Source organism: Xiphias gladius, chromosome 11 (assembly GCF_016859285.1).
Source record: "Xiphias gladius isolate SHS-SW01 ecotype Sanya breed wild chromosome 11, ASM1685928v1, whole genome shotgun sequence".
Taxonomy (NCBI): Eukaryota; Metazoa; Chordata; class Actinopteri; order Istiophoriformes; family Xiphiidae; genus Xiphias; species Xiphias gladius.
Window position 1 is genome coordinate 11,994,714 of NC_053410.1, and position 288,358 is coordinate 12,283,071.

Here is a 288,358-nt window from a genome sequence, read left to right on the forward strand (position 1 = left end):
TCACCTGATCAGGAGCTTTACCTTTTGAACTTCGTGAGAAAGATACACAACAGATTTGCTGTCTTTGGGATCAGCCATTTCATCCCAAAGAAACACGTTTATACCATCTCATTACGTGGTTAAAACATGATTTGTATCACAGGTGATTTACTTACACTTTAATATCAAAATGTTTACACATTTCTTTGTCTTTCTTCTCTGTTGCCACAAAACACACAACATTTTTAAGTAATTGTATCTGTAGGTTTACTCTGAGTTTTCTCTTTTAATCAACTGCAAAGGAATATTTTCCATCCGCTAAGAATTGACATTTTCATTTGCCAACATTTGCAGATAAATCTAAATGGCGCTGTCCACACCCCACTCTCAACACAATAGGCCTTCTCACAATACAACAGCTCCTTGTCTTTAAACAAATTAACACTAATGCACCCTAATGGAGTAGAACAATCCCATGTTGCCCGAGGACAATTTCTGACAGGTACTCTTCTTGTTTTTTTCGATCTCACCAAATATCTGGAGTTTCTCATAATGCAGTTTTTATTGGTCCTCTTGCTCTCTCTCCATTTTTCACCTGATTGGTTGTGTTTCTTGCAGTGTACCGCCAGAGAAATGCCATCAATGTTGTGTATCCAAAGAAGAGATTAACTCTACAGCCCTCCAAACACTTCTGATTTTCTCACACAGGGCAAAAACCAGTCACAGTTGTAGCGTCTTCTTTGCTTTGATGTAGGACTTTGAGCCCTGATGGACGTATAATATCATTTACAGCTGAAATCAGGGGTGGTCTTTCCTGGTGTTAACAGCTCACCCTGCTTTGTGTTCCGCTGATTCCAAAAGACCAGATTTTTCTCAGGCTGCTGAACATTCACTGAATGGTTTAATTGCAAGCAGACTCAAAGGGATGAATATTTGAATCATGCTGAGTAAAATATAGCTCCATCTGGTTTTGATAATCCCATAAATGAATGCCAACTGATGCTGATTTCACACTTCAAACAATTACATTAATTCCAGGGCACCTACTATACTTCAACTGTGGAGTGAAAAGGCAATAATCATAGACTGAAAACGTGATTAAAAAATATGCAGTTTCATGCTGCGATACTTCATAGCTCTAGTTGTATCAACTCAGCAAAACAAACACAACATGTTTGCAAAGAATAGAAAATCAATGAATGAAATTAGCTTCTTTATAAGTGAGAACCATTCTGTTTTATCACAGGGATAGGTAGTCTCATCCTCAGGGAAAAGGGATTTCCATTTTTTAATACCAAAACAGTTTTTACCCAATGTTTGGAGACAACAAAAATATTTGCAAAAAGATCTACTGCAATCTCTGACTCAATAACATTTCCACACCAATATCTCTGATCACAAGAGTTCATGAAATATGTGTCAAAACAAGTTTTAAAGGAAGCATGAATCTATAATTATATAGATGGTATAATTATGAATCAAGCACGTATACAATTCATGGTATAATTATGAACCTCTGCAGCTATAAGCCACTAATGGGAACTGGGAGTAAGGAGTTATTCAACACGCAGACAGCTAATTACTGTGTAGGCATCGTTAATTGGTTATGCCCCCTGTTTAGATTGGGAGCGTGATCAGGTTGGCAGATTTATGGAGCAGTAGCACATTGATGTGTTGGAAAAGCATTTTTTCTTTCAACTATGTCTTCCTAAATAGGTACGAGAGAAGTGTGACTGTGAGCGTGAGGGATTGACCACGTAGCACAGAGAATTTGGCTCGCATTGAAGAGTTGACACAGATAGTTGTGACATTTTGCTTTTTACAGCAAATGAGAGTGATACAATCTGCCGCTGTGTGTGATACTGAGACTTTCACACATAATAAGATGAAAAAAGCAGCCGTGCAGAAACAGCCAAACGATTAGCTTTGTGGTAGTAAAAGAGAGAAAAAGCATTCGGATCACCAAAGCAGCTTGGTTTTGTATGGAAACAACTGTGGCTGGATGTTTGGTTCTCATGGAAGCCACATGACAGGGAGGTCATGAGAGAGACAGCAGGCCCGGCGCTGTGTGCGATCTCACCACACTCGTTCCCCACCGCACTTTTGATGTTTCCCTCCTAACTTTTATCATTGCTCCTCCAGAGACCCCTACTCTCACTGTCAGGAAAGCAGACGTGCACTTGCGCACACACACACACACACACACACACACACACACACACACACACACACACACACACACACACACACACACACACACACACACACACACACACACACACACACACACACACACACACACACACACACACACTCTAACACTAACACTAACACTAACACTAACACACACACTCACACACTCCCCCCTGCTCCTTCTCCATCTGAGCAGAAGCTTGGCTACCACCACCCATTTCCAGCATCATGAAACTATTTTAACAAGCAGAGAAATCATTTAGCGGACACTTTCCTGGATCATAAAACATCAAATGATGGCTTTGGGATCCCGCGCTTTTATTGATCTGTGCTCTCCGATCAAATGTATACTTCCTGGGCCAGGCCTGGTCAGCTTGGAAGAGAGGAAATGGGGGTGCGGGGTGGGGGAGTTGAGGCTGACGATTGGGGGAGATTTAGTAGGGGGTGCAATGTGAGGCTGAAATGTGAGCCGGAGCCTGTGTCGCATTAGTCTTAACGGGCTGTGTGGCAGACGCACTGGCACCACGGAGCGGAGGAGGAGGAGGACTAGGAGGAAGACGAGGGAGGCAAATCTCTGGACACCCTGATGCAGGAAAAGTATGTGCAGCTAAAGGCAGCATGAAGGAATGTCATCATCCCGACTGGAAAGTTTACTGGCACCTCGCCAAAAAAACAGACAACAGAGAGGCCGAATGATGCTTATCCCTCGATCTAAATCACCTTTGTACCCACAGCACACACATCATCACACATCCCTTGTCAGCCTGTCATCCCACAGGGTCACGGTCAAGCTGGCGCTCCCTCTCTCTGTGTGTCATGTTGTCTCTCTCCTGCTCTGTAATTTCCTTTTTTCCCTCTCCTCTTACCCGGAAAGAATGCGTCTCCTGTCGCTCCACCAGTCAGTGTCAGGGGGCTAAACAGCCCATTTCGGTGTCTGACTCAGTTACGGAGTCCCAGAGGTGCCTGAAGGATTCCAAGAATTTCAGCTTTTGCACCCACAACTGTGACAACACCTGAGGGAATGCCATAGAGATCATACCAGACACTTCCTGTAGACACTCAGGATTCATCTTAAAGCAGCAACAGGAATCCCCGTTTCATGTGCAGATGACAAAGTTGAAGATCAGGTTGAAAAACAAATGAAGTGCATGTGAAGGATTTATCTGTGTGGAATATTGTACAATACACCCTTGCTGTGCACAAGGATGACGGTGAATTGAAGAAAGAGTGATGATGACAGAGAGGATGAAGGAGCAAGCGATGCAGAGAGAGCAATAGTGGAAAGGAGAGACAGAGCCAGAGCAAGAAGAGTGGAGGGGGTAATGACTAGGTCTGCTCAGGACAGAGGAGGCGACAGAGGGGGAAGCGTCTCCGATCGTCTCCTCATGGCTCCTCTTTGGCGTCTGTGATCCTCGGACCCTTCACGCAATCTCCCTTATTACAAGGCTTCCCCTCTCCACACGGGCACCACTACAAAATGGAGCAATTACATTTAATTAGGCTGCAGAGGGTAGCTAGCCTGCCCCATCCCAAAACCTCAGAGAAGCGCAGACTTCAGGTAACACAACGGTCGGGGAGAACTTCAAAGAGATGCAAAATTACAGCGCCATTAGGGGAGCCACCACAGAACTGCTGTGAAGCCAGGGAATCATTTGACCCAGAGACGTAGATTCAAAGGAGTTAAAACTGAATAGCAGAGAAGTAAAGACAAAAACATCTCAACAGCCAAAGATTAAGGGGCAGACTGAGCACTTCTCTACACATTGTTTGTGTTGTATTGGGGACTTAAAAAATTAAGGAGTCTTTACAATGCCTATTAGTTATCCCATACCCCTCTAGTCTCTCTGGAAGGATGCGCTTTTGGGCCATGTCAAATCATTTTGCGGTTTTACCATAAAAACACATTTTTGTTCCAAAACAAACAGACCAGGATTAAGTGTCCTAATAAACCATTCGGGCTGTCCTAGAATGATGCTATGCGAGGCAATCCCAGTGCATCTGCCTGATGTTTGTAGCACAGGATTTTGGCTCACAGAGGGCATGATGGCCCTAAAAATTTTATAGATGCTGACTCACTATGCCTCCAACCAGAGTGGAAAATTCTGACTTAAATGCTGTTAGATCTGCTTCTGAGACAGAGGGACTCTTGTTTAAATGCACAGCATCTACACAGGTGAGCTAACAAACAAAAATGACTATTTGTGCATTTAAAATTAAATGAAAAACTTGCATAAATAAAGGGTAGATACATAACCAATGCAAATGCTTCCATCTAGGGCACAAAGAGTCTTTGTTAGATGTGTGTTCCTGAGAACAAGCAGATCCAACTTTCTCATGTTGTCTTCACTCCACAAAATCTCTTCCAGCGTCAGAAAATTGAAGGAAAAAACACAAACACCCCATGGGGACCAATAACATTTCTTGCTGTCTCTATGTGGTATCTCCATAACCACCAGTGTTATGGCTAAGGAGATAGTGTAGTTCTATTTTTGGGGAGTTGCGGGACAGCCTAACCCCTTAATACACAACTATAAGTCCAGCTTTAGACAGCGCTCTCCAACACCATTCTCAAAACATCAAATGAAAGAATATCTTTAGGAAGAATGGTGTTCATCCCTCCAGCAGAGTTCCAGAGACTTGTAGAATCAATGTCAAAGAACACTGAAGCTCTTCTTGCATCTCATGGTGGCCCAACGCATTACTAAGGCATCTAATGTTGGTGTTTGCCTTAATTTGTCACCCATCTGTATATTATTGCATGAGCCCTAAACAATAGTGGATTTCTATTTGCATTTTTGTGGCTGCTCCTCTTCTCTGATTCTCCACCACTGAAACCTTCTTTCACGCATGTTAATGTGTCTTTTGTAGTTAACTGTGACTCCATAAAGAAAGGGGCCAGGTCTTTTCCCCCCACACCACAAATTAGTCTCATGCCGCGTCATGATTTACTGTCTCCGTTATAGTAATCACAACCAGATCTGTGCTCACCGTAGACTAGAAATGCTGGAAAATTTGACAGACAGCCAGTCTTACTGTCGTCGCCTGTGTCACTAGTGCTCTGGGTATGAAAAAACCAACTAGCCAAACTTTAGTGACTGGGCTCGATGATTACCACAATGTTCAAATGTATCCACCGACTGGATTCAATATTTTGTTCTCTTCATGTGGTCAACTAGAAAGAGTGATTATAGTAACATTCCTTATAAAGTACAGTACTTTGAATGACTTCAGCTTCAACTAAAAGAAGGGACAAAACTATTGGAAAAACACTAAGGTATGCAACAAGCACACTGGAACATTCAAACTAACGAGGAGAGAGGTTACTGAAGAGCTCTTTGTACAACAAACAGTTCCTAATTAGCCTGAAAAGATAACTGAAATATTCTGAACAGCATACTCTCAGCACTTAAATAACAGATAAACATTTAAAATAGCTATTAATATTGGATTGTGAACCATAACTCAACAAATATCCAACACAAAAACACATACATTAAATGGTCCAGCAGGAATCTACATCTAAATATAAAAAATTACACCCTGATTCTCACAGGAGTTGCTTGTGTGTGACTTAAATTCGTAACAGCAGCAGAAGGAAATGTTAATTGAAAGCGTAACTCACAGCGTATGGCAAACCTTGGAGTTCAAGACGACATCATGTCTTGCCCCTGTGTCCCAGGCTTAGCGTGCTGTGGCTGGATCGTTATGACAACATGATAAGACCAAAAGTATTCCAGCGCTCATCAGCTGCTATCTGAACGAGGCCTGCCTCCACTTTATATAGCATGGATCTCTTTAAAAAGAACTTGAACTTAAATGCAGTGTCTGATGATGGGTGCAGCCTGTAGATACAGTGAGTGATATAAATCTTTGGATAAGAGAAAGACACACAAATAAGATGAGAAGCCAGTCAAGTGAAACAAAGACGGGAGCAGTATCTTGTCTCGGAACGGTTCATGGAACGCACCAAGGACACGAGGCATGTGGTGTCCAGCTGTGTTTAGCCTGAAGCAGGTCAAGTTCTTCCTGGTAAAGTACAGTTTATTGCTGCAATAAAGAAGAACTCATATTGTGCTGTATGAAATGACAGGGAAAATATATATATAATAGGTCATCAAGATCAATGTAGCTGAAGCTAAAATTTTGGCTCAAATTTGAAAAATTTAAAGATGGTATTCACTTCTCCAGGGGTACCGCTTTATGCAAAAGCCCACAGCCAAACATCCAAACAACGACTGGCACGTTCCCCGCACAATACGTTCTTGAATGTAAGCAGACGTCTAACCGCCTCCACAGCTGAGAGAGAAAGCTGGCGCTCACTCATCTATGCAAGCATGTCATTGGTCACATGTGCATGGCATTAACAAAGACACAAACAAGGCAGGGGTGTACCACAACCCTATGATTAGGCTGATTTATGAAGATGTCAGAATGCACTCCACAAAAATATGATCCACTTTCCCTAAAAAGCTAAATAGGCGAGCATTTAATCTCCCGGCCATTCTTGGTGACATCAAATTGCAAATTGCTCTGAATTATGGATGCCACAGTCTTCTTTAACATGATGGCAGAGTTAGAAAGAAAGCCTAAATTTGAACAAAACTCATTTAAAAATACATTTAACAAACAATGCATCAGTAAGGCCTACAGAGGTCAAAAAACTTTTGGAATCCTTGTCAGTGCTGAGGTGGCCTAACAATGACATCCCGCCTTGACAAAGAGGCCTGACTGCAGCTCTCCGTCACATCACCGATCGATGAAATCTAGACAGACACAAAACACACTGCGGGCAGCATTGCCACAAGGCCCTACTGTATCATAAAGCACCGCCGAGACCACCATGCTACCAAACCACACCAGGCTTAGATTTAGGCTACTTTTAATGGGAATCATTTACGCTCAAACCCCTGTAAATGATTAAGAGCAGAGGTTACGAGTGACATTTTACATGTCGACAGCCTTTCTTACCCTTGAACATTTTTCTGGAGTTTCAGTTGCTGGTTTTCTGCATCACTTTCCCTGATATCCTTTGAAATTACTTTCGCTAAGACATCCATAGTGTCTTACAGCTTTCCAACACTCTGATTCCCCGCTTTTATTCCCGGAAAACTGTCATTTTGTTTGCCGCATTTTAGCCACATTCAGAGATGTGCAATTTGGTTTTGTGTCATTATACATCATTGCAGGATCATATCCAATCCTACCTCTTAACACCTCTGCTATTTCTGCCCACAGACTTGGAGAGGTACAAACTCTAGCCCTGCCTGGCCAAATTTAGCAATCCTGCTCCATGGGAACCCTGGACCATACAGGTTGCATAACTCTCCCTCTCAAGAGGTCTCTCTCTGTTTCTTTTTCTCCCTTGTCCTTCTTTCAGTAAACACCTCTACTTTGACAGGAGTGGCAATTTTCATCTCACTGATTGAAGAGTAAAGCTGCTGCTGGTCCGCCACACAGACTCCTGCCCTGCCCTGCCTCGCTCCCTCTCTCACTTTGTACTATCAGTCATTTAAAAGAACCTCCCCCATAATCTTAATCCTTCATGTCTCAAGGCCCCTTGAGAACTCAGTCTAGGCCCTCAGTGTCTCCTCTGGCTTGTTTTCATTTGCTCTTGAGATACGAAGCAGCAATAGCAGTGCAGTTTTAACGTAGAAAAACTCCTTCAGTAACAAAGCTGTTTTCCAGGAGCATGACTTTGTGCACAAATGCCCACATGAAAGATAATACGTACAGTATATTTAGACTTACGGACAACAAAAAAAAACTTCACTAAATCAACCTTTAATGAGGTGACTGCCCGCAGTAACACAAGGAACCACTTCATTTCTACTCCCTTAATCTGCCAGCAGCCTATCCCTTTAACAGAACTGCTTAATTGTAATGACTGTGTTTGCTTGTCTTGGGATGAATGAGGCTCTTGGATAGAAGGGAGGCGGCAGGCCTAGCCCATAGCGGCAAGGCTCGGCAGTGGTGATGACTAAGTGCTCATCAGTATTGGAGACGCGGGACACCTCATCAAAGACTAAATAAACTCAACTGTCCCCCCAAAGATTAGAGCCACGAGTGGACGAAGCCTCGAAGCGGTGATTTGGGATCATCTTAACCTCACCAAAGCCTTAACTAATGTGAAGAAAAAACACAAAACTAACCACAGATTGCGTCTAGACGGAGCCTTAATCTACTCTGATGACTTATTGTAAAAACTTGCAGATGAGGGTATTGACATTACTAGTCTAGTATAGAAGGAAGATTACGCACAAAGGCCCACAAGCACGCTAGTAAAGTGTACACATATACTTATTCAAACAACTTTACGACAAACAATTTATGTATACAGCACTTTTTAAAAACAGATCAGAATATACCAATTACAGAAATAAACAGACAGCTAACATAAAATTAAGGTCTGTTGAACAAAAGCATGTCAGCAACTACTACCACCAGTTTTAAGAAGACATGAGGTTGCCAGTGACACACATGAACCAGCTCTGAGCTCCTCGAGCAGTTCATTTCAAACACTTGTAGCTCTTGTGGCAAAATGAGATTGTGTCTTGTTTTTTAATCCTTAGTTTGGAGTGACTATTAAAGATGTGCCTCAGGAGCCAAAAGCTCTGCGATATAGATTAGTTTCAGAAGTATTCTGTTTGAAAAAAAAACGAAAAAAAACAACAAACTGAAATCAATTCTAAACTGAGCTGACCCTAAGGAGACTCTGTATAAAAGTCAACTTGTTTCAAATTGGAGCAATTATCTACTTCTGGCTGGATCATTAATTTAAGTCTGTGGACGATGGGTCTAATACACAAATCCTTTTTTTTCCCCCGGTCTTAATTTTGCTCATAAAAATTGAGAAAAGCAAGAAAACTCTTGACCTAATTTAAACAAAACCAAAAAAACAACAAACAAAAACAAAAACTGCAACTAATTTAGGTTTCATTTACTATTTAGGACCAGCCACAAACTATAACAAAATACTTATCTACAAACTGCAAAATTCAAAGGTACCTACAAAGTTTGTGGGTTTATTTTGACCACTGGTAAATCGGGTTCTTGCCTTTGAATATTTAAGAATTGCTGAATCACATAAAACGTATTTGTTCAAATGCACGTTACGACCAAATCTGTGTGTACAAACTTTTCCGAAATGAGGCCTAATATGTTCGAGTGAGTGCTGCCAGACACATGTATGTGTGAATGTGGTAATATCAAACTCTGCATGGCCTGAATGATAATATAACCACAGTATTACCTGTTGCTTTTAAGGACACATGTTGGCCTGTGAGCCAAGTGGTTTGTACAATATATGCAGCATTTCCCAATGGGTGGAAGAGCTGGAATGAATAAATACTGTTTGTTTAGATGGACAGGAGAGCAAGTACAAAATAATAATTAGTTCTAAGGATAACTCCAGACTGTGGCATTCATTATGGCGTGTGATGATAACACGATGTGTGATGAGAGGAGCAAAACAACATGTCTCCTTTGCATTTCCCCCACTGCCTCAGTTGATGTTCCTGCATGATGAAAGCATCCCATAATCCCGCTGGAATGACAGTGGACAAAACATGGATAAGAGCGGGGAGGAAATTGCAGTACAAACAGCCTGATGAGTGCCAGAGACACGGCCCAATGAGTCTGGTCTGATCTGTGTTTGCACAGGACCGAAGCATGCAGATTGAAGCTCAAAGCCTGTGTGTGTGTGTGTGTGTGTGTGTGTGTGTGTGTGTGTGTGTGTGTGTGTGTGTGTGTCTGCTGCGTGTGTGTTGCGTGTGTGCTGCGTGTGTGCTGCATTGAGCAACAAGTTGAGGTTGGGGTAACAACAGCGAGTAAGGCCAACAGGTGATTCAGGAGAAGACTCTTCTCCAGAGATGGATTCCCGTGGGATTTGTGGCCAACGCTTTTCCCTTTGCCTATTTCCTCTCATAGATCCCAGAGCTGTGATCAGAATGACTTTAACTAAGATCTGTTGTGGATTATTGACAGGCTGAATCTGACTCACAATAAACATCTCTTTTTTCACATGGGTTGAGCAAGGCACAAGGTTTTGGATGATAATCTTTTCTTCCTCTCAGAAAGCGTCTAATTGCATTGGCTGGCAAGCCCACACAGAATGGTATGCACTTATGAATGGTGTGTTTACGCAGGTCGTTTTTATGCGAAGTGTATGTTTGCTTTCATATTGCATATAATTTGCCCAATAACACTCACATCTGCTATTAACTCACCACAGTTACTTCAGGTAAAAACACAACGGATTAACTCTTTATGATCTAGTCCGGACAGCAATGAATTGTTGAAAAAAAAACAAAACATCAACAACAAACACAGATTGCATTTTTTTCTGCTCTAAAAATTAAATTGCAGGTTTAGAATTAGGAATTCAGGGCAAAGACATCCCGAACATCATATTAAATTGCTGTTTCTTTAAACTCTACATATAACCAGCCAGCGGCCATTCAAACTATCCCAGACACCACAAACACAGATATTAAAAAGACATTCACATCCAAAATCATTGTTAGAGCAGCTGTAATAGGTGGATGGTGTCTATTCCCATGCTCACATTGTCCCTCCACACACAGCCATGGCTAAATCAGTGGCGCCACAGCCGCAGAAGCAGGTAGTAATAAGACTCTGGATGGTGGCCCATAGATGTGTTAGCTGATGTGTTACTCAGAGGGCCCCTATGAAAAGACCCCAGGCGCCTATCCTGTCTCCACAGCGCTAAGCGACCATTAGACTGGATTTAAAGGGCAAGACATTTAGGCTGCTGTCATCTTGTGTCAGTCCACCACAGGGACTGCGCCGTGGTTAAACAGGCTCGTAAATAAACACCACACGCATACAGGCAGGGAGCTGGGCTGTGGTGCTGCTGCTGCTGCTGCTCCTGGTGGTGGGGGAGTCGACCACAGGTTTGGACCAAAGCTCTTTTCAGCGCCCCTCTCCCAACCCCCGCCAGCAGCTCCGTGATTGCCAGACCTAGCCTTCAACTTCATAAGTCATCAACTAGACTGACGGCTCCCCACAAAGTCACTTTGTCCCTGTCTTGCTTTCGCTTCTCCGTCTTTCTTTCTCTTCCTCTCCCACACACACACACACACACTTTGCATCTGCCTCACACTGTCCCCCTGGCTCTGCTCAGACGCAACACAACCACCGTGGTGGCGGCGACAGCAGTGATGGAAAAACTGAGGGCTTCCTTCTGAGCAGCCCTGGGGTCCCACCACCCCTCCCCTCTCCTGCTCCTCACCCTCTGTCTCTACCCTGTCTGTCTTCTTCTGGAGTGGGGACCACACAGATGTTCCAAACCACATCCAAGCAGTCTGGCTGTGATGAGCACATTTGCACACAGAGTGTAAGCTAACAATCTGCCAACAGCTAAAATGTGTCTGACTATGGCCTAGCACTAATCTTTGTCTAAGACAACGGCCACTGGAACTAAAACTTAAGCTGCTTATGTAACTCTGGTAGACTTACTTGGAGACACACAAATAATGGTAAATTATCACATGGAATATGGGATGAGCTGTTGCTTTGGAAACAGGGCGAACATTTAATAGCTCTGGGTTGCCTGTTGAAGACTCTCAACTGTCAGCAGTAATGTTTTGATCATCAAAAATAAGACCAAGTATAACAGTGTTTGCAGAAAGGCTTGTGTTTGAAATCACTCAAGAAATTAATATGCCGACCAAGAAAGCCATGGATTAAGAATCCCTTTACAGTCAGGAACAGCTTAAATTGGGTGATTCAGTCAAACTCCACTGAATAAAGAGGAATATAATAAGAGTTACTGAATGCCACGTCCTCTTTGAGTAATCAGCCATCTTTACCAGCCTCACAGACATCAATGCAAGTATGTCTCAGCCCCTGTCATTTAAAACAGCTACTGTTTTAATGCACCAAAAACTAGTCAAACCCCTCAATTACTCTTCATGTGAATGCTGTGTGTGTGTGTGTGTGTGTGTGTGTGTGTGTCTTTGTGTGTCTCTATGTGAGTGTGTGTGTTTGTGTGTGTGTGTGTGTGTGCGGTATGCATACTCATCTGCAGTCTGTGGTTTGGTATGGTTTGGCGGGTGTGGGAAAGTGTGGTTAGAGCTATACTCACACAAATAGCGGTTTTCAGTGTGAGCAGACAGTGAAATTCTCATTTTAAGACAACAACACAGTGTGTACCTCAAGGCTCGCCAATGGCCAAACCGCACAATGTTTAAATCATTTTGGCTTAATTGCTTTTTAACAAGGCTCCCTACTGCGTTGACATTATACATTAACACTGTGGGTGCTGAAAGCTCGCAGTCTGACAAGCCTGGCCTCTTACAGCTGCGTCTGACTCAGAATAACAACAGAGGTTCTTTGGTGAAAAACTCCAATATGTGCTGTTCATAAGATCAACAACAATAAGAGCAGAAAAATCCCCCAAAAAGGCGTTAAATTCTATCTTTATACCCCAAAACCAATCAAAATCACCTTTAAAAGGCTTCATGCCTTGGAATAATGTCACCACTATGTCTAATAGACCAAGCTCACATTGCCGACTTGCACTGCTGGCAGATATAGGATGAGATATGATCCGACCTTGTATCCAGTGATAGAGCGGTGCATGATACATGGTACAAACACGGGACTACCAGTCATAAACCCCTTCATTAGGAGAGCCAGACAGTGTGGAGTATGTATTTTACTACACACCCAACATTTCGGATAGAATATAACCTTTGGGCGGGATGTTGTAGGACACTGAACTACACTCTGTGTGTGTGTGTGTGTGTGTGTGTGTTTGTGTGTATGACCTGTCTGTCAGTTAAACCTTACTTTGGGGTTTGACTACATTTCCAAAATAACAATGTGCAGCATAGAAATTATAAAGCACTCAAGATGTACAATATATAGTTATGGAAGCCTAAAAACATCTGAGATGACTTCTAAAATGACATTAAGTCAGACGGCACACGCTTTGCTCACACGACGGGCGACGAAGGTATAGAAATGTCAAAACAAAACTTTCGGATACATCCTAATATCCTTGAATTAGTTTGAAAGCAGGTCCCCAGATAGCTCCGGCTGCGGTCATCGGGTGCCTATTTTGGAAAGGCACAGTCTTAAATAGCTGCAGGAAATGAGGAGATGATGATGGACTTGAATCTACCCTCTGCCTAAGCACTGCTCTCTTAAAATAGGAGTGATCTGTTGTCCTCCACATGCCAGAGAGAAAGAAGACAATAATCCGATTGAAAGAAATGTAAACTAATTAGGCAGGTAGGATCAGCAGAAAGTATTGATGTAAACTGTATCATCATGACCACATTTATATGGAGCAAAAGCATAAAAATTTATTAATTTAACGAATATTTAAGGAATTTTTAAAGGACTGCCACAAACACAGAGACATTATAAAAAAACAAATCAACATAAGGTACAAGAAAAAGAAAATTTTAGTTCAGAAAGACTTATAAGATGTGACTTAGTTCAATTCAAACAACTACTTAGTTACAAAGTATTTTCATGCTCCTATTTTGTTCAAGAGAATCATCAGCATCATTATTTATAGCATGTCTTCATATAGTGGAGACACACAAGATAAATAACCAGCCATGCTGCAGGGCCTCTAATGTCTAAAGAGAATAAAATATTAACATGACAAATATTATCTTTAATTTCCACTCTGTCAGTGCCATTTCTTTATAAGCAATTTTCATCACTTCATTTGCTTTCTCATCTTGCAGGCAGATGTCAAGCCACAGCCGTGAGTTTTAGGCGCCATCTTGTGGCCGCGCGGGTACAACATCTGTGTTTACATGAGGCTAAAAATGCCCCATGAAGTAATGAAAGGCTTTCAAACACTCATGGCACCTTCAAGGCAAACATCAGATGATGTTTTGTTTCGTTTTGTGTGGTTTTACTTTTTTCTGGTTTCACTATGATACAAAATTTGAAAATAAATGGCCAATAAATATATGTAAATCTCTACATTAGCTAATGTTCTTGCCTCAAACGCATCACTGAGAAAGCCGGTAAAGTGACAGCCGGGCACTGGTTTATTATAATGACTAATGTGTCTGGAAGCAAATGGCACCACATTTCTATGTCATCACAATATTCATTATCAACTCTCTGCCGCCTCCCTTTTTTATGATGTGAAATAAAATGCTGTGCAAAAATATTCTGTATGACTGACACAAGGAATACCAAGCGACTGAGAGATAATTAACATTTTATTACTATGAAATTTAATAATATAATGTCACACTCCAAGAGGACCAAAGGCAAAGAAAGTACTAGTGAATCTATGGAAATATTGCTGCTGCCAACACTGGCAGGGTAAAAAAGTTCAAAATATTATACAAGGCCTGCATGGGAATAACTTGCGAGGAGGGATTTAATGCATTTTTGCTGTGAATATTTTGTTCCTTTAAAAAAAAAAAAGTTAAGTATAGTACATGATCTTCTTGCTGGGCCATTTATCATTTCTCCCTATGGGATTACCGATATTGGTTGCTTCCACGGGGTCATGTGGCGATTCCTAAAGTTATTCTCAGTTGGCTTCTCCTGCTATCTCTCTCCGATCAGAGTTTGGAAACGGCCGCACTCCCAAGGAAATCTAATTAGTAAGCAGTGATGTGTTGAAATGTGAAGAAGCTGGGTTAAGGGTAATCTTAACAGGTGGCTGAGCTACAGGGCGACACCGAAAAGGCGAGAGCAAAATTGATCACCAATGAAATTAGTGGCTTCTGGGTGCCCCGAAGAGAATTCACAGAATGTTTATGAATTGGACTTAAGTGTGTTTAATCAAGTTAAGGCCAATGGAGAAACTTTGATGAATTTAGCATCGATCGGGAAAGCGCAAAGCTCCTAGTAGCATCACTTGTCTGCAGAAGTAATGAACTATCAAGAGCTGCAACAGCATCAGAGCTCGATGAGCGTGTCAGCTGTGTAAGCACTATAGAAAAGGGCACAAGAACGATACAGTATGTAAGTTCATCTGGCACTGACAAAGCAAGAAAGACAATACATACCTGTGTCTCTGCTCCTTGTCTTGCGTGTAAGGTAAGATCAGTCTCAATGTTGTCTGCATCATCATACTTTTAAAATGGAGGGTAGACCACCTGGGGTTGTTTCTTCAGTGGTTATGATCATCTCATGTCAGGTGGCATTCTCTGTATTTAAAAACAATATATTCAAAGATTAAAGAAATCTTTTGTTTTCATCCCCAAGGATACTAACTCTATAGTGTGGTTAAGGTTGTGAGCTTGTTTCAATTCAGTTTGTCCTTAACACTGCTGATCCAATCTGCAAATCTCCCCTAATATCCCTGTCTTGGCAACTTTAACCATTGTTGTCTGTAATGGTTCTATTAAAGGTGCATATAAATCTGTATCTTATTTAAACTTGCAAGTCACTTTAAAAAAAAAGCTGAAGTCCAAATTAAAGAAAAAAAGATTTGGACTGAAAGCCAAAATATTAATGAACTGTTTGGCACTGTCTCTAGCTAGCTCTAGTGTCTGTGTGGACACTTTTCATGCCAACAAAATGTGTTTAAGTGTTTCCAAACAATACACCTTGGCTCTCAACATCATTGAAGGATGCACTGCAGACGAAACGTCACACTTTCTGACGTAGTTCTAGTGAAAACAGGGATGAGTGAATAAAAGAGGCCAGTTCAGCAATAAGAAAGGCAATGCTCCAAGTGGAGCAGTGGCTTAACAGTATTTTTGGCTTGTGATTCCTTGTGAAGCAATGTCTACTTGTGACCACTCGTTACCTGTAGCAGGTCTACTCATTGTTAGCGGTTTAACCGAAGAGTGATAGTAATACAGTAAGAGTGATATAGCTTTTTTTTAAAAATTAATTTTATTTTTTTTAGAGGCCTGAAGAGGTAAAATTATCCAGAAATTTGCTAGAAAAAAGGCATAGAGAAAAGTCTGCCAAAAATAAACATAACTTTGTGTGATTTTTGTGGTCCCTATCCTGTTAATCGCCTTGCGACCCCTTGTGGGGGTCCAGACCCCTAGCTTGGAAACCCCTGACCTGAGTTGGCTGTTCATCTATGTTTTGAATTAAAAAAAAGTTGACTAACTTGACTATATTGTCTCTATACCATTTAAAAAAAATTTTTTTTTTTTGTACAGTTTTCAGCTGAATGTTTAAGTTATTAGATTTCATATCTTAAAATTCCATTATCAGCTCATAATTGTACATCGGGTAATGACCAATAAGAGCAGCTGAGCATTTACAAGTTAATCAGGGATCAGAGCATCCTATATTGTACCTGTGTGTGCAACAGCACCCCAGAATCAGGAAACCTACAAGCATGCACCTTGTTCACCTTCAATGAATATTATCAAAGCTTCAGCTTGTTGATAAAAAAGACCTTCACCTCACAGTTCTGCTGCTTATCAAAGAAATGACCCTTACATCAGACTGTGTTGGCTAATTTTGGTATGCACAATAATGCACAGCACCCTCTAATGTGGCTCCACTGTAATAACCAAGCTGTGACTAGGCCCAGTCTCCTGCAGCATTGAACTATTCCCATCTGTCTCTGTACTGGCTGCAGGGCAGATCTGATCTAGTTTAATGAGTAAAAAGCCAGAGTTCATTGAATAACAAAAATAATGACACACCAGATGCATGGCATGAGCTGTAATTTCACCAGTAGCTATGGTGTGTGCTGTCAGAACACGCTGCCTCTTTATTTTGGGGCTGAGGATTATGAAATGTATGGTAATATGACATTTTTTTCTTGACTCCTTGTTTTCAGTTGTATTCATAACCTCAACTGACTTTGCAAGAGTAAATAAATGTGTCACCTCTAATTTTAAGAATGATGTAGTTAAATGGATCATTTTATTTTGGCGTTAGATTTTGGAGGAAACGAATAGTCCTTCTCTCCAGGTCTGAGCATGCAATAAGCAGTGGTAACAGATAGGTATTATGAAGAGTTTCCTCCTGCCTCCGTTGGGGATTTGTGATAATCTTCTTTAGAATGAGTCATGGATAGAATACCATGTTGCCTGCTGTAGGCCAGGATATCCTCTATAGGCTATGCTAATAGGTGAAACTCAGGAGGCTCGCCGGTAAACTTGGAATGAGAACAGGTCTTACGTCTAACTGGGAAGCACATTCCTGAGCAAGTGGAAATGGTATTAATGTATTAGCCAGTCCTCCTGTGCACACAGAAAATCAAATCTGCACGCTTATGTTATGGCTTCAGCTATCAAACATTTCACACACATTCATGACATGCAGTATTTACATGTGATAGAAGTGTGGCCGCTGTATTTGCTTTTTAACACATGCTCAGGAGTAAAGATCAACAAACACGAGCGTATAAATCAAACAGTAATTTTAATACTGCGTACAACAGTGATAATAACAGATTTATACTCTTTGCAATAGTATCATGACTATGTAGGAGTACTTTTTGACCCTTATGCTAACCGGACTGAGAAATGTGTTCTTACAATGCAGGCAGGGAGTCTTAACTCCACAGGGTTATTTTACATCAGATTACTGACACTTGTATATTTGAGAGAAGAAAACCTGAATCCCAATTCCTATTGAGCTTATGTTCCTATTTTACATTCACCCTGAATATTTGATTAAAAGGTGATTTAATATTGATGCATATCTGTGAAGTTGCTCCCACTTCTTCTTCCTGTCAAATTGAATGTTAACATTAGGAGCGATGTGGGTCTATCTGCTGCAGTGACAGTAATTCCTCGGCAAGCCAATGAACTTTCTAAAGAAGTGTTGGGTGTATCTGAATGAATGCATGAGCTCGTTGCACTGATTAAACCAAGGGCCAGAAACAAGGCCTCGAAAGGCCAATTAGAATAAGCAAGCTGTCACAAGCTAGTATTGAGAGAGAGCATGACCCCGTACTTTTCTTTGGAGCACACAACACACGAGTAACTTTGCAGACTCAACGGTGTATAAATAATCACCCTCCATGAAAACTCTAGAGATTTACGAATCTCTGTGAAGTACAACAGTATTTTTGTTTCATGATTTACATCCATAGGTCTATGGCAGAATTACTTATGCAGAAAATGACTTTGCATAAACATAAACTGTGGCAGAACCTGTTTTGGAGGATGTATAAATACATTTAAATGAACTCTGAGGCAAGATTTTACGATACAGAGGTACAGAAGTACTGATTGCCACTGCTTTGATCTTTTCACAAAACTGAATTTCTACATATCGTTTTCACAATGACGCCCAGATCACTGTTACCATGATGACTCTCAGACACAAAAACTGACGCATACATTCATACATTTTTAAAATGTGTACATACCAACTACTGTAGATGTCACCCCTTTTTGTAGAACCTCTTATGTCCTGAACTATTCATGGTTGGAATAACTAGAAATGTACCTGGATATCTGCATTCATGTTTCATCTATACCGAGTGAAAACCTTTTTTGAGGAAGGTAACAAGAACACGTTTTCAAACAAGAGTCCACAGTCATGCTAGTGGTTCTGTGAGGCCTTGTTTAGGAACAGTGGTGCTTTGAGTTACAGTAAATGCTAATGTCAGCATGCTAAAATGCTCCCCTTGCTAACATGCTATTTAGTGGGTTCAATGTTTACCTTGTTCACCATCTTTGTTTTTTAGCATTTAGCTTGCGAACATTTGCTAAATATCACTCAATGCTTATTAAGGCTTTTTGCAGCTATTTGGTTGCGACCCAAATTACCTGATGATGTTCAAGATGAGAAGTTACATAAGTTGTTAAAACACATTCTGAAGGGGGAATGAATGGGGGGACAAAATTTCATGTCAATCCATCCAATAGTTGTGATATTTCTGTCTGAACCAGGTGGACCCACTGACCGACATGACCATCCACAGAGCCATGCCATCAACGTGGCTCTGTCAAAACTACAATACACCAATGCAGATTTCTAGCATTTGTGCAAACTGTCATGACCTCAACTAATAAAGGTTGTAATAACTACAAATGTACCTAATTATCTGCATTAATAGTCCATCTATACCCAATGGAAAATCATTTTAAAGGAAGGTGACTAGAACACATTTAGTAAAAAAAAAAAGGCTAAGACAGTTTGAAATTATAAGTGTGTAAAGTATTTGGAGTTTAATAGGTCAGGTTAATGTTATATTATGAGTAAATCATCTTGCCACTATTGAAACTGAAATATAATGCAACTCAAAAAGTGAGGTAATTCACAAAATTAACATTTCCTAGGCTCTATAAGGATGTCTTTGAGAGTCTTCAAAATTGTTACCTGTAGCAAACAAGTCTCGGTGGCCTTCATCACTCTTAAATTTTTGAAATTCTTCTTTTAAGGCAGGCGCTTCTGGAATTGTAGAAATGTTTTTAACTCGAAGTGTTAGTGGACCAGATTCTGAAATTGAAATTTTGTCTTGCTCAGTGGCTAATGCAACAATTTAAAAGACTGGATTTTTGTTTCTATAAACGCAATGACCTCCCACTTATTTTTATCCAGTGATATTCTGTCTTTTATGAGGCTCAGATGTATTATTTAATTTGATATCATTTCACTTTAATATACCTTTTCTACATTCTGTGGTGACTGTGGTTCTTCGTAGATTACAGCAAATTAGATCATCGCATTGTTGCAAATTATCACTTTACTTTTTCCGGTTTCAGCCTCATTTATGACATAACACCGACAGAGAACAGCAACGAAACCTCAGATCTGATTAGAAATTTTAGGTAGGTATGCACCATTTCATTATCTTTAGACAGTACTGTTATATAAATATTAAGTGTGAATGAGAAGTACATCCCATTTGAGGAGACATTGGGCAGTGGGTTCTCCTAAGCCTTTCATTTCCACAGAGGTATTTCCATTCTTAATGATGTAATTTAGTCTACTAAATGAAATGATCAGGGTGAAGACTAAAAAAAAAAAAAGACTTGGGACATAATCCTGTGACAGATGAAATGCTCAGTAGAAATGCTTTCATTATTTGTTCAGCCAGCTTTAATCAAATTAATCAGGTGAGTATTCGAAGAAGAGATTGAATTATGTCCTTGAAGGTACGGATGCATTATCTACTGCTAATTACCTTTCTTTCGGTTAAGAATGCCGATATTTTTGAAACACATTCTCATTTTAAGGCTTCGTTACATAGTACATATAAAGCTCTAAAAGGACATTGCAAAACCAACCCATGATAGAAAGCACCGTCTGCACTCAGCAGGGTTTGTACAATGCTGTTCTCCTGTCTGCTGTGGTAGCTCCTGTGAGAGTAAATGCAGAGTGTAGCGGGTGGCTCTTGATGGCCAGTGAACACTACAGACCCTTGTCTTGTCCAAAAACTAATCCACATATTTAACAGTTGATAAAGACACAGCTGACAATTAAAACAGGCTGATCTTTATGCTTTTTTTTTTGCAGGTCTTGCTTCCATTTATTTTTTCTTTTTCCATCAGCATAGTGCAGAGGTTTGTTTTGATCCTTTAGCACACCAGGCTTGTTGTGGTGGGAACAAGGTTCCCTCCTGACCTATTTTCTGAGCAGCTTTTCAAGCTACTTCACTTTGGAGTTCAGCTTCTGCTCTTTTGTGAACTTCAGTCTACAAAGAACTCTGAACTTGATTGGCATTTTCACAGTTTGATTGACTGCAGGACACTTTTTGTAAACGTCATTCTGGATGTGTTAGATGTGTCAGTCTCTGAAACAAATGAAGAGAATATGCCAGAGATTTTCCACTGCATTCTGCCTTTTTGGTTACAATGACTGCCATCTTTAAAAACACATTTTTCTTTTTCTTTTTTGCAGTTTGTGTTGACAGGTGAGAAAACGGGCTCAAGAAGACTGTCAGTTTCTCAGACTTCGCAGCATACTTCCCACTGCTTTTCAGAGATACAGTAGCTATCCATATTCCCATGTTTGGTGACCTGTCATTGCGCTTCTTTAAAGTGAAAGCCCACTGCACAGAGAAGGCCTCATTCTGACAGACCTCTCTCTGAAGAGATTGTATTTTTATGAGCTTACTGTCTAGTTCTGCTGCTGTGTTACCTTATACCGTATTCAGCTTTCATCCCCACTGTGCAGTTTCAAGGACTGTATCTTTATGACCCCATACATTATTCACATTTTCATGAAGGCACACAATGATGTACTTTTCTGTGAGCAACAATTAATAATATCCATGTTGTTAAAGCACCTTTACGTTGAGGATAGGGAGAAGTTGCAGAAACTGTCAGGGCCTGAAATTATGCTTCACATTACACATTAAAATAGGTTAGAGCTTTATTGTTGAATGTAATACCTTTTTTGGAAGTCCTTTTCCCCATGTATGGGGTCCTGATGTGTCAGTTAATAAATTATCATGAACAGAGTGTACCTGCATCTTGTAAAGGGGTTGAAAATACCAACTTCTGTAGTTACAAATGTCCATACAAAAACAATATGATCACATGGTCATATTTCACTGTTGAAATACAGCGATGACAGTCATTTGGGTATTATGTTTTTAATATCATATGTTAGATTCTCCATCTCTGTTAGATACAAAATAGACAAAAATAATTTCATATATTTTTCCAGAAATTTTCAAAAACATTGTCAAATGATCACAACATAAAATAATCAATGACAATCTTAATTATTTGCTAATATGCTATTAGCAAAATAAGCTTATTTTGCTTTATCATAGACTATATAATAACAATTTCTTCATATGTTCACCATGATTTCTCTGTAAATATCTTTAACATTGTACTGAAATGAATGACAATCTCTTTGTCTTTCTGTTTCAGGAATAAAAAAAAAAAGTGGCTGAGAAGAGAAAGCAAAACATGGAATCGCTCAACAAAAGAGGCCCATTTTTTTGTGTTAAAAAAATAATTAAAATTACAGTCAAGCACATTTCACATAAAATTTCATATTTCTTTGAGGCACTCATTGCCTTGCAGCTCTATTTTCCCATCTGTAATAGCCCTGTCAGTGATAAACGCTTGGTACAAATAAGCTTTGACATAATGTGGTTAAATAAAATTCAATTCTGAGTGCAATCGCCGGTCGTGGACAGTGATTGGAGCTTATCCACTTGAGGCACACGATCAATGTTTTATGATCATTTTCTAAACAAAAACAACATGATAGAGATAGGAACATAACAAAAAGGAAACTAATTTCCTGCATTGCCAGTTAGAGTTTTGTCATTGGTATGTGCAGGCTGTTCCAGGGTCCCATCCATAACTCCTCCTCGTCTGATAATGTGTGGTCACTGTGAGACTCCAGTGTCTCCCTACTGTTATTGTGGTTGTCAACATAAGTCTCTTGCTCTTCATTGACACACGGGCTGATGCTGTTTCTATCAATCAAGGCCTTGGCAATACTGGTTTTGGACCCAAAATTTTTAAGATCTGTGATGGTGGATCCAAGTGAGCCACAGGGGGACCGAGTGTTGAGGTTGACGTCCACGTTAGAGGGAACACATGTACCTGTTCCATTTTCTGTATCGTTTCCTGAACCCTCAATGCTAATAACAGGGGAGGGTTCTTCATGAGTCACACCTAATTTGTCTAGTTTTTTAAAATGCTTACCCAGCCGGCATGGAGAGCCCACCTTCAGGTTGTTTGGGTGTGGCAGCCTCCTAGTTCGGATGATAGTGCCATTTTGTGCGAGGTAGATGTTCCCGTTGATGGTGCTGTGGCTGTTGGGGAGTCGGTTCCGCTGGGTCTCTGTGGTGCTCTCCTCTCCTGTGGAGCTGGTCTCATTTTCCCGATCTACCACCAGCTTAATCCGCTTCTTTCTGCCAGGCTGAGGAGGAGACCGTGGGTCAAGGTAAATATGTAGTTTTTCCAAAAGGTACAGTACACGCCAGTTTCTCAACACAAAAACTGCAGATAGCTGGGTTGTACACCAGGTATTGAGATCATGGTATTCACAGGGAATTCTTGCCAAAATATACTCCATTATCCTAATAAAAATAATCAAAAAACCCTTAGACTTTTAGCAGAAATTATGCTTGTGTATTTGAGGATTGAGGACTATAATATACTGAAGCAAAGGTGCCTTCTTCAAACTTCATTAGTGCAACCAGTCAAATACAGACTCTTAAATGCTGTAGTAATACAACTATGATCTTTTAAAAAAATTTAAATAGGAATTGTTGTTTAATAAAAAATATTCAGACGAACAAATCTTCAGAAAATTAGAATAAACCCCAAGTATCTGCAGTCCTGTGTAAGAACTGAATTTATGGAGAGGGTTGCCTGAAAAGTAATAATTTCAAAATCAGGGCAAAACGTTCAGTCAAAGCAGATAGTATCGCAACATGCAAAATCTCACAGCAGAAACAAGAGCAAGATTATATACAAAAAGTAAAGGTATAAAAACAGACTCAGAAAACATCAAAGAGGAGAGTAAGTCAAAGATGTAAGAAAGAGAGAGAAAATTCTCATCTTTTGCAGCAGGAAACCACCAAGGTTTTTCCTTGCTGAGGGGGAAATGAGGTAAAAGTGGATGCTTGAAACACACTGTAGTGGAAAGTAATATTTCTTCACTCCCATGCAAGGGTAATTGATTTTATTCACTCTTACTTCACAGCGGACAAATTCTCTCACTAGAAGGCAGTTGAGTTTCCTTCAGACTCTGAATCAGCATCTGACGTTGCGCCTCCTGATTCCTTTGATGCACTGCCGACTTCTGATCCAGAGCCACTGCCTGAAGATCTGTAAGAGGAGATGGCATCTTCGTCCACCTCAGTGATAGGGGATAGTCCTCCGTATGTCTCTTCTGAAGTGTCACCGATGCTTCTGATCTCGGAGCGGTATGGGGGACCAGTGTAGGGGGCAGAGGGCCCTGGGTCTCCAGATGCCACACTAGACCCCCTAGACGATGCTTCATCACTGAGCTCGCTGGCTGACTCTTTGCTCTCGTCAGCAGTCTCTGATTCTTCCTCGTCCTCCTCTTCACTCTCCTCTGTGATTGTGTCCTCAGATCGGCGGCTCAGGATGGACTTTTGGGAACGCCGGCTGCTTCCGGTGGACCGGGAACAAGTTGAGCTCTCCTCGCTGACCAGGGAACTCTGATCGATCATGTCACTGCTAGAAGAAGACCCTCCACCAGACTCAGACCCAGATGTTTTCCTCTGGCTGGACACATGAGACGAAGAACCTTCACTCCCTGACTCTGCCTCGCTGGCTGTCCCTGTCCCTGACTCGGCCTCATTGGGTTCGTCACTGGACTTCTCTGATGTTACTATGCTTCCTGATGATCTGGTTCTCTGTGATGACTTAACGCTCGAGCCAGATAAAGATGCAGCACTACTAGTGCTACCACTACTACTCTCACTTGCACTTTCACTTCTTCTGCTGCCACTGCCACTCAGGCCTGAAGTACTGCTCCCCTTGCTGGCCATAGTAGCTGATGATCTAATGGAAGAGCGGGCAGAAGACACACTTTCTCCAGTGCTCCCTGAAGCCTCTTCCTCCTCAGACTCTTCATGAGAGTCCCTCTCTGTTCCTGAACCCTTGTCTGTGCTTGTTTCCTTCTCCGTTGCCGTACCCGTTCCTGATTCTGTTTCTTTCTGAGACTCAGACTCTTTCTCGGACTCAGACTCTTTCTCGGACTCAGACTCTTTCTCGGACTCAGACTCCTTCGCAGACTCAGACTCCTTCGCAGACTCAGACTCCTTCGCAGACTCAGACTCTTTCGCAGACTCAGACTCTTTCGCAGACTCAGACTCTTTCTCCGTTTCTGATTCTTTCTCTGTAGCCGATGACTTCTCTGACTTGGACTCTTTCTCTGATTCTCTTTCAGTCCCAGATTCTCTCTCACTGCCAGATTCCTTCTCAGTTTCTTCTCCTTCAGATTTGGACTTGCTTTCCTCATCAGAATCCCCAGGCTCTTCATCAGGCTCTTCCTCTGAGTCCACAGTGCTTTCGTTGGCATCATTCCGGTCTAAATCTACTTTCAGATAATCTCTGTCAACACTGCTTTTCTCTGAGGATTCCTCGTCAGAGCCTTTTTCCTTACTGCTTCCACTTGCACCTGCTTCGGGCTCACTTTCTGTCACACTAATAGACACTTTAGACTTCCTTTCATCCTCACTGGCTACTTGTGAGGCCTCATCGTCTCTCTCACTGCCTGTGGTGGAGCCACGACTTACACTACTCTGTGACTTTCTCCGGACCTGCAACTTATTGCCCAAGTTGATTTTCTTAAAGACTTTGCCAAGCCGGCTGCGGGTATCAGACTTGCTGTCAATTGGTCCCATAAGTGCTGGTCCGTCAGTCAGACTCTCCTGGCTGTCAATACGGCGGGCTGACATCAGCTTGGCATAATCCTTGTCCTTCTTACCGGCGCCAAACATCTTGAACATTTTGGCTTTCTTCCATGGAGATGGGCCAGAGGGACCGGCATCAGATGGCCGTTCTCCTCCCTTGCTGGCTGCCAGGAGTTTGCTGAGTTTCATGACAGACTTCAGTTTCTTGGCAGCCTTAGAAGGCTCGCCCGCCTCTGCTGGCTCAGCTTGTTTGAATTCATCCTCTGGCGGAACATCTCTAAATGCAACCCTCTTGGGTGGACCCCTACCCCCCATGCCGCCACGGCCCCTGCCTCTGCTTCGGCCCTAAAACAGTCATATTTAATTTAGCAACCTTTTCTGATGATAAAGCCACAATACTGAAATGTCACACAGGGTTAATACTGATGTTTCAATACAACACTGGATACACAACCCATGTAGGCAATAGTTAACATTATTACTCTAGGGAAAGGTAATACCTCAGGGCCATGTGGACTGTAGTAATACCCATCATCCTCCACGATCACCTCTCCATATTCATCATACATGGGAGATATCAGCCTCCTCCGACTGCCGTACTGAGGAATGTCATACCTGAGAAATGTAATCACACAAAATATGACAAATAATGCAGTGTATAGAATTACAGTGATCTCCCTTGACCTTTTGCCAATAGTTTTAAAAATTCAACAAGTTAGTGATTATTAGCCCTAAAAAATTAATTCATCTACATGCTGTGAGATAAAAAGCCACAAATAACTGTATTACTTAAAAATGAAACATCATGTCTTCTGTATCATAATAGGTTATCATTTGACACAGTGAAGCTAAACAGTCAGCATGGAGCGATGAAATTAATCTGCCATGGGGATTCAATATGCTCCTGAGCTAAAGGGTTATTTAACCATAAACTTAATGCATAGGTTTAAAATTGTCATCTGCAGTACAGTGCATACAGTAGAACATGATTTTCCATTTGGCACAGGAATTAATGTCATTGTTTGTTAAAGACCTTCAAGACATTTTATGTTTGCAATTCTTCTCCTTATTTTTTAACACTGCTAAACCTTTTCTGTTATATTGAGCTGGTCCAATTAATTAGTGCTTTTTTCTGGATAAATTTGCCAATATCTTTGATATGATAAGCGATAATTTCTGTGGTGATTTGCTGCACTTTCTAATCACTTTGTGAGTTGGAAGGATATAGTGGAGAAATAAAAACATGCATGGGCTAAAAGAGATTTTCCAAAATATTATCCACAGTTGATAAATGAAGAGGACTACATATTTGTCCTTGTTTGTCAAAGGGATCTAATAAATTACAAAAATCCAAACACATGGAGTGATAAGTAATACCTAAACGCCCATTAAAACACTTAAATAAAATCAGGTTGTATAAGTCTTCTCCAGTGTGCTGTTGTGTTTGGCTTAATGGCTTTCATTGGTGGCAGTTTTTTGTCAGCTGTCATTGAAATGAAAGACAGGGGAAAAAAAAAAGAGATTTCATAATTTTCCACTGTTTTCTTATTCCACTGTTTATGGCCAAATGTACAATACATGACCTGAAAACTGCACATGCAAAATCTGAACACGCAATCACATTTTAAAATACTGTCCTCCATTAGGTTGTCTGCATTAGTGTGGTGGATGGCCTCAATTAACTAAGATCATTGATATTGAACATGTGAATTATTCTTCTTACTTTACAATACTAAATTAGAGAGAAGCCAAAAGGAAAGAGGCCGATGGCAATTTAAGTCACTGCCACTTTCTGAACATGTGACGGTCTGGTGATTGCTGGATTAAAAGCTTAACTGCCATTAATGTGTGCCCCTCTTTGCAAACAGAAACAGATCAAAGGTATCTGATCATAGTGATGCAGCTTTTACTATGAACTTTGTGACATACCATTAAAATGTAATTACAGCTTGCTGCAAATGAAGGCCAGTGTGATCCAGACACAGTAATTAAAGTTAGTAAAGATGGTCGGTGAGTGAATACAGAAGCAATTACAACACTTAATTTCAATATGGACAGTTTTTAACATTAGTTTCAGCTATTTAAGGTGTAAAAGCTTCTCCCTGTTTGGATACACTTGTAGAGTAATTCCCCAGAGTGGTGCAAGTCACCTGCCACAGAGCGGGAGCGTTTAAGGATAACAATTTCTCAGCAGCTGTTACAGCTTTGAGTTTCATGTTTTTTCTCTTTAGACCATGGGGAATGTAACACGCGAGCCAAAACACCTTCTATCCATTAAAGCATGGGAAAACACTTTTAGGCTCTCAGGTACCCGACTCAAAGCAGCATAATTGGTCTCATTTGATGGGAGAAGAGAGGGCAAACGCTCGGATGATATGTAATGCTGAAGGGGCAGCATAAGTTATGCTCATCATTTTATTCTGAACTTCTTTGAAATGCTCTCCATTCCCCAAAGACTTCAGCACTGACAGCTGGAAAGTAAGGTCATGATAAATAGGTCCTAATCTGATTTTTTTTTAACTTGAATTGAAGAAATGGACATCAGTTCCATGGATTAGAGTAAGACTGGAGAGAGATGAGACGGTCAGTGGATTGCATGCTCACCCTTGGTCGTAATTATAGTAGTCCTGTGTATAGTAGTCCTGGCCCGGGTCGATACCTGACTCCATGGAGAGTTCCTACAGTTCAGAGAGGCAGAGACAGAAAATCCTCAACACTCTTCAGAGAAAGACAGTGGAGGAAGAGCAGCAGCAGCAGCATACAGGGTAGGTATACAGCAGATTGACTACAATCCCTGTGAATTAAGGAAAGCAGGAGTGTTTCTACCTCAGGTCTCAGAAGAGATGGCCTCAGCAGTTGCTGTTGCTGCCAAAGATTGGTAAAGAAGAAGGATAAGGCAATGAAAGGAAGGGACACTCAGGACAAACACAAACATAAGGAAGAGGTCACACATTTAAGATTTAAAGACAGAAAAGCTAGGCCTCTCCTATGTTTACTAGTAAATCTACGTTATACACCATGGAGGAGTAATTTGAAAATATTGATAATATATTGATGGGAGGGAAAAGAGGGAAGAAGTCAAACCAAGGAATTGAAGAAGTAAGAAATTGCAACAAAAAAATAAAATAAAACATTCTACGTTTGTTGGATGTTGATAGTTCAGAGATTATTTGAAGGTGACAAAACACTTTAACGTCAAAATTGTCAAACAGTCAATTTGTTTGGTCCCTGATTATGTTTTTTTTTTTCCCAACAGAGGAGAAAAACTCATCCAACAGCTTATCTGCTATTTGACAGGAACATTGGAGACTACAACAGACTTTCGAAACAAATCTAAACTGTAATGTCAGTGTCAGAAGTCCTATCACCGGGATCTCATTTTAATCTCATTCAGTGTTTTCCATCAAGTGAGTTATAGATAAGAATAATAGGATATAAGCTCCCTCAAGCTGCTTGGGAGTGACAAAATGTCTTGGCACAACAGTAAGATAAAAACACATCACAACAGGAATGCTTACCTGTCTGCCATAGCCTCGCCTGCTGTGTGCCGCAGAAAGGAGAAAATAAGACAAATAATGAATACGGATTGACAACAACATTTCAAGTCCTTTTAGATAAATTAAATGTTAAGTCTACAGGACTAGAGCATCTACATTCTGCTGACCAGTGAGGAAATTGTAGCTTTACTTACTGTGCATTTTCATGTGTTAAATTACAGAGTTGCAGATATTCTTCAGTTTTAAAGAGGGTGCCTAAGGCAACAATGTTATCACGCTGGTGTGGGCTGTTTTTTTCCTCCCGTTATCTCATCCAAACAGGGAGAAAAAAACGACACAATAAACGCAAATATCAAAGAGGCTGGGAAGATTGGAGTTTGAAAAAACTTACTGTTTATACAAGCATATCTAGAGCATCTTGCAGATATGAAAAGGACATTGTGATTCATGGAGGAATTACTAACTCATAGAAAGTTAATGAAATTGTCTTTGGTTATCACGGCATAATGTGCCATTTTCTCTCCACAGATGGCAATGTTTTTTTTCCCCTAAATTTAAGTAAGTAAATCTTTGGAAATGCACTCAATCAAACAGTTAAAAAAACAAAAAAACAAAAAAAAAGCTACAACTCAGAGCTGCTCCTGGGGACAACAACAATGCATCCGCAGAGCATCCAGCACAAATCAATGACAAACGGCAAGTAACGGGGAAACCCGGCTGAAACCTCCAGGTTCACAAGTGTACACTGTAACCTGTCTGGACTCATAAGTAATGACGACTTTCGCATTACGATATATGGCCAAGCAATGATGTGAGCTTCCTCTAGAGAGCTGTAATCTGTTATTATGGGGTAGGACCAGGTGACAGGGCAGAGCCATATGGCCACACCTCCCAGGCATGGTGGATGATGGGAGTGGGATCTGGTGGATGATGGGAGTGGGATCTGATGGATGACCTGTTGGTTTAGCTGCTGGCTACTGCTGCTTCATGCAACATCAAGAAAAATGGCCCCGTGGACCGCAGCGACAGGAAGTTTGCACAAGAGGGGACTTGGGGGAAGATGGGTGATAAGGTAATGTTGTAGAAAAATAGGGGAGAAAGATGAGCTCAGAATTACAACAAGAGTTGAATACTGAAGAACCCAGTGTATTATACCTATAACAGTAGTGTGGATCTTGGCTCTGTAAAAACTAGCTTTATAGATTTTCATTGCAGATTTTTATACAAAAAAAACGAAACAAACCAAAAAACTTATTATTCTGCTTCCACAAATACATCTACCAACAAAGCCAAGTCATTATGGCAGGAATCAGTTAAAGGTATAAAAATTCAACATTTTGAAAAATGTATTCTTCTCAATTGACGAGAGTTAGGTGAGAAAATTGATACTTCTCATGTCTGGACGGTAAATATAGAAGCTAAATCCAGCAGCCAGTTACTTTATCTTAGCATACAGGAAACAAGGGGAAACAGGGGATAGACTTCGTCTGTTCTGTCCAAAGGAAACAACAAATGCATACCAGCACCACTAAAGCTCACCAACACAATTTACGTCTTTCATCATTCTTTAATCTCTACAAAATCATAACATATAAACAACAAGCTGTTGATTTATGAGGGGTTATGTGCTGGAATATTTCTTAATCAAGCATAATCCCTCCTAAAAAAAAAAAAAAAACAATTTATAATGTTTGCAGTATGATTTTTTGTACAGATTAAATAACTAAAATACATAAATAAAGATATAACGTGTTAGTTAGTAAGCTTTTAGAGGTGCTGATAGGCAGATTCTGTTTCCTTTGGACAGAGCAAGGCTAGCTGTTTCCCCATTTCTTTGTGCTAAACCTAGATAACCACCTGTAGCTTCATATTTACCGTACAGACATGGCAGTGGTACTGATCTCATCAAACTCTCCGTACAAAAGCGAATAAGTGTATTTTCCAAAACATTGAACTATGCCTTTAATGAAAAAATAATGTATGTGGTACTAGAGCTGGTGGATATTTTCATGAATCAAAAGATCTCTCTGATCAGCATTTTGTTTGTACATGGATATTAATCAAAGCTTACATTTCTATATACCATATGGTCTTTGGTTTGTTTTTTCTTGAACAGATCTACTTTGTTGAGTCAGTATCCTCTGTGAAATTTATCCCTACTTTTATTGCTAAACTTACTATGATTTTAGTTATTTTTGATTGCTGATTTTGTAAGTTTTCCTCAGAAAAGTGCCCTAGAAACGTAGTTTTGAACTACTTTAATCATCAAAATTGGGACAATGTTACAATTCTGTTTCCCTTGTGTGTTTTTTTTTTTCATGTTGCTGCAAATGAATTATCAGTCGGGACACAAAAGAGTTTGATAAAACCAAGTATAAAAATGGAATATAAAGAATACCATCCATTAAAGCTTACTGCTCTTCAGGTTGAAAGAAACAGCATGTAAGCTGCTAGGCCTCTTTACAAAAGAGATTACCCCATGTAGTGAACATGGAATACAGAATTAGCAGGCCTTCGATCTGCCCATCAGGGGAATGTGTGATGAATCAAACATTACATTTCTCTGGAAGGGAGGTATGCTAAGATCATTTGCCTTGGGGCATGGAGGGTAAAACAAACACATGAAGGGTATGTGGAAGAAAGACATAGAGGAGAGGAAGAGGCTGCATTACAATGAGTGTAGAGAAGGTAATGGAATCTACCGAGATCCATGAGGAAAGATTAACAAGAAGAGGCCACGGACTGAAAAGTATTAGAACTAACTACAGGGGGAAAAGAAGTTAGCAAGAGAAACACAGACAAATGGGACAGGCAGAAGGTCAGAGGGATGGAAAAGGAAAGGAGAGGGTAACTGCAGTTGACAGTCCCACAGGCAGTGACCCTGGTTAACGATTGATTGGTTCTCTAATTAGCCTTTTCCAATGTGCAGCCGAACATCATAGTGACTACTTTATCATGCTGGGAGGATCTCTGCGGACATATGAATAGACATGTCCCTCAGAGGTTGGCACTCTTCATTCAACACGGGTCTGCTGGGGAACCGAAGTCGATGTATTTTTATTGCTGATGCTTTGTCCAACATATGGCTGGACATATTTTGACTCAGATGTGCAGAGCCCCACCGTATCTGCAATTGTTTGTATTAAATTTAATAAAAGGATTTCCTGTAGCCTGTTTTAGCATAATATCCAATATTTTTTATCTCATGTAACGTTTGATTCAGTATATGTATTTCCAGATTTGTTTTTGTATATTTGCATATTATCGCACATCTGTGAAGTTTACATCTCTCACATTCATTCATCATTGACTGTAGTCCCTGTTAAGAACACCTAAAATAATGCAATATGTCATGTGTGCTTAAGTAACTGCAACAACTCTCTGAATATGTTTCATTGACAAATGTGTGACCATCCTTCCTGGATACTTTGAATCTTATTTCACAGAATTTGCATACCTTTGGGAAATTCTTAACAGTTATGGTAATTTTCCCTCATTTGAAAAAACATCTAACATTATAACTTTTTCTTTTGCCTAATTTGGATTCTGCATGAAGCAACACCATCCTAAATTTTCACGCTCTTATTCTTGTGAAGGAGGAACAGAACAAATTCTAAATTAGCAATATGTAACCAGGAAATGGTTTACAAAACAGACCCCAGGGTTGTGGAATTTTGGTGTTCAGAATAATTTCATTAAAGTAGTTTTGGTTATTAAATGGTAATGTTATGATTATGAACTGAAATAACATACGTATCACATGATGAACCGACTAATCTGTGAGCTCTGGGGTATACTCTACACTAACATAGATCTCATAGCAGTTCAGATCATTAAAACATGCAAATAAACTGAGCCAAAGTGATTCAGTATATGCAAGCCTCTTTTATGTTCTATTTCAAGCCCATAAGCATATTTTACATTCAGTTGTGGCAGAACTGAGCACATTTCTTGGCAGGTGGCACTAAAATTTGATTTCCACACAAAGTATTGAGTAAAAAAACATTGTGTGTCTGAAAAAAAAAAGACAGTCAAACAAATTTTACTTGGCTAAAGCTTATATAAAATACTACCAACTGTGCACAAAAAGAGAAGTATTTAGAAGTAACAGAAAAAACAGGCATGTAGATGTATAAATTGAAATAATGAGAGTATGGAAACAAAGAGAAAAAGTCAGAACACTGTGGACTGAGAGGAAATGTGTTCACTGAGCTCAGCAGTGCTTGGGCTGTTCGAGTTCAATTGGCTCCTCTGCTGAACCTCTGCTGCGACGTTCAGTTGACTTGTTACATTTTCAGTATTGTTCATACTTGTCGTCGAGTTGATTTGGACTGCAGAGCTGGAGTTGGTTGTTTTTGGCGTGCTCTGCTCATCACAGGGATCAAAGCTTTGCAGTTTCTGAGCACCCTCTGATTCCTCAGTCACTTGTGGCTTCTTGTTAAACTTGGGCACCTTGCAATTTTTGTCTACTTGGCTGTAGAGGTTGGCAACAGACCTCTCTATGTCATCTAGATTCTGGATGTTTTTCAGGATCCCTTTAAGCTCCTTCTTCTTCCCAACATCAGTTTGTGATGGGGCAGGAGGAGGGGGGTGCTTTCGTTCTGAAACAGGGCGAAGCGAGGACAGGGGCGGCAAAGAGGTTGGAACAAACTGGACAACTGGGCGCGACTGGTTGCCAGCAGGTGAGGGAGGGGGGGGGAGAGGTGGTGGAGGTGGGGGCGCATGTGGTATATTGTCAGGAGGAGAAGAGAACGGTGGTGTGTACTGAGGTTTATTAAGGTAGGATGTTGAAGGGGGAGAAGAAGGTGGACTAGAGGGAGGAGATGTGGGTGGGGATGGTGGCTGTGGCTGCTGTGGAGGAGGAGGTGGAGGATTTTCTGGCGGGTCTGGTATGATCTCTACCGTGATCTGACAAGGCTGCACTGTCATGTAGCTGGAGATGCTGGAGCTGAACTTCCTGAGGACAGGTGGCGTTGGTCTTTGACTAGCCAGGGGCCATGAGTCCTCTTCCTGAGTAATGATAATGCTCGGGGGCACGTCTCTACCTACAGATGTCGGGCTGTAGGAGTAATCCATGATGGAGAGCAGGGTTTCTGAGGTCAGCTCCAGCATGTCATCGCTGTCTCTATCCCTGATAAGGATGGAAGAGAGGGAGCCTTGGGAGTCTCTGTTTTGCTTGAGGGTTTGTTCCTGGACGGCCTGTTGCTCAAACTGCCGGGCCTGCTCACGGACCGACAACTTGGTCTCTGTGCCGCCACTCGGGTCAAATGTGTCTGAACTCTGTGGCCCCTGCCCACCCCTCAGGGCTGCTTGGAGCATCTGCAACTCCCAATCGGCTAGGTCCATAAGAGCTTGTCTCTTAGGGACCTCGTAACTGTGCAGCCCTCCATGAATGCGAGCAGGCATTGACCAAACGCACCCTGACCCTGCTGAGTGGGAAGGAGAAAAGGAGAACCGCTTTTCAGATGGACTCTCCCCCCGTGCACAGGCATCAGGACTGCTGAGGGGACTGTTTTCATCATAGACGGGGTTGTGGGTGGTGAGTGGGTTGCGGTCAGAGAGGAAGGTCACGTTGCTCTCTGACTTGGGTAAGTTGACATGCAATGCTCCGTTGCCACGGGCTGCAATGGTGCGACAGGCAAAGGTGCTAAAAATCCTCTGGTTGTCGGCCTCTTCAATGACAGACTTTTTAGCCCTGCCCCAGTAAAAGGTAGAAGTGAAAAGGAAAAAAAAAAAAAAGACTTGAAACAGGTGAAGATTGATGGTTTAATGGCGAGCGAAGCAAAGAAAAAAGGGTGAGGCAAAAGCAACAGTGCTCTCATTTGTTCCTGCATCTTAAGTGTTTATGACTCTTAGTACTGTGACTGATTCTGATTTTTATAGAGAGATGCAACAAAGCAATTGGTTTATTGATTTAAATATCTCAACATAAGGTTCAGTTTTAGCTTATTGTAAAGAATAACAATGTGATGCAATCTTTGGTGCAAAGATACAGTATAATAGAAATAAACAACATCAACCCATACTGGATGCATTAACGCAATCAGTCACAACACTAACAGATGTGAGGAGATGTCAAGGTAACGGCAACGGAACACAAAAGGAGATGATTGTCTAATGGAAAGGTCGAGAGGAGACAGCTACAGTGATAGCAACTAGAGTGAAGTACCTATAAGCAAAGGAGGCTTCACTTTTCCTAACTACACAGAAGTAAAAGGGTTTTACTAATGTTAAACTACAAAACTTTCCAACTGCTACCACCTCACCAAGGTCCGTTAACAAGACAATACCAATTGAAAATGTATTTACACACAAGGGTAATAAAGATAAAAAAATCCTACAATTACAATAAAGGCTGAGTACATTCCAAAATCATAACTATCTATGGTAGGTGCGTATGCGCAGCAAAAGCTACAAGCCAGAGGGAAAACAAAGGTGCTCCTGCGCTATTTTTACAAATAATACTTATCATATTAATAGACCTCGTATGTTTTGGGATTACTTACTGCAGTCTGAATCCAGAGAGACAGGGGAATACAAATGATGGAGAAGATAGAAACACAGACAGATGGTAAGAAAACTAAAGCAGAAATGTCAGAGGTGTTAACAAAAAATGAAGACAGGGAGGAGGTGTAAGCGCAAGGGTCCATCATGTTTCTGCATACTGAGGGGGAATACCGTACTGATGTGTTTGCTGAGTGCACCTGAGAGTATGGACAAAACAATGCACGCACACCCACTTATGCAAACAAATTGTACCTTTCGACATTAAAAACTTTTCCATGTCGAAAGGTAGAGAAACACGAGTTTCAAAGTGCTTCAAAGTTTTTTAATAGGATTATTTATTGGACCACCTCCATTTATTCCTAGCGCAGGATGCAAAATAACCCCTAAGGGAACAAAGTCTGACTACAATACAATCCCCATGAGAGCTTTCCTCCTGCTACAGAAACAAAAGCTTCTGCCTGTTGTTGAGTGTTGGTCAACATCTGTCTCCTGTCTCAAGCTCTTTACCTCTTTACAGCTTGCAATTCAATTTCCATTTTCTTTTTTTTCCTGTTTTTTTTAGTGCAACTGTGATGTTTGTAGCAGAATGGCTTTAACATTATGTAAATCTAAATTACTAAAGCCAGCGTGGAAGCAGTTTCAATTCAACCTCATTTAATCCACTAGCAATAACCTTTCATTACACGCTTCGAGTAGTATTTAACATGAAAGGTAAAATCCGATCACGCTGATGGGCAAAACACCTGGGATATATGGGCAAGCTCTGGAAGCATTTGGTGTAGGTATTTATCAAAGGAAGATTTAAAGTAATATAAGACAATTATTAAGCAAAGAACAGATCGTGTATTTTTTTTCTATTTCCAGGTAACTGTTGTACTTTATGAACTTAACACACTCTTACCTTGAGAGAAGGTCTTGCAAAAATGCATACACAGTCAAATTAGAAACCGAAACATAAGCTGAAGTCTAATCACCAGCTGTGCTGCGGCATACAGAGTGGTTTGCAGACATGTAAAGTGGATCATGGCTTGGAAACCAAACAGTAGAGAGATCCATTGACGCAGCTACTAATATGTCCAAAGTAGCAGGTGGATTGGATGAAATTCAAGGAAAGGAACCTGCAGAGCACAATCCAGTACCTGCTTATCATGGGAAGAGGTGGGATGGGTGGGATAGGAGACAGATAATAAAGGGTCAGCGTCAACTCACATGCTACTGTCGCCCAGCTCCTCATAGAGGTTGGCGCTGGGAGCACCCGCAGGAGGTGCTTTCCCTCCCGGTGGTAGAGCCATTTGAATCCTGGCAGTTTTGGCACACTCTGCCTGTCGCCTGTGCAAACATTAACATTTACAGTCACAAAGATACGTGTTTCTGGTTCACATGAAAATAATACATTAAATTTAAAAAACAAAAAAACCTTATACACAAACATACAAAAAAAAAAAAAAAAAAAAATCAACCGAAATTACCAGCATTTGTTTCTTTCAAATTTAATGTAGTTAAGAATTAACTCCTCCTTTCTAGAACAGCGCAGTTTAAAAGTGTGCAGATGCCAGCCACATCCCTTATGCATGAAGTCTCTATCATGAATTAACCATGTGTTTTCACAAGGCATTTTTGCAAAAACGAGGCACATGCAGTAACTGATGGTAAAACTGAAGATGCTGTTATGTTTAGTCATGCCTGAAGAGATCTTGGGTATAGGAAAAGAATAACTTGGTATAGAGGGATGAGATATAGGTAGCATCTATTCCTGATTTTATATATATATATATATATATAAAGATTTTTGAATGGTTAAGATCAGAAAAGAAATTCCAAAGCAAACTTAGAGCCTCGATACATTATTTTAACTTAACTCACTTAATTATTAACTTTTTCAATTAATTCAATTCCTTAAGGCTGACACGCTAGCAAACAATTGTAGGCAAGTAATCACACTGGAGTCCTCTTAGTCGCCATGTGTCTGCAGCATGAAAATCCAATATTCACTGCCATTTTAGTCCCTGTTTGTTTCCCCAACTCCTGAGAAAAACATCTGGCTCTTGTTAGCTTGTTCAACTCTTCATCAGCCAGTTGGTTTACTCTGAAAACTGCATAGAGCTGCAAGTGTTGATTGTTAGTGGGATCAGCACCACTAGCAACTCTTTCACTTTTAAGGGAGGCAATTGTTTCAGTATTAATACCAAAAATGTTGCTTAATTGAGATTTAACATGAGAACACCACGAGAATGTTTCAGATTGCCCAGGAGCAGTGACGTTATGACAATACAGACCTGTAACTCAGATTCTAAAGTCGCTTTGTTGTTTTTAGAGTTACGTTCTGCAAGATTACACCTTTCTTACTCAGTAAGTTTAACATTGATACACAGGCATAATTTATGCATAAGACACCTGAAAACTAATGGGGAACAGTTCAGAAAGTTTTCAGCAGTGACAACTGTAACGTTAGAGTCAAGTAAAAGGATATTAGAACAGAACAATGAGTCTTGTTGACTTTGGTGGGATTTTTCTTTTGAATTTCAGAAGATTTTCCACATGAAAATAAACTGTTCTGCCAAATTAAACAATCCTTCTATAACCTACAAGATGAATCAGTGTTGCTTAGTGTCATTATGCTAGAGACATTTAAAAAGGGTGGCATTACCTTGCATCATCTTCTCAAATGCAACCAACCTTTAAATAATTAATGAATAATGAAGACTTGAGAAACTGTACTTTACACACTCAAGCGATGAAAGAGAGATCACTTACAACATTAAAACACTAAGAGGAATTAAAACTTACTCTTTGAACCTGGTGATAGGTTTTGATGCAGCAGAAAGGAGAGGAGATAGGAAGAGAGCGAGATGGGGGACAAAAAAAGATGCATAATTACATAGTTTGGCAAAACTGTGACAATATAATTTTAATAGTAGGAGTTATTTAATATTGGCAGGTATTTTTAAAACACAGACACAAGTTAGGGTAAATAATGAGCATTATTCATGCAATCCTTACTCAGACCAAATAAGCTCTTTGTACAACATTCTATGTCTACTTGTTTAAACACTAAACTTCAGAATCATGAGAAAAACCATGTTCTCGCCAATTTCTATTCAAAGTAGGACGCAGTCAAGCCTCCAGCAGTGACTGCAGGGCTACAGGCAAAAGTAGCCATTGCCTTTTTCTTAAGTGAATCCTCTACACTTCAGATAACCATTACTAATTCACAACAAAAATTCGATTATTCCACATGAATAAACAGATTCATGTATTAAATATTACATTGATTCCCAAATTTAGGCAAGAGTGAATTATGACGACACAGAAATGAGACAACGATTTTCCTAAATTGTTTAATTTTAGCAAAGTAATGTCACCACCAACAAAGCGCCATCTGCTATGACAGTTTGTCTGTTAGGTCTAATGTCACCATCAGCAGCTTTCTGCTGTGTGTTTGGTCTGTGCATTTGCATAAGGACAAGTACTCTGCCCATCTGCCGTGAATAAACATTTCCCAAACATCACCGATTATGGAACCCTTGCAGCATACCAATGATTAGAGGGTATAAGAACCCGACTCCCACAGACTAAGAGCTCAGTTACCTCACCAATGTGACGATGCTGTAAACAAAAAGCGTCATATTTTTCATCAACGGCACAGTGTATAATGCGTGAATGAGAAATATAGAGCCAGAAAGACAGAGAGAGCACTGTTTATTGCGTGTGTGTCGAGCAGAGATGATTAAGTAGTGTAAAGACGCTCTCTGACGGTCACAATTGGCTCTAGATATTTGTCACAAATGAGTGTTAATTAATCTGCTTTCACAGAGTATGAGCAGGGAGATTAGCCCAGCAAAATGCGCAGTCAGCATGTCTGATGAGAGAGAGAGGGACAATGACAGAGCGAGAGCGAGAGCGAGAGAGAGAGAGAGAGAGAGAGAGAGAGAGAGACACACACACACATGCACAGGCAGCAAACAGGCAAAAAGTGTTCTCAATTTATCTCAAACACTTTTCAACAATGCCGTTTGTGGTTTGTTGGCTCTATTCTAACGTAAACAATGGTTAACATTCAAACAATAAATATTTGATTTGTCTGGGAGGAGAAAACCTTTAGCTAAACCGAGTGCAACACTGTATCTCCCAAGATAATGGTCTGCTTAATTAAAATCTATTTCCCTCTTAATATCCTGACAACCAGTTAAAGATGATTAATTGATTACAGAAGCCACTGATTATCACTGAGGCAAGAGTACTCACTGTTTGTAGGTGACCATGACAATGAGGATGGCAGGGATGCAGCAGAGGATGATGATGATGGCCAGAGCCAGGAGAGCTCCCTCTGTGTAGCCCACAGCCTGAGCCGCCTTCTTCACACTGGCCACAATGTCTGGAGAGCGGATCTCGAGGATGCGGCCACCCTCGCCAAGGTACGGCTGGAACTCCTTGTTGATTTCCAGCACGTTCCCATCAAGAAATCTTTTTTATTACAAATAATGAGAAAAGGAGGAGACATGGTTTTGTAGCAGCATAGAGCCACTGAGTTTGTAATTTATCTTAATCTTGTAAACTCTTGAATGTCATTTTTATCTTAACGCTCCTATATTCAATATTTTTTTATTAACAATGTGTTATTGACAACATGACAACAGCTTAATAGCGAGTTTTAGCTCATTGTTTAGCTGTCTCACCTGCAACTTTACTGTTGTGGTTCACTCCCACCACTATCATTGCGTCCTTTTTGGCAGCAGGCAGGTGTTTTCATTGAAAAAGCTCTAAATCTCACCGTACGCTACCTACTCAGCACCAAATGACAGTGACAGCGATTTCGGGCCTAAATACCTCACTTGCTGAGAGACAATTATTTCAAGGTCAGTGACATCTGGTAATTTAGATCATCCCATTCTCAGTGCTGTAAAAGCGACTGGGGATCTGCATATTGTTCACAGACATTTAGTTTCATCTTTAAGTGCAAATGTGTTTAACCACTAAAAAATAAATGACATACTTAGTGTGATGATTCACACTTCTAAAGTGTTTCAATTACAGACCTGTGGCAGAATTTGCGTCGGTATTGTATTAAAATGTACATGCATACGAGCAATCCACCCACTTTTGTTCCACTGTTATTCAAACATTCTGAATCCCGAAGGAGTGAGCAGACTGCCACATCCAATTACTGTCATTTTTGTTTTTCTATAGGTGAATAAATGATTGAAGATGAAAGTTATTAACTGGCCTCTCTGGCAATCTATCCTCTTGAGAGCCCAAATGGTGGAGAGTCCTGTGTTCAAGGTGGCATAAGGACACTATGATGCAAAAATCTCACTCATGGTGTTGTCTTTCTCCATGTCCCTCTGTGATCTGACAGCAAAGTCGCAGATATATAACATGCTGTTACCCCACAACATTGTCAGACATGCACTGCATGCATAAAAAGCCTTTCTCCTCCTTTCCCTGACAGAATCTGTATCTAAGGAAACAGATTCTTTGTAAGCAGGGATGTAGCGAGTCTCTCTTTAAATTCGCTCAGCTCTCTAAAATCTGTCACTTGTGATCAGGGTGACAGTCACTAGTTTTGGTATTAAAAAAAAGAAAAGAAAAAAAAAAAGCTGTTTTTAAGACACCATCCTCAAGGTTGCAGCCTCAATCCCCCACTTAAAAAAGGCTGTGGCACTCATCTGACTGTCAAGGACACTGATATAATGTTTGTAGATTAATTCAGCACATCCACCTCTAAATGTCATTTGAGTTGAGGATTTCCAAATGACATGAAATTGTCACAATCTCATTCCAAAAAGTAGGGGTTTCTCTTAGGAGCCACACACAAAACAGAATTCGCAGCAAAAACGCATAAGTACAATTGAAGACAGAAGATGGTGCTAGATAGGTCATTGTGAGGTAAGCAGGAAAACAAATTGGTAGAGAGTGAAGAGGAATACTGATATATTGATTGGCAACTCTCATGCTCTGGTGGAGTTGGCTTTTTAAGATTGGTGTCTGATCGGTTTGACAGAAGGTCTGACAAACATGAAAAAGGTGAGTGCCAGATTGTCGTAAAGTGCCATCTTAGGCCACATTCTTCTTTCTTCTGATGGGATGGAAAAGTGTCTTGTAAGCACCTTTTTCTCTAGTACTTTAATAGCATGAGAACATGGCCTCTCTCTGGTCTAACAGTATTTTAGTACACTGTTTCAGACTGACCTTGGACATACAGGAAAGGATTTGGCCCTCAATCTCTGTGTGTATAAAATGTATTGCTGGCATATCACTAGGCTCTTGGAACAGCCTTTGAGGCACTGGCATGACAGATTGATGGACTGATTGAAATACACCCTGCTTCACTCTCACTTTATCATCCCTAACCCCACCCCCTCTTTTTTCTCCCTTAAATCTGCCCCTTTCCTATGACATATGACAGATATGGTGCACCTGCAGGATAATCAAAGTCTTATAAAAACTATAAAGGCATTGAAAAAGTGGAGACATTGTAGGAGAGGAAGCCAAGGGGAGCCTGAGCAAGAGATAATTGCTGACTCATTGTATGGAAAGAGGGCAAAGAGAGACTGCCGGGAAAAAATGCATCACATCAGGGGCATTCATTTAAACCAAATGGTGGACTAGACTTTTTGTAATAAAATTCAACCACTCACTTGAAGAGCTCCTGGCGGGAAATGGCCCTGTTCGTGAGCGGGTCAATGGCATACACCATCAGGTCCGATTTACTGTAGTCCTCTAGTTCAAAGCCATCGCCATGACGACGCGGCCCAATTGACTCTACAATCACCTTGGCACCTGGAATCTGGTCCTGGACGTGGCGCTCCAGAATACTGAAATGGACACAAAACCCAGAAGTGAAACTCATATAAACAAAGCAATATTGTGTAAATACTAAAAAGCAGTTAATGTCTAGACTCATAGTAGCCAAATTCCAGGTTCACATTAGTTCAAACCATTTGTGGCATCTCTGTGCCCAAAGCAATATGAGAGCCACCAATCGTAAGTGCTGCACTCTGTCATTGATTGTCCCACTGGGCAGCAGTTTGCTTCTCAAGACTGGGCTCTTGGCAAAGCAGGAATCTGATAATCCTGTTTAGGCAGGAAGAAATCGACACCTCAAATTACAGCCAATAAAGGAAAGCCTTGCTGTCTACCTTTGCCACAGAGGATAACCCGTTTGAGCACTCAGGTGAAATGGCCCTGGTTCAACACCAGCACTGTGCAAAATCCCAGACCTCTCAAATGACATCACTGCAAAGAGATTAACATGACTAATGTGTGTGTTTTTCAGCATAAACGGCAGTGTCACTTGTGCAGGAGGGACACAGCAAGCTCTTGAAAAAGAAAAAAAACAACTATTAAGACCCATTTGCCTTTCAGATTAACTAATTAGGCTAAACACTGTGCGCCAAGAGCTGCGAAAAGATGTTTCATGAATCTCTATCATTAATTGATTTGGACTAGAAAAACACTCTAGAGTATAGACTCAACTGTTTCATTGGCTAATCCATGATCTTAACTGACTGATAACCACTTAATGAAAAACAAAACAACAAAATGAGTTTTATGTAACATTCATTTATATAAGTCCATTTTTATTTTTAATAGTTGTTTGGCACAGCTGAAACATACGCACCACTCCAGTCCTCAAAAACAATTTTGTGTCCAGATTAACGTGTCACCTTGAGCCAAGTTCACCTCATATCATAGTGGGAAAAGCACTGCACAAAAAGACGCAATTAATTTCCTGTGTCAATTCTACAGATATTAGAGGGCAACGAAATGTACTGGAAAAGAATATGTTGAATGAACGAGAGCAAGAGAGGCGATGTGGTGACGGGATTCTGGAGGAGGAAATATTTTCAGTTTTACCTTTTTATTACACAGTAGCTTGATTTATGTAAAATGAACACAAAAATGTACTCCTAGCAACACTGATACTGGTTTCGTCTCATTTAATAAAAGGGTAATTTGGTTTTACTTTCATATTTCAATCATGTTAAATGTTGTCTTACCTAATGAGCTGCTCCTTATTCTCTTCCACTAAAGTCGGTGGGACAGTGGAAACAACAACTTGCATGTCCAATGCGTTGACCACAGAAACCTGAGAGAGCAAGATAGAAGGCAAGAGAAAAAAAAAAAGACCAGGAGGTCAAAGAGCAGCAGAAATAGATATAAATAATGATTAAGCCAGTTATTCACGTCCTACTCTGACTTTGGTCAACTTATTTAAATGGGTCTTTCGGTAAACCAAATGAGAACCTCTAATTGTCTGTCTTTATTGGTGCCATGCAGCAAACTTAAAAGGGTGTAATTCTGATGCCACAGCTAAGTGCATAGGAAACAGCCTCTGTGCTCTGTAGCAAAATCTCCCATGCGGCTCCTGTGAAATTAGGTTTCCCCTTGAAAATTAACGAGCACCATGGTTAAGCACTTGCTGCTCTCTCATATCCAGGCAATGTCCCAGACCCTCCTTCTGTCTCATTAGAGGCTTGTTAGCCAGACATATTTCACTGAAACGAAAAATAAGCCTGCCCACAGTCAGGAAAGATGAGCACTGAATTGGGGGCAAAGCTAAGCCCAATTGCAACGGGTACATGGGGGAAATTATTGGGAAAAAGAAATGCAAACAGAGACGAGAGACCCACATTTAGAAAAACATACAGACACACACAGATGTACATAAAGTGAACAGAGTTAATAAACATGGCTGAAAGAAAGGAGTTTAATTGGATCATTAGTGAGTGGCAGAGGCCACATGTTGACTGCAATCAAAACACTTTGTACTGAGTAAACAAAATCATCATCTAGGCTCATATTAAACAAATTAGTGCGAAGACAAACACTGAAGTTCACTCACACACATTTGTGCAGTTTGTGGTTGTGCTTCATGGCTGGCATCTTTCGATATATTGACAGAATTATTGTTAAAACTGCCATTCACGCCCACAATTCTACCTCATAAAAATATTACCCTGTGAAACAAATAAAATGTTTAAGGAGTACTGCAGTGATTCAGTATTGCACCTCTAAGAAGTAGCAGGGCTTGAGAGAGAAAACGGAACGGTCAAAATCTGTACAGCAGAGGCCAAGATATACTGACCTTCTACTCACTCCTTAGAAACGGTCTAGCTCCACAACACAGGAGCCTACACTTCACATAATGAAATCTGAGAGTGTACTGAAACGCAGACTTTTTATAAAAGACTATTCAACATTTTGGAAAAACTGATTTTCGTTTTCTGGCAGACAGGACAAAGAAGAAGATCAATAACACTATGTTAAAGTGGCAGTCTTAAAAGATTTTAGTCCTGGTCGATTTGTCGACACATGTAGTTACTGGTGGCAACAGTTAATGCGGTTTAATGCTAGGGGTTACAGAATTCTGGGGCAACAAAACAAACTATTGTCATTTTAATAGAGTCAGGCAATAATTGGCCTTTCTCCATCATTCTATGAGCAACCGTGATCTGATTTTATGCTGCACACGACATGAGTCTGCGAACAGCAGGGCACAGTGAAGGGAGCTGTTTCTCACTGAGAAATTGGAGGTGTGCAGCTTCCTAAACAGCTCACTGTGGCTGCTCCTGACTGTTCCATTACTTCCTGCAATATTTCAAACTGATCTACTGTTCAAAAATGCTGAAAATGAGCGTTGTCTTGTTTTGTAGAGGCTTTTTTTGTGAACAATAGCAGTAAGGGCTAAACTCACTGACAAACACATTGCATTTACTATGACTACTTCATCATAAAAGTCAACCTACGTTTCGCCAGATTAAATGCTTTTCACGTGAAGCTGCAGCTGTGGGAAATGTTGCATTAGCAGTAACTTAATATAACATTTTCCGGGAATTTAACCACAGACACCCATTTCTTAATACTGCAAATATATAATACTGCAATACTTTATTCAGTGGGCCATAGGCTCAGTCACCATTGTGTTATCTCATTCGGCCATAGATAGTGACTTAACAGACATTTCTTTATATGAAAATCATCGAGACTGCCAATTTAAATATAAGGCTACAGCTAGCAGTTGGTTAGCTTAGCTTAGTACAAAGACTGGAAACAGAGGTAAACAGTTTATTTCTGATCAACGGTAACAAGTCTGGCACATAACCCACTGTAATAAGGCTAATTAGTGTTTTTACACTGTGGTTTTTGTACAGATAAAACATATGAGATGTAATTTCTTTAGCTTTAGAAGTGCTGGCAGGTGGATTTTGTCAACTTAAGATGGAGTCAGGCTACCCATTACCCATTGTTTTCAGCCTTTGTGCTAAGCTAAGTGGCTGCTGGCTGTAGCTTTGTATTTATTGCAAAGACATGAGAGTGGTATCAATCTTCTCATCTAACTCTGACAGAAATCAAATAAGTGTATTTCCCAAAATGTTGTCCGAGTTGACTAAACTGATGTCATTTGAATAATTTTCTCAGACTTGACGAAGCCCCTCTAGAGCCAAAGAAGACATTATTCAGCAGTTTTCACGTGCCATGCAGCACTCCTCAGTGACCTCTAGATTGACTTGATATGTAAAATTGGTGGAATGCCCCCTTTAATTAGGCCCCCCTCTATCAATGAATTGTTGACAGGTGACATTGCGAACTATTCCTATACTTCAAACACTGTCCACTGAAGAGATATCCTGCTGTGGAAACCTTAAACAATGTGCAATCAATATACCACCGGTGTGTAGGTGACCAATACATGTACATCATACATATTACATGTATTTTATTGACCTTGTACATGTACACCATAAAAGGCACAATATTGGACACTCACCACCACTTCAGCACTGCTGCTGAGACCTTTTCCGTAGTCGTCTGTGGCAATAACTTCAAACTTGAAGTAGGACCTGCGCATGTTTCGAAACATGATGGCCGACTTGATGATACCTGTGTAGGTCTCGATGACAAAGCTGTCCTGGCCCTCTGATGTGGGTGGGATAATCAGGCGGTATGCCATGGCACTGTAATTCCCAGTGTCCTTGTCAGTGGCCTATAACACACATGTAGAACACACATACTAAATTAGATAGGAAAACATCAGTGTCTTGTACTGAAAGCATAAAAAGAGAAAAAAAGAAAAAGAAAAAAAAAAGAGAAAATATTTATTCGGACCACAATGGAAAACATAGGACTTTTCATTTTGAGAGAGGGGAAAACACAGACGGTGTTATCTTCCTTGTGTGATTCATTGTCGATTTGCAGCATCCACTCCCTTATGGTGCATCAATCTTGCTGTCACTTATCACACAATGATTCTGCGGGCATTTGACAAATCAAAATGGTTCTATTTTCTCATGACAAGAGACCATCAGAGCTGTCTATTTATATAACTGGAGGTTAGCAATGTTTTTTTCTTTGAGGCAGAATTTCCTTTTACGCATCCAAGAGTTGAACCCATAGTGTTAACTTATGTTATGTCAGAGCCATTGATGGACAACCATTATAACGTTACATAATCATTAACCATATAACCCTAACCATTATAGACGATTAACAATTCACTCATCAAAGCAAACTAAAACAATAGGTGACAGAGTGGAGCTTTTGGATAATACCTACTAGTGGAGATATTTGCTTATAATTATTTTTCATCACGGTGTTTCATCAGATGTCTGTAGCTTACAAGAGGGAAGAGAGCAGCAGCTGGAGTCTCAAATTATCTGAAGTGGTTTGTTTCATGCCCCTGCAGCTTTGTTGCACTATAAGAGGTTAAAGAGGAGGCAAGGGTAACTAACTTTAAATTTGATTTGCTCTGTTTCTTTAAACCTGTAATAACTATTACAGTTAACTATATAACTAATAACTATTTTTATGGGGGTAGTGGAAACAAGTTGCGAACACACTGACATATCATAACCCTTTAAGCTCATATGTTAAACTTGTTAGCAATTATTACTTATTTACACCTCCAGCAGGTACGGAGCAACATTATCATTCATTTGGAGTCATGTTTCTAAATAAAGCTTGTCAGACCACTTTATGTCATAGTAGGCAAAGCCAAATGTTTTCTCCCATCCACCTCTGAGGCACAAGCTCTGACCGGCCATTGAGCTCACACACGGGCCTCAATTTTCAAAGTGCTTGTCTTTGGCGAGTGACACTGATAAATAGGAGCAATCTCTTTTTCTTCTCCAGCTATTGGCAGAGGAGGGGGAGGGGAAGTAAATTCCCAATGAAAGGGCTGCATAAATCAACGGAGTGAGACATCGTCATCGGGTAAAGACAATTTTACCAAATATATATATAACAGCATCATATACTATATGTGGGGCAAACCTTTTAAGAGCAGCTATGAACACTAGGGGTTTGTTTCCAACCTACCACAAGAGAGCAAGTGAAAATGTATGGATCCTGATGGTTTACATTAAAAATCCTTCACAACATCGATGAATACATTCATTAAAGAGCATTGAAAGCTTAAGGTATCTCCTTGTTGTTTAAAAAGCTTCTCACTATGTTTAAAATAGGAGGCCAAGCAGTGAAGGAAGGAGTTGATAAAGAGTGGCTGTCATTTGGTTACCCATGAATCTTATTCCTTACTGCTTAAAAAACAGGGTTGAGTCAAGTACCGCATGGTGCAGGGTATAATCATGTAATCGGACTTTCATCTAAACAGCACTACCTTGTTAATTAAATATTTATCATTTAACTTTTCCACACCACTGAAATCAGACATTGGAAACAAATAAGGCAAACCTGTGTGGCACTTCAAAGTTCACTGGCTTACATAAAAATCTCTGCCAGTTACTGCTTGTGACTATAATATGTGACTCTCCTATTTCTGGCTAAGGGCGAAACAGCACAAGGTCAAGTGTCAGAATATGCCAAATTGGAGATATTTCTAATGATTATCTCCAGAGAAAGGGATGCTCAGCTTCATTACTAATTACGTCAAGTGCAAACGCTTCACACTAGCCATACTCCAAAGAAGCCTTGGCCTCGGGGAAATTATAGATAACACTTGACCCATAATTCTATACTTTAGCGTCTATTCCAAGGTAAGGGAAAGACAGAAAAGGGATTCCAAATTGGCTGGGTGGTTTAATCCAATGCACATCGTTCAGTCGATTATCTGACTCTACATAAAATGGATTTTATATATTTAAAGGACTTGGGCAATGTGCAAGGTTAACCAGCCATTATTTACAAATCATCTCCATCATTCATGATTCCAAAAAAGATGATTTTGCTCTGCATGAATGTTTCATTAATTTCCATCCCTGTTTCAGGTATGAAAAAGTCTGTTTATTGAATCCAATCGCTGTCCAGTAGCTGATATGTTTCATGCAGTCTGGATTCACAATGCTTGAATTTCTACTCTATTTATGGGTTTTTTTTGTTTTGTTTTGTTTTTTAATTTGCTACTACACTTATGCTTTTTTTTAAAAACAAAACATTGTCCATCAGCATCCAACATTACCTTGTTATGCTGAGGTGAGTTTTTGTATGCCTCAAGTATACTATATGTATGATGCAATTTACAGCGTCTTTGCAATACCCTCTAACACTGGCAGCAGATTTAAATTTTGGGGATGGAGCTACCCATTTTAATTACGGATTGAGGCTCTAACTAATTTTGAAAATAAAGACATTAGAATTGTATTATAATTAAGGTTAAATTTCCAACCGACCTTTAACCTTAACCAAGGGACTGAATGAATGACTAAAATGATCTTAAGAAACCACAGGGGTAGGATGTAAGGTCTTGAGTTTAAAAAAAAGTATAGCAATAGCACAAGGCATATCACATGTACACTAATTGAATATACACTTCAGACAAATACCTTTGAAGTTCTGTTTTATCTTAGACACACACATTTCATATACATCAAGACCCATCCACCTATGAACACAATTTTGTATGGAACAAGGGTCCATCGCCTAAGATATTCTTTAGTGTCCCAACACTTTAAGGGCAGTGCAGCACCCGGACAATTTAGAGCATACACATGCCAGGGTTTTAAGAAAGGCAGAACTCAACTGCAAAGGCACTTTCTGCATGGTCACCCAGACACCGTTGGAGTGGAGCCTCCGACTCCAGTAATGACACGTTTCCTCTAGCTGTGTCAGGGGACACAACTATGTCATGGCAGGTGAACTGCTCACGACCCAAGGAAGTGCAATGTCGAGTGTGAAGTTGTTAGGATGATGCTCTCAAGAAAGCTGCAAACTGGATTAACGCAGGCAAAACAATCAGCTCCTACCGACAGGCACATTTCGAACAGGCTACACCAGTCTTATAAAACCTTGAAGAAATATACAACACACAAGCCCTGGCCATGCAAAGTGAATTTGCAACAATAATTTAATGTCTTATATTTAATTTCAATAAGTTGAATGTACATGTAATGATGAGTTGTTGAGTTAATGTTCAAATATTGCTTATACTATTCTGTTTGATATTTTCTGCAGGTGTTGATTTGAAGAAGATTATTGCTTTGATCCTATGTCTGCATCTCTTTGCGTACAATCATCTGTCTTGTATATATATGCTAAGTGCAAGTTTGAAGTTGTCAAATGCATGACAATGATTCACATAGCTTTGCCAAGTCCTTGAGGAAAGTGGTCTATGTCCTAAAAGAGCTTTTACAAGTTATAACATAAAGATTAAGTATAGGTTCATTTCCTGCAGTAAAAGCAACCCCGGAGTTTTATTTGAAACCATCAATAAAATGAATATAATCACCTGCTTCCTCTGGTATTCTTATCTTTTTACTTTTAGACAGCAAAAAATTTATGGCCAATTTTTTTAATAAGGACAGGGATATACGATCAGCTTTCTCCGTGGTCTCATTTGATGATTTTGGCTGATTTTCAGACCTGCTGGATGGTCTGGAATACTTTTTATGAATCTTCCCTCATGACCTCTGTAGTCCTTTGTAGACCTACTTTGTTTCTTAAACATGCTCTAGACACCACTGGCCTGTGTCCAGTTTCCATTATACTGTAAATAGCTCCCATGTTTCTGGCCAGGTCCCAGTTTAATCTAACTGGCCACAGTTCCTCCCAATGATAACTTCCTTTCACCTCCATAATATCATCGAGTGGTAATAAAACCCAGAATACACTATGACTATGTTGTTGGTCTGTGCTGTGTTGTGATCACAAATGCACAACACAGAGATCGCAGGCAAATATACACACTGCCTTCTATCCATTTATGTTTCCACTTAGACAGATTTCTTCTTTCTATTGTTAAGTAGATGATACTCAGCTGAAAATTAAAAGTGCAGGATAGCTGTCCCTCAAGGCTGATTATCTCTTATTAAGGATTAGATAGCTATCAATTTTCTTCAGCTAAATTGCAACAAAATAGGAATCCTGATTATTAGCAGTGATAGCATCACATCCAATATACAGCTTAGTCTTGGTTAGCCTACAGTGTTGTGCTCTGGGGGAATAGAAAAAGTGAAAAACACCCCTCAAGCCACTGTCACATTATTGGTTTTTCCTGCTATAAAAGAATCTAGAAGCTGATGTAGAGTATATGTTGTGTTCTCTAGCACTGTCCACATTACTGTGGTGAAAAAGTCAAACTGAACGCATTTTCACTGACACTGAGATGTTTGGGCTGATCATAGTAGGCAGTGAAGTTACTTAGTCCTAAAGAGGTAGTCTGAAAGTGTTCATGACACAGCCTTCGGGGAAAAAAATACAGTCCCAGATCACTTGAACCGAACCACATGAAATATAACATAATTTAACAAAAATTGGAAACTCATAACCATTGTTAAAGTGAAATTTTGGCCAGGAAACATACTGTATATATAAAGAAATGCTATGTACATCTCTAAACTTCTGTATTGTTAAATATGGTAATGCACCAAACCTACTTAAAATAATTTAGTTTTTCTGATACTTTCTGCTTGCTTTTGCATCTTTACTACAAAGAGTTCTGTGCTTTACTGTCTTGTTTTTGACTGTTGTTCAAAATCTAGAATTTTTTTAGAAGAATGTTAACTGTAAATAAAAATTCTACCCGATTAACAACGTTGGCAGTACCTTTTTTCAACTCTGAATACTCCCCGCAGGTAGTAGTTCCACCATAGAGTTAGGGCAGGCTGTATGCTGCCTGAAAGGCAAAGCCCAGGGCAAACAAAATTCCAGAAAGTGCGGATGGTAATAATAATAATTTATCAGCTCAGAAAATGAGTGAAGGGGACAAAAATAGGATTTTGGAGAGTAAGCATGAGATGACCCCCCCCATCCCCAGTGGAAATTACACCCTAACATGGCTGTAAAATAATATATACTTCAGTTACAAATGAGAGACCAAATGATTAAAACTTGAAACACAAACCCAACAAAACACAAAAATTGTGAAAGCTATCATTTTAGGTAGGCATTTCAGGCAATGGTTCACCATTGCTCTGTACACAAACACAAGCCTAAGTATACACTAACACTCACCCACGCATGCAGAAAATAGACATACAGTGCAGGACACAGGATGTGGAGTGAAACCTCCTTGGCAGAGCATGTTGATAGTCAGACAGGATATCCAGCCATGCATCTGTAAACATACTGGGATTACACTGATCAGCTCGCGCTGATCCCACCTGCTCGTGGACAGGCAGACAGTGGGCAGAGTGAAATTGAGGTAGAGATGTAGCGAGTGATAAGGGGAGGAGATGAAACTCGGAGAGCAGATCAGATGAATTCTCCCACTATGGCTGCAGGGTAAGTGTTGAAGAAATGGGATCAGACTCAGGCCCTTTTTTTAGTTCCAGCATGTTTCCATGTATGCTGACGCAAAAACCAACAACCAACAAAAACAAAGACCAGATCTTTCTTACCTCTATTTTGAGCACAGAACTGAAGATCTTGGTGTCCTCTGTCACGCCGCCTATGTACAGCTTCCTGGAGAAGATGGGAGGGTGGTCATTCTCATCCTGCACCTCAATAAACACCTTGGCTGTGTTGGCTGCAAAAAGCAAACAGCACAGGATTTGAATACACTCAAGTCCTGTGGAAAATTATCTATTTTAGCCATAAACACAGATCTAGCATGTATCTAGAATAGTATAAAACCTACAAAACTTTTGTCAATTCATATTAAACAAAAACAAACATATAGCATTTAGCACCAGTCTGTGTACTTCAGTGTACCTATTCAAGCATCTGATAACGAAGGCTTGCTGCACCCTCACAAAATAGGAATTGGGACACACAAGCCCACAAAGTTTATATCATCATGGCCACTAACTGGTGAATAAACTTATCTCTGAAGTCACCCGAACTGGCGTTGATCAAATGCTGCACAATTTAGTCTCAAAATTGTAATGTCAATATCATTTTTTCATGGTCATCAGCTGGTCCACAGCTTCAAAAGAGCTTGAAACCATTTCCCAAAATATTTTGCTGTTACTGAAAACATCACAGAATGCCAACAAAGCTTTTTCAAACAAGATGCTATTGGCTAGCCTTCACCAATTTTAAATAAAATTATGCTTTTATCACAAAGTAATACTTTTTTTTAAACATCTGAGGATGAGTGTTTTTTTTAAACCAGTTTTGAAAGCAATTTTTATATATTATGAAACTGAGGAATAAGATTCACCTAGCTTTTGAAATCTGCCTGAAACTTACTCCAAATAGAAAAGGTGTTTGCTTAATTTCATTTTGACCAAAGCTTGACTGAGTGGGTTCTGGAAAACCCCCGTTCATTTAGCTAGAATTTTCAGCTGCACTGCAATAACTATTCAAGTAGTTTTGTAATCATGTATTCCTTTAGGCCTAACTCAACCTGTTTCTAATGAAACAGTATGAAAAGCTATTTTGGTGTAGCTCACAACTTTGAGTCGGTAATTGGGAGGTTGATCATGTTTTGATTACAGCAAATACTCTGATTTGAGAAAAACTGAGTCTGAAGTATGTTGATGACTTTTCTCTGGCCCCGATAAGTAGATCAGGAAAACAACTGAGCCAGTTTGCATTTTATCTACCAAGCAATTAGTGATAACACTCACACTCTGAGTGAAACATGGCTTTGCGAAATAATAAAAATGATGATAAAACCTTGCCTTCTAAGCCATTATTTTTAAATGATTTTTATCTCACATCTTTTACTGTATTATTGAGAAGTTTGTTTTCTCCACAACTTGGAGCATGACAATACCATCATTAAACAGCTCTGACAGTTTAATAGGCAAGCATTTTGACCATTATTGGGAATAATATTTTGAAGGGCAGCCAAGAATCGAGCAGCGAGAATTTCCATGGAGTTAGAAGAAACACGGTGAGAAAGAAAAGGGGAAAGGAGGCAGAAAATTCTGTAATTTAATACTAAATTTGCCCCCCGTTCCCCTTCCCTCCTTCCTCTCTCACTCTCACGCACACTCATAGAGATGCATGAGAGAGACGGGTCCACTAAGAGGAGGTATTGCTGCTAAGGTATTGCTGCCTTGAGTGTGCCTATGAGTCCATTATCATTTTGAAAATATGTTTAATTAAATCTAGTCTTATTATTATTATGCATGTACATATGGATGTCTGAGTATGTATATGTGTCTATATATAGGCCATGTGCATTACATACACAGTGCATGAGTCCTAACGGCGCTAAGATAATCTATTTGACAAATCAGTCCACTAATGCTCTGATAATTAAAACATAAAGGAACCCTTAATGAGAGGCGAGATGTTTCTGCCAAACGAGGTTGAGCCTGAAGATGCCAGTTAAGCTTCTCTCTTCCTTGTGTGAGAAAGAGTCCTCGACTTCACAGCTATCAGATAAGTGATGTGTGTGTGTGTGTCAGTATTGTGTACTTGTAATTGCCGTCACTAGTATGTGACTGACAGATGGTGTGAGAAGGAAAGAAGCAGGTAGAGTAGGTCACTGGTTATTCAAATGTATTGAGAGTGAGGTATGGAATGGGAACGCACAGAAGCTTTATTAACTGAGAATTTGCTATAATTAATGTTTTGTGACCAACCCTTGTTATGGGAGTGGTCTACCTAAATTAAAACAAATGGGCTATTTCTGATTGTTAGATCCTTGCGACAAATTTGGACACAACATTTTTAAGGATTTATGATATTGTTGGACGAACATGCTGCTTTGAAGGTAGAAATAAATCACTTTTTTAAGGGTATTTTAGTAATCAACATGATTGAAAGTCATGGTCAGATCTCCATACATATATTACATGTTCATATTCAACTTTTCATAGTACTAGCAGCAAAAGCAAAGAGTATTTCTAAATATCACAGCGGTCAGACAAGCTTCTTTTCCAACATGCTTTGAAAAAGAAGCTGCTGAGCTGGACACGAAAACCACCGAATACAGTATTACTTTAGTCAATTTAGAATCAGCTTGATGTTGAATGGAGTGTGAAACAGAACAAATAATCACCGGCTGCAGCAAAACCGCCACCAAGTATACAAATGGATCAGTGCAGCGAAGAAAGGTAACAGTACACACTGTGACACACCGTTTTTACTTGTTTTAATCCAGATTGGCAGCCTAACAGTGCAGGTAGCACAAATGGATTTAATATGTAAAAGGTGTATAATGATACTGTAGTAAACCAAGATCATTGAGCTTCTGTGGTAGACTGGATTTTAACAGCACATCTGAGTTTGCCAATGCATAGAGAGAGCATGTTTAATATTTCTGGGATTTTTTATATCTTTCTTAGGCATGGCCCTTGTATGGCAGAAATATGCAGGTTATAGTCCACACATACAGTAAATGATTGTGAAAATAAATATGGAAGATAAAAATAGGCTGTGGGAGAATTTCTACATTTGTATTTAATCATAATCTGTCACAGTGAGGGATTATGATAAAATATAAATACAACACATGGAACCACATGAAACATAATTTCAGCACTGATTTCCTAAAACTCGAGCTACACATTCACCCGTTTATTACTTACTTTTGGAAGGCACACGCAGATTGGACATGACAACCACCATCGAGTCTGCCTGGACCCGGAGGACATAGCTGGTCACATTTTCATAATCCAGGGGTTTAGCTGTGGAGATGACGCCTGTCCTGTTGTTCACCTGAAAGTGGCCTGGATCCAAACAAAATCACAGCACATGACAAACTGGTAAAAAGCACTCCTGGCACTACACATCTCCAGGTGAATATAGTTTAAATGCCACTCTTCAGGTATAACAACTGAGAGCATTTATACATACCGCCTGAGGACATTTTCTCTTTCTGGCTAACTGTTCATTAAGTGAAGAACTAAATGAAGCATTTTTGGCACTTGCTAAAATGTGGAGTTCAATTATCTAGACGCTTAAGCAGTTGGCAATCTTCACACATGCTATAGAAAACAATCAAAATAATGGTCTGTAGTGAGTGGCAGCTTCATGAGAGCAGTCGCTGGACCATGAGGAAATCACACAAAAACAGCATTATACATTCCGATGAGACAGCTTAAATTGTGGATTCTAACAGGACATAGGAAAAAAATTCCAATACTTCTGGCTGATTTTTTCCCCTTTCAATGGCACGGACTGATCCTTACTCCTCTATGGCTGTTTTTTTTTTTGTGCGCATGTGCCGAGCGTGCATGCAGCCTGTTGCAGATGCTCCGCTGTGTTGTCTGATTTTTCCAACTTTTAGCTTTCATGTTTTGACATACTTGTTAAATTTTTACTAGCAACTTATTTTAATCTGTGCTCTCTCTAAATATGCTAGTAGTGAGAGATCTGGTCTGTTTCTTTCATCGAGGATTACATTGTAGTGAGTGTGAGTGTTATGCGTTTTCATTCAGCTTTGCTACTGTTACGCAGCAACTCCACAGTCGCATTGTTTACATCAGGGACTAGCTGATCGTGCTGAAGCAGGCCGGCATGGCATCCGTAACAACGGACACCCCTACAGAAATCAGAGGAGGACACAGAGGATGCAGAGAAGGAATGAAGGGATGTAGGATGAGAGCTGGGTCCAGACAACAGAGACTGATGGAGAGTAGTGCGTCTTCCTTTTATCATCATGGGCAACGTGAGATCACTGGACAATACGATGGATGAGCTAGCAGCCCTAGAGAAGAATTGGAGGGACTTCTGTGAGTGTGGTGTTAATGTGTTTCACAGAGACATGCCTGCAGGAAGGTACTCTGGATCCCACTGCTACCATCAACGTCTTTCAGATGGTTCGGGGCAGACAGGATGGAACGTTTCTGCACTCCAGACATTGAACTGTTAGCTGTGGGGCTACGTCCATACTACATACCCAGGGAGTTCTCACACGCCACATTGGTTGTTGTTTACATCCACCACTCAGTTAACCAAACAACATGTGATGTCATCCACTCTGTTACTGTGAGAATCCAGACTCTGCACCCCAGTGCTTTCTTCAGGATTTCTGGGGACTACAATCACGTGACAATGGACATGTCGCATTACTTTTGCTTTTCTATTCACTTACTGTGTATCCATCAGTATTGCTACGTTGTAATAGTTTGTAATTATTTACTTCCTCTTTCCTAATTGCATGTTGAGCAATTATAACAAAGCAATTTCCCTGTAGGGATCTATAAAGTTTTTCTGATTTTGATTATGAAAAGGTCATGCTTCAGAAGGCTTTTGCTTTCCCTGAGAAGATTACTGTTATGGGGCCTGGAGGAAGATTTATAGAACTCTTATTAGGTCTGCTTGCAATTTCCAGGCGCATCTAAGAAAAAGCGACTCTAGCTCCTGTTTCTTCATTACAGACAAAGATCTTTTCAGGGGGACTTGAGGTACATATGGGGAAGGGGCTACAGCTTCCTTCTACACCCTCTCCAGATCACAGGTACATCTCTTACTTTTGGCTTCAAGACCAGAGCTAACTTCACACCTGTCGGATGCTCTCTCTCTCCCAGGGTGCACAAGTGTGAAAAGCAGAGTGAAGTATGCCAAAAGTGTGTTTTCTACTCCAGACAAAGACCAACAGTACCTGCTGCTATGACATGCATCCAACAATTTTCAAAATAATCTGGGAGCTTTTTCAGGAGTGTTATTTTAAAATCTGATTGTGCAACTTTTGATGATTGTAAAAATACATATTTATCTGCAGTTTTCTATATTGCGATGAAAATGTTGTTTGTGGACATCTGCAGTTGTCAGAGAAAAGGCTGTGTAAATGCTGACACCCTGGCACAAAAGTATCTTTGCTTTATGTAGAAAAATAAATAAAAAAAAAGGGACAAGAGGTCTTTGTACTTCAAACACAAAGCGTATGTCGTAATTTGAGTGAGTGTGTTTGGCAGGGAATCTTGGGAACCAAAATATATATTGCATTGTACGTAAAAAAACATTCATTTGGAGTTTGTGAAATGTCGGCTTAATTGATATGATCTGTAGCACATACCTCGTTCATTTCCTGCCACAATGGAGTAAAAGATGGTCTGATTGATAGCAGCAGCCAGAATTGTCCCCACTGGTGTGCCAAATGGAGCCAGCTCACTAACAGGAGGAAACCTGGAAAGAAAGAACACAGATCATAAGACAAATGGTATTAGGACTTGAGGGGGTCAATGAGAATGCCTTACCCAGTGGAAGACCAATATCACAGGTACAGTATAATAAGGGCTGAGATGAATACAGAGGTTTTCATAAAAGCCACAGAATATCTACATATATTTTAAGAGAAAAAAATATAATCTTTGGAATCAATTCAAACTGATCGTTGGGATTGATTTCAATCATTGAATTCTCACTTAATGCATGAAAAAGATCCAATACAGAACTGTCACGGCACAGAGTGTGTATTAATCACTGACTCTGTAAACGTTTGGTACGTTATATAACCATTTACATAACCACTAATAGCAGCAGTAAGGTTAAGTGCTGTAATTTTGGTATATATATATATTTTTTTACTTTATTAGCAAAAATAATCTTTTTTCCTGCCTTTTTCTCTTAGGAATTCACTGTTTGGGCGAGTCTTACTGAGTCTGTACTTTTCAAATCTACTTTGAATAAATAATAGGCTTAAAAATAATAATTTGTTTAATCTGAAACTGTTAAACACCAGCCAGTTATTGTTTCAATTATTTCAGTTTGCTTTGATTTGTCTTGTCATTTCTTTCAGTAGATTTACCATTCCCCTTAACGTCACTCAAGTTTCCAGATAATGAACAGCACATTTACCCCCCCCGGCTTTATATCTGAGTGTGGTGGTAACGAAGCAAAGCTCTCACTTTTCTGCTCAGTCTTTGCTTTGACTCTCAACTATGGTCGTGAACTTTGGGTGGTGACTGCAAGAATGAGACTGAAGTTTCAAGCAGCTGAGATGAGGTTTCTCTGCAGGATGGCTTGACTCACTCTACGTGATAAAGAAAGGAGCTCAGTGATTCAAGAGAACCTTTTTATCAACTTGCTGCTCCTTTATGTTGAGGGGAACCAGCTGAGGTTTTTTGGACTCTTGGTCGAGACACTTCCTGACTGCTTCCTTCTGCGGAGGTGTTTCGGAAACAATCTGCTGGGAGGAGACCCCGGGGCAGACCCAGTATACGAATTTGAATCTTTTAGCTTGTTGAGAGTGCTGCAGTTTTCACTGGGAGGAGTTCTAGGAATTTGCTGGGTTAAAACATGTTCAGGCTATTCTGCTGGTCCTGTTGCTGCTGAAACCCTGACTAGGACAAGCTGCTTAAAAGTATACCGATCAGCCACAAAATTAAAACTGGTATCCTGTTATAATGTTTGGCTGATCACTGTCGAATAGAACAGAAAAATGGATAAGCACCCAAAAATGCTGATTTCTTTGTATTGTTAAGTTGGTGAAAGTGTACATCCATAAATGATTTTATACTTGCTTATTTGCAGTATACATCAATTCATCAAATTCTTTGAATATGATGTTCTTTGAGCAACTTTGACCAAAGTACTTTTTCAAACAAAATTCAACTGCTGGACAGACTGTTCTATTTTCAGTTAAGAAAACAATATTCAAACAAAAGATGTGATAGCAAATGCAACACAAAAATTGTACTGTGAAGAGACATGGGTGTTTTTGCCCTGATAAGTGTGACTGTGTAACAGCTAATGACTATACTTGGCTATCAGACATAAAAATGTGTAATCATATCCAGCAGATATGATTGCCACCACTCTCCACAGAAATTACAGCTGCCATATATAGCAGGAAACCCTGTCTTTGCAGTATGTCGGTGAGGGCTGATTTAAGCTGATAATGTCATCTCACTGTGACACCCTCTCGTGATCCTGTGACTACGTTCTCACTTATTCTTTCATCACTGCATATGAGGTGTGTGTGTGTGTGTGTGTGTGTATGTGTTTGTGCATGCATGGTGGTATGCCTTCTTTTGCAGTTTTCATTTAAAGGGTTGACTATTATTCACGGCAGTGGTAAGAAATCTGTGACAACGTTGTGGGAGTATTAGTCACTACATAATCTGTGACAGTCAGATTCTATTATAAAGTCAATGTCAGTGTTACGGGGTATTTTTGGGAGTTGGCGCTATCATTGCATTCCAAGTTATTTACACAGACAATTAGACACCTCCAGTCCATGTTTTTGCTGACCCCTAAGTTCCAACACATTTGACTACATGAATAATAAAATTATCCTAAGAACCCAAACGCGGTCCACCTATGTTTTCCTTCAGGGTTGATTGTTATTTTATAGAGTAACTCCCCCTTATAGGATTGCAGTGGTGAAAGCTTTCACAAGGAAGACTGAGCCAATTTCCCAGGGTGAAGATTGAAGTGTAGGAAGAACTGTATTCACAAAGAAAGAGAGAAGTGTATTTGCTTAAAGGATACACAAGCGTTGAGACAATAAACGACACCGTCTTCGCTGCTCACTGGAGTACAACAAACACTCAGTAACTCTTTAGACAGTTGGCAGGTATAACAGTTTGTAAAAAATATGTGTTTGCCTCTCTCAAAGTTTCCGAGGCAAACAAAGGTGCAAAACAGTACATTCTTGAAGGACACTGAGTAAAAAAGATCCGTCCATCCATCCTGGAGGCAACAGTTACTGTCTCAGGAGAAAAACAATCCCCAAGGACATGTCGAACTGAGAATAATTCTGGAAAATGCAAGCCATTCTCCTGGAGGACAGAGAATGACATAGCATACCATACTGAGAGCCAATATTGTTGAGTGTATGCTGCAGTAAAATGACTGAACTGCATGTGCTCACAAAGCCTCTCAGGAAAAATACAGTGCTGTTATTGACACATGAAAAATGTGCTGTTTGGATAATACTAAATGACTTCTGTTCAATTTCCCTCCAGGTGTGCTGTTGGGCCGTAACTGAATAATTGCGGTGTCTGTGGCACCCAGGAACATGAAGCCGCACAATGCTCCACAGGGATGGGAATGTATTTATTAATGTGGCCTCTTGTAAGTAGATTATCTGTTTGGTTCAGGAATCGGCTGACAAAAACACAGAGGCAAGCCCTAAAGCAATGTGAGCATGGTCAGGTGCAGCAGAGCCCAACATGTGACTCTAAATCAGTCAATTAAATGTGCCATTCACTGTAACCAAGGGTGACACAGTGGTTGTCACTAAATGTATGTGCCTTCACTTTTAATACACTTTCAGCAACATTTTGTCTGTTCTTGAGATTAACAGCCCAGAAGTGGGGATGTAATTGGCAAGATGAGACCGTTTTCGACACACACTAACGACCTTCTTGCTGCTAAGCGACTGTGGTTGACACTAATACAAGTTTCACACACCAACCCTGTTTCTGACGCATGTAACCGAGAACATTTTCAATTGATGTTTGACTATTCAAAGCAGACTAGGTCAAAAGGTTAAGTACCTGCTGTACATCCATGAAAATTTGAATCAAAGGCAACTGGACATGGTTGTAGATACTTGAAGATGTTTCACCTCTCATCAAAGAGGTTTCTTTAGTTCTGAAAAAAATGTCTGCAAGTATCTAAAACCAAGTCCAGTTGCCCTTGATTCACCCTTCCTTGGATGACCATGACCTGTATGACTGAGAATCTTCACAGATACTTGCTGTTTAGGCTTTTGCTCAACAGGGTTGGGGCCTTTTGGTATTACTTTAAGTGGTTGCTGCAATGTTGGTTTGATACAGAAAATATTTATCAGGGTGGATGATGTGAACAATCTGGTAAAATTTTACAGAGTAGTTTTTATTTATTTTGTCAAAGTAAGAAAGAGTTTTGTAAAAAAAGTCAATGCTACTGTTACTATTGCCTGATGTACTTACGTTTGCTTAAAATGAGTCCACCATTTAAAGTGAAAGCCAGATAGTATCAGCCTCATGTGTAGCCTGTTTTTCTGCTTGCCTCATTCTTGATAGTTACTGCAGCAAGAAAAAAAAAACAAAAAAAAACCCCAAAACAAATCTGAGCCTTAGTGTGGAGCCTGATGGAAGCTGATGTGGAAGCAAGCACCAACCAATGGAGCTGAGTTTTATAGGCCCTCCAAACAAGGAAAAAACGCCCCCCAAATACTTATTTTTGATCCTTTCAAAATCCCCACCCGATCATTCATACATTGTGACATTAGCCATTGAAACTCCACATTCAGTGGGCCTCAAGCAAGAACATTTTCATATTGATTTGCAAAACCTCTCTTACTTTTTCTGAGGTCTGCTCGTATGAGTGTTACAGGTCACTCATTAGCACATCAACGGCCCTTAAATGGCCATATAAGGCGACGTCCCTCATCCATCTGTGAGCAAGTTTCATTTACAAAAATATTACCAAAGAGTTAAAGTTGCATTAAGGCACCCGACACAATTGGAAAATATTAATAGTGCAGCGCAGAGCAGCACTGTACTTTTCTGTGACAGAAATGAGGAGTGAATCGTCTGACAGGAAGTAAGAAAAATGTCTTTACAATGCAAAGTGGTCCATTACTATTGTGAGAGGTAGTCATGTGAGAGTCACAGAAATATTAGACGAGAGAATAAAATAGCCTGCAGTACGTGACCTTTCACTGTCAGGTGCAACAGAGGGTGATATTGGACAGGGACCTGCATAAAGAGCCTGAGGCAGCTGGCGGAGTGAGCAACTGATCTGTAAAAGTTGCTGTGCCAAAACATGCCAATAAATATCATAAAATCCAAAAAACCTCAGTAAATTGGCAAGCCCTGACAATGATAATATTGTATGGTGAATGTTAATTTTGTAGTAAGTATGTCTTCATTATTTATTCTATTTTAGTAAATTTCTGTATTATATTTAAATTGCATCTTGTGTCAGATTAAGGAATTATGATTTTAGGTCAAATTAGTGTTTTCTTCCCCGTGGAGAGAGGCAGACTTATCTGTGCGTGACTTATACGCCAGGCCTGGACCACTTGGGAATTTCGTACGTACCTAAGAGACAAATCTAGGCAGGTGACAATTTCTCTTACATCACTCACACTGTACGTACCCCTTAAGAACAAATCTCTTCATACAAGTGGTTCTCGCATGAGGCCTTGTTACTCTGTCCAGAGATTTTGAGGGCTTCTCCAAAGATTTCAAAAATACTCGCATCTACTGACTATTTTCAGCGTTCAGCTTCAGTGGCTGAAAGCTTTGGTAAAACTCTGGTCCGGAACAGGGCTGGATAACCTGTGCTGACCCCGTGCTGTATGAACGACTGTGCGGAGTTAGTACCGGACTGCAATGTGTAACTGCAAGAACTGACATCTTGTCACTTCCATACAAAGTGGCCCTGCCTGACGGTTGTAAACTGCTGAGAAATGCGAAGGGGGTTGTGAAAGTGTATGAAGAGTGCAGATTAGTATAAAGGTGTATCCGTCTGTAAACAGAAAAGATGACAGAAAGGTTAGATACAGTAAGTATGGCAGATTGAAGGAAAACTAGAAATATGTACTGTGCGCACATAAAATGTGTGAAATGATGATCTAAACGGTTAGTTGAGGACAATATGTGATAATTAAGAGGGGCATTTATGAGCTGGCTGATACACTGAGACTTGAATATACCAGAGAAGGCAAATAAGTTGTGTATTCAAGAGTCAAGTAGTAACTGAATTCCAAGAGTCAATTATGCATAATGCAATACCCTGTACCACTGAGCAGGGCCAAAGCCACTTTTAATTCCTTTCATATTCAGATGAGGAAAAATCCAATCCAGGCAGCGAGAGAGAGAGGAGCAGAAGATGCTGACATGTCTACAAACAGCAGCAGAGAGTCCTGGTGTCAACATGAGAGGGGGTGAATGACGAGCCACTGAGAAGCACGGGCGGCACACAGGTGTCAGTGAGCACTCTGCCCCAGGGCCAACAGTGGGGAGATGCTTACGAGACAAGGTAGAGGTGTGTAATCCTCGTCGTGCACCACAGGGGCTGCGTTGACTATCTTTCTACCTCGCCCTCCCTTTTCCATTCATGCATTGCATCACCGATTGAAGAAGCAGCGATGGATATCCCAGGAGACACGGGGATTGACCTCGCTCAGTGCAAGTTTCGTGTGGAAGTACAGATGCAGTGCTGCATAAAAAAATCCTGAACAGCAACAAACGCAGACATCAGTCATTTAACTGTAATGTGCACAAACAGTGTGCGAATGCCCCATAAGTACAGACTTGCAAATGACTGCACATTTTTGCTTTACTGCTGATGGTCGTGTTACACTGCTCATTCCGTTCAGAAATTATGAATCAACCTAATTTGATGACTGCTGAGGTGGATACGTGCTTGAGAGTTTGTTAGTTAGCTGTTATATCACTCAGGTGTTAACTTGTTTGCTCCTGCCTGGAAGCAAATTTGGAGAGTGACAAACAAGATTCTCCTCTGACTCAAACTAAATTACACATACAGAATGCATTTCAGCTCCTCCTCGAACACAAGCAGACAAAAAGGAAAAACACTTCTGTGAATTCAGAGCTCATGTTCTCCATTAAGACCACCGTTCTAAGTGATTTTGACAACAGAGGCAAAGCTTGCTCACTCACACGACATAATTTATGCAGGAAATAGCCTTTTCACCTCAATCTTATTACAGATTTTCAAATTTAATTAGAGTATTAAACATTCAAAATGACTAGCTGAATACCTCAGTATTGCATTTAAACTGTAACATGGAAACTGTATTGTATCTTAATAATCTAAGGCTTTACTGTATCACATGTACAATAGTTTAAAAAATTAGCTTTCGAAAAAAAAAATTGATATTCATACTGTGCAATTGAGGCTGTTAAAAATATTTATGTGCTAAATGTCATGCCGTGTCCGATGTATTTTCCTTTTTTTTTTTTTTTAAACACTGCAACCCATTGAAATCAAAGTTCATGCCCAGATAAGGAGTGCGCCACTGCTCCTTTAATGTAATATTATTCTAGAGTTTAAGCTGTAGTGTGTTATTGACTGAAGGTCGAACTTTAAAGATTATAGGCTATGTTTGGCAAGACTGAAGAGGGATGGAGAAATTGAGGGAGGGAGATAGGGTAAATGAGAAAGACAGATTAAAAAAAGCACTAGAGATCCTGAACACACCCAGGATATAACCAGCCAAATTGTGGTTTATATTCATGTCTGTCATGACTCATACAATATATGTAGTGAAGAATTTTAAGGAATTTCATAAAAGCTTTTTTATCATAATTACCGACCACCAAGTTCTAATCAGTTCATCCTTGAGTCCAAGTGGACTTTTCTGCCAGATGTAATGAAATTTCCTCCAGGCGTTCCTGAGATATTGCATTCACAAGAATGGGATGGACGTGAGGTCACAGTGACCTTGACCTTTGACAACCAAAATCTAATCAGTTCATCTGAGAGTCCAAGTGGACGTTTGTTCCAAATTTGAAGAAATTCCCTCAAGGTGTTCCTGAAACATCATGTTCAAGAGAATTGGAAGGATGGATGGACAGACAACCCTAAAACATAATGCCTCAGGCCACGGCACGGAGGCATAAAAACACCAAACACCTGTGAACATCCAACGAGGCACACACAATGCCATGGTGGTTACTGCATTAATACTGCGTGTCAGAAAGAACTGATTAAATTGCATTAACACATCATGAAGGAGCACACATCATGAAGGAGCACACAACAGCAACTGCCATTGAAAATCAAATACGCCATCTTATAAAGTGTTTATATATATATATATATATATATATATTACATATAGTTATGCATATTAGAAATATACATACATATATATATATATATATATATATACATATATATATATATATATATACAAACATACATATACATATACATACACACACACATACATAAACATATATACACACACACACACACACACACACACACACACACACACACACACACACACACACACACACACACACACACACCAAATTTAAACCAAAATGCAAACCAAAATGCAAACCAAATTCAACACTAGGAGATATTAGCACATGATGTTCATGAGCTGCAGACTCACACTTGCTAAGAGGATTTAAAATGCTCTGGTGCTAACAAAATATCTCAGAAATCCAACACTTCTGACATAGAGTAAAGTTTGAGCAAGTAGTCACATTAACCTATTGTGTTCTATAAAACGAAAAAAAAAAAAATTTACAACCCCTGGTCTGATCATGTTCCTCCCTGAGCTATTCCTCTGATCATTTATCTTGCCACACCAGACCCATATTTCCATTGTTTTCACAGGGTGGCTTTTTTTTCTCAGTTCCAAAACAAAAAAAGGGGTAACTATAAAAAATGTCCTCTGGGGGGCAAGATGGAAAGCATTCGCAAACCTGGAGAAACAACATTTACTCTGCAGCCACTAACTGTGTGCCAGCTAAGCCATGTCAACCCACAGGATATCATTTCACATATCCCAGTTTGTTGTCCAAACTGGGCCAGCCACTGAGGCTTGCAAAATGATATCACGCGGCGACATGTAGGCATTGATGCCATCCTGCATGTTTTGCTGGTTAATTATTGCTCATGCCCAAATGATCTATTCGACCACAAAAACACCTGGAGCCCTTATACACAGAAACAAATTAGTACCTCTCTAACTAGCAGAAGGCTGCAGGAAATACAAGTGAAAGAAACTGTGTTGGACTGGCAACCACAAGTTACAGAAACTATTTTTGAATGTTTGCGGTGAGTACCCAGTCTCATGCCTCTTATGCCATGTTCACTTGTTGTGGATGGTAGAGATGGGAAAGATTCCAGGTTTAAGAACTTGCAAGCATTCCCGTCATCAAGATGGCTGTATGATTACAGAGATGGTCGTGTGAGGCTTAAATTACTGCGACACCATACCCATTAAATTTTGGTCAAATTACACTGAATGGCGGACTTTGGCTGATGTGTAGCATGCATATTTGTTCTGTTTTCAGCCACTTCCATTTTATCACCTGCCAACTTCACGCTATCAAATATGAATTTTGTTCTTAAATCATACAGAGCCGTGCGTTAGTGCGTTAGTCTGAGAAACTATTTACAGTTAATGTCGATGTTACTTTAGTATGCTTCAGTGCCATCCTTTTTGTGCTTATTGTCTGGACAAACAGGTAAAAATGTTCCCTTTTTTTCTCTGTCAGTCAGCCATCTCAGTGTGTTCATTACTCATGCATGTAGCTCAATTTCTGCTTTGTACCACAGTTCATAGGGGGCTGCATTTTTCTTGCCCTGTTAACTGTTAAATGTGCTCATATTCGATTAAAGGGATATGTTAGTCATGGATATTGAAATATGGGTAAAAAGAAGCGTTAAATTGTACTCGTCTCTCACATTTCCACTGTTGTGCTTGTTATCCCCGATAGTTCTGTTTAAACTAAGGGAAATTACAGAGGAAAAACAACTTGCCTGTCACAAAAATTAAGCAACAGGGAGAGCAGGAATGTCAGATGAGAGAAGAAGAGCACTTTCATTTGCACCAAAGCTTACAAAACATCTCATGCAATAATGTCCTGCCTCGACATCATTCTCACTAATACAGGATAATGTGACAGCTGACCCTTCTAGCTACAAATAGCTGAGCAAACACTTCAGAAATCTAAATAAATGCAACCTAATATTCAGCACAATGCACTGGTATAGAGTTTGTATCCATACAGTATATACTTTATTTTTAATGGTTGCTGATACTTATCTGGAACGTTAGTGCAAGCATTTAATGATAGGTCATACTGCTTTTCTTCTCTGGCTTTCAGTGTCGACCTTTTTGCTGATGGGACGTGTGCAACGAGTGTGACTTGGCATCTGCTAGACAGCCAAGTGATGGCTGCCTACTTAGCGGAGAGGACTGAAAGGTCAGTGTGCTCCTGGTGCTTAGAGGTTCAAGACTCAGGGAATCAGATTCAAACCTGTGGCTGAAAATCAATCATGCCCTTCAGAGGTATGAAAGACCCCCACACCTTATATTGTAGCTGTTTAGAGGAGGACTGGAGAAAGAATAGCAGGATAGAATGACATATGGATTGCAACATCTCAGTAAGTTCATCACGTCTTGTTTCCATGTTTTGTTTTGAAATACTCACCTCTCTTGTAGTTTCAGTTCCTGCCCTTGTCTGTCTTCAGCCCATTGATCATCCACACCTGTTCCCAATCTATGCTACTTGCCTGCCCCTGCTGTTCCCTGTCAGTCCCCAATCTTTGTTATACCTCGTGTGAACATTGCTTTCCGGCATTCTCCTAATGTTACTTTCTATGGTTTGTGACTTTGCATTGCCTTTTGGTTTTTGAATTTTTGCCTGCTGCCCGCCTGTTATTGTTGGCCTGCTTCGGACTGACTTCTTGTGTATAACCACCTGCTTTTTGAGTAAAGATTCTGATTTTTGAACTTTACATCAGCTCCTGTGAGTTTCTCTGCTCCTCAGTCTCAGTTCAATCCAGAATTATTACATAGATGGATAGATTCATATAAATAGGCAGGGTTAAGGTTGCTTTTTTAAGCGTGGATTTGCAGTGAGGCATGACGAACGGTGTGTGGGAGAGCGCACTGTTGGGTGTACAGCTAACCCTTAAATGCCTGGCAATGAGCATGGAGGACTAGGTTGTGAGTACTTCTATCACTTATATACACGTCTGGCAAAACAACAGTTGCAGGGAAGGCTGCCAATAAAAGAACTATCTGCTATAAAGGCATGTCATCTGCCCAATTATGTCAGAATTACAGCCTTGTCTGAATTGGAAATGTGACATGGATGGATTTGTTTTTCTCTAAAAATGATAAATGCTATTCTCCTCGAGATGTCAGAAACAGTTGATGGAGGGCGGAGGGTTGAGCTGCTGCCTTCCTTTAATTCCTCTAAAATGAGCAACAATGGTTTCATGGAATAGATTTTCTTTTTTTTTTTTAATTTAATGAGTAATTTATTGCTTTTTGATTAGTTGCCAATGGTTAAGTCCAGTGTGGCTGGTATTAAAAGCGGTCATTTGAGAGTCAGACCGCTGATAGCATTAAAACAATGGTCACACTGGTCAGATATCTACAGGAAATTTACATAGGAAGTCTCTATGGTCTATAAACGTCAAGAAACTGCAGAAAAGAGATGTGCTGTACAATATCTGACACTGACATTCACATGAATGGTCAGAGTAACAATGTCTAATGGAGAAATATGAAAAAGACATGTCTCAAGGCTTAAGACAATTGTATTTATTCCACACAAAAGGCAACTTTAAGAAATGGTTGAGTCTACACTGAAACCAAGAAAATATTTTTTTTCACATGTGTAGATGCAGGTATGCATGGATCAGCAAACAAAATGTCTACACAGTGATATTAGCATCCTATCATAATTGTGTAATTAGTGGGGCTGCAAGCATAAGCAGTGACAACATGTTGATTGTAGTAATACTCTTAGTTGACACTGTTTACTATGCTAACAGTATAACTAAAAGCATCGGGCTGGAGGAGCTCTTCTCTGGATTGCACGTCTGCATATTTATGCGACAGATATGGCACAACATCTGCTGTCTGCGACTAATGTATTGCTGTAAATGAAATAAATAACAGCATGACATTTCTCTCCCAAATGATATTCTCTTCAATCAGTAAAAACGCCAAGTACGGAAATATGTTGCAGAAGGAACAAGCAATATAAAACTCCATAAGTTTACATTGATATACTTACATACCTCTTACACAAAAATATACTATACAAAAACATAAATGTAAATATGTAAATATGGACACATGCCTCTAGTGGCATGACTCAAGACCCACTTGGGCCAAAAAAGGTTAATGTACAGTAATACATAACTAATGACCATTTCATTAAAATGAGCAAAACGTACAACAATGAATTGAGTTTATGTGGAGAAATGCGCAAATCTAAGTGAGGGCACGTGCACATAGAAGCACACATACCCACACAGACAAAAATTTCCCCCCTTGCTGAGAAGAAAATGAAGGGCTACTGCCTGTACAATGAGTAGAGAAGTAAAAGGAAGACAAAGTGAGAGAGAGAATGACCGAGAGTGATATACAGTAAGCTCAAAGGAAAAACTCAGGGAATGCAGAGGCCTGGGGAGCTGAAAAGAGGAGGATGAGGAGGAGGAGAGCAAAAAGAACATACTCAGAAGTGGTGAGGCAAAAGTCTCATGTGATTTAGAGTAGATTTAGAAGGGGAAGTGCTGTGGGGGAGAAAACTCCTCATACCACAGGTTTCCAACATTGGGCCAGCGACGTAGGCTCAGTACAAGAGGCAGGATTCACACAGTGGAACCATGTTAGATAGCGGCTTAGCCCTCCTCGTCTCTAGTCACATACGCAGGGTAAAATAAATACTTATTCCCTTCCCATGTGCCCAGGGCTAAATACTTCCTCAAAGGGTTGTGAGATCCATGTAAAAGAGACATTCACAGTGGTTTAATGATAGGGCTTCCAAAAACATTATTCTCCCCAAAACTGTCAAGAGCTGAATATATTTCTTCATGAACATTAGATGTAATTAATTAATGTATTTAATATGAAATAAAAAAGACATAGGGAAAAAAATTAAATGAACAGAAATGTTGTTTAAGCTGCTATGAGTAATTTTTGATTAGTAGTTGGCAGGGCTGCCTGACTAATCATACAGTGATTTCGAGTAGATTTAGAGGGGGAAGTGCTGTGGGGGAGAAAACACCTCTATGCAATCTTATTTATGCATGACCATAATCCTACTGTACTTTATATATATGAATATCAGGCAGGTCTGTCTACCAAATCAAATCAAGTGCTCCTGATTTTTCCCTCGGCTGCATCAGCAAATTACATCACATGGCGAACAGTGCACACGCAGGAGCAGAGGAATGAAAGGGCAAATATAAAAACTTATCTACTGTGTGTGGGATAGACAGAACAGTAATAGGATGGAGGAAAGAGCTTTGGAGAAAGAACAAAATAAATCTGATTCAAAAAATCTGACAACGATGTCCGTTAAAACCACACTCATTTTGCAAAAGTTCTGCCATAGTTGCAGCAGATGATGCAGCTATCAAGCGATCAAGATGAAGCTATCAAGGCCATGAAAACTACAAGAAAATCCTTCCCTTTGAGCTAGACACAATGGGATTACGAAGTCAATCACTTATCACCTGGCCAAAGACATAGCTTGGATCGACACAGTCAGAACAACAGATCAGAGTTAAGTTGTTGATGTAACTCTGTGGTTATTCGGGAGGCTGCAGTTTGTGCCGGGGACGATACTGGATTGCTGTACAAATTGTGGAAGAAAAAATATCAGACATATTGCACTCAACTACTAATACAAATATAAATACTGATCTCAATCATTAAGTTTGTGTTTCTGTCTAGACACCGCCAAAAAAAGAATGCAATAGAAATTTCTATTTCTATGATTCGTGAGAGAAAATTGCAATATTAAGTTTGACAGAATTGTGCAGCCCTACTGGGGCCAAGCAAGACTCTCAAACAAGCTCACACAAACCCCAACTGTTAGTCACAACATACTTTCTGCTTATCAAGTTGCTATAGCTAATGTGTTTGTGAATACATATACAGCAGATATGGAGAAACATAGCCATTCTATTGGAGTCTTTTCTGGCCATCTGAAAAGTCTAAGTTCAATATTCACTCTCCTTTAAATAATGTTCTTGCCTACCAAAATCTGAGAAAAATATCTGGGGTTTTAGCTTGCTAGATGCTTGACTTTATTTACCAACCAGTCTTCACTGTATACTGGGCAGGTAGTGTACACTCAGCTTGGCTGTCTACAGTATTATATGGGGGGTGTTGATGAGGACTGCTAGACTCAGTCACACAGCCATCTTGTGGTCTAGGGAACTAAATTGATGAGCGAAGAGGCTTAAAGCTGTGTAAAGCTACCGAGCTGGCTAATAACTGTAGATTCAGCACTACAAACAACCTTTTCAAATACTGACTAATTTGCTTAGGTATTAGTACCATACCTTTTAAACATTAATGCAGGTGTAAAAATTATTTCTGATTGGGTAATCCAAACAATCGTGAAATATGTGAATAACAACTGTATTTCCAGTAAGACAACATAAGGTGTTTTGCTCCAACCTTCTGAAAAGGAAGTGGCAACATGCTGCTACAGTAGCAGCTACGGTATAAGCCATTTATTTTAGCCAACAATGACTGGGAGCCCCTCATTTCCGTCTGACAGATGGAGGGGAACAACCATAAAGCAGGAGCAGAAATCAGTAAGTCAGCCAAAGCCCTGCAGAGTTGTTTTAATTGTGTGAGCTAGAGCTGTAGGCATAGCTTACCTGATTGCTGCTTGCTGCTATAACTAACTGCCTTCACAGAGAAAGACGAGATCTTCTGTGGACGTTTAGCGAGTGATTTGTGTTCAGAGGGTTCCTTGGGGAGAGAACGATGGCGTGAGATAGAGATGTGAGGAATGAAGAGACAGTTAATTGCAGAATGAGCAGATTGGACGCTCTCCGCTGGAGAGAACATTGTCCAGCAGGAGAGGCTCGAACACCTGGCGAACGCTTCCATGGCTCATAATCTACACCAGGCCTGCCACTGTGTATGGTTAGCATTGTCAATGACACCCTACAGAGGCTTGTGCCCGTGGTCCCTTCTGCATATTTGTCAGACAGAGCACTCGTTCAAAGCCTTAAACAATAGCCTTTCAACGGCGATGCTGCTTGGCCTGTTTATCAATCACTGAATAAAGCTGAGTAACGGGAGAACGTGAGCAAGGACACAAAGTACCTCATTACAAGCTATCAGGAAAGTATTCGATGCAAACACACTCATCTTTATGAGAAAATACACACACATAGACACGTACTGAACAACAACAAAAAAAAACATTAAAAAAAAAGGCAGTGAGAAGGGCAGAAAGACATACCTGCACAAACAAAGACAAACACGCCTCAACTGATGTGTTGACAGGCTGGGAAGGACTTACATTCCCTGTCCTATGCATAAAGGCATATCAAATTCTGTTACAGAAGACAGTCTGTCAAGACTCCCTGCTGTGACTGACATACAGGCTAGTAAATCAATCTACTTAAAACAAGCTTTACTTTAAGCTCCAAGAAACTGCACTGTGGCAGGCAACGTTAACATCGGACCGTAAAGCTTCACAGTCAAAAAGGCAAAAATCTCCTGAACACTGCAGACAGGTACCTACTGCAGCACAACATAATAGATAGCAAATGTTAATGCTAGTACTCAACCATCATGGAAAATTTTTTCAAAGCAGTTTCAGCTGGAGTGTTAATAATCCTCGTGTATTTTTAATTATAAATGACTTCTTGGCCCCCTCCTGAATCACAGTAACATCAGTGCAGAAAAAACTCCACCCGGCCCTGACCCAATACAGCTCTATATCGCATGTTTAGCAGCCAGTCACCTTAGAGCAGTATAGATGCTCTGAGATGTGTCTCTCTCTCCCAGTTTAACAGACTAAACACTTAATCTTGTTAAAGAGACCCTTAATAAACTCATAGCGAAAGCCCTGCTTTTCACTCAGAGAGAAACAAATGTGGTTTACAGCAGTGACGATCTGCAGCATCTACCCTGAAGCTCTAATTCATATTCATACTCAACACTCATTAATCAGTCATGTACAGAAAAGACAGCATGACAAAGATGGAGAAACAGAATCAGAACTGGGGCCACTCTAATGAAGGTTGACGACGAGAGCACAATAATGTGCAGATAGCTATTGCTGTTACAAAATAATAAAATCAAAAGGAATAGTGACTTCACAGCCATTTGCAGCAGCTCAAAGTAGAACACATTATTGAATGAGTGGTTAAAATAATTAAAGTATTAGGAAAGTTTAAAGGAAGATAGCACCACAGATGTAAAAGGATCTCAAGGTGTTTCTAAGATACCTTGCTTACTTCCTCAGCCTTTTTCACTTTCTCTCCGTGTCTGGCGCTACAGCCTAAGCTGCTCTTTTTGCATATGAATTTACAGGCAGAGTCAGCTGCATCAACAGTGTGTCAAGGAGACTTACTTGTACTCTTCCTGGGTGAAGATTGGGATGCGAGAAGGCTGAAGGACAGTAATCTCCACCAAAGTACCGTTAGACTTCACTGGCTCCCCATCATCATAGGCTATCAGAAACAACTGCAGTAGGCAAGAAGAAACACACAAACAATATACAAATGTAAATGCAAACACAAAAGTATTACATTTTTTTTTACTATACTACTACTCACTACACCAATAATTCCTTTTTTGAGGTTGCCAGGCATTTTTTGTAGACATGTTCAGCATCCTAATAAAGACAAACTGGGAAAATAGGATCTGGCGCGAAGCCTGCAAAGCTCCCAGAGAGTGAGTATGAATGTATTGATCTACATTCATAGACTGTGGAGAATGGGGCCTGGGGGAAGCAGGTGGAGTGGGGAGGCGGAGAGGGAGAGATAGGCAGAAAAAGAATAAACACAGATGAATTCTTAAAGAAACGGGGAAAGATGGAGAAAAAAAAGAGATGAAGGCTAGAGGTAGTCAGACAACATGGGAGTGTAAGTGACACATCCTCAATGGGACGTAATATCCTGCAGCACCTGCTCCAGTGTTTACAACCAAAAATATGGCTATTCAAGGTCGCCTTAAGTTGGTAAAATAGCTTTATGTGAGCGCCTAGGAGGGAATTTGTTTGATCTGCAAGAAAACTCAATATCACTGGTCACCTAAAAGAAGCAGTCACATGATCACTGAGACAAGTCAGGAAACACAGTGGTAATTCGATTTCAAAGATTCAATATGCACACATTTCTGACCTGCTGATCTTCTTCTGCAACTAATGTAACATTAAAACAAGCCAGGCAGAGCAGTAACAGCAACAGTAAGTACCAATGGTAGTAGAAGAAAAGATAATATCTATGCAGTTTAAAAGAACTATGTGATTCTTTATTTGTGATATAACATTTGACTTTCATGATGATTATGATTATCATCATTATAGCACTATCATCAATTATACTTGCAAATGCTACCATAATGTCATCATTGTCCTTATTAATTATTAGCCAAATCAATCATTGAGGCTTTTTAAAGCTAAAATAGGTATTTTGTTCAGAGTCTGATCTGACTTAAACGCTCAAGCCAACACTGTTTGCTGCTACAGCTCCCTCCACCAAAACCCCAAACTCCTCCCTATGTGCTTAATTTTTTTGCTATTGTCAATTTAAGTAAGATAAGATTTCGTGTTCACATGTGTGTTTATTAGGGAGGTCGCTCGGATTCCCTGTGAGCTCCTTCAAAGAGCAGATCCTCGCCCGCTCACTGTAATTGTAATCTAACTGTATAACCAACCATTTAGTACAAAGGACAATTCCTGGACATTGTCAAAGTGTGTCAGACAGAATAACAGAATAACATTGATATCTTGGAAGCGCCACACCGCTGTTGTCACCACGATCTCCACCACTCACCTTAAAGGTGACGCTGGGCTCTTCATTGAGGTTGACCTTAGTGATGACTCTGCCAGTTTCCTCTTCCACATCAAAGATGCTCCCACTGTACGGTGACCTGTCCAGGTCCACTTTGTAGCGGACAAAACTGGCCTGAGTACCCTGGGGGAAGGAGAAAGAAGAAAACAAACCACGTCAATCCAATTACAATCCACTTATCTGGACACCGCCTTTCACACTGATGAAGTTGTGAAGATGGAGAGAGGTCGTGTCAAAGTAATTAAGTACCTTAAATGTATTCAAGCCATAAGGGTATAGCAATATTGTTTGCTTAGGAATATAACTCTTTTATTGATACATTTTATTCATTATTCATGCGACGGAGCTGAAGTGGTTTATGTGAGAAAAGGTTGCTCTTCTCCTCTCATAGCCCTCATTAGTTGGTCCTCATCGGTAATATGATACAATACGAACTCACTGTTATTCATTTATTCAGACCTCTTCCCTTTCATTTGGAATAAAAAACTTCTCCATTAAACTCACCCCTCTAGTCTCCCCAGTAGCAAACTTACATTCATTAGTGAGAGCCTGGGCTTTAATATGACCCTTTGATTAGGATTAATCATGGTTCCTGATTACTAATCATCTCTATATGTTATCTAATTCCAGTTTCATCCCTTTGGACCTTAAATTCAGTTGGATTTTTAATAAGCTTTTTGAAGCTCTGCTCCCTTGCCTGAACTGTTTTTACTCCCAAGGGGGTGTGGTAAAACCTGGGGCTAGAGAGAGGCAAATCCTGTAGTAGCAGTGGATCCCTCAGGAGGCTTACTCACACAAATTTGTCTCTAAAAGCTTACAAAACTATCTGAGTGAACTCACTAAGGGGATTCTCAGAAAAAGGGGTCTCATCTCTAAAAGCTCTTAAAACTGTTTTCTAACATGTAATGGAAATTATGTCAGGACAGGACCACTATTAAAAAAAAAAAAAAAACACCTCCCACAGAACATTCTATTATAGTGGCTTCAGTAGCAAGACCTCTACAGTGATGGCAGCAGAGATGCATTTAGTGTTGTTAACCCAGTAAGAGAGGCCAGTCTCTAGTTCTTGTTTTTCTCACTTGTGTAACTTAGCCCTAGAATATCAGGATCATACCTATGCAAACAAATAAAGAAAATGTTCACCAGGAAATAATGAGAATTTGCCTCAGTCAAAACAAAGTACCTTTTCAAAACTTTTATTTTCCTGAGAAAATTGCACAATTTCAAAGTAATCTGCGTTTCCAGATTTGGCTCTTTGGTACATGGTACTTTTTCTTACAGCAACTCGCAGCGTCACAGAAACCATGTTTAAACATGAGTCAAATACTAAATGTACTGCAGTTACAGCAGTATTTTACTCTGTCTCTGTTGATAGACATTTTCAGCTTTACAATACCTTTTCTTCTCTGGCATTCGACTCAGAGACTCACAATGTTATATGTCCACTGCAGCGAACTCACTGTATCATTAACGTTGCACTTGAGCAGAAAAAATGTGGACATACAGTACTTAGGCATCAAAATCATTCTTCCTAATTGCAATCTAGTGCAAAATTTTTAAAAGGGTTATTTTTAATTGTGTTTTTTGTTTTGCTTGTATTTTTTTGTGTGTGATAACAATACAGTTCTCTTTAGTATAAAATAGCCAGTTCACAAATTAAAGAACAAGCTCAGAAGCACTGAATGATGCTTCAAAAACACGCCACAACAGCAAGGCTTGAGCTGAGAGTTTAACACAGCAAAACCAACACATTAATATGACTTCATTTGGCAGTTTTGTTTTTTTAAAATGATTAATGACTAATTTGATTTGCACTTGATGAAAAGATTCGTGATAAAATGGGAATCTCTAATAGGGGCAACAGTAAACTTTTTCTGCTATGAGAACACCAAAAAAAATGTTTTTGTTTATTTTCAGGTACAAAAATAGACTCTTCTAATCTTGTGCTGAAAAATAAAGCCTTTTACTGGAACATTTTGTCTCCATGGCGAACTCCTTTCTTGGAGTGACATTAGAGTTGGGTGACATTAACATTGACGTTATGGGGTTGAGAGACACTGGCAAAAATATAGTCATTTTTAAAAAACCATTAGAATCCATCCTCCCAAGGTTCAGGTGGATAGATATTGTGCCTTTTCTCGAAAATGTAAAAAAAAAGAAAATAAAAAAAAGAATATGAGCAGGAATAGGCTACACCATTATAACCTGTTGCACCAAGACAACAAACCAGAATGAGTCTCTTCCTCTCCTTCTTTCTTTGCGTGTGCAGGTTTTTATGAGCCTGTGTAATAGAGAGAGAATGTATGTGTGTGTGTGTGCGCACACATTTGTGCGTGTGTTTAGCGAGCACTAGACTAAATCCCGCTCCACCAAAAAGGGGTGTCTATGACAGGCATCCTGTCAATAAAATGCTTTGCTTTGGGGACAGTCTCACTCTGAGAGGGGAATTGAGATGTACTGCAGCCACTGGGGTGCTCTGAAGATGTTCGACCACCCACAGCTGGGACTGGTGGGCATCCATTTCCCTAAGTGTTTATGTGCTGTAGAAAATGCACAAGCTCACTCAGCTCCAGTACAATTCCAACATCAGTAGGGCCAATAATAACAAGCACCGCGTGCAGCCATACATGACGTTTCTGAAAAACTTGTTCAGAGCTTGAAGCTTTTAGGGCAAGGCAGGGAGGTCATTTGGGAATTCCTATTCCCTTTTTCACAGTTGAAACTTAAAAAAAAAAAAAAAAAAAGACTGTTTTAAGAGAAAGGGCTGATTTGGTGAAGTTTCTGTAAAGGAAAAAGACACACTGTATCACAAAAAGAAAGAGAGGATGTGAGTAAGGAGACTGCTGACTCACTAAGTGCAATGAAATTTTAAGGTGTGTAGTGCTGGCAGGTTCAGCTGAGGTGAATGACAGAACTAAACATTCGCAGGACTGATACTTTCCTAAATATACGTGTTAAACTACTGGCAGACTCAAACGAACATGCTACACCTTAATAAATGTTGTTCATTGGTCCTGCATTGCCTCCTCTTAGTCACACCATTTCTAGTCTCAACAGGGTGTCAGAATTTCTCTTCTATATTGTCTAATTTTGTTCCTTGGTTTGCAGACTCCAAAAAAAAAAAGAAAAGAAAAAAAAATAGCTCCAGTCCCAGGAGAACCTGCTCAGATATTATGAGCTAAAGGAGTCTGAGGAAACATGACGTTATCTGAGGCAACTGGCAGATGACTCATCCAAGTGAATATGCTAAACAAGAACCCCTAACAATTACAGCTACTGGTGCGGAGTCAAAATATACACAGCACTGTAGCTTTAATGAGAGCATCGAAGTCTTGAAAACATCTTTAAAATGTATCGCGTGAAACGCTTCAGCTAAATTGGCTGATGTTCTGTGAGAAACATGTAATGAGAAGGTAAAAATCCCCCAGCAAGGCTTTCATCTCTGCCACCTTTATTAAAGACACAGATGGAGTCATCGCGCTTCATGTGCTTTGAAATTTAACTACGAATGTTGTATACACTGCATACTTTAAATATAAATCTGAAATATGATAGATGTATTTGATCATACTCACAGGTGGGTCTTGGTCCTCAGCAAAGACAGTTGTGATGACTGTCCCTTTCTCTGCATTGGGTGCCACCATGCCCTTATACAGGTCTTGGCTAAAGACAGGGGAGAAGTCATTCATGTCCTAAAAACGAAGAAAGATGCAACAAATGTAGGTTTTACCAGTTACGTATTGGTGATACTTGGCTGGCTTTCACCTAAACATTGCAGTTATTTGACAGTGTAAAACAACATTGGGTCAGCACAATCTAAAATGTCCGATTGCACTCCTGTAACAGGTAATATATAAAAGGCATGCCACATTCCCCTTTGGTGACAGATAAAATTTGGCATTAAAAATGTCAAATTAATTTATCAGTTTATTAAAGTACTAATTTCGCTGATGCTGTCTTCATGCTTAAACAGTAATATTGTAGCAGTGCAGATTTTGCAGCTGCTGTTTTGTTTGACCTCAGGTAACCCTTCCAGCAAGTTCTTGTGGATTCAGACAAATTTTCCCACTGCGGTAATTCACCATGCTACGGGCTTTGTCTTTGTACTTCAAGAACTGTGCATCTGAGCTTAATGTGATCACATATAATCAGAGGTAGGTGGTCGGGGGCAGACGTCCGCCAACCATGAGCCAGGTTCTGTTCAAAGTTTCTACCTGTTAAAAGGGAGTTTTTCCTTGCCGCTGTCGCCAAATTCTTGCTCATGGGGGAATGTTGGGTCTCTGTAAATATAACTATAAAGAGTACGGTCTAGACCTGCTCTACATGAAAAGTGCCCTGTGATAACCTCTGTTATGATTTGGCACTATAGAAATTAAAATTGAATTGAATTGAGTTGAAAGTATATGCTTTAATCACCATTACAGCTAAAAAGAATCCATCCATATTCTACAATAATGGTGCTTTAAAATATTAAATTAGTCACTGAAAATGTGCACATACAGAGTACCATTATTTGCTGATTAAAACTAAAAATTACATTGTGTAGATTAAACCAATGTTTGTTTTTCTCAGACTTGAGTCAATGTATTCACAATTAATCACATTTACACATTACACATCTACATAAGACCTCCTTCTGGCGATGAAAGTTTTGCTGAGGTTCATTGATTTACAGCTCCCTAGGACTCAAAATCACCACTGCTTTTAATCACCTCCTCCCTGTGAATAATGCACACCAGAGCACTGCCATATTGTGGGACTGCAAAGAAATGGAATCTTGTTAAGTGTGCAACACTTGCTTTAGTGTGTGAGAATGAAAACTCAGTAAGCCATGCACATATCTCTCAGGAATAGCTTAGCTCAACAGTATAACTGCTGGAGCCTGAATTTCCTTTTCTCTTGACTTTTCCCTTTACTTTCCACTTTTTTGACTGAGCCATGGGCAACAGTATGTGTTCTATAAACTTAAGGGTGGAGGGCAGCTTCCCTTTGATCTATACACAGATTTAGTGTTTCCTAACAGAAAATCTATGATCCAGGTCTTGCTTTGAACAATAAAACCTGATCTGTGTGCTGCAAGTGGTCACACGGAACCTGTGAACCAGATGTATGCACAGACAAACTTGTGTTTGCTTAAAACATACATGTACTACTGTATGTTTGTGCTCACATATAGTTGTGTATCTGCATCCATTCATACACACTCACATGCCCAAAGACAAACACACACAGGGTTTTTTACATTTCTGTAGTGCAAGAAAAGAGGACAAAAATTTGGGAGACTAATTTGGAAGAGCAAGACACGCAGGACACTCAATTCATCACTGCAAGGCATCCGATGAAAGAGAACAACAAAACAGTACGAGGGGAAATCAAACATAACCAACTTCAAACAAGTGGAATCAGTTCCATCTGTAGTCCCTGAGAAGCCTGTGTGAATCCATTAACCTCATTCTAAGTCATGTCTAACATTTCAAATAGCAAACAAAGGTTTGATATCAGTGGCTGTGCAATGCCTTATCCTATCAAACACCGTTCCTGGTTGACATCACGAACACTGCAACAAAGCTTGTCCTTATCAGAGGACAAACTCACTCTAAGGGTTGGCAGACCTCGCGGTGGACCTGCTTCCTCCCATTCAGTCTGATATAGAGAGCTTAATTCTGCAGACTACGAGACAGTCGCTAAGGATGGACTGAATTCATACACAGAGATAAATGTGCACGTACACTTTCTGGAGCACAGAATTACTACAATAGCAAAAACACACAACCATTTGCACACATGAATAGTGTCACTACACTAGGCGTCTAATTCTTTCGTTGATATTCAGCTGAAAGGTTGGAAAGGGAACACAAGCTCCTGAGAAACCTGACATAATTGCTGTCACAAAGCTAATGAGTCATTCAGATCTGGAATAGCACTATGTGCAAGGCAGAAACACCTGTCCATCAATTCTCTTTGTCCTGATGGTGCGAGTACAAGCAGGTCGGGAGGCCAAAAACATTTTACAAAGGAAATTCATTCAGCTTTTGCACTGAATGGCATAGCACTGGATTTCATATCACAATAGCAGCACAGGTGCCTTAGTGTACAATGTCTCCAATCCCCTTTTGGACTGTGGCTCAGCAAAGCTATTACTACTGTAAAACTCTCCTAATGACTCACCACATATTTACTGCTAATGCTGCAGACCCTAAAGGACAATGGGGATAGATGGAAGGAAAAGGGACAACTGAGAGGTTGCGTTGGAGCGGCTCTCCGGGGGCTCTTACCGTGATGCGGACCGTGATGGTAGCTTGCCCCGGGGGCATGACCCCTGCATGGTCGACACCTTCCACCTGGAAAGTGTAAGAAGCCCCCATGCCCATAGCTGCCAGGTCCTCAAAGTCCAGGGTCTGCAGCACAGCCAGCTCCCCTGTGACCGGGTTCAAAGAGAACAGCTGCCTGGCTGATTCAGTCTTGATCCGATATGTGACATTGGAGAAGAGGTCCGAGTCCACTGCCTGTGAGGAGGAGAGGAGGAGGAGGAAGAGGAGAGGGATGAGTTGTAAAAACAACAATTCAAGTACATTAAAGACAACACAGACAGGACATGTGTAGAGAGAAAGTGGAGTTATGGAAGGAAAGAGAGGAGCCACATATATTTTCAAAATTGGGACCTGATATATCCCCATATATATATATATATATATATATATATATATATATATATATATATATATATATATATACACACACACACACACACACACACACACACACACACACACACACACACACACACACACACACACACACACACACACACACACACACACACACACACACACACACACACAAAAGCTGGTGGATAAAGGAAGTGGACAATGAATATTAATGTTTCTATTTTAGTTTTCCATTTTAATGCTGCAGGGGTTACTTACATTAATCATTAATAGGTTCTGATTAAATTAAACCACTAAGGAAAGTTAAAGTTGGACCTAATTGCATTCAATCACAACTTTCAAAGTAGATATAATTTGCACAGGCCTCTGCAATAGGAGATTAGTAGATATAGTATATAGACACAGGAACAGATATTGTCCTCCACACACAGATACAGACAGACACACACAGACAGCTTTATTCACTGATAAGCAAAACAAGACCAAGTACAGCCACAGTGGCTCTGTGAGGCTGCAATTAAGCACAGCTGTGCTTTGAGCCAAGTGCTCATATCAGCATGCTAGCAGTCGTGTTAACCATCTTAGTTTAGTGTGTTAGCCTGTGAACATTTGATAATCAGCATGAACCAAAAAGTACAGCTGAGGTTGATGGGTATGTCATACATTTTTCCGGTATTTGGTCATATACCAAAGTACTGGACACACTGAAACTTTCAGGGGATTTTTTACAATCCATTTGATAGCTGTCAAGATATTTCAGTAAAAACCAAAAACATCAACCTCATGGTGGTGCTCGAGGAAAAGCCAAGTATAACTTCACTCATTAGAATACATCGCCTGGATGTCTATATAAAATTATAACGCCCCCGGAACAAGATATTTAACTCTGAGTTAAATATGTCAACCTCTCAGTGGCAGTATGGGAATATTTAGAGGACCATCAAAGACAGTAGGTTTCATCTGGGATGGGTTTCACCCATCTCAGTCACTCCCCTTACTCAGAGTCTCTCTCTCTATCTCACTCTTGCTCTTTAGGTGTCTTGCCAGCCACCACTGTCCGTTTAGAGATCTGGTGTCCTTTTCTAGGAGATTAATGGTGTCACAGTGCCACTGTCACTCACAGCCCTCACCCTCAACCCTCAAGCCCCCTCACTTCTCACTCTCCCTTCCTGCTTTATCCCTCACTGAGAACTGTCACTCACAATATGCTATAAATTACGCACCCCTCTGCTCTGCGTTTTCTCTGCATGCACAGGGTTTCCCTATACTTCTCTTCAGGGCAAACATGTGCACTGACATTTGACAGTGCAGATTCCACCACACTGAAACATTTTTCAGCCTTTGTGAAATATATTGATGTTTGTCAGGGAAGATGGAAAATGATCCTCTACTAAGACTGGTTATGACTTTTAAAAACAATCAGGCTTTAAGTTTCATTCTGTCTAAAAATGCCCAGTGACCTGTAATGACAGGAAAAAAATGTTTCTCTCTGCTGTGTATATAAGGCTGTGTATGTTTCTGTCTGTATAAATGTTTCCATTTGGAAGCATTTGACATTTTAAACACTAAATTGCCTGGACTTGAAGTTAAAAGATGCTAAAAGCATCATGGAGAAAAAGAAACAAAAGCTTTGGCTGTAAACACATGCACATAAGTACTTACGCTTAGCTGAAGAACAACAGTTCCCACAGGGCTGTTCTCAGGTACGTTCACCACATATGTTTGCTGAGAAAAGACTGGGCTGTTGTCGTCAATATCTGTGACCTGGATTGACAGGGTCACGGTGGTCCGACGTGGATCCACTGCGCCATCTGAGGCCTCTACCACCAGGTCATATTGGCTCCTAAGCTCCCGATCCAGAGGCACTCTTGTTAAGATGCTGCCGTTTGCACTGATTATAAACAAGTCAGGATGATTCATGATCCTGTAGCGCACCTGGCCATTAGCCCCTGCATCCGGATCTGTGGCCTGGGGAGATAGAAAATGATCAGAAGTCTCCGTTATGGGAAGATGTATGTTTATCTGTGTAGTCGTTGAGGGAATATAATAACAAATGTTTCCCCTGCAATATTAATTACTATTAGTATGTCAAAATCTCACCCACGTAAATCAACTCTTCCTAAAGTCTTACGTTCGACTTCCGTTTGGGTGATCAGGTGTCTGATAGTTGCAGTTTTTGATGATGTAGTTTTCAAACCACCACTATTTAATGCTCCGAAGCAAGTTAGCAAACTACAAACACCATAATTCATTGCAGCAGCATATCTGCACTTGTTAAAACAGTGGTATGTACCAACACAAACTGAATAGAGAGACAACATGAAATGTCACCTGGATAATCAGATGAAAGAATAATAGTCGGCTAATGTTGCAGTGGCCATTATCTTACAGTGGACAGAGACTTTGTATGCTGACAAAAAATGTGTTATTGGGCTCGTTAAATGAAACGTTAGTTAAAAGTCATCAATATAACCCTGCTGAAGTAAACTGACAACCTGTGGGAAACACTGAAAATCCATTTACATCCATCAATATATAGAGAGATGAATATTCATCAATATGCGGCACATGAATAACTTATTTCAGAACTAAAATGCTGAGGTATTTCCCTTTAGGAAAAAAGAACATGTTAGGTTGATGTTGTCCATTACATGATCCATTAGAGTTTGGCTTTATCTTAATGCCATGCATATTTAAAGAGGCTTCAAGTTTAACACCATGTAAGTTACTGTGCTGCAACCACGCTGAAACAACTTTGAAATGCTTTAGTCATATTTCCTGTTCTTCATATCGAGATGAGAGTCTGTCACAGACTGATGAGCAATCACTCTTAGGTTCAAAAGGCCAGAACCCTTTTCCATGCAAACCCTGCATTTCATCAAAAGGAAATCCTTGAAAGCTCAATCCCTATTTAATATAGTAAAATAAAAACAAAAGAACAAGAAAAAAAAAGGAAATTGTCAGAGAAATAAAGAGCTTAAGAGAGGCACACAGTGCTACTCTGTGATACTGTGATTTTTAGAGGGCAAAAATAAGTTAGCTGCTTTCCAAATTTTAATTTCTGTGTGAATATGAAAGGTCATTATTATGCCTGTGTATATATGTGTGCGTGTGTATACTCAAACTGTCAGCGATGTGGTGGTAATTCTTTGTTTTGGAGATAGAGAGGCACAGAGAGGAAGGAAGAGAGAAAAAAATACAAAGGGCAATCAAGTCTCATTTCATCTGTCTGTCTGGCAATAATTTCTTAACCTCGCTGAAAGTAAGGACAAGGAGGGAAAAAAAAGTCTTATTAGAAACAGTGGAAGAGGGAGAAGGATACACATACACATACGGTTGATAAAAGCTGTCCCCAAATTTGTTGTACAAGAAGGGCCTGACAGATATTCTAAGCCAAAGCCAAACATTGGACCTCAGCATTAAGTCTTTGCAAAACAGACTAAAGCACATCATGTCAATATGTGCATATGGATCACTAATTCACTGCAGTGGTAACATTTTAAAACTTCTCACTGATCCTTGCCTTTTAAGTGTGGTAAGCCCATTCACAGCCAATAAAATCAAGTAAGAAATTTGCATATTTCTTTAGTCGCTGACGGAGAAAGTACTGTTTGTACTATGGAGGTCTGCACAGGGCAGCCCACAGGTCCTGCAGCAGATGTTGGCATACATGACAAAAATGGGTGGTCATGTTGTAACGCCTGGCCTTTGTGCAGACTCTATAGTCTCCGGTTTGTGAGCCGTAGCTCATCCAAATTATTAGCGCCAAATTATCCTTAGCACCAAATTATGTGGCTATTTTCTGACTATTTGGCACTAGTCTTGAGTTCATAGCTAAACATAATAGCAGTAGTTATGAGAATCTCTTACAAGAGTTTTTCAGTCAGGACCCAGATGTTTGGTGATGCTGACTGGCACAGACTTCTGATTGAGAGATGGTAGGCAGGCTCGGTACATTGATTGTAGGAGCGGCGGAACAACCTGCAGGTGCGGGTGGCTGCAGCACAAAAAGCAGCTTGAGCAGGTGGGTGCATTCTTAAGAAACAGGCCCACGCAGACCTCTAATTTATAGTACCTGAGAAATTTGTCTCTTTTGTGTGTTGCCGGCCTAGATCCAGTGGTTTTTTTTTTCGTGTTTTTGCATTTACAAAAAGAGCACACTCATATTGCTTTGGATGATAAATATTGAAACCTAAAATTTAGTCTGAAATGCCCACTTGTACTGCAGGCAGAATGATGTCTCGCTACACCCTGGACACAGTATTTTCAAACAAAATTAAACATCGATGTCTTCCTCACAGGACCAAACAAAAGCGGTGGTAACTGTCTGTGCGAAATGCTTGCAGGATAAAAACATCAAACTCACTTTATCAAGGAATCTGCCCGGGAAAAAAAGAAACAGCATTAAGCTCTACAGCCTGTCCAATTAGCAACAAGTCTACATGAAGCTTCCATGATGTGTCTGACATGAATGCTAATCCATTTGTCCTCCCTCATCTGCATGCTCAGATTATGGCTCCCCACTATGAGCAAACAGAATGGGCTTGTATGGTGCAGGATTTGTCAGTCACAGCACAAATGACTGTTAGCACAACCAGCAGTGCTGTCATTTGTGATAACCTAGTAAATCATCTCCAGTCTATGTGAACGTGTGTGAAATAAGAACAGGTGGGAACCAGTTCCAATTACGATAATCCAAAATGCTACAGGGCTAGCATTAAGCTACTTAATGGCATAATGCATTTGCACTGCAGCCATCTTCCGCTTTGGCAACTGCCTGAAGCTTTGTGGTTGACGGCAGGTAAATTCAAGGCGCTACAGGGAAACAAATGAACTGATTTTACAGCAATACATCACATTTAAATGTGAAATTACTGAGTAGACACAAATAGTACAGTAGCTTAATTCAAGCAGTCTTTATCTAACTCATTCCTTCATCTGTCACTTGACTTTTCTTAGCGTTTCATGTGAGCGCGAGCTGTAGGCTACTGTTTTGATAGGGACAACATTTGGTCATTAAGACCGACTTGTAACAGACATGCACTTGCAAACAAAGCTCCTAAAAAAAAAAAAAAAAACTAAAAAAAAAGCTAAAAAAAAAACTTACACATCACAAGACGTTATTCAGGCCCACGGAAAGAGCTAGCAGTTAGAAAGCATTTGTTAGCCTATCAGGACGGGTGATGAAACACAGAGAAATACTTAAGTGGTGTACGTAATATGATGATGCTCTGGCTCTGCAAATTTTTGCTTTTCCCATTTTCTCTTTCTCTGTTGGCACGTGGAGTTTGGAAAGTTGCCAGGGACAGGTGTGAACCCAAGTGTGCAAACTTGACAGATGAGAGCAGCAGTATCTCTTTACCAATACACTCCTTTTGTTTTCAACTTAGATGAGCTTTATTATTATTTAAACCATTTAACATTTGTTCTACCTTCTTTGTTGCGAACTCAGACTGTACTGTCTGTCAAAATAAAAAAAAGACCTAATCCTTTACCACTATATTTCTACATATTATCCTTATTGACAGCTGGTGCATGTTGCGGATGAATTAATGAGGGTAAGTAAGAGTTAAGAAAATGTGAAAATGTAACCAAGGGGTATTTTCTTTACATACATTATATAACCTTAATGGCACTTATAATCTAAATGCCACTTGTCTTTATTATTAAACCAACAGCCCAGAGCTATGACAGAGTATGAGTCTCCCTTGCACCTTGTCTGAAACTATAAATACAATCTTAGAGAAAGACACTGACACTTCACAACCCATTACACAAATACTTAACACTTGTGTTATCTATGTCACAGCCCAAATGATAGCTTTTCTTGAAGCCTCACTCTGCAGGGTATGGTCTCCTCATATTCTCTGCAGTGAACATGACATCTTAAAAATGCAATTCAATATATACTCCTTGCATGAACAATGAGGAAAATGGCTGAGGCTGCAGGTGGACAACAGAAATAGTAGGTTGTGATTTAATGACATTGAAGCCGGTTTGGTGTGTGTGTCTATATACACTCGCCTTCAACTGTCATAACTGTGTTCAGCTTCGAACATTACAGGAAATTTAATGTTTTCATGTTTTAGCCAAAGTATTTCTTACTTAATTAAGACATACCTTTTATAGGTCACCCTTTAAACAGAGGCAATTCAAAGTGGTTTTAAAAAGGCATTAAATTCCATTTAAACAGCATTTAAAATAATAAAACGTTAAAATAATTAAATTGATCGTATAAGGGCACAGGAAAATGAAGTTTTGATTTTTAGAATTTTTTAGTTTTACTTATTAGAATTTAATAATATAAGGAAGTTTTCAACAATGTGCAGTAACAAAAGCTAAATACAGCTTGACCACATTTGGTTCTGACTCTAGGCACTGCTAGATGACTGCTTCCTTAAGATCTAGGGGACCTACTGTGTTTTTAATTCTTCAGGCATATCAGAAATGTATTTATGCCATAGCTCTTTCAAGTCTATACTCTGACAACCTGAAAGACAATGTAAAAAAAGGCATTATGTACTAAGTCCTTCTGATTCTTGTTAGAACTCTAGCAACCGCATTTTGGGTGGGCTGCAGTTTAACAGTTTTTGCAAAGACCAGATTACAGACTAGCTCAACAGTGCATCGAGCATGAGATGAAGGCATAAATGAAGACACAGAACCTCTAATTGTTGACATTTGTTTTAGATGATTAAATGATTTTTGAGTTGTTGCACTGATATGTTGCTGAAAGATTTCCAACTTGGTGTTTGGTCTATATCGCCCAGAGAATCAAACCAAGGAATAACTTTTTTCCTCCCTGGAAAAAACATAAAGCACAAAGTACAGCATCTCTATTTTGTCTTTATGTAGCCAAACTCACATCCATTCATTAACTTGCCCTAAGCATTGACAAAGTAAGTCTATAAGAGCATAGTCATTTGGTGAAGGGCCAAAAAAAAAAAAAAAAAATGTAGATGTGTGTAGATATGCCAAGCAATCTTACTGTCTTGCAGAAATGAGTGAAAGGAAGCAAAACAAGTCACACACTAGATAGGTATCTACAGTCAACCATCAGCACATTTTCTAATGTGACAAAAACATGAAAATGACACGTCCAATTCATCGTATTGTTACATAATCTAATGATTGGACCATTATTTTCACTAATTCGTGTCTACAATACAATAAAAGATTGTTTGAAACAGTGCTGCTGTTGAAATTTAAAAAAAAAAAAAGGCCCCATCCCTTCTTGATCAGCTACAGCAGGCTAAGCTGTAGCCTCTCTATGTGCATGTGCATGGACAGCAGGATTGTGTTGAGCTAAGTACTTCAATGTACTTTTCTTTTCAGTCAGAAAGGCACAGCCTCAGCTCAAGTTGGCATGGCGCCAGCTGAGAAAACCTTCCATGGCAGGACAGAGAGGGAGAGAGGGAGAGACGGTGGTGTGGGCTAAGCCCCGGTCTAGCTGTTGGCTGCATTTCTAAGGAGGCACTTGGGAGTGAGACTGCAGGTAGCTTTACCGCATGCAAACACCAAGCTTCCTTCATATGTCCTTGTCTTATTTCACAGTTCATAAACTCGCAACATTTACCAGTAGTCCATTTTATTACCCCCTGAAAACTGTAATGGGATCCCTAATGTTAAATGTATATATCCTGAAAGCTGACAAATGTGACTTATCAGAGGGCCTGTTTACCCTTGGCAATTTTTTGTTTTGTTTCCATAAGCAACTACAAGGACCTAAAAAGGAATTTAAATGGCAAAGAAACAAATACTTAAATCAAATTGTACTTGATGACTTTCTGAAGTCTTCGAATCTTATTTGTTTAATTGCTAAAAGTTTAAAGAAACAAACACTTCTGTATCTGCCTAAAATGAAGATGAAGATATTTTTGAGAGATACAGATAGTGTTGTGAGGTGTTGTTCCAAGATACATTAGTATGTCAAACAGTGCAATTCACTAACACAAGAACTACCCAATCTGATGCACATGTTCATTAGACTGGGTTAAGTCATTATCAAATCGATTACATTCCTTTATTATCAAATTAATCTTTTAATTATCTCACACTATAATCATTTTATTTTATTTTTCTGATATTGTGAACCTGCTTCAAAGCACATTGGCTGAGACAACTTCCAAATGAGGACAAAATTCTTTCCATAATTTGAAGATACAGTCTCTATTATTGTAATAGTGCCCAAAACCTCCTGCAAATCTCCCCAAACGTCTCTTAGTTCATAGTTTTGAAACTAAACTCTGAACTGTATTGAGTTTCAAAAGTCTTTCAAAAATAATGAGTTGGAAGGAAATGTGGGTATTTAAAATCAGAGTGTGAAACTTTAGGGGAAATATAGGCAATCAAATTCAGAGACCGCTGGATTTTACTGCCTCACCTGCCACATTTTAAGCCTGTACTGTATGTGTATACAGGCAGAGAATTTGTCCTGTCATTATTTCATGATTAATCCACTGACAAATATCAGGCCAATTAATCTACAATAGTAATTAGAAAAATCTGGCAGCTCAGTGGAGCTGAACCAAACCAGCCAATAGCTTTGGGTGACAAATCTGTCCAACAAGATTTACCATGTTGGAAAACGTGAAGTAATTTTTAAATGGACAACAACAATGAAAACTGAGGTACATTCGTGGCTCTGTGGCCTGTACAAAACATCTGGATATACAACAGTGGAAAGACCAAATGTGATCTAGATGCTTGAAAAAGGGCGGAATGCAGTATATGGAATTTGGGGAAACAGCAGTTTAGTTATTTCAAAAGAACAACAAAAACATAATTCTTATAAAACATTACACTTACCCTGACTTGTCCTATGAACAAATTGGCCTGTTCTTCTTGCACAGTAAAATTGGTCGGTATGGCGAGGTCAAACTCAGGGTCATTATCGTTGACATCAGTGACGACTATGTTCACAGTTGTGGTGGATGTCTAAAAAGAAAAAATAAATAAAACAAAAACAAACAATAAAGACCAGTGTTATTCAGTTTTCCTTTACATGGAGTATTCAAATACAAAGATCAGAAACGCAGCAGCAACATAAAAATATGTTTGGACTATATCATGTAGCTAAAATGTGGAACCAACTTTAAACTGTTATGATCACTTTGAAAAATTAGATTCTCTCATGCTCAAGCAAGTAATTTTAAAAGCATTAGGATCAAACAAGGTCGACTAAGGAAAACTCACTGATAACAAAACTAAGATAAACACCAAAGATAACTGGAGCACTGCAGAGAGACTGTTTTTATGAGTGTGAACATCAGCTTTCGTGATGCATCAAAACATCGCCAGCTTTTCTTTTATTACTGGTTAACAAAAAACTTCTGCAGTTGAAACCAAAATCTGTAGATTTCATAAAACATGACAAAAGATTCCAGTGTGGTATTGCAGTGAAGACATCATCAACAATCCAGATAATCCAAATGCAAACGTTAACTAATTAAGTGAGGAGTTTATGGAGGTATTTCTGACTTAGCAAAGTAAGAAATTTCACCAGGAAACTGGTTGGCAGAGGTGGTAAGCTATAGTTTACTTTAAACGAGGCAGTTCACTTCAGCTTTAATACGTTGAGGCAAACCCTGGAAAGTGCACTATTAGACTCATAGGTACTGTAACTCCTAGTTTAAGGAAAATGTCAAAAAAATCCTCCCTTTGCATAAAAAACAGCAACATTTGGAACAAAAAAAAAAAGTTAAAAAACGTATTTTGAAATGTCAAGTTGTTGGTCAAACTACTGTAATGCTTTTTAGTTGTCACAGAGAGGAGAAGGAAGCCTGGTAGATCTGGTAGAACTTCTAAATCATGTTTAAAAACATCTAAAAACCCTTTCATTGCATGTGTGTATACTGTTGGGCAATTCCTCATCAACCTTTAATACTGTATAGGCAGACTTACAGTCACTTATGCTACCTGGCATTGCTTTATATGTATTTTACTCAGATTCCTGTCAGATGTCACAATCACAACTAAATCAAATTTGATAAACACATCGTCCTCAAAACTATACGCTAACACTGCAAACAGCGGGTAAAACATGCCGTCATAAGTAGGACAAAGTCACTCTTGCTGCTTATGATTGTGTCTGCCAACATAATAATGGTACACTGATTAAACCTGCAGATCCCTAGATGATGAATCCGACTGACTTTAGTCATCCTCTGACTTTTTACTCTAGCAATAAAATGAGGTTGACTTTTTTTTTTTTAGTGAGATATCTTGACGATTATTTGGATGGATTCCCATGAAATTTGGAACAGATATCCACAATGCTCAGAGGATGAATCCTATAGACTTCTGTTGATCCCCTGACACTTCCTTCTGGTGCCACCATGAGGTTGACAGTTGTGTTTAGAGTTGAAATATCTTGAAACTTTTGGAAGGATCGCCATGAAATTCGGTACAGACTCTTGTAACCACCTCAGGATGGACTGTAATAACTCTACTGTAGATATCTCCTGACTTTTCATCTAGCGCCATCATCAGGTCATAGCTTTAATTTTGTCCAATGCCTGTTGGCCTTACAGAGTTGCTAGTGTGGCTGTATACTCTTCATCTTGTTAACACATAAAAAACAAATGATTACTGACATCAACATTGAGAGTTCCCCAACCTGTGCACAAAACAATGATAAAGCTATTAAAAGTGTGGTGGTATAAAGCTACAAGCACTTACACACTATCATACTGATATTATGTGGACTTTGAATGCCAACCCTACCGCTTTGTTTGCAAAGGCACAACAACAACTCCGCTTTTAAAAGGAAACTCAGAACTTTTAACACTGACAGAAATACATATTGTATCTGAATATAATACATATGTATTCAGAATTCAGAGTGTATTGAGCTGCAAGCTTGTTGGACAAATGCATTGATGGTGGTTATTCAGAGCAAACTGCACAAGGTTGTACGATTGGGTGGCCCAGTATCTGGGGCATGAAAGCATGAAATCAGATCACATCTTCCTTCCTCTGATTATACACTTACTTTTAGAGCAAAGGTTCAACACGCTAAGGATTTGGAATTCAGCCATTCAACAAACTCATATCAACACTGGCACTTTTTATGGCACCAAAGGATGTCATAGTTGTAGACCATATTTTACTCATGTTTACAGTGAATTAAATTATGCTTGTGTGTGTTATGTATAATGTTCAGTGTTTTTATGTGGGATTGTTTGATTTCAAAGCTCACCGGGCAATGCAAATCCCCTCCGGCATCATTTGAGGTGTTCATTCATTTGCAGGGCCACTGTGTGCCGCTGTACTGCCGCTAACCTTCAAACAATGACACAGTACACACACCTATAGTACTACTATAAATAAACATTAAAAAAAAAAGAAGCTAAATAATCTCTCATTGCACTGGAACAAAAGCTGTATGCAAATAATGGTATAAATGGTCTCCTTTGGGGGAAGAAGGATGGGTCGGTTATGGGAGGAGTTGGCCCTCGAAAGAAAAAATACTTCCCCAGAAGACAGCTGTTTGAAGTTGCCCTCGCAGATGAGACATTCAGCAGCACATGTCATGAGGGAAATGACCTAGTTAATACCACCTTCATCTCACCGTTAGTTGGGAATCCCTTCCCCATTTTAGTTTTCTTTGTTCGAGATTTCTGAGACATGCATAATCAGTCTTTTCATGAATGAACTGACATGGCAACCCATGCTGAAAGCCTTCACACTCCCTGCCTCCTCTGCCCTTTCACTACTAAAACTAGAGGACACCAGAGGACGCAGTGCGCCATCAGTGTGGTGATAGGATCTACTTATTTTTCATTTCACAGAGAACCTGGAGCCAATTAACGTCTTTATCATGGCGTGTGTGTTCTAATCAAAGCCAGAACTCCTACCTCTATGGCCTATGGGTGTGATTAATGAGCTGCTATTATTTATTTAACATAAAATACAGCGAGCTCTGTGATGTCTTGTCTTCTTTCCTCACTGTCTGAAAGATCCACAGGTGGCTGATGGTGTATTGCCTTTCAAGAGATATCCTGACCCGAAGCCATGTTACAGGTACTGATATGATCAGGCTGTTAGAAGTCATGTACCACCTCCTCTGAGGGCAAGAAAATCAACTTTATCTAGCATCCCTGGGTGAGTTTTTGGAATCCGAGTCTGCTTGGCAGTTATGATGACAGCTTGTACTGTTGAGAATATACATTTTGAACTGGTCACACAATTTGTTTCATGCACGACCAGACGAAAAGTTGAATTTCAACAATTATTATGAAGAAAAGTTTCTGTGTTACGTGTAGATTTGACTATACTCAAAGAGGAATAGCACCAGGGGAAGGATGGCTTGCTTTGCTCCTTCTGACAGGTTCCCATGGTTACCAAAGTTCCGTGCTAATTACACATTCGAATCCCTGGTGACCCCCTCCTCCTCTCCGTCGCTTTTTCCTTTCTGTTCCCTCCTCCTGCGCTGACTCTGATCCCTTCCCTGTTTCTAGCCTTCCTCGCAGTACTCCGTCTCACTGAACTGAACGAGTTCCTCAGCTCTACCCTCCTGCAACCCTTTACCGCTCTCCCTCATTTGACTTCCTTCTTGTTACAGCATTTTTTTCTAGCTGTGACTTTTAGGCCAAACGAGAAAGCCGGTAATTTACTCTGTGAACAAGACATTTGGCCCATGGAGACACTCACACTACACAGGTAAAGGGTGTCCGTTTGTACAATCTGGAGCAGCCTGTGGTTACCTCATTCTGTGAAATGAAGCCCCATCTTACACATTGTTTATTCATTTGCTCTTTTATCTCTGACCCTGTCACTGTCCAGCTCCTCTGCCCCTCCCACTCTAACTGTTACACTGTGCCCCCCCTCCCATTTGCACCACTACAGTTCTTTGGTACAAATACAGGGCCATACCGGAAGCACATATGCTTCTTTATAAAGCTCCGCGTGACGAGCACGACGAGTAGTCTGTTAACGAATTGAAAAGGAGCTGTAGTTCCAAGTGTTTATGCGTGCGCAGGTGAGAAGGGGGTAATCAACATCACTCCTGTGACGGCTCATCAGCTAATGTTCATTACCTATCACACACAGCATCTTAAAAAGGGAACCACATTTCACCTCTGCCTGGAACAGAGACAGCTGCAAACACCGAGCCAACTGAGGTGAAGTCTAATTAAATTAAGACGGTTTATATGATTATCAGCTCTCAGTGGGAGCTGGAGCAGGCAGCATTCACTTTCAGTTATAGTGTCTGCTGTTTCTCTAGGCTAAGTTACAAAGACTTAGCTCTGTGAACGCACTGTACACTGGGGAGTCTACTACTCAAGTGATGCCATCATATGGGCAGCAGCTTATCAACTGATTTTACACTTAAATGTCAGTTTACTGGTCTTGCTTAGTCCAACTCAGCCTGTGAAAACAGTTGTATAATGTCCTCTGTGGCTCTGGAGGACGTTTGTCAAGAATGAGAAAATAACCCTGATGATAATGAATAAAATAGGCAGCTCAAACTACAATAGCTGTACAAAATACACTTTTTTCAGATGTAAAATAGGCAACAGACAAACTTGGTGAATTTTAACTGAACTTAATACTTTGCTAGCTCAAAAAACTGAGTATTTGGCACCTGCCAGAAAGAGAGACACTAATATTATTGCAGGGTAGCAATTGCCCCTTGCCTCAGTAATTGCAAAGCCAAACACTTTGAATAAAGGGGACATGGCTAATACACTGATAGAGCTGAACTTCACCCCAGATGAACACATCTGTGCTGTGTAGAAAAATAACTAACACTTAGACAGTTGTATTCAAAGCAATCCTTTTTTCAATGGCCATTATCAGTGAAGAGCTCCCACTATGGTTATCAACAGGCTATCAAAGTCATTAAAGTATAATTTACACACACACACACACACACACACACACACACACACACACACACACACACACACACACACACACACACACACACACACACACATATATACATATGTTTATGGACTTAAATGGGCAGGCAGCCCTTATAATTCTGGTGTTGCATTGGTTTGGCACAAAGAAGTGGTGCTGCTGACTCCTAGTGCTAGCACAAATTTTATGAATCTGTGAAAAATATCACAGGGTATTAAACTCTGAGCTCAAACGCACTATTGGATTTTCCAGGCTAATGAGCCACTTGGGTTCAGTGAGCCAAATTTCTGAGCTAATAAGCTTGTACGAGAAGATATTATTTGAGCTTAATGTGTTCAAAATGTTTGAGGATCATCGACCCTGAGGCATCAGGCCAATAGCTTAATAAAGAGGGTTGTGCCTCACCCCTCCAGGGTTGCCGTCAGAGGCTGTGACAATCAGACGGTACTGATCAGTGGTCTCTCTGTCCAGAGGCTTGCCCAGAAGAAGGAGGCCAATCCTGTGGAAAGAGGGGTCAGAGAAGGCACTTACTAAAAGAAAAGCACAATACACAGCGTTGTTTAGAATCATTCATGTATTTCCTGTTTGTGTCATATGAAGAAAGAGCATTAATGTAAAGTGATTTGTTCAATACTTTTGGATACTTCAGTGCCGATGCAATTGAGGGTGAGAGAGAGAGGGCTGCACTTCAGAGTTTATTTACTTCCAGATTATACAGATTTCTAAAACATGGATGATGACAGAGGGGAAAGAGTTTTGGGCAAAGAGCAGGTGCACTTTTAAATGCCTCCCCTCTGCCTCTCTCTGTAGCCTGCCTCTTGCTCCTAAAGCTCATGGAATACAGAAATATTCATGCTTTCTTTCCAATGACTGCAGCGGACACAGTGCCCCCCCCCACCCCACCCCACACGCCTGTTCACAAGGCATAATTTGGCACTCTAGCATTCCAAACACAAAGCGTGGATGCATTCCCAAGCAGAACGCTGAATTATCTTTGTTTGCACACACAGGTGCACAAGACACGTGAGTGCAAGGGCAACCACACACACACACACACAGACAGACACACATACACACCCTGCATAAAACAATTTCACTGCTGCACTCAGGAGGGGCTCTGCCAAAACCGAAAAACGGAAGGAAAGACGAATGCATCTGAGTGGACTGCTAGATTAATGCCCATTCGCATTTTCTTGCTGTCCCCCTGCTCCTTCACATTTCTAATTTAAAGCTCCTGTGGCCAAACAGCCCAAGCAGAACCTGACGACCACTTTCTCCGTGCCTCTCCTGCCCATGGCTGTGAAACTTTAGAGGCCCATCTTAAAATCTGACAGGCAAATTACCGGAACCTCAATTAACATTGACTATTTCTCTAACCACTTGCCCCAAGTCATGGTGAACACATTGCTTTGAATCCAATACACCTGGTCATTGGTGGTTCAAGAGGGCAAACACAGATTTCTAAAAAAGCAATAAAGATGCAGCACACTATCCTTCACGGACTGCTGTGCTCATGTTTATTTATACATAAGCAAGAGAGTAGAAAATAGCCCCCTCCTTGCTCAAAGAAGCTAAAGGTAGGGGAAGCTTTGATAGGAATATGGTAATGAAGATATACAGTGATAATTGTAATAATTACGGTGTTAATTATGATGATCTTGATGGTGATGATGACAAAGATTAGAATGATTAATGCCGCTTTGCTGGCCCGGGGAGTTTATTCCTTACTACAGCTGGAGTGCTGAACTAGACTTGAGCGGCTGGGTCTGAGAGGTTCACTGATCATGTGCGATAGCGTCCTGCCTCCTCTCCCCAGCCACCACAAATTAAAACATGTTCTCAGACAGACATGATGCTGTTAACAGTATCGTCTAGAGGGACAATGGTGCAGGTCAGAGGCTATCCATCCCAGTCAAACTAGCAGATGATCTTTCATTCTGCTCAGATCACGTGTCTATACGGTAAATTATACTTTATATACAGGACGTTACTTCCAGGTAGCAAGAATGTTTTGCCAGAGGTAAAGTCTAGCTAGATAAAATGTGGATTATCTGTCACAATTACATTCTGTGACAAAAAAATTGACTAAATTTTCACTCAAAGAAGAGTTAAGACAAAGTTTTCAAGATTTCAGAATAACTAAAATAGACAAATAGAATAATTCTAACTTATGACTTACTGATTCCACAAGAGGACATTAAAGAGAAATTTGTGGCATGTATTTTTATTTGTTACTTCTTTTGAGTCGGTGTATTTGTTTAGAACTGACTCCGGACAACAGATGAGTGTTTGGTTTCACGGGAAAGTAAAAGTGTACATTCTCCTTAACTCTTCTTCAATTTCAGTTTCAATTTCACTGAAGAAAGACAGTTACCTACCAATTGAAATGCAGAGCAACAAGAAGGCACTGAATAAAGCTGAAGTATCAAGGCTGACAAAGCCTTATGTTCTCGTGACTTTGCTACCAAAAAAAAAAAGCTTTAGCTTCAAAGTAGATGTAGCTGATCTGTTTTGAGGCAAATCCGATATTGATATTCAAGAGTTTATGTATTTATATTTGAGAGTGACATACTGGCTGTTAATCTTTTAATAAGAATCCTTTAAATTGGTATTTTAAAGAATTTTGACATATACAGTGTGTACATTTTTCTCTCGTGGACAAACTATTTAATGGAGACACTGTTTCTAAAGTACTTCAAACATATCTTCTGCATTTCTGTACTGACTTCTCTTACTTATCAGAAGACAGTTACACCAATACCAATATATCTGAGAAAAGCTACTATCAGCTGATATACTGGCCCTGTTAACATATATTTATATTTAGTGGCTCATCAGGAAGTGCATGCAGTACATTTCTTGTACGTGATTATATTCTGGATCCATTTTGTTTGACCAAACATCATTTTGTTCAAAACTGACACTGAACATAACATCCAAGGCTTCTGTAAAAATATGTGGCACCCCTTAACTGATTATCAATCCGACCTGACCCGACATACCTGAGACTTGTTTTTGATGTATTAAATTGTGATCATGCCGCTGTAGGTTAGTACGCCATTACTGAGTGCTCTCTGTATATTGCCTGGTGCCTGACAGACTCTCAGCCACTGTGTCAGTGGTGCTTCCTGCTCACAATCATAATGGTGAGTGAATCTGGAGCCTTTCTTCTTTCCTCAGGGGAACCTGTCCCATTTATAGGGACTTATAGACCAGAGAGCTCATTATTCATAATAGCTGGGTTGAACAAGCCCCATATGTAGCCTGAATCTGAGCATGCAGCAATGAAAAAAATCTCTTCACTGAGTCACACTGGAGTTTTGAAGGATTGAAAAATGGGAGCGTGAAGCAGGGCGCTGTATATTGCACACTCATCAAACATACCAGCTAATCATTCTTTGACTCATAGTGTGCTATATCAGCACCTTCTTGAAGTTATTATATTGCTAGGTTGCTGAGGGCTTGTGATGCGATTGTAATATTTCTGCCACGCAGACAATGAACCGAAGGAGAATGCGTGTATCTATTTCTGTTGTATCTGGTTTAAGAGATTACAGTGGCAATGTCAACAACAGCAGTCTCCAGTTATTTTGATTGTGTCACCACTTTTTTGTTTACCATTATAGTATCACTACGAAACCATAAAATAAATATCCCTCAATAAAACAAACAACTTTAACACCGTGGAGCAGATTAAGAGCAAACAAAAAGCAGGGATACAGTGCTTCAACACAGCTTGTCCTTGTAGAGCTGGGAGACTGAGGATACAGACAAAAGAGGCTTTAATCAATTAGTGAGAAACGTGTCTGGCAGGGTCCTGCATTTTCAGTCTTCCCATGTCTTTTCTCTCAATATTTGATTGCTTTATTTATTGGAAGGTAAAAACCACTGACCACTTTAATATTTTATGCCTTTTCCTTGTTCCCGAGTACTGGTTGAGTGGGGCTGGGTTTTTCAAATGCTGATGTTGATATTGAGGGGTAAGGTAACATATTTGTCTGCCTTCTCCTCTCCAGAAAGATTTGGTCTTTTATGTCCTGGCGTCTCTCAGACAGCAGAAAGGCTGAGATGGGGACATCTCTTCTGGAAGCTCTGACCTAACTGCCCCGGCTTGGTAAAAATTCATGTCTCTTATTGTTTTCTTCCAGCATATACAGTAGGCTACAGCAGAACATTAATGGTATTCTGTTGATATATGTAAGGAACTTATTCTTTTCACCTCATCATAAGACTAAACAATATATCAGTATCTTGCAAATTGTAACCAATCACAAAACAACCTGCCTCTATTATAAGATACATTTACTTATGTAGTAAGAGTAATAAATAAAAACAGAGTGGTTCCATGTATTTGTCTAAGGCACTCTAGCTCGTCATTGCTGTACCTGGAGGTTGCTTGACATTTTCCTGAATCCATAGTTTTCATATGTTTGCATTCTATTGCCACTCTATTAATAATTTTATTTCACCTGTCCATTATGTTATTTTAGAATTATTGTTTCCGTCTACCCTGTACATATGACATTCAGTGCATGTCTACCTTTCGTGGAGGAGGGATTTCTCCTATGTCCTCTTCCTGGGGTGTCTTCCCCTTTTTCCCTGTTAGAGGATTTTATTGGGGAACTTTTTCTTATTCAAATGGGGGGTTGCATGCTATACAGATCGTAAATCTGTGATTTTTCTGGCTATGCAAATATAAAATTTACTTCAAAATAAAATTTTCTAGAACATTGGCATCATGGATACAAATAGCTGCAGCAGCCAGTGAGTGTAAATAAGTGTGCTTTTCACCTTGGTTCACTGGGATTCTTAATGGTGCCAAAAGCTAGCAGCAGTGTTTATAAACAAAGTCATATATTGGCTAATATATCACCCAAAGACAGTAATTGGCAAGTCAGCACTACCAATACTTACTACCATCACAACTAAACATCCCTACTCCTCTCATCCATCCTTCCCCATCATCATCACTTGCTCTGGCAGTCTACTGTATTTGTGCTGATAATAGTCAGACCCTGCCTGGTTTTTCTGAAGGGACTCTTCTGTGGTCCTTATAATGAAAGAAACTGTCTCTCAACATATTATTACTGCTGGCCCACGTGTAGCCTTTGCACTTGACAGAACAACATGGAACATAAGAGCCTTTCAAAGATTTTCATGGCTGAGTTGACCTCTTGTCTGTGTCACTCAGATCATAAGCTCCATAAAGTTTTTAATAAACCAGCTGTTGTACACAAGAGCTTTATTTTGTTACTCAAAAACCTCAAACTCCGAAACTAATGTCAGTGTTTGACAAATGCCCTTGCAGAATAGTTTGCCAAGAGCTTGTTATGTTAGTTGGAGTGCAATCTAGCACTTTTGCATCCACTCATTTTCCATACCCACTTATCCTGCTCAGCATGCATTGGGTGAGATGTGGGGCACATCACATATACACAGAGAAACACATTCACACCAACAAACTATTTAGAGTCTCCACCTTCCGTTGAACCCACAGAGATACAAGATGCATGCAAACATGCAAAAACTACACAATTATCTATTACTATTTTCACTTTCAAAAGGAACTAATGAGATAAATGCTGATGATCAATAATTTACCAGTCTTTCCATTTATCCGTATATCTACACAACCATCCTTTCATCTCAAGTAAGCCTTGGAGGGAATACCTGTACTTGAACAATATGTGAACCTACGTTTCAGAGAGGTTGAAGACCTTCTGGGAATCCCCACTCACAATGAGGTATGTGATCGGGTCATTTTCTCTGTCTGTGGCCTAGGGGGAAGCAAAAAAAAAAAAAAAAAAAAAGAAAGGCAGGAGCTTGAAGGTCATATAGCACTGTTAATGTTGAAGGCTACGAGATATGATAGTTAAGCAACAAGGATGCTGGACTGGAGTGAAAGTGAGCAGATATTATTCTAGAGAATGAAATGTAAAAGAAAAAGAAAAAAATTGTGTTGATTGTGTTAAAACTGCAATATAATTTAATGCTATGCTAAGAATTTCATCAGGTTAAGAACTGTAGTATCACACTGAATACCTCATTAAAAATCCACATTTTCTTGTTTGCACACACCTTGTGAGAGTGGTGTGCATGTGTGGGTTAGTGAATCACCTGCAGATTTAGCAGAATAGCTCCTATCCTCATGGCCTCACTGACTTCCAGGCTGTAGGTGAGGAGAGGGAAGCGTGGTGGGCTTTGGTTGTTGGGTGGCAAAACCTCAATGTACACTGTAGTGATGGAGCCCCTGGCAGAAAGAAAAAGCACACACCAGCCCACTGACAGCATCAGTTTCTCCTTGATAACCTGTTGAGTTGAGCCGTACAGAAGAACCTTTCCCACAGCATAGTGAAAAATGTTCATAATATATAATCCCATATTAAAGCTCTCTTGTGTGGTGTTTGATTAGTTGAGAATAGGAAAAAAATAAAAATAAACAGGTTTTGGTCACTTTTCTTTTAAGTGGGATCTTTATCTGGTTCACGAATGTATCATGGATGCTTTTTTTAATACATTCATTAGTGTCAAGCCACAGTTCAAGCCTCTGTTCACGATTTGTTCTTGAGTGTAAAATCAGCCTGCTGGTTCACAGTACTTCAGAGCAGAACACGTGAAAATGTAACTGACTGTTAATTATCCACTCTTTGTGTCAGACTTGAAGATGACATTTGCAGCAAAATAGCCATTTTGTGTGGTACACTGTGTCATTATTCCCATCTCTATCCTTCTGTAACTTCTTTTAAGCCTGGGTCATTGAATGGGTTTATGCCAGTCTTTGTTTCGCTTGCTGAAACCAAAGAAATCATCTACATCCACCCAAAAATACAGTGTCTAATACTCTGATCTGAGAACTGAAAACTTAGCTTTTGCACAGAATGAATTATTTGTCTTTTAATCTCAGGATAAAAGAGGAGACAATGTTTGAAACGTTTCATAATAGAATTTTAGTGTCAAATGGAACAAGACCATCTGTTTTTTGGCTCTTAACAACTTGTCAGAAATGTTATTTCTCCATAATTCAGTGCAGAGAAGACTTTCTGTGTCATTCAGAAGCTAGCTTGTGAATCACTATGAGCACATACTGAATTAAATAAGACTCATAAAACCATGCATGCTGGGTGCTCCAGCCCCCCTGCAACCCTGAGGGGAGACACAGAATGAAACAGACTGCATATGTTTAAGTTCTGAAACATCTCACAAACAAATCAGCTTTTTTAATGACGCAATGAACTGCATATCACATTAATCACATCGAAATAATAAACCCTTCATTCTACTACTGAAGAAATCTTTTAATGTTCAAAGCAGTCACACATGAGAAGAGAGCTAGCAAAGGTGGCTATTGTACCTTCTCTGGGTCTCTGGTGCGCTGTCAGAGGCCTTGACAGTCAGTGCGTAAGATCGTCCCACAGTTAAAGTGACATCAGGCGCCACAGTGATGCGTCCGGTGCGATCGCTAATGATGAAATGTCCCTGGGAACCAGCCAGTATCTCATACGTCACCAGACCATTCATTCCCTCATCAGCATCTGCTGCTGTTAACTGGGAGAACAGAGGCAGAGAAACAAACAGATACACATTATACAAACATTAGAAATATACAAATCTGTACTTTGTAGTTTAACAGGGGGGGTTCTGCACAGCTGCCAGCAACATGCTCACTGCGCCAGTCAAGCAGTAAATATTTGTTAATAGAGAGTTGTGACTGATTTCAGTCAACTTGCCAACCTTGAATCCACTCTGGTACCCCATTATTATCTAATGGATACATGACCTTTGCTTCATGTGTGGATAGGAACAATTGGTTGGCATTTAGCTAGCCTAGTTTAAAGTATACATATTACTGATGCTCCAACCTGACTGACTTTTTTATGCTGGCTGTAATTTCTTCACTCCTAGTAATTGCAGTTTGGTGACCTTAATGATCAATAAAGTTTGGATTGGAGAGAATTAATTCTATGCTACCTTTCATATGAGATAGATCACACAGTTGTGGAAAGACAGCTGCCAGACCGAGTTTGTTCTTGGGAAGTAAGATGAAAAAAAAAGCATAACATATACGTATGTCATTTCCTGCGTTCTCTATTATAAAAATTAATTAAGCAGCCGCCATTTCCTTCAAGCCAATTATTTAGGGCATCCCACTGCTTGTAATAATGAGCTCTCATGGTGTCGTTGGCTTCATATCTTTTAGGCCTTGAAACTTTAATCCAAGCTACCCAGACCTCCCTTTTCATGCTCCTGACGTTGGAGTAAAAGCTGTAGCATCAAATAAGCAGCAGCATTCTTGGGGAGCCTGCGGCTTTCATAAACGGCTTATATAAAATCGGTTAAGCGGTCATTCCAGACACTCTGTGACCCCTGGCCTCATTTCAGGGGGGGGTGAAACGGCTGGTTTTTAAAACAGATTAAACTTGACCTTTTCAGTATATGACATTCTTTTGGAGAGGCTCTGCTAAGGGGACAGATCAACTGAAAGATGAAAGGATCCTGCTCCGACTACGTAATGAGAGACTACGTAATGGAACTCCCCACATTAATAGATATAGCAGAATGGGTTTATGGATTTACATTTTGAGGACTGTGTGTGCATGTAAATGTGCCTCTGCATGTCTTTACATGTGCCCTGTATTTGTGCTCTGGTGCTTGCTTTAGTTCGCATTAGCATGTGCATATGTGCTTGCAAGACAGAAAAAAGGAGAGGGAAATCATGACCTTTAAAGTCAGTACACTAATGAAATCAAAATGAAAAATGCTCCTTATCAATAAAAATAATTAAAGTGGACTAAAATAACAATACTATTTTTAAACACCCCAATCCTTTTTATGCAAGGGGTAAGATTGATAAATGGCCAGCATTAATGCCTAGCACAAGGAATTCATTGCAGTCACGATGGTGGCTGATCTACTGGGTCAAAGGTTTCCTAGGCCTGTGCAGTGAAGACAGAAATAAAAACATTCTCACTGACTTGTCTGTCATGACAGCGGATGAGACGGAGGGAACTGATCCAGAGGTTTGCCTGTCAACACAATGCCCTGGATTGTTATGGTTATTTGCTTTGAGCATGAAAGAGCGTGTGTGTGTGAGAGATTCTGTGTGATGGGGGACAAAGACGGAGCCGTAAAGCAGAGAGCCAAAGCAAGAGACCAAAAGAGGAGGAAAAAGGCGAGAGAACGATTTTTGGATTGATTACCTGTAGTACCGTCTCCCCTGGCTGCATGTCTGTAAAGACTTCAACATTGTAGGAGACCTCAGCAAACGTGGGTGTATTGTCGTTAGCATCAATGACCAGGATGTTGACAGTTACTGGGCTACTCAACTGGACACCATCTGATGCCACCATCTGTAAACACACAAAAGAGAAATGTATGTTGTAGCTTTAGAAACATTTGTTGAAATAGATCACAGAGAACTGATTTTTTTTTAATGAAGCTTACTCTATAAGGATTTTTTTGCTTTGATAAGAGAACCATTCAAATGTCAACATGTTTCTACCACCACAATAAAGTCACTTAAACTTAGCCCTTGTATATGTTCATTTTTTATTCCCCTTAACGTCCGTTAAGCCTTTAAAGGGATGAGAAGAGAGAGCTTGTATAAAGCTTGCCAAAAGGACAGTTCGCAAACTGAGCAAACTGCATGTTTGTTTGTCTTTGGCAGCTCTGATCTCCGGTACTGGGCAAGGGAGAAAGAAAATGGACTAAGCAGAACAACAAACAAAGGGGAGAGGAGATCTACACAACAACTGAGGCAGCAGCAAGTAATACATGTTTCTGGGGGGGGAAATTGCTTTTCCCCAAAAATTTTCCCACTCGGCACTTAAATTGAAATGACACCTCTTTCTGGTTATACTATACATCAGGAGGGTGCTTTTTAGTAGCAGCTAAACATTCACAGTAAAGGTGTTGCACAGAAACAAGTGATAACATACAGTAACGACAGCACCTATTTTCTCTCCCATCAATGTGTTCCTGTTCTCCTGCCAGCCCCCCCAGGACAGAGAGGCCTCACAAATTTTGGGAGCAGATGGGGAAAGCAGATTTGGATTTACTCAGTCACTACTGTATGCATCAACGCTTCATACTTATACCCACGTGCAAGTACCGACACATATCTCTGCACAAACACACACATACAAAGAACATACGTAAAGTATAGTGGCACTCAGTATAGGGCATACACCTGCCGGGGCCAATGTCAAACAACATACACTGGACTTCAGAGTAAAAAATTCAAATTTATAGAAAATGATCCAGATCTGCCCCAAAATTTAATGGCTTCTTCCCTGGCCAATGCCCCATTCCTCCACCAATTTCGGTGCAAATCAGTTCAGTACTCTTTGCATAATCCTCCTGACAAATTTATAAACAAACCAACATAACCGCCTTGGCGGAGGTAATAATCTTTGAAGGCTGATATTTATCTAAATTGGGTCTGATTGCTCTCTCCTGTTCCAGTCCAGGTTATGCAGACTAATTATAAAATTAATTTGATGGTTATGGAAGGACAAGGTTTCTCTCAATAACAATCTTTGAATTAACACCTTTGTGAAAGCAAAAGCACAACCTGTAAAGCCTCTATGCAGTTATCTAGTAAACATTATGTTAACAAGCTTTTAACAAAAATTCAAAGCAATCACTTCTAACGTCTGATATAATACACTCAATTAATATTATTTCTCCAAGATGTACATTTAATCTTGCAGATCAATTTGAGTTTTTCAGCTTTAGAGTTGAGGGAAAAATCTGACTCCTGTATTAGACTGATTGTATTGACTCCTGTATTGAACTAATAGTGCGTAAGATTTGGACACAACGACAGGTGTTGAAATGTCATTGCAGATTTTGTAAGCAAAATGGGTCCCTTTGTCTCTTTTATTGATAAATTTGATCTATATTAAATTTGTATTACAATGTGTGTACACAGGCTGTGTAGTGAAAACAGCACATCAGCAGAACAGCAGCAGCAGCTTCAGTCCTCTGTCAGTGTCTACACGGGATGTGTTCAGGCACAGAACTGGCTGCAGGTGACCAGCGTTTTAGCAGTGCTCAGAAAACAACACAAAATCACTGTGGTTACACAAAACACAAGCAAATATACTTGAAACTACTCAGAGAAAGCATGACTGAAAACTGGAGCTGTTGCGCACCTTGTAAGGGCAGCTGTGTTGATGTGTTCTGTCAGATGAGTGAGAGATGAACAGCTGAAAAATGCAGCTAAGACAGATCCTGTGTTGACAGCCTGTTGGTTCATGTTAATGGCATTTGTAACGTACTAAAGATAGAATTGATGAGTGTAGACCGAGAGTTGAGTCAAACTCTGATCCAAGTACAGACTGACAAGTAGGATGAAATGATCTATTCCCACTAGCAAAGGGGTGTTAAGTTCAATATGCAAGTGGAGTTTTTGCACAAACCCTTGTGTACAAGGGTTTAGTCATCATATACAAATCTAACTCAGAAACTGTTTTTAAAGTATTTAATGTGCAGCAGGTCTCTCTCTCTGATAGTGAATGCATCAACCAGTAGAAATACGTAATAAGCAGGCTTTGAAAACACTGGGGAAAATAAGGCAAATTCATATCATCATTGCAAAAATTTTATCTAAATATGACTTCTTAAATTAGGAAAACATGATTAAATTTGCAAGTATTTCACATTTTTTATGGTCTGGCCCTCCCTCCACTCAATGATTTAATTAAATAAAGTCAAAACTCATCTACCAGAGCTACTTCCAGAGGTGATTATAAAATCCACATAGAAAAAGTACCTTTGGGCTGCCAGCATTTTCCTGTTGAACAGCACATACATGGAACACCATAGCCACAGAACTAAGGAATATCACATCTCTCCACTTTTTCTCCAAGTATACAAAACAGTGGCTACTTGACAATCAAACATGCTGTCATCATCTGGAGTAGGAGCTGTCGTTGTTTTACTAATTGTCTGTGATTATGTGCTTCAGTATGTTTTCTTCATGTTTTCTTATGAGCCATATGATTATGTCATTGTGTCACTATTTGTATGTGCTTATGTGCTTTTTTCTGTGTTTACGTGCTTATGTGCATCTTCTTTTAATGTTTTTCATATACCATCAACCTGCCAGGGACTGCAGATATATTAGCCTGTATGGCTAAATCTGGCACATTTATATGATGGACCCTATGTGTTCATGTCAATTAATGTGGGAGCATGGAAATCTTAAAAAAAAGGCACTCTATTATACAGTCACCACTGCAAAGCAGAGGCACGCTGTCAGCTTTCACTGTAATGTGTGGTCAGAATGGATCCTGAGCTTGAATGCTTTAACGCTTATATAGAAGACATAGAACGAGCATTTGAGCTCCTCTTACACCCACGGAGAAAACTACACTAGATAAACTTTGCATACACAGCACAAAAGGAGTTAATCCTGTACACACACAATAAACACATCAAATCCTCATAAATGGCTGACACCAATGCTAATGTCCAAAGCACATCTATCAGCTCAACCAAACCCAGAATTATATGAGAATGTGCAGTGAACCCAGTCATCCCTGTTCAGAAGCTCCCTTGCTCTCCAGGGAACCATTCCCACAGAGCTCACTGTTGATTTGCTGATGCTCTCTTATCTAAAGAAATCCCCCTCGATGGAAAGGAGCTGCTGTATTTCCCAAGATGCTGCCATCCCTCAGAGCAAGTTGCAAGAAAAAAAAGTTACCTTGGTGAGCCAGGCTGTAGGCGTCAATGTAACAACTGTAAAACAGAAACTTGAATACTGAAAAAACCAAATGTACAATAAAAAGATTATAATTAAAAACATCATAAAGATCATGAGTAACCCACTTCAGAATCCTGATGGAACTTGAAGGTAGATGTGGAGTTCAGTGAGACTGTACAGATTATACTGTATTCTAAATGTTTTTTCAAAGGAGTAGTTCGAATTTTGGGACAATGTTTATTTGCTTTCTTGCCGAGAGCTAGCTTTAGAGGTGCTGGCAGGTGGATTCTGTTACCTCTGCATTGAGCCAGGGTAGCTGTTTCCCCCTTTTTCCTGTCTTAACAGTATAATAAGCTAAGCTAACTGCCTGCTGGCTGCAGCTCGATATTCATTGACAGATATGAGAGCGGAATCAATATTTTCATCTAACTCTCCGCAAGAAAGTGAATAAGTGCAGTTTCCCAAAATGTCTAAATATTCCTTGAAATTGCTAAAATAAACAGTAGGCTATTGTTTTGTAATGTCAAATTCTAAGGCAAAACAATTCATTTCATAATAATCACAATCATATTTTTGTCTTGATTGTCCATTTTGAAAGCTCTGTACAATTGATTGAGGAATTATGATTGTTTAGATGAGTGTTTGAATGATTTGCAACAAGTTTTTGTTGTTGCTGAGAGAGCTCAAGGCACTGCAACTTAAGAACCACAAGGAAATAGATATAACACAAGCAAATTATAAGCGACAAAGGAACTTGCTGCAAATGCAGAAGACACAAGCAAATAGAGAAACTCTATACACAACAGAACCAAGTTAAAACACAATGCAAGTTTCCAAGGGATACTAAAAACTGCTAAAATATTAGTGACAGGCTAATGCCAGACATATAGACAATATCTCCAATAATATTCGAATTACACAATCGGAATTTTAAGACTAAAATAATTAGTTGTACTTTTTTTTTTCAACTAAACATACAAAACCATACAGGTCTGATGTGCCTTTGGTTCACCTTGATGTTTTTTGTAAATCCAAGTGAACAGACTGTTTTACTTCACTGCTGTCTGACCACTGATAAAGGTCATATTGTTCTAGATGTGTCAGGTCAGCTCTGTATCTGCAAGTGCCTCTTGGTATAGAGCTAACCTGAGCTAACTTCTATTAATATACACAAAATTGGAGATGTAGGTCACAGGGCTTTAGTGCTGTCTTGCAAATAGCTACGCTCTGTAGTCTGAGGCCTACCGTGAAAGTATAGGCCATCTGCTTCTCCCGGTCCACAGGTTTGAGGAGCCTCAGGTAGCGGATTATCCCAGTTGGGGTCAGGCCAAAGATCGTGGTGTAGTCATTCAGGGTAATCTTCACCATGGGGTCTTTTGTCTTCAAACAAAAACATATACAAAGAGAAACACGTTACTATGACGACAGAAGTGTTTCATCATTTTCTTCCCAGGCTGCAGCCGTGGGGCTGAGAAAACCTATCAAACAGTACATTTTGATCTGCCAAAGAGTTCAAAAAGTAATCTGTCGCCAGGTCTCGCTTCTCTCCTTCGAAAAACAGTGGAGAAGGAGTTGAAGATGGAACCAGAAACCAATGTCTTTTTAACATGATTGTATGAATAAATAAAGGAAGAGAAGAAATTACTTTTGCTAAAACAACATAGACCCATTATTGCCCTTGTTCCTTTTTAGAGACAAATAGTGAACGCATTAAGCAGTCGTTAAAAATATGGGTTTTGTTCAGGGGTATCCAGACCCTAAATTAGCTTGCAAACATTTTTGAAAAAGAGCCATTTACCAAAGATGTATCATCATTGCTGTGGTTAGACTGTGTTAACAAATAAACCTGGAGTCCATTGTGGTCCACTGCTGCGAGTTGACTTCGATTCACGTCCATCAATGAGTCCTCTTAAGAGAGTTTGGTAAACATCAGGACTGGGTGGCTTATTGATTTTTTTTTATCTCTGTTTCCACTCCACTTTGATTTGTTAATCTTCTCCAAAGACTGAGTGAAGGGATGTTTTGAAAGATGAACTAAAGGTAGTGGTCAATTTTTTTGGCTGTGTGCGCGCAACAGTGTTTAGAACCATTTAATTGTAACTCCGTCAGTGCAGTTCAGGAATGGAATTTAAAGCCTTCTACTTTGTGGTGGGTGAACACACACAAACATGCACCCGAACAAACACACAGTTTGTTAATTGTGTCAAACAAATGTGTCAACCCCCCCTTTCATCCAACTGCACAGACAAAAAACAACTCATACTATAACAAATTCTTTTGAAGGAGTAAAGTTGGTATTCAGAGAGATTAATTGCATAAGTTTTGTCTTACACAACTGCAGAACCCACAGCAAAACATTCATCTGCATATAAAGAAGGAGAATGCAGCACAGCAAAACACTCCAAACACACACTCCCATTAGGAAACAAAAGTCCGTTCATCAGTTAGATCAATCTATGTACACACCCATCATTACAGGAGACCTGCTTAGTATTTAATTCACCATTTATGAAATTTACAAGTAACAGAAAACATCATTTCTGTAATAGTGAACACACCGAAGAGCTCACAAATAGTTTTTTTCTTCTCCCAAAATACAGTTACAAGGTTGACAATTTTATATTGAGGATCTCTCCAGCAGTGATGAGTGCTCTGTTTGTTTTTACTTCTCACAACGTGGTGCATGCACTAACAGTAGGGATGTCCCGAGTCAATTTACAGAGTAGGGCTCAAGCTGATAAAGTATTTTTTAATCAATCATTGTCAGTTGTATTAAACCTATCCACTTCTGATGGTATATTTATTGTAACTTATTGCCCTCCAGGTATGGCAGCTGTCAAAGCCATTTCGATATATACGAAAGACTGAAAGCACTTTCTAATGCGTAGCATAGCGGGAAGAACAGCAGACGTTAGTTTTAATTAATTATATCCAGGTTGACACTGTGCCACAGTGGGCAAAGCCAGTACTTTCCAGGTACGCCAAACAAAACAAATGCATTTCGAGCCTTTTGTTCAAAGTGAAGATGAAGAGAAGTGGTCTAATTCCCTCCTGCCTCAACTCCACACTGACTCTTCTCTCTCTAAAAATATTCTACAAAACACTTTAGGACACTAAACCAAATATTGTGAGAAACCAATTAAAGCTGTGATGCAGGTTTAATGTAGAGCTGTTAATCCACAGTGCAGCTGTATTAAGCAGGAAAATATAATTATTGGATTAAACCTGGTATCAGCTGATATTCAATATTTTAAAAAAACAAAAAAACAAAAAAAAAAAAAAACCTCATATCTGATATTAGGAGCAAAAAACTTGATCTGGACATCCCTATAGTACACTGTGTGTGTTTGTATCACTGCATCTGAAAACACCCCCTTTACCTACAGGTGTATCACCAGGAGCCAGCTATGACAAGGGAAAAATACAGCAGGGAAACAACTCACGAATGTATTACTTTCACAAACATTAATTAATGTGGATCTTTAATCAATATTTAATCAATGCAATACAAGCGCTTTGTGCTTGCGCGCATAAATGCATGGGTGGACAGGTCAAGTGTAGGCAACAGTGAACATAGGCTAAAAAATGCTCTCTCTCTCTACCTCCTCAATGTCATTGTCCAGAGCGATAATTCCCAGCGGGGAGGTGAGGTTGGCACTGGCGGAGATAGTCGTACCCACAGGGGAGGACTCACTCACATAGCCCTGATAGGTGGCAAACTGGAAATATGGTGCCTGGTTGTTCTCATCCAGGATTTCGATAATGAGGTCAGCATAGGCTGGGAGGGGGTGACCGTTGTCCTGTTCAGCCTGGAAAAAAAAAAAAAAGGGCAAGAGCAAGTCATAGTCAGTCTCTCTAAATTTACTATGTAAAACTGAAAGACAGTCTGCTGGAAATTTACTAACATGTACTAATAATGGGTTGGATGATGAGAGTAACATGCCCCAGGTCTGTATGGTGCCCTAATTCCTATGCAGGCACAGGGGCAGAAAGGTGTAATATCTCTGAGTATCATTTCAATTATAAAAAAGCTACACTGACTAAATTTAATCAGTGGTCCATTTAGGATTAGGCCTTAGTAATTACCAGGGCACTTGACACAAATACCCTTATTTGTAGGTGATAGACAGTAATTAGTGGCTCTTGCTACTCCATCAAATGGTTGACCAATGATTGAAGGAGGCTCAATGGAAATATTACTGGCTGAGTCAATGCCAAAATGAACGACTTAACTATTAAAGGAGTGCACTAGCACTTGCTTCCAGTTTGGTCCGCCTCCACTGATGATTGTGCTAACTCAACTGATTTCAGTTTCAGAACAGTGTCTTTATTTTGCCTGAAAGCTCCAGAATAAACTGTTGAACAATCTTATATGATACACTCCCAGTTGACACCTCTTCATCTCTTCAGCATGTTGATATCCATCTCCAAAAACAGACATCCAGCATCCAGCCATGAAGCAAAACTCATTTAAATTTCGCCTTGAAAGTATGCTAAAGACAACAATGTGAGATAAATAGTAAAGTAAAAATTGCTGGATCAGGTAAGAGTCAAGTCCTGAGAAAACCAGCAATATTCTCCAAAAAATCCCATTCATACTGCATGAAATCAATATACTTTGTGACTGGACATAGTAAATGGTACAACACAGCTTACGCATAAATCCCCAGAGCTGTACACTCTCAAAAAAATGCATGAGTGAAATATTTAATCACCTGTATCCAAAATCACCTCTTATTTGTGTCACATACAGTGGAACACATACCAAACTGTACCGCACAGTCTCCAGAACGTAAACATTCCTTCCCCGTTTTCCAGCACAGTTGGTGGGTGACAAAACTGCTTAGGTAACACAGTACATTACCACAAATCAAAATGTGTGTTGTTATTCCAACTGTGGAAAAACCTAAAGAAGCTATACTTAAATCCCAGTTGCGTCTGACTACCACAGCCCAGTGAGACCAAACCAGATGGATGTGGTCTGGTCAGGATGTCACTGCAATCTTTCCCCTCCTAAGCACTTATGTCACTATTGCCTCCCACACAGGGACTCTTCCGAAACATTAAGGCTTTGAAAATACAGACTGAGAAGGGGAGTGAGGCGACATCAGTTTAAGACATGACTTGGAACTAATTCTGCACATCAACTCAGTTTCACTTGGCTTGTGTTGTAGAATGCCGATTGTAACAGATGAATATAGGTCTACTGCTAAATATTAAAGTGCAGGGGCCAAGATACTCTGTAATTTCTTTTTTATTGGCTCCTGTGTGTACACTATGATTGCAGACCCCTGCCACGCGCTTTTGGCACATCAAGCTGTGTTTCATTTCAGGCTGAGGTTCACATCTGTTTTTATTGTCATCACAATGTTAAGCCAGACTATCTTTCCCAAACATATTCTACCCTTTTCCCCTTATCTGCGTGATAATAAAAAAAACACCCACACTGTGCTGATCAACAGATGCTATCTGTTCACTCAAACACCTGAGGGAATAAGTGCTTGTCATTGACAGACAAAGTGCGTGTGCCTGGAGGCTCTTTTTCTCAACATTCACACAAACATTTTTGTTACTATGAGGGAAAAGACAGGGTGTAGAATTACAGTGTTCCCAGGTGATTTAGCTCTTTAGCGGTGTCCCCATTCCTGGGAGGCAGTGCTAAATGACCCGCCCTCCACTGCGACAACACACGGGCCTCCAGGAGGTGCACTGCTACCAAGAGTCACTGTTTATCACTCAGTTTCGATTCTCCAGTTGTGACAGTATCATCCTTAAAGTGTCATACTTTTTTCCATTTGACCAGACTATTTCTCTCCATCTCCATTTGCCTTTGTCACTTGTTTTTATTTCATCCTCGTCATCTTGGTGGATATGGCTCCATCAGGATCAGTGATGACTTTTCATGAACAGATGTGTTTTCTAAAACATCTGCTAGAGTTGCCACAGTAGCTATGTAGACCAAATATTGTGCTGCATCGGGGCACTCTCAAGATGCCAAAGTCTAATTCTCACTTTCCTCTTCCACTGAGTCCTAGAGCAATGATTCAGCCGCCTCTCTATGACTCAGGTAGATAAGGCTCCTACCATCCTCCACACAAATCTCTATATCTATCTCGGTCTTTTCCTGCTCCCCCTTTGAACTGTCTCCCTTCCTCTAGCTAAGCACAATCCTCTCCAAGACATGCAAAATAACTCACATATGATCAATCCCTCTTTCCTCTCGCCAGCTATCCTGGTAAACAGCAGGTTACACAGCGCTCGGAGGTGTCTAGAGTTTAGTGATGGGTGGATGAAAAGTTCATCTGCACTGCTGCTCTGCACCAGCAGCACTAAGGCGATTCCTGACCCTGCTCTAAATTAGGATTCCTGAGAGCACATCAGCCTTTTCTTCTGCTAAGTCCATAAATCATAATATCTTTTTCACCCCCATCTCTAAAAGCAGCTACAGATAAGGTTAATGGTCTTCAGGACTGGGGTTATCTAGGTGGAGCGGGTAAGGGTGCATGCTAAAGTTATCAAGATATGAGTTAAGATTGATGTTCAAATATGAGGACGAAATTGAGATGTTTAATGAAACAGTCTTGTTGCCTAATGCGGAGGCAGAAGAACAATCAATATTCTACACTGGGCTGAACTCTGATAATCAGTCTCCATCATGTTCAGGAGATGTAATTTATGCATTTTTTGTGTTTTTCATCAGCCTTGCGGGACTATGCACATCTGTGAGTTAACAGCACTGATAGATTATTGTCATTTTAGTTTGCCATAATTCTTTAGAGCAGTCTCTTGGACTTATTTTGTTCAGCCTACTCACGACCTTACAATCCACGGCCCTGAACAGATTCCTATAGTGTGTTGAGGTTCAATCAAAAGACACACAGTAAACCATCATTATAGGTGACGTCCTGCAACCTTTAATAAAATAAAACTAGTATGTTGACAAGAATTAAGGTGTGAGTAAGTCAAATTGAATTTTATTTTTTACCTTGATGATAAGTGTGAACCTTTGATACAAATCCCTGCTGACAGGCTGAAGAACACGCAGCTCTGCAGTTGTTCTGTTCAGGGAGAAATACTCTGGATATGTGACTGGGTGACCTGCAATAAAGAATAAGAACATTCACAGATATGGATTCAGTGCATTTTATGATACCATGAAGAACGCCAGAAACATTCAGAGGTCACGTCATGGTATACCAACTGAACCAAAGAACATTAAATGTGTGAAATCATGGGAGATGATGAACCTACCAACCAGGATGTAGTAAAGAATGCCAGGTCTGTCTGATGGGGGCTGTATGTTTCTGTCCATGTCCACTGCCCGGATCGGAGGGGTCACATTCAGTGGGTTCAATTTGTTCTAAAACAGGAGGTGGGGGAGTCAATCAACAACACCGCAAGACAAGCAGATGCAAATCTTTTTTTTCTTCCAGTTTTTTCTGTGGTTATAGCCTATGGTTGTGAGGATATCGTCTCCAAAAATAACTTTGAGGGCATCATTATGCAGAGACAGGAATTCCAATGTCTTGTGAAACCGAAAATTCGGCTTAAAAAGGATATCATATCATATTTTGTGTGCTCTAGAGAAGCTGCCCTGGACTCTCCTCCTGGCCCATTAAACTATTTTCTGCTTTTAAAGGGGATGAGAGGAGCTGCTGAAGCTTGCCACAGCTTCACCCGCTGATACTGTATTCCTCCTAATAATGTTACCCTGCCTCAGTCTCTTCTCCCCATTGTGCTGCAATGTGCCGTGTTAGGATTGCACTTGTGCCTCTGGTCACCAGAACTTCAAAAATTAGAGAGCTGCAAACATGTGTGCCTGCCCCACATTTTCACTAAGAGTCACATTTCTCCCCAGTTTCAGTAAAAGTAGAGGCTAGTGTATCTTACTCATTGGGGTATATTCAAAAAAGAAAGGCTGCCAATGCTTCATATAAGGACTTGTAAAAACAATACATTTCTGATATCCATTAAATCACCAAAATTCCTATGAAGGCCAGTGCCTTAGCAGTCATAATCCAAAGCACACTGGCCAATTATTAGAGTACTAAATTAATATGCCTGAGCTATTAGATTAATTTCTCATCAACATGCTTCTAAATACGATTAATAGAGTTGCACATCAAGGATAATATGTTTGTGTTGCTGTAGGCTACTTTTCCTGCTCATGCATACTCAGACATCATCAGCATTAATTACCCAGCTCTACCTCTACACTTTTGCACCAACATATGGCTAAGTGGGAATATGTCTAGCACATCACATTTAAGAATACCTCTCCTCATGCAAAATGACTCCATATGGCTGATACAGTGTGTGTGAGTGTGCTAAGAGGCCTGTGCCGAAGTTCCTTAGCGTAGACAGGCACATGGCTAACAGCTCTCTGGCAGGAAGAATCCCTCCCTGGGGGGGTATATTTATATCCCTCAGCTCTAGAGTAATCCTTACACCCCTCCCCAACCAGCCCTCTCGCTTTTACAATGTCTGGAGGTGCGCTAAATCAAATCCCCCTAGCGCTGCACAATGATGATTAGCTATAATACCCTCCTCCAGCAGTCATTATCCAGGGGACTCCAGAGCCCACATTATATCCCCTCAGGGTGAAAAAATAAATACAGATCAACTTAATAATGCCTGTCTAGCCATTGTGATTAATTACAATACGTTCATCAATTATGAGAAGACAAATCTCCCTGTGGACAGATGTTAGTAAAATGGTTACACTGCAAAATGGAGAAAAATCAAAGACAAGCAAAAACTGACTGAAAATTGCAAAGCTAATGCAGGCCACCCCTTAAAAAACAAAAGCAAAAAACTTATGAAATGAAACTTTACACTGGAAAAGAAAGTAAAAGGAACAGAATAGGAGGTGAATGTTATGAAACAGACTTACTTAAACACTAGCATTATTTTGGAAAAACTAAAAAATGTAATAAGGAGACATTCTATTGAGATTAATGTAAGCATGTACTGATACAGTAAAGGGTAAATGTAACATCACTGTAGCATCAGGTAAACAGCTGCAGGACAGGGAGAAATCCCACATTCTCTCACACTGATCAAAAAGTTTAGTTTGTGTGGCTGGTGCTTCCAGGTCCTGCATACTTATCTGTCTGCAAACCTGTCATCACAAATTATACATCACACCGGCAAACTCTGAATAGAACGTCTGGACAATCAACTGTGACTCACTATAGCTGCTCCCCCTTAGACAAAGCTACGGATACACAGTTACATGCACGTGCCTGTTTGTACATGCACATACATTTTGTTATTCCCTCTTTCTCTGTAGGCCTCAACTTTGGATTTTCTTAACCAATCGACAAAGTGCACATTGTGCTCCCATTCTACTTCCATGTTTGAACCACCCCAGTACACTTAACCCAAACTTAATGCAGTCTTTTCCCAATACTACTTCAAAGCATGATTCTCAGCCTTGTGTATGCCATGATTTCATCACGCTCGAGTTGGTGGTGGTAATGAAATTATATGTTAGTTTGCCAACCTACAATAATTACAAACACATGTGCTTTCATATTAACCACTTGTACTGTCTTAAAGTGAGAGAAAGTGTGAAAATAGTTATACTGGCAACGCCACAAAATATTAATATTTCTAGTCAGTCAAGAGCTAAAACACAGACAAGCATGTTGACACTTTTGGGTAATATGAAGTTTCTAATTCACACCAACTTGTACTGTGTCTTTGGAGTGCAGGAGTGAACCAGAGCACTCAGATAGGACCCATGTGATGACAGGGAAAACATGCAAACTCCACACAGAAATGAGCCGGGCTGAGATCCAAAGCCAAGACCTTTCTGCTCAGAGGACACTTGGCTGACTTTAATCCAGTACAGTCAGTAAAGGCAATCAAATTCTGTCCACACTACTCCAATCCAATCCAATTCACCAGAGTACAATCCAATACAGTCTAGTCTAGTCTACACTGCTAATGAGGACCATGCTATATGGTTGAAAGCACTAGAAAAAGCAACTAAGCAACTAGACCCTGAGTGAAACTGCCGTTTCCAAGATGAAGAATGAACTGTCAACCTCAACTTTTTTCATTCAACATGAATGAGAAGTCATAAAAGTGCTCTGAAACATGAGAAGTGTACATCTACAGTACCATGACAACTGAGCACACTCCATCTGCTGATGAAGCTCAAGTGAAATGATCGAAAGCTCTGTAACAGTTGCTAAATGGACACCGAGTTGAGATTATTTTGTTTACTAGTCTAGCCTAGACTAGTCAGATTCAATAATTCAGCACAGATCACTTCAGTTAATTCTAATCTTCATCTTTTCATGAACATAAATATACAGTATATCTAATATAGATTTCTAAATAAATAGAAAACTGTGAAGGAATTAATATAATATCTGTTGGTGCATCACTTGGTCTAGCCAACTGAGACTCTTCCTCTCTTATTCTCAGCTGCCACACCATTTCCCTCTCTCTTATTCTTGCCTCTATGAATTCCTGTGGTATTTAGCAGGTTAGTCATCCCAGGTCGACTCAGCCTTCATCTCCAACTGCCAACAGACCAGAAAATGCCCCTGGAATTGCCATTCCGAGACAAAACCGAAAAGCTTACTCTGCTTCCAGTTACCAGGAAGCAGAGTAAGTAACTGGACCTGAGTAATTGTCCAATTAGGCTAATTTAAATAGCCTAATTGTCCAGAGTAACTGGACAATTAGGCTATTTAAAAGGTGTGGCAACATTTAAACAGGAATGTACAAATGTGGGACAAATCTATCACAAATCTGAATGGTATGTGCACAATGCGCATGCACCCAAAGGATGAACACAACCTGCGTGTGTAAAAATAAAAATATGCACATACTATTAAACAGGAGGAATTCTGTTAAAATGACCTTGTGTTCGCTCTTGCCTGTCTGCCTGGTTCTTACCGGTTCAGTGAATTCAGGGATAGCAACGCGGTAGGTGAGGGGGTTGCAGTCGCGGGTGTTGTTCACCAAAACACAAGGGAGGAACATGGGGCCCAGGTCGTCTCCGTCCAAAACGTCCACAGTAAGAGTCGTGGTAGCTGTTCGTCTGTTGGGTGGGTATGGAGCGCGGTCCTGGAGGAAAAAACACATGCTTTCAATTTCAACCTTCAAACTCTCAAATGATTTGTTGCTTTGTGCACTGAGACTACAAACCACTCTCGGTAAAATCAATATAACATGTTAAAACCATATCTCTGCAGCGGTTCTTCCACATATAACAGTGGCGGTTGTTGTAGAAGCTCACAGTCATGCATTCATTTCATTTTTATTTTTCATTTGTTTGGCTGCAGTAAACGGACACATTTTTTGAAAATGCTGAATAGAATATCATTTTTTTTGATACGGTGTATCAACACAATGGCAGCTAAGGACCTTTTTAACATGGTGTTACCACAACAGACCATGATCACCGTAAATATAAATAAATTTATCTTAATCCAATAAGAAAAAACTTAATTATATCACAGATAGAAACATACACAATTAAAACTAAATTAAAATGAAAAGAATTTTAGTTTAAAACAACTAAAAATAGATTGTTGTGTTTTGATATAAAATAGCCAAACAAATGGTTTGCTTATTACAATGTAAATTAAATTTTTTAAAAGCACAATGCTCAACAAACTTAGCTGCCTGATTTAATTCATGTTTTGCAACAGAAGAAATCTTTGACAGACACCTTATCAGCTAGCACTCAATTAAAAAGGCTCCCAGTTGTTTATGTGTTTGAATGGAAGAGATGTAACGATGCGTACAATATGTCCAACCTCAGACCACTTCAAACCAGATGGAAAAGTACTATTCCTCTACATTTAACTAAACATTCTCTTCTAATGGAAATAATTCCTGGCAATACAACATATCTTCACAGCATTAATTCTAAAAGATTCCCCCTTGTAGCACTGTTGCTTCCCAGCGCGGTACCCTGAGAAGTGAGCAGCACAGCACATCAAAGATTTGCGTCGTCAGTGTAAAACCTTGACACAAGAAGCGCAGAGTTCTAGTAAATATCATGTCTTCTTTCTCTCTCTATTCTGATGTCCTCTTCCAAGAAAAAATGAAATATCCCTGGAGGGCCCCGTGCCAGGCTGGAGGGTTGAATCTTTTGCTCCGTCGTGCAGAAAATGGAAAGAATAGAAGATGAGTTGACAGCGAAATGATTATCCGTCCTGCAGTACTTTAACTCTCCTATTTTATATTATACAGTGTAATATTTGACCGCTGCTTGTTCCGGTATGTTATTAAGTAATCACTGATCAGGACATGATTTTATTATCATGATAACTACTGTATGTTTTTTTGTAAATCGAGGTTCTGTATATTGAGACTCTCAGCTCTGAAACAATAAGGTTTTGGAACATCCAGCACTGTCCATATAGTATAAGAATGGGGAACTCATAGCCTGGGTCTCTAATTGAAGTCAAATGCTTGGCCAATGGCTGTGCGGTGGCTCTGGGTCAACAGACATTTGCTGCCTAATAAGTATGAGTGAGGACGAGAGAAAGAGCATATAAATGCCTTCACTATAATTCATACTGCTTTAATGGTATCATTGGGATTACTTATTTTACAATATTTTCTCAGTCATGTTGCCCCATGAGAGCGTGAAGGAAAAACAAAAAATAAAATCCATAATTGAATCAACTTGGATATAAAATGCTGCTCAGACGACAAACAGTTATCTTAAAACATCTGAAAGATAGTTTCAATCAATTTGAATTAAAAAAAAAAAGTCAGTTGAAATGAAACCTTGGAGGATTCAGTCCCCTCAGCCTATTATTAATGACCCTGAACAATTCTTAATTGGTATTAGTTAAATGCGAGTTTAACAACTTGTTTGTTGGATTTCCTTATACTGACTGCCAATTGAGAGATCTCAAATTACTTTTTGGTATTATGTCAAAAGGTACAAACATCCCTCTCTTGATTTGTAAAAATGAAAATGAAAAGGATGATTTGCTAAGTGATGAAGCCATTTTTGAAAAAAGAATATACATCACTCACACCTCATGTCCAATACATTCACAACCTAAAAGAACCGAAAGATCCAAAATACGGCGGAAATACTGTTACTCTCAAACTAGGAATAAAACAGGTGCTTCAGTGTTCCAATTCTGCGCTAAAAAGGAAACTTTGTGAACACAGCTGCCGGTACTCAATAAGCACAGATTTCCGTTAAAGAGTTCTTTAACTTCAAGGTTAATTCTGAGGTATACAAGAAAGAAAAAAAAAAAAAAAATGTACAGAGTACAGTACTAAACTCACTTACATTAGCTTGGACCAAAACCAGGTAGCGAGTCCTTTCCTCATAGTTTAGCCTCTCTGCCAGAATAATGTGCCCCGAAAGGGTGTTTGCGACACTCACTGTTCTGTTAGAAGTCTGAAAGAAAGAGAGGGTTGATGTGATAAGAGAGAAAGAAAGTCGATATGAGCAATAAGTCATGATTGTTGAAGAAATTTACAATGGTGCAGAGGGTGTTTATCATGGCGTGACTTGTCCATATACCGGGTCATTGGGGTTGTACAGGACGCTGTATTCTATATGTCCGTTGGGCCCATCGTCAATGTCTGTAGCACCATTATTTCCTGAGAAGCCGGTGAAAATGGTCGTTCCAACTGGTGTGAGCTAGAGGAAAATATGAGAGTGGGAAAAAGTCAACAACTCAAAAAGCCAACAACAACAGCTATTTACAGCAGAGGGCCCATGCATATAGCTCTTACTGTTGCCACTCCACCCCATTAGTATACAAAAAAAAAAAAAAAAAAGGAAAATGTTGCAGTCAGCAGCAGTCTGAAGGCTTATGCACACCGCTGACAGAATAACAAAAAGTAAGTATGAGAACCACTGCTGTTCCCCAGAGCCCCCAGCAAAGTCCACAGGACCAGCCAATGAGCAGGAGTGCTTGTTCGGGGGAGAAGTTGACAGTATGTCAACTTCAATGACTCACTATACCATTGGGGCAGCTGCATATGGCTATAACAAGACATTGTGACAGGAATTTCGAAAATGCAATGTACACCATGAACTCAGCATCTATGATCCCCTTATCTCAACAAATGCGACTGCAGAGTCAGAGGAGTTGATGAATTGTCATGAATCATTGCAGGTGATGCAGGTTTGTTTTGGAGGAAAAAGGCTGTCTTGTCTTGAGGAACTTGAGGAAAAAGAACAAATAATTTGACAAATCTTACAGGGAAGTAGCACTTCTAATCCGCCAAAGTGGGGGGCAGAAAAACTGATCAGCCACACTGAAGAACTGAACACAATAATTGTAAAAGACGACAACATTTAAGGTGCTATTACTTTAAATATTAAAAATGAAACATAATAATTTGTAATTAACTGGGAATTAATTAGTAACTAATGGCTGCAGGCAATCAGATAGTCTAGTTAAAACTGAGTCAGTGACTTAATTTGACTCTTCAGGACCATTTTGACAGTCAATTTTTCTACCAGTGGGCTCAGATGCAAAGCAACTACGTGTGGGATTTGAAAATTTCCGACTTTGGTGAGTCCACTGGGACACTGAGATGAATGGACTCAAACCGACATATAGGCACCAATCAATTTTCAGCAGGATTGGCTAATTTTATTACAAAAACTTTGAAAGCAAAATTTGAAAAATGCTACAACAGCACTAAAATTCTGCGCATATTGTTTTGAGTTACAAATCCTGCAGAGCCAACAATGAGAGTAACTCCCTTACCTCGTTTACTGCAACATAGTAGCGTGGCTGCTGAAAGCGAGGAGTGTTGTCATTCCTGTCCCTCACAACTATCCGCACCTCGTGCAAAATGACGGTACCAACCAGTTCATTGGTGCACTGGACTTGAACCACAATGGTGGTGACGTAGTTGGGGGGCTGACAGGGAGAGAAGAAAGACGTGATTCAAATACTAAAAAGGAACTTGCATATTTTCTAACTCTTTTTTCCAGCATACAGCTGGAAGCAGAAGCTTACATTTTTTTAAAGAGAAAAATGCAGACTTCATGAGAGATGATAAAATCAGAGACCCACTGAACTTGATTGATTTCGAATACTTCCAGTAAACAAGCTACAGCAAAAAAGCAATACATACAAATGATGCTCAAAGCAAAGAGAAAGAGGGGAGAGAGGTTTTGGCAAAAATGCCTTTTTAGCTGCATCCACCAGGGTTGTCATGAGAACCAATTTATTTAAAATTAACTTGTCTCTTGGTGAACAGTATCCTGACTTTGAATTCATCCAGCCTAAATCTAAAAAAAGAAAAACCAAAATTGCTATTCAATTAATTATGATGCCTGCATATTACTGGTTTAAACAAATCATCGCTATCGTTATTTTATTTTAAGCTGCCCTGAGCGGCCGGATCCTGCTATTTGAATAGTACATGTAATTAATTATTATAATGTCTCAACGAAGAGCCGTGAGCCGTGAGCCCTGTGCCATGTCCTGTTCAAATGTTTATTGGACAGCAGTAGCTTGTCTCGTAGCCACTACTACTTGTCACACATCTGAATTTAGAAACAGGGATTATCTTTTCCTTTTAGTTTAATGCAGCCTGGTTACCTTCTCTCTCCCCCTCTCTCGTTCTTACTTGCAAAGGTTTGACTCTCCTCCACTGTTGTCATTTCTCCCGTTAATTGGCCATAATTCTGAGATGGTCCCATTAGTAGCTTCACGTCCAGCTCCTTCCCTTAAGTCCATATGATCTAACCACACACTTCAAAAACAGCTCCTTTCCTAGAGCAGTCAGAACACCAAGTGCTAATCCACCTGCAGCTCACATCCTCTACTGTACTGTTTAGCCTGATCTGTATGCACTGCAGGTTTTCTGGATACCTTGGGGAACCGAACATATTACATACAGACGCAGACACATCTGTCTATACTTATTTATTTACTTACCGTATTTAGCATTACGAGTGCTTTATCAGGCTATGCTGACACTAATTGCCACAAACTCTTGCTACATCACATCTAGTATCTTTTCTAACAGTGACAAACAAATTCAATTTTATTATTAAAATGGAGGAGAAATGGGGTAATGGCTGAGATGAAGCTGTTACCGTAAGAATAAACTCTAGTAAGAATCAAAGTTAACTGCTTCATTGTACTGATAATTGACATGATTACTATTATCTGTCAAATTAGCAAAATGCTATTTTAGGCTATCTCAGTTTATCACCTCTCTTATCTGTTCACTGTATGTGAGTGCCTCTACATCCACATAAACATCCTGGTTGTGGTCAGGTTTTTGGAGTATGCTGGTTATGTGTTGCGCACCTAAACACAATAAAACCTGTTTGAATCCTTATCCTGTTTTTTTTTTCTCTTCCATGTGTGCAGGTGCTTCATTAACAAATTATGTAGTAGTTAGTCAGTAAAACAACAAATATAATGGTAAATGATCACGTATTGATGACCAACAAGATGAAATAAACGGAAAGTCTGACTTGAGTAAAGTAAATTCAGCGAGTTCCGAAGGCCAGAAACCAAAATGTTTTCATTCTCAGCTGTTGAGGTAAATCAGCTGGGACAGAAATGAGTGTCGAGATATTGAAGACACACAATCAAGAACCTGGACAATGTTATGATACGATGACGTATACATAGATACAGTATGAATAACTGGGTTTCTCATATTGATGATACGTGTGTGATCACAACCGGGATACTAATGTGCATACAGACATACTCACTGAAGTGAGCCTCTCATACTGAAATAATTCTGGTTTACTTATATGATTTAAACTCTGCCATACAGTTAAAAAAATCTCTGAAACACCTTTTGATATTGATTTGGCTGATTTTCAGTGCAAGGAGCCAAAATGACTTCACAACTGAAAACATAATATTCTGTTAGCAACATTATTTTATAATGTTACTATTTAAAAGTGTATTAAAGCATGCATCAATTGTTGTCAAGCTTAACGAAAACTGTTGACTGATATGCTACCACCTGTAATACAGCTAATTTTGTTCTTTATAGCATGAGCACAATCAGTTTAAAAAATTTTTAAACTCTCTTGAAAATTTTGTCACTGGTATTGGGAAAAAGAAAAAGAAAAAAAAAAAAACTAACCATGACACCATATATTACCAATTAAAATATTTAAATAGGTTTTATTCCTTCCTCATTATTTGAATGGCCTCCCAATAGCCTCGGAAATTAATGATGACTAACTTATACATTTAAATGGCCCTGATCAAAATAAATGCAAAGAACTAACTTAGCTATGATCACAATATAAACAGATACTGTGTGTGTGCAACACTTGGCTGTGAGACCAGTGACCACATGACAGTGAAAATAAATACACAAGAAGCTACATATTCATAAGTGATGCAAAAAACCGATGACTTTAAGTTTAAATAAACTCATTACAGAGCACAAACAGAGTCCTGTACTCACATCTCTGTCCAGAACGCGCCCAGTACTGTTGAGGTAGAGCCTCTGCCGTGCTGGTTCCAGTATCACCCAGTAGTCATAGTTGTCCAGCAACGTCAGCGAGATGGTTCTGCCTGGGTCCTGGGCTCGACCATTTATCTGCATGTTTTCCACCAGAACTGTACCTGAGAAGGCAGAGTAGTCTCCATTTAATAAAAGACCCTGTTGTAGGAGGACATGCACCGTCATTGTTTTATTCTTGCAGTACAATTTTAATACTTAGTTAATATATCCTTTTGGAAAAGAAACGTCATTTAAAATTGTGTTTCAAAAAACCTTTTTGCCACCTACTGACAAAATGTTTTGTTGATGTAAAGAATACCGAAAAAGCAAAGGCGCTGGATGATAAAGGTCATATTACTTCAAAAAGTCAGCTGAAAGGCCAAGCAATTAAAAACAAAAGAACGGTTTTGTCGAATATTGCCTCCATGAAGAATTGTACTTATTTGAGTGAAAGTTTTATAATACTGTATAAGACAATAGCAGTTTAAAGATTTTCTCTGTGAAATATGCTTTTTTTTCCTTCTTTTTTTGTTGTATACCCATTTTTTCCCAACTTTTAGGAGAAAAACCTGACATGATTTTTAAAATTTACACCTACACTGACCAATCAACCGACGCCTGTTAAGACTTTGGGAATACTGCCTTAGATCTCTGTAGACTATTCCACATCTTAAATAGGCAAAGCTCTAAATTTTATAATTATCATCCTTGAGCGCTCCAACACTTGGTTATTATTCTACAGCTTTTAATCATTGAGTGATTAAATCTTGCCACAGGAGCCCTCTGGGACAACCCTCCCAAAACCTGTTAAGTATAAGAATTTCTTGACTCCTAAGTGACCAAATTAGTGGATTTATGAAATAACCAGTGGTTCACTAAAAAAGAAAATATTTTAATTTATATCAGTGGTGCAAAAAGTAATTAAAACTGGTGAAATACTTTAGTTTAAAAAAAAAAAAAAAAAAAAAAAAAAACACCTTTCTGGAAAAGTCTGAGTGAAAATCCGCCACAATAAAACTGCTGTTTCAAAAGTTTCAGTTAAAGTAATTAGAAAGCTGCGTGCATACTACGAATATTAACGGTTTAACCAATGTGGAAACCGTTACAAGAGTCAGAGATTTAACTACAGCAAGAAACAATCAGATATGCATGAAATTAAGAAATGTGGATTTGGCCATGCAAAGCCGATGCTTGAAATAACTTTCTGGTTTGTGCAAACTCCACCTGGTTATTGAAGCCATGTGCTGTTTAATTTAGAGCCACATGCGCACATACAAAATTGTTGATAATACCAAATTCAGAGGGATGACACTGGCTGACCCAGAACCTCAGGTAAACAATACTACGACAGGATCATTTTTGTGAAAAATTAATTCCCCTCACGGACTGGCCAAAAAGTTATTCGCTGCCTGTCTTTATTATTTTTGGTGTGGCAGACTACATCGTTTTCTGGGATATTTCTGATTCAATATTCGAAATAAAACAAGACAAAATAATTTATTCATTTTAGCAGCATTTCTATTATTAAAAAAAGTAAAAAAAATATCAGATTGTCTATCTAGAGATGTCTGAGAGGTAGAGATACACACCCCTACTGGTAACAAAATAACCGTCTTCTGACAGTCATAAATACAAATGACACCTTTCATTTGTATCTCAAGCACCTTTGCGGGAAACAACATGAGCAAAAAATGATGAGCCAAACTGCATCTATCAGAAGAATGTCAGAGGAGGGGGCAGTTTTTAAAAACACATACGGACTACTATCATCTATTAGATCCAGTTTAATGTATTATACAAAACCCAAAGCCTATGCTAAAAGTGTTTGGATACAAAATATGATTGATGTCCACATGCTGGAGCAAGGATATCCACGCCCTTGCAGACATACTGGGAAAAGTGTGTGTTTACACTCAGTGCTAATTTTGAATTTCACTTTTTGTGCTTGTTTGAACTTTATGTGAGATGATTCTGTAGAGAGGGGTAAAAGACGTCCCTTTACTTTGCGACTGGATATGTAACTGATCACATTTGTATCATAATCATAAGGCGGTCTGTGCATCTTTACAAATGTGTCACCAGTTATTAACTGAAAGTCAAAAGTAGCTAATTTCAACTTTCAGTTGAAGAGAAAAGGACAATGCTACAGTCATCGAGAGCTTAGACAACGTTTTCCAGTTCAACAGAGGAAGAAAATGCACTTATGAAAGGAGCAGACGTACGTGAAGCTTACAGAAATTAGGAGTGACAGCACGATCAGAGGCTGTTATGCTAAGTTCTTAAGTATTCAGGGTTTTTTTTATTTTAGTATACAGAGTCTTTTCTGTATATCTTGATTCATCCCCCGTTACATTCAACACATTTCAAATGTAATTAACGATATGCCTAAAGTGAGTTGGTGATGCTTCAAAGTATGCTATGTTTTCTCCAAAAAGTGAGTTTGGTTTCAGGCTACTAAACATAACCATATATAGAAAATGAAATACTGTAGAGACTTAAAAGCATTTGCCATGCCTCACTAATCTACAAGCTGTAAAACCTAACAGGGTGGTGGTATTTTAATAGGCTTTTTAATTACTACCCATAACATCTTGTACTTTATCCTTTCATAAAGCTGGTTTATCCATTTTGCTGAGTCACAGACTCTGAGATGCTCAAGAAGGAGCCCACATGGAGGTGTGATGGAAGCTTTTGCATTATAATTATAACAACCACTCTTGCATTTTATGCTAGTATTAATGACTGTGCTCCTTGTTTGCAGCAGTCAGGGTTTGATGCATTTGTGTGTTGTGATCACAAGGACGTATAATTATCTGTCTCACTAACTCCATCTGAAAAATGGATCTTCCAAGAATTTAATTTAAAAGTCAAAAGACCCCCCTTGTTGCGGGTTCATTAATCTAAAACACAGCTTTTCATAAATATATCAGCCTCAGTAACTTGAGTTGTGAGCTACATCTTTTTGAAATGCTCCGGTCGTAAATTATACCGCTGATAAAATTACAGGGGAGGGCTCAGAGAGCCTCCTCTCTTTCTCAAATTAACTGAACTTCAGCTTTTCTGCTGTGAAAGCCAATACTCCCTCCGTTCTGGGCACTTTCTCAATCTCAGTCACACAACAAAGTTGTTGTCCTAATCAGTCAAGAGATGCCAGAGTCTGTTCCCAGAACTGTATATGTACTCCTTTTCTAAATAAATGAAATCACTCTCTTTAGTAGCCTGTGACTTAGTCAGGCTCATCTCCGGTCAGAGGCGGCTCTGATTTGGGCTTCACACTAGACTAACCCCACAGAGACAACACAGAGGGCTCACTCTTATGCCAAATATCAATAATGCTGGCATCCATAGATGATGGTGACTGATAAGTGTGGAGGCCTGTTTCTGGTAGGGCTCCAGGGTTGAGTATGAAAAAAAAAAAAAAAAAAAGTTAGTTGGTTTATTATATACAGCTCCAGAAAAAAATTAAAGGACCACTGCAAAATTATCAGTTTCTCTGATTTTACTATTTAGAGGGATATGTTAGAGTAAAATGAACATTTTTGTTTTATTCTATAAACTACTGACAACATTTCTCCAAAATTACAAATAAAAATATTGTCCTTTAGAGCATTTATTGACAGAAAATGACAAATAGTCAAAATAAAAAAAGATGCAGTGTTTTCAGACCTCAAATAATGGAAAGAAAACATGTTCATATTCATTTTTAAAAAACACAATACTAATGTCTTAACTAAGGAAGAGTTCAGAAAATCAATATTTGGTGAAATAACCCTAATTTTCAATTACAGCTTTCATGTGTCTTGACATGCTCTCCACCAGTCTTTCAGATTGCTGTTGGGTCACTTTATGCCACTCCTGGCACAAAAATTCAAGCAGCTCAGCTTTGTTTGATGGCCTGAGACCATCAATCTTCCTCTTGACTACATTCCAGAGGTTTTCAATGGAGTTCAGGTTTGGAGATTGGGCCGGCCATGACATGGTCTTGATCTTGTGGTCCTTCACCCACACCTTGATTGACCAAGCTGTATTGCATGGAGCATTGTCCTTATGGAAAAACCAATCCTCAGAGTTGGGGAACATTGTCAGAGCAGAAGAAGCAAGTTTTCTTCCAGGATACCCTTGTATGTGGGTTGATTCATGCGTCCTTTCGTAAAGACGCATCGGCCCGATTCCAGCTTTGCTGAAGCACCCCCAGATCATCACCGATCCTCCACCAAATTTCACAGTGGGTGCGAGACACTGTGGCTTATAGGCCTCTCCAGGTCTCCATCTCACCATTAGACGGCCAGGTGTTGGGCAAAGCTCAAAATTGGAGTCATCAGAGAACATGACCAGCCCTCTATGGTCCAATCCTTATGGTCTTTTGCAAACCTAAGCCTGGCTCTTCTTTGCGTCTCATTAATGAAGGGTTTTTTCTAGCTTTACACGACTTTAGCCCTGCCCCTAGGAGCCTGTCTGAACCGTTCTCGCCGTGCACTTCACCCCAGCTGCCATTTGCAATTCTTTTTGTAGGTCAATTGATGTCATCCTACGGTTGCTGAGTGACATTCGAATGATTTGATGGTCATCCCGGTCAGTGGAGAGTCGTTTTCGCCCTCTGCCAGTCTGTAGCTCTGTTGTCCCCAATGTCTGCTGCTTGACCTTGTTCTTATGAACTGCCGTCTTAGACATTTTAAGGATGAAAGCAAGTAAAGCCAGAATTGAAAACCCTTCTTTTCCTCACTCAAAACTTTTGGCATGGTCAATAGTTATTTTTTGATTCCAATTACTTTTGAGGTACTACTAGCACTGTTTTTGCCATCCAGCTGGTCCTATTGCAAGAGGATAGTGATGACCATAGAAGTGGTTTTTATACTTTTCCTCATTAAATAAGATTTGGTTTAGGGGATCATCAATCAGTACTTCATTAAGTAGAATGAGGTGTGCTTGTGTTAGAATTCAACAGACACTGGAAAGGAATGGCTGTCATACATGTACAGATGCTGATTTCAGAAAAATTTGCAGTGGTCTCTTAATTTTTTCCAGAGCTGTATATATTGAGCTTAATCCACAATCTTAATTCATAATGGGTTCAGAGTGTCACAGCGCAGTGGAGGCTAAAAACTTGCACTTAACTAATGACTATGAATTCAAAATGCAACCGGATGACTGTTGCTGAAGAACCATACAATGAAACAATTCATAAACGTGATAAATGTGTCATTTGATCTCTGGGAAACCCAACAAGATTAAAAGATTTTATTTTTGAAATACAAATAGATGTGGAAATGGTGGTTTGGAGGATGGAGGCTACAATTTATTTTGTGAGAAAATTGCTGCAATTATTATGTGCAGATAGATCTCTTCTGAAAGCTGCAGGAAACAAATTAACAATTTCAGTTATAACTTATATTTAAGTATAAAAGCTCTCCTTAACAACCATTTAATGTTCTCTCTTTTTTCCTTCTTTTTTTCCCCAGTGACTTTAATAATTTTGGACCAAGCTCAAAGATCTTTTTTTGTGGGCTAACGTTCTGGAGGAATTTTTTTTAGCTGATCCACTGCTGTATTTTATGAATGAGAACCCTGCATCCAAAATGTTTCAGTCTGGTTTTTAAAGCTCGCCACACTACTGAAACTGCCCTCCTGAAGGCAATAAATGAATGACATTCTATTATTTGCCAATGTGAGAAATTTTTTTCCTGTTTTTCTACATCTCTGTGCAGCCTTCGATACAGCTGTTACATTGCTTAGCAGACTTAACGGGCCCTGGATTGGCATTACCAACATAGCGCTTTATTGTTAAAGTCTTAACTTTAGGTTTTAATGTGGACCTGACTTGACTATATACTGTAGGTCATTTCAGAATGTGCCTAAAGGGACCACCCTATTGTTATTCCATATTTCCAAACTGCCTATTTAGTATCTATTTCTATTTCATAACATCTATTTCCAGCTTTATGTGGATGATTTACTTGGGCTTTGACCAAGCACAAATGGGCTGTGGCCACAGCTGTCACTAGGCCATCCATTACTGCTGATGTTCAATGCCAAAAAACCTTTAGATCCTCAAAACCGGCCAATATAACAAACCATCTGATTTCTAACCTGCAGCTCTACCCTTTCCCAATTTGAGCAATGTCAGCATGAACTGCTTCCATTAACTCAAGTAAATTCAAAAGATTAAGTATTCCTCTCCAAAACAAACCAGAGACCGCAGAGTTATTTGTGTCTTTGTAATTTCCCGCCTGGATTATTATAATTCCCCTTCCTCTGGAAATAGTAAAAAGGTTCTTCCTGGCACTAAAACAAGAGCATATTACCACTATTCTGGCATCACTTCACAGGGTACAAATTTAAGAAATGATTTTAAGATCTTACTGATTACTTTTAAGGCACAGAGGGGCCTCCATATATGACAGCTTGCTGGCTGAGGTCCTGCTGAAGCTCCTGTTTTGGATGTTCCAAAGTCTCAAAACCAAAGGAGATCAGCCTTTGCAATTCAAGCTGCTAGAGTCTGGAATTGGATAACTGAGGAAAACATGGCCAAGTATCAGGATAATGACCAATTTTAGGGTGCAAGACCGTTTCTATTAAGAACTTTAACTTTTTACAGGCATTTGCTCAAACAATACTTCAAAGCAAGTGCATTCGCAGGACTTTTAAGAGCTTCTTCATGTTAGCTGTCCATGGTGCTGAAGAGGATGATGAATATAACTTTTGGTATTCAATTGTCTGGTTAAACCATGATATATAGTACAAATACTGAAACTACATATCTTAGATAAAGCAAAAAAAATCAAAACATTATTTTATACAGTTAGAAATATCACGCTGAGCACAATTATGAAAATGTAACATTGTAACACGTAACAATGTGTATGGACAACAGCTCACAGAGTTGGGGATTGTTTATATTTTTTATATATATACACACACGCGAACAAAACATTTCTCTGTTCAATACCATTCTCATATTAGAATTTAAAAAAATGAGAAGACATGTATGCAAGAAATACATGCAGCAATTTAGGTTATCATTGAAGCACAGAACAGTGTGTGGGGAAATGTTCTGCTTTTACAAGCAACTTTTGTCTAAAATGCTCTTTGGATGCAAGAATCCTTCTCCCTCCACAGCTAAAACGTATAACATATACGACATTCTGCAATAAAAACCTAATGAAATTATACAGTGACGCAAAAAATGATGGAAAAATTCAGTCGGCAACACCTTTCTCCGTCAAAGTCTTGTGCAGTCATGACTGTTGAAACTCTGCAGTGCATCATTGCTGTCTGCGCAATGGTGCCTGACATGACTAAGAGGCAGAGGAAGAGGATGATCTAAACCGGAGATATTTTTTAAAACTGAAAAATGTCTGTGGGCTCACAGTGTGTGGTGGTCAAGCAGCAATTATGGAAAGTATAAAGGTGAGAGCACACGTAAAATGCAGTCAAATTATCCGACTAGACGGAGGGTATTTGTCTCAGAACTGTGACAGAAGTGTTTAACATTCTTGTAAACTTTGTGTTGTGCTTAAACAAAACATTCTCCGAGATATTTCATGTCTGATTGCTGTGCCCACATACTAGGGCACAGACACTCATAAACACATACAGTACAAACATGTGCACCAGCTGTCAAGGGACTCTTTGAGCCACATACATTGCCAAAATTAAAATGTGTCTATTACAGCCACCACCAAATGAGAAAGGATGTAATATCACTGCCATTTAATCACTCCAAATGCTTAACAACCTGTCATTACTTTTGATATAATCTGACATGAAAAAAAACATTTCCATTCAAGCATTTCTGTCAAGGTAAACTACAGTCAAAGAGACAAAGGAAAAAAAGCAACAGCTGTCTCAGTGAGTAAACAGAGATTCAAAGAATTGTTTTTGTCGCAGCCAGTCGCTTCCTCTGGAGTAACGTAAAGTGTTTTTTTTATTTACTTTTTAAACTGCATGAGGTGTTAGTCATAAGTATGCACATGCTGAGTTTATATTGGGGCTTGAGCATAATTTTGTCAATGCGGGGCATAAAATTAACACCCTGCCATCCTCCAGAATTGGGTTAATTTCAGCCAGGGTGAAACTAACAGCTTTTTTACCATCACTTTGGCAGGGAGCTAATTTGCCTCTGTGGATTGCCTAAAATAGCTCAAAAAAACAAAAAAAAACAAAAACAAAAACAAAAACAATTTCCTGACTGCAAATTGATATATAAAAATCACTATGGTACAATAGCATAGTGATGTCAAACCTACCCACAAGTTGCTGCAGCTCTCTCCCTGTTCTCGATTAAAACATGCATTCTCTTCAATACCATGTCTCTGAGCATTGTATAAAATTTAGTACGTTTAGGCTGCATTACCACCGAGAGAGACACTACACATCTAAAGCATAAAAAAACCCATCACCTTATAACTGAAAAGGTTGCACAAGAAAATACATACATACAATTAAGAGACACGGCACTCCCTTTACAACAAGACTAAGGTCGTGTTCAGCCTGTCTTTAGCCCTGCATCATATGAATGACGCCAGTCTGACACAGTGGGGGTGCAACAAAGAGGATGCGGGCAAATAAAATGCAGGGTTGTGAAGCAAAACAAATTGAACCTGGCTCAACTTTTGCGTCAATGCACTGCGGGGTTGCAACTCATGACTTTCATTATCAGTTAACCTATGAACACCTTCAAAGATTCCAAGCTTCTTTTGTCCAACCAACATTTCAAAACCAAAAGGTATTGAATTGAGTTTACAATGATATGTGACGAAGAAAAGCAGAAAATCATCTCATCAGAAAAAAGTTTAATGGCATTTTTTTTTTTTTAAGTTTTGGATTGAAAAAAAAAAAAAAAAAAAGACTGATTATCAAATTTTGAAGACTATTTTTCTGTCGATTCAAAATTTCTGTTGATCGATATTTATTAACTGACTAATCCCTGCAGGTCTAAATGCCACTTAACAGTCAACAGCCATGCTAGTGGCTCTGTGCAGCCACCACTGAGACAAGTAGCGGAACTCTGAGCCAAAATCTAAGGTCAGCATGCTCACAACATGTTCATAGTGACAATGCTAACGTGCTGATGTTAAACTGGTATAATATTTACATTTTAGTTTAGCATGCTATCGTGATAACATTTGCTATTACAATAGTTTTGAAGGTATTTAGTCATAAACCACAGTACTGGACAAATTAAACTTTTGACCTGATGATGGTGGTAGATGAAAAGTCATGTGTGATTACAAGTAATCCTGAGGGGATCACAGCAATCCATCCAACCCAAAATCACAAATGTAAACCTCACAGTGGTGCTATAGGAAACGTCATGGGGTCACCAAAGTCATCAGGATACATCACCATGGATCTATGAATAGCTGTACAAAATTTCATGGCACTCAATCCAGTAGCTGTTGAGATAATTCAGCCTGAACCAAAGTAGTGAACTGAACTAACAGCCATCCATAGAGCCTCGTCACTAGTATGGCCATTCATGGCTATTCAAAAATGACATACAGTAGGACTAGTACAAAAAAATTAAATACAGTTTTATAGCCGTCTGTGTGAACACACTGTATACAAGCAGGTACACAAAGAACATACACTGCACTATATTGAGAGAAGAAGTTTGGTATATTCCACCGCATATAGTTTTTAGTCTTGATTTTAATATACTGGTACAGCCAGGCTCACTCTACTGCCAACAGAACCTTCATTTGCTCCGGGGATAAACAAATGACCTGCCTCATGTGTGTGCGGAGTACAGCTCAATCTATTCACCTGAATGATATGAGATGGCTATGAGGCAGCCACATCATTCAGGGCTTTTACAGCTTGTATTGACAGCAAGTGCAAGAAGGCCACAACTGGTAGAATACTGAGGGGAAAAAGAAAAAAAATCTGTAGTCTTTGCAAGTTTTCCAGCTGTAATATTTTGTACAAGCTGGAAACTTCTGATGTAGTAATCATGCCTTGGTGACAGGTACTTGTCCACCCCTAAATAACCAATAAATCCCCACACAAACATACACACAGCACATAAATTTATTTGACTACATCCAGCACCAGGAACTTTATTGTCCGCCTACATCCTCTCATAGCGTTTTGCAATCTTAAGTATGATTTGTACACAGTTTGCAAAGCAGTTTGCCTCATGCCTCTGCAGGATCCAGGCTGATATGCAATTGATGAGCATCCTCAAAGGGTCGGGGAAAAAAAGAACCTCTTGGGCTCGTTGCCAATTATGGCTACTGCTACCTGTTCCCACACAGATTTGTGTCTACACTTCTTTGTGGTGATGCATTGTAGTTGCTTTTAAGGCTGGTTGGTTTTAGTCAAACAAGTGTTTTCAGCCTCCGAAAGCTTTCTGGCATCACCTGCTAGAAATGAAGATGACAGAAATTCAGGTGCCAGCAATCCCCTATTCTTGTTTACTAAAAAAAGCCTAAAATATCAATTTAACTGGGTGTATAAACTGTACGTACAGGTATGGATATTATAACTGGTAGCCATTATTAAAACAAACTGACAACTGCTGGAGCTGAACAAGCTAATAGATTTCAACATTTAATACAACCTAATTTGAATCTCTGGACAGAAATAAGGATTTTGGAATCAGCGTCAGCTTTCATGTAATTCAAAATTGAACTTTTACTGGGAGGTAACAGATGTCACACAGTAATCAAATTACACTAATCCACTAACAAATATGGCACATCCTTATTTAATTTAGAGTCTCACCCACATGTCACACATGGTGGTTAGTATTAAACCAAGAGAAATGAAATCATCCCATTTTTTTTGATTATGAGTCAAAGAAGCAAATTGATCCAGCAAATGAGTTTTGACAGTGCAACTTGCATAATTCATGATGATGTGATGTGGTTTTGTTTTGTAGGCCAGACTAGAGTGTGGTGAGAACGGTTTAGGCAGCCCCTATGGAGCCATGAGTAAATGCATGAAACATGCTGTACAGTAGGTGGTCTCATACTGTATGTCCTGAGCATTACAGGTGCTTATGATGATTAAAGGATCTATTGCAACTTTTCATGAATGCAAATCACTGCTATGATGTATTGATTAAAATGACAAAAGAATGTCCGAGAGAGAAACATGGCCGTTTTGCTGCAGGAGATTTTGGTGTGAAAGAAATGATGAACAACACAGAATTAACCGATGATGCCGATAAGTACATTAAGCCACCAGCACTGATTCTAAAATGACAGCATATAAATAAATAGCAAGGCTGTTGACGCTACATCTGCTGAAGAAGAAGTCCACTACACAGTGGACTTCTGGGAAACTGTTGTTCAGCACATAAAAATATCCTAATGCAACCTCTAATTCAAGGCCACAGTAACTTTACAAAACATTTAGTCAAAACAAGGGTAAATATTATAACCTAAATTGTAAATGTAGTCACCTCAGTGCAATAAAGCCTATCATATACCATTTACTAGGTTACCGTCACCCACAACCATGTCCCTTTCACCATAATGACAGTCGTTACCCTCTGGTCTCCTGCACATACAATGCAGATACTGGGGAAAAAAAAAATCCATGTAGGTAAACTCTGTTGCCGAAAATGTGACGCTACAATATAACATTATTCTCTGGAAGCTTTTTACATATTAAATACTTTTTACAAAACATCATCACATATAATATCGTGTCAATTTCAGTTGTTTGTACGTGTGGAATTATCCGGGGACACTTACAGTGAGTAAGCTAAGCAGTCCGAGGCCTTCATCTATTCCTCCAACGCCATTTTAAAAGGTTGAAACCTTCAAGCCCCCCCAAAAAAAAAAAAAAAAAAACTTGCCAGAATAGAGAGGGCATTCATTACACTAACATGAAGTAACACAAAGTGGTATGTAACGCTTAGCTCTGCTGAAAAGAGAATGGACAGCCTGGATCTAAGACTCAAAAACCATCAATGCTTAAATACCAGATAGCTATGCATCTGTCTACACTGCTATGGCGATCCAGTTTCGATTACATGAACACGCTTTGGGCACATAAATAACACGGAATGTCTTTAATAGTTCAGTTATAGAGGGGGCTCTAATGCTTTGAATAACCTTCTGGTTGGTCAGAATTAGCTAACTGACGTTTTACATCAAGAGGAAAAGGTAAGCAGGGAACATCGAGTTTTGATTTAACTTTAAATTTAAAGTGTGTGTCACAGTAATCCTAATGTGAATCCGGACAAGCCTTGAGTAAAATATTCTTCACCCATATACATCCTGCAGAAGGCCGCATATCACTGGGAGAAAAATCAGAAAGTCGAAGCATCACTGTAAAAACTGAATAAACCACCGCTGCATGATGCTGAAATTGCTGTAATGGGCTCAGTTAAGAGTCTTAATCACACTTGCATGTAGTCGCTCCGAAGCTCAGATTCCAAGAACCAAGCCTTTCATCTATGATTTCATTCTGATATACAGCCTGGAGCTGCTCCGCTGATAATGTATGGGAGACTGACTTTGTGCATTCCTAGAATATTAGCTTGAGAGATATCCTAGGTATTGGAACTGACTCCTTTGCCTTGAATTTTAAGCAATTCTCTATTTAAATGTACATTGGCTTGACATGAGCCATGGGGCTAACCCATCTCTCTTGTTTCCAGCTTTGGAAGCGAATGATGAATATTCACAAATACAGCCAAAATTGTTAGAGGGCATAGGTGTGACATTTGTTTTTTTAAATTCTGACAGCTAGTTTTAAACCGGGCAGTGTTTCTTGATCACGTTGAATGATGTATATCCATATTTCTGGAATAAGTGTGCCTTTTGAATTTCAATCAATTTATAATCTGAAATTGGATAAATCCTTTCTGGAAAAAAAGTTTTCACTGTCTAAGACGCATACACTACCTGGAAGATTCTATTGGAATCATCTTTAGTTCTCCCATGTGGACAAAAATAGTTACAGTGACACATTTTACAAGAGAATGAGGTATAGTATGCAATATCCAAATATTAACTTAAGAATGAGGTTTGCTTCTTCACGTGACAACTAAAGGGACTGAATATGCAGTTGCTTAATACTTTTTAGACTCTCCCCAGTGTAAAATCTGAAGTGAATGAAAAACATGGTGATCAGCTCAAAGTCCCATTACAGCCTCTGCTAGTCAGACAGACTCAAGGCTCTTAACAGCGTAAGCTCATTAAAAATAAAACTACACTCATCCAGAAGTAACAAATTTATTATCTGTAAAATAAGTTCTTAAACATTATGTGACTGAGAAACAAGGTTTTCCTTAATTGGGATAAGACATTAAGAGAAACCTGACACGCGCAGCTTGAGTTTCATTTTTTTGGCCATTAGCTCTGTTTTGTGTGAAGAAAGAAAAAAAAAAAAAAACAAAAAAAAACACGTGTTCTCACGCTACAGAGCCTGTTCTCCCACTGTGGCGTGTGTCCAAAACCTCTTCAAGCTGAGGTGTCATTTACAGTATCACTAATACACTTAGCCAGTCTCCATTCAAAAAATTTGGCAGACAGTATTATGGGGGAGAAATCTCATTACTGACCAAACATGGGGCTTTATACTAACCAGGTTACTGCAGTGCAAGTAAGGTCCAATTTATTTGCTGTAACCTGATTTGTCCCAACAAACCGATTTCTTGTGTGCATGTCAACGTCATCAGTTATACAGAAAATGCCCACCTACAAACAGTAGGAATCACTGTATCAGTCCGCCTAAATATCAATCTCTCACTGTTGTCTTTGATGGATTTTTCATCCCATCCTGCGTCATCTGTAACTGACTAGGGGATTGTGAGATTGCTGTCTATGCCTAACTAACATCAGAGAGAGTGGCCTCGGCACAGCGCTGTGTCTCAGATAGAAATATGCACCTTAACAAAAAATTACTGTCCCAGCAGCATATCCTATCACTCTGATTTGTACCTACCTATCTTTTGAAGACAGTATACATCTTCAAAAATTTGCAAATTTTAATTATTTTATTTACTATTTAAACTGTTAAATAACGGGACTAAGAGTTTACAGCCATGTGAGTGTACAAGTGTGTGTGAATGGGTGAATCAGAGGCAATTACAAAGGGCTTTGTCCTGCAAAGGTTGGAAAAGTGCAACACAAGCACAGAACGGCTGACCCTATTCTACCCCTTGAACGCAGACCGGCCATTCGCAGCATAGAATCGACCAGCTCCCACTAGGGCACGACAACTATATGGCGGTGCTCCATAGACTCTCGTGCAATCGTCGCAGATTTCCGGCATTTTCATGCTAATTTTGTGGATTTCGAGTTGAAATTAACATGGTTAAATGTTGTGCCTGGGGAACTTGTAACAATGATACTGATCAAAGTCACGCCGATTAGATGAACGCAAAAACCTGTGGAGCTAACGTTAGAGTACAGCACATCATTCATTAACTAGCACTTCTATGCTACGCTAGCAGCTGAGGGTATATTAAATGTATACACATGCTTCTTTCGCTTTTTAATGATTTTAACAGTGAACCTATCCTGCTTTACAGAAACAGTGCTGTTCCTTAATTTCATAGCCTTCTGTCTCGATTGCAGGTGATGTGGTGGTTCACTTTTACATTGTGATCTGTAGGCTTTAGCTTCTATTGTCAACTTTTTAATGTGTTTTTGCTGTTGAGTCATTTTGCCATCCTGGATATATCCCTCAAACGCATACTGCAGACCCTTCTGTCTGCTTCTCCCTGAAATAGTTTGTGTTTCCAAAAATTGGATAATATTTCTTCAGGGAGTGCAGTTAGTGATGGTGTGGGCGCCATGCTAGCTCCGACAACCTGACAGACTAGCAGCGGGTAACAACTGTCAGTTGAAAATAAAAGTAGCGTGGAAGTCATATTTATAACTGATCAGATGGTTCAATCTCCACAGCAACCTGTCTTTTGCTTAACAACACATAATGCATTCTGTTTGTGAATTTCTTTTGCTTGAAAATAAGATCTAAACATGAAATATGAATAACCAATCATTTTAATGTCTGTTTAAGTCTAGTCTAATGTGAGGTTTAAACTAATCCACAATCCCATTACAGTGTTGCGGAAATTAACTCATGAAAGCTTCATATTTTATAAACAGAGGAACATAAATAAACCCAACGATACAGGCAGCTTTCAGTTTTTCTTATAAACATGATGGAAATATTTCCGTTCACTGTATCTTAAAGAAAACATAGGCCTTAAGAGAAGGTTTCACTAAGTTTAAAAAAGAAAACGTTTGCAGGCACACACACAAACATACAGTATATGTGTTTCACTACAAAAGAAAATTAAATTACTACCTTGATTCAATATACTGGAGAAGCATAAATCCACCAATAAGTCGTAAAAGTTGTGGTATAATGTATAATACACAATCAATATTTCACAACGAGGCAAAAACTTTGGTCCTTTCTGTTAACAGGCGGCTGTGTCCAACTCCAGAGACTCAAGGAGGCTTTAATTTACTTCAATTTTGTTGCAAAGACAACAGTTATGAGACAGAAAATGCCAGGATCATTAAAATTGCCCCAAGCGTTATTATTGTATCCACAAAGTTGGCATTGTTGTTTCAGTCGAGCAGTCTACTGATAATGCCATCAATACAGTCTTCACGTACAAAGGGGAAGATGCTACAGTTAAAGAACACTGATTCCCTTAGAAAGATGTGAATTAAAAAAATAAAAAAAAAACATTCTATGATGACCCTATTAATCTAAATTGACAATCCCACCATATTCTGGGGAAAATGAGCTTGAATAATGCAGTTAGGTTTGTGCGCTTGCACCAGGAACAGCAGTCATAAAAAAGCCATTTCTTTCTATTACCTTTAAAAGAAATCTGGTGAGAGAAAAAAAAATTGTTCGGGTGACCTGATGGCAGACTATTAATTTAACATGTTGTAATTTTCTCTGATCAAGCATAGGTAAACACTTTTAATTATATTAAGCAGCAGAGACATTTTACATTGATATTTAAAACCCCAAAGAACCCAAGTATTGTCATGCAATAAATTATACAGTGCAGTGTAACACATGAAATGCCTGTTTCTATAGCTAGCACAAAATGCTTTTCCACAGGAGCAGAAGTAATTATGCAGACCGTTTATCTCCACAATATACTGTAATTGCTGTCTTTATTTGCACATCAAACACTAAAACATGTCCTCAGCAGAAAAACAATAGCATTAACGCAACTAGTAGTCTAATAAGGGGCAAGTAGACGGGAGGTACAGGCTGTTGCAGGCCACTTTAAATCTGATAAAGACTGTCAGTGCCTTGAAATCAGACAGAGTTTACCATAAATCAGGTTATATAATAATAAAAAAATGGTTTGTTAGGAGTATAAACCATACAATGTTATAGATTTGTACAGAACAAGCCACAAAGTACTGTTTGTAGTTTATAATTGAGCCTCACTGAATGTCCCGCTCTCCTATTTTGCTCTCTAATCCACAAGTAGCAGGTGTTGTGCACTAATCCTGGCCTTTCAGCTAGGCTCTAATTATATATTGATGACCTCGCAATCATAGCTGGACGTGATCATAGAATTGAACAGAGACCAGTGCGTGTGTGTGTGTGTGTGTGTGTGCGTGTGAAACAGAGTAGGGAACAGAGAAAATGTGTTCAACCCTAAATCAGACATCTGCATAAAACTGATTAGAATAAAGTGGGATTCACAAGCAAGTGCAACGGGTTCCCACTCACACAACTGCACACACATGCAAACACATGCACGCACGCACACAGTAACTGCACTTAGTCTCTCACAAACAGAACAAGCACAAACACTTTGCAAATGATCAAACTCGTGTATGCATGGAACAGCAGTGCTCGTTTTGTTCGAGCAACAGATTCACAGCTATTTAACTGCAGCTCAATTGGCCCAGATGTTTCCTCATTTGCTAAGTTGCTATTATTAAGCAGAACAGATATATACAAAGTCGTGATCAGCAAAATTAAAGCCTGCCTTGTAAAAATATCAAATATATTTTTAATGTTTTTTTTTGTTTTTTTATATTGAAGCTGTTTAAAAAACAACCCATTCACCAAACCAAATGCACAGAATACGATTTTAGACATACTGCCAAAAATTATGACTGAATTATGACTGGTCAATGATTTTAAGGTTAGGAAAATGCCATCCCCAAGCACCCAGCTCTAAAAAATAGGTGAATTGTTTCACTAGTAACCAATGTCACTTTGTATCCATATTTCTGAAGTTTCCCATACAGTAGAAAAGTAGAGTGCATATTTCCATTTGTTATAAACAGGCAGGAGTAACGATAAGCTTTTCACTCATCAAAATGAGTCTCCCTTTGCTTTCTGCCCAATTAAATGTAAAATGCAGTAAAAAGTGAAAGTGTAATACAACTTGTACAAGTCTGCAGACAATGGACTCAAGAAGAATGTGATACACCACAACCGCAATCATCTCGTTGATATGAAAACCACAATGAATGTCCTGGGGCTGCTAGGAGTATCATCAGTGACTATATTTGTTATTTGTTGTTTTTGTGTTGAGTGAGATCTGACATTGGATGCGAATGAATTCCTTGCCTGAGATGTAAAATTTCAGACCAGGCAAGTATTTTTCCTTGGCAATTAAACTCAAAGGCAGTTAGGAGGCCAAACAGTTAGTTAACTCTGTTCACTTGTGCCCAATGGTGGTGCACTATGCCTTGTTCTTCTCTTCAGCCAGGGATAAAGACTTTTTCACCCCGTTTGGTAGAACATTTACAAATTATGCCATTGCTATTAGTACCGGACTACAATGAAAGCCCCATACATCAATTTACTTCCCTGCCGACAACTACTATTGTTTGCAGCCAGTGGAGTTCAGGACTGTGGGTATTTGAAGATTCATCATAGTAAGGCATAGTGCTACAGGCTTGTCTAACTGGAGTGTTAGCCCACTGTTGTGGAAACCTTCGACAAAAGGTGCCACTAATGGAACTAAAATGATAGACCTCTCAGGTAGGTCTGATGAAGATCCGTTTTAATTACAAAACCTGGCCCTAAATTTGAAGTATACTTTCAATTTTCATCTACTGCAATTTTTTTATTCTCAAAATGTGCCTTCAAAATGTGCCCTCAAAAAATCCATACATTTGTTACTGGCCCTGTCAGTCTCTTTCCCGCACCCGTGACCACAGAGGGTTCCGCGTGCTGCCCGCATCGTCTGGGACTGGGTTTAATGGCCAATCACTGTACATATGTATAGAAAGAAAGAGGAAGACAAAGAAATGTGAAAGACTTGAGACAGACTAACTACACAATTAATGTAAAGGAATGAAAGAACAGAGAGTATGGTCAAACTAATGATAAGCTCGTTGGAGACAAACAGTGCAAGGGATTAAATTAACTTTAAGCAGAGAAGCTAATGAGTCCATGGTGACTGAGAAGAACACTCACTTAGGCTGACTCATCTCATCAATTGTTTAAACATGCTAATACATTTAGACACTTTCTAGAACTGCCTCCAAGGGCCTTTGCTGGAAGCAAACCAGTAGACACCGGACCTGGTATTTTTCTCAGGAGAACAGCCTGCACCGCTCTATGAGAGCTAGTCATCCTGGATGAGATGAGAGACCTTTAAACAGACTGCATGGTATTTAGCATGCCATGTCAAGGCTGCTCTGTGGCCACTTGTCTTGGGTCTACATAAGAAGCACAAAGGTATAGGGATGGGAATTGATAAGATTTTATTGATACCAATGCAATTATCAATTCCTTTAATGATTCCTGATTAATTTTCTGTGTGGAAAAAAAGTAGGCCTAAAGAGGTTTTCGGCATCACTGTAACCATCTGAACAAGGTATAGAAATAGAGCAAGAAAAAAGGCATGAATGTGATTCAGGTGTGCAAATGCTCCACTGTTAAATCACTGTTTGCATTTACAGTGTTTCCCACGGGTTGAGAATTTACTTGTGGTCATGCGTGGTGACTGATGAGCATGAAGAGAATCATACGGTTGAGAGGGGGAGAGTGTAACCCACGTTATTTTCTGTACCTACAATTTACAGATGTCCTTCACATGCAAAATTATCGGTAGATAATTATAACATATAAAGATAAATTAACAGGCATACGTTTCTCATGGTTTGGACAATTTGGAACTGCTTCTCAGCTGGAACCGATTCTCGATTCCCATCCCTGCAGAGGTAAACTACCAATAACAGTGAAAGACAGGGGTTGACAATAGACTAGAGAAAACACCTTAAACACTGCAGAAGTTTTAAGTGCCTCACTACGTTAGTCTTCATACAGACTCGAGCAGCTGTCACTTCCTTTTCCACCTGACAAGCTTTGTGCGAATGTCTTTTATGCAGTTCAGAATCGAGCTTGAAGAGGCAGAGGCGAAACAAGGACATTGTTTCCTCCCAAAAAAGTGCACTTCCCATTCCCTGAATGATTGGTCTGAGTACTTGTGACAACAAAGGGGCATGAAGTGGTGGAAAGGTAAGGAGTGCTTTGCATTGGAGAGTCTCTTGATAGTGCGGCTCTCAGATAAAGTCTCAATTTTCATCACTATCTTATTTAAATAAAGAGTTTTATTTCTTTTTCTTTTTAAAAAAATTAAACCTCTGTAGATATAAAAATAAAAACCCTGTGCAAATTGCAATGAAACTGGACTTAACTTACCATCAAATAATAAATGCCTTTATTGTCGAGATAGGCATGCAAGCTGATACTGGGCCTCATTCTGCACCGCGCTATCTAATAAGTGATGATATTACCAGCTTGCGCTGAGCACTTGGAGTTTTTATCATCAACTTTTCTTTTGCATGGCTTAAGACTGGCGATGACTGTAGCCTTAATGAGAGGCTTATAATGAATCAATCAAATGGTGTAAATGCCATAAATAACGCAGCAGCTCTAGGTTGAAACTGGTACTCTTCACATGTTGCAAGAAATTCAACCTTAGACAGTTTTATAAATCAATTTAATTCCCAAATGGATGAAAATATATGTGTTAAGGCTCATCTGAAGAGAAACAGTGGTCCATGGCTAAACCTAACTCCTGCTCTGAGAATTACTGCGCTAAAGCCTAGCTGCCAGCACTGCATTCTTCAACCACAGCTCAATAGGATCAATTAGCCATTAAACCACTTGTTTTGAACATTCAGTGTATCCAGGGGGTAATGTTTAAGGTTAAGCATATATTTTAGTGACTGATATGGTTATTTTCATCATCATCCAATGGAAGATTTTTACTTCGATTGTCTCATTCAAGTGGGTATCTGATTTCCTCAAGATGTAATGATTTATCAGCATTTAGAGTGAATCTACTTTGGCAGAATGCTAAATTGACTTCTCCTTAATAAAGCCCTTCAGCAACACTTATTTCCGATTTCTTATTTCCGGTTGCTCAGTATGCAGACGGTTGAGAAGATCCTCGCACGCTTCAGGCAACAGTTGATACAAATCATGAATTTGCAGAGACAAGATAAAAGCTAGGAGACCGCATCCTCATTTATGGACACACTGATTTCCAACTGCTGTGGTAGGAAGCTTTCTGTCAATGAGAAAATACTCCCTCTCCCTCTCCCTCTCTCTCTCCCTCTCTCTCTGCCTCTTTCCACTCGCCACATATCCAGCTGCGCCTATCCAGTGAGATAGAAATCTCTTAAATCTGATTAACTGCTTCTGGATTTAGCTCATAGGCTGAATAAGTAAAAGGAGCCTATGGAAAACATGCTTTGTTTTCCCAATAGAGATCTGTTCCCCACAAGTGAGAGAGACTTTATGTGTTGTGTCTGGCACTTGTCAGTGGGTCTGCAGAAGCAGCAGCTTGGATAAATTAAACATGTTACGCTTCATTTGAGCAACTGGGTTGCTATTCCCAAGTGACATCAGTTTTTCTAAAGTGAAAACCTCCAAGAATGAAACATAGCAAGCTGATATAAAGAAAAAAAAAAAAAGCTATGCCCAAGAAAATGGGTTTATTTCACTTTATCTGTGCCAAGGTTTACTGTCTTAACTGAGACAAATATAATTCCACCCCAGACAATCAATGAATGAACAACTTTGGAAAAAACACAGTGCCTTGACCTCTTCCACAGGAAACTCTGTCCTTTCTTGGCTCTTCTAACCAATGTGAAATTTGTCCTTTTGAGGAGCAAAGGGAAACAGGATTTTATATGTATTTTTTTGTCTATCTTTTCTGACCTCGACCAAACAAAGCCAGACAGACGGGTGATTATGTTGTTTTCTTTCCCATTCACTGCCATGAATGAATATAAAAGGCAAATGTTCAGAAAAGATGAAATCTTATTATGTGCCATTTGTATGGTTTCTGTGTGACATAAAAGAAGGGATGAAACACATTTAGAAGGATAATTGCTTTGGTCAATAATGGCGGGTTGCCTGTTTTACATTCCATTATGGGGAGGACGGGCTCTAGGCAGTTTCATCAAGTAGTGATAAATAAAAGGACAGTGGAGCCAGAAGAGACCCATGTCCCAGGTAAATTAGTGCTTGATGACGAAGATTAGAGCAAATCCCTCACACACAGAACATCGGCACATGTGGGGCGAGAGGCGCTTTGGGATGCGGGCTTAGCTACCTCCATCTCATACATTCCCCCGGCAATCGATCAAAACCCCAAATCACAGCTGCACACACAGAGAGGAAGGAGCAAGGGACACAGTATGACAGCCTGAATTGGAAGCTATTGCATTGACGAAGGGAGGCCTCATTTGACACAGAGACACCCAAGCATACTTTGGGGATTCAAATATGCACATAGGGTGTATGCATATGTGCACGCAGACAATTTCCCTCTCTAAGACACAAAACCACCCACAAAGCAGTGCCCAGAGCACATATAGCCAGTAATTGGAGCATCTGTGAAGTAGTATTCAGACTGTATAAAAAAAAACCTCTGGATCCTATCGGTAGTGAGAGTTGCTCATTAAACTCTGTTAACCTGCAGTACTAATATCTGCAGGGAGAACCGAGTGAGACAAACACACACCTGCTCCATTTAGGTAAATGCATTCATCAATCCCTCAATGAACATATAGTTCCTCCCCAAGCAGCACTGAGCACTCCCTCCCTCCCTCCCTCTCTCTGTCACACACACACGCGCACAAACACACACACACACACACACACGCGCGCGCACACACACACATACACACGCACACACGCATCAACAAAATGCAGATGCAAACACTCAAATACTCATAGCAAAGAGACATGAGGGTGAGTAAAACTACAGAGTGCTGAGAATTGGGTGCAGGTGACTGAGAAGGCAGAAAAAGATGAAGGAGGAAAAGAAAAGGAGGAGCAGAATAGTTTCACGTGACCCACTCAAGTGCTGCGCGTCTTCTGTATGCATCGGTGATTCCTGTACTGCCGTAGCACAGGTACACCACAGTAAAGACAACCTGCCCAGGGAGTAGACTACTCATTAATAGAGCCCCATGTCACATCTGTATGCCAAACACCATCTGTGGTGTTTGGCACAAACATGCGCACAAACTGACAAGCACAAACGCACACGCACACCTCCACTTTACCCTGGGAGAGCAGCACACGTATACACACCACGAAAAACTAGAATTTATTTTGTCTAGCATTTAAAATACAATCAAAATGACAATTCAATATATGTCTAACACATCATATCCTGTAACCAACCTGCCTCTCTTACACTACAACACTGAACAGTCCCAGTTGGGGAAGTAATAATATGTATAGCATTACCAAAGCATCAGCCACTGTAGTAAAGAAACGATCCCAACAGTGTAATCCATGTCACTTGAGGGCAGAGGCATTTACCATACTGGAATACAGAATAAAGTGGAACTATAAATAAGTAAGCAGCGTAGGTGGGCAACTGTTTGCTACATACCGTTGGGGCTCTCCTCGTCAATGGTCACAATGGTTGCAGGGGGGCCTGGACGGGACAGCTTACACTCTGCATATACAAGGATAAAGCAAATTAACAGAGATGAAGCTCAATTCCTGTTCGCTATATTTAAGTGATTTACTTTGCAATCCCAAAAGTATATTGTGCTTCATGGCAACTTATAAAAATGACTGCATATTAGGGAGAATAAAATACAATACAAATAGATTTAGTATAGAAAACTAAAATGTGTTGATATACAACAGTTCATTATATTTACATTTACAACAGATTTACTCAAGTACTGTGCTTCAGTTTAATAGTGAGATACTTGTACTTTACTTGAGTCATTCCATTTTATGCTACTTCATAATTCACTTCACTTTGGAGGGACACATTGAACTTTTTGCTACATTTATTTGACAACTATGATTTTTCTTTTAATTAAGACTTTACATTTTATAAAAGCTTTTTATAAACTCATAAAATGCAAAGCATTGTTAAAGATTAAATTAGCAGCTCCCAAACTTTTTGGCTCACAACTACAAAAAAAAAAAAAAAAAAAAAAAAGCAGTGTCTACTCTGGGCTCCTCATCCTGTTTCAGATGTCTATGAGTTGTTTACAGATCCACAAAAGACTTCTCATTTAATTTAAATGACTGTTTGAAATTCAAAGAATTAAAATTATCCAATATTTCACAAAAAAAGCAAGAAACATCCAAAAAATTAAGAGTTCGAGGGAATGTGTGTGCGTCTGCAGAAGAAATTTTTTTTTTTTTTTAATTTCCTACCACATTAATCTGTAAAGCAGTAAAACAGTACTTACAGCATAATAAAGTAGTATTAAACTATCGGTCACAGGAGCCAATTTTCAGCAGAATGAGTCATTTTACTTTTGATACTTTAAGTACATTTTGCTGCTAATACTTTTGTACTTTTAGTGAAATAGAATTTTGAATGAAGGACTGATAAACAGTATTGTCTGACTATAGCCAATGGCAATGCTTGAACATTACAAAAAACACACAAAAAAAAACAAAAACAAAAACACTGACATACAATCACTGACACTGTAAATATTTCATTGGTCTGAGGAAATAAACCTCAATGTTTTTTCAGTGTGTTCCTGTCATGCCATGAGCTGTCATACTGACATCTTTTTATAGAAGGTGGCATCAGTGACTGCCACCAGACAAACATCAACACGAATGGACTGTACGAAACTGACACCAGACAAACAGGGTGGTCAAAGCATGTGGCAACATCATAAACAAAGCACTGACGAGAGTGGCTTCACAGATGGAGGTCACAGCAGATAGATGGTACGAGCACATGGGACACAGGTAATGGCAGCTTGACAGACAGCACCAGATGGGGCAGATGGAGAGGTGGAGAGGAGGAGACAGGAGGAAGGGAGATGATAGTGTGGAGGAATAGGTGCTGCAAGGCAACGCGCTCTGCAGCTGATGTGAGGAAAAGTTCAGGATTAAATGTCTTTCAGCAGGGAAGACAGGGAGGAGATATAGGTAGAGGGAACTAGTGAGAGGGAATATAGGAATTTAATAAAAAAAAGGATAACAGACAACGAATGTTTGCCCTCTTACCCTCATACTGCCAGTCTGAAGGGGTCAGGGGTTAGTTGAGCCAGAGAGAAGCAGAGCAGAAGCATGGAAGAAAAGAAAAGCATGACACAGTTGGTTGAAGATCAGCTCTAATGTTAGGAAAGGAGAAAAAAGATCATTATAAAAAAAGAACAGATATTAGAAAATAGCAGAAAAGAGAGGCAGTTTCAGAGAGGATATACTGTAGAACCCTTCACTAGAGAAATGATGGGTGTTAGTGAACAACACAAGTTTTGCCAACATGGCTAGCACATCCCCTCTTGCTGCCAGTAGCTGCCGGCTGACATTATTCCATAAAAGAGGTAGAGGAGCGCATTACAAATATGAATCAATTTAAAAACTAAAATACTTTATCTCTGTAAATTAAGTGGTAGCATTTTTTCTGGACAAGGAAAAACAGCATGAAAGAGCAAATGGAACCTGTATTCAAGTTGTTGAGCATCTTTTCCTGGCTCTTTTTTTTTTTTTAATAATCACTCTGCCTCCATTGTGTAAGATATTGAATATCAAGCAGCTTGCTGCAGGAGGTGTCCTCTTACATTACATGTAATCAGAGATAGAGAAAAAAAGACACATGGTCAATGGCACCACATCAGCAGTCAACGCTCTAGGGTTTCACACACCTTCTGTTTCTCTGACTTCAGTTGTGCAACTGTGCACCTGTTGCCAGGTGCAAAACAGTGGATAGTTTTCTTATGAAATATGCATGCCCATGAGCCTTCACTAATGTGGTGGTTTAAAAGGGCATATTAATCAGAGATAAAAACCTTAGGATGTGATGTTGCCGCAGTTTTTTTATTATTGCTGTTTCCAAAGTGCAGATACACTCACAATAACTGGCAATTAAATGGCAATGAAACCCTGGGGCTACAGTATGGAATATTTCTCATCTGGCTCCATATATGAAAATCCTTTCTCAGTGCAAGTAAATGTCGTTAAGCATACACAACCTTTTATAAATCTAAATCCTTCTGGAACAATTATCAACACATAGGCCTACTTATTGTATCTTGCACTTCTAATTCCTACGGTGCACTCACTTCATTTTCAGAGTTCCATGATTTTTTAGCAATTAGAAAACCTGTAACCGTCAGCTAAAGAAATAGGAGGAGGAGGGTTTCCTTTAATAGCAACTAAATGAACACAGCAAGTGGGTCACACCTTGCAATCGGAGACATAAACAACAAGCAACATCAAAATAAGTATGCAAATTTGCTGAGAGAATATACTCTGCATGAAGTAGAAAGAGTGTGCACATGTTGTGCGTGTGTTTGAGTGATTGTGTGGAATAATAGATAAGGATCACAGTCTGTTTTGTTAGTTTTGCATACGTGTTCAGGCACAAGCGTGTGTGTGTGTGTGTGTGCGCGCGCACATGTGCATATGAGTAGCTTTAAGTGGTAGTTGCAGTAGTAATAGCGAAATGTGAAGAGTCTGCTTTGAACACAAAAGGCAGAACAAAGAAGATATAAAGACTAGCGCCTCTATTTGCAGTGTTAACAGTCCTATATTGCAATCAGAGCACAAACATATGTTGCGCTGAGGAAGGAAGGCCCCTACATACACGCGTTTGTATTCAATTCACGCATCACGCGCAAACTCGAAGCAACAAAGCCTGTTCTAACTGAAATGATCCAAACACATTTATACCTTTTCGCAGCAGTTGGTATTTTCTAATGAGATTCTACATCAAGCTTTCCTTCCATTTTAAAAGCCTTCCAGAATAATGAGAAAGCATAAAAATGTTCTCCTGCCAATTCACTTACCAATGGCTGTCTGGGTTCATAAGAGAATGTGCCAAATAGTCTTACCAGATCTCCCGTACACACCTTCTGCAGCACTCAAGATAATAATGCAGGAAGAAACTCGCAGACCCTCACATGTACAAATATATAGTAAACATATGAATGGAAAACTACTATTACATTAATCCACCAATCTGACAGATCACTACCAATCCTTAAATACTCCATGCTTGAATCAGGATGTATATAGCAGGCTGACTTGATTCAAAAAGGAGAGAGTGGTAGCAGAAAAAGAGATCATTTTTGTGCATGGAAAAGTTTGTGTGTCGAACTGTGGAGGAGAGTCAAGAAGAAAATAGATGCAGTTGTTTAAAATGGTAACCAGAGCATAAGAGTGGGAGCTAGATAAAAGACACACAGCTCAGGGAGAGGGGTATGTAGCATCATGGGGTGCTCGGTTACTGAGGTCTGTAGGTTTTCAGCAAGACGTTTCACCAGAATTGCACTTGTTTGAGTTTTTAACAGTAACCTGATTTAAGAACAGAAGGTCTGTGCCTCTTACAAACTTTATTTCTTGGGGAAAATATTTTATTAGCTAAGATTTTTTTTTTTTTTATTGGAAAGAGCCGTAGGCCTTGGTCTTGATACAAATCAATACCACTGGAAAAGAGGAAGCTTACATCATGTGCCAGTAGATGAAAGAAATGCTCCAGTTTTACAACTTCATCTCCATGTCTTTAACGGTAAAAAGTTTGAGGTTAGTACACCAGCACTGTGGTGATATACCGTACAGTAGTCGTAAAAAATACACAATGGTCAAAAGCCACCCTGTGAGTAGTATTCAGGCTGATCAAGGACAAACGGAGAGAATTCATATAGAATTCATAAAAAGATTCCAGCTGCCCAATTTCCAATCACATTTTGTTGGAATTCTAATCACTGGTTGAGTGCTGCTCTGTCTGACGATACTTGTACAGTATATTTTTGCTACTTATGTTCTTTACATTTTTATGTCAGCAGTGTAATAATATGCAGTTTGATTGGTTTCTAGACAATGTCAACGTAGATATCAACGGTAGCTAAGATGTAACAGGGCAACGTAAACATTTTTGACTGACCCTTCCTTTTGGTTTGTTGGCATGTTGCGCCTTGTTGGCTTCACATGGGAAAACTAAGGGCTGAGGTCACATGATCACCCTTAACAAAACAAGCAGTCTCATTATCAAATTAAGTACTTTTACATATTTCACAGGTGACTTTATAGTGACTGTATTGGCTCTCTCTGATTCCTCAGCAGATGCCCAACAGGCTTTTGTTCAGTAAATTTCACGAAACATTTCTTTAAATGACCTGATCTCTCAGTTCGAAATGAAATGAGTGGGTGGTGGTGGAGTCAGGGATTTAAAATCAGCAGAATCGTAGCAAATGCAACAAGAAGCATTCAATCATTAATAGGTTATCAGGGCACTGCACACTTCAGAGACCTTATCTGAACACAATCAAAATCTTCAAATTTTGAAATCGGGTCAGGATTCATTGAAATTCACTTTGGCATATGCAGTGGTGGGAATAATTTAATAGTCAACTGGATGTTTTGGGGAATGCAAAGGGTGTCCAGATACTACTACAGTGGAGAAAATGAAAGCTTTCATATGCATCACCAATGTGTGTTTTTGTCTGTACAAGGTTCTTTTATCATACTTTTTAAATGAGATGGTCTGAGACGCAGACAGCCTCCTAAGCAATTCAAGCCTTCACAAGGCAGCTCATCGACCGCTATATTACTGGAGCAACAAGGCAGTGGTGAGATGAATTCTGCTCACTGACATTTAGTTTCAAAAGGCATTTTTACCTGCCACTCGATTCAATAGCCTGTGCTTTCCTGTGGCTTCATCTGCAAAAGCACCTTTTTAGCAGCCGATAGATCAAACTCCTGCTACAGACTCTAAAAACAGACTTTAAGGACAACTCACCTAACAAGCAATGTGGTCCAACAGGCTGCAATGTCAATCAATCTAGCACACCTTTACAACAAACTTACAAAAGGATCACAGGCATCTTACTTAGAAATGCAAATCATTTCACCTTTACAGCAAAGCATGCTTCTCTCTAGATGTGGGCGGCCACTCATTAAAAACTGTCAAAGGAGAGGGAGGGAAGAGAGGCAGAGAGGGTAACATTCTTGAGAAAGGGCAGAAGCAATGACATGGAAAGTAGGAACACATTTCTCATCCTTTCTCATCCCATAAAACATCTTATACTGAATGTCAATATACAACCATAAATGCGTGAACCCTCTCATATAAATATCAGGCAAGGAAATGTCTGCCAGAGCCTACAGAAAGTTCTTCTGACAAGGCCTTGAAAATCTGGATGAGATCTTTTCTCTTCTTTCAGCCACAGTGCCAGTGTCCCCACCTGAGGGAGGGATGTCCGTTGACCTCTGGTTTGACCAGCATCTAAAGGTTGAAGGTTAGAGGTATAACTAAACCCTGGAATAGCAGACAGCCCAGGACAGAGATGAGTGGAAAAGGAGCAAACAGGGAGACTGTTTTAATTTCCCAGTTGGATTTGTGGAGTTTACTTTGCATGAATCTATGTCAAGTGGGGCAGAGGGACATTCTGGGACAGGCCCATTGGGGCCTGGCAAAGGACATTGAGACAGACAAAGGGCAGCTGTCCAGTGGCACACATTGCCAGGTAATAGCTGCTCATGGGCAAGCAGCAGGTCAAAACAGATGAGTAGGCTGTGTTATAGTAAGGTTGGCTGGCTCCAGTTGTCCACAGGGGTTGGCAGTCAGAGCTGTGCATTACAGAATGCATAGCTCTTAACATTATACACATAAGGTCGCTTCTTGTTCTGAGTACAATCCACTGGTCATTTCTCTGTCACATCTCAACGCCTTTAAATGTTTAGATGTGTGATATTTATAGCTCATACTGTAGATTAGCGTTTTGTATTTAATCGTGTATCCTAAATAGATGTGTATTAGATACAGTATGTGTATCCATTAAGACAAGGAAGGCAAATCACATACAAAAGCCTACAAAATAAGGTTTGAAGACATACTCTTGACAAAGCCAAACATTATAAGCCTCACAAGGACAGCACTAATTGCATGTTATTGAGTTTGACTGCATTACAATGTGTGGCTGTTTCTTTTATTGTCCCCACCCCTTTTATTTTAGGGTTCCCTTACATCTAAGTAATATGTCATGACAGACACTGCTTTTATAGAACAGCTTTTGTACCAAACATAGAATTTTTTAAAGCTTTAGACACACTGCAATTGTAATTTTTGTTTATACTTTAATTACAATAATCCCTTCTACACGGGAAAAGTCACACTTGGCTGCCTGCACATATGCAAAACAGTTGCCCTGTGACATACCAGTAATATATCAGTAAGTAAAGGCCACAGCAGGCAGAGCCTGAAATGAGTTGCTGAAAATGTTAAAATTAACACATTCAAATGACAACAATTTAAAAGCAATTAAAAGCAATTCTGTTTTTGAGTGGACTTTATAAGCACTTTATTAACTGTATTATGAATTACAGCCTAAAACTCAGTTCTGAGTGGTAGGTTTAGCCACTTGGAGCTTAGAGAGACTACTTACAATGTTAGGTCTTGAGGGCAGATGAGGTTGACTGTTGCTGTGACAACCAAGTCCTTCAGAGAGGAAATAACTTCAAAGCAATTTGGCAGCAATCTATTTAAATCTTTTATAAGGGAAGATGTTAAAAACTTTCAAAAAAAAAAAAAAAAAAAAATGGACAAATTTATTACCAGACTTGATTGGGAAGGTGAGGCGGGTGAGCCATTAGGGAGGAAGTATAAATGTTCAAAATTCTGTAATTGCTGTTTTGTTTTAACTGATTTGTGCCGTCCTTTGTTAACACTTCTTAACTATCCTAAACTCCTGAGTGTAATAACAGTAACTAAACATAATCAACATATAACAAGCAAAAGCTCTAAATTTCGGTCTCTACTTTATGCTCAGTGCTCAAGTAGCACATAAGTTCATTTATATTTTCTCAGACCTCCAACTTGCCGTCTGCAGTTCACTGCAGTTCATAATGAAGAAATCCACAAAACTTTTTCAGTGCAAAAAGCACTCAGTGGTAGAAAAAGAAAAAAAAAAAAAAATGAAGTTGTTTTTACAGTTAAATTTTCAGATTTGTCTGCTAACGTTCTTAGCATTGATCTGTTGCAGTTCCTTACAGTACATTTCAGTTGTTCAAGTCATCACAGTCTGGCTAGCTATACATTTCACGTTGTTTTATTACTGTACTTAACTGATTACAGTCACATCTCAAATATGTTATTAGAAAAGGTACTGTTGATTTTCCAACTGCTAAACTTTTCCAAGAATGTCATAATGGTGTTCTATCTGCCTCAATAGTCACAGGAACTTTAGAATAGGAAACAAATATTGCACATTATTTTTGCAATTGTATTTTTTGGTTTAATACTGACATTTTGGGTGCATACTGCCTTGTGTACCTGAAAGGTTTTTTTTCTCTACCTAATTTGAAATATGAGGCTCAGTTCACTTTTTGATATGTAGTACTTTACCGTTTTGTTTAATGTAACATTAGTGGATTAATTATTTGCATCTAAAAACACTGATTGTGAAAAATGACTGGCTGAATATTCAGGTTACTTGTATTATGAAATCATCGAGGAGAAATATTTACACTACATTGCCACTGCACTTCCCCAACACAACAGATCTGACTTAGTTACAAACCAATAAGGATTATGGCAGCTAACAAGAGACCATCTTCCAATGGGATCACACCAGCTGTTGACGCCTGTCAACAAGATGACCCGACCCATGAGGCGTCAAAGCTGGTGTGATCCCATTGCGAGATGGTCTGTTTTACCTAATGGTCTTAGAGTGGACAGGAATGACTGATCCTGTAGAGTGTAGAGTGATCTGTGACTTAAAACGAATGTGGGCCAGGGGCATAAAGTGGGGGGCCAATGCCAGTTCCCTACTCCCCATCCACTTCGGGCACCTTTGCTCGGAACACAACGATCTTCGAACTCAGCCTTCATTTTTATCTCAACTACACACCTGTAAAGCTTCATGACTGTATCTTGCATGGTTGTGATGCAATTGCAGTGACAAAATCTGTCCACAGAAAGACCAACCAACCAACAGGCTGACTGACTGAACTGAATTGAACTGGAAATTTATCAGCCATGTTGTCGTGGCCGGTAGCAATTCAAGAATTCACACCGAACTCAATGCAAAACAATACTTGGGAATCTGTAGCCCTTTTCATACAGACTGTACAAGGCAGGAATGTTGCGCCTTTATTCTGCCTCGCCGTTCTGTATCAAAAGGTACAAACATGGAATGGGAGGGAATTGTTCTGGCACTAAGCTGGCAGCAGAAGTAGCCCCAGAGCTGGATTGACATCTGTCTAAAAGGAAGAGACGGCATGGCGGGACAGATGCTGACACTGTTGTGTTACATGTCACACCTCTGATTCCAGAATGCAAGCGTGCTATTTAAAAATAAATAAATAAATAAATAAATAAATAAAACACACACACACACACGTAGACATTCAGCCTTTCCTTTTCTTGTGATGTGGAGACAGTGCTGTGTGCTTCTTCTTGCAGCGTGTCTATGTTTGGCACAGAAAAGCAATCACTGCCTCTTTCTCTGTCCATTTCTTTCTCTCCACATCTTCCCCCCTTACGAATTGTTTGGAGTGTGGGCCTCTCTTTGGGGTTTCTGTAATTGTGTGTATTTGCTTATTTTTAAGGGTCACAAGTGGGGGAGAATATGTCATTACGAAATGTAATGAAAATGAGAGACAGGTGGTGAAGAAAGAAAAAAAGGGGGAACAGGAGCAGCAGTGATTATAGCATTGATGAAGAATGTCAGGGAGATAACAGGTAGAAATGAATTCCTGCAGCATCTTGTAAATCATTAGTGGCTGATAAAGGGAGAGAGAAGGGGATTACTTTACTGATGTGTCCGTCTGTGAGGTTAACCCCACAGGCAGGGGAGCAAAGGTTGCAATCACACTCTCAGTGAACAGTTCAGCATGCACACGCTCACATACTGAGCTCCAGGATGGGCCTGTTTGTACAGAAACCAAGCACTGGGTCCTGTCCTACCAAGAGTGGCCCACTCCTTTCTTATGCTCGGAGAGACTGATTACAGCCTACTGGCAAGCAGATTAAAACCCCTTCCCGCTGTCACTCCACTACTCCCCCACTCCACAGGCTTCTGCTGCAGCCAGACACAGGCTGCACATCTGGCCCTTAATCAGACAATCCCAAAAATAGACAAACAATTGTGGGTCAGTTTGGGTGTTTAGATGGGATGAGAGGGAAAGAGAGGGAGACAGGCAGAGATACAGAAATAGTGAGAGACAGGAAGGTGGGCTGATGTCACAAGACAGAAGTTTCCACAGGCATGTTTACTAATCCACACCTCACCATACACACATGCACGACCACAGAGACACACAATACAGCTGAGCCTGTTTGTGCAAAAATGCATTTGTCTGATGTGGATTTAGTGACGGAGGGATTTGGAGGTATGGACGGTGTACATCTGGTCACTGTGCTTTGGACTGAAGTTTGACCTTTCATTACCATTTGTTAAACTGCTGGGCCTGCTAGTTTATACTCAGACAAGGATCGATGGACATAGACGAGGTGCACCGCAGGATTAAATGCACATGCACAGTTAACAATTATTCTCTGTTGAGAGAGACCATTGACCATTGTACCTACAGTACAGCAGAGTCAGAGTCAGATGATATGAGGTAAGGGGGAGAACATGAAAAAATAGCCCATGTAAGGGAGGATTATTAATGAAAAATGAAAGTCACAAAAAGGTGTTAAGGAAAGGAATTAAGGGACATAATACAGAGAGAATGTGGAAGGAGAAATAGAGGAGGGAAACAGAAAAACCGAAAGAACAGTCCTTGAATTTTCTTAATGGCTACTCCCCATTACTTGAGACTTCTCAGACATTATTGTCTCGCCAGATAACGAAATTCTTAGCTCAATACTTGTTTTTTATGTTCTTTTCCATGGTGAATTAGCTATAAGTCAGTCATTATTTGAAAATGACATTAATATTCATAAATACGCTTTTGTCTTCAATATGTAACCTATTTTAAGATATTCCTGCATGAATGCATTAATCTGAGGAAGAACAATACCACTGAATAACAATGCTTTTTTTTTTTCAATTAAATCAACTAATAGATTAATTATAGGAATCCTAACGTTTCTCAAGGTCAGCTCTATTTTCTCACGCGTGTTCACATTAACTGGAAGTCTGAGTTTCATAATGTCTCCCTGTTAATTAAATATATGCTTGAAAAGCACTGTGACGTCCACTGGCTCCAAAGTTCAGTGCCATTTAAACATTTTGTAGTTGCTATTTTCATTTGAGAGACAGACAACAAACAAGTTTACAGTGCCAAAAGCCAAGGGCGCCTTGAGGTGAGCAGAGCAGGGAGATTTATGAGTGAGATGATGAAGGATGCGGTGTTGAGGGAGGTGAAAATCCCCACTCAAACCGAGATCATCCCTGGATGACACTGGATGGCGAAGGGAGGCAACAACAGCACCCACATTTGCCCCCACCCATCAAACCCCTACAGCACTGATGTACTCTGTCTCACGCTACATAAGTATTTCTGTCTGCAACGATTCAAATTAGAGGCTGCAGCCACATCCATGATCGGCAGATAAAAAGGCCTTTATGATGGTCAAAGGACTATGTCAGATTTAAAGCAAAAATGCAGAGAGAAAGACTTGCCAAGACAGTATTTACTATTCCATAGTAAACGATGGTGAATCTGGCATTACTTGACAAGCACTGTGCTGTCTCAAGTAACAGAGTTGCTTTTAAAGCCTGATCCTTCCAGCATTTGCATCATTTAGGCATACCTACATACTGTATACTGTATATAACAAGAAAGCTGTTAGCTGTGAAATGTAGTCGTAGTATGAATGAGTAAAGATATGAGAAAAAAATTGATTCAGCTATGAATCCTGTTATTTTTTCAGGTGAAAAGATGCTGAAAGTACAGCCCTGAATTATATTAATTTATTTTCTCTATATTTACATGGGATAGCATGCACTTTTTATAGCTATGTTTAAGCACCCACAGCATTTGGTTAAGGGTACTTTGGTGCTGGTGGTGAAAAGACACCAGCTGTGACGCCCATCAACCTGTTGACTTTGATGGGCGTCGCATCCCTCTTTGAACTCGGCCTTCATTTTGATCTCAACTACACACCTGTACAGTTTCATGACGGTATTGTAGTGACAAAATCTATCCACAGACAGACAGAGAGACAGACAGACATATAAACACCTGCCAAAGTATTCAAAACTGCCTATGTGGTAGCCCCCGCTACAGTAGGTTTCTCCAGGACCACATTTTCTCTCTCTCTTTCTTTCACTCACTCACTCACTCACTCACTCCACAAGGTGAAAACAATACCTGCAGTGCTGTCGTGGCTGGAACCACAACATGATTACTCTTAACAGAAGAGCTTTTTTTGCTTAAATCTAACCCTACGCAGGACTAGATGAAAATTCTCCAGTTTCTGGTGTTACAATCCTTTCTTTTGAACCCCACTGATCTCCTACGACTAGCGTGCAGTACATAAATATAGCACTTCCTACACTAGAGGAAATGGTGCCAGGGAACATAATCCGGGAAGCAATTACATTTCCCCTCAAAAAATAATTGACAAAGGAAATTTGTAGTATATAAAAACATAATTTCGTAGAGACAGGGTTGGATTTAAACACTGAAGAAGAAAAACGGAGGAAACTTGTTAATTTACCTGTTTAACAGATTCTAAAAATGTATGGGAGGTCTGCACTGATTACTCAGAAACAGTACAGCCTTACACTCAAAACTTTTAAACTGCATGCCTACTGTTAAAAAAAAGAAAAAAGAGGCAAGGGATTTTCATTTAACTGATCTTATATTAAAAATGTAACCAGAAGATATAAATTAAAATGTATTGCAGTTATATGTCTACGCTAAAAATCTTGTCACATGCTCCCCGTGAATATTCCCTGGTAACAACTTAAGTTGCTGTTACTGTCTCTCTTCTCTGATGTCTGAATATTAAAGAGAAGAGAGCAGGAAAATGCTGACACATTAGCAACATTAGTTCAAGCAAACAAGTTTGTCGAAGGAGAGATTATTAGGTCGGTGTACCTAATCATTAAGGACAATTTGTCCCGTATGTCTACCAACATCGTATGAAGCTTCGATAAACACACTTAAAATGAATATCTGTGTGTACTAAAGCCATTGCAAGTTGTACTCAAACACCCATATTCCCGTTCTTTAGTTGCACAGCTGTTATGTTTTAGGGCAATGGTTTCCTTAGTCCACACAACACTACTTGTCTGTTAATGCGTTCAGAGCCTCAGAGTGAAACTTCATCCAAAGAGGAAACCACAAGGCAAGCATTCACCTTCAAAGGCACAGTCAGTCACTAAAATGATATCATACAAACCAACCATGAAGCGAACCTCTCAAAATAAAATCTTAATTCAAATGACAGTAAGCAGACATTATACTCCTATCAAAAAAACGCTTTTACATTACCGAGCTTGTCAAGGAAGGCTGGGAAGCAGGAAGGTATGAAAAAAGAAGGAAACAGGGTTGGGATAAAGGGAATATGCTTCTGAAAAGTACAGCATCTTAAAAATGACCTGAATGATTTGCAATATTGCCACGCAGGGGAATTGAAGCATGTCTCCGTGCATGTGCAGCAGCTTCTTTAAAGACCTGCCAATCTTACACAGCTGAAATTTGCTTTTAACTGGCACCTGATACAAAGTCGGTGAGTTGAGAGTATAATTGCTAAGATTCCCTCTGTAATGTGGGAACTTAAACATGAAACTACAAGGACAATTCGCTTAGTACAATTGGTGAACTGTGTGGGAAGAAAGCTCGATTTATGCCCCCTCTTCAAATAATGTCTTTTGAAAAACAATATGTAAATTTGAAAGGGGGAATTGTGAGAGCAAAGTTATTTGAACTGAAGCATTATGCATGATGTTGAGAAGGTCACCTGAGAGCAACATCTCTGTGGTCCTCCTCAGCTTCAGTTTCATCAAACGTTTGTCATGGATGTTCTGTACTGACTTAAAGTCTACTTTCTATTACTGTAGGCGCATATTGTGTTATTTGCAGTAACAGGCTGCTACAGATAAATGACTGTCAACAGTGTATAAACAGTAAATACTCATACTGTATGACTTTGCAGACAGCATTCAAACCACACAATCTCAAAGAGATGGAAACTCTCTCTACAGACTTACAATATAAAATATGTCCTGTGAATAAAAACAAAATGTATAACTATAGATTGCAAGATAAGACAGAAAATCATTTTTAAATATTTGAAAATGAGTTTTACATCTGGCCCATTTAGCAAGAGTTTATAAAATTGTTCAAGTGGTCCAAACCTCAGTTTGGTACATAGTTTATCAGTAACAATAGTGTTCTGCTGTTGTCCACTATGCTGGTCGTCTGACAGAGAAAAGAAACATTGCCTTGTCCGCATTAGAAGTTTCCTCTTGGCAGTGCAGCTACAGTTAACAGAAGAAGGGGAGGCCTGAGGGTGTTCGCCTTAGTGCTGGATGCTCATACCTTCTGTGTCCTGGCCCCAGCTGTGGGTTAGCAAAGAGAGGATTGCCATTCCTGTCCCCAGCCATCTGACGAGCCACCACCCCCGTTGCATCTTCTGTCAAGCCTTATTGCCTGCCCACCTGGACAAAAAAACAAAAAACAAACAAACAAACAAAAAAAAAAAAAGAATGGGAGAGAGGATTTTTCATTCATGTCTCAGCGAACCCTCCAGCCCTCACACACGTACAGCTGTGACCTACACACACGCAGACACATCCACCTACAGCATTATCAACAGCTCAATATTTTTGAACTAATATACTGACTAACTATACTAACTAATACTTATATTTTTGAATTAATCATGCAATCCAAATTTTTTTACAGTAAATATCATAATCCACTGCATTATCTGAATCAATCTGAATGTATGCAGTTACTAGTGGATTACTTCAAAATCGATGTGCAATGCAGCAATACCATACTTGCAGGTTTAAATGGCATTAGGGCCATTAGTTAATTTACGTCATCTCATTGGCTGGGCAGTATAAAAAGTAAAAAAATAAATAAATTAATGATTATTCCTGTGTAAAATCTCTACTATAATTTCCTTGATACTTTATTTTAGGTGAAGCCTCTCCTGACTTTTCCTTGGAGGATTCACAGCAAGTGGCACAAATTCTTACCTTTCCTACCAGACAATGCAGAATGTTTGATGTTAACACATGCATCTGCTAGCGAGTTTGACTGGGTCGTATATAAGGCCTGGAACGAAATTGTGCTTAATTGTGGTGGAAATATGACTTATGAAAAACATGTTTTAATATAGTCACAATAATGGTTTAACCCAGCCGAGCCCCAATTACTTATGATTAATGGAATCCATTTCATCTGCAATCAAATTTAAGCTGAACCCGGCCGCCATCCTTGCTGAAAGAGCAAACTACAAACTTTTTAAAACACCTATCTAAGTCTACAGGGGGGGAATATTTTATACATACATGAAGAAATAGATTTCAGGTGAATTTTAATGGGATAACTTTGCATGGAGAGGTGAACAAAAAACATCCTTGTCAGATGTTATTATCTTGTAATTGCCAAAAATCATACGCCACCAGCACCAAAGATTCTAACAGTCAGAGCAAACTGCAGCAAAGACATTGTATCAGATACATTAAAACGGCACCTGAACCAAAATGACAGACAGGATTTACAGTAAATACACCTACTCAGGCTCTGGTGGAAATTACAAGCGAAGCAGTACGTACAGATTGCATGTTGAGCCTTTCTTGTCATGCATTGCACACACAAATCCACAGCACACACCCTCCAGTAAGAGCTAGGGGAAGGCAAGGTGTCACTACGAGGAATAGAGGGTTTTCTAGCCTCTATCTGCCTGAGCTATTTGATATCACACCTTCTTGACAAGGCTTATTCTCCGAGCAGGGCGATAAGATAGGAAATCAGCTTTTGTAGCATATGCTAAGGGGATGAGAGGGGAACTCACGGGTTTCAACACTATCATATGAAAGCATGTTTGACAAAATCAAAATCTCTAAGTCATACAATCAGCGCTTTGTCATTTGTGAGGGTGATTTCCCTCTCCTTGTCACTCGATTTTTCTTTCGCACACAGCGTCATCTGTATTTACGTACTTGCTTTCTGCCGAATCTATGTCTGCAGACATACACCCAAACAAAATTTTTACACCACTGAACCCAACGCACCAAAACAACAGACATCTTGCATGTACACTCTGTGGACAGCAGGAGACAGCTGTGTCTCTGCGCTTACAGTGAAACAACAAGAGTGATTTCACACTGGTTTCCTATTCTCTCACTGCCTTCTCATCTCTCTGGCTCCCAGTAGTGTTCCCTTTTGAGGCAGATTTTATTTCCCACATTCGTACATCTCTCTCTCTTAAGAGAGCTGAGTAAGATTGCTTTGATCCCTTTAACATGAGAAAACTTAGACCTGCGCAACGACCCACCCTGAAGAGACATGTCATTTCACTCCACAGCTTCCTCCAAATCTCCTCTTGGTTGACATGGGAACGCTGTATCTCATTTACATTGACTAACAACAATGTTCCTTCAAACTTAATGAACAGGGAAACTGGAGAGATTGCTGACCGAGTGCTGAAAGAAAAATGGCACCAATACTCTGTTTCCAAAGCAGTCCTCTCATAGTGGCCCATGAGCCACATCATATACAGATATCCCTATTTTCAGCAACAATATAATGCTTTGTTGAAGCTTCAAGGGCAACAGTTCAATCCCACTCTGCTCAGTGTTAATGCATATCATGTAACCACGATGCAACCACAACTCCCTCCAAGCTAATTTGTTCTGTCAAGTAAAAATTCTTCCCTTTATGTTCATACAGTATCTCTGCCATCATCTCTCTTTGGCAGACCGGGGGGAAAAGTGATTAAACTTATGACGGACGGTGTGGAACGTAAAGAACAGATGGTATTTAAGGTAGTATAGCGAGAGGTGAATGAAGCAATCACAGTTATGGATTACACAGAGTGAAGATGCCGTTGTTTATCCCTTAAATGCAGGGGCTTTGAACTCCCTGGGGAAGGAGAAGAGAAAAAAAAAAAAAAAAGCCAGCTTGTCTCCCTTTCTTCTGCTGTCTCTTTGATCGTCTCTAATCTGACATTGAGTTCTTTTTCCACCTCTTCCTGCTCATGTGCTTTGGTTCCGACACTGTCAGAGATGTCTCGATAACAGAAATCACAACTTTTATTAACTCTTTAAAGCGAAACATGTCACCAAAAGCATAAACAAGATGTTATTACTAATTTACTGCTCCTAGCAAGTGTAGAGTATTAAATATTATTAAATATTCAGACTCAGTCTTTTAATTAATAGCATAACAACAGTTAATACCAAACAGAGACACAGGAGCATCACTGGAGATTTGGTCACGAGTTTTGTGAAAAGTGACTAAAAAAGTACCAATCAATTGCTAATTTGTAGTAGTAATTTATTGCCAGCAGCCAATTGAACAAGCAGAAAAAAAAAAGAAAAAAAAAATCAATTTCTTGTTCAATTTCTAAATATACCATCTAGAAGTGAACTTGTCTTCTGGGCAGTTTTGTTAAAAGTTGAACATTACAGACAGATGTTTGCTTTTTAATTGAAATTAGAGTTTAGTGCAGATTAAAAAAAAAAAAAAAAAACTCAAAATTGAAAACTTCAGTTTTTCAGTTCATATGATGGTGAGTCTGTAGCCCAGTAAATGGAAGAGTTGTTAGTTCAGTTTCTCCAACATGTATGTGATCGCACCAGAGGTTGCCATCTGCACAGCAAAGCACCGTGACTAGCAGGGCTTCACCCCCATGTTCATTTCCCTGCTAACAGCAGCGATATTCACTATTATAATTATGTTTATGCCTCAAATTCTTTTGTCTGCTTTCTAATTTTAAAGGCAATTTCAAGTTATTTTTCCATTGGAAGAGATTTTAGTTCTTTTCAATTTTATTGAAAAAATAAATTTAACCCAGTTTCCATAGAAACATAAAACATAAATTGTACAAAAGGGTAGAGACATTTTCTAAGGTAAATAGTAATGGACTAAAAAGTCAGCCTGAACTTCTGCACAGAGTGGACCTATACATAATCAGCCGCAAAATCCTTCTCCCATGTGTAGACTGTATCAAACAGCGTAGTGCTGCTTTGTGGCCATGAATTGTTTTTGCCTTTTTTATTAATGTCAAAATACATCTCTTCAGCTTTACAAAACAGCTGAAATTGCCAGACAGCGAATATGGAGCTGAGATGGTGACCACTCAAGCAGCGAAGTAATGACACCTTACTGTTGTTTTCCAGCTGTTAAGTAGAGGTCTGGATGCCACTTCGCTTTGGTAGCTGAAAGTAGTGGAGTTTTGAGCGGGTCAGTCTAACACCAATGTCTGTTAAATATGTAACAGCAAAGTCAAACACTGAAGCAGAGCCAAATGAACTAGAAGGAGAAATGCCAAGATTCACAGACATAATCTAATTGATGTGGCTCTCCAACAACCTCTTATCTTGACTGTCACATATATCACTACAGTTTAAATACTAGTTGCTATACGGTTGAAATAATTATTACTGTGTTAACAAGGATATTTACTGATGAATTTACATCATGGTATGGCAAATGTCTGAGAAATGTCTGAAAAGAAAAAGAAAAAAGAAAAACAAATCAAACAAAAAAAAAACAAAAAAAAAAAATCACAAAAATGATCAAATTAGATTTTTAAGAGTGTTCAGCTATTATGCTGTACATGGCAGTTACATTATAGTTTTTGATGACACATTTGCTCGAAATCATTGTTTTAGACATTAAAAATTTGTAGAATAAGAAAAATATAAGATCACATCATTACAATATGTTTCTGCTAAAAGTTGATAAATGATAATACAGAATTATCATTAAGTCTCAGAAAACACCTAAAAAGATTCAAGCATAATTCCAGTGAAAATTCATCCATAACCATGATAACTGATTAATTATCTAAGTCATGTTTTAAGCAAAAAATGCCAAAAATTCTCTAATTCCACCTACTCCAAAGTGAGAATTTGCAGTTTTTCCATCATAGTAGAGGGACTATGTTGAGGTTTTTAACTGTTCATCAGGCTAAAAAAAAAAAAAGACATTTGAAGTCATCACCTTGGAGTCTGGGAAACTGTGATGGGCATTTGTGACAATTTTTATAGACTAAATGAGTAAAATAATGGACAGACTAATCTATATTGAAAATAACTTAATTGCCGCCCTAGAAAATAGTAACATTGTGAAATGTGCTGGCAAGTAATGTGGTAACATTTGTCGACAGCAATCTAGAGCCTCAAAAACCCTGTAAATGTGTCAGCTTTAATGTTTTCAAAGGATCCACCCTTCAAATTTAAACCATGCATTAAAAAATATCAGGCTTTATTAAATTTTATTACAACTTTTTTCCTTTGTTCGCCAAATTAATAATTTTTTACTTTGAAACAGCATGTATCCCCATGTTCTTCCAAACGTATTAAATTGAGATTTATAGTTATGGTATAATAAGCTTATCGAGGTTGTGGAAGGCAGTTGGTGACACTAAATTCCTTTGAATCCCTTTGCTGAACATTCAGAAACGAAGTGCCTCATATGCTAACTGGAGAAAACAGTCATTTGTCAGAGATCTGACATCGTCATCAGTCTCACACTGTATCAGCCTCCTCCTCTTAGTGCAGGTAATTGTGGACTCATCAGTGTAACAGAAGCACCGGATTGTATCTTGAATGACTCCTCCCCATTTCTACTTACTGCATAGAGCTATGTCATCATATTGATCAAGTGACCAAATGAAAAACAATGCACAATAAATTATGCAAAGATTTATGTCATAAAACCTGGGAGATGCCAACCACAATTTAGGTATACAACCAAACACTATTTTAACCAATAATGCCAGAGTGCTCAAATAAACTTTAACACTCACCATGTTTCCAGCCTTATTACATCCCAATTAGAATTATAAGAGCAGCAGACTGTCCTGTCGTATTCGAAATTTAAAACACCTGCGGGCAGCATGCTTTGTTGTTTTACAGGTAAAGAGAGAAAAGTAAAATAAACAATGGACTGGAAATTGATTGTGCTTTATATGGCCAACATGGATCAATTAAAACATCTTTAATAGATCCTGAGATCACTTTTTGGATCATTACATGGGATTAAAAGGGTTGATTGGCTGGCTCCGTGGCTCAGCACTCTTTCCATGCAGCGGGAAGCCCGATCCTTTGTGTGTAGTTTGCCTCAGCTTGCTAAGTAACATTTTATGTAAAAAATATCTGTGTCTTCTCAACACGCTTGTCAACCCTCCTGACATTCCCGGGAGATTCTCAATTTCCACCGACTTCCCCTAGTGTCCACCCATGTTAGACTTCTGACATATTTCACCCATAACCAAATGGATTCATGTGTCCACAAGCCACACAGCTGCACATGGTCAGACTGTCACCTGTCCAGACCGGCCGAGCTGGCACAGAGCCTGAGAAGAAATGCTACGCATAGATTCCAGACATCCCGGAAAGAAGAATTTCGCTCCTCAACAGATAGCGTTTTACTCTCTGTAAAATATGCTTACACAACATGTTGTGTGTTGTTCTAATATATGATGCGATTTTCTTTGAGAGCTTTGAGCTTTTTAATAGATGGCAATGTTAGTTGCTAAACATACTGTAACACTTTCAACCAACAATTACCTCCAAGAGTAAACTTAATAATATGAATGCAATTTTCACACTGTAATTTTGGAATTATACATGTAAACATCACTATGATAATGAAAGGGAAAAAAGTTGCTAAATCAAAACAGACCACAACCTGGTTGTTAATCATGACTTTTTCCTGCGCAGCTTTCTAATGTATCTAATGTTACACTACATAATGTGGCCACTGAAGTCACCGCTATTTGTCAATTAGTCACAGGTTCCTCAAAAAATTAAGCACATTGCACATATATTCACCAACATAGAGTTTATTCCCAAAACCATTCCAAAAATTTTGGCATTCTTACCTTCACGAGGGTGATAGTCATGTGAATTACACATCACTGTTAATAGTAAATATTCTAAATATTCTAACATTGACTGAAATGAAAAGATTATTTTCAAAACTAATGATTATATTCTTTGTCAATCTGGTAATTATTTTCTTAAATAATCAATTAATTGTTGATTAACGGATCTATAGAAGGCTTGAAAATACTGATGCATGCATCTGAGTTTAACTGAGGCCAAAGTGACACCTCTGAAAGTCTTGTTTTGTCTGAGCAACAGTCCAAAAACAAGAGCCATTCAGTTTATAATGGTATAAAATATACAGAAAACCAGTAAATCCTCATAGTGGAGAAATTGAAACCAGACAATTTTTGCATTTTTGCTTTAAAAAAAAAAAAAAAAAAAAATTAAAAATGGCTGCATTTAGCCTGACCACTGGGAACAAAATGGGGTTCGGTGTCTTGTCAGGAGCTCGGGACTGAACCATCAACCCTGTGATTAATGGACAAACCACTCTACCCACTGCCCCTAATTCAGAGCATCTAAACACAAAGTGATGAAATCCAAAATGGGAGTTAATGGTCTTACAGAGTACAGTCACAGAGTGACCAAAAAGTCTCAATAGGTTACAACACAGGTATGTATTGTCTCACCTGGGCCTGTAAGTTGATCTTAACAGCCTCAAAAATCAAGCATGTAATGTGTGTGCCACAGTAACGTAACACCACCTGCTCAATGCTGATGTGCAACTTAAAACCAGGGAGTGTAAACAAACCTGCTACCACTTTAAGCAATGTCACACGCAGACACACACATGTTTATGCATGTTTACAAGATCCACAAAAAGCAAACTAAATGATTGATAAATAAAGCAAATGTTAAGTCAGTTTGGTTAGGTGTGTTCGACCGGTGCAGAGCTTTTCACTACCTACTGTCAGTAATCAGTGGTAGCAAGGAAGCCCCAGTGTTTAAATGACGGGAGAGATAAGCCCCAGCTAACAGGCTAGTCTGCACATGGTTCACACCCAGCTAGATATAGCATTCGAATACCAAACAGAAAGAGGTCAGGCTGAACAACCAGGAAAGCAGCTGGTACTAATGCCTTACCGGTATCATCTTCTATGGGTTTATCTATACAACCCACCTGCACCAGTTCATAGACACCAAGACAATTCATTAACTGATGACTGTAAGGCATTTGATCACTGAGACAAGGAGGCTTTCAGAGGACACTGTAACACGTGCTCTGCCCTGCTGGGCCAGACACTCCTTTCACACTCCCCCATAATTTCAACTGCACCAGGCAACCTTAGTTTACTATGAGAAGTAGTTCTTCAAACTGGGCTTGATCCCTGTAAACTGCACATATCATGCTTATGGTTGCCAATCCAGCTGGTCAGTGATGCTGGAGCCGAAGGGAACAAAAGGGACAACTGACAAAAAGATCCAGTCCATGTAAATGGAGCCCTCACTTGCTGTCATTTAGGAAACTGCTTTTTAATTTGCTCTAAAAGTCACAGTGAAAGGAAAAATGGCTTTTACACCTCATTAGTTTCTTCCATTTTCCATGCCATGATGCATGCCTATTTAACAGTAAATGCCAAAAAAAAATTTTTTTTAATAGTTTCCGCTTCAAATCTCAGTTTTACTTCCTCTAAAACAGTGCATCTCAAATGGTTTACCTTACTGCACAAAAGTAATAACTTCAATCAGTAATGTCTTTACTTTATATCAACTCTGGCTACCCCATGTGATTCTCTCCCTAGCATTGTTGTAAAATTTAATTTACTTGTTTGTCTTCAGTCACTAACACTGCAGGTGCTTCCCTCGGCAGGATGATGTAACTGCTATTATGAGTGATTCCTAAGTGAGTGCTCAATGCGTGCATGTGGCTGTGGGAGAGAGTAGCCCTCAATGCGAGCGTTGATCTCAATGCACACTTGACACAGAAATGAAAAGCTATTATGCAGTTAATGTTCATTCGGTTTCCCAAATTATACATACTTTTTTTTCAGCCCACCTGTGTCACATGCTGCATTTTATCATAATCCCCGTGAAGAAACGCACCGAGCTGACTTGTGCTGATGCTAAACGCAGTCATAAAAGTTGGGATGTTTAGCCTGGGTATTTCTGTTGGAAAGACTGACCCTACTGGGAATATGTATAAATACCCTTTTGTGCTTTTGCAGAGTTGCTACCAGCAAATGAAAGATTTAATGTGGGCCTTGAGTGCTATCGTATTGTGATGGGCTGGGATGGTTTGAATATGATAAACCCTTTGCACCTGTTTATGCAATATACTCTCACAGTCAAATATATACTTGCTCTACGTAGAAAAACTAAGAGGAAAAAGGAAAGGAGGGCTCCAGCGTTCGTCATGACTGTTTCATATCTGCACATATGATAAGGGGGTATCGTAGACTTCTAGAAATACTGACTTACTCAATAAATAAGTAAAGATGTAGTGATGATGAGTAATATCCGAGAGTATAAAAGAAGGCTGTGAATTATGGTTAACCTCACAGACAAATTAACGGCGTGTCCACACAGACCGCGTTGCGTGGGCAGCACATTAACAGAGCAGCTGCTCTAGCTATAGTGCTCCCTGTATGTCTACACAGGAGCCGTTCAGGCACAGCACTGAGTTGTAGGTCACCTACGTATTGGAAGCGTTCACAGAACAATGCACAATCACTGTTGTTACACATGTAAAACGCAAGAGAATAAACCTGAGCTGGATTGATTACAATGCGAGCGTATCTGTTCCATTAGATGCGCATGACGCAGCTCAAACACACTCTGTCTAGACACAGCGTAACCAACGTGCTCTGCCTGTTTCTTCTTCTACTATTCCTTCCTGCAATATTTAAAACCGCGCAGCTGACTAAAATGCACCGAATGTCTGGATTTTGTTGTGTATACCAGTTTTTATTAAACAATAACAAAGAGCTACTAACTGGGTATACACTGAACTTCCTACAGCTGCTTCACAAGTCAATAAAGCCTCCCTGCTGGTTCGCTGTTGGAAAGCCTTCGTGTTAAGTAGCACATAAAACACACATAGTAACAAAGGAGTGAAAATAACCTCCAAACCACAGAGGTTCAGTTAGAACGAAGCTGTAAAAGTACTGAGATTTTAACAAGGACACTTTTAAAAACCGCACTCTCTCTCTGGTCACCAGTACAACCACATGTGTATTGGGCCAATTTAGCACAAGTCAGAGCTTGACTTTGAAGGAGGAAACTGTCCCAGGTTGGACCAGATTAGCCATGCTGCCAAACAGGACCACGACAGCATGGGCCAGTTATCCACTGTTGTGTGGCCGTAATGGAAATGCATGTATTCACTGTTTGGAACAGCACAATGAGATTATGATGGGCTGTACCAATTGTGGGCTAAGCTAAAGTAACAAGCAAAGTAACAAAATGAGAGTGAGCCGTAACTACTACATAACTAGCCATAAACACAAAAATCGCTCATCACTAGTACGTATATCATTATCATATTTAAAAGGCCATATCTCCGACTCAATTATTTTGGTATAACCCATAATAAGAAGCTGAAGAGTAAACCTACATGCAGTGCAGTAAGTAGATCATGTATTCAGCTGCATCCAGTGTCAACAGAGCCCGGTGGTCCACTAAACCTCTCATTTTCTCTAATTCAGAGCGAGTGAGGCACAGATCTCAGAGGTTCTAATCCTAATGCCTTAGTCATCTCATGACCACATTCTAAATCTCTAAACCCTCGCTGATCTCAGTCCATGTGGGTGCCCCAACCACTCTGCGCTGTCTGCTTAGCATCAACAAGGCCCTATCCATGTCACAAGGCACACTACTCTGCACAATAGGAACCACTTAGCCACACGGTCTTAAAACACACGCAGCTGATGCCAGACAAAAGGACGTTTTTACTTTTTGAAAATCTTTCACCTCAGTGGGTGACTTTTACCGCTACTAATCGCAGCACGGCTCTGATTGTTGCTCAAAGCTTTAACACATAATGGAATGACTAATCCTGCCGCAGAAAAATAAAATCCAAATGGAATTTTTATAATTATGAAGTATGTGGCCACTTTTGTGAATTTATCTTGATTAATAACAAAGAAAATTATGAGAAGATGTTTCATTCAATTAATGGGAACAGATTGTATTGCAAATACATGAGTGATGAGAATATCTAGTACTTCTATCTGGTCTTCCAAGGTGAGGACAACCACTCAATCCATTTTAAAAATCCATATCAGGCAGCTGCATTATGCCATATGGATCGCAGGCTATTAAGATAGCCTCTGAGATTAGACATCTCAATTCTTCTTATCATTACTCGCGTTTGTAAAGAAGTTCCACATACACGCTATGGGCTCTATCATGAAATGTAAAATAAAACCTACATTTCTGCTTTTAAAAGCCTGCTTAAGTGGTATGTCTGCCACCACACAATGTGACACACTCAACCCCTGTAACCTCCTCTGACTTCAAAAGGATTCTATAATGGCTAGTATAAAAGACAGAGTGCATTCCCTGGTATTGAAATTGATCTTTTGTGGGCCAACACAGCCATGTGAGTAACATTCAGGTGAATATTCAGGTGAATATTTAAAAATGCAGTAAAAGCACAGTAAGGCACTACCTGAAAGGGGCATCTATGACCTCAGTACCCATATCCCTAAGATACCAAAGCACTGACACATCCAAATAAAGTAGTCTACAGTAGTAGTAGTAGTAGTAGTATACATAAAATTTAGACATGGGGTAAATGTTGTTAGGTAAGGGATGGATACCTCTGGGTGCAATATTAGTGATGATAATGGGAAAATATTTAGACATTCAGACATTTCCGTAGGGTTTAGGTCAGACTAAGAATCAATGAGGGCGGTTAACAACGGATATCTGCACTCGGAAAATATAGTGTGCTTTTGCTTGGAGCTGAGTTGCAAATTCAACAATGTTCACTTGCTTATTTTCTTTATTTCGCATGTGAAAGAGGGAATCCCGGGAGTCCCTACCCTTCAACAAATTGCCTGAATGTAATACTATACCTGATCAGTTACTTTTCTTTTAAACCAACCTCTGTCTTTAATTTATAAAACAATAAATACCATTAAACATATGTACAGTGTGTGTGTGTGTGTGTGTGTGTGTGTGTGTGTGTGTGTGTGTGTGTGTGTGTGCACGTGTGCACTTTGATGTGTGTCTATCTCTGTCACTTAATCTAATGTCTAGTGTGCACATTAACAAAGTCAGGCAGTATATTTTTATTGTAAACATTTACATAAGCAAGATAAATATGGTTGAAAAAGATAATGTTGCCAGCTAATTTACTTTTTTTTTTTTTAACTCTGGGGGTGTTTAAATGTACTTATGTACAATCACAGTGTTGTGTACTAGACTGTATTGGTGAGAAACATGGCAGAGAATAATTTTCAGAAAGTTTGCTTTATGCTGTTGCCTGCACTGCAGGACACCACAGTGTTTAAGCATGGCTCAAGGGAATTTCTACAGTGGTGACAGGCACCACAGAAGTAATGCCAGGCACCCTCGAGTCAAAAGCTCACAGCTGGAGCACACCCAGACAGACTAAAGTTACAATAAACAAATGAAAAATGCAAATGCGCCAAAGTCAGCTTTCAAATAGGTTATTACTTCAGCTCAACATGAAGTGAAACGCAAATCGGACTCTTTTTTTTTTTTCTTTTTCAATTAACTTCAATTAACAAAGTAAACTCATAACTGGTCAAAAGGCCAAAACGCATATATTTATAACAGTAAATAACAGTACATAGCATCTCAGTGGCATTTCCAATAAATCCTTTTCAAGGATTTACAATAATTTACAATACCTCAATCTCTAAACTTATTAACTGTGACTTACTTTCCCAACATACCTATATATAGTTATATTTTAGCCTTGAAATACTGCCTCTGTTTAAGCTATCACTCTGGAATTCCAAGGCTGAGATGAGGATTTGAACAACAAAATGACAGCACAATGACAATAGTAAGGGTGCACTGAACGTAGAAAGCTCACGATATATTTCAGTACCTAATTTGTTTTTTTTCACACATAAGTGGACTGACATGCAAAACGTGTGACAAATCCATAATTGAAAGTAATGAGGGGAGCGATAAGAGGGCAGAGATGCAGATAATTTGAGACTGATGGAGGAGAAAGAAAAGATCCACCACTCAAGAAATGTGTGATTATATTAAAACTGATATCCCCAGACTACATTGACAACATTCTCCTGATGCAGAGATCAGATCCTCTATCAGTCTCTTGTACAACACCTGTGTCTTTGACTCATTTCCATGTTCACTGCGGCCTGTTATACAGGTTTCAATATTGACGGTTAACATTCGCACATTTCATTCCACAACAGGTGGCGACGTTGAAATAAGGAGTTTACTACCTCTGATATCTGACACTGAGCTGCTGATCTGAAATTGGTGGTCTTGCTGTGCGGTAACCACCGCTCTCCCAAATGGAAACAGAGAAAAGGTGGTAAATCATAACACAGGCTTGCGACCTACAGAATTTGCTCTGAATCTGTGAGAGAATATCATTAGACATTAAAACGCCAGGAGGAAGGTGAAAAGAAAGAAACAGTCTTTCACAATTGCTCTTGTTTCCTCTTCCTGTCACTATGCACTTAGGCCCAAATCATTTCAGGCATCACTACCCACGAGTCTCTTATCAAATAATACTGAAAAAAAGTTACCCTGAGGTGTCCATTGTGCATATGAAAAAAGTCATATTTGCTAAATGATGAGTAAGTTATGATAGTAATGCACTGTGGGGAAAATATTCTATATCCTATTGTGTAATCCCATTTTTATAACTCATCCTGTTTTTTCCATCCTGTGAAACCTGAGGGCAAAAATTTTAAACTGAGAGGCACACACTGTCTTTTGAAATACCAAATCCAAGATTGCTCTACAATACTGACCTGTTACAATTCATCTAATTCCTTCCTAGATCTTACAGTTTTGCCTGCTTTTTGGTGAAATTCTGGTGCTTTACAGTGTTTAACAGATCTGGACAGTATCTAGCCAAAGTTAAAGCTGCTCTAAGAACGTAGAGCATGTTTCCCTTAATGTTTCTGCTTTCCCTCTTGTGTGTGTTTTTGTATTTGTGTAGTTATATTTTTTAACGTAAATATACATTTCTGATCCGTTTTTAAAGATTTATGTCTTCAGTAGGAACCAGTGGGCTTGAGGGTGAGTGCCAAAGACAGGGTAGGGATGTCTGAGCATATCCGAAGACAGACTAATGCGTTGTTACTTTTGGCCTTTTACTGGGATTTGTTGCCAGTGACAAAAACATAGAATGTCACCAGTCTTATCCTTTACCTGGAAGTGGCTTATGTTTCACATTTTAGCATAGACAATAAAATTAGCCCAAATTTGGCCATTTTTTTGAATCCCAGGACTGTTTTCTGCCTCCATTGCTCAAGGGCTGCAACATTAGTGCACTCTTATTTGTCACAGCACTAGAGTGCCTTTTGTGGGAAGTGCTGAAGCAACAGACAAGATTAAATCATTAGTCAGTCATGGGAGTGTTACAGGCCTTGTTAATTACCGTTTTATCTCTCTCTCTCACTCACACACACACACACACGCACACGCACCCGCACGCACCCGCACGCACGCACCCCTAGTCTAATGAAGAGGTGAAGACTACATTAATGCAAACAGCTCACCCAAAGCGATCCAAGCATGGGGTGCCTTGAGCTGTGTAACTGTTGACTGCTGAGCATTGTATTTCAATACTGAAAGATAATGCTGAGGTGGAATAGCATGGAAAGCCATCCATGCTATTCCAACAAGCTGCTCCATCTGATATAACCTGCTTTATCTGCGGAGGCCGGCAACCCAGTGGGATGTCTCATTTTGACTTCCACCTGTATGCGCCACACCCTGCAGGCTTTCCTCTCAATCCTTGGGTGTGAACAAGACACTCCATTACATCTAAGGATAATTCACCGCAGCCTAATTTGTCCCCTCTGGTTCACTTCAGTTATCAGAGTATTTTATAACCTTTTTAGTTCGCCATATTAATACTTAAAGAGAAGATGCCTTGGGCAGCTCTTCTTCCATCATGACACTGGTATATGCCTTTTACTATTCCTGACACTCATACCAGTGGTAAAGACCTCATAAGCAGTTCGTCTAATGGCCTAAAGGAAAACTCAAAGTTCAGGATCTTAGTGCCAATTCCACGTAGTCTTACTAAACGGCGTCTTACTAAACCCACTTCCAAGTTTTAAAACCCCCTTTTACAAATGTACAGATGTTACAGATGCTTCATCTACATTTTCTATTAAGTCTATGGTAATTAGAACACCTTTTAAAAAGGCAGGGTTAGCATGGGTAAAGTTTTCTTTATCCATGTTAGCTGAAACACTGATATAAAATGAATCAGCAACTAATTTAATTGATTAATCATCATATATCATTGAAAAAGTGAAAAAAAAAAAATTCTTCAAGCCAAAATGCCAAGCATCCCTTAGTTCTACCTTCTCGATTGTGAGACTTTGCTGGTTTCCTTTGTCTTTCATGCTCATTGAAAATTGAATATCTGTGTGTTTTGGACTGTGAGCTGCATGCATCAAGCAATCTGAAGACATTACCTTGGGCTTTAGGACACTGAAGTGCATTTTGCAAGAAGTAATCAACAGATTTATCAACAATAAAAATAATCCTTAGCTGCAGTCCTACATGGTGTACTGTATGTCTTTTTACATCACGATAATGATGTATTTCATGATATAGTGCGTTTTCTGGAAATTCAACTGAGAAACCTGGTAAAATATGAGATGAGTATCTTTTTGGTGAATTGAGAGAATTCAATAACCAGACCAACCACGGTACGCCGTCACACTGATGCTAAGTCCTGTAAATTCAGTATATCATATAATGTATTTTACGTTTAAGCAGTTTCACAACATACCACATATACTATATAATTGATTACAATTTCTTTTAAATTACGTACTTGTATTAGTATCTGATTAATTCTCCAAGAGTATACAGGGCCCTGGAGCTTACAATCTGATGCACAAGTGCACACCATTTTCCCTCTCAGACAGGACTCTTAGCCACCTAGAGTACATAATGTGATTCCCTATAGGCACTGCCGGCGGAGAGTTATATTACATAAAAGTACTTCTATAGGAGAAAAATGCAGTACCTTATGTGAGTGCACCTCTCAGGCACCTAATAAATGTTTTTTTAATTTCCAAACTCTTGCTGCCTCTTCACATGTTGTGCGCCAGAACTTGTCGCATCATTACTTAAAAAGGAAAGAAAAACTTTTGACAGTTACACGCTAATTGCCAGGGTGCACAGAAAAAAAAACAAAAAACAAACAACAATGATGAGACACATGCGCGCACACACACATTTGAACATATGGTGTAGAGGCCATTTGAAGTTGACCAACATTCAGGGGTACGTGTCTAATTACAGACTATCGGCATAGTATTGCCCGTTAGCATCTTAACTAACGGTTGATTGTGCTATAAATGTTAAAGCATTCCTTTTCTGACAAGCCCTTACTTTTGATTTTTTTCTACAATGGTGTTGAAAGTTAAAAGGGCCACTTGAAAAATAGTGATATTAAAAGTAGTTTGACAGAAAAATCTCACCTCAGGGTCTGCTTACTAGCTTCTTCACAAGCTTTTATACCTTTCAAATTGCAGTAACAAAAAAGCACTGGACAGCACAAAAAACCTTTTTACTTGTCATGACAAGATCAGCACAGATGTAACTTAGAACGTAAATGAGGTCCACCTCATTTAGGTGTGACTGTAGGACAAGCAACTACAACAGGCACACCTAAACAGAGTGCACCTGCCATTAATGTTATCAATTACTTACCACCATAAGGTGAATGAATAACCTTTGGGCTGGTAGTTGTAGGATTTATCGTTTATCGGACTACGACTTTCACAGTCAAACTCTTCCTATTAACATGGTTGCTCTACAGGGTTCTACAGCTGTTTGTGGCATCTAGAAAACCGGCACAGTGTTAACTCAGTAACCTTAAACTTAAATCATGCAGACTTGTGAAGGGTTTCAATCTGTCTGCGTTTTTGGGGTTTAAGTTTCCTTTAGGTTCATTATCATGCAGATGCTACCATATCTAGACAACATGAAGCATTAAATTGCATGATATAGGTGACCATATTATCAGTATTGCTACTTCAGCATGTAAAATAAATGATGGTATGCCTCCAATTTATCTCCGAAACCTGTTGGGGTCCGAAACACCAAGTGAACCACTTCCAGGACTCCATTATGCTGTTCAGGTCAGTTGGTGCTGTGGTCTAACTGCAGTCACCTGGAGACACGGGCTTTCGCTTTAAAAGCGAATAGATAGTGCAATTATTTGGGCTTCCTAGAACTTAAAAAAAAAAAAAAGGAGGAGATCTCAGAACCGAATCAACCTGGCTGCGCTTCTTTTAATGTGCCACGGGGAGCCTGTGAATAGAGTGAGTGAAGGGGGACGCTTCACCTCCCGCATGGCGCCACTGCTCACACTCGCAGGGGGAAGTTGCTGCATGCCAGTCGCGTTCTCCAGTAAACGCTGTAATTGATATGCATATGAGGCGAGATACAAGAAGTCAACTAATAGGAAATGCAGCTGTCGACGCTCAGCCACTGAACGGAGACACTCATTAAGGTGTCCTCACGAAAAAAAATTCAATTAAATAAAAATTAAAAAAAAAAAGACAATTTCTTTAAATCAAGCTCAACTAAACCAACGGCTCGCTGAAAAAAAAGAAAGACAGCCGCAGTCAGCATTAGCCCTTGCGAGGTCCATCAAACCAATAACTACACTTTACAGTCCGCCGCAGGCATTAGCGGGATCTCATCCCCCGAATGATCCAAAGTGAAGGCTGATGCGCTCAGTCAGTGTTTGAAAACTTCACCCTCCAGAGATTAGGAGCGCACATCAGGGCAGAGTTGAGGTGAGCGGCTGCGCCATGCCAATGGATTGCTCATTTCACGGCGGGGAATCGACATGATACGGTGAAAACATATTGGCGAGGCAAGCCTCCCTCAACGAGCTCCTAGTTCGTGGTCAAAAAAAGGAAGACAATTACGCGGTGGGTGCATCGGTGAGGCTGCGCGTGCGTGTCACAACGCACCTGTGGCTAAATAATGCGCGTAAAAATACAACGACAGTCTCCCAGATAACGAAAGAAAACGTCTTACCATGTTCTGGCTCCAGAAGTACTCGACAAAAATCCTTTTAGGCGGGCAACGGAGCCGCGGATACCGGCTGGCAGGGCAGCAGCAGCAGCAGCAGCAGCCTCCTCACACGGGCACATGAGCACTCTACTGCCCCAGTGTCTTCAGCCCGACACGGGGAGAGACAGCAACACAGAGCTGTATCCGGGGTCTAATGCGAGCAAAGTGCATGGAGCAGCCCTGTTCAAGTCTCTCTGTCTCTCTCTCTCACTCACCCACCCACCCTCTATCTCTCTCCCTCTCCCTCTCTCTCTCTCTCTCTCCCCCTCTCTCTGTGGCCATGACGTGCAAAGCAGGTAATCTTATTACACCGGTCAGTAAAGGTGAGCCGGATAAAGCTCCGTTTCCCCACTCCCTCCTCGTATCTGCTAGATATGCACCTGACTCACTCAGGTCTATACCCCCCCCCTGAGACAGATGGATTATATTCAACAGGATATCTAAGGAAAAGAGTCACCAAACTCACTCGTGAAGGTCAAACAAATCCATAACTTATTACATTGTGAGGACTGCAATGCTACTGTCTCATCACGGTAAAGCTGTAGTTTCTGACTGAAGGTCAACAAAAGCCATTAACTGTCAGTTGTCAGTTATTTCAGAGTTAAATCAGTCAGTCTGGTCTGTCTCTTCGATTGGAGTGCAGCTGACAAATAATACCACTGGAGGCAATTAGCTATGAGTCGCCTGTCACTTTTCAACAATCACTGGCCTTTTCTTCCCTCCGGCTTAACCAACAACAACAAAAAAAAAAAAGCCTCCCATCAATATACTCTAATTATCTGCCGTGCTGAATAAGTCCTGACTAAAGGTTGCAGGGAATATTCAATAAAGCAACTTCTACACAAGAGACACAGCTTGGGGTTCTTGTTCACAAAAGACATGACAGCGGTGGTAAAATTTCAGACAATTTTGACAATATAATACACATTTTTCGAACAGCAGATGTGATCCGGTGAGTTACGAGCAACTTTTCATTATCTGTTAGGACTTAAAACTAACGCAGACACCGACAGAGGAAGTTATAATAAACTCAAATTTCATACAAAATGGGAAAATCCCAATATTCAGACCAATATAAATTAAACTGACATTCTTGAATTCAGTTATGAACAGAGTCAAACAGATCGATGGTTTAAATATATATATTTTATGCACAGTGCATACTTAGGCTACAGTAATACTACATTAAAACTGATAAAGCAAGAGAATAGCAAGAAAATATAACCTGCACCACAGGTTTTCTGTCATAGTTTCTATAATGTCTCATAGTAATTTGTAAAATATTTATGGAGAGGTGTGACAGCGTGGATCTGCTGTGGCAGGCAGCTTAGAAAAGGAGGTAGACTCTCTTCATCTCCAAAATGAACAAAGTACTGAATTTCAGGTGCAGTTCTAAAACAACAGCGGCACTTTAAGTTCTGGTTAACCTGCAAAATGTCAGTGGAAGAATGTACAAGAAAGCAACCTTGAGCGGTGAAAGGCGGTGCGGCTGGTAGGTAAGAGATGAGTCAATGAAAGGGCATCTGAGGGCTGAATAACTTGTACAGAGAAGGTTGAGAACCACTGCTCTGAATAACACTACTGACATATATAAGTCTGAGTAGAACGGATGTTCATTCGTGACCTTTGGGAAGAGTAAGAATCTAAACACAAAGGTCTACTTGCTTGCCTTGGGAGCTTTAAACTGTCTCTAAGTCTTCATTGAATGAACTTGCTTAGATTCTCTTCACCATGTACAGTATAGTTCAGGACCATAGGCTCATTAGAGAATGCATCATGTCAGTTTGTGTTCGAGACTGGCAGAGGTAGCAACTACCTTTTCAGAAGAATGTAAGTGTTTTTAAAATTTTAAAGTTTTCTTTAAATTTCATTACTGCTAGGTGATTTGACAAAGACAATGCAGCACATTTTTTAAATGATATAATCAGACCCATTATTAAAACACAAGAAAAGATAATTGCATATTTGGTCTGTCTATCATTCATGGAAATGATAAACTAAAATTTGTATTAAAAAAAAAAAATAGCCTTCTAACTGGCATGCATAGGCCCCGGATGAGCATAAAGAGCTAATCCGGGTTAAGTCATCACTACCTCCACTTGGCCTAGCTTGTTTTTGGTATGAGGAAGGCTCTGAGCAAAAGCTCTCTAATAATCATCCCCTGCCACAGTACTAATTCTCCCTCTCATCTCGTCTCTGTTGCTGCAGAGAAAACGAGGGGCCAGGGTTCAGGAAGGAGTGAAGACACTCCACAGAGACGGGTGATTAAAGGATATGCTGCTCTTGGGGAAAAGTCTCGTTTCAGCGCCCCAATGAAGTCTTCTTAGCTAGAAATCACCAGCCTGACAGCATACATATCCAGTTTGGTGTGTCTGTGTGTGTGCATATTGGTTATGTTTATTAAGGTACTCGTCTGAGCTAGTACTGTATGTCAGTTAAAGGGAAAAGGGATAAGTAAGAAAAAAGCATAACACTAACTGCAGGCACTTGTCTAATAAGGTTTCATAACTACCAATTAACAGGCTTTTCACTCTTCATTATTCATAATATCCCTCTTCAAATGTCTGCAGTATGTGTACCCATCCTTATAATGTTTATATAAAAAGGAGTGTGGAAACAATCTTTTTATGTTAGAAAGGATCGGTTCCTGTGGCCGGAGTGGAACGAGTATTGCATAATTCAACTAAAACTTCCATAGCTTTCTCTCGTTAAAACTAATTATGCATGAACAAAATACTTTTAACCAGGGGCAGCTAAGTTGACTTTGAGGTGCCATGTATTCTTCTGAGAATGCTCCGAGTGGTATCAGTGTTTGTGCTTTTTAACTGTACAACCAGGGAAGCCTGAGGGTCCCTTTATGAATGATGCACGCTGCTTATTTGTATTCAGCTGAGGGTTCAATCACTAAGCAAGCAAGTCTTCTTCAGGGAAAATCATTCCTATTAGTGATGTTGTATTAATACAGCACCTTCAGTCATTTCTTAAAAGCTCAAGAAACTGATTTTGCCTAGCAGATGTAAATTCCTTGCAGTGACAAACAGCAATGGTTTAATTTTTCCCAACGAATGCCTTCTTTTCGCACATTTGGGGGCTGCAGAAAGCGCAGAAAGTGTTCGTTCATTCTTTTTTTTCGGGTGGAAGGTGCATTGTCTACACATTGAATTGGTTTTGGAGGTCATTAAAATATTTGAATATTTGAGTTGTTTTCAAAGAGTGACTGGATTTTTTCAGACTTAGATCGACATTGTTTGGGTAACTGGTCGCACAGCATCTGCAGCATTATTTAACACTTTTCGTTTATTGGAAAAATGTGAGATTCAAACAACCATCCAGTCAACATGGATCTGGAAAGGAAGTGCAGGTGAGCGTTTGCTTTCTTCTTTGGTGAGGAAGAGGCAAGCGATGGTGTGTGCTTCTTTTTGAGCTCTTTGAATCAATGGCACAATAAATCATTCAGAAGCTTGTCTGTAGGAGAGCGTGGTCGTATTTGGATGAGCAGAAAATGAACAATTCCTTATGTGCCTTCTTTCTAACTTCTCTGATATTGCTTTGCCTCTTTAAGGTGAGCTCTTAAAGCATATTGTCAACAAACTCATCAAAGCAGCACCAGTGATGCTACAAGCCTTCTGAGAAAGAAAAATCAAGAGCAAGAAGACAGTGGCACTACAAAAACGCATGCTACATCTTGAATATTGTTTTTCCACTCGGGAAAAATTGAACAATTCTTCTTGTTGAAGCGTCATTTCCCTGGACTGTGTGTATGCACTCAGCTGCTCAGTCTCGAAAGCCTCTGCCTGCGAGTTTGCAGTAGGCAATCCCATGGGACTGGACACATGTATAGAAGTGCACACGCATTTACATACACACATACAGACACACAGTTATCTAAAGCTGCAAAATGGCTGAGAGGCTAAAATCTTAGCCCTGCAATGGAACAGCAAATTGAAACAAGTGTTGTATTTATTCTGTGATTTTACCGGTTTGTGTTGCTAATATAATATCAACAAAAAAATTAGGAAATGCCAAAATTTCATCTCTCTTCTCTCTCTTTGTACAAACTATACTGCACCAAGTACCATGGTTTGGAAGATGAGAGGACAGCTCCCAGATGCACTGATGTGTGACACCATGTGTGAAGAAAATCCAGGGTAAGATGGGGATTGCTTTGCTTTTTGAGCACACCTCGGTGCAATGACACATTCTCTCTCTCCTTGTCCCTTCCTCTCCCAGTACATTTTCTGGAGCTATATGAACTGGACTGCAGTCTGAGCAGCCCCCAAAAGGGCACCACCCCTGTATTCACGCAGAAGGCACCCTCACAACCTGGTAGCAAGAAAATATAGCCATTTAAAAAAAAAAAAAACATTTTACAGCCATAATTTTAGCATTCTGCTCTGCAAAAGGCCCACAACTGAGACCAAAGAGCTCAGACCAACATTTCCACAAAAATTGAATACTTCTGCATACTTGAATAATGAGCTTGTGCGTGTGAGGTCGTTAGTTATCCACTGTTTCGCTGATGTGGGCAGCAGGCAGCCTCCCACACAGACTTAAGTATTTGGTGCTGTCCATGGTGCTGACTGCTTTGTAGCACAAAAACAATGTGCTCTTACTGGTGAGCTTTCTGCCTTGAGTCTACAATAGCACATTAATTATCTCTTAAGCAGTTTATTGTTGTGAATTAGACTGATTTATCGAAGAAAAATAAAAATATCCATGGAATTCCCCTGACAAGTCAATATTCGTACTTGTCAAGCTATTTAAAAGATGGTGGGTACTTAGTTCGGACCGCAGAATTGCCAATAGGTGGGGTCAGATAGCCTCCATGGTTGAGTGAGCCACTCTTAAGGAAAGAAACAAAGACAAAGACACACACAGACAGACACACACACACACACACACACACACACACACACACAAAGTAAACAAAAAAAAAAAGAAATCACAGAGTTCTGCTTAGGACGCTTGTTTCTGTGTCTTCAACTTTGGCTTATTCTGACTGCAAGATTTACACTAGCCCCCACCCGACCCACTATAAAAACTGAAATTGGCTCTGTGCAAATGGAATTGCCGAAGGGAGTTTGAGTTGAATAAGTGTCATGGGACATTCATAGTTTGGCACTGACAGCTTGTGTGATATTGAGAGGTCACAGCAACTGAGACAGTGGGCAAGCAAGAGGGAGTGAGGGATAAAGAGGGAGGGAGGTCACAGAGAGCCAACAAGACAGGGAGTGTGTGTGTAAGAAGGTGAAAAAGGGAGGTTAAAGAAAACAAGTGAACAAGACAAAGAGTAAGAAAAAAAAAAAACATGGACAACAGTGGAGCCTTACAAATAAACCAGTGATAATAGGAGCACAAAAACATCAATACAGGTAATTCTGTCAAATTATATCCTGCCAATTCTAATAAACACTCAGGTGAGTGACACTAAGTTGTAGAAGAAGCTGACCCTGGTTAAAAAGGTTGAAGAGATATTCTAAAAGACTGAGTTCAGAATTAAGTTATTCAGCTGTTATTCCAACCAAAATAAAAGAGTTGAGGGCAGGGCAGCTCAGCTGACTCACAGGTTTAGCACATAATATCCACGGGCTTAAGTCTGCATAGGGGGTGGATTTAAAAATAACTATGACTAATTTGTTCAACACACCATGTTTTGGTGTTTCCCTGCTCCTTATTGAGGTAGGAAATATGCGATAATGTGAATTTACATCCAAGATCTAATGTGACAATGTCCTTTTCAACTGAGTTGAAAGTGCATAATTATGCAAAATATCTAACCTCTCCCAGATTTGAGCCACCGTGCAAGTATTTATAGTGCAGACTTGGAGTCAATTTATATTTTATTGCTGTCTGAGTTTTCTGCATGAGAAACCATCCTTGTTGTGAAAAGGTTTTTAGTGTGGTAAATTCTTGAGTGGTGCAACTGTATGGATAGTCATGCAAAGGTACATCAGGGCAATCATCACAAACAAAAGTGAGCAAAACTACTGCCCACATGCAGCAGTTTCCTTAGCTTTGCAAACTAGCTGTATGTCTTGGGATTTTAAACCTGCAATACATTTTGTTTTGTTTTTTTGGCCAAACGGGGGCCAGTGAAAAACACTGAACAACATTGTCATAGTATCACCCTTTATGTTCATATGGCCAAATTGTTGAAAAATATTTGCAAATTCAGCACTTATGCAGCAACATTAACATTCATTTGGAGTTGTGTTTCTGGCAACATGGCGAATGTTTTGGTTTCCACCTGCTCCTGAGGTAAATATCTGGCTCTTTAGCTGCTAAATGCTCCACTATGTTCATCAGTTAGTCACCTAACTGGACAGGAAGCTTACAGTGGATTAATAAGAGCATTTTCATTGTGAACATCTTCCTCTTGTGGCTCACGTACAAGTAATCATGTGATCCATTGTTAATCTAAAAATTTTGATTATGGCAGCTTTAAGAAATAATTTCCACTAGTAACAGGTAAACTGGTGACAACTGAAAGTAATTACATGATTATTTCTGTAAAACTCTTTGTAATTCTTTCAGTTGCCCTACAGCTGTGTGACAACAGATTTTCATGAGAAATGATGTCTTTGGGATGCTCGCATGGGCATAAAAGCTAAAGGGGCTGGATAATTGGATTACAAGGGGACCAGACCACTAGCACCAAATCTATTACTAGGAATCCCAGAGGCTATAGATACCAACACTGAGGGCGCTAATGAAAATGATCCCTCCTTTTTGTTCACTCCCCTCCTGCCATTTCTTCTCCTCCTCAGAGTATACCGTGGCAACCTGTGGGAGCGAGCTCTTTTGACATCTACCAGAGGTTATTACTTTTATGACCAGGGGCACCCAGACCTCTAGAGACTCCATTAGCACCTAAAAGAGCAGTTGACTTCTTCAACTGGCTAGCAGAGAGTTTCAACTTTTAAACTGGATGGAATCGAATCGAGTGCTTATTATCCATCAAAAGTTGACACTTTGTACAAACTAGGATGTATTAACTGCCGAAGTAAGTGCTTTGAGAGGACACTGATTGGTGCCAGGATTGTATCTGTTCTCACTCAGTGGGAATCAATACATTTTCAAAAACAAGAAAGTGAAGTTGCGTTGTTGTTGGTCCAAAGGGATATTGAAGATAAAGGCCCTTGTTTTGGCCTTCTACAAAAAAAAGAACATTAAATAAATTCTTGTTTAAATTCATGATAATAAAATGACTTCATACTTTATTAAAATTACAGTTTTACAAGATACAGCAAGATACAATTCATGCTGTTTTGCAGTGGACAGGGTGACACAAAAACATGAACTTTTATTTATTTTAAATTGGATGAGTATAGACCTTAAAAGCTGTTAATTGCACCACTTATTCTCCATCGCTAACCCTCTCCCTAATTCTGAGAGTCCTGTTCTCCCTTTATCTCTCTCTCTCATGGATTACCACTGCTCGTGTCTGGCACCACAGATAAGATGCAGCAGATAAAGGACGTAGATGGTATTGGGAGATAAGACTGAGATGGGGCTGAGATAAAGAACTAACAGCAGGTACAGAGAGGATGGGAGAGAAAACAAAAACTATAAAACACCTCCCGTCATTGAAAAATGCCCTACTTGGTATAATGACATCTACATCTCCCTCACTGTTAATGTTCATATGAGACGACCAAAAAAAAAAAAAAAAATGTCTAGTCAAATGGCCCCTGATGGGTCAAAGAAAACGCCAGATTAATTTAATTCAGCCAAATGTGCTTTGCTTACATTGTTCTCTATCTAGACATTATTCAGGCCATTTTATTTCCACCAGCATAATAGCTGTGCCTCTCAGAAGCACACAACTCATCTGAAAATCATTCTATCATTTCCGCCTGCAAACACCTTGTGTGGCAGCTGCAAGTTAACTTCTGTCCTCACTTTGTTCCTGTTTTCTGAGTATAAAAGTGTTGGCGCGTGTGTGTGTATATACATAAGTGTGTAATGAATAATATGTAATTTTATACATTTATAAATGCTTTTGATACAGGTGATCAGACAGTGACAGAGATTGGAACTGAGCTTCATAGCAGCAACACCTAGAATACACTGGAGGCAAAACGGGACCAGAGACAGCTACTGAAGTGCATTCGAATTTGCCCCTAATCATAGCTTTGGGTTTAATAGTGAGGAGTCCATTTTATTACTCTTCAGATACTGTGCCTCATGAATATGCCCTTTCACCATAGGCACACCAGCTTACTGACAAATAGAGAAAGTAAAAACCGACTGGACTTGAAACTCATAACCTGAAACTATATCTTCCTTTTATTTAAAACAAGTGAATGTAATTAGGTTGAATTCTTCTGTGCATGGATATGATACTTGTTTGGTTTACTTGAAAACAAAAAAAGACTGCACACTCCCACTACAGTAAATATGACAAAACATTTAGTCTCACTTTTTAGATCGTTTCATCTCCCTCCCTGTCAGTATGCAGTGAAAATGTCATGCAAGAAGAAATAGCAACGCAGTACTGCAGCAAGTTATTGTTTCAAATATTTTAATTTTATTACTGGGTTTTAATTATTCTTGAGCATCAATATCATTGTCATCCAAAGAATATGGTGTTGGTAGGGTTCTAAAAATAAATAAAACAGTCATGTAAATTATACAAAATATTCTCATTGATGTATCCTAGTTGGTCAGTATCTGCAAACTTATGTGCAGATACTGATGTATTTGTAAAAATGGTCAATAATAGCAACCCTCTGAAAAGCATCCAAGAATGCACATGTTCAACTTTGAGGTGGATGGGCTACAACAGAAATCTGAGGCTGCAGTGGGCACAGGCTCACCAAAACTGGACAGCTGAAGTCTGGAAAAACGTAGCCTGGTCTGATGAATCTGGATTTCTGCTGAGGCACACAGATGGTAGGCTCAGAATTTGGCATCACCAGCTTAAATCGATGGACCCAACTTGCCTTGTGTCATCAGTCGAGGCTGGTGGTGTTGGTAGTGTAATGGTGTGGGGAATGTTTTCTTGGCACACTTTAGGCCCCTTACTGCCAGTCAGTCATTGTTTTGGTGCCACAGTCTGTCTATCGGAGTATTATTGCTGACCATGTGCTTCCATTTGTGGCCACAATTTACCATCTTCTAGTGGCTACTTCCAATAAAATAATGCACCATGTCACAAAGCAAAAGTTGGTTTCACGAACATGACAATGAATTCAGTGTATTTCAAAAGGCCTCCCCAGTCACCAGATCTGAATTCCAGTGGAACACCTTTGGGATGTGGTAGAATGGGAGATTGGCAGCCTAAATGTGCAGCTGACAAATCTGCAGAAATGATGTGAGTAAATCATGTCAACAAGGATCAGAATCTCAAAAGGAATGTTTCCAACATCTTGTGGAATCCATGCCATGAAGAACTGAGGCCATTTTGAGGGCAAAGCAAGGCCCTAACAAGTATTAGTATTGTGTTCCTAATAAAGTGCTCAGTGAGCATACAATTTTGATGCGAAAATGGGAAAATTGTGTGTGCATAAATTTTGCACATGAACAATGGACACTGAGGCCAAATTAAACTTCTTTGTGTTCTAATTCATTTTCTTTTTGTGCATCTGGTCAGCAAAGGACCAGGCTTTGGCAGCCATGTTGATGTGCTTTTTATTTTTCTTAGGGAAAGAAAAATAAAACATCAAGTTCACCTATATTCAGTAGACCGTGAGAGAATGGTGAGTTTTACCAAGTGGCAGTGTGTTTCAAGAAGGATCATAATGGTTTTTTGCAGGACCATGAAACCTCTTTCCTGTTCCTATCATTCACTTCTATCTGGCAGCGTTGTTGTTCTGGGTGACCTCAGACTGTCTTGGTCACTCAGATAATTCACAGAACATGTGGATTTGGTATGTTGACAAAACGACAAACTCATGCAATTTCCTTCCCCTCGACCTCATAACATCATTTAAACGGACACAGATATAACTGGTAAAACATTCATTTCTGATTAAGAAATTTCATAAAGAAATTACAAAATTACAAATATTTTTCCAGCGCACAAATGTAGGTCTTTCATGTGCAAGCCATACAGACACAATGATTTAACTATATGCTTGGTTTTGTACAAATACCTTGCACATAAATTCAGACAGTAATATAAACTAGATAAGTATGACCTGACAAACCGTTCATAACTTCTTAACAGCAGAGTATGGTGATCATCTCTCACCACAGCACATCAGTTTAACTGCTTCACCACACTCCATCACAAAAATGGACACACAGTAGCAGTTTATTAATTTAAACAAACTTTCAGTATTTAGTTTTATTCAATTCAAACGAAAGATCGACACGCGACAACTGACAATGAAAGTGTTACTGGCCTCTTCCCACAGCCAAAGTCTCTTCACTTCCCTTCCACACGCCATCAAAACTTCAGAACGATTTAAACCTAAGATACAGTGCTGCTTCTCAGTGACACGTAAAAGAAATACAGAATAAAACTGAACTGAAAGGCTCTAAGCACTGACATTTCTGAATACACTGGTATGACTGTTTTCACTGCAAACACAAAAAGACATTATTCTGGATAATTTCATCCCGTTGTGTGCTCTGTACCCTCACACCACTTGAGTTGTATGTTTCCTGAACCTGTCAAAACCAACTTCAAGGTGAACTGCAGGTCAAGATAGTACAGGCATCAGCACGCACGCACGCACACACACACGCACAGACCGACAGAAGAAAAAGGCCAAGTTGTCACACAGCACAGCCCCCTTCAATTGCTGTTTGTGTTCTGCCTACTTGAAACTTCAAGTGAGTGAAACAACAGTCATTAACTTACCGCAGTTTTTAACATCCAATTAAAAGGAATGTGAGGCAGAGGAAACTTTGCACTGATTACTATTTGGTCAGGGAGATATATTCAGGGCTTGAGTGAGGAAGGAGATTATATTAGTGTTACAGTAAAGCTGAAGAAGTGCACTGCATTGGACTCTCTCTCAAAGACACGCTTTTCTCTCTCTTCTATTCTGATAGAAATCCCATGAAGAGGCATGGACTGTTTCAAAAGACAACAATGACAGATGTAATGCCCACTGAGATGAGCAGGATGAAGGCAGTGTATTTGGTTCAGCTGTGGCTCTGAAATAAATAGTAGCTTTACTGTCTATTCTTAAATGTAGTTCAGGCATATACTGTATTAGTCCTTCAATTAGGACCATTGAGCTGAAGGGACTAAGGCAAACTCAGTCTTGATTTCACTGACTTATACATGTTTCCTTGCACATCCAATCTTTTATCTTGAGCCCCATCTTAGCAACATGTGAGCCTGATGTCTGTGCTTGACCAAACATGCTATCTATGAGTACAACCACCTGAACCCTATCAACTCGCCTTTACGCTCCAACCACTCAGCGTATATCCTGTATGCTGTGGTACATGCCATGGTTCCTGCACCACTGCCTCTTTATTTATCCCATCTCTCTTCTCCCTCCTCCTCGTTCTTCAACTCACACACCAACTCTGAACCTCTCACTCAGTATGTGGATTAAAAAAAAAAATCTGCGTGCATAGTTTTTTTTTTTGCATGTGTGTGCGCGCTTGTGTGTGTCAGGAGAAAAATAAGAAACCTGAATTAATTACAGTAGGACAGATGTCATGTCCAGCTCTGCTTCTTGGGCCATGTTTTATTTGTTCCATGTTTTCATCTTGCAATTCCTGTTTTATTTTGTGCTTTTTAACCTTTTTTCCCTTTCATTTCAGATCCCCAGTTCTTGCCCTCATGTTTCTCCCCACACTGTGATTGGCTGCCGTGCCCCTAATATGTTGCACCTGTGTCTCATTGTCTCCTCTCTCCTTGTGTATTTAGTTTCTGTGCTCCCATACCTCTGTGCCAGTTTGTCTTCGTTCTCAGTGGTAGGCGTTTCAGCAATTTCCCAGTGTTAGTATTCTCCATGTGACTATGTTCTTGTTTTTTGACCTCGCCTTTGCCTAGCCTAAAGACTGACTTTTTTGGAACACAATTTTGTGTCTGAGTTGTGCCTTTGAGTCCCTGTCTTATGGTATCAGCTTGATAGTACAAACTGCCCACGAACTATTTCTCTGCAAGCTGCCATCCTCAAGGAAGTAATCAACACCAAGAGCAACTTACCGCCATCTACCATGGAACTAGAGAGCTCGATGTTCGCCACGAAGGCGTCCAGTTATCCATCTGCAGCCAAGTAAGTTTTATCAATGACTAGATGCACCAGCTCCTGGCTCACTTAAATTCCCTGGGTTCCTTGATCCATAACCTGTTCTCAACTTCTGCTCCTCCTCCCATGGTGGAGTCTAATCCAGCTCGTGCTCCGCTGATTCAGTCTCCATTGTCTCCTCACCTGACTGGAGAGGTCTTCTGGTGACACCGACAACTGCCAGTCGTTCCAGTTGCAGTGTAGACTACATTTCGAGATGCAGGCTGCAGCCTTTCCCATCCATTGAGCCAAGGTAGCTTACATAATCACCCCCTGCCTGTTTCAAGGAACCCATGTAGCTGGGACATGACAGGTTAACACCGGAAGAGCAACAATGTCATCTCCAAAAGGGTCTGTGCATGTACTGCGCTCAACATGGACACTTCATGGCTTAATGTCCAGTAAAACACTTGGCTTGCCAGTGAAGATGGCGGCTCTGTTGAGCCATACAAATTCCTCTCATTCCCCCTCTCGACCTCTAACTCAGTTACTTCAACTCACCTTGTGTCACAAAGTTTTAGTGGACGCTGAGGCTGACGAGAGCTTTATGAATTGGGGTTTAGCTAAGGCTGAAACTGAAACTTCCTCTGCTAAAACCCCTAGAGGCCAACACCTTGGATGTATGGCTATTGTGCTGAGTCACACACCGCACTCAACCTATTAAAATCATCATGGTCAAGGGACACACTGAATCACTCAGATACCAACCCTGCAAATTCCCCCCTGCATACTGGGGCTTCCCTGGCTATCTTTACATAACCCACAGATAAACTCGGCTACTGCAATTATAACGGGCTGCAGAGAGTAATGTTCATTGCATTGTCTGTCTTCTCCGTGTTCCCAGGAGACACCCTGTGCCTCAGTTCCACCACCTTCACTGAACAAACTTACCTAAGGTACTCATTCTCTGCTCCTGAACAAGAGGCCATGGATAAATACATCTCATCCATCCTGAAAGCTGGAATCATCTGTCCTTCCTCCTCTCCTGTAGGAGCAGGGTCCTTCTTCATTTATATGAAGGACAAGGTCTCTCAGCCCATGTATCAACTACTAAGAACTGAATGACAACATAAACAGTTACCCCCTCCCTCTCATTTCTTCTGATTTTGAAGTGTTACATGGAGCTAAGCTCTTTACAAAACTTGACTTAAGGAATACCTACCATTTACTCAGAATAAGGGAGGGGAATGAATAGAAAACTGCCTTCAACACGCCTAGCGGCCATTACACGTACCTCATAATGCCGTTTGCACTCACCTATGCCCCAGCTGCGTTTAAGGCCTTTGTCAATGACATGCTCTGGGACATGCTCAAAAAAAACACGTCTTTGGATGACATCCTCCTCTTCTCCCCAGATGACCATACTCACGTGCAACATGTACGGCAAGTCATGTAGCGCCTCCTCTATCATCAGCTCTTAGTCAAAGCAGAAAATGTGAGTCTCTGTCGCTCAGAACAGCATCCAAATGGATCCCAATAAGGTTAGTGCTGTGGCAGCTTGAGCCGCACCCCTGCATGCATTATCCTCTGCTAATGTCAAATTTCAGTGGTCTCCCCAAGCAGACCAGGCCTTCCAGAGGCTCAAGAAGAGCTTCACCTCTGCTCCCATCCTCACTCTTCCTTATCCCTGACTCATGGTAGAAGTGCAAGCTTTGGACATTGGAGTGGGAGCGGTTCCCTCCCAATGTTCACCTGAGGACAACAGGCTAAATCCCTGTGCCTTCCTCTCCCAGAAACTGTCCATTGGAGAGAGGAATTATGATGTGGGCAACAGGAGCTACTGGGGGGTAAGGTGCCTAGGGAGGAGTGGTTTTACAGGGTAGAGGGGGGGCGGAACAACAATTCTGAAACTTTAATGTTTTTCTTTTATGTAGAGATGCATTCAGATTGTAGAAAGTGCCACTGGGATTTTGAAAGGTTATTTCAGTCTTTCCAGTTTAGGAGGATTGTCTTTTTAGCGATGGTTAAGCAGACCAGTGTGGGTTCAACTGAGGAAAAGATCTCCTAGCAGACCATACAGACGGGGAGACTGGAATAATGTGAACTATGACCTAGGACAGTGTATGTGTAATGTTTGTCCTGAATGTTTGAATGGGTGGGCAGAGTTAGTTGGCATGAAGGTAATCATCCGTAGTCTTTAATGTGTACAGTGTGTACAGGTGTTATCGTCTGAGTCACTTTTTTTGTAGATTATATGGGATGAGGTGAACTCAGTGTAGAATTTTGTATTGATTAAGTTGCAGTTTTGGGACATTGAGATGTTGTTGATGTGACTGTGCATCCAGGAGTTGATGTCTATGGTAACAGCCAGATCTTTTTCCAAATACCAGACCAGGTGTGGAAGTTTGCCTGATTTTATTAGATGTTTCTACATTTTTGAAAATGGTTATTTCTGAGTGGATATGGGTTTGAGTTGTTTGAAAAATGGGGGTTTATAAGAAGTTGTTACCACAGATATCATTTCTATTTTAGTGTCTCGCAGAGTATGAGTGAGCCGTGATAAAATAGATTTTGCAAATGTGTAATTTCTACTTTTTTCCATCAACTTAGTGTTAATGGTTTTATTTTTTTATCAGAAAGGTCACATTGTGCAAAATTGGGATAAACCATTTGAAGATATGGGATGTCCAGTGATTTGGTTGGATTTCCACCAAGCTGCAGTTATGTTTTTAAATTGACTGGGTAAGGAACGGGAGGTCTGATATTGATAGTTCTTGGCAGTCAGTATTGTTCTGTATCCAACCAGGGGTTCTGTGATTGTTGATTCTTTTTTAGCCACTTGGGTATATATTGAAGATGATTTGCTAGGTGGTCTCTTGGTTTCTGCAGCATGGATCATTTGATTTGTGGTTTGTTATGTTTTCAGTAGAATATAGTTAAGATGAAATCTAAAGTGTTAAACCCATTGTGATGTAGGTTGGACTGGGGTCATAGAAAAAACATTTTGGGTAGTTAGGTCATTTTTACTACAAGGGCAAGTTGTTTCAGCGGGTTAGGTCTTCCATTTTTTTATTTATTTTGGTAACAGTGCATAATTCAGAAGGAAAAGTTCTGACATCTTGGTGGAAACATTGATACCAAGGTATTTAATGTCACCTATTATTGTCCAAGGGAGTTTTCTCGCCACAGCTTTCTAGAATTCTTCGCAGAGTGGTAGAATTTTAGATCGAGACCAATTTATGGAATAATCAGAAATTCGTGAATAAAGATATGAGACTGAAGACTTCTGGCAGGGCTGTTTTTAAGAGTTCTGTTAAGTATAAAAAGATGTCAACCATATATAAGCTAATTTTGTGATAAATGATCTTTTTGTATACCTGTTATACAAATGTTTTGACAAATGGCAGCTGCAAGAGGCTGAGTGAAAATGGAGAGTGGACATCCTCGTTTTGTTCCCCCCTGTAGTATGAAGTGTTGCGAGGTGTGATAGTTGGTTATAACTGATGCTGTTGGGGAGTTGGAGAGAATTTTAATCCACTGAGTGAATGACTCCCCCAAAACCAAATCTCTTGATAGTAGCAAAAACAAACGTCCAGTTGACTTTACCAAAGGCCTTTTCTGCATCCAATGATTAAATTATAATGTTAAGGTGGTTTGTCTGGAGTAGATAGAGGAGGTTGACTAGTCAGTGTACGTTGGTAGATGAGTGTCTGTCCTTTATGAATCCTGTTTGGTCTAGATGGATCAATGTAGATATGAGTGTTTCTAATCTGTTGGGTAGTGCTCTACTAATTACTTTTAGGTTACAATTAATCAGGTTGAATTTTCTCTGTATTAAACCAGACCACAATCTTTCCTAACCTTAACCAAATGCTGTGGGTGCCTAAGTATAAGTAAGTGTAATAACGCTGTAGTCACTACAAGTGGATATTGTACTGCAGATACATATATAGACTATAGAGATGTGCTGCTGGTTTCACCCATTGAGTACAAAGAAGCAAACAACAAAGGCAGAATTCTCATGGTGAACAGAGATTCTGTTGTGACAATAATGAACATGGAGATCAATCATAGATCTGGGGCTTCTTAATTCAAAGTGTTTTTTAGGAACCCCTAAGCTGCACAATGTAAAGAGTCTTCAATATAGAGGCCAAATACATATGATAAAGCTCTATTTTTGAAACTGAATAGAAAAATTCCCTGAAGTGTGAAACAATTGCTATTACTGTGAATCCCATTGGAAATTAACCCCATACAGCCAGGATGTGTGGCTGAGTTACAGCGGATCAAATGTTTGTTGCTGTGAGTTTGTTTTGGAGTCTATTTTCTGTCCTAGCATCAAATGTAAGGTTAGGCCTTAGAGAAAACCCAAACTGGGCCATGCCTATCTGAGGAATGGTTAACACTGATGGGGGGACCTCTTAAATATTTACCAGGTGGACACTGGACAAGCAGTTTTATGGTAGCAAGAGATTTGCTTGAGACAGAAAGCATCAGTAAATGTCAGGGCGAAGCATCTTAGGGACATAAATAAAACATAACGCAATCCTTTAAAAAATCTCAATGGTCCATCTGCTCCGATTCAGTACATCTCTGAGATTTGTCCTACTCTAATCCAAAAGAGCAAAATCACAGTGTGAATTGACTGGCTGAGTAGAACATGCAAAAGGCACTAATGCACACATCCATGTATGTAACAGAAAAACAGATTTAATCTTTTACAGGTTACAAAAAATACCAAAAGATTAAAAATCTGGGAAATACATACCTGATTTGAGTTACTGTGATTACACCACATCTTGCCCTTTATTCAAATTAGCCAGACCTATAAAGAAAAAGAAGGAAAGTGTTAGATCCACAATGCATAACATTATATGCAAAAAATGCAGAGGCCTAATATGTATAAGTCAACTACCATGTGTCAGTCAACTCTAGCACAATCATTACTCATCTGTGTAATATGACTGTAAATCTTAATCTCTTTCTCAGATAACCTCCTCTCATTCTCCCTCGTATCTTGTCAGTCCCAATTATACTGTTCAATGAGGCATACAATAACTGCTCCACAAACACCTGAGTTTGTCTTGTGCAAAGATGGAGAGCCGCCTTGTAGTGTACAAGAGGTTATGTATTGCGGTGTGTCCTGGTTGATGTATTTCTGACACCTTTATGATAATTACCAGTTTAGCTGAAAAACCGGTATTCAGTCTGGTTGTTTTGTCTTTGTGATTCAAAAAAAAAAAAAGTGTTTTTCCTGGACCAAAGCTGAAAACTTTTCAGATACAGTAAACCAGATACTGCAAGAGAAACTTCACACTGTTGTGTAAATGTAAAGGTCCCTGCTAGATCAGATTACATTTTTTATCATCGTGCCTCATAATATTCCAATGTGTATTATCAGTGTGTTTATCAGTATGTTAGAGTGCTTAAAGGTCTGATATGCATATTACCACCTCTTCTGAAAAGCAATGCTGTTGCAACCTTTTGGTACCTTTTGGGTACAATTAACTCAACCTTGATGTTAACCTTAGCTTAGCTCCATGAACAGTGAACCAATACACCTTTAAACAACGCCATAACTTTCTTATTAACACATACAGAAATATCAAATATTGTCATTTAGGGAGCAGTTAGCTTACTTGTTGGAGCTAGCTTACTGGATCAACAACTGTTGGACATGTCGACTGCACAGCACCTAAGAAGCCCTACTTTCATAGTGGGATTTCCCGCTACAGTCATTAGCTTGATAGCTAATATAAGGCAGTTTGTTTTTTAGATTCTGTTTCAGCCAGTTTACAAACTTTAAAATAAGCCAGCCTAAAACACCGGCCTGATTAAGTACAGTCATATACTATGGTGGTGGTTTCACAAATTAGATTGTTCTAGTCATATTGGTGCAATGCAGCTCCTGGCCACCAGTGGCACTAGGTGCGCTGTTGTTGAGCAGCACTCTAGTCTGAGCGTAGGCGACAGTCTAAACCATCTTTAATTTTTACATGGCTAAACTGAATTTAATGGAGGTCAACTCATGTTTTATCATGTTTTTAGCCATGCTAGCGATGTGGATCTGGGGATGGTAATGTTGGTCTGTCAACTGGTCCAACACTTTGGTACAGATTGAAAAATCTTGCCAGAAAATATTTACGAGCCTGGGGGAATATTACGGACTGAGGCCCTATTATCGGTGGATTACCAGAAAATATATACCCTGGGGGGGAGGGGTAATACTCTGGGGGGGGGAAAAAAAAAAAAAAAAAAAAAATTCCAATTAAAGTTGTAAATTTATGAGAAAAAGTCTGAAGTCACAAATTTATGTAGGATAGTTCTGAACAGAACACAAAGACATCTGTGTGTGTGACGCTTTCCATGCTACACCCAAAAGGTTCACCCCCCCAGAGACTTATAATATGGTGATTCTGGGCTGAAATAACGGGTATTTCCTTATTGTTAAATCCAATTGCAAAATGTAATTTGATTAGGTCATCCACTGCAGGCACAATACAAGGCAAGCGGCGGCATCTGTGGTTTGAGGTTGATCCAACCTTGCAAAGAGAAGCAATGTGTTTCCTTGACGAAAAAAAAAAAAAAAAAAAATTCTCTTGCACGTTTAACTGTATAATATCAGAGAATAACCACATTTTATTATTGTAAATTAACGACTTCAATCTCGGAAATTGTTTTTTTTCTTGCAATATTACCCCCTCCCCTAGCTCCGTATTTTATTACAACATCATAGAAATCCTGGTACCCCCAGAATGAACTGAATTAAAATTTTGAACATGATTAACATCTCTTTCTATACAGCTGCATGTTAACATAGTAATTTTGAGTATATTCAAAGCTCCGGTAAGAACAACCTCACAGACCCTCCAAGCATGGCAATGACTCGTAGTCTTGTTTGTTTCTTCACACTTGCCTAATATTGTTTTTCCAGCATTAAGTCACTAAGAAGTTTGCCATCCATCGAATGAGTTTGTATTTTCACCATTTTTTCCATCACAAATTTTACAAATGTCAGCATGTCTGAGTATATGAAATGTCATACTAAACTAATATGTATATGATCCTAGATTAGGCCCAGGCAGAACATATCTAGGACAATATTTGTGCTGATCAGAGAAGGAACCCATCTGAATGATTGTAAATTTTTAAAAAAAATAAAAAAATCAAATGTACATCCCAGTGGCGTGCGGTGATTTACATATAGGCAAGCAGAACCTAAGAACCATCTACAGTAGCAAATCTTTCAAATTCAGGGCTTGCCCTGTCTCATGATTTTGTGACTTTTTTCCTGTGCTGAAAGTCTCTCTCCTGCATTCAACTGCACTCTGACTGGACAGATTCACCTTTCTGAACTTCTTCCTGACTGAAGTAGTATTAGAACTATTCCTTTGAACTGACAGTAAACATATCACATTTGAAATAGAGGAAAAATCTTAAAAAAAAAAAAAAAAACTACTTCGGTGATCTTCAAAATATTTAGCATTAACTGACAATGACACAGTGACAATGCATAATCCTGTATTTTCCTGCCTAAATATGCTGTCTCGGATCTTGCAAAGAGAACCCTACACCTTGATTAACAGAAAGGAAAAGATATTAATACGATAACTACAAAGCAGAGCAGAATGAAAAGGCTTGGGTATTATGTTACGTCATTAACTGTAAATATGTAAATGGAATAAATGTCTTTGAAAGCTTTCCTTGCAAAAGCAGTTATTAAAAGCTGCTCCACAATACACCCTAAATCCTTGTCGACACACGTCAACCAAGGTGATTAGTGAGACAACCTACAACAATTGGAGAAGATAAATCACAGCATAATTTGCTTGTTTCCACAGAGATCTGCGTATGTGCATATTAATGCCTGCAATATCATAACTGATCTCGGAACGGTAGAAGGTGAGTGAACGGCAGCTCAACAAGCACACCTGTCATCCGTCAAAGATCCTAGGATTATCCACAATGTGCATGAGCAAACATTCAACAAAAAAAAAAAAAAGTGCTGCTCCCCCCTCTGCTTGACAAACTCAAGCCTAGGTCAAGGGGACAAACCCATGAAAATGACAGAAGTAAAAGATGCAACGGCTGGTAGTCAACGTAGCTTCCAGAGACAATAGCCTCCTGCAGCCACAAGACGGCAGTAAATTACAAGATGAATGCAAACAGACAAAAATCAGATCCTTTGTGACAGAACACTATTCTGAGATGTAAGGAAAGATATCGTTTCCACCTCAGTATAGTTCTACTTTGTGTATTTTTAGCTTTAACTGATCAAGCGCTGCTTGCCTGGCTTGTCCTGACGGAACACCTTTATTATATTGTATTACCACTAGGAGAAACTCATTGTCAAATTTAAACTTCCCTCATTCTTTAAGATATTCAGATTAATATAACTCATGTAACATCAAGACACAGAAATATTATCTTAATATCTAAATTCTCAAATTAATGCATTTATGCAATTATCAGTTACCTTTACTTTGACACCATCCAAGGTACAGGTCGCCAGTCAGACCCCCAACAGAACTTTCAAAATAGGTTCTAATGGGAGTGTTATGACCGGCAGAGAGCTTAAGAATTTAAGCAACTCTAGCAACATGGAGAGACCTTAGGACTCGTTCACTTCAGAGTAATCGAACAAATTAAACAGCCATGAGATGAAACTGTAGATCCCTATTGAGAATGAAGCAATCTTCCACCCACATGCTTCTCAAAGTGCTGAAAGCGCCAGTGTAGGAATTTCTCGGCAGAGAAAAGCAAATGTGATGCATATGCTATATCGACAGAGATATCATCGCTGCTGGGCAGAAACCTTGTACGTCCAAATCAACTACTTTTCAGGAAATGTTTTAAAAATAACTGACCACCACAAAATTTAGTCACAAGCTCTTGTTAATACTTTTCAGTGGATAAATATTTGTAAAAGCCACAGACAGACATAAAGGGTGACCGATGGTACTGATTTATTTAAAAATAAATGACAAAATATAGAGATACAAGGTTTCCACTTGATGATATGAACTCAATAAAACAATTGATTTATGAGAATAAATATGAATGTCAAGTTGTCATTACATATCCCTACGTGCAATCAGTCATGTCACTACTAAGAGGAGAAAGGCATTTGCTTGCAGTAAGGGTGGCCGATAGAACATGAATTATAGAGCTTGTTGTGAGACAGATTGACTCAACGAATACATTAAGGGCCACAAAAGAACATTATGCAGTGGTAACATTAGCACGTAGGAATATGAGAGAGAGACACACAGACAGAAATCAGGAAATTGGAGAGGAGACAGCTCCTATCAGATTTCAGAATGAGCATAATGTGAGTAACAGATATAGCTTAAAGAAACGTGGGAGTGGATAAACGCATGTCTCAGATGCTTCAGCAGAAGACGGTGTATGCCCCAGTCACGGATTGCTTCCCAAAGCACTCATTTTGCTTCATTTCCTGTTCCATCCTTTAGTAATGAATAGCATTCATCACTGCATAGATGTGTCTGTTGCCTGCAAGCCAGGAAAAAAAAAAAAGACAGGAGGGGAAAGACAAAGACAATGGAAGGACGAGTGATTGTCTTGCTCCTCTTCACTGACATGCTGGAGTAATGAAATGCTTTAACTCAATCATTACAGTCAATAGGGTCTTGACATGCAAATCTTTTGGTCTTCATAATTACACCCTCATAGCCACATACACATCCTGTCAAGAAATGGACAGCTGTCAAGGTTCAACAATTACAGTGACATAGGCAGATGGGCATGCTCTCTGGAAATGAGTCAGAACAGTCATCAGCCATGCTGTGCAGTGCTGATGTAGTCTGGTTATGGCTTGGACGATGAGGGCTCTGTGCAGCCATTGTCATTGTCACTGCATGCTGACTGTATTTCTGATGCCGCCCCCTCCCCCTCCCATTCCCCTGTGGTCCCGAGGACAGATTCTGCTGTGCAGCACTGTGCCATGCAGTTTCAGCCTGGATTTCCCTATGAGCTTAACAGGGAGTGCAGCCCTCTCATTGTTTAGCACTTCAAAGGAAACAAGAGAAAAGAGGGGAGCAAGAGAGAGGGAGCCAGGGAGAGAATGGGAAATGATAGATACAGGGTGAGAAAGGAAACATGAAAAAGGAAAAGGCAGAGGGGAAGCAGAAAAGGAACAGAAAAGAGGAGTGGAGGGGGAAATATGAGAAGAGATGAGATGGACAGAGTTTGAATCTAAGAAGTTGCTTTCACAGCAGCTAAACTGCCAATTGCTACATCCAGTATGTCTTTCCAGAAAGAAAAGATTCAAGCAGGACACAGAACAAGTTCATGTGGTTATACTTCCTCCTATTGGCTGTCATTAGTTTATTTAGAAAGTACAGGCCAAGTGTCAATTTAAAACAACTGCCCAGGCTCCTTAAGTCCTGTAACATTTTGCGAAATAACGAGAACATAAAATGAGAACCCGTTTGGTGTTTTGTTTTGGCCATTTTGCACATAAACTGGCAATATCGAAAGTGCACAGTATTTCTGTTGAGGCCATATGGTGCTTTTTTCTGTATTCAACATGGCTTATCCCTGTTGCATTGGTATATCCACCACCACAGCTGCCTTTGACATTTAACAGTCTTGTCTAAGGGCTAATTAGTCTGCATAACAAAATGACAAAATTGGTGGTTTTGTAAACTGAGAAACAGAGCCAAGCTTGCCATTTCCCCCAGCTTCCTGTCTTCATGCTAAGCTAACGGTCTTCTGACTGTAAATTTATATCTAAGACAAATGTGAGAGTGGCATTGATCTATACCATATGCTTATTTCCCCAAATGTCAAACTATATTGCTTTTAGATACTGTATGGTCAAATTAGGCAACTAAAACACTTGAAGAAATACTGTTGCCCTGATAAAGGTTATGGAAAGATCACTGTTGTTTTAGCAAGGAAACAAATGCTACATTAATCCAACCAGCCCAACATCCTAACACCTCAGGCAGTTTTTTCTGGAGGGCACAGTCTCTCAAACTGTGTCATAAAACTAACCTTATTTGTATGCATGTACTATAAGATGAACTCAGTTTTGAGGGTAAAAAACAGCCATGCTTTACTGCTGAGAGGATATGACATCAGGGAAAATGCAGTATCTGCTTTGTGGAGACAGTAGAAACTTATTAGGTGCATGAAATTCACCCCCCCCCCCCGCTCCACCACACTCTTAATTACCTGTCTCATAGCTTGGCAGTTGTGACAATGACAGGCTATTAGTTAATCCATGTAGGATTAAAGAAAGAGCAGCACATCTGCATATAATCAGTTCAATAAGGAGTCTAACATTCAATATCCAACCTGGAGTTTTTGTTTTTCTAGTGGGTAATTTGTAATTTCAATGACGCATTTTGATGGATTCTTCTTTCAAGGAAAATGCGTTGCCTTTTTACATTAAAACAAATAATTATTACCATTCATTTAATCTCAGCAGATAATTAAAGGGACATGGGGATGTTACATTTAAGAGATTTTTTGCAAGCTAATCTGTCTTGGTGAATTATTTTCTAAAAGCTAAGATTTAAGGACCTGGCTCTCTAGGAAAACAGTTTTGTGAACAGGGTACAGAAAGTTGAAACAGTAACATTCTCAGCCACACAGAGGTGGTGACTTAACAGTAATATTCAGAAAAAGGACATTATCTGACTCATTTTGCTGAGCCTCCTTGTATGCGTCTTGCAGCTCTGGCCATGTTTACACAGAAGCCCCAACTCAGTCATCAGTTTTATGGTAAATCCCATTACAATGGCAGAATGCTTGAAGTATGCATATTAATTTTTGCATTACTCTTTCCCCATCTGTCCCCAGTTAAAGAGATTGTCTATCTGGAGACTCAAGGGAGAGATAAAGAAGCAGCACATTACAAAGTTGCCGTCTCTAGAAAAAAGAAATGCAGCTGAAAAAAAAAAAAAAAATGAAAAAAAACAGTTATACTTTAAGAACAAGGTGTGTTTGTGTGAATTCATTGGTGATCAGGAAGAGTATATCTACAGATCAGGCTGGGAGAGTGTGTCTTCAAGGTAAACCCTTTTTATACTGTTTATTGTAATTCCAAAATGTACTGTAATGCTCTGGTTCATAACTGCCCTACATGAAGTAAACACTGTATATTCAAAGTAACAAGCATAATTCAAAAAGATCAACAAGCTGGAGGGTGGTGTGCTGCATTTCCACATACAAAGAAATAGGATAGAGACTTACTAAATCAATGCATGAATTAAATATTTTGTACAGTCATGTTTTTGTAGTGCTACAAAAACATTGTATTACTGTCATTGTATTACTACTGAAGCTTTTAATGTCAACAATTCATTCAATCCAACCATGCATATTCCTCTAACCGAGCACGTAAAACCCTTACAGAGAAAATACCAACTGGAATCAAAACTTAATGACTGTCATTAACACTGGGGACTATATTTTCATGAGCTGAATCTCTCAAGCAGTGCCTCATCTCAGGTTCTAAGGCTAGGAATGGAAGAGCAAGAAATCAACAGCTCAAACATCTATAACCAAAACCATTTGGCTGGTAGACATTGTTGGGGGTGCAGCCTGACAGGGAAGTCTGACTGTGAGGTACTGTTCAGGGTGTAAGACAATGAAGTATTTATGAAGTCTGGGTTATGCTAACATAATAGTGATAAAAGTAGTGTGCATCTGTTCTTCACAAAAATGGCAGATGCTGCAGACCTAGCTCTGCAATTATCAATAGTAGTGACTCTGGCTTGGTTTTTGCATTTCAACAAACTTTATTGTCAGTGTTCCAGAGTTGGAAGCCAGTTAGAGATTATTATGTCCTTCACCATACACTAACAACTATACTGGTTGGTTGGACTCTTGGTGGGATCTGGGGGGGGCATAGCATGAAACTCTGCATGTGTTAGCAATTAAAAGGACTGCAGTATAATCTAGGTGGGAAAAGCTCCTCCATCGGTTTCAATTGTTCTTTTTACTTATACATCTAACTGCTTCGAAAGGTGTAAATACAATAATGCACAACTTAAAACGCCATCTAGTACAATATTTCAAATGTAATGTGCTTTTCTGTACAACTGTAAAATAAATCTGTTAGCAAAATGTTAGTTAATAGACTCAATGAGTGGTAATACTATTACAAATGCAGTCACCCTGCATGTAGTGTGACTTCATGGTATCATTCATCAGCACAGGGTGCTAAAAGCAGCTTCCCTTTATGAATTCATTCTGCATGTGACAGTGACGGCCGTGGACCTGTGGTGGTGGCCATTAAGCTGAGATATTCCTTATTATTAACACATGTCATGGCTGACGTGCTTTAATGGACAGTAAAAGCCATTGAGACACTCTGAGAAAACAGCCACACTCAAACTGCCACTTTAGAAAAGAAGTCTGACAAGACTCAGTAAATGAGAGAGAGATATAAAAGAGAGAGATTTCAATTTAGTCCTGGAAATTACAGCAGATGCTACTAAACTCCAGATTCAAAGTAAAAAGACTTATACAATCTGATGAGTTTTATCTTATTTTTCACAGCAGGGTGGTGATCAGTGATTGCTGTTTTCCAGAGTCCAGATAGCACATTTCGAGGGCTCTGGTTTGAGCTGAGGGTCTCAAGCACTCGCTGCCTTCAAGATTACATCAAGCCATTCGCTAACAAAGGGTCAAGGAAGCAACTGCATAGGATTCGATGAGCTTTCCATCTACAGACCTGCAACAGCTCTGAATCATCTTCATATTCTGAGCCTTTCCTTCTTGCACCACTTTCTGGTGTATGTGATCAAAAGCATTAATTCAAATAACTTAATATCACTCACTACCAGGTTCACCACTGACAAAAGTTTACATGAGTAGCTTGATAATATCTGTGGTAGCCTAAAAGTTAGCAGGAAAAAGAGCAGTAGGAAACTACAGGGACTTCATTGATATTCATTGTTTTTCAGAAGGTATCTTAGCTCTTTTACTTGAACTCTTGCTCTTTTGCTCTCCTGCATCCAGCACACAGATGACCTTTGTGGTACGTGTGCTGAAACAAAACAGAGAAATGAGGCTAAGTTATAAACCAAGAGTGATTTAAAAGATTAATGAGTGTTATGCAGTCCCTCCGTCGGTCCTTTGTGGTATTTATTTGAACTTTTCTGTCATTTCCCCTCAGGTGTGCCTTGTCTGTTCTGATATGGCTGGGAACACTATGGGGCTCTCTGCAGTCACCCTGCATGTCCAAGCCACCCTTTGGTTACTCTGACACTTTGCTTTGGGAAGATTGTCCAGGTCCTTTTAGTACTCCATAGCCCAATGAATGAGTCACCTAGTCATGCTAGTGGCATGGCTCTGGGGATGGCAGTGTCAGTCCATTACTTTGGTCCAGATTGTAATATTATAAACCATTATTGAATGGATTGCCATGAAATTTGGTATAAATATCTATGTTCCCCAGACGATGAATTCTAATGACTATGATGATCCCCTTTACCTTTCATCAAGGGCCACCAGCAGGTCAGAGTTTTTACTTAATTAGTGAAATATCTTAACATCTATTTTATGGAATGGTACACAATTTTGCACAGACATTCATGGAGCCCAGATGATGTGCCCTAAAGACTTTGGTGATTCCCTGACTTTTCTTGTAGTGCCACCACGAGATTCAAATTTGTGGTTTTGAAAAAAAAAAACTATTGAATGGATTGACAGTTTTCATACCTTTGGTGATTCTTTATCTTTTCATCTAGCATCGTTATCAGGTCAATCTTTTAGTTATAACAATATTTTGCTGTATGCCCAAATACCTGCAAAACTAATGACTTCCCCCATTATCCTCAGCTCTACTTTGTGTTTACTCCTTATTAGCAAATGTTAGCATACTAAGACAGTGAATATGGTAGACATAATACATGCTAAACATCAGCATGTTAAAATTGTCATGGTTAGCATGTTAGCATTCTGACATTAGCATTTAGCTAAAAGCACACGTGCCTCATCTCAGCTTCACAGAGCCGCTAGCGTGGCTGTAAACTCTTCTTTGCCAGCTTAAATAGCACATACAAAAAAATGAATTTAATTTTACTTTCTGGGTACATCCAAATCAAAATGAGCCCTTTTTGAGGAAGAAGAAAAAAAAAAAAAAAAAAAAAAAAAAGCAGCACACCTCTTGATGATCATTATAATTACTATATGCATGGCCTTACATCGGGTATAATTTAATTATTGGAGTGGAACTAATGTCTCATGAACAGATGAATGGTCATGTGAATTGCATGCGGGCCCATTTGAAATGCATACTAAAGGAATTTTCAATAACCAGAGGACTACAATGAAGACTTACTGGACAGTGATTATGTTAGTAGTAATTATCATTGACCTTACTTTGCAGGAAATGAAAGACCGTGACTGTGCCAAAAAAGCTCAATACACCATTGCAAAGCCAGCAGCACTGAGGAGCCTGTATGCTGGTGTCCCCATTTTCTGACTACAGCCAGTAAGTTCAAATGCCAAAATAAGACCTCAGTCTGACCTGCTACTAGATAAAAAAACATACACAGCCGTTATGTGTTCACGTGGTGCTCGACCCTGCTGTGGTAAACTCTAGAATAAAACTTGCGCTTCATGTGTTGGAGCACTGCATGTGTAACATTTACCAAACAAGTTTCACAAAATGGTACAGCTTTTCCACACTTCCAGTAAAAAAAGAATGCTGGCCATTGATTGCTCATTGAGGCATAGGTGGCCTTTCCAAAGGTGGCCTAGATTTTTCTCTGGGTTCTGAAAATGAAATCGATTACAGGAAAACCATAAACATAAATAGACCACAGCTATTTCTCTTGCAATGGACTGAGTGGTACTGTTTGAACTTAAGGTCACAAAGGAAAACATGTATAAGCTAGGGTGGCATGTTCAATTTTGCTGGGTAACCTATTACACTGAACAATAAGGTAGAAACAAAAGCTGCAAAATGGGAACACATTTCAGGGCACAGGAGCACAGAGAATGGAGTGTGTGTCGGATACAAATAATTCATATTGTATTTTTTCACCATGAATTCCTCATCCAACTGTCTAATGGAGAGGAAAAGAAATGAATGAATTTGCTGTCATTGTCACTATAAAACCGGCTACCATGATCTATGATTTACTTTTTAATTTCAGGGGTTTGTTTTACTCTATTTGATTATGTAAAAGGGGGAAAAAAAACTGCATACCTTTATGTAGCCCAATTTGAAAGTGAGAAAGAAAAGGCTTCAATTAAAACCTGACATCGGCACAACTCCACATTTCACAGCTAATTTACTTGGGTCATAAAGGTGCATATGGCTACTGCACAATCCCGTTGAGTGCCAATAAAAACTCTGGCCCTTTTCTCACATTCAGAAATCCATTAATGAAGCCTTTAGCAGTGAGGAAGCTTCTTTATCAGTCTTACAAGAGCAAACAAGTGCAACACGGCACTCTTTAATGTCAATGTCATAATGTTGCTTTGATATAGGCTATGCTCACTGTACTATGTGTGCTTTTGGGGGTAATTGTCATCCCTCAGAGGAGTGGGAACATAACAGTGTTTTAGCTCCTCTGGGATCCCCTTGATCTGGTAAAAACAGTTTGAAAACAATTAGGCGAGTTGATTGCTCTAGTAGTCATTTTTCTGAAGCTAATAATGATAAAGACTTCAAACTAATATTACATGCAGAGATCCCACTGGCTTAAAACGGGACACAGCCTTCTGCAGTCTATACAGTTTTGACCAGCAATTCCATTATTATTGATTCCATCTGCAGTATACTGTATGTACACTGACAAGAGGCTTGTGCGGCCCTTGTGTGACTGTGTTAAAGTCTGTATGCAATCACTTGAGGTTTCGGCTGAGTGCTGGCAGGTTGACAGCCTGTGAGCATGAGGATTGCACTCGCACCCGAACCCCTTTCTTCACCATGAATGTCTCATTCAACTGCCTGGAAATTTCCTTCGGAAGACATACTACCGCATCCGCAATCACCACAAAACAAGAGTCCTTTTTTCTTACAATCTGTTTCAGAAGCATTCAGTGACAAAATTGTTAAGAGACTGTTTATTAAACATTCTCTTAATAAACAGTAGATACAGCTCTTTTTTGTCTCAACATAAAGTAAGAAGGATCAGGGCAGCAAATTTCAGCTCTAACAGGAGTAAAATCCTCAACTTCATCTAAGGCGATATCGTCAAGGGGTGATGAGTGGCAGGGAGCGTAATTGGTTGTGAAATTGTCATCGCACCTACAGGACATTCTAACACTGCTCGGAAAGCAAAACGTTCACGATGGGATGCAAGGTTACTCAGCCATTTGCTCCCCAAGCCTGCCTGCTCAATAAATCTACTGTCAAACTTGAGGAAATATTTATAAGAGGCCCCTCTTGTGGATGTTACAAGAATGGGGACTGTGCTTGCCAACTGGCTCTCAGATTCAAATGGCAGTTTTTGGTGTATAAATGGCCCTCTAGCATCTGGTGTTATCGGGGTTGTCAGGAGAATTCATAAGGGGAGGTACACGAGGGGAAGAATTCGACAAGAGCAGAGCACATTCTGGCAAAAGGTTTGCTTTGGTGTCCTCTCTTTATGGATGTCCTCCTCAGATAAGAAAGTAGGAAAAGACTTCAATCTCGTCCTAAAGAAGTACAAATGAAAAGCACAGCGCAATACCCATGGAGGCAAGCATAAGAAATTCATAAGATTTATCTACTTGTGTATGTTTAGTCTGGTAGTAATGCTGTCACAACAGAGTAAATTATAAAAACTAGCTCAGTGATGAACATCATCAACTAAAGCAGTCCCACATGCCCTTATGCCACACTACCTCATTCATAAAAATCCTTAACGGCCGATGGAAAGTTGAAACACAATTTTTAGAAGTTTTCACCTGAACTATACAGTATTAATACCACATCAACTGACTACTTTAATCAAGAAGGTATACATTTTCCTACTTATTGCAGTCTACTGCCAGGAGGTTATTCATGTTGACTCAATGACTTATTCACTGATTCGCAGCTGCAAGAATCCAACAATTCAAAACCATGCCCAAGTGTGACAGATGTCTTACGTGCCTTCTGTTGCAATAAACATTTTTTTCCTTTTTGCTGCCTCTGGTGATATTAATGAAAGCCACTGCGTAGAAAGACATGAATTTTAAAAAAGTGGAACATACTTTGACATTTTAGCAAAACACATCCCTCTGAAAAAAAACTGGTCTGCAGTAACTTTTTGTACAAACTTTGTTTTTATTAATCAAAAAAACATTCATTTAAAATTTCAAAGAATAAATTAATGTCCATTTATAATAAGTATTTGGAATATAATCCTGTCACTTTTTCCCCCACTTCCTTTTCTTGTTTTGCTTTTTTTGTCTCCAGTCATCCCAAACATTTCAGAGACTAGTGTGGCCTTGATTTTTCAGAGACTTGTGTTACAAAATGTAACACTAGTAATTCAGAGTGAGTCTGTTTCACATTCAGCCTGAGCTCTCAATCTCCTGCCTGAGGTAGGATCACATCTAAAATACACAAACTGCAGTCTGAGGGTAACTCTGACAGAAAGAGTAAATGTTTAACTAAATCCATTTCTTATTGTAATCTGCATTTAATTCAGTGCTGAGGTTTGACAGATATCAACTTATCTGTCCAGTTATTCTGTGAAATCTACTAAATCGTTGAGTGGGAGCGCATATCTTTAATTTTAAACACGTTATTGTTTCTGATCTAATCTGTCAGCTGTTTGAAAAATAATGTGTTCCCTGAAATGTCGTCATATCCTTTGCTATAAAAGCAACAGTGCAAATTTCATTACTTTTTTTTTTTTAAATTATGTTTTTGCCTTTTTATGACTGAAACAGACTGTTATATGGTAAGATGCATTTCCAATCTCTGTGGCAAGAAAAGTGTTTATCCTGACATATGGTCAAAAAAAAAAAAAAAAAAAAATTTCTATTGAATGTACTACCACTCAGTGGTGAGGTAATGGGCCTTGACCATAAGCATTTACACGCTGCTGTCAACCAAGAGTGTTATAACCCAAATGCAGGAAAAACACCAAATTCCTCATCTTGCGGAGTGTGAAACAAGATGCAGAAACACTGATGTCTGAGGACGCAAGAAGGGTCTTCACGCAAAAGGTTAAGGATTTCTGCTAAGCAGAGCAAAGTGCAGAAAAAAAAAAAAATACAACTTTTTTTCAATTTAATTGAGTCTCTCACATTAACTTCAAAGCGACAGAAGTAATTCCCACTCTTTGCTGGTGTTCATTTTCCAAAGCTAAAACCTTGTCCTCTTCATTAAAAGCACATCCCTCCTCATCCCCTTGAGCCTGTCATTTTCAAACAGTGTTCTCAGCTCCTTGCTAGGCTGGATTAATCAAATAGTTGATATAAAAATGTCAAAATACGGGAAAAGCAGTTTGGACCAGAGACCACGGTGATTATCACTAGGAGAGAGAAAAATATAATGAGGTACAGTAATTTTCATCCTTTTTCCTTAACTACAGCCTATGCTGTACTGTCGGGCTTAAATCTTGAAATAGATTTTACCACAAGGAAACCTTGCAGCTCACCCCAGAATGACAATGTCAGAGATTTCTTGCGTCATCATTTTCAATGTGTTTTTTTTTTTAAAGATACCAAATTACTACCAAGAAATGTGTCAGCAGTGAAGAATTGTAGGAAGATTGAGGGCTACAGACTGTACATACAACAACACTGCTATGTTGCAGCACAGTCAAAAAATGAGTGGCGGTCCATGTTATTGCTAAAAAGCTGAGCCAGCTGTAAAAAAAGTTACTACAAGTGTTAAAGTTCCAAAAAAATTAAAAATTAAAAAATTAAACGGAGCAAACACCCTTAAATCTCAAAGGTTTGTGGCTACAAACCACTACAGTTGACCACCACCTGTCAGAAAAGCTGCAACCCACTGACCGAGATTCTCGAATCAATGCAGAACAACAGTCAGCCACAGCTGAAAAAGTGTTCTTGTTTTACCCCCGATGCATTATTTGTCAATTTGCCAACAAGACTCACACGATTTCACGCCACTCCTTCAGACATCAGTATTTCTCTTCTGGGAATAAATATCTAATTATATGTTCCCCTTTCAGCAGCTGCCTGTATGTACGATAGCCTTTTCAAGCTGAAAGGCCTGTAATGGACTCTCATTATTCTCGGCAATGACATGTACTATATGCTCTTTCAGTCTACAAGCTCTTCAGCAAGCTTCTGATGTTATGGAGAGAGGTTAATTAGGTGAAGGTTCCCCTAATTGACTGGCTGGACCACCCAATCAACACTCCACAACACGAGCAGGTCCACAGATACGGTGACAGGAGTTCAAGAATCGTATTCAGGTAATGAAAAAAAAAAAAAAATAAAAGACGTTATTCCCTCAGTTGAGGTATTTCAACTCACAACTTCCCGGGAACAGTCGATAGTCTCCTGTTCTTTTCCATTATCTGGATAGAAACATGAAGCACAGAGGGTGACTGAAACAACAGCAGAGTTGTATGGTTGAAGTCAGTGAATTGTAGTGACTCGGAATCAGCGTGAAGAAACTAAAGAACAAGGTGAAGTAAGTGCTACTTCCTTCCAAACATTCTGACCTTGTACGACGTTAAAAGGTCACAATATAGTTGGATCCTTGCTGTCTCTCTCTGTCAGAACAGCCATTACTGATGTAAGAATGTCACACAACCTGACACACTCACACTGACACACGCACTAAACACACAAACTTTTGTCAGAATGAATGAATTAAATAGCTCATGGTTTTTTCTCAGCAATTTGCTTGAAACCTGAGTTTTAATTGCTTGCACCCAAAAAAAAAAAAAAAAAACCCTCTAATCAAAAGGATTAAAAGTATACAAGTATACACAAGTATACAGTATCAAGCATGCATTGAGAAAACTGAACAGTTTTTTTTGATAGTAAGCTTGCGCTGTAGGGTCTACTCATTGTACAGCGGGTAATGGAGTATGTGTGTTACAAATGAGGTTCTACATTGGTTTTGACCGAGTCAAGCTCTATTTCATCTGACCTGATTATCAGAGGATGTCAAAACAATGATGTCCCCCCTCTTATGATGAATGGGTTTATTTTTTTAGGCCACATCCATCAAAAGTACACTTTGATTAATATTCAATCTAAGACTTTGCTACGAAACTGTGAGAAGGCCTTTTTAAAAGAAATACCACAGAACAAAAGTTTTGGAAAGGACATGTTCTTTCAAGTTGTTCCATAGAGCAACGACACAGGAGAAAAAAAAAAGAGAGGGGAAAAAAAAAAAAAAAAAAAAAAGTCATGCGAGAGCCAAAATAAACCCCACAAAGCAAAATTGCTCTTGAGTCAATAGTCTATTTCCCAAGGACCCTGCAGGGTGACGGTGAATGGGCCTCCAAATGGACTGTCACCTGGAATGAGGAGGCTTTATTTATTTTCACCTCAAAGTAAATTTAAGTCACTTGCAGCTGAAAGCAACAACAGACTTCGGGCTTATGATCCATCCATTTTATGCATTAAATCTCCATCTTGTACATATATAATTTTTTGCTCTTGTTAGAGGGCAGAACCCAACAGAAACTGGCTGCTGTGATAAATCTGTCTACCTGCAGCCAAACTGCCACGTAGTTCTCAGGTGGACAAAGCTGCAATGTTCAGTGTCTTGGGAGTAGATTCTAACCATGTAGCTAAGAGGATGAGGCACAATTTTCACATTATAATTCTACAAGGGGGTTGAATGTTGTTTGTTTTTGTGTACCCATGCAATTAAAGAAAACCTTTAAAAAAAAAAAAAAAAAAAAATGTGCTAAGAAGTCCTCCTTTGCATGCAGCTAACAGCTGGTTATTGCTTTCATGCAGAGAAATAGACCAAGCCCCTCTAGCTAGATGATCTTTTGTGACTATCCTCTCCAGGAGGGAAAAAAAAAAGACAGCACAGGGCATTTGATCAAACAGCTTAAAAACAATATTTACATTCAGTGTCAAAGCAGTGAAAAGTAGGTTTTCTAACTCAAGAAGGTTCTAACAGCCAGTACTCATATTAACTACGTCTTGCCCAGGTACATGTAGTACAACTACTATATGACTATTGGCTCTTTAAGTCAAACATTGCTGTCACTCAAACCAACAAACATTCTGAAAATTACTTTTATAGCCAAGTCTTACTATTTGACTTTTAATATAGTTTATCCATTGCGCCTTATTTTTTAGATGTGTATTGTCTCGTAGAACTGGATGTTAACTCAGTCACAAACTCACATTCACATTTAGCAGGCTGCAGATTCAGGACAGGAATATAACTGCAGCAGGTTTTCAGACCTGTGGACATGTCGGTGTTGCCTCCTACAGGCAAAGAAAGTAATAGCTATTGCACTTTTAGTACTTACGCCACCTGCAGGCAATGAATGTTACAGCTAGATTTTTTTTCTCTAATAGCTTCTGTTTTCTTTGTGTGGATTTTGTGTTATTGAGATTTTACATGTAGCAGTTGTGCCACCCACTGAAAGAAAATCCAAATTGAACACCACCACATTAACCTCTAGTGGGCATTACTACAGCTTGTGGCTTTAAAACGTCAAATGTTAAACTTTGAAAATATAGTATATGAAAAACTTTGAGACATGATGGTTATTGAGGCACCTGACCACCTTGTAATTTCATTTTTCAGCATAGGAAGGTAAAGGTGATAATTGTCTGGATCAAACAAGACTACAACAAACTGGAAACTTAAGTAAACTAATGCTGTAGTTCCCTGCTCACTCTAAACACGATGCAAACTTCACAGCTGACTGGAGCTGAGCAGGGAAGAATTTAAACTATAATTACATATATTGTAATGTCCAACCTAATTAGTTTTACTTATTTAGTTTTAAAACAGATCTTAGAAGGTCGGAGACCCATTCTATTCTTTCATAAGTGTAAAAATAATAAGTACTGTGAAAGTGCTGCAGTATTCTTCCAGAGATAAATAAAATAAAAAAAATTTAAAAGATTCAGTATGTTGATGACAGCACCCGCATTTATACTTAATTATTCACCCATAAAGCCAGAACTTACTCAGCCTACATTGCTAATTTTGTCTCATTGTTTCCATTTGGCCGCTGCAACCCGACCTCCCTGTTTTCTTCCTTTGGATCCCTGTCCCTCTCTCTCCAGAAGGGCAGTATTTGCAAAGAACACGGTAACAAGATAAATCTATTTCTCATTGCATAATTATGTTTCCCAAAAGTCAACTGTCTTGGATGTTTTATTAGCACTGCTCATGTGGACACTAATTAGCAAATGAATAATGTAACTGATTACTTGCTTTGTGTGCAACATCAGATACACTTGGAGCAGAAACAGACAAAGACTGAACACATCGGCCTGGTTTCGCTATGATCAGATTGTCTCCAATCAGGTTTGCTTAAGTAAGCTGCTTTTAAAACGAAAACATGGAAACACTCCACACATTTTCATGTGCTGACTTCGTAAGCAGAATCCAGCAAAGTAACTACTGGGTGGGGTTTTGTATTTCACACCACACCACATTTGGTGACTTTCACTCCAAGAAATATATGACATTATGTGGGGACCCCTAGAGTTCCATTCCTGTAGCCCTCCTTCTCAACTTTTCCATGCTTAACCCTTGCCGAAAATATTAAACATTGGCTACCACACCTATACCAATGATACACAACCTGAATCATTTAAACTCCCTAATCAACTGCTTGCTTGGCTCTAAACTTCTTACAACTGAATATGGACTCTTTGTCATGAGCTCGGTGAACTTTTGCATACCCCTGATTTTGGGCCTTCAACCTAAAACCACCCTCCACTTGGTATATATTAAAAAAAAAAAAACCCTCTTGATGGCATTTCTCCATAGTTCATATCAGAAATGCTCGATTTATAAATCCAGCATCTCTCTCAGGTCACAAAGCACCAATCTCCTTCCTGTTCCTAGAGCATTTTCAAAGTCCGTTGGGATTGTATTTAGCTTTAATACATCTGAAGAACGGAACAAAGTGTCCTGCTGATGGAAGACTTACACCAACAATATGCACTGAGAAGCAATCTAAAGGCCTTGTGGAGTTTAGCATCACTCTAGCATTGTCGTTATATATATCCAATGTTGCTGGCTAAGGATGAGTATGTACTGTATGTGCTGTCATATACAGTACAAGAACTTCAGCATAAATCTTCTTTATGCTCTGCTTTGACCTTAAATAGATATTTTATATGCAGGCCAGGTTTTCAAATTAAAAGACGATCACATATAACTGCTGTTTATACCACAGCAACAAATACAAATTGAGGTTTAGTTTAACAACAAGCAGAATCCCCTCCTACGCCAAGCAGCTGTGGAGTGGAAACGGCGGCATAACCGAACACACTCATTTATCATGCAAGATGATGTTGAATGCAAGAAAAGCACCAACTTTATTTAGACACTTTGATGACTACATTACCTGAATAAGTTGCACACTTCCTGTTCTGACATAATTGTAGCTTAGTTCTGAATACAGTTTACATTTTTAAATGACTCGAGTTAAACTGTTATAAACCATTTAAAAAAAGAATTTAGCCACTGCTGCAGTGCATGTATTTATACCATTTGAAGAGGTTGGATTATTTAGAAGGAAAAAAAAATAAAAATCATAAACCAAAAATATTTTGGCCAAGATTATTACAGCCTACTTTGATATTGGCACATTGGCAAATCTGACTGGCTGGCTGGCTGTCAACCACTTTGACACTACTTTGAGTTTTAAGGCTGTGTGATTATTCTTAAACCACACATGTAATGCGGTGAGAAAAATACAAAAACAACTTAAGATCATCTATGATTTAAAGCATAATCTTTTAAATTTCACCTTGGGATCACATATCATGCTCTCACAACCCGTGCCTGCCTCAGAGCTTCATAGCATTGTGTGCATCTTACTATTTTTAGGCTTAAAAAGAAAAAAATTGAAAAAGAAGTTGTGTGCGTGTGTTAAAGAGAGAGCGAGAGAGCATGAGAATTTGGAGATGTTTTATTGGGAGGGGGGGCTGGAGCCCATGTACTTACAGATTTATCCCTCTGAAACTAAAATCCTTCACAGGCCTTAGCAGGTTGCCTTGGGTTTTGATGTATTTTTTAATTTCTGTGATATTGCCAACAGTGTAACCTAGATGTTTTGAATTATTTGAAACTGAATATAAAAATTCATAAATTTCAGTTCGAGCATCATTATACTCATGGTTCTTCTCCTGGCGACGCTGTTTCAGTGAACAGCAACATCAGTGCTGGACCCATCAGCTTGTGCATCCACTGCGTGCATCCTTGAGTTTACAAGTATCTAGAGTTTCAATTGAATGACCAGTCCAAAATAGCTGCACCAAAGGCAAGTCAACCAGTAAGGACCAGATGTCGCAGCATGCGGCGATTTCTGCCACAGTGGTTTTTGCCTTCTTAATTTTTATTGAGAGTTTTTTAAAATTCAATCCACAATAGCTTTAACTCAAAACTGCTCTGATGAATATTTATACATTATCAGTTGGTCAGATGACTACATGTGATATTAAAAAGGGGTTAGTTATAGTGACAAACCCACGGATAATTATCTCCTAGTTCTGTAGTTTAATTCAGCTCTACGGAGGATTATGGCACATTCTACTTTAACTCATTGTTTTGGTCCTATGACTGCAACCTTACTGTTTTGATTCACCATCATCAGCATAATTTTCAGCAGAAACAGGCAGCTGTTTTCACTGAAAAAACTGTAAAAGGCCACTGTAAACTACCTTCCCATCACTTAAAGGCGCAAAGAAAAAGTTAGTGACTAGCAGGTGAATGTAGTGGAGCATTTAGCAGCTAAAGAGACAGATGGTTTCCCCAGTAGCTGGCGGAGACCAAAAGAGTTGAGAGGTGAATAAAAATTGAACTTCTATTTGCTGGGTGGCATAAACATCTCCAGTATAATGCTAATGTTGCTCCATCCCTGCTGCAAGTGTAAATTAGCAACTGTTTGCTAACATACTGCACAGAAAAAAAAAAAAAAAAAGAAAAAAAAAACTTTTGAAAGTGTCAATTATAATTATGTAGTGCCTTCAAAGTTACATTGACTACATGAAAAAGAAATGCGTTTTGCTGAAGTTCTAAACCATTCTAGCCAGATTTAAAATTTTAAAGTTTTCTATAACAAGCAATAGTCAGGGATGTTAAAGACAAACCCTGAGTCGTTTTGTGACATTCTATAGCCTGATGTATTGAGTTACTGAAAAAACAATTGACCAATTAATAATCAAAATAAGTTGTAATGTAGGTTGCTTTATGAGTAACAAGGTCGTTAAAGTCACCTTGTTAAATTCTTTATATTATATAAAATATATAATATAATATAATTCACAATATTCTAATAATCATGAAGCACATATGGAAGGAAGGTCACAGAGGGTCCATGCAATCATCTTGCACGGTAAAGTTACAGAACATATACCATTTCCTGTCACACCAGCCATGGATAAATACTCTTACTGAAGTGTGAAATTAAAACATGGCCACAATGTTATCTGTCCACACCTACAAATCATCCAGTCAATGTTTAGTCAAGCTATTATCATAGTATGGTAATTCACATCCTTCCTCTCTATTTACTTTTTGTACAGCAGTATTTATTTGGAGCTGTGGTAAATATTAATTTATGCTAATAGAATTTCAATCAGCAAACATATGTATGGAAACTTGCAGACTTCCTCGAAAATCATAGATGAAAATAATCTGCATATCCGTTTCCTCTCATAAGACAAGCTGTCAGTGGTTCCTTGAGCAAAAATTAAAAACGATAAATTCCTTCAAAATGCAGCTGCTAGAGGGATGACACTTAATATATAATTACTGATGCACCGGTTGGATCCTGCTCATTAGATGAACTTTATCTGAAGGGCAAGTAAACAACAAACCACTTTCAGTCTCTAATTATTGATTCAAAGGACAAAGGCCCAAATATCAACAGCATGATAAGTGCTTAATTTTAGCTGTTGCAGCTGGTGTAATTGGCAAGTTGGATTTTTTTTTGTTTGACGCTGTTATTAAAATGGGCAATTCAGTGAAGAGGAAACTATTATGCAGCTTCTTTATTACTCACAGAAAACATCTGATAAGAGTTTCATATGGAGGAGAGATTACACATGGCTTGAGCGCGCGCGCGCACACACACACACACACACACACACACACACACACACACACACACACACACACACACACACACGCACCAGGGAGCCAATCAGCACTACTGTTGTTCCACTGTTGACCACTGCCCTTCTCAAAGAATCTCAGGTAATCATTTTTGAAGGAAGGAACTTCATTTCAACATCTTTTCTCTGAAAAATCTCGGGTTCCAATCAAAAGGCCAGCATTCCCAAACATACTTGTCTAACGCTTAACGAGACAATGTTGCCCATTCAGCAGTAGTTACTGTAGTCCACATTCAGAGACTTAACAAGAGGGTGAAAGCACAGAAGCTGAGGAACAAATTGCCCTCCAGCATTCTGTTGGGTTCTACTATAGATTAGCTGACTGTGCTCCCTACTACAATAAGGTCTGTCTGTTAACCCAATCTTAAAAAAAAAAAAAAAAAGGATCCTACATTCTGTATACGCACCAGCTTTATTTCATAAACCTGCTGCCCAGTACAAACAGGTCTTAGCTGAGAGGAAGGACAGAACTAGTCATTGCATTTGAGAGAGGGAGACAGCAAGAGAATGAAAAGAGTGGAAAAGATATGCAGTGCGTCCATGTACAGGTTTTTTTTTTTTTTTTTTTAATTCATATCAAGTTCCCTTTCCCTTAATTTAGAGACAACTGGTTTTGCCACCCTGAGATAACTTATATGCAATCATCCCCTAGCTTAATGCTTGAGTGGAGACCTGGACACAATTTCTGCTACAGCTGCCAACCACGACTGTCACTCGAGCTCTACTACAACCTAATGCAGCTACAAGCATTGCCTGTAAAATTACACCTCAAACTGAGCTGATGAAATGTTGTTTTCTTGATTTGTAGATCACAGCAGCCCATTGGTGCTCCCAAAATGAAAGAAAATATGAATTTTTACTGGACTCTTTCAACAGTTTTATTCTCATTCACATAAAATGCTCATGTTCTCTCCATTGCAATCTTTTATATACATGTACACCATGTATGTACACCAATCCTCCTACTGCAGCCACTTGTAAACCTTTGCACTTCAGTGAGTCGACTTCCATGACACACACAAAAAAAAAAAAAAAAAAAAAAAAAAGACTACAGCCTTGATCACTTCTACCTGAAACAAAGCACAGGTAGCCATTAGTGCTTGCTACTTTTTTGTGCCTGACCCCTCTCTGTTACTTCTTTTTTTTTTCCCCCCAGAGCAATGGAGGATCTGTCTCTCTCACCAGCCCTGGACGAATACTGCAGCGCATTGCAATTTCATGCACTCACGACAGATAAATCTTTCTGCTTGGCCGGCCATGAATCTTACAGAGGCTGAGTGCCCACACAGTGTGGCACTGTGGCACCTGACGTCAGAGAAGCTGCACCCTTTGAAACTTGGGATGCACCTGCTTTGCTTGGAATTCCCTTTATTTTCATGCAATCTAGGGTACAATTAGAGAAAGTGACAAAGCCATGGGGTAACGAACAAGGCAAGTGTAATTTTGTTAAATATTCATCTTGCTGCAACTCCACTCTAAGAAAGTAAAGCAAGGTGAATTGAATTAGCAAACAAAGATGAACTGACCACATTAGTTTGGGCTTGTAGTAAAGTGCGTGTCATAAAATACTAGATGTTATATTTTTGCATCCATGCAACTGACATAGCATACACACACACAAACACATGCTATCAGCCATTACTGTGAGGACATATCTTTAACCTTCAATAAAACGAAGCTTTAGTTTTATTTCCAAGCCGGCTTTCAACCCTCTTCCATAACCCCTCAATCATCAGATACTATCCCACTGAGCGAGCCGTGACAATGGGCTGCCTATGGAGCAGGACACAGGCAGAATATCAATGGAGTCTGGCGGGCCTGAGCCACGCTACTGCTCATCTCCATCATTTCCCAAATTTGAGCCTCTGGAAAGAACTAGCCCTACCGTAGGCTCATCAAGACATCCTACAACAACAACAACAACAACAACAACGCTTTTTTACATTTTCTATGCGCACTTCCAGGGCACTACAAACCTGTAGCTGTTGGGGACTGTAGTACACATAAAAACAACAAAGTCCAAGAAGAGGAAATATTTTAAACACATCCTTCAAGAGCAGGATTACAGCATTGTTTGCCCTTTCTTGATGTTCACTGTAAGCAACACTATGCTCATACTCCTGGATAGGGTATCAATATATTTAAATCTCACTGATTGAATTCAATGAATACCTACCAGTCTGCAACAACCTACATCCACACAGTCAAATTAAGATGTGTGTTGGGTCCACACAGTAAGTGTGTGGTATAGTCTTCAGGGAGATCTAAAAACTTTAATTTAACAAAAGTGTGCTAGCAGTGTAAATCAAACTGCACTGATCTGAGCACCGTCCCTCAGAATACAGAGCTACATTGTTGCAGAGGGGGTTGTCTTGCCACTCAATACTAGACTAAACAAATCACAATGGCTTGTGCGCACATGCACTGGTCTTCAGTTGCTTGCCATTGTATAGATGGATATACAGTTCAAGGCAGGAGACAGTGCATTACTATGCTGTGCAATAAAGTGAGATTTCTGTGCACTGGGCTGGGACAGGAGTGAATGCATGTTCACTCTTAGATCATCAGCTCGGGGCTATTTTTAAAAGTATTTTCTAAGGATTTACCTATTTTGATTTTTTGAACATATTGCGCATTATTTAAAGCTGATGCAGAGTCAGTCTTTAACAGTGACTATAATGATATTCTCTTTTCTTTTTTTAAAAACAGAACAAACGTGATGGTCTTCAGTGTTTCATTAATTTCCTTGATCCAAAATATAATAGTCGGTCTGATTTGAAGCAACTCCATGTTATATATCTTATGGCAAAAAAAGATGTGTCCTTTTGCTCCTGGCGTGGGGAGAGAGCTAAAGATGATGGTACCGTCCTAGACGATCCAAATCACGTCTCCCTTAAAAATAGTGGCACTCCGAGGGGAGAGAGCTGACACAAATATCATCTGCGATGGCCCGACCAGAGTAGGTCGAGTCATTTAATAGCATCTTTGACCCCGATACCAAACACATGCACTAACTAAAACTAAAGTATTGATCCCGGAGTGGGTGGGCTACCCATCCTGCTAATTGCATAATGCCTTCATGCGCACGGAGCGGTTGGATCTCCAGAGCGCTCCGGTAGGCTGACGTGTTAAGCGGGCGAAATACCGCGCGCGGTCCCTTGATAAAGCCGTAAGACACACACATCAGGGATAACTCCCCGCCAACACCGTGCCTGTCAAATACATAGCGACATTATTCAAAAAGTAAAGCGATGGCACCCGCGCGTAACAGGCTCCGGGAGGATGTCGTTTTCTAAATACCGACGGCTGAATGCTCAGAGTGGATTTAGCTGTCTGACAACTTCACATGTATAATTGATGGCGACAGCCTTAAGAGGACTCAACAGTAGCAAAAACGATTCTCTTACCTCACGGGCGCACCCCGTATTCCAAGTGCACCAAAGGTCACTGCGCAAATATTCGGAGGACGAGATGTTGGAGTGATGAGAAGTAGGTTGGCCTGAACAATACCTAATCCCGTGCTTAGTGTCCCTTCGGACGTCGTCAACCCTCTAATCTTCAAAGCGACAGGGGTCGGAGCCTCCCGGGCGCTCAGAGGCTCCGTCTCTAATCTCGCCGCCGCCAGTTTCTGCGTGCGGCGGACTTTCTCCTGCGCAGCCGGCCGGAGAAAGTTGCCCGTGTTTGTGTCGCTAGCGCGGGCGACCCTGCACAAGACCACGCTGACGTTTTTCCGATGGAGGAAAAAATAAAAAACTGGGAGAGGTCGGCGCAGTCCTCGGCGGTGTAGCCCTGCTCACCGTTCCCGACAAGGTGGCAAGTCCAGCCACCCGCTGAAGAAATTCACACGGCCGAAGCCACAGAGTGATTCCCCAGGCAGATTAACCCATGCGCTGTGCTGGGGTTGGTTTTTTTTTTTTTCACCCACCACCTATCTTTTCTTGCGCTCTGGCGCCACCCAAAGTTGCAATGGAGCGTTTTAGCCACACGCAGGGATTCCCAAATACCTTCAGGTCCAGCCCTTTATAGCCAGATTTGGGCCATGCGCTTTCATTTGACAAGATTGAGATTTAGAGACACACCTCCGGAGAAGACTTTTGAGTTACATCGCATGGTGCAGAATTTGACATCTGATTTAATTCTCTTGTTGTTATTCCGTTCAGAGGATCAAATGAATTAAATATCAGTGAAATGGAACTAATCCAAATCTTCCTGGAGCCTCGCTGAATGCCCTCAATATACAGCTGGATCGTGTTGTGAATTTACGGGCCACATTAAGAAGAATGTGAGCCGTGACTGCAACCGGTTCTTCAAATTCTTAGAAGGTTTCCCTTCCGTCAGTCTGCCAGTCATTGTTTCATTTCAGACCCTGCTATTTGTCTCTGCCCCACGGTTTTCCTCACTATTTCCCGCCTTTGGGCATCACCTGACACCCACACCCACCTGTGCACCTGTTCCCAATTCCCTAATCAGGTCCGCAGTTTAAGAGCTTTTATTTTGAAGTTCCCTTTCTCTCCGCCAGTTATGTTATAACTTTGTTTTTGTTTTTTGTTTTTTTTCAGTTAATCGTCCTACATTTAACCCTAATGCTCTTTTGTGTTCCTAGAGACTTCAGGCCAAGTTTAAGAGCAAAAAAAAAAAAACTCTACTTAACATTATACATTATAAAGCTGATCACTTTCTATGCAGCACAACACCTCTAACCTCCATGTGGGTCTTTTTATCTTTTTATGATCTCTGTTAATGTTGCATAGAGTTGGAGGGAAAGTCACCCTGCATGATCCTTTGTCCTTTGATACACTTGTATAAATGATTAGCCCTTGTGTCTTCTCATGTGTTTGAAATTATCCTAAAACCTTCATCATTTTGTTTCTAGTTTGCTGATATGGCTATGGTGAATCATGTTTAATGCTTCAGTTAATAAAGCCATGAATTGAAGTTAACAACGAGTATTGAACTTAATAATGTATCGATTCATTTAAACTTCATGTCTTTATCCTTTTTACTCAGAAACAAAAAACAGTCATCCATTCATCCTCAATCCTCATCCTCATCACTCCAATTAACCAGTTAAAGGGATTGTCATTCTCATGTGCTCATTGTGTCTGAATGCACAATCATAGTGTTTATCTCTCACCTGGAAACAGAACAACCCTATCTACAGTCCAGATTGTCTATAGTTATTTGATTTTTTTTTTTTTTTTCATATACTTTATCATAAAAGGTGTAACAGGGAGTTAGACCTCTCTGGGCTCCAGTTGACCGCGGACATACTGTATAGTAAGTAATGTCACTCTGTAGGGCAACACATTTGTACACTGTACATTTCTTTGTTTGTCGATGACACTTTGGCAAACAAAAAGAATATATATTTGTTCATACGAAGCCCACATATAAAACAATACATACTCCCTTTCTGGTTTAATAATGATGAGTCATAGTTATTTCTGCATTTTGTCACCTTCATCAAATATGTAAACTCAGGTTGTAGCAAAGGGATGGGTTACCACTTCAAAATCATATTGGGTTTTAATAAAGCCAGGAAAAAAATCCTGTTTTTTTTACACAAACGGTAAAGGACCCCAGATTATGAGGAAATAAAGCCAATGTCAACAAACAATTAAAATATAAGTCCAATACCAATATCTGCAACACTGAGCTGTCAAATTGATTAGGCAAATTATACAATTCCAGTTACTCTGTTGGTTTCTTGAATATAAATAAGCTGCCTGCTGTTGCTTCTTAATGACAGGGTGTAGATAAAGAGGTAGAGAGGAGTTCAGGTGGACTGTATATACATTCTTATATAGCACGGAACAATTAATAGCTGACTAGGAACATTATAGCACAACAGCTGAGCTCATGTTTGAGTAAGAAGGTACTGTGTTTTTAGAGTGCCATGTTTGCAAGTGTGGACAGTCTGCATGGTATCTATCCACCAGGCAGGACTTGCAAGATCAGTTGTGATTTGTCTATTTGTTTCTGTCATTACTGTAAATCTCACTAAGCAGAGTGAAAAAACCCTGAGCATCAAGCGCATAGGTTGTAAGTGCTGAATCTGCACATGAGATTGTATAGTACAAAGTGCCCACATGTAAATTTTTTCCTGCTCTCATCCCACCCTGATCCCACGTAAGCGCTGATCTACAAATTCCTAACTTCCAACAGGGTGTATGCAAATACATCAGCATTTTTAACAATATCAAGATTAGTCCTACACCTAAACTCAATCCAGTGATTAGACTGATCCCAGTTGGTGTCAAAACTCACCTGCAAAAGGAAAAAAAAAGTTTTAGTGTCAGAGGAAGGAAAAATATAAATTTGAAGTAAAAGCAAATCATTTATGTATTTATGCAATTCAAATCATTTTTTTAAATTTAATATTTAATGCAATATATATATGTATACACTCTCACACACACACACACACACACACACACATAGAGCTACCTCCTGGACTAACGCTGCTGTGTTCTTCCAGCTTGTTCTGTCGTGCTATAAAGAGCCTAAATGTTGCCATTTACCCTGCCTGTCCGTTTACGCCGAGTATGTGAAAGATGACAGGTCACTGTTTTACCTGGTTGGATACCATGGTTGCCATGTACATATAAACTACCTGTTCATTCCTAAGTATCAGGGACATTTAAGAACATTGCTGTCTTGAGGACGACTTCACTGATCCTTTACCAAAGTATAAAAATATATAAAATAATGTGATTGAATGGCGACACGTCCAGGGTGTAACCCGCCCCTCGCCCAGTATCAGCTGGGATTGGCTCCGGCCCCCTGCAACCCTCAAAGGATAAGCAGTATAGCAACGAAATAAACCACAAAATACAAATAAGCCAATCAATATTCTGCAGTATCCTGTACGCCAAATTTGATCAGATTTAATCATTTAAAACTTCCCCTAGTAACACTTGTAAAATACAATTATCAATCAAAATAGATAGATAGAATGGCAAAAATATGGAAACATTAAAACTATCCCATATTTTCAGCAATATGGGGCCAAAGTACCAAATACGATTTTATTTGTTGTTTTGAAACTCCATCGTAAGAAAGCTGCTAATTTTCATGCTCATGCACTCTTAAACAGGCTTCAAGCAGGTCAGCCATGATTTGGGTATTTCATCTTGCAAAAATAGATGATGGAATATCTATGTCAAAATTACTGGGACCTCATGGCCTCGACCAACTTTTACATGCATACATTTTGTGGTTTAAGCAACCTACAACCAACATAGTTTTTGATTGCCATACACTAAACCCTCTGATTTGGAATTATTGTAAAAATACAGGAAGCAGAGCAGCGCCGTCATAAAGGTGAATAATAAACTTTTGTCTGAACAAATGTAGTGTGTGAGGTGTTTCCCATCTGTGAACCCCCGAGTGACAGGAGAAGAGGAACCCTTCAGCAATGGACACCACAGACTGTGTGACATGTCCAAAAAAAAGATTGATGATATACCACGTCTAAAAAATGTGTGAATTTCAGGCGGGATTGTTGTCAGGCGTTAAAACCCATATTTAAATCTGGGACAGGCATTAAAGCAGCTTATGCTTCTCTACACAAACTAAATGACTAAGCTCAACCCCAGTATTGAAGGTAATTAATCACCAGAAAGAAGCTGGAGAAACCTTATTATGCAACACAGGCTACTTCTCACAAAAATGGTCCTTGAGGTGTCCTTTATCGATTTTCAGGAAGGTTGGAATAATTCGTCCATAAACACCGAGTTTAATCATAATAACTCAACTCGTCTGGTCCAATCACGAGCTCAGACAACCAATGCGGAGAGATGTTTAATCTAATTTAAATCCATTTGTTTCTGTCTGACAGATCCATTAGCCAGAAGATTTAAAGGATATAGTATTATTGTTAAGAACAAACAATAACAGATATTTCAGGGGGAATTAGTGCTAAATGGCTCAACAAGCAGCACTTGGCCAAACCACAAATCTCATGGTAAGCTCTCCATGAATAAAACATGTGGATTACATCAAAGAAATGTTGAGATTTTGTCTGTAAGAAGTCACTGCCCTTCCTTGTTATGCGGATAAAGATGTCAGATCCGGGTTTTCTTTACTATGCAGTAGCATTTCGTGACAGCTTGAATGATTCATAGCAATCCACCAGAGCTGCACATCCATCAGACTTTGAATCCAGAGCAAACACTGCTCTGATTTACATAAAGAATATTCCTTTCCCTCTCATTTTTCTAGAAATTTTAAATGTATTTACAGTTTTTTCCCCCCATACTGTACACCTTATCTTCAGATGTATAATTTTGTATAATTTTGTATAATCTATCCTTGTTAAAGTAGCACATATATCTACTGTTACATTTTTTGAAACGAATTTTGACCTCTGCTTACCTGCAGTCAAGTATTGTCTCCATGTTTTATTAGAGTCCAAAATGATTGCCACCACAATAAAGTAGTTAATTAATTAATCTTCATGACAGCACGTCATTTTTCATGCACGTAGAATACAGTAAACGTTCATTAATTCACACTGAATAAAAAACAAATTCAAAATGCAAATGAAAAAATTGTTATTTATTCAAATGTAATTGTATATTTCTCAAAACCCCATTATATGTTTTTGACCTACTTTTTCATCCATTTTAATACAAAAAAAAAATTAGAAGACAAATATTTTTTTTGCCTAAAGTTTCAGTTTAAGAACAACAATCCCCTAATTAGCTTTTCAAAAATTAGGGGCATGTCATCATGGACTGCTTGTAATTTTTCATAATTGATCATCATCTTGGACACTGTGAACATGACACAGATATTGCAGAACAGAACAAAATGTGACACATTTAGCTAATGTGCCCAAAGTGAGTGCTCACTGTGTTACACTCCTGGTCCTGGTTATTGGTACGCCTGAATTTTAAGTACAGAATTTAGAATATCTTCAGAAATAAATGCAAATCAACCAATTTTGTATAATCTGAATTTTTTAATTACATGTCCAAGGTTACTGAACAAAAGAAAATAAAAAACAAAACTTGCATATTAGACAAATAATACATACACAAAACTTACCCCAGACACGATTATTGGTACCCTTTACTCATATAATCAGATTTTCAAAATTAGGGGCATGTCGTAGTGGACTGCTTTTAATTTTTCATAATTGATCATCATCTTGGACACTGTGAACATGACACAGATATTGCAGAACAGAACAAAATGTGACACATTTAGTTAATGTGCCCAAAGTGAGTGCTCACTGTGTTACACTCCTGGTTGAAGTCATTGGTACGCCTGCATTTTAATTACAGAATTTAGAATATCTTCAGAAATAAATGCAAAGCAACCAATTTTGTATAATCTGAATATTTTTAATTACATGTCCAAGGTTACTGAACAAAAGAAAATAAAAAACAAAACTTGCATAATAGTCAAATAATACATACACAAAACTTACCCCAGACACAATTATTGGCACCCTTCACTAATACTTGGTTGCAGAACCTTTGGCAATAACGAAAGCCACTAAATGTTTCTTGTGGCCATCTAGAAACTTTTTGCACCGTCTGCTGGTAGTTCCTGCCACTCCTCCATTGCTATGCATTCAAGCTCTTTTATGTTTGCTGGGGTCCTTTTTGCAATGGCAGATTTCCGCTCTCTCAAAAGGATTTCCGTGGGATTTAGGTCAGGACTCATTGCTGGCCAGTTTAAAACAGTCTGTCTGTTCATTTTAAACCATTCTTTTGTGGCGAAGGATGTGTGGTTGGGGTCTTTGTCCTGCTGAAAGACCCAATACATTCACCTCAAACCTAGTTTTCTGACACTGGGTAACACATTTTGCTCTAAAATGCCTTGGTAATCTTCGGAATTCATCGTTCCTTTGATACATTCAATGCTTCTGCTACCAGTGGCAGCAAAGCAGCCCCACAGCATGATAGAATCCCCACCATGTTTTACTGTAGGTAGGGTGTTGTTTTCCTTATGGGCTTCATTTGGTCACTTATGTCCATAGAACAATACCCCAGAAAGACTGTGGCTTTGCAAACATTAGTCTTGCTTTTGTGCCTTTCTTTCAATAGTGGTGTCCTCCTTGGCCTTCACCCATGGAGCCCTACTTGGTTTAGTGTGTGGCATATGGTACAGGCTGAAACCACCACTCCAGATTGATCCAGGTCAGCCTGAAGATTTCTTGCATGGTGTTTTTTCCACAATCTGCACCAACCTTTGCGGACTTCTCTCATTGAGTTTCTTCTTAGCCCCATATCCTGGAAGCGTCTGAACAGTTTTATGACTGTGAAACTTCTTGATAACGGACTGTTGAAACAGGGATTTCAGGATCTTTGGAGATTGCCTTGTAGCCTTTGGAATTGTTATGTTTTTTGATGATAGCCTTTCTGATGCTCTCAGACAGTTCTCTTGTCTTCGCCATTGTGAAAAAGAAACTGGAAACAATCAGCCCCTTATTAATCAGTAAAACCATCATTTATTGGTTAATTCAGTTCATGTGAACACTGAAAATTAAGCACAGATGAGCCTTATTAGTTTTCTATTTTGCTCGAGGAACTAATTTTAATTAATAAAAAGGGTGCAATAATTGTATATAGTGTACATTTTATGTCAGCATTTTTTATTTCACTAAATGAAAGGATTTGTTGTTGTTGTTGTTCAGTAACTTTGGACGTTTTATATAATATTCTGATAATACAAATAGGTTAATTTAGATTTATTTCTGAAGATATTCTATATTCTGTGCTTAAAATTAAGGGCTGCCAAATATTTTAACCGGGAATGTATGCCTTTAATAAAAGTATTCAGTGTGATTTGCCACATCTGATTCTCTGCCACTGAAAATCTTCTGCTTTCTTATATCATTATTGCTGGTGATTCCACAAATGTTCTTCTATAATCAGATAATGAACTATTTAACCTCCCAGGCAGCCCTCTGCTTAGTAAGCATGAGGCACCAAGCATGTTGGGCAAGGATTTTGGAATGAGGTACAAATCAAACAAGAGCCTAGCCAATAACAGGTGGTTGCCAATCACTGTGTGTCAATGGCAGGCGTTAGTCAAGTCATAAATGTTCCAACTGATTTGGCTCCCCCTTCTACACTGTTTACAAGGCAGCTGTCAGGACCTGGGAGCAAGGGGGTGACGGAGAAATCATATACACAGCCATTATTTAAGTCTAATAACCAGCACTAACTGCATCATTGTAAAACAAATTAGATAATCATGAGCAAATTTTAATAGATGTAAGAGAAGCAATATGGATGTAATAGTCAGCGAATCAGATCAAAGTAGAACTGATCTGTATACTGACACTGGAGACAAGAAATGCCTTCTTGATTAAAGCACAAATGACAGCCAGCCCAGGAGAGACACACTTGGGTTTATTAACTCAGTTAAACTGCTCATATAATGAGGAATTCCCAAAATTCCCTGGCTTTACTGGAAGCAGTGAATAAAAAGTCAATTAAAATGTGTCATATTTTACTCAGAAAGTGTAGTGAGGAATGTCTCTGAAATTGTTGCTGATATCATATTTTCCCCAAATGGTAAAAGGGCTCCAGATGAACAACAACGTCTGGCAGCAGGTTCAGATACCTTTTGTAACTACAGTATATGTTTAAATGCTGTGTACACTGCAGTTCCAGGCCATCACGTCAGAGGGTCCAACTCACAGCTCTCAACAATTCACCGACATTTGTGTTAGGAGAGCAGTGGATGTCATCCACTCGAGGGTCGAGGGTTGAGGTGCCTGTAACACTTCTTGTCCTGTTAATCGTGAGAGAGCCTCCAGTGTTCTGTGAACAGACTATACAGTTGAGCACATACTTGATTTTTGGCTGATTTAAGATTTACAATATTCATTGCATGAAGCTGCACTGGATGAGATAGCACCTTTTTACTGGTATCAGTCACCCATTAAAATATTGAATAAAGTATTTATAATAGTCTCAATAGGTAACACACCCCCATTTAGCTTTTTTAGCAGTACATAAGCAATGAATAAATGATTTATAACACACTGCAATGAAGTGATAAACAGATAAAAAGACATGATTTTTTTTAACCTTCCTGTGAAGCATTCATGAATGACTGATAACACTGAAGAGTTGTAATCATACAGTCATGTAGCCTCAGTGGTTCTAGTTCATCAGCATTTATGAAAAGCTTTAGCTGATTGCACATGCGTACATATGGTTTATGAAGACGCTTTCCACTGTAACGGAACTATAACACTCTGAGGTTCAAGAGTCCTGCGAGGACGAAGGAGATTGTTATAAGAACAACCAGTGCAGGGTCTTGTAATGAAAGGTGAGATCATCTTTGATCCAAGGGCTCACATTATTCTCTTTGTAACAATTCTAAATTATGTATTACATGACATACGATATGTCAAATACATATAATTCATAATTGAGCATTTTTTAGCAATGCATGAAATGCAAATTAGAATGCCACACAAGAAATGAATGATTGTTGGATAGCATGTATGAAGTCAACACATGTTGGTTTGTAAATGCATTTGTTATATAATATGAACCTGTTAAAAAAATTCCTTAGGGATAATACATTAATAATTATATTGAAGGTTACAACTTCTCATACTAAAGTGCATGGTCAGATACTGTATACATTTTACAACACTGATTATTATAGTGATTATTCTGCATTAAAATGTGACATTGGCAATGTGAAAAATGACATTACATGAAACTTGCTTTCCAAGGGACAATCTCCTGATGGTATCTTTCTGTTTATTTAGGGTAAGGGTTTGTAGAGGACCCCTGTCTGTCAGCGCTGCAATTGTGAGTGAGAATTACAATCATCCATTTCTCATCTGCAGCCATCCTCCATGATACGATTGTCTATGAAGTCTCTATGGAGCTAAAAATACAGAGGCCTATGATCCACCGGCCACAGGGACGGCAGCCTTTGGGGCTGCCCTCCATCCAGGGGCCCAATCCAGGGGCTTTGGATTCCTTATATTGTGGCAAATTAAAACCTCTGAGGACACATACTGTATGCTCTGCCTGGTGAGGCCAAAGCCTTGGCAATGAAGAAGGCCATGCACATGGGCTTGAATACAGTAGAATGACTGTAGTGTAAATGTAACATTTGTTAATCAGCTCAAAGTACTGGGATCGAATAATAACAACAGTTGCATTTATGCATCGAAAAATCTTGCAAGAACTGCAGGTTTTTAGTGCACATTCTAAGTAGAAAGTAGTAGTAATTTCAAAGAGTACTTCAAAATTTTGAGAAACACAATTGTTTGCTTTATTTTTGAGAATTAGATGAGAGGATTGATACCACTCTCATGTCTGTACAGTGAATATGAAGCTACCACATGTAGCCACTTAGCTTAGCTTAGCACAAAGAATGGAAACTGGGGGCCGGCTCTGGTCAAAGGTAAAAGAAAAGACCTACCAGCACCTCTGAAGCTCACCAATCAACATGTTAGATCTTGTTTGTTTAATATGTATAGAAAATGAAGTGTAAAAACCTGTTACTGTTTTATGGTGGGTCATGTGCAGGACTACTTGACTTCACACAGAGCCTTCATTAAGTGAATAGGCATATTTCCTAAAATGGTGTGTTAACTTTTTGATGTGAGCAACTGAGAAATGTGCCCATCTGTAAAAGTCTGTAATTAGTTTATTAATAATAGGTGCAAGTCCCTGACCGTAGTTACTCCAAGTTTTTAGTTTTCAATACTAAGCTCAGGGTGGTTTGATGACCAGTCCAGTTTGTACAGCTTACACTGACGTAGTTTAAAATGAAAAGCTGCCATAGGTCTGATTGAAAAGACCTGTCTTCATAATTTATGGTTGAAGAAGTCAGAGCCAATCAATACTTGTTTTATATAGAACCACAATATGCAGCACTTGAATCGTTGCTCTTCAGCAGGATGTTCTCCTGTAAGGCTCCTGTAGGGATTTTGGATGCCATTTTCCACATGTAACCATCCAGAAAGGGCTAATTAATGGACCAGTTCTTTTTTTTTTTTTTCCTAAGACAGACTGAAGGAGAGTCATGGCTTTTATTTTAGCCTGTAGTGACCAGTTTAACTGGTCCCACGATCGAGCTGACAGAAAATGGATAAATGGATGCATATCTAGACACTTTCAAAAGGGTGGCCTCTTTAAAGTCTGCATTCGTAGACTACATCCCAAGAGGCCAGCAAGGCCTGTCGCATTTCAGGGGCTTCAACAATTGCAGACAAGATGTGCTGCCTTCATTTACCCAGGACAAAACAGCCTTTTGAAGGCTTCAGAATTGTCTGGCATTCAGGTGATCCTTGTCTACTTGTATCCCTCCTGAATGAGCCGCCGGTTTGACTGTGAGACAAAAAGAGTCACACATGAGAGATTTAAAAAAATATTCTGAACTGAAGCTAAAATAAAATTATAGAACAAAACCTTACCCTAAACTAGCAGCCGGAGGCCTGCTGGGAAGCAAAGGGAGTAAATTTATACAATTAAGCCAATTAAATACAATGAGGCCCAAGCCCCTCAGGTGTAGACTATTTCCTGAAGTCCTTCCCTACTCTTCCTCTTGGCTCCTGAACCAGACAGCCAAATCAGACACCTAGCTGCTGCAGACAGAGAGGAAGGGATGTCCAATCCCTGAATTTGGACAATGCTTTAATTGACAGAGACACTGTCATCATGTGTAATTAAAAGTTGCAACTGCAGTCTTTTGTTTGATTCTTTTAGTTCCAGTTTTCAGTAAAGACAAAAGACAACACCTACTATTATCTGACCCTGTAATTTAGGGCAAACCTGACTGATAATACCTATTGTCCCGTCAAATTTCTCAAAAAATCAAATGATTCTTATGCCACAGAATTCTGAAATGGCTGGCGTACTGAAGCTCCCAGACCCCAGAAATCACACTGTGTGTATGTATGTGTGCCGTGAGCCCTATTGTCTCCAGAGAGATTTGATTTATATCCTGCCTCATTCTGTTGCTTGGCATCGTCTCACTCCCTGCTACCCTCTGTCCCCAAGAGCAGGAGTGAGCCAGCCCTCCTCATCAAAACCTATTATTTCCATGCCAGTGCTCTCACGCAGCCACATATACCCACTTTTAATTAAAACTTGATAATTCACAACAGTAGAGATTTTATAAAGCCTTTTGATACGGATTCCAGATTTTCTTTTATATAACGTGCCAGACTAGTTTTTGTCTTTGCAGAACAAGTAAATGATCATCGCATTCTATTTTTGTTTGGCATTTTTATTATAGAACGTGTAAAGGAAATAAAATACTAGTATGTTGTCAGAGTTGCAGAGGCTGATTGTGATCTGTTTTTATCTTTCAAATAAAAGTGAGATCAAGGCATGAAGACAAATGAATGCACAATTGTAACAATAATTCATCTCAGCTTTGAGAGAAAAAAAAAGAAGAGAAAGACAAGATTTGTACACTAATGATGTGGGCACAATGGCCCAGCCTTGAGCCAAATGCATGAATGTCAGCATCCATTTTAAGGAGCCAAAGGGGCACAACACAGCAGCAGCATCCACAGGTGTTGCCAAAGTACTGCAGATCAAATAGAATTTATGTAAAAGCTGGAGAAATAAAAATAGTCTTCAGGGCAGGGAGACTGAGCAGACAGACATATGGATAAGTGCTTTGGTCTGATGATGAGAAGAAATCACCTCACTGGCTCCGGGCTGTTAGTCAAATCAATACCTTTTAAAAGCTTTAGACAAGGAACATGGGGGCACTCAAAATATGTCAGCTTCTGCATGTGGTGTTGCTGATTCACTTGTTACAGATGCATTGTAATCTTATGGATCTCCACATGAGGTGAAGATGTTTCTTTTTGAAACCATAACCTGGTGTGCGCACAGAATTGGCCAGAAAGAGATGGCAGCATTTCCAATACAAGCCAATGGGCAGAAATAACCAACGGCAAAGCTGGTGTGAGGCGACGGATGAGAAGACTTATCTGCATAAGAGCAAAAATACTGTAAAAGAGATCACATTAGCATAGTTCTGCATTAGAACTAAACTCTTGAAGAGAGTTGCCAGCAATGGCAAAGAAAGATTAGAAAGAAATTATGAGAATAAATAAATTTGCTTGTTCCTCGAGGCTGTTAACAACACAAGGGTGGTGGTGGTTATGGTGGGGATGCGGTGTAGTACCCTGCAGGGCTCACAGCACCATCCCTCTTTTCTGAGCCCCAATGAAATTGTTTATCCATTACTTTCCTCTTCATTTAATTGGCAGATAGAGGCGTCTCCTGCTTCCAAACTGGCCTGCAGGTTTATTAGTCCCACCACAGTGGGCCATCTCCTCCAGCAGCTCATACATTTCACTTTGTTGTCAATTTATATTGTGAACTTGATGTCTTTGCCCTTTATCTCCCATTGTGTTTTACACCCTATGATGAATGAATCAAGAGGTAATTAAAGAAAAGATTCACCATAAGGAAGAAACGATGTAATGTTAGATGACGGAAAGATGTGCACTCATTTACAGAGACTGTGGAAGTCCTGTCTGAACTGTGTCTGCTTTAGCTAGAAACAGTGACACTTTCGCATGAAGATGTATGATAAAAATGGCATTTCGGCATTAGCACAGTATGGTTGGAATATTATACATTTTTGTCTGATATTACTTTTGATGCGGTATGTTGTAAGATTTATGTTGTGTTATTTGGTTGTTGTATTCTGGGAAGAAATTGCCTAATTTACAGTTACTTATTTTCCTAACTGTTTGCATCTGTTTCTGTAATTACTTAGAGAGTGAAATACGTTTCAATTTTAATTTCAATTTCAAAATGTAAGCAAAACACAACTAGAGATTCTCCACTGGGAATAAGCATAAGGTAACTGTAGTGGACACAATCTGGGATGATTTCTCTAAAAATACTGTACTGGTACATCTGCAAATCTAGAATAAAAGTGACCCCATTATGATATATTCAAACAAAAGTCTACATCCATGATAGCGGCTCTCAGAGACAAAAAAATTAATATCAAAGACCAGCCAGGGAGGTTTTATTACATTTCCCAGTGAGATTACAAAATTTATCTTTCATTCTGCAGAAAAATATGTGTGATTCATCTGGTATCATGAGATCTGAGTTTCAAATAAGGGATTGACTCAGTGGGGTGTGTGGAAACAGATAAATGTTGTAAAACCCTGAGGGAAGGCCAGTGCCATCTGTTAGCACCAATCTCAGCATATACATTTACATTTCTGTGTGATTCATGATAGCATGTATGAGGCAGACTCTTAATTCAATTTGAGAAATGAAGAAAAACTTCAGATTGCAACATATTGACACACGGTGCTGAAATTCCCAGCTCTGGATGTGAACAAACATACAGCAAAGTGTGCTAGCTGTTCTTTTTTCCCTAACAAAATGTAATACATCTTCAGACACTGCCTTTATACAGACTTACTGTGGATACTCAATTGTGGCAACTCATGATATACTATATTGTAGTAAGAATGTATTTTTTATATCTGTTATCTGAAGTGATCTAATTTTCATCTATCTCGATAGGCTGACAGATTTGCTATATGTTTTTCAGGCCCTGATTAAATTCTATCATGCATTTTACGCCTGCCAGCCTTTGCTTATGTTAACTTGTCATCCTTTTTCACCGATTATTAATGGCCACGGCTCTTTGCCATATAAAATAGACAAATAAAAACCCTCCCGAGAACCTACTTCAGCTGATCAAGAGTGGCTGCTTTATGTCAGGGCTAAAGGCTGTGTGACTGTGTGTTCCTGCTGTGTCTGCCTGTTTTCCATACAGCGCAAAATGATAAACAACAACGTTAGGACGTCTGGGAGCACAACAGGAACGGAAGAGCTATTCAGGTTGAGTGTACCATGGAAAAGCCATCAACTGCCCCCCCCCCCCTCAACCTCCCCTCCACTTTTCGGCTCAGTGCACTCTTTAGCAGAATTATTGATGGTGCTTGTGAGGTACAGAGGACTGAGATGAAGATATCTTAATCCCTGGGCTGCAAAACATGAGCTGAGGCAAAGGGTGGGACAGCAGGAGGAACAACACATGCAGTATTTAGTGCTGTGTTCAATGTGAGGGAAGAGAGGAAGAAATGTGGAAGTCATCTCTAAAGTGGAGAAACATACAGCTTGTCCTATACTGCTGTTACTGTTTTAGCAGTGGCGGAAGAGGCAGTGTTTTTTTATTTTTTATTTTGTGAAGATGCCTTCTTCAGATGTCTTCAGTTTCATCATGCTTACAGTACCTTACTCGTCTCCTCTTGAAGCTTTGTGCCAACAGATCCATTTCATCTTTCTACTCCAAAGGATGTACAGTACGTCTTTATAGTAATGCTCTATGCACTACGTGTAGATAAAGCGAAAGCACAGAGATGATGAAGAGAGACATGATTTCATTAATAATCAACCAAAAGGATGTGTTGACTGTGATTCCCTTTCTCTGGGCTTTTGTTATTGCACCTTTATACAAAGAAGTCCAGGAGTAACGTATCGTTTTTTTCCGAAGCCGTCCTTGATGACTGGTCTCGATTAGAACAAGAGACTACAAATTTTCTGTAGTGTCCTCTTTGCTTCTGTCTTTGTTTTCTCAGAGAAATTAACATTCCATTCCAAGAGCCCCATTTCAATCATGGCTCAGAGAGATGACTCTTATGCTGGCAGTTAATGAAACTCACCGCCCCAAGATTCATCAATAAACTCATAAACACCAGCCTCCTTTATGTTTATTCATAGCATGGGCAAGAGGAAAGCATGATTCAAGACAGACGGACAGACAAGGTCCCAGTGTCCTTCTTGATAAATGCCACAGCGAATATTCCCATGATCCATGGCTATAAAATGACTGAGATCATCATCAGAAGGTGACTTTTCATAGTATGGTCTTCATACAAAAAAAAAAGAAAAATGGTTAATTGAAATGAGGCAGCTAGTGTAAACCCTTTCTCGATTAGGAAAATTACTGGACACAAATGTTAGTTATTGATAGATTTTAAGAATACGGATTTGATACAGATGACCCCTCCAGAGTAGTTTCACCAACAGAGATACACACGAGTTTTTTTTCATGTTATTGTGTAATGTGGCATTTTCCCTTTTTTTCTATCGTCACTTTTCTGACTAGTCATTCCCGCCTATTCTGATTTGTTTTCTTTCTCATTCCCTTTTTAGTTCCTGTGTAGGCCCTGAATGCAGTACAGTGTGCCTAGCAGATGTCATTCAGTTTATTTTGCTTTAAATGTGTTTAAGAGGCCCTCTAGAGGTGCACTTACAACATCACAGAGATAAACCATTGGAACTGAACTCATTAAGTATGTAAGTTGCTTCATAAAGGTGAATAAGAAGAATCAAAATGAACTAAAAGTATAGTCTGTATAAAGAGTATTGTTGTATTATGTATTAGGTATTACATTATGTAGCATGTTCTCTTAAATTATTTGAGAAATACAGTAAAAAAGTACAAAGAAATCTTTACTACAGGTAGTGATTCAGTCACAATAATTCAAAAAAAAAAAAAAAAAAACTCACCACACCCTTTCATTCTGTCACCCAGCCCCCAGTGTTTCATCCCTGCCAGTAATTTCCCCGTTGGATCTTGAGTTATTCCACTGATGCAAACAGCTGTGTCACCATGTTGACGAGAGCTGACACCTCAGATACGAAGACTTCCTTCCATACCACGAAACGACTACAGTTTGTAAAACTGCATGTTGTGACACATGTTCTGATAAGGGGTGAGTGAGGTCTGGTGAATTCTGTTGCAACCATGATGAATGACAGGGGAGTTAGGGGTGTGACTGCACAGTTAAGAAAGCCTCTTCATATTTATGATCAATAAAGAGATGATATATACTGTTTTATATGGCATATTTAATGTGTTGTGTTTTGTTATGTTTATAAGTTTTGGGCTTCATTCTTGTCTACTTCACTATGACTACAACACACTTCAGCCACAATAAATATAAGGAAAAGAGTAAACTTTACACACATAGTGAAGTCATGTACTCTTAGTTAGTCAGACTCTAGTTAAATGCAGAGTTGGACTGTATGTTGGTCAAGGGTTTTTTTTTTTAATGCAACACTGCAGTATTAAAGATAACATAACCACAGTTTATTTCTGGTGCCTTTCAAAACACTCAAGGTTCGTCGTCTTACACAACAGTAAAACAAAACAGTATCAAAACATCAGATGAAATGTAAAAGTTGTAGCACAAACACATGAAAGTAAACCATACGAAATAAAAGTCCGCGTAACCACAGATGAGCATCACAGAGGAGAGAAAACGTGCTTAGATGATACGAACTCACCAGAGTAAGGATAGTTTGTTTATACTGAGAAAGATAGAGTAGAAATGTGATAGAGATTCAATGGAGGAAATGCAAGTCCAGTAAAGGGAACTGCTCAATCAGAGGCACAGCAGAGTTTCATTTGGATTTGGAGTTGGCTAAATTTGGGGAGCATTTACTGCAAGATCATCATGAAGTTGGTTCTGTCTGTGCTGCTCTTTTTTTTCCCCCCAAATTCAAGCGCCTCTGTTTAAAATCGCAGAGAAACTCGAACAGATTAATTTTATTGTAACTGCAATGCAAAGTTCACGACTTGTTCAAATATTTTCATCGGAACTTTCAAGCTGCCTCTTTATCTTTAACAGTTATTTATTTAATTCAACGGCACGAGCTATCAGCCAAACAGCAGCTGTAACTAATAATACAACAGACAGGAGGAAGCTGGTTGACCAGTCACTGTTCTCACACATCCAGCAGCACAACTTCCTGCTTGTGAGTCTCTGTGCATGTGTGTTTGTGGTTTTTGACAGAGTGGCAGAGACAGACAGATAGAGAGAGAGTTGGTGCATGAGATGACAAACAGCTTTGACAGTCACCCAAAAATTTACCGGCGACAGCAGCGAAGAGCAGAGTAATGGAGCCACTACAGATCAGAGAGGGATACTTGGTGAAAAAGGTAAGAACTACGAGAAAATACAATTCAGTTCCAAAATTGCATTTGTATAGCTTGAACTTGTTCCTGTCAAGTCTAACACATACAATAGTATAGCTGAAATAATATGAAAGTTGGTAACTTTACTGATACTGCAACAAAAAGTAGAGAAATTTGGAATTAGCAGAGATGCGTAGAGGTTTTGGCTTTATAGCGACACACTCAATACGTCTTGTTGTATTACGTGAAAAAAGTGAAGTGAAGCAGTTGCCATAACAAGTGTGAGTCAAAGAATAAATTGCAGAAGGCACCACAAAAGCACCGCTTTTAAGTTTTCAAACCAAGAAGGGATAAATACCGCAGTTGTGAAAAACACTCGCTCACTGTCAGTGCAGGTTTAGATTTAGCTGATACGTCAGTAACTAAACAGGGAGAGAAAGACACACATAAATATCCAAAAAAAGTCATGACAAACACAGTGTAATGGACAAACAGGACCGGCAAAGAGTAACATTGTTGGAATTGAAGGAATGTCCTCAAGTATCTACAGCCACGTCCAGTTTCCCTCGATTCAACTTTTCTTGGACAGTAGCTTATTCCTCTGTGCCAAAGGCCTCCATTATGGTCCAAAGATACATCAGTGTGCCAGACTTTTGCTTTTGGTGACACATTGCTTCATTAGGGTGAACATGGGCACTGTACTTTATTTTGAGTCAATCCCATGTACGGCGCCCTGCTGCTGTAAATACTTACTAGAGCCCAAAATGTGTATCAATCAAGTGGCTGAAAATAGTCCCTAAAAAAATGCCCTATTTATTTCTAATAAAGTACTGTTTGCTGAAAAACTACAGTCCCCAGCTGTTAAGAAATTACCTAGGCTTTTTAGAAATGAAACTAGATATTTAATACAACTTCTTCAGCAAGAACAAACTGGTTTGTGGATGTGTGCCACAAATAGGGTAGGGAGGTCAGAAAGCACTGAGGGATGGACTAAATCATTGTGGGGTTTGGTTTTTTCATTAGATTTGTTAACAATAAGGAAAAGCCCAATAAGTGTTAATACCTCTGGGAATAGAAAACGGCAGTGTGTACATGTATGTTTCTGGTTTTTGCACATAGAGACTTTTAGTATTGAAACTACTTGCAATTTTATTCGCACCCCTCTAAACAACAGATGTAAACATCACTGATATTTTATGGGAATCTTTTCAGAATTAGCTACATTTCCATGTTCCCTATTCCTCAAAGAAATGATCACTGGTCCAGTATTCTGCTACACACAGTGCAGGACATGAATGACAAGAATGACGAATACAGCTGTTCACAAGCTGCACAAGCTGATAGTCCAACATTGTACTGCTACACCTTCCTATTATTTTATCTATCCCCTGCATGGTGGATTTGTTGAGCATAGCTGCCGTTCTGCACAACGCTTTCTTGTGATTCTTGAGGGCGTGTGTTTGATGGCAGATATATTTTGGCAAAGCTTTGTTTCTAACATATGTTATTTAACTTTAAATGTAATACTTTTGCAAAAGCATGGCATGCAGAAAAAGAGTCAGACTGGTTAAAACAACCTGCTTCCGTTCGCTGAGGGAATGAAGCAAGCAGGCGACACTACAAGCTGAACAGGGCATGATAGTTTGCTCAAGACCCAAACCCAGTGAACTGGGGCTTTTATAAAGACAAACTCAAACTGGTCAAGAGAGGGCTTCCTAAAGCCAGTGGTTCCTCTTCACCACATGAATTACCAGATGTCCTAACTGTAGGTTCATTTCTGCATTTTTGTGCCACTTGATCAGAGCTCTCTGCTTGAGTTCCTTTGTCTCTGTGGTGACCTTTGTGATCTTTCACTTCATGCCACCAAACTTAGTGTGTGAAAGGAAACATGAAGCAAACAGGATATTTAAAGAGAGAGAATCATGTCAAACTAAAAAATAATTTGGTATTTTTCATCTTATATCATCTGAATAAAAAGTTTACTCTCTTGATTTGTGTGAAACATTTGTACTTTTGAGTGATCAGTATGTACTCTGCCTCAGAGGGTTGAAAGTAAGAAGTGTGATGTACAGTGCTATTCGTGGTGTTTATATTTAGATTAGGGAGAAGATGAGGAAGATATCAAACTAACAGACGCGAGTAGCTTTAGTAGGAGATTTTAAAAAAGGCATAAATCAATGTCAATGTTCAACATGCCTGTTTGTAACAACTTCTTCCTCAACCAGTACTTTTGCACTTCTGCTCAAGGCTGCCTGTGGTCTCCTATCCCATTGATCCTCAGGGTACAGTGCTAAACTCCTGGAAGGCAGTGTGGGTGGTGTTGTCAGAAGATGGGGTGGAATTCTATAAAAAGAAAACAGACCGTTCTCCAAAAGGAATGATCCCACTAAAGGGAGCAACAGTTTTCAGTCCGTGCCAGGATTTTGGCAAGAGGATGGTAAGAAAATGTCAAGTATACCTGTTGAAAAATCAGAACCAGTATTGAAGAATAAAGCTGTGAAAACAGCAGTATATATATAGGACTAGTAATAAGAGCTCAGGATTACAATAAGTATTTAAGAATCAAAATACTGGATTTGAAGATTTGATTACTTTAAGACTGCTAATTAAATTATTAAATTATTTTTCCAAATTAGGAAATGTTTGTTTTTTATTTTCCTCATATCTAAGGGAAAATCTCCAGAGAAAACAGAATGTAAAACGGCATGACTGACTAATGATGTACCATTTAGCTGGTTTTCAAGCTTACCACTGACAAGAAGCAGGATCACTTCTTCCAAGCCTCACATGTGGAGGAGAGAGAGTTTTGGGTCAAGGACATCAAGAGAGCCATTACCTGCCTACAGGGGGGGAGAAAGTTTGCCAGGAAGTCCACAAGACGCTCCATTCGCCTGCCTGACAGAATAAACCTGACGTATGTTCTGTGACATCTTCTTGGTGGTTGAAATAATCATTTGAGAAGGCCTGCAGATGGATTATTTTTATTTTAAGAATTGAACCATAGCCAAACCCCGTCGTCCTTCTTTCACATACTCTATGTGTGCAGTGACAATCGAGGCATCAGTCGAATTTATTTGTAATGTTTCAAACAATTGGTCCTTGATTTCAGACAGAAGGAGACAGAAGCAGCTGTGGCAACCTAGCAAGTTAGGCTAATGTTAACTCTGTGACTTGGTTGAAAACTCTGTGGCTGTAAAGGGATCTTAAATATCCACTTGATGGCTGCACACATGGTATTATGCTAAAAACATGGGATCTAAAAATCTGAAGCTTGACAGTTACTAAGCTGTTATTTTGACGATGACTGTTCGTGGCAGGGGTTTACTAAATAGTTAACTGCCTGTCCTTGGTGATAGTAGTGGTAGTAGTATGTGAAGACAAGTGTACAGTGTTTACATTGTGTTTCCCCAGTGAGCTGTACACACTGATGAAAGACCAGGATGATGGAGTGAAAGAGTTAAAACTGGAGCAGGAGAATCGAGTCTTCAACCACTGCTTCACTGGTACTGTCGTCTTGGTTTTATTGATGTTACAAATGCGGAAGAAGTTTTTTTTTTTTTCTACCAGTTTCACGGTTTTTCACTCCTTCCCTATTTTTGCACAGGTGCAACAGTGATAGAGTGGCTGATTTCAAAAGAGAAAGCAAGAAATAGGCCTGAGGCCCATATGTTAGCAGTAGGGCTCCTGAATGAGGGTTTTCTCCAGCCTGCGGATGACCTGGCAAAAGACGGAGCTGAGGGAGGAGACCAAACAACCTTCTTAGATCAGACAAATGCTCTTTACTACTTTGTAAGTTCAGATGAGTGTCAAAAATTTAGTATTTGACAAAATATTTGATCTTTATTATAAAATGGAAAGTATGGATTTGTATTTGTCCTTTTCAGTATTAATTGGTTTCGGACAGATCATGAAAAAATATATGTGCATACAGTATAAATTATGTATGTGTGCATGGCTGTTTGGCAGGCGGACAGTGGGTTCTTCTGTGAAGGCTACTCCAGTGATGAAGATGTTCTTGTGAAGGAAGAATTCAGAGGAAATATCATAAAACAAGGGTGCTTACTTAAACAGGTGAATCAGAAAAAAGGCCCAAATGTCACAGTGTTCTTGTTGCATTTCCTCCTTTTACAATATTGATTTGCAAGGCTTAAAAATTGTATCAAAAATAATAATAATTGCGATCTGCTGAAGCCATTGTACTATGTAATCATCATACTTTTTAAATTAACTGTCACATTCATACATTATCATGCAGATAAAAATAACACACAGCAGTCAATTTTTATTTTTTGTCATTGCAATTATAGTATGTAATTTGTCATGTTCGCTGAAAGAGGAAGTCTACCTCAAATTTGCCTGTTTGTTGTTATTAAGCCTGTTCTGTTTTTTTATCACAGGGACATAGGAGAAAAAACTGGAAGGTACGCAAATTCATACTGAGAGATGACCCTGCTTACATGCACTATTATGATCCCACAAAGGTAAATATAATGACTTGTATACGCTGAAACAAATTAGACAACTTATTGAGAGGAAAGAATAATTTCAGCAGCATTTCCTTTTCTCACATATGTGTTCATGCTCCTACTTACTTCCCTTTTTTGTCTCCTTTCTTTCTTTGTGTCAGGGTGATGACCCTCTGGGCTCGATCCATCTCCGGGGGTCTGTGGTTACAGCTGTGGAGTACGTGCCTGATGGTGAGTGAGACCATTGCTACAGGATATACAGTGGCATGAAAAAGTCGGCGCTGGGAACTGTGAATAGTTAAGTGAATAGAAGATGAACGGATCTCCAAAAGGCATAAAGTTAAAGGTGAAACATTCTTCTCAACATTTTAAGCAAGATTAGTGTGTTATTTTTGTTTCGTACCATTTTAGAGTGAAAAAAAGGAAAGGAGCACCATACAAAAGAGAGCTAAGCTCTCAGGTAACTTCTACCAAAGTCTTGGACCTTAATAAGCTTGGTAGTGCTATGGCTTGCCTCACAATTATTGTTAGGTAAGGCCAAATGATGAAAAATTTCAAAGCTTTATAAATAGTCTGACTCTGCAGACCTTGTCCAAACAATCAGCAGCCGTGGGCTCCTCTCAGCAGCTGCGTAGCGCTCTGAAAATTAAAATAATTGATGCCCACAAAGCAGGAGAAGGCTGTAAGAAGATAGCAAGGTGTTTTTTAGGTAGCTGTTTCTTCAGTTCCCAATGAAATTAAGATATAGCAGTTAACAATAACAGTGGAGGTCAAGTTGAGATCTTGAAAACCAAGGAAACCTTCTGAGTGAAATGTTTGTAGGATTGCTAGAAAGGCAAATCACAACCCCGGTTTGACTACAAAAGAACATCCGGAAGATTTAGCTGTATGTGGAGTGGTGGTGCACTGTTCTACTGTACAGCGACACCTGCACAAATATGACTATCATGGAAGAGTCATCAAAAGAAAATCTTTCCCGTGTCCTCACCACAAAATTCAGCATCAGAAGTTTGTAAAAGGACATTTAAACAACCCTGATGCATTTTTGAGACAAGTCGTGTGGACTGATGAAGTTAAAATAGAACTCTTTGGCCGCAATGAGCAAAGGTATGTTTCGAGAAAAAAGGGTGCAGAATTTCACGAAAAGAACACCTGTCCAACTGTTAGGCAAGGGCCTGGATTGATCATGCTTTGGGCTTGTGTTACAGCCAGTGGCACAGGGAACAATTCACTGGTAGAGCGAAGAATGGATTCAATTACATACCAGCAAATTCTGGGAGCAAACATCACACCATCTGTAAAAAAAACTGAAGATGAAAAGAAGATGGCTTTTACAGCAGGATAGTGATCCTAAATACACATCAATATCCAAAAATGATTACCTCAAGAGGCGCAAGCTGAAGGTTTTGCCAGGGCCCTCACAGTCCCCAGACCTAAACATCATAGAAAATCTGTGACTAGACTTCAAAAGAGCAGTGCATGCAAGACGGCCCAAGAATCTCTCAGAATTAGAAGCCTTTCACAAGGAAGAATGAGTGAAAATCAACCAAACAAGAACTTAAAAACTCTTAGCTGGCTACAAACAGTATTTACAAGCTGTGATACTTGCCAAATGGGGGTGTTACTCAGTACTGACCATGCAGGTTGCCGGAACTTCGTTTCAGGCCCTTTCCCCTTTTTGTTATTTTGAAACTGTAAAAGATAGAAATAAAAAAGTAATCTTGCTTAAAATATAAAAGAAATGTTTCATCTTTAACTCAATGCCTTATTGAGATCAGTTCATTTTTTACTCACTTAACTATTCACAGTAACAGAAATTTAGACCAGGGTACCCAAACTTTTTCACGCCACTGTACATGGCCTGTTGACTTCGCAATGTGACAGACTATGACCAGGAAATATAATTGGTGTTTACTGTCAGTAGTTTCCCTTCAAGTTATCCCTTTTATCTTGTTTTTATCATCTTTTCCTGGTTTCAGCCAAGAAATACGACATTGATGGCAACCTCTTTGAGATCATCACCTCAGATGAGGTTCATTACTTCTTCCAAGCTGCTACATGCGAGGAAAGAAAGGAGTGGATCAAAGCAATACAGGCAGTGTCAAAAAGTGGAAAATAATAGGAGCCGTGGAGCAGCAGTGGAATATGTGCCAGCCACAGCTGAATCAACGGATTGTAAAAGTCTGATTGATCTGAAATTACATTCAACAGTGTGTCAGCTAATTTAACTAGTATAACGAATAGATTATCATAATGTTGTGCTGTGTCATTTTAGAATAACTGGCGAGTTTCTCCCCCCTCTATACACTATCAAACTATGAAGTTTTTGTGCATCATGTAACCATGGGAAGTGGTAAAAAAAAAAGTATATATTAAAATATATATAATAAAAGTTATATTGTCTAAATTTAAAAGTTTAAAGTTTTATCACTACTTCCTAATTACATTTATTTATACAAATGATGTCACAGCACTTTGATGTGTGGCAATATATTTTTAAACCAGCAGCACTTTACATTCCAGCTCAGTAATAACAAGGTTATAAGGCGTAACATCTTGGGAACAACAGGTAACGAAGGAATAATATCGTGGTAATTACATTGCTAATAACCTATTCATATTTTGGGAATAGCAATGAGAATACTTTAGCAGTATTAGGGTTTATTTTCCACAATAAGGCAACATTAGGGTGAAAACATGTGAGTAATACTGCGAAGAACAGCTTAATAAAACATAATAAAACTTAATAAAAATAGGAACAGAAATAGAAAATGTCAGTTGGGTAATAACAGGGTAATATTACTCCATGTAAAGTCTTATTATAGAGTAATAATGGGGTTAATGTGGTTCATAATTAAAAATCAAAAAGAAAGAGAAGAACTAATACTACTACTAATAGTAACACAAAATTGTCAATAATAGTAATAATGGTGTAATATCTGTCCTATTATTACCTTGAAATATTTGTACCTGCTATTACCCTACAAAATTTAAACCTCATTATTATTACCAAGATATTACCAGGCTGTTACCTGTGTAATTACCATGTTAATGCCCCAGTATTCCCCTGTTCCCAAGAAATTAGCCCATATTGCCTTGTTATCACTGAGCTTCTTAATGAAGACATCTCAGATTCTACCATATAAAACAAACTATATTGTATAACTCGTGCATCTGTAGGTGCAGAGTATATTACAAGCTGTATGCTCTTTTACTTGCTACCTAACCAGACAAGTAAACTAATGTTACTCTATTATGCATATGATACATTAGGGAAGCTGTTTCCTGAGAGAGCTGACCTGTGATCATCTTCGAATATAGATGACATAAAATTGTGCAGAATTATTTAATAGCTGTTGTATGATGTAACATACAAAAAGTCACAAATTTAAAGCACTTTCTGTTTGAATATCCATGTAAAAGCCAGTAGGGGGAATGAGGCATTCCATGTTTTTGGCTCAAGGCTCAATTCTGCCCATTGTGGTTTCGTGGATTTCCTCCTTGTTAACTTGTCTTTCGAAGTTCTGGTATAAATTGAGCTATCGTACAAGCACACCCAGTTCCTGTGTCTGAAAAAGTCTGAATCATATTCCGCCTTCACAGTTCAGTGTCACTTTGTGGCTTCCACGCCTCCTGCATCTGTAAGAAAATTTGTCAGTGACAGTAAATGACTGACCTGAGCCACAGTATGACTACATTAAAAAACTTTTGTATGATAGAAATTTAAAGTGATGATAACTGAAGTGATGATAATTAAAGGATAACTTCCAGTTTATAACAACCTTGAGGCTTAATTTCATAGGTGTGGACATCAGTCCTATCCACGGTTATAATATTATACTGAACAAGTGATTTGCTGAGATCTGGGAATGGTACAAATAAGTCAGACAGCACTAGACACACATGCTCACATGTTCCCTGAGAAGTTACTTTGGTGAGTACAGTGTTATTGCAATTCATTAATTTCACTTTGATTTGATCAAACACTTTTTGCACGTTAACTTTTGCCACTTTGTCACCTTTTACCAATAATGTGTTTCTTCCAAGGAGTCCTGCTGAATCACTTTGACAGCACTGACATTTTTCTGTGTAAATACCCATAGGCACCAATCACCCACTTGCTTGCTCACACAGCTGTTATTTTCTCGCGGCCTACTCTTCAGTACAACTCATAGGGCAGACACAGGTAATCCTTGATTCAAAGAAAAAAACATATAAATCTGAATTAGTTTGATAAAGTAAGTAGCAATATCAATGTTTGGTGGATAGAAAACTATTATGATTGCACTGACTTGTCTATGTAGCTTCTTTACAAGTTGTCTGATTTTTGTAGAAGGGTAGGAATAAGCTGTGGTTTCAACCGTTTCCTTTTTAGCCATTGCCAGAATCTTGTTTTGACACGGAGCCATTATATCGAAACCGTGAAAGCACATGGCTACATCTCTGTTTTCAGTTTTCACTGTTATTTATAACAAGACCGAAATCAAGATTTTTATTTTCATGATCACACAATTGTTATTGATCATCCAAAATTCATACATTACCGTGGCTGTCTGCATGTGTGTGTTTTACCATTTTAACACAGGAGGGCACTATATATTAACCTAAGACTGTTGCTGTGAGTCATAGCAAATCGGGATCTTGCTTTCAATTGTTAATAGTTGATTTTCCTATTCTTGAAAAACATGGTGAAAAGTAGGTTAGACTAATCAAACTGCTTACACATTTTATGTATACAGGCTGTGATATGTCAACACCCTGTGGTCCATTACCCACATATAGTCTCAGAGCACGTATGTCCTCAGTGAAAAACAAGAATTAATTTCATTTATGCTTTTGTGAATGATATTGATATTGTGAAAGATAGAAACTGTGACCATTCAAGGAAACACAATCAGAATATTTGTTAAGTTGTGACTATGTCTGAAGCAATACCATGTAGACATCAATCAGTATGTGGTAATTGCTGTACATTTTATATAATCATTCAGAGGTCTTATCCGCACACAAACTGATTCAATCAATCTACGTTTAATCAGCTAGTCAGTGTAAATGTATTACAACAGTTCTGGTCCATCCTGGTTGATGCACATGACGCTCTGTAAAAGCTGTGTTCATGCACACTGTTGCAATGAGGGTGCTGTGTGCAGTAAATCGACTCGTAGCTTGTTGTTGTACCAAGACACAGCAGCACTTTCAGCCTTTGTGTAAAAAACTGGTTCTGGAGGAGGGAAAAGCATCACACATCGCCCATACTCTTCAACTAACATGAAAGATGAAAAAGGTAGTGAGCTGCTATTCCAGTTTATTGGCACCAAAGTGCAACATCTGATACGGTCATGAATAAATGAGTGAAAATACGAAATACAATACAGCTGAATTTGCAGTATAGAAAATAAAGCCATAAATTGTACTGTGTACTGTGGTGTTGATGTTTTCACAAACTGAAAAAGAGATTTTTAAAATGCCCCTATCAACTAAGAAACAACGGGTGAAAAGAGACAGGGAGAAAGAGCAGACTCTGTCAAACTTCCCCCTCTAAAAAATGGCAGAAATAAATCAACAAACAGGAAAACACACAGGAAAACGTTATTTTTCTCAAACCCTGCTTGTACTAATGTGGGTGATGCATTTAAAAATGCTTCTTTTTCTCTTCTGTGTTTGGCACTCCAAACGTTATGCCGGCGCTACAACACCAAAAGTCAGAGGGGAACAAATTTGAAATGTAATCTTATTATGTGGGAGGGGAAAACTGAACTTTTTAAAAACCTTCACCCAAACATGACCGGGGAAACACAAAGGGTAATTTTGTGTTTCCTCCAGCTGTCAATATTTTTTAAATTCAGTGTAGCTAAAGTTGTTGTCTTTAACCTATCTTTACGTCTCTGAAGACAATCAACTGGACAAATCTTAAATACTAATGTGTCTCAGTGCAGCATTGACTCATTCTTAGCCTGGTTTAACAGGTAGCATTTGCTATGTAACTGTCAATACAATCAGCATATTATTCTTGAACAGTAGATGTTTAACAACAGAAGCAGATAAATATGTCAGTGACGACATTCCTACTGTGTGACTGGCACTATGGAAACACCAAATGACAGATCATACAGTCGAAGGCAACAGAATGGAGTTTTACTCTGCTGAGACCATCAGAGTTACCTGTCATGTTTTTCCAAACAGTGCATCAATTAAGCCACAGATCTTATCAGAAGATAGGGGTAATGCACAATTTTGATGCTTTCCACTTGCCATTAACCTAAATTGGGGGAAGATGACCACTTTTATGTTGTTTAGGTTCAAATGGAAAATGGTCTGAAAATTCTCATGTGGATTGAGCCCTGTTTAGCATGTGAATGGCATTTTCAAGGGTATCTGCATTCAATTAGAGATGGCATCAGAAACATAAGGCAGCTTCTGACTAGCCCCTCAGTTTGGCCAAACCAATATTTCGAAAGCCTCTTTTGACCAGCATGGAACAACGTTTACTTAACCTTCAACTGGCAACTCCCCAAGAGGGGTCATTTATACAAGTCTGCTCTCAAATAACCCTTGTTTTTAGAATGGATCTGTACCCTGCTGTTAGATCAAAGTTCAGCTTCTGTCCAGGTGGAGTACTTCAAATCTCCTCAGTATAAAAGCCCATCTTTCATTGACTGTTCAACAGACAGACTATGTCTGCAAGATTTAACCTGTCAGCTATTAACATCATTTAAAATGAGTATGTGCTTTCTTTGTTCTACCTTCTGATGTCTGATTCTCCAACTAACACATTATGCACTGGAGATGACATGTTTTTGTTCTTTATGGAAAGATATATTAACTGAACTTCATGATTTATTAAGTTAGAAAAATGGTCATATACATACAAAAAGAAATGTAATATTCATTTAACAAATTACCATTGTTTCAAAGGATAAATCTTCCTACCTTGGCAAACATGACTACACACTTTAATATCCTCCATGAAAAGTATATGGCATAATGTGATATGCATAATGAGACACTACCTTGTCTTCGATGAAAAAATAATTCATTTGATTTGAAGCTTCAATGGGAATTTGGAACAAAAGATCTTCTGCTAGGTATAGAGGTCTAACTGCTACAGAGGTAAGGGGTAGACCTGCTATAGAGGTGTATAGATGTATACAGTGCTGAAGATGGGCCACTGAATTGTTTTATCAGACCTTCACAGTCATGGGATCTGTACCCAATTAAACACCTCTGGGAGATTTTGGAAAACCTATTGGGCAGCGCTCTCCACCACCATCACCATGACGGTGTTCGATGGTGTTCGTCCCTCCAGTAAATTTTGAGAGATTTGTGGAATAGCATTAGGTTTCAGGTACATAAAGGAAGAGTACTGAATTCACACTAGAGGAGTTAGTGTGTTGGGACCCAACCATACGGTTACTTTATCGGCAGCCTTTATGGTTTCTGCTGGAAAACCAAAGCAATTACTTAAAAGTGGCCTAAATGTGCCTAGAGCTGCAGAGAAGGGTGTTAATTCTGTGGGTTCTGCACTATGAGCATTATGAGCAGCAGAGACAAGGGAGGGTGGTTGCAGACGCCTGCAGCATGAGCAGAGGAAGATGTGATGAGTTCATAGAATGGAGGGAGGCTCCCTCCTGAGCATCTGTTCTTGAAAAGAAACAAGTTCAGATTAATGACAGGTCAGTTTGACTTTTAAAGGTCTGGGTAAGGTGCAGGCTTGGTCAATATTACACACTCAATATGTCATAAAAAGGCAATGATGCTTTGCTTGTCTCCTCTATATTCAAATGCATGTTATTATTTTATATTTCAATTGGTTATCTTTGAACTCCAACTTTTCCTTAATTTTACTTACTATTTTTCAGGCTTACTCACGTGCACATTTATTGAATGTTGGTTCTAATGACTAAGTTTAATTAACATATATAACCCATCCAAATCAATATAGTCTTGGACTGTTTGAGATATTGGGCATACCAGGCAAGAAGCTACAGTTATATAAAAGTATCAGCAATAGCTGTTTACAACAGAAATGACAGAACAGTTGCTTGGATTGGAATGGAGTATTCAAAGACTGACCCTTTGTCACTTTGTCACACTCAACTCTCACATTTCCTTACACAGTAAAAGTAAACAGACAAATGCATGAAATACATACATTCTGATCCTTCTCGCACAGAAAATTAAACATAGAAGCTCTTGTACTGACACATTTAAATTAATATATGAAATCCAGTTTGCCCACCCTGTTCAGATGTTCAGCTTTCTGGACATTCTTGTGGATGGTACTGTGGGATTATAAGGCCAGGGTCATATGCAATCCATCCAGTCTTTTAATAACCAAAGTAAGAGCTGTGTCCCTTGGCACCTTGCTACCAATTTTATCCATGATTTCCATGGACAGAGCCTCAACAACACTAAGGTGTGTGGAATGCCTAATGATTGCGCTTTTGCTTTCAACATGATTGCGCCTCCATGTGGAGATACTCTACATACTCTGGGAGGACACCCTGTGGCATATCCATCAAACTGGAAGGACTACTTGGCGTGGAAATGCCTCAGCAGGGCCAAGGAGGAGCTGGGGGACATGCTGTGACAGATGTTTGGACTTGTTTGCCTAGCCTGTTGCCACCATGACCTAGATATGGATAACTATAAGCTATAATGAGTGGATAAGTTTGATTGTATTCTGTGAAAAACCGAACAGGTATATTGTGACAGTTATGACACATGAAATATGGTGACTGCAGAGGCTTTGGAAATTGTTTGTACTACAATGTCAAACAGTCATTCCCATCATACCACCATCAACAGTGTCTATTACCTTGTTTTAGATGCAAGTTTAGGCTTTTGCTTAAATTTCCTGAAAGCCTAAAGCACAATTAAAATTGTTTGGTTACTTCATTCTCAAATGCATCAGGATTCTTCCCAAAGACCTCGGTCTGAGGCATATAGGGAATAATGTCCTTTGTACAACAAAGTGCACCTGTGTTACAGTGTTGAAAAGCTTTTTCCATCCTTGTAAATTTTAACCTTATATTCACCATTTCAAGTCCCCAGTCTAAAACAAAAAATAACGTGTTTTTGTCAGTGCCTTCCAAAATGACTGAAAAGAAGAAAAAAATGACTCATGATCTGCCAGCCTTTTAGTAAAATTTAGATAACAAAGGGTTAAGTTTAGGGAAAGCTTGCCTTTATGGTAACACTATTTTCACTTTCGTCAACTGAGAGAGGGGGGTCGATATTGTAAGAGGAGGTCGCTTGTCAGGTCAACGGAGACATACTGTAGGTTATTTCAAGATTTTGAACCAAAGCCAAAAGCACTAATTTTTCTGAGTAGTACAGTAAACCAAACTAAAGCACCTTGACCTGCCATGTTTCACTGTACAACAAGCAGGAAGGTTGACAAGAGTTCAGAAGATGCTTGATATAATTCAATCACTTTGTCATTTTACAGGTCATGCTGGGAGGTCTTTCACTCTGGAATATTTACTTTCCAGACACTAAAAACATCCAGGAAATTCTGACAGGATAAAATCATCTCATTTTACCTCAATTTGACAGGTATTTTATTCAACAAACATGCAGCCTTGTAGTGGAAACAATTGTGTATCTCATTAGTAGACAGTCTTTGATTCTGAATATGAACCAATGGTTCATTACGCAGAGATTATAGTAATGACTAAGCCTCCCAAAGAAGTAAATTTCAAAATAAGTTAATTATCCATTCGGTAGTGAGTATTCAAATGTTTATCTTTCCTTTGAGCTACGCTAGGGGCCTCAAACTGCCGGCCCAAAGGTCACCCCCCCTCCAGCAATAAAAACTCTAACACAAAAAAACTGTTTATTGGTGAGATGTCTCCTTATTTTTATTTTTTCCCCTCTTATCCTTGGGGAGGAGAAGCCATTTCCAAAGCCAGCAAACCAGAACACTTAATTTTCTATTACTCTGAGGGCCCCTCCATAGCACTGGAGAGGCTCATTGGATTTGTGCTGCAACTGTCCAGGTCTCAATAAATGACCAGTGCAACAGAGTGTGAAGAAACAAGGTTTGCCATGGCACAAGAGAGACACAACAGGGACATGATAACATATTTCATAATAATACTATTATTACTTAAACTTTTGTTTTAGTTGAATTAAAAATATGTGTTAAATTTCACTTTTATCTACATAACTGGCTACATTAGTTTACAATGTAGGTCAATGGGGAAGTTTGAAGATCTATATTAATAGGACAAATAGACTGTCAATGACAAACAGTAATAGCAAAGTAAAGGTTCTGGGTTTTTTTGCCTTCCCAAGGACAAGAGTAAAAGTAAGCCACTAAATTGGTCTTTGGTAGCTTTAATGACTCTCTCCCTTTGCTTAAATTAATCCATTCCCCATATTAGCACGGTGTCTTCATGTCTGACAATGAGCCCCCTGACCCACGCTGACAGTAATTGAAAGATGTGATTGACAAAGGTGTCAAGCCTGCTGGTATTTCAGCTGGTGAGGTTGTTATTGATGGACGGTCTTGGCAGGGAGTTGATAGTTGATGAGATCTTGTCCAAATGTTCAACTTTGATTACTTGATATCCTCGTCTTACTCTCTGATTTTCCCGAGTGGCTAAAATTTGGACCTTGACAGGCTGTCATCACTACGCCATTCACATCGTAGGAGTGTAGAGCCACACCAACAGCTCATGACACAGTGGGAAGGAGGGTTTTCTGTTCGATTTTATGCCTAGTGGGGCTGAAATCAAAAAGCATATTTTGCTAAGCAGGACCATACTTCATTATGTCCTATAACATTATCATGGTCAAATTTTCCAAGTGAAAATTGCTAATTATCAATGTATTGGATTTTTTCTTACCCTATGGTCTATTGCTAAAATGGTAATTTCTTTACACCACTCAATAAACATTCCCAGTGTGTCAAAGACAAGACAGCAAATGGTTATTAACTTCAATGCATCCGCAAACATGCTGAGTAGGTCTTAATATTGCTGTGTCTTTAGAAATCAGCTTTGTGAATCATGTCAGTTTCATGACTGATGACTGAGAGCAAAAATGGAGCCAATTAGAAAACAGCCATGGCCATACGTAAATGCTGAGCTTCATTAGTTTGGTTTTAAAGTACGTACATGCAATATTTAAGCAGAAGCTCAGAGTTTATATGCATAAAAGTAAAAAAAATAATAATAATACAACCAATTTTAAGAACAACGAACAATAGGATTGTTCTTTAAAATAAAAAACTTCCTCTCAGTTCACACTGCTGTTTGGAGACACCTGCAACAGTCTGTAACAAAGGACAATGGACAAATGGACAGTTATTCATTTAAGGTGTTAAAGGAACAGTATTGATCAAATTGTTCTCTAGTGAGCACAAACTGAGCCTGAAATCAGAATCATTATTCATGACCAGCCAATGATTTGCTGTCACAGGAGGTCTCTTGCCTGGAAAGCTGTGGGCCATGTGATGGTAGGGAAGTGAACAAAACATTGTATTAAACTGCTATCAAGAGAGGTGGCCTTAACAGCCCTGGTTTGATGTCTAATAGTCATTTGTCCACTGAACATGCTAGCTCCTGGCAAAACCTACCCACCTGTTGATCTACCGAGGAGATTCTTGACCCTGTTTCTTCATGAAATGGAGGAGTGCGGTAATATAGCTTATTTTCTTTCCTGTCGAGGAAGACCAATAGCACTCTCATTTATGTCTGTTGGGTAGAGCCAGGAGATGGTTAGCTTAACTTAGTATAAAGAATCCCCCCAAACAATTCTCATTTTGTCTTTAAAAAGCTAAATACTGTGTTCTACTTAAGAGCTATGAGGACGCAATGGCGCAACAATGGACTATACTGTGCTGTGGAGAAACTAAGCATTCGGAACATAGTGAACCAACAGATCAATGGCAGAGAAGTGGATTATGCTGCAGGAGTGGATTGAGAAGACAGTATGTACATTTTGATACGTTTTGACAGGTTTTTTGCCAAGAGTCTGGGTCACCATTGTTGTGAATCCAAGCTGAGTGCAGCCACACTTAGAGCCTCCTTTTAAGCCTACAGGCATTGTGTTTTTGATACTCAAAGATATATTTTAAGTGGATCGCTTTCTTTTTAAATAGTTTAATTCAGAAATGGCTTCCATCTTACAGTAAGTGGTATCATTGGGCTCTGTATAAGTTGAATCATGGTGATGGTTGAGTTTTCTTCCAAATGGTTGTACCAATTTGGGTATAAATGCTGATGCCAATTTGGCAATTTTTTTTTTTTTATGAAAAGTGAAACTTAATTCCCATTAAAGGATAAGAAGGATCTCTGTGTTAGTAATGGATCAATAGAAGGTCCTATGCAGTATGGGCCAGCTACATTCAACAAGGAGAAAAGAAAGAGGCAACTTCTTGTTAATGGCAAATGTAGCTTCATGGACAGAGTCATCCTGCTGGATCTGCTTCTGATGGCAGTCTGGTCAACCATTTAAGGAAAGCTTTTCTACACCAAACATCCTGATCTCTATATTAGTAATGTGTTAACATAAAGTCCTGTGAAGTTCAAGGCAAGCACATTCGGGAAGAGGGAGGGCGAACGTTTTTGTCATTGTCAGATTTAGCTCTCTGGAGAGACTCATTGTGCTGGATGGCAGGTCAAACTGAGAGGAGTGGGCAGACAGGTCATGAGACAGACCCATTACTGTCCCACACATGAACATCACACACACAAAAGGGTCAGAGTGTATACAGCCTGTTGAGGGTAAAATTATACCCCTTTTACAGAAAGTGAAATATCAACATTAACTAATTTGCATAATGTCTTTGCTACTTTGGACTTACCGAGACATCTTTAAATACACACAGCTCTCTTCAACATGTCAACAGTAATAGTTATTGTCTAAATTATGGGGAGACTGTAGTATGAGTCTGTAAAGAATTATTTAAGTTCATTCGATTGTCTGTCCAACAGAAAATGAGTAACTAGCTGAAAGCTGTCAAAGAGGGATGACTCAGACTATTAAAAGCAGCTGATTCCGGATAGTCGAAGCTTGTGAAATGATGAAATATTTATTCTGAAAGACCCATAAAAGCATTATAAAGTTTTGAGTTGACATACATACAATGTTTATGGTTGTGATGTTGACACTTCTAGAAAAAAATACATGACAGTTATAAAGGGCTAATATAAATCATTAATTGATACAAATGAACTTTCAAATGTACTCTTATCTTGTAGCAGTTTAATCCTGTATTTGTACAAGTCTTAAAAAATTATGGTCACAATTATACAGAAACAACCTTTTTTGTTTGCCCTGAGCTCTGACATAAGTGAACTTCTTTTATTTGAAGGGATTATGTAAAACCAGTGGCCTTTTTAAAATTCAAATATTCCTGTATTCTCTATTCAGAACATATTTGTAATAGTTTTATGTCCATAGGAGTTGCTAGTGCTGCACCTCTTACATAAATGTCCCTTTTCAGGTAGAAGGAATACTTGAAAAGTGTAATGATTACCACTTTTTACACTTCAGACAAAAAATAATAATAGTGTGTGTGAAAATGTTCATTGTCATTGCAATTGTCTTTGGAGTATAGCAAATATGTGGCATCAGAGCAAGTGGGAAATGTGATCTTCAGAAGAAATGGTGATGTGTTAACATCACTTAAGCCTGACTGAGAAATAGCCATTTGGAGCCAAACAATGAGAAGCTGAGCTGTCAGGTGGCAGCAAAATATATGTGTTTGAAGATGTTGTTTATTTGTACGACCTAATAGCAGTGTCTCCTGGAAAGTGAGGAACAGGGTAAAAAAAAAACACCCCTGTGCTAACTGACACTTTACCCACAGGGGCCAGAGCACATAAACTAATGGGAACAATAAGCAAGGACCCTGATAATGGCAAAATAAACATTTCCCAGCATCAAACAACAGCCTGTAAGAAAATTAGCATAAGAGGCGACAATCTTCACAAGCTGTCAACATACTAAACAAGAACCTAATGGCCCAATTGGAAGAAGCATGACTAAGCTCACTGTAAAACAATAAGAGTGACAAACGCTATGGCAGGTTGATAAGAGGGTTGATAAGAAAAAAGGTCAGCATATGTCATTTATATTAAATGTGTTCCAGACAATATTTCATTACTTCTGTTCCAACTTTACAAGTTAATGATTTAGAGCTTGTTAAACTGTGCACCTGAATCAGAATTTGAATGGCCTTTTTAACCCACTGCTGTGGGTTCATATAACATTGTTAAAAGCAGTCAGCTTAGTCAGAATGCTTTCCTTAATGTAAATTTAATGATGTCCTCTGATTTCGCCACCACAGCAGCAGGAGGTGGGAAGTAACTAAGCAAAGTAAACTTGTCCACCTCCCCCTTTACAGTACTGCTCCACACTGGTGGTTTACACTTGTGAGCAACAATATAGTCAAATATACTGCTACAGTTAAAGAATAAGGCTGGCAATATTATATATTTTGTAACTGTCTTATAGTGTGTTAAAGACTTATAGTGTGTTAGTCCATCTCTCAAGACTTCCCAACTTTCCCAGCATGTTTGTAGCTCAAATCCATTCCATTTGCTCCTTATGAAGACATAAATCTATAAATACAGGTCACAGGTTTATACCTGTAGAAAGGCGAAATGATTTCTTAAAACACTGGGTACTGCAGTTTTTTTTTGCTCATTTTTATTATGGGTAAATGGGTAAATAGTGTATTTGTTGGGGACTATTTTCAGCTGCAGATTTGCTCCCCCAGTTAGTGATTATGGCAGCAGGGCAGTGTATGTGGGAATAAACTACAGTGCCTGTGTTCACTGTAATGAAGGAACATGTAATAGAGTGCAACGGCATGGCTTACTGATATAGCTTTTGGACAACAATGGAGGTCTGGAGTATAGAACAATAGGTTAAATCAGGCTTTGGCTACATGGACAGTACTTGTTAGTAGGATTAATTCATAGTTGTTTTAAGTCTTTTCATGGTTTTTGATGACAATGACAAAAAAATAGAACATAACCAGACATATCATTTAAACTACCAGACAGTATACAGTCAGAGCCCTACATGGATCACCCCTATTAAAATACTGAACATTAATATGCTCCTGGCATTTTGCCACAATGGCAATGTAAGACTTACATGGATTCAAGTTTGTAATGATATTTTGATCAAAAATATTAGGCTAATAACAGTACAGAAAAGTGGCAATCCTGAATGTTATCCAAAATAGTATAATAGTATAATAGTATTAAGCAAGCTTATACATTCCTAATTATCTTTAAAGCAAATAAATGCTTCAAAGGGTCAAACATTTCTATGTTTCATACACACACACACACACACACACACACACACACACACACACAAACAGATATATGTCTGTATGTATAATAAATGTGGATGATATTATAAGAAATGACAGGTTTTTACACAAAAGAACACTGATTACTGGTTATTTTCATAAAGTGGTGGTTACTTGAATATTAACGTGTTTTTTGACTATGTTTTTTTTTTCCTAGTTTGGCTAAACTCAATATAATGTTAGGACAAGAAAGTTCAGAGAACATTTGTTGTGTCTGCCAAGGTAGTATTGTAACATTTATTTTATTTTAATGCAGAGAAAAAAGCCAACATTTTCTAAATGTTGCCTTATGCAAAAAAAAGTTTCATTCGTTTAGGGGTGAGTTCCAGGTGATTTGACCTCTGTCATTAACACATTGATTTTACAAGTCACAGTCACTAAGGTCAAATGAGTCATTAAAGTCACTCATTCATCAAGTGAGAGCTATCTATGTCACATTAAATAAGGTGTGGATTGCTGTGAAGTCGCCTAAGGACTAGCAGGATGGCACTGAAAACTGCCGATGAGCAGTATCGCCGGCTCCCCTTTGGGCTGTTCAAATTTTACTTGGATGTGCTCCTTCACTTTCTTGATAGATTGACGGCATACCCATTATGTATCATGCCTCTTAACCCTGTGTGCTGAGATAGGCTCAAGACCCCGAGAAGGATAAGTGGTTTAGTAATGTGCAGATGGCCTTCTTCACTCCTCCTTCAAATAATCTTTGGTCTTTGTCCAACATGTGTGGCTCGCGGTCTTCAGAGAACTGCCCCTGTCCTTTAGGTGTTAGGTGAACTCCTGAATCTTGACATGAAGAGACGTTGAAAGTTTCAGCTGCTATTTCAAGCACGAAAGCACATCCTTCCAACCTTTACAACATGAGAGAAGCTCAGACATCACTTGGCAAGAACTTGGATATCAGTGAGATGCACAGTTTTGCACTTTGAAGAGAAAGTCATCACAACAGAATTTTACTCCAAAGTGACGATCAGAGCTGTAGTGCTATTTGTTTAAGTATAGGAGTGCAACTGTGAAGTGCCCGCATGTGTACCAGGCATGGTTAAATTGTGGCTCGTTTCAAAGATTATGCAACTATTGGTCCTATGCTGCCAAGTTTACATACATTAGTCAACTATAACTGACCTGATAAAATGTTAGACTGACGTTATGAATATAGTCATCGTGTTGAGAATATTACGGACTAGTCAGCCAAACACCTGGCTAAGTAGTATCAGTAGACGCCATGGATGTAGTAGGTTGTAATTAGCGTGGCATTAAGCAATATAAGCAAATAAACACAAGTGCTTTGTGAATGATTTCATTTACTTACATCATCCATTCTGAGGAAAAGATACATTGCAGGCAGAGTTTGAGCTAATCCGAGAGCCCAGGCTATGAAAACATAGCTAAGCAAGCTTTCATTTCCTGCAGGCATTGCAGAAGCCGCACAAGCTGCTGGCTTAGTAATGTTTCTGCATCACAAATAACGATACGGTCACTCAAGTGAATGATGAATGAAATTATGTTTTGCTGCCTTTTTCATCTTTACTAGTTAACGTTAGTTTGTTAGAAAAAATAATTTAATTCACTGTGCTGCTCAAGGCTACTGGCAGCTACCGGCAACTTTTAAAGTGAAATGTTTGCTTGTATGTTGCTCAAGGGATGAGTTGACGTTGTGAATCAATCAATACCTTAAATGTCAATATGAAAACTTTGATCATTCTATTTGTTTTTAATTGGCTCTCTTGCATGATATACACTTTGGTGATGAAAAAATGTATATGAATTTCAGTGAAGGAATTTTCTGTGTTCGCTGGCAGCACTACGTCTATCATGACAATACTTCTTGACAACGACAATGCATACAAAGCACTGAGGTGAGTTCCCACCAACAGTCACCAAACAAAAGTTGAAGTTGAATACGGTGCAATGAAAGAGCCCGGGGTCAAAAAATGCGGTTACCAGCTCACATAGAACTCTTCAGGGCGTCAAAGGTGCAACTGCCCATTTTAGGCCAGGGTTGAGTAGTGGTACTGCTGTCAGGTACTGTATGGTACTGTAATGTAAGGTGGCCTACCTTTACCCGTTATTCCTGTGTTGATCCAGCTCCTTTGCCTCAGTCCAGTATCCTAGGAATTACAGTCATATTGTAAGACTATGCACCTCATATTTTACGTTAAGTGCCAATGGTCATTGCCAATGTAGAGAGTAGTGTGCCTTTTATGCAGTGAGGTGTAAAGTAAGGATGTCCGGCTGTGGATGTGTGTGCTGAAAGTCATATTTTCATACATGTAATCAGAGTTTGCAGCCTCTTACAGATATGTAATTAAAGCTTTCCTTTTTAATAACTGTAACCAAGCTCATTCCCCAACCTTAACCACATAATACAGGGTTTTACGGAATTGTCCAGTATCAATGTATCAATATAAATTTCCCAAATTTAAGGGCCAGAGAACTCTAAATAATGATAATAAATAAATTACTTTAACACATAAACTATTAGGAATGTTCAATGCATTTTGGGAGTGTCTCATAAGGTATTCCTAAAATATCTTGTGACAAAAAGAAGCAGCAATGACTTTGCTACAATTTCATTCAGAGGCAGGCACATAGAGAAATGTAAAATTCATCAGCTAGCTCGGTTGTTAACACATGTTCAACAATGGGATTCAAAATTGAAAATAGTTGAATGTCAGTGCATAAAGTAAATCTGGAATGAAATCCCTGCATGCTGATTCTGAGAAAATGACAACAAAACCAATTTAATTTTTCAGTTTTTTCCCCACTCTGTAGTAATGCTGAAAACATTTCAATGGTTCATATCATTCACTACGCATCTCTAATTTATCCACAGGAAAGATGTAAATCTTATCTTATCTACATTTTTTTAAGGACCCAGAAATTCTTACTACTCTCAAAGTTGCGGAAACAGCACTTGAGGTTTAAAGAATCTTTCTATTTGTTCAATGTGGCACTTGTTTTCCAGTGTAGTGTTTTCCAACAGCACAAACATATAAATCCCACCACTCTTGTTTACTTAGGAAAAATAGAGGGCATAAACAAATCTGTACAAAACCTGGGATGTCTGAAAAAAGCCTGTGAAGAGGCTTTATCCCCTCACTATTTCTACGGGCATGTCTACACATTCCAGGGTTTACGATGAGGGTCACAACGCTTTATGCTTTACAACTGAAAATGAATGAGTACACGGCAACAAGTCTTCCAACAAGAATGACCATATATGTTGTTTGTCCCTACCCTCTGAGGTGACCCAACTTGGTTAGGCTTAGGGAAAGATCGTGGTTTTGGTTAAAATAAGTACTTCATTTAGGTTAGAGGACCTCCATCGTGATTAGAATAATAAAGGCTATGACTATTGGTTTCAAACAGAAAACGGACAGCAGTCTCCCACGTCAAAGTCCTGTGTTTTGTTGACCCATCCATCCACCCTGACTTCCTCCCTATGCAGACTTTGTCACTCCTTATACGTCACTTGACTTCCTCCTTTGCTCCCGTAATAATTACTACCTCCGCAAGAGGTTGCCTAACAATAAAACATAACCATGGGTCACAATAAGCTCCTCACACAGAAGACCTATAGGGTAATTTTTTAGGGGAGGAAAGTGTCATCTATTGATAATACAGGCAACTTACAGTACAGGAAAAAAGCAAATTGAAGTACAGCTTAATAAATTAAAGTACATTTTTTTTCCAGTGTGTCATTGTTTATTACCATAAGAACACATAAAATGCATTCATATACAAAGAAAGCATGCAAGCAAATGAACTGAATCCTTTCAAAGACTTATAATCAAGAAGAAAAGTATTTTTAAGACATTCAAAAGATGTAGGAATATGTTTTTGCTGGTTCTTCAGAGGAACCTTCTCAGTACTCTACATTCCACAAAATTACATCTCTAGTGAAAAATCCTAACTAATTTCTTAGAGGCCAAAAACAGAAACAGAAAACACACAAAAATTAAAATACAAAAGCAATGGTCAATGAAAGGATTTCTTTAGTATCAAGAGTTATTTGATATTACTAATTTCAACAAAACAGATACTGGCAATACAAACATTAACCTTATGTATGGTAGGTTCTCAACACCATGGATCAGTAAAGGCAGCAGCTGCTTATTTTGAAGTCTTCCATATATCTTATACCTACAGTATGCTACAACATCTAATAATACAGTGTAGTCACAGTATGCACAACAATTACATTCTCGTAATACCCCATATAGAAGTACTGTATGTACTACTGACCAACAAAGTTTGAGCTATGTTGCCTCATTAATCCATGTACTGTTAAGGTTTAAATTTTCCATGTACTTTCCTTTCTACATGATGCTTGAAAACTTTCCAAAATGTGATTTAAACATGAGAGAAATGCACCACGTTAAAATCATTAGTGTCAGTTATGTAGTTTCTGTATACTAACAGTACAAATCTCAGCAGCTGCTAGATTACAGATTTTCTTCTCTTCACCTCAGGTGAATACATTCAATCTCCTCTGTTACAGGCATAGAGGAGGTCCTCATATCCATCTCATCCACAGTCTTACTGGGGGCATATGTTGACCTCCAGCGCAGCAGTACAATCTTCTTCAGGTGCTTAACTGTGTTGTTCTTGACGCTGACAAAACAGAAGGTATTGATCATGCTGTTGCTCATGGCAATGCACTCAATGATGTAAAAGGCAACCAATGAGTTCTTCTGGCGGGAGATTAGTGTTGGATGGAAGTCTCGCAGGATGGTGAAGCCGTAATATGGTGCCCAGCACAGGATGTACGCCGTCAAGATCCCGATCAGGACCATCACTGTCTTGCGGCGACAACGCAGCCTCTTCCTAATCTGCTCCGTCTGGAAACCAGGGACATTCTTGAACCAGAGTTCGCAAGAAATTCGGGTGTAACACATTGCCATGACGATCACAGGCCCAACAAACTCCACAGCAAAGATAAACAAGAAGTAGGACTGGTAGTAGGCCTGCTGGTCCACAGGCCAGATCTGGGCACAGAAGACTTTGTGAGTGGTTGGGGTGGTGCCGCCATGAGGGTATATGGTCTCAGAGGCAAAGTAGGCAGAGGGAATTGATATCAGAATTGGAACGATCCAGACTCCTGTTATCAGGCAGTAGGCGGTTTGGTATTTCATACGAGGCCTGAGAGGATGGACTATAGCCATGTACCTGGAAGAACACAGACATATTGTTGCATTGAGGAGGCTGGAAATACATAATACAATGCAATAAAACAGCCTATTTAACAGTCTGAACTAAATGTGGAGACTCAATAGATTTGGCAAATGGCTCTCAGTCACTCATGGAAGATTAAAGTTCAATAAACCATACTTCATTATTCAGTGAAGTGAATTTTTCATATTGGTAAAAGGTAATTTTTATGGAGTCAGAGAGTACTGAGGGTTTTTGCTACTTAAGGCATAATCTTTCATCCATATGTAAATCAAGAAGGTGGCACTAAAACAACTGCTATGAATTGATTCACAGGCCACATAAATGCTTGAACCCACATAAAAAATGTACGTTATTCAAGTTTTTTATATGTTCCTATATAGTACTATAGTTTCAAATGATACAATGTTTGAAAAGACAAAAATGCCTATTTCAATATCAATAGGTCAACCTCCTCAATGCAGATACATTTGTCATTTTATCAAACTAATCTCTTAAAAAAATCTATTTCATTTAAAAATAAGTTTTTTATTACATTATGCTGAATTTTGGGAATTTGTACAAAATGATGTGCAGGACATTCGGAACATTTACAATCAAATGTCATATTGTCATGCAGTGTGGAAAAAACATTCTTTGTGACTTTCAATAAAGCAGCTTAGAGAAACTGTTAATGTTGGGAAACATGTTTATTATTTTTTTTAAAGATTAATATGAATCTAATTTTTCTGCATGAGGTACAGAGGAGGAGTTAGGATGTGTAGAGACTGGAAATGGGGGAAACACCTATGTAGCCTGGCTCTGACATAGTTCAAAAATATACCCACAAATGACTGTAAAGCTGTCTTGTTTCCATGGGTCATTCAGTGTCAAATCAGACATAATCCAGGAAAGTTTTTGCAGCACTGTCTCAGATTTTGTTCTATATAATGTTTGAGTCCCAAAATGAAGGCCTGTAAAATATTTTTGTTCAATTCCACGGTTTTTAAATGTTTTTAGCCCTTGATAATTTATCATTTTACTATAGGTCATTAATGCAAACTATAATCTTTACTATCAGGGCCTCATTATAGAAAAAGGCATTAACTGGTAGATGCTATATTCAGTGGAGTGCTTAAATTTTATATTCCACATTTAAAAAGAATAAGATAATCTATAACAATTTAAATCATTTTATAGAAAATAATGTTGTTGTAGCAAATTATGTACTAGAAATTACATGTGATGAGAACTATTATCCTATAACCACATAACTTGAACAACAGGACTGAATTGGGTACATGCTTGTAGTTTTCTTGACAACATGTAAGGGCATGTACATGTTTCAACGCGCATATCAGTACGGTTTACATATACACAGTAGCTTTCTAACATTCACACTGTAAAGTTACATGTTTAAACACATCCAGCCTTTTATGTGGAGACACATTAAGATAATCCCACGGGACCTAGAGAGGGTCATTTTGGATACCACTTCTTCCTCCTTGTGCCAGAAGTTTTATCAAAATGTTTCACCTATTTTCAATATCCAGGACATTACCGGAGACACAATTCCCATCTCAAATAACCTCTATTCCAATGAACATACTAAAACATGTTTATCCTTTATTTCTTACAATTCCTATGGCACAGGAATTCTATAATCATGGATATACTGAGACTAAACAATGTAATCCTGATTTAATTTTTGTATGAAGGAAAAATGAAAGGACATTGGCATTTTGTACCCAAAATAACCATACATCAGGCAATTTCCATGTACATTTTTATGTTCCTGCTAGCTACCCCACATACCATTTTGGTCCAATGAAAATGACCGAAGAATGCTACCACGCCTTGTTTTATTCTGAATATCTTCATGTCCATTCATGATAGAGAGCTTAATTGTTCGGACAAAATTAATAAAAGACTGTGTTTGCAGAAAAAATAATGATTGAAATCATATTGGAAAAAAATTTGAGTTTCTAGTACTCTAAATATCACTCTTGTTTAGGAATTTTGCACTTTAAAAAAAAATCTAGGGCCTTATAAAAATAATACTGCATGCAGTACAGGCTTTAAATGGTTTTGGTATACAGAAAACATTTTTGTCCTCTATCCTACAAAGCCTGGTATGGCTAGGAACAATACTTGTCAAGATATTAATGCCCAAACATGGCTTCCCAGATAGGATTTGAACAGAAATATTTGATAGACCTTGGTTTTGGGACCCACTCATGATACGGACAGGTTTGAACGAAATCTGAGACGTTGCTGCAACAACCTTATCTGATTTGAAATAGAAGGACCTTGTACATAAACTGAAATGAAAAAACCACACATTTAAATTCTCACTGCTGATGTTCCTCTGTGCTGAGGATGCTGTGTAATGATGTTACTGATTAAAAATTACAACACAATTTTATAGTATAGTCATATAATTGTTTGGTGGTTAAATTTGTTGACAGAGCAAGAAAGGACATTTTAAATGGGTGAGTTAGTAGTTCAAATTAATTATTATGGCCTTGTTATAATAACAATTTGATCAAATGATTGTAACATATTTTTGGATAAAAGTATTTTTTTTTTATACTCTGATGTTGTTTTTGTATTGATTTCTGTTTCGCAGTTCATTTTCCTGCTGCAGCATTATCATGCACACTTCCCTAGTATACTTAACATGTAAATATACTGAGCACCACTCACAAAGAAGTAAATAATCACCCACTAGTTTGGCAGCAGGCCTGTGGGTTCTCTATAACAAGCTGCAGTCAGTGGGCTGTTGCTTTTTGTCAACACTCGAAAGCTCCCACAATGGCAGGAAGATTATTGACTGAACAATAACATACTAGAGACCATCTTGCGATGGGATCACACCAGCCATGACGCCCGTTCATATTGTCGACGTCCTGATCCATGAGCACTCGGTCGTCATTACTAGGTTATTACTTGAGCACTCGGTACTCAAGGGTCAGACCACAGCCGTCTTCGAAATTTGGCTTTCATTTTGATCTCAACTACACACCTGTAAAGTTTTGTGACTGTATCTTGCACGGTAGTGGTGCTATCTGGGGGACAAAATCTGTCCACAAACAGACAGACACACATCTTCCAGAGTACGCAAAAGCCGCCTCTGTGGTAGTTCCAGCTACAGTAGGTGTCTTCAGGACCACACTTGGCCATGATGACACACACACACAGACTCACAAGGTGAAAACAATACCAGCCCAACTATCGCAGCTGGTAATAATTACTTTGGCACACTAAACACATTATACAGCCTCAATGTTATGTTTTAGGCACAAATCGAACAACACTTCTCACAAGGCATCTAAAAATCTGAAACATACTTCTTTGTGGATCTGCGAGTGTTGTGTGCACTCATGCACATAGAGAGAGGAAGTGCTATTACAGACTGTGTTACTATGATTTGTACTGCTCTCAAAAGCGTTGTTAAGAGAGTAATGGTCTTTCGCATGGTTTATCAGGCTTTGTTTGTGTTCTTCCTTGTGGCCTTTCCAGTATACTCTAGGTGAATATAAACCTTTTTCACACCTTTAATAATATTACAAATCGCTCTGTTCTTCTCAAGTGTGCCAGTAAGCCATGACAGTGTGAGAACGAGCAACATGCACAATACCAGGACCCTGAAACCAAAGTAGGTAAATGAAACCCAGCCATCGTTAATCTATATTTACACCTGTGCTTTTCCTGCTGTGACATGTCAAAATGTCGGCCGTGGAAAAAGGTCAATTGAGCATGTGTGTATCTTTGCTGTTAATTCCACCCTCTAATTAACTGAACACGCTCATTGATTTCACCTGTGCCCTGTATATGTAAAGCCTCTCGTGACACTGTAAGTGCTGACGCAAGTCATAGGGACTGAAATGTTTGCTTTCGGGTGTTACCTCATTTTTTTGTACCCTTCAGCACTTTTGCACAATAAAACTACAAACAATTATGCCTCTTGTTTTTGTGTGCTATCAATTCAGTTTTCTGTTCTTTTCCTACATACACATTAAACGAAGTACTCTGCAAGCTTGGTATCCCTTCTCCCTTAAGTTTTGACTTGTAAGCATGATGTTAACATTTAGCAGATACATTCAGTAAAAACATTCTGCTTGTATGTTCACTAATGCATTCGACTTGATGCTGACGCTTGCCAACAGTTAATGTTGGTTTCCTTTAACCTTGAAGGTGACCTTTCCCTAATCTTTACAGAGCACTTTAGGAAAATTTAAACTTAAATAAAAGTATTGCTGTTGATTCTTTGTCCTACCAATGATGGGGCTCACATGACTTGCTTTGGAACCCACTGACGATCGATTTTGTCATTTATTGAGTGCTCCCCAACCCCAGTCTAATTGAATATTGGATGTTTCTGCATGTAAACTACATATGTCCCTCCTCAACCCGGCTGTTTTTGACACATGTTGGAAGTATGTTTAAGCCTTTACCAAAGGAAAAAGGACTAAATAGACACAGCTGGCACAGATACAGGAGGATCTACAGATGGACTTTTCACAAGAGGATTTCTACCTGTTGCATGCCCAACAGAGTAACTGTTTTCGGGTGAGATTTTTAGGGGTAATGAATAATCAAAAATTAATTAAGGCATGGTCATTACGTGGTCTTTGAAGTATTGGTGATAGTGTGCAAAAACACAAAGCTTTTATTTTGGTAAGTTATACATTGAGACAAATCTGAGCCCCCCAATCTCAGTTGCAGTATGGTGCCAGTTTATGCCAAGAACAGGACTGTATCATCAATGAAAGTAACATCTCTACTTTGGTGTAAATATAGCAAGTAGCTGTGAACCAGTACGGAGTAGAACCGCTGGTGATTAAGCTTGTAGTAGGGGACCTTTTGTAGCAGGTTGGTGGTGCTTTTATGATACACTTCACAACAGCCATCTTTGTTCAAAAGAGCAATAATGATTACATCTGTTGCCTGTTTTAACCTAAAAATATGTTTACTGTATCTGCCAATAAAAATAATGAAAAAAGCATTGCATCAGTGTCTCAATACCTCTTCAAATCTCGTTTATACAGCAAGATGGTGAATGACTTGGAATGTTATACTAACAAAGTCAACCAAAGACCTAATGTCCAATAGAGAAAGGATTGCAGAAATAGGAAGAAATTTTCGCTGGCATGTAATTTTTTAATTACAGCTGTAGAGCAGTGCCGTTATACAGTTTTTATTCTTTTATTTGAGGAGAGAGTACTGACATAAGTATAGAAACATGGATGCTTTATTGATTAAAATATCTGTAGACAATGCTGGAAGATTTTTGTAAGAAGCAGTGGCTTACTGAATTGAACATGTGCATGCTCACAGGGCCACACTCACAGACTCACAAAAATATATTAAAACATAACAGACTCACCTGTCCACTGCAATGGCGAGCAATGCGTTTGTGGACACGTAAAGTGACACAGTCCGGAGATAGTTGACAGAGGCGCACAGCACCAATCCATGATTCCAGGAAAGCTGTTTTACCACATAGTAGTCCACCAGGAATGGGCAGCACACCACTGCCACGATGAAGTCTGAGATGGCCAGGTTAGCGATCAGAAGGTTGGTGAGGTTGCGGAGCTTTTTGTAGCGTGTCAGAGTCGCAATGAAAATGAAGTTTCCCAACCCACAGACAAGCATGATGCAGACAAGGACCACACCGATAATGATGGTGGCCACAAAGAAGGCCTGGCCCTGTGTGGTGTCTGGGATCTCATCAGGAGGGGTGCCATAGTCCATATCATAGTTATCCATATAATGCTCCAACTTGCCTGCTGGGAGACCCTCCTGCATCTCTGTATAAGCTGCAAATATATGGCTGATGTTGGAGTCCCCCATGTCTTAGCACACACTCTTACTTCGGTTTAGAGAAACCTACAGAAACAGTTTGATTCAGCAAAAATTAGATGAAAAATGGTATTGATTTTCGTTACATCCTCAATTAATTTGTATTTGTATTAATTTGTAATTTGTGAAGATGAAAATTTGAACAGGCTGAGTCAGGAACAGTAGCACATCTTCACCTGGAATAGAAAGTTCCCATCTCAGCTTTACTCATGCATGTTAGGATTCATGGCAACACAAATCAAAACAAATTACATGATCTCAGTGCTTCAGGCGTAATCATGCTGGCATGTGTGATATTTCTGTGATATTTTCTGATGAAAAATGTTGGTGAGGTCATTATATCTAGCAAAAGGCCTTTATGTAATTTATTAGAACCATGTCACTTTACAGCAAGCCCACATCACAGACTAGGCTCATCGTGATGACAGGGTGTTTAATTTGCTGCAAAAGCGGTCACTTAAATCCCCCTGCATGCATATGAGGTAACCAAAACTATAATATAAAACCATTTAAAAGAAAAAAAGGAGCACTTTTTAACCAGATAAAAAAAAAATTGATTTTTATTGATACAGCGGCACAAGGCTATGAATCTGGCTGCTAAGCAAACACAGAGCAAACTACTACTAAGAAAGACAGAGATTCAAAGCCAAAAGAACCAGATATGCTCTCAGATACATAGCTCTTACAGTCTTGTCTTGTGTGATCTCCACTGAGGTAATTCCAGGTTAAAAAAAAATAATAATAAATGAGAGAAGTTATTCCTTAAAGAGATCAGAAGTGGTCTATAATGCAATGCCATGGATTTTGTTTATTTATTTATTTATTTATTTATTTATTTTTGGAATATCTGCATTAATAGACCAAAAGTGTAGTTTAAATTGCGGTTGTGAGGTAGTTTATAAAACCAAACCTGGCTCTTTTAAGTTGCAGGGGGACTCGGTTGGAGTGTTAAGCTCTTATGGATCATCTCAGCCTGGAGAAGGGATCACAGTCTGTGAATTTAAATGAACAGAGTGAAAAGACGTAGACTTTTAGGTGATAGAGAGACGCTTTCTCTCTCTGTATTGTAAGACATTGATTAAAAAAAACAAAAACAACAACCAGCAAATTAAAACAAATGATTTCAGGCACTTACCAGCAAATGTTGCAGACGGCTCCGCGACTTTTCTGAGCTATATAATGAAAAACACTTCAACTGGCCTCCCTGTGTCAGGAGGGAAACCGAGCCGAAGTCCTATATTACTGGACAATCCCACCAGTGGGGACAGAAGGTCGCTCCATCAGCCTCCCGGCACATTGCACACGCTGCTCCGCACGCCACCGGAGCGAAGAGAGAAAAGTTGCCTCGGTTTCTCCTCCGCCTCAAGTGTTCAATCCGACGATGACGCGCGGTGAAGAAACCCAATGTCACGTCTCTCCGGAGGTGCGAGAGAGGAAGATGCGTGCACGTGTGGGTGGTCGCAAGGGCTTAAACGGTTAAAAGTTCACCTCCTAAATGGATGTTCACGAAGGAAGCGGACATTTACAAAATATCAGGACATTCATATGCAGTCAGTCCATGATTATACTGTGTACAGTCTAAACCTGCATCTCCTTTCACCTTTTTAAACCTCTTGTTTACAACACTGCACTGTGCTTTATATCATAGGTGGGAAATTGTTGATTCTTAAATCATTAGAAGGGAGTTGCACTGTTCAGTATTTATAGGGATCACCTGGTAAAACTGCCTCGCTACCTTTGCTCTCATCTCTGACCATAGCTAAATACACGATCTTTACAAATGGGATACGTTACTTTGACATTAAAGCTGCAATAACGTTTTTTGGCCACCTGGGAGCAGCGGAAACAAGCTGCAAACACAACACTAACATACTATTTCCTAGTAAGTTTACATGGTGAACTTGTCATCAAACAGTTGCCTAGACCAACAGCAGATATGGAGCAACTTAAGGATATGGCCAACTGGCGAATATATGTACAATACCCTCTCTCCTTATTAGCTCTGTCTTTGGTCTCCACCAACTCCTGAGAGAAATATTGCGTACAGTAATCAGCGTACAGTAGGTTTATCAGAGCCTGACAGGGCTTTCACACGTAAAGCACAAATGCTCTTGTGGGTGGCTGCACAGCTCTGGTTTTCTGACAAGTTCAACCAAACTCACCCCAGATTCGCTGACCCCAAGATGCACATCAACTGGCATTTCATTATCATGTTGACGACCCACTGGGAGCGAACAAATCGCCTCCGCCACTTCTCACTGTTGCTAAAGGCATTTCAATGCTTGGAAACTAGCAGGTAGCTTGCTTATTAGCAAACCTTGTGAAATAAGAAACCTACACTTTTACCAACATTTTATGCTATGTGACATTTTGCCAATTAGCATTTTGTTTTTGTTTTATATCTGTAATCTAGGAGGCCAGGGATGTAGAAAAGAGGGATCCCAGAGAAGACAATAAGGATCTTTCCTTTCACAGACATGTTACCTTAGTAGGTAAAGACTAAACTTACTGACCCAACACTGCATTGCTTTTTTTTTGTCAGTTTTTCAGCAAAATCCTGCAGTTGCCAGGCGAATTTCACCCTCAATGAAGTTGAAATTTTAACAACTTTTGGTCCTTCCCTTTTTTTGAAACTCTGGTCAGTCTACGTGGCCTGTAATACCTTGTTTTGCAAGGTCTGATTGCTCATGTACCCAAGAAAATGAATGGGAATGAACTTCATGTCACATTAGGCCATGCTCAGTGGGTCTTCACCGTGAGAGGGCAAATTTCACTGTAGTTATTTTGTGTGTCTCTGAATTCCTAGTGCTATAGGCCTAGAGCTCTACATTGTGATTCTATCGGGACTTTGGTGAAAAAAAATCAAAGATGATGGGGGTATCAGGTCATAAAATTAACATTGTAATTGTTCACATATTCCACATTAATTCCAATGTAACAATGGAGTTTAGTGCTTTATAGTATAGCAACACTTAACTGAACACATTATTTACATAGTCTATTTAGATGACTTACAAAGGTTGATACATTTCTGGCTTCCTCCTTAAACATGTAATTCTCAAAATATACATATAAAGCACTTTAAGTGTGCATAAACTATGCAACACACCAAAACAATGAGCTGAAGTACGCTGTGAAAATCCCTAGAGCTGAGGGGAACTGACTCATCTACTCATGTAGTGCAAATCTTAAAATGTAAATATTTTAAAGCTAATTATTATCTGCCTATGATCATTTTCCAGGCCTGATACTGAATCACAATACCTTGTGAGCAGGATACTATGTAATTTATTTATAACTGCTGGTCGCAAGTGCTTTCCTCTCTGACGGTCTCAGATTAAAAAAGAAAAAAAAAAAACACGTTTAATGTTCACACTGGTGGCCATTACTGACACTGACTGCATACCGGCTTTGGGGAAATAAAACAGTGTTTGAGATGTGTAAGAATATGTTTGCTCATAATCAACAAGAAACCATGTCTCATTTTCTACTGTGAAAGAATGATCGTATTCAGAAATTCTTTCCTTTTTAATGGGCCTTTGATGAGGTTTAGTGGGTCCATGATGAACTGCAATATTATTGCTGCAACGCTGAAACCTTTATAAGACTAATTAGCAAGACTGCAGATTTAATCTGATCTCCTTTCCTTTTTGGTGGGGGGGTCCGTTTATAGACAAAGCTGTGGAAGGCTCTCGGTACCATATCTCTGTGGTCAACCATCTTGAACAGCAGATAAAAAGCTACAGACAGCAGGACTGATGACTTTTTAAGATCAATTTCTTATTGTGATGGAGAGCTGGCACTGCTGTCTCTTGTAATGCCTCCGACAATCATCTGTCAATAGCAGCAAGATGGGTTTTTATGTCCTCTCACACTGTGTGCAGCAGGCTAGCAGATATAGTCAGTGCAATTTAAATATAATAATGGACAATTGTGTTCTTCTCAAAAATGTGAACATATCCATCCCCTCAGCTCACAAGAGATGAGAGAACTGCATTTGCAAATTCCTGTTAGTTTTTATTACCCTTTAAATATTAGCAGCTACTTGCTCAGCCTCGCTAGTGTCTGTCACTGTAGCCCTGGAGGCCTGAGCACCGGATAAAAACTAGGCTTTCATTTCCAACTCCGGACAGCTCTCTAATCTCACCCAGGCCTCGGATTTACTGCCACTCGTAACCAATGAATATAGATGGAAAAGGGGGCAGTGTGATCCTGGCATTCTCTATTCACCCATGAAGAATATGCACAAGACCTACAATTTATGGCATCTGTGAAAGGCTGGACAGATAGTGAGGTAGTTTATTGATGGCAATGTTACAAGGGAATAAGCAGCAGTGAAACAGAATCCATACTAACATATTTTAAATTTGAAGAGAGCTAGTCTGTTTTGGCAAAATGTTAGTTGTGCTGTGGATGCTGACTTTGTGAGTTAGTATTTGTCCAAACACTTCCCTAACATTCGACTACATAATCATTGCTATCCATTCTAACCGGTGTTCTCTGTGTTTCTTTTTCATTAACTCATTCATTCTGTCTCTTTGTGCGAACGCAGTTGTGTTGCAGCAAATTTCTGGATGTCCAGCTAGGTTTAATTGCCTCTGTGGGTCACTGGAGGGTATTAATGTGCTTGTGGGAGCGCTTCTTACAGTCTCAATTCAGAGAGAAAAAGTACACTTTGTTTGTGAATCACAGTTTAATCTACTTTCTTTAACTGGCTACCGGTTGGATGTGCCCTCAAATGTTACAGCATGTTTCCTATATGTCCTCCACAGTATGGAAAAGGTTTTAAAACTTATTTCACAATGAAATCTCAGTTTTTGAAAGATTGATGTACACCATAACAGTATATCTCATGCAGTATGCAATGGCAACCACACCGGTAACATGATTTTGCAACTTGTATGGTCGATAGATGAACAATGTCTGAGTGTGCTTATTGTTTGTAATCAGTACATTTTGTGGAAATGTCACATGGTTGGCCTTTTGGAGCCATTCCGCCACAAATACATGCGGACAGACTGATTTATAACATACGCATCTGGTGCTTTATTTACTGAAACCGATCACACACGGAGATCTGCACAGGCACGGAGTTTGGCATCCTTGGAGAGATTGGCTCATTAGTTGGAAGGAACATTCTTGGTTTTGGTGTTGTGGGAAATGGCAAGTGCTGAATGCTAAACAATAGAAAAACACTGTGAATGTCTTTTCAAATGGGTAAGAGAAGGATTTTGTCTTTAAAAATCGACATTTATGGCTAAAATTGTTATCAAAATCACTACTTTTTATGTTTGTTAGTGTCTGTTGATTGCACAGAAAACTATTTAAATTGGCTAATTTATCAGTTATTTTTTCACACATACTGTATACTGGGTAAAGTAGGTAGGAGTAGGTGAAGGTTATCATATTATCTATAGTTCTATTTATTCGTTTAACTAACCTCCATATCTCCATTAAAGTTTTTGTTTAGTAGTTTAGTCTTCATACTGCCGCTTAACTATCACAGTCTGCCCTCGAGCCGTGGGCTTTGCTGTGGCCAAAATATGCTGAAACGCTGATGTAAAGCCATTTGACATGTGTTTCATTCAGCCGTTTTACCCACAGCTTGCTGGATCTGTCCAGAGGGACATTTTGACTGACCTTGGACTACAGCCTGCAGAGAGCAAGCCAAAGCAGAAGCCCCTCCCTAATTCTTCTATCACTCTCTCGCTCTCATCGTTGCTAAATTACAATAAGTGTAAGAGAAAGAATGGAATTACAAAAGGGAAATGAAAACAACTAGAGGCTTTCTTTCTTGTTATTAAAAAAATAAAGTGTTGAAATGTTTCGGCTTCACAGCCATCTCCCCAGCCAAACACAAACATTGCCAAATACTTAGCATTTGAATTTGGACTCTGCTGTTTGATTGTTTCTGTTAAAAAGTAAAGCAAGGAAATACAAAGAAATAAAGATTGAAACTTTTATTACATATTTAGATCAGGACTACACCCTTATAGTTTCTCAATTCAATCTAACCCAGTTTGTTGCTGCTCACTGACTGCAGAGTTATTTTTCTTTTTATTTTGGCTATAGACAATACCCTGATAAAACAATCATTAAACATTCACTTTATTGTATAACCATGTATCTTTGTAATTTGGCCTGCCTGCTAATCACCAAATATGAATATTTTTCTGTAATGTAGCGTGTTTTGTGTAATGCTTATGAGATTATGAACCAAAACACAATTAATACCCACCTCTAAACAAAAAAACAACAGGTTTTTTTTTTGTTTTTGTTTTTTGTAAGCACAGTGCACACTGTGTCAACACTTAACCACTTTAAACAAGAGTAGTTTTCCAAGGTCCACACAAATTGCACTGCACGAAAATTCCCCTCTGTCCTGTGGTGGGCCACTATCCAATCTGCCATATCAAACAGGGATCTAGAAAGCAGCTGACTAAGAACCAAAATAATGGTGTGTGACAACCCAGTGCTTTCGCAGGCCAGTCAGTTGTTTGTATTTGGGGTTCTGCTTTGTCATCAACAGCATGGCTTTTCTAATCTCTGCCACAAAGGCAACAATACACTCTGGAAGGCCCCAGGCTCGCAGCATGCGTGGCCACAGCCAGGGGGAGGTTTTGGGGGCTATTTCGCCGCCAGCCAGTGCTGTACAGCGTTTAGTCTAGCATGAGACAGCCAAGGGTGAGCACCCGAGTTTTCACACAATAAAGGTGCTGAAGGGGACCAAGCACTCCAGGGATACCACCAGCCCAGGGGGAGAAAGCGTAACACCATGTTCAAGACCAGCTACCTGCGCGAGGTGCGCAAGGAAAAGTATGAGCGCTCAGATGTCTTCGATGAGGAACCTGAGGACTCTGAAAGCTCTGCAGGCATCTCAGCCATCCAGGGATGGGAGAGCCTTCAGGAGCTCAACAGCCGCTTTGCCCGGTACATCAACAGGGCACGAGTCCTGGAGCAACGCAACGCTGTGTTCCGCAAGCAGCTGGAGACGCTGCAGCGAATGGAAGAGGTCAGCGGCCTAGAGGAGGCCTTCACAGAGCAGATTGAAGTCAACAGGCAGCGCATCCGAGAGCTGTCCTCCGACCGTGCCAAGCTGGAGCGGGAGCTGAAGGATGCTTGCCGAATGCTGGATGAATTTACCAGCAAGTAAGAGAGTGGGCAGTGATTGGTCCTGTTTGTGTGTTAAAGGTCAAACTTTTTCCTCAGAGACGGAGTGATTAGAAATATATAAAAATGTGCTCAGAATCAGGTGATAATGAAATGTAAGCCTTAAAAGTGAAGATGTTGGTTGTAAAAAGCAGATAATTGATACGTCTCAGGGAATATAGAAAACTATGAATAAATAATCAATGTCAGAATGCATGCATTTTTCAAAGTTGTCATTATACTTACTTATAGTTATAATCAGGTAAGTAATTGTGAAAACTACTGAAATATTCATTTATTCTGAATACTGTTATATATTTTGTTTGACTACTTCATCCCAAGACTTCATAGAACAAGATGTTAAATTGGCGTGGAACTGAAATAATGGTTAATTAAATGGTCAAATTGCACCCAAATTGCAAAAACAAAAACACGTTTGCTCACTTATCACTAGTCATATTCATGTACACAGTTTGAGTTCAATTTGGCCAGCGATTTAGAAATTCATCCTTGAGATTTCTGCCTCCCACCCAGTGGGGGGAATTTTCTTTGTGCTGCTCACGTAATGTCACTCAGCATTTGATAGAAACAATTCAAATGTAACAACTCTTTCTCGGTAGTACATATTGCGTTTTTATAGTGCTATTTGTTCCGGTGAAAACGGTTCACAGTGAGGTCTGTGAATTATCCAGAGTAAACATTTTTCAGTGCCCCACAATCAAAATTCCATTCACTTCCATCGTATTTAATGTGGTGGCACGAATCACGGGGGCCCTTGAAACCGGGACAATAAAACTACCCGCATGGCCACATACCACCATAAAGAGAGAAAATGTTTTTGTAATTAAAGCGAACCAACGCTTTAATTAGAACTATCTTCAAACACGATGTAATCAGCTGTCTGTAGGCAGAAAAGCCTCACTACATTAATGATGAGTTGAGAGAAGAAAGAATATTGACCGACTGTGGTTGTATCAGTTGGTGAAGAGAGCTGAATTTCACCATGTGTAGTTTCGATTTTTGGCTCCGACACATCACAAACACAGAGGTATTGTGCTTCAAGAAAGAGATGAGCTTGTTAAATTGCGCAGTCTCACTGTCAATAGAGTAAAAACTATAGGTAATTTCTGCAAGCAATTTATTACAACCCATAGTTACGTTTTATAGTTAGACGACCTCTAATGCCTGTAGTGATTATAATCAAGATGTTTTATGTTCCAGATATAGAAATGAATGTGATTATCAAGAACAGCTACGGAGCACGCTGGAACAGTTAAACAAGGTACTGTATGGATGAAATTAAGTTTGTTTACACGATCATACAAACGGAAGTAACTAACAGCATTTGAATAATACGGCATCAGAATTCTCCAACATTTAAACATGGAAAAACCTGTGCAAAACTTATTTACAAATGATGGCATTTTTTTGGAAATGAGGAAATCAAATGAGGTATTATTTATACCAAAGTGGTTGTGCTATATTTTAGACATATTGATTGAAGAAATCCAATATCTTTGCACAAAGAAAAAAAATTTAATTTTCAGTTTAATTATGAAAAAAAGAGATTAATTGATTTTAGATTGCCAGTATGACACTGGGTTTGACTTTTAAGAGTTTTAGGTAAGAGTTGTTTCTCTTCTCTTCTCTTCACTTCTCTTCTTCTCTCTTCTCTTCTTTTCTCTTCTCTTCACTTCTCTTCTTTTCTCTTCTCTTCTTTTCTCTTCTCTTCTTTTCTCTTCTCTTCTCTTCTTCTCTCTTCTCTTCTTTTCTCTTCTCTTCACTTCTCTTCTTTTCTCTTCTCTTCTTTTCTCTTCTCTTCTTTTCTCTTCTCTTCTCCTCTCTTCTCTTCTTTTCTCTTCTCTTCTCTTCTCTTCTCTTCTCCACTCTTCTCTTCTCTTCTCTTCTCTTCTCTTCTCTTCTCTTCTCCTCTCTACTCTTCTCACAGGAGGCTGATAGCGCCCTGCTGAGAAACCTGGAGTACCAGATCCAGTCTCAGTTCCTGCAGGATGACATCAACTCCACCAGAGATAGACACAAGAAGGTTAGTGCCACTAATGGCAAATGACTAAAATAAACTCATCTAAAAAGTAGACTAACAAATTGTGCAACTCCGCGGTATACAGTAACCAAGCTTCTTCAGATGACATATAATCACGCACTAAAGATTTTGTATAGGAAGCCATCAACATTGCCATGTTAAAAAAAATTGTTTTGATATCATCAACTACCTAGAAAGTCAGGAAGTCAGGAGGTGGACTTCTTTAACCACAGAACTCAAAATCGGATCAAATCGATCATCTGCATTGCTTTAAATCCAAGTAGAAATAGTTACTTAAGAGTTATCAGGCTGGTTCTTATGGATTGTCAAGTGGCTTCCCTTAGGATTTGATCTATTTTTATGGCACTTATATTGTATCTTCTGTTTATTGTTTAGGGGTTTTTCTATTTTTATAACTGTATATATAGTTTAATTGCACAATATATGTGATTTATATATAAAAGTCCATAGAGAAACCCTGTGTCATAGAAATGATGTGTATATACCACTAATTACTTTTGGCAAGTGCATTTTGAGGGAAACATTGTTGCGCCCAGGGTTTAATTCAGTAGCAAATGCAAAAAGCGTCAGACGTTGACACTGGAGACTGGAGTTCACGTTATGTATACTGACGGAAGCACTTTGGTTAAGGTTTTGGTTAAATTTTAGTAAAGCAAACACATGCAGTCTCATGATTCGAGTAAACAAAACGCTATACTACAGAAATCAGTTTTTTTTTGTCAGTGGCCAAGGGGAGAGTGTTGGGGGCTTTATCAGTGTATAGGAAAAAAGTATGTATTGATTCTAGATTCTATAGATACATACAGAAGTGACAGTCTGTGCATTGATGCTTACGTTATGATGATCCTTATCGATGGCTTTTAGAAAATGGGCCAGTAAAAGCCACGCAGTGAGAAATGGCTGTGATATTTCCCTTTCAAAGCAGTTTATATTTCTGACATATAGCTCTTTAAAGGGCTACAACATCTTGAAATTGTGCCCATGTTGTTCTTTTTCACAGTATCTTTGTACTTGAAAGGCATTTTATTTTGCATGGATTTATTGGATAACTCACAGTCTCTCAAGAAACCTAATCTACATCAAATAATATTGGTATTTTACACAACAGTATGTGTCTTTCTTTCTGTTGTGATGAACACTGCTGACCTCAGGCTGCTATTCTTCAAATGGCAATGAACTAAACCTCAACACAGGCGCCAAAGCATGTGTTGCGATATATACCTGGGGCTTAATCAATGGTTTACCTTCTGTGGTGTGAGTGAGGACTTCAGAGAAATTGTAACAATGCTCTTCAAAGGCACTGAAATATGACAGGAAAGCATAGAGGAAATTCAAAAACTGAAATATTATCCACTGTGCAGTAGAAGTGGCTTGAAGGTGCAACACAATGGCTGCTAAAATACTGAGACAAAAGAAAACTAGGCTGTTACATAATGCATCAAGCTTACTTTTCATAGACTTTCATGCCTGAGCAATTTCTCTCTTTTTTAGTTTCACCCAATGCTGCTTTTCGTGATGAATTAATCCATGACTGTGTAATATTTGAGATAGCATATCAAAGGGCACTGCTGTTACTATATTATGTGGGAAAGGATAGGGAGTTGCCTCACATGAATATTGGACTTGTGCTCCTGAGCTCTGAAGTATCCTTATGATGGAAAAGAAAGAGGAAATAGATCTGCTCTTTATTACTGAGTCTGAGATCACACTTGTACAAATGTGTTTTAAAAAAAAAATCTTTGCCTTAAAGAAATGCTATCACTAGTTATAAATATATTTCATCAAAATGAAAGCCTTTTATCCTCAGTAAAAAGTGCATTGTAAATAAGCAAGTGAGCAGACCAGATAAATGGTTCAAGTTGTCAAAATGGAATAGTTTAGGAATGTTTTTCCTTTTGCTGAGTTGTGTATTTCATGTTTTCTCTTATATTACCTTCCCCTACACAGAACCTCGCAGAGATCCAGACCTATGTAAACATTTTGCAGCAAATCAACCAGACACTTCCCCTTGCTCCCAATGTGTCAGTTGGCATCTCCGAGGTGAGGTCACTAATGCTGTCACCGTGTGCGTGTGTGTGCTGCCATCCCCCGGGGAGGAAGAAGTGTTTGCTTGTGTGTCAGCCCTGGCTACGTGTCGGGGGGTTGATGAGGTTACTGGCTTCTGAGTCCAGTTGGTTGCCTGCATGTCCGTGTTTTTGTACACGTGTGTGTGTGTGTGTGTGTGCATATGTGAAAAGCACAGACATACAGTCCAACCGTCCTTGGGACACGTGGACAGGCCAGCCGTTTGAGAGTGTTGGGACACATACAGTAATGAAGCAAATGCCGGGAAGAAGGGCTGTGCATGCTAATTTTTGAGTAACTGCGCCACAGGGATTGGCATTTGTGTAGCAGATTGGGGTTTTATTTATACAAACATTTCTTAGAGGCAGAGCTGCTTTAGATGCAAAAAGGATTTAATTGGTTAAATCACAGTGAGAAGAGACAAAGAGCCACAGCTCATGGCTAAAGGGCAGAGCGGAAATCCAGTGAAAAAAAAGACAAGTGGGAAGCGAAGAGGGAGTTAATATTATGGAGCTCGGCGATGTAGCTAATCTGCTAGGGCCAACTACATGTACACAGATGAGTGACAAATGAAAGGAAAAACCTGAATTAATGGGTGGAGAAACATATTGAATGCAGGTGCTTCCATACAGGGCAAAAGTAGTGACTGAATATGCTATGGCCTTTATAATCCAACACATTTGACATCACTCTTTAATATTATCTGACAGGGTAATGAATAACTTCAAAAAATAACTTCAAAAAGATAAAATTTCAGCTTTGTTTTATAGAGACAAAAATTACTGAACAGTTTTGCCAGTTTTCTGTTTCACACTTGAAAATTCTTCGGCATAAAAACTTGCTGACAAAATCAAACTTTATTCGTTGTTACAGTAGCTGTCGTTGTTGGCTCACTAGCTAGCTAACATTACCATTAGCTAAATTTGCTGCAGGCCAATAACAAGGTAGCTAGCCTGGTCTGTGCAATAGCACTGGCTGGGGATACGACAGCTGAACACACGCCTACAACAATGACTGTAACAAACTTAAAACTCGAGCCACTTGAAAGAGATTCAAACCATAACCATTAAAAAAAAAACTCTTCTACTTATTGAGTAATTAGAGATAAATATCCATCAATGAGACTGTGTCTGCTTCGACAAGTCCAGAGCTGTCATTATGTAATTTTAAAAAAATACAATATTTAAATTTAAATGTGTCAACTAGGTGTGTTTATCTGCTTTAAATTTAAGCCAATAATCAAAATGTCATCTTAATTTCCCTGATTTACTGTTTAGCCCAAAGTCACACCTCGGCTTTTTAAGATAGACCTAATACAGGTGTAAATAATTACATTAACTATCTTCAGGTTTAGGAAGCATATTACATGCAACTTTGACATTCATTCCAGATATAACAAATTTCATATTCAGTTTAATTTTGTATTTCCTGGTATAGCAGGCTCATGCTTTCGAGATTATCAGAGTTTAGACTTTTATGTTGATGAGACTGTCCTCCTGTAAAAAACGAGCCCATAGGTCATTTTTGCAAGCAGGTTATTATGACCCATAGTTACAATAAAACACAGAACTTTCACACTAGAAACCACTGTTCGTTTCCTTTGTGAAAATGTTAATCAATGTTGTTTCTTTTATCCATGACCATTCCACAACCTTAACCTCGTGTCTATCATTGCAACCAAGAGGAATGGCCTCTAACCTTAAGGAAGTACTTATTTCAACCCAAACCATGGTCTTTTCCTAAACATAAAAAAGTAGTTCTTGTGCGTAAACCTAACCAAACTGTTCTATAATCGTTCCATAACCTTAACCGGATGTTTATTATTGTTAACATGACAGCGAAGGTCTGCCGCTGGTATGCTCCTATAGGTCGTAGCTGAGGGTAGGGGAAAGCTATCTATCTATTTGATAGGTTGAGAACCATCACTGCTTGCAATAGCTAACATCTACCGAGTGATTTCAGACAGACACTTGAGTGCCAGCTGTGAGAGTGTGTGCCGTGTTACCTTCATGCTATAAAGACACACTGCACCTCTTGGCATGTTCTCACTGATTTGTGCTCAATGTGTGAAGGAGCAGGAGAAGCTGCTGGCCCAGAGGAAAGTGCCAGGCCTGCAGAGTCAGCTGGAGGAATACAAGAGCGCCCTCTGTCAACTACAGGCCCAGAAACAACGCCTCCAGACTGAGGTGGGTCCCATGGTCACCATGACAACAAGAGGATCAACGTTAATTGCATGCCCCCTCTTTTTTCCCCTCACCATTAAAAGAAAGGATTTCTCGAAGGAATCAAATGTATTTTCATTATCTGAACTGAACTCATAAATCAAAAAAGTAGAACAGTTATGTTTTTATCTCAAGTGAAATCAGTCAAGCTTCAGTACAGTAAGAGACCTTGGAGTAAGTACTAAATCTGTTCAAAAAGACAAAGTGTAAGGAAGTAAAGAAGTGCACAGTAGTAGAGGTGTTAGGATAGGAGGTGCTCTCCAAAGTGATGAGTCTTCAGGAGACTCAAGAGAATCAGTAATTGGGTTTGTTTTTTAAGTACTTCCGCCACAGTTAATGTCTCTGTTTCAAGCGTTTCAAGCAATAAATAATGTTTCTAAGTTTACACATGCTTTTCGGAATGAACTTTAAAGGGGCATTTTCATTTCACTCTGTTTTTATGTATGAATTAATGAATATAAATACTCAGCGGAGCAAGGCATTAAAGAGGCCTTCATCCTTCAACCTCAATAATGTTTTACTAATAGCTAGATGCTAGATGCTGAAGAAATACCACTAGATGTCAGCCATGACCATCTCATGACAGCGTAATGTTTCCTCACAGGAAATGGGGAGTGCAGGACTGCTTCAGTTTAGTGTTTTGTTTTCCGAAAACACTGTTTCCATTATTTAAATTCTATTTGTATTTTTTTTAAATTAATTTATCATTTCTCTTGATTTCTCACTTTCATTAGCAACACATACTAAACTAGTATTATTAAGGACATCAATGACAAAACTTCTGAAGAGGCTCTGTAATTTTAAAAAAATCATATTTAATAATGAATCCCTGCCTCTGTCTCTTCTTTCAGACTACAATTTTGGAGCAAGCCATCAAAAACACACAGGATAGTTACGATGATGAGATCCAGATGTACAACGAGCAAATCGATTCCCTGCGGAAGGAGATCGAGGAAGCTGAGAGGTCCCTCGAGAAGTTCACCAGTGAATGTCGCCACCTGGCCATGTACCAGATATCTCTTGAGAATGAGCTGGAGAGGTACAAAAGGATCATCGAGAACGAAGATAACAGGTAGATACTTCCAAATAATGGCTGACACAGACAGAGACACATTTGTTTGACTGGCCACCTTTAGTTTTTTACATTTTACTTAAATTTTTTTATACCGTTATAGTTTCTGTAATTCTTATCTCCCAATATGAAGGTGTAAATGCTGTTTCATGGTCTTCTCCTCACATCCAAGAGATACCAAGAGGGTCGTGTTGTACCTCTTGATAAGCACCTCTTTATGTTTTTTCTGAAAACAGTAATACTTAAAGCTCTTGAGTGTAACTGTAGTATAAAACCCCCTCGCTCGCAAAAATGCCTTGGTGACTTACAGGTACAGAGGTTATGGTCTGCTTGAAATGCCATAGAAGGTACATACTGCTGTAACTAGGTTAATGTAGAGTGCATAATCAGCCAGCAGATGGCAATGTGTGAAAGCAAACGTTTTCCTTTGCTGTAGTAGTGTTATTCAAAGTTACCTGTTGTCTACTTTTTTGAAAAATGTGAATTATCTATTTTCTTAGCAGATTTCCCTGCATTGCTAAGATGTTCCGTATATGACTGTTGCATGGGTGACATTTCACTGCTCCCTTTTCTGCAGGTTGAATTCAGCGATAATTGGCACCCCCATTACCCTGTTCACCACTAATTACCACTACACTCACACACCCAGTGCATCAAGCAGGGGTAAAGGTAAGGGCACCATGAGCACATCACAGCTGGTTTACACTATGAATCACTATTTTCGTGCACATACAATCAGCTGACATTGTTTGAGACAACAATATTCTCTTTAGTTTTGCTCCTTACCTTTCAACATGATGTCTTTATTGTCTTTAGCATCCCTGTACAATTTGGGTGCACTGCTGCACACACTCAGCTTTGGTCTTTTCTTAGTTCACCAGTTTACCAGTTAAATAGTTAACTTTTGACCTCATTTGTATCCAGATATCATCCAGGCTATCCAAGATATCACAAGCATCAAGCCCCCTTTAGTTTTGCTCCTTACCTTTCAACATGATGTCTTTATTGTCTTTAGCATCCCTGTACAATTTGGGTGCACTGCTGCACACACTCAGCTTTGGTCTTTTCTTAGTTCACCAGTTTACCAGTTAAATCGTTAACTTTTGACCTCATTTGTATCCAGATATCATCCAGGCTATCCAAGATATCACAAGCATCAAGCCCCGCCAGAAGATCCTGGCCAAGAAGGTCCTGAAGAAGAAAGAGCTTACCCCGAAAGATGTGATAGACAGTGGCCAGGACGACAGAAGCGGGGGAACCCCTGGAGAGGGTCCAGATGAAGACACAAAGGGGAGCCCATCTGTGGAGGTGCAGGAGGAGAGGGTGAATAGGCAAGAGCAGAGACCTGTTCTCACTGGAGTGTCTCCACAGGATGTTCCAGACGGAGCTCAGATCAGCAAAGCCTTTGACACTCTTTGTAACATCGTCAGAGACAGAATGAGGAAGTACAAGAAGCCTGAGCCAATCGCTGACTTCTACACCAAGGGTCGTTATGTTCTTGTCACCGGTGATGGCAGCTACCCGGATCCCTGCTTCTGCACCTCCACACCATCAGCCGGCCACGTTTACGTCACTATCAGAGATGGAATGGTGTCTCCCTATGAACCTCACGGGCGCACCACACCCACTCCTCCACCTCCTCAGCCCACGGTAGACCCCAGGCCTCTCAGTCCCACCCAGCCCATTATTGCAGGAGGAAAGGACGATAATCAGGGTGGAAAAGGTAAGGACAACGGAGCCAAGCAAAAGAGTGAAGAGCCTCAACCTCCCTCTAAAGAGCCAAGCCCAGTCCCTCCACCCACTGGCCCAAGCTCCGGCCCCACCCCAGCTGCTGATCAGACCAAGAAAAACAAGGACGACAACGGTCCAAGTGGGCCAACTCCAAAGCCAGCTCCTCGGGGTGCCAGCACCAGCTCCAGCTCCAGCACCAGCACCAGCACCAGCACCAGCACTAGCACCAGCACCAGCTCTAGCAGCTTCACCCCAGATGCCATGAGCTATGAGAAGGTGGAGGTGGTGGAGTCTGTGGAGAAGTTCTCCAACGGCCGCAAGGTTAAAGGTTATGAGGAAACTTCCATGGTGGTGGAGACAATGATTGAGAAGTCCAGCAAGAAGAAACATTGAAACCACATCACCTGACATGACGAGTCCATAAACCTCACTGGGGTCCTACATGGTCCAGGTCCTCTAAAAAGAAGACAATACTGATG

General features: G+C 39.4%; 4 protein-coding genes and 1 long non-coding RNA gene across 15 annotated transcripts; 3 read left to right on the plus strand and 2 right to left on the minus strand.

The window, feature by feature from the left end:
* Positions 1-21,840: 21,840 nt before the first annotated feature.
* Positions 21,841-224,219, minus strand: LOC120796251 (protocadherin-15-like). 9 transcript variants are annotated; one of them, XM_040138837.1, is made up of 38 exons: positions 223,249-224,219; positions 197,388-197,444; positions 162,712-162,830; positions 148,676-148,741; positions 125,806-125,966; positions 123,117-123,272; positions 121,916-122,035; positions 121,679-121,789; positions 119,311-119,481; positions 115,648-115,756; positions 115,382-115,494; positions 111,999-112,205; positions 109,642-109,776; positions 104,888-105,037; positions 103,042-103,235; positions 101,808-101,940; positions 101,388-101,467; positions 96,096-96,189; positions 90,630-90,758; positions 83,484-83,789; positions 81,429-81,659; positions 78,729-78,845; positions 75,136-75,276; positions 73,710-73,822; positions 57,728-57,837; positions 55,296-55,436; positions 52,209-52,336; positions 46,187-46,402; positions 43,416-43,504; positions 42,054-42,230; positions 39,661-39,879; positions 38,203-38,211; positions 36,625-36,744; positions 28,930-28,951; positions 28,238-28,276; positions 28,016-28,089; positions 25,912-26,026; positions 21,841-22,941 (listed from the first exon to the last, which is right to left on the minus strand). In XM_040138837.1, exons 3-38 carry the CDS (start codon positions 162,800-162,802, stop codon positions 22,327-22,329), a joined length of 5,202 nt encoding a protein of 1,733 aa, XP_039994771.1. In that variant the 5' UTR covers positions 162,803-162,830; positions 197,388-197,444; positions 223,249-224,219; the 3' UTR covers positions 21,841-22,326. The 9 variants fall into 9 exon arrangements, with proteins under 9 accessions (XP_039994771.1, XP_039994772.1, XP_039994765.1 ...); XM_040138838.1 differs by lacking the exon at positions 28,238-28,276 and having other exon boundaries at positions 22,327-22,941; XM_040138831.1 differs by lacking the exons at positions 21,841-22,941; positions 25,912-26,026; positions 28,016-28,089; positions 28,238-28,276; positions 28,930-28,951 and adding an exon at positions 32,774-34,603 and having other exon boundaries at positions 223,921-224,219.
* Positions 192,355-195,900, plus strand: LOC120796252. The gene is made up of 2 exons (XR_005708354.1): positions 192,355-192,667; positions 192,786-195,900. It is a non-coding gene; the product is annotated as an uncharacterized LOC120796252 (long non-coding RNA).
* A 15,896-nt stretch (positions 224,220-240,115) lies between the features above and the next one.
* Positions 240,116-250,918, plus strand: plek (pleckstrin). 3 transcript variants are annotated; one of them, XM_040139870.1, is made up of 10 exons: positions 240,116-240,130; positions 240,636-240,781; positions 243,039-243,194; positions 243,490-243,671; positions 244,169-244,260; positions 244,362-244,546; positions 244,724-244,828; positions 245,155-245,238; positions 245,385-245,454; positions 247,203-250,917. In XM_040139870.1, the coding sequence occupies exons 2-10, from the start codon at positions 240,740-240,742 to the stop codon at positions 247,340-247,342; spliced, it is 1,056 nt and encodes a 351-aa protein (XP_039995804.1). In that variant the 5' UTR covers positions 240,116-240,130; positions 240,636-240,739; the 3' UTR covers positions 247,343-250,917. The 3 variants fall into 3 exon arrangements, with proteins under 3 accessions (XP_039995804.1, XP_039995805.1, XP_039995803.1); XM_040139871.1 differs by lacking the exon at positions 240,116-240,130 and having other exon boundaries at positions 240,284-240,781; positions 243,005-243,194; positions 247,203-250,918; XM_040139869.1 differs by lacking the exon at positions 240,116-240,130 and having other exon boundaries at positions 240,284-240,781.
* A 13,699-nt stretch (positions 250,919-264,617) lies between these two features.
* On the minus strand, positions 264,618-271,570 carry prokr1b (prokineticin receptor 1b). Its single transcript, XM_040139845.1, has 2 exons — positions 271,104-271,570; positions 264,618-265,732 (listed from the first exon to the last, which is right to left on the minus strand). The coding sequence occupies exons 1-2, from the start codon at positions 271,568-271,570 to the stop codon at positions 265,027-265,029; spliced, it is 1,173 nt and encodes a 390-aa protein (XP_039995779.1). The 3' UTR covers positions 264,618-265,026.
* A 6,784-nt stretch (positions 271,571-278,354) lies between these two features.
* On the plus strand, positions 278,355-288,272 carry LOC120796784 (filensin). The gene is made up of 8 exons (XM_040139852.1): positions 278,355-278,728; positions 279,950-280,010; positions 280,677-280,772; positions 282,738-282,830; positions 284,927-285,040; positions 285,928-286,148; positions 286,726-286,817; positions 287,272-288,272. The coding sequence occupies exons 1-8, from the start codon at positions 278,355-278,357 to the stop codon at positions 288,270-288,272; spliced, it is 2,052 nt and encodes a 683-aa protein (XP_039995786.1).
* Positions 288,273-288,358: the final 86 nt, after the last annotated feature.

Excerpts from the sequence above, each read along its gene's own strand:
- LOC120796251 (XM_040138831.1), bottom strand. The coding sequence starts at position 162,802 with ATGCAACGGGGGTGGTGGCTCGTCAGATGGCTGGGGACAGGAATGGCA. Across the intron at positions 123,273-125,805 it reads GGCGCGTTCTGGACAGAGAT|CCCCCCAACTACGTCACCAC; the intron begins GTGAGTACAGGA and ends TCTCCCTGTCAG. Across the intron at positions 75,277-78,728 it reads CTGAGGACCAAGACCCACCT|GGTACTCAGGCCAGTTTTGT; the intron begins GTGAGTATGATC and ends TCCTTCCCCCAG.
- plek (XM_040139870.1), top strand. The coding sequence starts at position 240,740 with ATGGAGCCACTACAGATCAGAGAGGGATACTTGGTGAAAAAG. Across the intron at positions 243,672-244,168 it reads CCTGACAGAATAAACCTGAC|TGAGCTGTACACACTGATGA; the intron begins GTATGTTCTGTG and ends GTGTTTCCCCAG. Across the intron at positions 245,455-247,202 it reads TGTGGAGTACGTGCCTGATG|CCAAGAAATACGACATTGAT; the intron begins GTGAGTGAGACC and ends TCCTGGTTTCAG.
- prokr1b (XM_040139845.1), bottom strand. The coding sequence starts at position 271,570 with ATGGGGGACTCCAACATCAGCCATATATTTGCAGCTTATACAGAGATG. Across the intron at positions 265,733-271,103 it reads CTCGCCATTGCAGTGGACAG|GTACATGGCTATAGTCCATC; the intron begins GTGAGTCTGTTA and ends GTGTTCTTCCAG.
- LOC120796784 (XM_040139852.1), top strand. The coding sequence starts at position 278,355 with ATGTTCAAGACCAGCTACCTGCGCGAGGTGCGCAAGGAAAAGTATGAG. Across the intron at positions 286,149-286,725 it reads ATCGAGAACGAAGATAACAG|GTTGAATTCAGCGATAATTG; the intron begins GTAGATACTTCC and ends CCTTTTCTGCAG. Across the intron at positions 286,818-287,271 it reads TGCATCAAGCAGGGGTAAAG|ATATCATCCAGGCTATCCAA; the intron begins GTAAGGGCACCA and ends ATTTGTATCCAG.